The 243793-nt window shown below is 43.6% G+C and overlaps 2 protein-coding genes across 3 annotated transcripts in view; one reads left to right on the forward strand and one right to left on the reverse strand.

The window, feature by feature from the left end:
- TGFBR3 (transforming growth factor beta receptor 3) overlaps nucleotides 1-27247 on the reverse strand; it is a 276475-nt gene extending 249228 nt beyond the window's left edge. The window contains exons 1-2 of one of the 2 annotated variants that reach the window (XM_069737555.1): nucleotides 27128-27247; nucleotides 26628-26787 (exon numbers count right to left, since the gene is read on the reverse strand). In XM_069737555.1, the coding sequence (XP_069593656.1) occupies nucleotides 26628-26688 (61 nt within the window). In that variant the 5' untranslated portion in view covers nucleotides 26689-26787; nucleotides 27128-27247. The remainder of the gene's footprint in view (nucleotides 1-26627; nucleotides 26788-27127) is intronic. The other variant, XM_069737556.1, reaches the window with a different exon arrangement.
- Nucleotides 27248-102691: 75444 nt separating this feature from the next.
- Nucleotides 102692-240112, forward strand: BRDT (bromodomain testis associated). The gene is made up of 20 exons (XM_069737625.1): nucleotides 102692-102880; nucleotides 143079-143216; nucleotides 143380-143524; nucleotides 145012-145017; nucleotides 153179-153354; nucleotides 154210-154566; nucleotides 157230-157358; nucleotides 160661-160840; nucleotides 166058-166248; nucleotides 166451-166728; nucleotides 166808-166915; nucleotides 168068-168196; nucleotides 170503-170645; nucleotides 179073-179194; nucleotides 180765-180906; nucleotides 204900-206094; nucleotides 218566-218657; nucleotides 219727-219926; nucleotides 220528-220717; nucleotides 239660-240112. The coding sequence occupies exons 1-20, from the start codon at nucleotides 102692-102694 to the stop codon at nucleotides 239726-239728; spliced, it is 4179 nt and encodes a 1392-aa protein (XP_069593726.1). The 3' UTR covers nucleotides 239729-240112.
- Nucleotides 240113-243793: the final 3681 nt, after the last annotated feature.

A 243793-nucleotide genomic window follows, 5' to 3' on the forward strand; every position in this document is an offset into this window, starting at 1 on the left:
TCATAGTGATCTGTTTACAGAGCCTCCTTGTCTGATAGTATATTCAAGGGAAGATTAATACCTGTAGGCAAGATACAACGCTCTAGTAATAATAGGTTGTAAAATATTCTGTGCCTCAGGATCTGCTGTGTGCTTATAAAACCAGAGTACTCAGGCTGGATTCACATAGACCATCCTCAGGAGATTTTTTTTCTAAAAGTAGATATTATCCGTAGTTACTTGAACTTTAAAATCAGCCATCCCCAAGAAGAAGAATAAAGGGGAACAATGTCTAGGGCATACCATATTCCTTTTTAGAGGATGTAGAAAAGAAGGGTTTGCCTTATTGGCACACTAGGCAGGGGCGTAACGATGATGGTTGCAGAGGTCGCGATTGGACCAGTGTGGATGGGGGCCCACCAACGCTAGCACAAACTTCAACTGGATGTGCAATACATGCTGCTGGCCAAACAGAGGCCAACAGCTGACATCGGCATGCACGTGACTGGGGGTGCATGGCAATGACGTCATGCACTTCTGTCACTAGCACGCTGAAGTCAGCTGCCGACTTCCGAAGAGGACCCCATGTGGTGGGGGAGCAGAGGGAAGGTGAGAAGAATTGTTTATTTTTTTCTATGCATTAAATAACAGCGGCAGAACTGGGGACATATATGCCAGGATGGGGAACATACATATCAGGATGAGAGATATATACTCAAGGGCGTAGGATAAGAGACATATATACCAGGATGGGGAATATATTTACCAGGATGGGCCTAGGAAGGGGAACATATATCCAAATCTGGCAATGGAACCAATCAAACTCTAGTTTCCCCACTGATACTAGGTAGACATCATTTTGAGATGGACACATGCATCTACGTACATCAATGCCCTCCTCAATATTAGTTCTTGAAGACACTAAAGGATATGTTCCATTCTGGCATTTTTGCAATGTTTGTTTCTTTCTGCAGCAAAAACACGCAATTTTAGAGTACCAGTAAAGTGCACAAGATTTAAAAAGTCTCATGCACACTCCTTGTTCTTGTGTTTTTTTGAGCTGCTGGATACTTTTTTAATATCTGCAGCATTTCAGTCTTTTTGTTTTCAGATAATTTTTATTAACAATCATTTCAGTCTTTTTAAATCAGAAAAAAACTCTGCAAAAATACATGTATTTTCTACTGCAGAAACGTCATGTGTGAATAAACCCTAACTGTAACTGACGAGATATTAGCAAATAGCAAACAATTATGGTGTGATGTGGTTTGTGGAAAACTCACGAATTGGGACCATTCTTGTTTGAAGGAACATGTCACTGGTGATATCGCTGTGTCTGACACGCAGCAGCGATCAGGGATCCTGCTGACAATCGTACGTCGTAGCAGATCGTTTGGAACATTCTTTCGTCGCTGGATCTCCCGCTGCCATCGCTGGATCGGTGTGTGTGACACCGATCTAGCGATGCGTTCGCTTGTAACCAGGGTAAACATCGGGTTACTAAGCGCAGGACCGCGCTTAGTAACCCGATGTTTACCCTGGTTACCAGCGTAAATGTAAAAAAAAAAAAAAAAAACAGTACATACTTACATTCCGGTGCCCGTCAGGTCCCTTGCCGTCTGCTTCCCACACTCACTGACTGCCGGCCGTAAAGTGAAAGCAGAGCACAGCGGTGACGTCACCGCTGTGCTGTGCTTTCACTTTACGGCCGGCAGTCAGTGAGTGCGGGAAGCAGACGGCAAGGGACAGACACCGGAATGTAAGTATGTGCTGTTTTTTTTTTTTTACATTTACGCTGGTAACCAGGGTAAACATCGGGTTACTAAGCGCGGTCCTGCGCTTAGTAACCCAATGTTTACCCTGGTTACCCGGGGACCTCGGCATCGTTGGTCGCTGGAGAGCTGTCTGTGTGACAGCTCTCCAGCGACCACACTACGACTTACCAACGATCACGGCCAGGTCGTATCGCTGGTCGTGATCGTTGGTAAATCGTATAGTGTGACGGTACCCTAAATTTCACCATGCAGAGAGATCAGTTAACATCCCAACTTAAAAGTTTAGGTGAAGGACTTCCTGAATGGTTTCAACAGGTTGGAGCCCCTTCCCATTTCGCCACAATGGTAAGAGATTGGCTGAATGACAATTTCCCTAACTGGATTGGAAGACATGGTCATGTCTCCTCGTTCACCTGACCTTATTAGCCCCCTTGACTTCTTTTTTAGGAGTATGCTAAAGGAGAAGTTGTACTCAATGAATATCACAGATGTAATACACTTGATTGAACGCATACAGAATGAATGCGCTAAAATTGACGGTAATGTGGATTTATTACATCGAGTTTACATGAATTTTGCAAAACGCATCAACCTTTCCATCACAAATTATAGAAATCATGTTCAAGTTATTTAATGCTCCAATTGAATAAAATGTTAATAAATGTAATTTCTTGAAAATATGTATTTTTGCCTATGTGTCCAGACTTTATGTACACCCTGTATATTAAGAGGGGAAGAGAGGTGAAATGGAAAAAAATCTGTATTTTCCAATCTTTTGCAAAAGAATTGGAATCATGGAAGTTGCAATAACTAGTAAGTAATTGAACAGCAGTACCTAGAGCGTGGTCCAAAAATTGTTTTGGAGAGGCTCCCGTTCCCAGGTCTAGTGCTTTGTTCCTTTTCTCTGCATAAGGCATCTGGTTGGCTCGAACATTGGTGGATATGATAGGACATGTACTGCATAATTTTGTACTTTTCACAGCCAAGCTAAAGGACTGGGATACCAAGCAGAGCTCTGGGGCAGGAGATGTTGACCCTCTTCACAAAGCAACATATGAACTGTATTATAATAAACGTAGCCGAATTCTCCGATATCTGTAGGGTCAGGAAACAGTTTAATGTGCATGGGGGCCTCCCGACTCTCCTCCGACAGATGATTTGGAAGGGGGGGGGGTGAAGAACCCAACCTATTGGATTTCCAACAGGCAGTTCTTTTGGATAAGCCACTGCTAGAGGAGACTTGCTGTGCCGAGAGTTCCTTTGTACGGGGGACTGGGGAGACATAGCGGTCATCTAAACAATTGTTCATCCCACAGCGATTTAATATGTATGGGAGCTAAACTGTCTGTATCAACTTATCTCTAATCTTAGTGGAGCACATAATTATACAAATACTCAGAGGCTCTAGTGACTAAAGAAGGGGTGTCTGAATTTGCATTCCAACCATTTGTCTCAGAAGTTCAGCATCAAAACTGTTGGATAGAAATCATTCATTTAAATCTATTAAATCCCTTTAATGAAGTGCCGCATGTGCTTGTGTATATGGTGCCACCTTAAAGGTGGCAATAACACAATATCTCACACTGTCAACCTGAACCCTACTCTGTATTGATGAAGAGCAACGCCCAAATTGTGCCCTCTACATAGGGGTGACTCTGATTTGGTTGAAATACTTTTTCAAGGCTCCATAAAGGGACATTGACTTAGAGAATGGACACTTATAAGTAGCACCAGACATAGTTTCCATCCCTCCTATGTAGGAACCATTGCCCTAAAGATGCCCTACCGGTTATAACTCCACAAGGCGTGTCAGTGCCTACATCGTTTTGAAGAACTAGAATGATTCCCAGGTCATGGGACTGAAGAAATGTGAGTTCCTATGAGCAGAAAGGATCATTAATTATATCAGAGCACTTCCCCCATTAATTTTACAGAGACGACATTACTAGCCGATCATTACATCCATCAGTGGAAAGGTTTACTGCGAAGAAAACTCCAGTCCATAATGAGATCATCCATGATTATTTCTACTTTACAAGCTGATAAATAGCACCGCTCTGAGTGCATGAAGCAATCCTCATTAAACATTTTGTTCCTGTCAAAAACCAATTACGATCTGCCTGCATGATTTTCAGAAGACACATAATTTTAATGGCTGTTAAATCCTTTCTTGGGACAATTCCTCCAGTCGAGATCACGTAAGGCAGTGTCTGCAGACCGGGGAGGGCGTCCACCCACACAGCAGCTGTTCCTTAACCACAATTCTCATAATATATGGACACTTTCCGATTGGCGGAGGATAGTGGGAGGCAGAATTTCTTTCATTTATTATTGCGATGTTGAGGAACAAAAACTGTAAATTCATGTGTTTTTTTACCTGCCAGATGAAAAGGAATTAAAATGTAGCGAAATGTATAGAAAAATACATGCTTAAAGTAAGTAATGCATAGATGTCAGAAAGTGTTAGGGTTCATATGTACGCCCATATTATGGCTCGATAATAGGGTACCGCTAGAGGGAAGGAACCGCCTACTATAACTTTTATGCTTCCAATTTAATACACAGGTGCACAAAGACTTTCTTCCAGATTCCATATGGATATATGGCTTTGCTCCTAGGTAAGAATATCTTCATGCTTACGCACCCAATTGAGTTGTACGGCAGCACGTGATCTCCAAGCACCTTGATAATAATAGGCATGGAGCAGCTATATGAGCCTTTAAGGTTTTGCTCCTTCAAACTGGATTTTGTCAGTAAATCCAGTTTTCGAGACGTGTTTTGCAGCAGAATGCCAACGTTTAATCCGGCAATGGCTAGGTGCACACAACCTTTGTGGCCATTGCCACTCAGGAGGCATGTGTCCAATAGTGGTCCGAGTCAGGATGGACACCGAGGCATTCGACCACCATACAAGCTACACACGAACCATCTGAACTTGGGCTTAGGCAGGAGTCACACTTGTAGTTTTTGTTGCAGTTCTTATGGAGTTTGTCTTTTTTTTGCCAAAGCCAGTAGTTCTACATAAGGAAGAAACAGTATAAAAGAAAGATTAATACTTCTTTTGTATTGATGACTGTGTTTGTCTGGAAAAAAAAAACTGCCACAAAAACTGTATGAGAGGTTCTAAGAGGTATTCTTCAAAAACCAGTCCCACGGCATGACTTCTAAAGTGTACAAAATGGGTACATCACTTCAAAACCATTTTAATAGGCGCCGCTTCCTACACAAGTCAAACAAAGCAATTTGTTCCTAGGGAGACAATTGTCTGCCATAAAATGTCATAAATACCAGACGATGACTATTTGTGTGGGCAAATTATGCTTTTTTATTCTTGCTTCATCTATTAATAGTTTATAGTAAAGGGGAAAAAAAGCCAAAACAGAAAATTTCCAGATGCTATAGAGACCTGTTGGTGAGTCAAGATGTAACCAACCACATACTGAAGATTCCAAACCACAAGACCTACGGATTTTTAATCTATATTTTTGCTGGGGTTTTTTTAATTGTCATTTTATCTATGAATCAATAAACATATTGAAATGGTTTTGTATTTAGTTTTATCATTGCCATCTACATTCTTTTATTTTTTTACTTTGCTAGTTTTTGTAGGCATTTATTTTTTTTATATCAGCCATACACTGATTTATTACGCATATACATATGAGGCTTTCGATATCAGGTCAGCGACCAGTCCTTACTGACTACAAAACTCTGATATCTGAAATTGGCCTTATCCTTAGTGTTAGCATTACTCATAAAATAATGCTTAATGGCTCATTCCCAACTTTACAAGCTATCGTCTTACCATAGGATAGGTGACAGCTTGCTGACCGATGGGTGATCCGACTGCTGGGACTCTCACAGACCCTAAAAAAAATCCAGAGCCCCGTCTGAATGGAGAGGTGGCCAGACATGATCAATATCATTCCATTCATCCTATGGATAGCTGATGACTTTTACAGATGGGTATAGCCCTTTAACACATCTTTTCTAACAACCCTGTATAGCGCTGTTAATCAAAATTAAACTTAGTATAAATAAAGTGACAATTGGGCACGGTTATCCTTAAAAGGATAGGTCCTTAAAGGGGTTACCCAGGACTATATTTTTTTTTACTATGGGCTTAAGAATTAGCAGGCAGGTTGATGTTACCTACCTGCCTGTTGTGCCAGGTGCCAATCTCTGTGCTGGCACAGAGCAGTCATAGACCACTCCTGCTTGTGATTCTGCAACTTCCGCTCACGTCATGTCGACAGAGCAGCAGCTTCTCTTCCACTCTGTTCTGTTGATGGGGCGCGACTGCTGATGTCATACCACGTCGACTGAGCAACCCAAAAGAGGAAGAGCTGCTCTGTTGACGTGGAGCAGTTGAATCGCCGGCAGGAGCTGTCAGTGACCGTTCTGAGACGGTGCCGGGTAGAATAGGCAGGTAGTTAGCAACTACCTGCCTTGTAGCCTTTTGGCCCATAGTAAAAAAAAATATATTCCTGGATAACCTTTTTAAAAATTCTGAATCTGTTCAATCAGTGCTGTAATGTATTTAGATATTTCCAGCAGGATTAACAACAGAGGAATGACATAGGCTTTAAAGAAAAGGTGCTTCAGCTATGTTTTACTGCATTATAGCTGGTACAAGAGCTTTTACTGGGTCAACAAGTGCTTTAATAAACAAAAAGTTAAAAAAATGGTGAATGACTACTTGGGCTTTACAGTGGGGTAAAGAGAACGGCTCTTCTATCTGACTGATGGGGTAAGGACATAGACATTGCCAGAATAACCAGACTGAATCATTTGACAAATTTTGGATACTGTTGCTGATGAGTGACATTATGCTACTGCGTCTCTAATATTTTGACTCATACATTTCCTTCTGCTCAGAAGTTTTCAGAATACTACTGTGCTCAATCAGGGCCTGTAATGTAGGAGAGCGATGTGTTTACCACTGATCACACTTATACTTGGAGTTTACCCTTCGGAGAGGCACACATTTCCGGCTGAAATCCCTGTGTTGTCTCAGGATTTCCTGTATTCTGCATTTTCGTACTGAATCCTTGCAGCTTCCTATGTACGGAATTATTTTGGCAACTGTGGCTATTTTTTCCTCATGTGGACAAATGCCATAAACTTTTTAAAGACTGCTAAAGAGGCTGAGGGCAAGCTGACGGGTAGGGGAGTCAGCGAAAATAAATATCGGACCCATTACCCAACTGACAAGTCTATAAAAAAAAAAGTAAAATCAATAGTAAATGTTCTATAGGTGTATATATATATATATATATATATATATATATCTACTATATAAAGCTGAATGTGTGTGTGTGTGTGTGTGTGTGTGTGTGTGTGTGTGTGTGTGTGTGTGTGTGTGCGTGCGTGTGTGTGTGTGTGTGTGTGTGTGTGTGTGTGTATGTCCGGGATTGGCATCTGCACCGTCGCAGCTACAGCCACAAAATTTTGCACAGTCACATGTCTGGACCCTGAGAGCGTCATAGGCTACGTTGTGAGGTGAAATATTAACCCCGCGCTTTCCAATTCACCAAACAATTTTGCCCCTATCTACATAATGGGGAAAAAAGTGAAAGGAAAAGTGTTGGAGGCGTCGCAGCTACAGAAACAAAATTTTGCACAGTCACACGTCTGGACCCTGAGAGCGTCATAGGCTACGTTGTGAGGTGAAATTTTAACCCCGCGCGTTCCAATTCACCAAACAATTTTGCCCCTATCTACATAATGGGGAAAAAGTGAAAGGAAAAGTGTTGGAGGCGTCGCAGCTACAGCCACAAAATTTTGCACAGTCACATGTCTGGACCCCGAGAGCGTCATAGGCTATATTGTGAGGCGAAATTTTAACCCCGCGCGTTCCAATTGACCAAACAATTTTGCCCCATCTACATAATGGGGAAAAAAGTGAAAGGAAAAGTGTTGGAAGCGTCGCAGCTACAGCAACAAAATTTTGCACAGTCACACGTCTGGACCCCGAGAGCGTCATAGGCTATGTTGTGAGGTGAAATTTTAACCCCGCGCTTTCCAATTCACCAAACAATTTTGCCCCTATCTACATAATGGGAAAAAATGAAAGGAAAAGTGTAGGAGGCAAATTGACAGCTGCCAGATGTGAACAAGGGGGACTTAAAGAATGAGAGCGATGGCGCCAAAGAGTATATACCATACAGTTGCTAAGGTGGGGCCTCGACATGGGATACTCACCACACACGGGGATATGAACACACACAAAATGCGCCACACACTACCACGTGCTTGAACACATATTACCCTCAGCACACATTTCACCACAAATACACCAACCTCGCCACATAAAAGTCAAAACACAAAAGTCGCCACTCAAAACTCGCCACGCGCAGAACTCGCCACATGCAAAAACTAGGCTCTTGCAAAACTCGCCACAAGTGCAAAATTCTCCTCATGAAAAACTCACCACACGCAAAACTTGCACACGTGGAAAAATTGCCACATGCACAAAAGTTGCAACACATGCAAAAGTTGCCTCACACAAAACTTGCACATACTCAAAAGGCACCACACATAATACTCGCAACGTGCAAAACTCGCCATGCGCAAAACTTGCTGCACACAACTTGCTACACTAACCTGTCACATGTAACTCGACACACAAAAAGTTGCTACATGCATGTTGCTACACAAAACTCATCTCACAAAAGTCGCTACATGCATGTCGCCACACGTAACTCAACACACACAACTTGACAAACGAAACTCGCCCTAAAACACACACAAGTCTGGTATTATCCTTCAAAAATAAAAATCTGATTAATAAGCAGACAAACTACAACAATTGCACCATATAGGAAATACGGCAGCTGTCAGTCACATGACCTGTCTATTATGTGTATGTGTGAGCTAATATATACTGCCAGGGGGAGGGCTTCCTGTTGGCTGGGGATTTATCAGGCTGCCAATTTAGCTTACAAATACTGAGGTAAAAATACTGAGCAAATAACGTGTGAACGAGGTCTAATACAGGAGGAGATGACACACAGGTATATACTATATACAGGGGAGATGACACACAGATATATACTATATACAGGAGAGATGACACACAGGTATATACTATATAGAGGAGGAGATGACATATAGGTACATATATATACAGGAGGAGATGACATACAGGTATATACTATATACAGGAGGAGATGACATACAGGTATATGCTATATATAGAAGATGACATGCAGGTATATACTATATGCAGGAGGAGATGACACTCAGATATATACTATATACAGGGGAGATGACACACAGGTATATACTATATACAGGAGGAGATGACATACAGTTATATGCTATATATAGAAGATGACATGCAGGTATATACTATATGCAGGAGGAGATGACACTCAGATATATACTATATACAAGGGAGATGACACACAGGTATATACTATATACAGGAGGAGATGACATACAGGTATATACTATATATAGAAGGAGATGACATTCAGGTATATACTATATATAGGGGAGATGACACACAGCAGGTATATACTATATACAGGGGAGATGACATACAGGTATACACTATATACAGGAGATGACATACAGGTGTATACTATATATAAGGGATGACAAACATGTATATACTGAGGTGATGAGGTGAAAATGAGAGGTGTGAGGTGAAAATGAAAAGGTGTGAGTGCAAAATGAGAGAAGTGAGGAAAAATAGTGGAGTGATCAGAAAATGACAGATGTGAGGTTGAAATGACAAGTGTTAGGGGGGAATGAGAGGAGTGAGGGAGAAAATGAGAGGTGTGAGGGAGAAAATGAGAGATGTGAGGGGGAAAATGAAAGATGTGATTGGGAAAATGAGAGGCGTGATGGGAAAATAAGAGAAGTGAGGTGCTATAACTAACCACAGATATTTACTATGCCCAGGCAACGCCGGGCTCTTCAGCTAGTATATATACAAAGGATATATTACAAAGTATTGAGATGAAATTTTGTTTCTGACCAAATACTTATTTTCCACCATAATATGCAAATAAAATGATAAAAAAACAGACAATGTGATTTTCTGGATTTTTTTTTCTCAGTTTGTCTCCCATGTCTACCTATGATGTAAATTACAGACGCCTCTCATCTTTTTAAGTGGTGGAACTTGCACTATTGCTGACTGACTAAATACTTTTTTGCCCCACTGTACATATATATATATTTATTTATTATCTTTGGACAAAACCATTGGGTATGTGCACACGTTGCAGATTTGACGCTGCTGATCTGCAGCTATTTTCCATGCGGTTTACAGTACCATGTATACCTATGGAAAACCAAATCCGCTGTGCACATGCTGCGGAAAATACCATACAGATTTGCCGCAGTTTATTTTCCGCAGCATGTCAATTCTTTGTGCGGATTCCGGGGCGTTTTACACCTATTCCTTAATAGGAATCCGCAGGTATAAAAAATGTGAAATCCGTACAAAAACCGAGGTAAATCCGCAGGCAATCCGCAGGTAAAACGCAGGGCATTTTACCTGCGGATTTTGTCAGATTCTGCACGGAAAAATCCGCACAGGAATCCACAACGTGTGCACATACCCTTTATCTACATCAAATCAAAACTTGTTAGTCATAATTAGGAATATTCAGAAGATCAGGAAGGATCATATGCACTGCTATTATATTTCTCCAGTTTTCCCAGATTACTGAATGGTAAATCTGCCGTGAAAGAATCTTAAAGTCAAGTGTGACGCCCCAAGGTCCTGGTCATCACAGTGACATTGCTTTCCTCACGGAGAGAGTGATGTTACTTTTGGAAGTGATGAAAGATCTTCTTTATTAGGTAATCCCAATGCACACAACATGATCACACTCCAGGCCACAAGGGGAGCTTTTGATCCTATTCCTAAGTGACTCCCCTATATATATATTGGGGTTTGGAGGGAAAGTTAGAAAGATAGTGCCGGAGAGCAGACTGGAGCAGTCTGAGGCAGGAAGAACGTATGAGGAGCCGTGCAGCCAAGAGAAGGTGATGCAGATCCTGGACAGAGATACAGAAGGAAAGAACATCGTTCAGTGAGCGTGCAGGAGAGCTAAGCACAGGAGAGTGATATCAGGGGAGACCAGTTGCGAAGGAGCTGCCTCCCTCTGAAGCGCAGCTAACCGGTAGCCGGAATACCGAGGTTTTAAGGGACTCTACGACTTACAGCCGGCAGGACAGCTGAACTGCAAGATACCTGTCCACCCCAATACCCAGGAGGCACAGTGACGCATAGACCCTGGGTCATGATAGAGTCCCTGTAAAAAGGCTTGAGTCACCTGTCATACGGGATGTGTCCTATCCTATATGGGGGACAGAGAGAAGAACTGTGAGGACCTTATTAGAAGCCATAGGTAGTGAGCGACTACAACACCACCACGCTAGAGGAAGGCTTTAATCTCCACCTGGTAAAGGGGAACTCTGGATTCGCTTCCAAGACGGCCGGACCCTGCCTGTACCTGTGATCTGGTGTCCTGGACTGTGACTGCCTGAAGTCTTCAGTAAACCAGGTAAAGAGACTGCAAACCTGTGTCCTCATTCCTTACTGCGCCATTCACCATCTTCCATCTACACACCGGGAGCCATAGGGAGACACTTCACCTGTGGGAAGGTATACCATCTAGCTGCCATAACATCACCCCAGAGGACCCCTTAGAGCAGTGTCGGTCCCCACTGACGAAATACCACAGGTGGCGTCACAAACATAAACTTTATTCAATCTCCCTTTTACATGGGCGCCCAGGGCCACGGACCGGGTCGCCACCGTGACATCCCCCTGTGAACACTAGACCCGGTACCGGGTACCCCACGGCCCTGGCGTTAGTCAATTAGGTCAGTGTTTTACAGAGGACCTTGATTAAGGTTTTTTTTGTTTTTTTAAAGAGGACCATTAAAGTGGCCCTTTTTGCTCTTATTTTATTCCCGCTGCTCTCCTTGATATGACATTTTTTTTATTCGCCATACGGTTCCAGAGATATGGACCTTTTTATTTAGTGGTCATTTTTATGGTCTTCACCAATGTGATCATTGCTTCGAGTGACATGCCTGGCTTGATTTGTTCCAAAATTGATTTGTTTGTTCTTCTTGCCATCCATGGTATTGATAACATCCTTCTCTAGCACCACATTTCTAGTGTGCGATGTGACCATGAGCTGGAACTCCACACTACATTACACACTGTTAGGAATCGGTAATCTGCATTACTTGCCGATAATTCCTCCAGAGGTGGACAATCCTTTTAATGTGGTCTAGCCCATTTTAGTCACCAAAGACTACTCCAGGCACAGCATATTTTGGCAGTAAACAAAGCTGTCATAACATAGCTGTGTGATGCTACCGAAGATCCTGTCACAGTCTGCTAAAAATATTAGTTTAGGTTGTGTTTCTGCTGAAACACATGTGGCAACTGGCAGAGGAGACTTCCATCCACCCACCTCCTGCTATGCCACCTGAAGATATCCAGCTGCTTCCCTTTCCTCACATCCATGTTTATTCACTTAGCACTAAGTGCTCATAACTAAATCAGCCTGAGAAGATTAGAAACACAGGCCTTCAGAAGACCATTCCAAAATGATGACACAAGGACAGATTTTAGGGCAATATATGTTTTTCAGACATGTATGATGATCTTTGCTGTGAATTACTGTGTTTACCGGTGTATAAAGGACGGCGCTCCACCATGACCAACCGGGAATGGCAAGTGTTCACAATGCAGAACTAGAGCACTAGAATTAGTAATATTAAGACGTCTCTACGTCATATTTTTAAAGATTAAATATATTTTTAAAAAATCATTCCCGACCTCCCCTCTCTCCATAAAAATCAGTCAATGGGCAAATGATCAGTATTATTTTTATCATGATTTAGGGTATGTGCACACGTCAGGATTTCTTGCAGAAATTTTCCTGACAAAAACCGGACAATTCTGCCAGAAATCCGCATGCGTTTTTTTTTTGCGTTTTTGGTGCGTTTTTTCCCAAATGCATAGAATAGCGGGAAAAACGCAGAAAATCCACAAAATTAATGAACATGCTGTTTTTTTTACCGCGAGGCGCTTTTTTCGCGGAAAAAAATGCATCATGTGCACAAAACATGCAGAATGCATTCTAAATGATAGGATGCATAATGTATGCGTTTTTAATGAGTTTTTATAGTGTTTTTACCGCGAAAAAAAAATGCTAAAAAACCTGAACGTATGGCACATAGCCATACAGTTTCCAAAATCTTGGGTACGATTTAGGATACGGTATATTTGTAAAAAGAGTGATATATATTTTTTTTACTATACCCAGCTTTTCTCTAGCTAACCGCTCATAAGTGTTGCTCCAGAACTGCATCTGTTTGTTTTTTTCTTACTACAAAATGACTGCTGCTCCAATCCTCTGAGGCCGACTTCAAAACATCTGACTTTCAAGGTCTATGTACAGAGCTGTGGTTATCCAACTTCATACACTGTGAACTTATAGGGCTTGAGGGACTTGGTACCAGCTATTCGGTGGGGATGCCAGGTGTCAGACACACACAATCTAATAAGGATGACCTATTCTAAGGAAAGACTATCAATATCTTACTGCTGGACAAGCAACTTACTGAAATTTCCTAAAAAATTAACAATGAGGAAATAACATACATTATTTCGTTATATATCAGCACCAGCAAATAACCTTTATTAAAAGCAAGATTTGTGTTAAATACATTTTTAAAATTTGCGGGGCAATTTCCAATCACTCATGTCACCTGCATCTTAAAAACATCTCCAAAATTCCACCGTTTCTAACGTTTGAAACTGCAAAACCTCTTACGGTCGTTTTATTAATTCTTGTCTGGACAAGTCCACCTCTTTATTAATCAGTTTGCCTCTAACCAAACTTTCTCCTCCCGAATCCATCCTGAATGAGGCAGGGATTGTATTTCTGTCCAGCTGCTTCACCGATGCCTCTGCCAGTCATTGCACTGGTTGCCCATTCGCCACAGAAAACAATACAAACTTATCTTGCTCACCCACAAAGCTCTCCACAGTTCTTCACCACCCTACATCTCCTCCCTCATCTCTGTATCACCCCACCTGTGCTCTCCGCTGTGCAACTGATCTAAAGGTACCGTCACACTAAGCGACGCTGCAGCGATTCCGACAACGATCCGGATCGCTGCAGCGTCGCTGTTTGGTCGCTGGAGAGCTGTCACACAGACCGCTCTCCAGCGACCAACGATGCCAGTAACCAGGGTAAACATCGGGTTACTAAGCGCAGGGCCGCGCTTAGTAACCCGATGTTTACCCTGGTTACCATCGTTAAAGTAAAAAAACAACCACTACATACTTACCTTCCGCTGTCTGTCCTCGGCGCTGTGCTTCTCTGCTCTGGCTGTGAGCACAGCAGCCGGAAAGCAGAGCGGTGACGTCACCGCTGTGCTTTCCGGCTGCCCGGCGCTCACAGCCAGAGCAGAGAAGCACAGCGCCGAGGACAGACAGCGGTAGGTAAGTATGTAGTGGTTGTTTTTTTACTTTAACGATGGTAACCAGGGTAAACATCGGTTTACTAAGGGCGGCCCTGCGCTTAGTAACCCGATGTTTACCCTGGTTACCAGCGAAGACATCGCTGAATCGGCGTCACACACGCCGATTCAGCGATGTCAGCGGGAGATCCAGCGACGAAACAAAGTTTTGGACTTTCTTCCCCGACCAGCGATATCACAGCAGGATCCTGATCGCTGCTGCCTGTCACACTGGACGATATCGCTAGCCAGGACGCTGCAAAGTCACGGATCGCTAGCGATATTGTCCAGTGTGACGGTACCTTAAGACTAACATTGTTCAGAATCCGAACTTCCCACCTCTGTTTCCAAGACTTCTCTTGTGACAACACAGGGACATTATCCTCAATGGTCAGACCCCGACTCTATCTTTTGTTTAAAGTGTCTAATGAGGGTATGTAAAGAACATTGTAAAGGGAGGGAGAACAGGGTGACTTCGCCTTTTGCGATTGGTAAATTATTAGTTGTGTATAGGGGTGTTATCTGTCAGTGTAATCCTGTCTCTGATGATAAGGAGCCTGCTGAAAACTCTTAAAACTCTCTTTAAAAGGAGAGGAAGAATGAGACTAAAGAGGCTACTGTGAAAATTGCAAGATTACTGCTTTGTTGGTAACAAAAAAAACTGACTTAATAAAATAGGTAATTTTCTAATGATAGCTTCCCTTTAATGCTTTGTTGAAATTGTCTTGTAAAACAATCTGCTCATTGTAAAACTTCTAGTACAGTATGGTTATGTCATATATTAATAAATTAAAACTGCACGCTTCACTCATACTTCAGATTTTACTTGCTTTATTTTGTATGTCAGTTAAAAATGTAAAACCTAAATCTAATGCCCTACAGTAATAAATAAGACGACTCTACTGTGCAGGCAACACAAATGCTGACTGTTTCCCCGTGTCACGGTGCTGCCTTCCCCAGGTTCTTCAAACAATCTCTCACCCACCCAGATGTTAGAAAATTCTCTGTAACCTCCAAGCCACAAGACTGCCCATTGATGGACCTGCACATTCATCACTATGTATAACCTTCTCCTCTGACAAGTAAACATTGCTTTCACACTCTAATGGCCAACACTTAGCTTTGATAACTCCCTTTGATGCTAAGTTCTCATGGATTTCGCTGCTGATAGTTTGGGAGGGTGAATTGGTTGACTAAACAAAGTGAAGTTATACCTGTAGTGGTCAAACATTAACTTTTTAGAGACCATGTGCAGCCTTACACAGAAATTAACAGCAATTAATCCAAGTCTTTGTACTGAATGGTCAGCTGTGTTAAATGTCTAAGTAGGCGTAATGTTAGCCATACATATTAGATGGCCATTAGATGGCTGTCGGCCAAAAGATCGCCTGGGTGATAGCCGTCTCTGCCTTCTCTCCCATACACAGGACCGCTTGTTGAGCCCAGCACTCCTGCGTTCTCTAGAAGAAAGATGCTGACTGACAATTTGGCTGGTGGCTTATATAAGGGAGAACAATGCAATCGGTGGTCAGAAATCAGACATGCCTGATCGACATCTCTCCCGACCATTAGTTGGCCAGCACCAACATACAGATTACCAGTAGATATTCAATCGAACCTGTCAATATTGGCAGGTTCAGCCAACATAAGTCTAATGTACAGTATACTGCCAGCTTAAGGGGCGCAATACACAGTACATAGCTGTGGGTCGAATGATGGTTAGGCCAGGAGCAGATTTTCCCAACACCCATATACTTGCTCTACCTAACTCCTGCGATCTCTGCCAGACTCCTCTGAAGGCAAATCAGCAGTTCAAAACAGGATTATGTCAAGAAAGAGACATAAGAATGTCGGCAAAAACCACCGATATTGGCGGGTTTTGTTGTTGTTAGTGTAACGGGCATCTAGGCCTTAAGGGCACATTTACAGTGCCTTACGAAAGTATTCGGCTCCCTGGAACTTTTCAACCTTTTCCCACATATCATGCTTCAAACATAAAGATACCAAATGTAAATTTTTGGTGAAGAATCAACAAGTGGAACACAATTGTGAAGTAGAACGAAATTCATTGGTTATTTTAAATTTTTGTGGAAATTCAAAAACCGAAAAGTGGGGCGTGCAATATTATTCGGCCAACTTTAACTTAATACTTTGTTGCGCCACCTTTTGCTACGATTACAGCTGCAAGTCGCTTGGGGTATGTCTCTATCAGTTTTGTACATCGAGAGACTGAAATTCTTGCCCATTCTTCCTTGGCAAACAGCTCGAGCTCAGTGAGGTTTGATGGAGATCGTTTGTGAACAGCAGTTTTCAGCTCTTTCCACAGATTCTCGATTGGATTGAGGTCTGGACTTTAAGTGACACTTTTTATGGATATCTTTGAGAAATAGCTTTCTTCTTGCCACTCTTCCATAAAGGCCAGATTTGTGCAGTGTACGACTGATTGTTGTCCTATGGACAGACTGTCCCACCTCAGCTGTAGATCTCTGCAGTTCATCCAGAGTGATCATGGGCCTCTTGGCTGCATCTCTGATCAGTCTTCTTGTTTGAGATGAAAGTTTAGAGGGACGGCCGGGTCTTGGTAGATTTGCAGTGGTATGATACTAGTTCCATTTCAATATGATTGCTTGCACAGTGCTCCTTGGGATGTTTAAAGTTTTGGAAATCATTTTGTACCCAAATCCGGCTTTAAACTTCTTCACAACAGTATCACGGACCTGCCTGTTGTGTTCCTTGGTCTTCATGATGGTCTCTGTGCTTCAAACAGAACCCTGAGACTATCACAGAGCAGGTGCATTTATACGGAGACTTGACTACACACAGGTGGATTATATTTATCATCATTAGGCATTTAGGACAACATTGGACCATTCAGAGATCCACAATGAACTTCTGGAGTGAGTTTGCTGTACTGAAAGTAAAGGGGCCGAATAATATTGCACTCCCCACTTTTCAGTTTTTGAATTTCCACAAAAATTTAAAATAGCCAATAAATTTCATTCAACTTCACAATTGTGTTCCACTTGTTGTTGATTCTTCACCAAACATTTGCATTTGGTATCTTTATATTTGAAGCATGATATGTGGGAAAAGGTTGAAAAGTTCCAGGGAGCCGAATACTTTCGCACGGCACTGTACAATGAGCATCATTAAACAACTGCTAAAATGTTTGCTGATCTGTGGTCACTTAATAGCCTGTTTATACAGGACGCTCGTGCTTCAGATGCAAACAGATCTGTAATAGTGATACTAGCAGGTATGGCAAATTACCGCAGACTCACAGAATTGGCTGCAGTAGTCATGTGAATGATGGTCATGACGTCTCTGTGGCGGGAGAGACCCGAGTAGTGATACTGAAGTGGCATAGGATTGAATAGTTATTTTAACACATTTGCTGCCCTTAGCTCATTTTGAATAATCTTGGTTAACGACTTTAGCCTTGGGCAGGTTGACCATCTTTTCTCCTTCACATCAGGGAAATGACTGAAGACCCAGTTACTAGTCAGATTGTTTCCCCAACCTGCCGAAGTCGGTGAGCGTAACCACATTTTTTTTAATGTGCATGAGCCCCTTTATAATTGGAGCCATTTTCAACTTTATCCAAAAATGAAAGTAATTTACGGTATGTTTCAATTCAAAATGATCTTCTCAAAATGTTCAGCACTGGATGACAGTCGTAAAATCAGTACTGGGTCACTCTGATGCTTAAGATAGATTTGGAGTTACTATTTAAAGATATGAGGGGTCAACAAGTAAAACTGTGCACTTAATTTGCAATGGAAAAATATCTAAATGTTGCTGGGAAAGTATGGCAAAATCCACCTTTCTTAAAAGGGTTTTCCCAACATCATAAATAGTTAAAGTTTCAAAAGTGTTTGTAAAAACAAGCAACTTTCCAATTTGCCTTTGTTAAAAATCCTTTCAGTTCTAAAAATGGAGGCATTTTTAATTTCATTGTTTAGGACTTGTTTCCATAGTTAATGGCCTCCGTTACAGTCTATCATCGGTGTACAGTCTCCTTAGTAAGGAGTGCAGCGCTTACAAGCTCTTAGTTATAGAGCTTGCAAGTGCTGCTCTGAAGCTGGCTGGATCGCTGGATTCATTGGTATATTGTGCTCCTATGATGGTTACAGCATCAGTACCTGAACAGTTTTGGCCACTTGCTCATCCAAGCTGCTAGTTCCAAGGGTGCATTCACATTGTGTTTCACATTTCATTTGCCCCGTCGGGACTTGCAGCTGAACCCCACAATACAGGATTTGGACGTATGTGCCGATGGGGCCAGAGACTATAATGGGGTTGACAGAGTGAGCGTGCGCTCTCTACAGGAGACATACACCCAGACGCAGTCTACTAAGTCTGAGCGTCCGCCGACAGTAGGTGTACGCACCCAAAACCGATGCACCACAGAGCCCACTTTCGATCTGTCGGCACTATTATAGTCTATGGCCAGTCAGCACATACGTCCAAAATTTGTTTTGCTGGGGGTTCAGACAGAAGCCCTAATGGGGACACTTAACAAGACTATATGCTTACTGTATACTAGACCCCATACATAAAGTCAAATGTGTGTAATTTTCCTTAAAGACTACCTGACAAATTGGAAATAGGCTATTTATCCGCAGATATCGGTTAATCTGAAGGTAAATAGCATTTCAATGCTGTCCGGCCTCTACGAACCTAAAATGGTGCCAAATTCAGATCCTTAATGACATGAAACATCTTACTAAAAATCTAACACATTAGTCAAAGCAGTGGGGCAAGCGATTTGCATTTTAGAACACAGCCAAGTATTGCGTAAATCACTTAGTATAGAAATGGCAGAAATTTTGGAACGATGACAGTGATGTTTCACAAAAAGCATTGCGTCCAAGTCGGTGTGTTTTCTTTTATAAGCAGTTTTATAAACGGGCGATTGGTTCTTATCTGCCATCAGATCCTTTGTCTGGCAGCCGGGGTTGCTGCACCTTTGGCCCACACTCCGGTGTGACTCACGCCGGTAGATGATGCCCGGAATGTATGTTGTCCATTGCGTAATTTCTGTCTCATTTCAACCTGTCAGATTTGAGGAACACAGGCGCTACATCTATACGTGACAGCTAGAACGACCACGCTCAACTCGAAGTAACCAAAACAATATCTTTTGTTTTGACGCATGGGGAAAGTTTCTGGATTTAAAGAATTGTGCTTTTTTTTTCAAATGATAAAATAAAAATATAATTTTAGTATTGCTTGGAAATGCATTAGACAGGGCAGTGATGCCAGCTGCCTCAAACAGTGCGTATGTATTGGCAGGCACGGTAAAAAAAAGAAGGGAAACTTTTAAAAAGTCAATGTGCCTGGCCGCATACTCGCTGTCTGCCACCTTTCAGAATACAGTCCCGTATTGATAGATTGAGAACTTGGCATGTAAGTCACTCTGTAACATTCACAAAACGTCTCTTCCTGATCCCTATCCCTTAACCGCTCATCCCTATGCCAGGTTTCCGCTGCCAGAGACTAGTGTCTCATAATGATTTTTGGGTAATGCATTTATGGTGAAAAAAAAAAGAAAAATACAGCATGTTACATCAGTTCCGAAAAAGAAAAGGTTACGTGAAGCTTTCCATGCCATACAAAATAGTGAAACTGGAGAGGCTCCCTAGTAAAGATAGTAAATGGTAGCCTTTTTCTACGTTTTAAAGGGGTTCTCCAGTAATAACTTTTTTTTTTTAATTCCAAGACTTGCCAAGGCTAAAAATAAAAATGAGCTTAGCTCCACTCTCAGTCCCCGGTCATTGCTGACAGGTTGCAGAGGTGACATCAGGAGACATTTAGTTCACTGTATGAAGAATGCAAATTGTCTCTTCAGAGAGGAGGAGGACTAGAACTCTAGTGCCACCTATTGGAAGTAGCAATCCTAACAGTCAATGTTGACCCTTTAACGAGCCTTGTCACATGACTTAGGATAATAGCCAAACCAGAATCTCAATTTGCAGGCTTTAAGTCTCCTCACCTCAACATGCTTATCATGTCACTCTCCGCAAGGAGAAACAATACTTCTTGGATCCCGGTCAGACACCTCTCAATCAGCCAAACCAGATCTCCACTTTGCACTGACGAGTGGCGGTACCCCGAAACACAGTGTCTGCAAATTGAGATTCTGGTTTGGCTATTATCCTAAGTCATGTGACAAGGCTCGTTAAAGGGTCAACATTGACTGTTAGGATTGCTACTTCCAATAGGTGGCACTAGAGTTCTAGTCCTCTTCCTCTCTGAAGAGACAATTTGCATATTTCCCAGAGGAGCATTGCGGCTTTAAGTCTCCTCACCTCAACATGCTTATCATGCCACTCTCCGCAAGGAGAAACGATACTTCTTGGATCACTGTATGAAGAAGATAGAAGTTGATCTGCAGTACCAGGAGCGGCCACTAAGCAGTGTATGGAGCTGTGCTGTTCCACTTGTTACAATGTTTACATCCCGCCATCGCCGGAGGGGGATACCATCTGATTGGTGCCAGTGCTGGGTATGGGACCCCCACTGATCTGATATTGAAGACCAATCTAGAAGATAGATCATTTATAATTTGTAAAGCCCTGCATAATTTGTAAAGCGCTGCGGAATATGTTGGCGCTATATAAATAAAATTATTATTATTATTAATATAAAAGTAGTGGACAACCCTTTTCAATTACATATAGGATTCTGTAAGATATTTTCAGCCCGGCACTGCTGTAAATGAGAAGTAGATTCATGTTGCTGATGATGAAATATGTCCGTGCATTCGTGAAGATCTGTTTTTTGAATGACTTTGTCTACAGCAATGTAATCTGATTTAGCACAGATACTATAATCACTGTCACAAGACCAAGCAACCAACAAGATAAGGGCTTGAAGTCCAGTGTGCACACACAGCAGAAAGCAGCATCACACCAGTGCTGTTCCTGCATGCAGCGCTTACTGCCATTCATCTACAATACAATCAATACTGCTCAATGTATAAAAACAACTAAAGAAAACACTAAAAGCATCAAACAATTAACTTCATGGTTAATCTGAAAGCAGCACAATGATAAGAGTAACAAATATATAATGCACTGCATTGTAATCAGCTGCAAGCAAAGGGACCCCCGAGAGATTGATAAAAGGAATCGGTCATCAGGATTATACTTCCCAGTCAGAGGGAAGGATAAAATAGGGGCACACATAGGGGAGGGTCCCCGCACACACGCTTAGGGGAGGGTCTCCACACACACTCAGGGGAGGGTCCCCACACACATGCTCAGGGGAGGGTCCCTGCACACGTGCTTAGGGGAGGGTCTCCACACACACTCAGGGGAGGGTCCCCACACACACGCTCAGGGGAGGGTCCCCGCACACGCTCAGGGGAGGGCCCCCGCACACACTCAGGGGAGGGTCTCCGCACACACTCAGGGGAGGGTCTCCGCACACACTCAGGGGAGGGCTCCAGCACACTCAGGGGAGGGCTCCAGCACACACTCAGGGGAGGGTCTCCGCACACACTCAGGGGAGGGCCCCCGCACACACTCAGGGGAGGGTCTCCGCACACACTCAGGGGAGGGCCCCTGCACACACTCAGGGGAGGGCCCCTGCACACACTCAGGGGAGGGCCCCAGCACACACTCAGGGGAGGGCTCCAGCACACACTCAGGGGAGGGCTCCAGCACACACTCAGGGGACTGCTGACCAGTCAGCCTCTTTAAATTGGACAATTCCTTGAAGTATAAATAAATTATTGGTGAAAAGTGAACAAGCAATGAGAAGCTAAAATAATTCAAGAGGTATAGAGGACGGACCACTTTGTAATCAATTGTAAAGTTAGTACAAAACAATACACTACAATATCTCATCATTTATGGTCATATTACGTCTATTAGAAAAGGTAATTGAATTCTAGTGATGTCACGTGGTGATAACATGACAGATCACCACCTGACATCACTAACAACTGACCGAACACTCACCGGAAGAAAACATAAGCAGAATATAATGTGCATGGAATCGCTATTCGGTTAATGACACCCATTAAACCAGAGGTCAATAACATCATGTGCAGTAGCAGGAAGCCCTCGCCTATGTCGGAGCGTGCCAGTGGGTTCTGCTTCTGGGCAGTGCCGGGTGAGGTTCTGCTGTGCACCGGCTCTACGCTCCCTGCAGTGGATCTGCCCGCTGCGTGCAGAAAGATGTCACATAAATGTTCCAACTGAATTAGGAAAACAAAAGTGACCAGAAATGTTATAAAACTTTAGATGTAAACTGATATTTCTGATAAACCGAACAAAACTGTCACAGCTTGTACCAAATCTGCATGTGATGATCTGCGTGCCTGCACTCATGAGGCTATGTTCACATGCAGCATTTTTGCAGCTTTTTTTGTCAGATTTTTTTTACTGCAAACAAGCTGCAAAGTTTTATAGCACCAGCAAAAGCTATGAGATTTCAGAAATCTCATGCACATGCTTGGTTTTTTTTGGCCGACTGAATTTGATAACGGCAGCATTTTTAAATCTGCAGCATGTCAATTCTTTGAGCATTTTTTCATTCATAGAAAGCAATGAGAAAGTGGAGGAAAAAAAAGCTGAAAAAAGCAACAAAGGTATTTGCAGCGTTTTTGGTGACTAAAACTAACTTTAACAAGAATATACTGTAGACAATGTAATCTGCAACCAATACGCGATGCAAAAAAAAAAAAAAAGTGTCAAAAACGCTGTGAAAACAGCGCAGAAAACCTGTGTTTTGAATGCAGCGTTTTTGACTGCGGGAGAAAAAAAAATGCAGCAAAAACGCTGCTTGTGAACATGGCCAGAGAAATTGAAAGAAAAACAAATAATTTTTGGAATCTGGAGATGTATCCATCAAATCTTTAATGTCTTGCAAGTGCTCAGCACATTAAACCATTGCAGAGATCACCTGCCTTTATACCAAGTCAATAAATAAAAGAGAAGAAAAGGAAGGAGAAAAAGGAAGAAGAAAACAGGACAAAAGTGAAAAAGGAGGAAAAGAAGGAGGAAGAGAAAGGAGAAAATGAAGGAGGAAAGGGAGCAAAGCAAGAAGAAAAAGGAGGAAAAGAAGGAGGAAGAGAAGAAAAAGGAGAAAATGAAGGAGGAAAGGAAGCAAAACAAGTAGAAAAAGGAGGAAAATAAGGAAGAGAAGAAAAGGGAGAAAATGAAGGAGGAAAGGAACAAAAAGGAGGAAAACATAAAAAAGGAAAAGAAGGAGGAAAAAAAGGACGAAAAGAAGGAGGAAAAGAAGGAGGAAGAGAAAGGAGAAATGAAGGAGGAAAGGGAGCAAAGCAAGAAGAAAAAGGAGGAAAAGAAGGAAGAGAAGAAAAGGGAGAAAATGAAGGAGGAAAGGAACAAAAAGAAGGAGGAAAAGAAGGAGGAAAAGAAGGAGGAAAAGAAGGAGGAAAAGAAGGAGGAAAAGAAGGAGGAAAAGAAGGAGGAAAAGAAGGAGGAAAAGAAGGAGGAAAAGAAGGAGGAAAACAAGAAAAAAAAGAGAAAAAGAAACAGAAGATAACGATCTGGTATTTGTAAACCTGGCTTTCCCTTCAGGTTAGTTCGGCACTCAGGTGCAGGCATTCGGTGGGACACTTGCCCCCCACCCATAGCATCAATGCGTAAGATACCACAAGTAAGCTTGGAACAATTTGTCGATCAGCGCTCGGCATCTCTGGGGAACGTGTAACAAGGAGGCAGCCATACCCTGTAATGCGATGAGATACAGGGCAGCAGTGATGGGAGATGGTGCTAGTAGGACCAGCTGTGGCACACGGAGACGGTGCGCGCCGCCGCCTGCTGCACTGAGCAGAACGTCTTATATGAAACAGGTGAAAGATGACGGAGGATTTATTCCATTGTAAATTACAACATTTATATCCAATTTCCTTCTAACTTTATTGGGATAAAGACCCACTTCCCTTCTGGGAACACGTATGAGCCTGCAGGGCGACACCAGCAGCACACGAGCGTTCCCACCAGGATGTTATTGTGCAGTTTATGCGTGTTTTGCGGTGTACAGCAATTAACATAAACTAAGCAATCCACATTACATCACGCCATATGGATATATTAACCCCCTGAATGCTGCTCACTGTGCTGGTCAAGTCTTCCGCATAATACTGAACTCATCTAACACCGGCAACCTTTGTAGAACCACTGGTTCCAGCATTACCTTCCAGAAGGACCCCTGATTGACTAGTTAGTTGTGCAGCATTGTAGCTGTCCATAAATCGGTTAATCAACCTGTGCTGCATCCGGCTCAGCTAACGCACAACTCTCATTCCCAAGTGTACTGATAACGGCCGGCTGTCACTGTGACTAGGGGATAATGATCATAGATAAATCGGCCGATACAAAGCGTTCCCCGTACAATCCAATGTGTTACGTATTAGGTGCGGATTGTAACCGTAGATTTCAAAACTGAAATTTTGCATCTAAAATTTTCCGCACTTTTTCATGCATTTTTTAGCAGTTTTTTTGTTGCACAAATACACCAAAATGCAACAGAGCAACATCAGAGGTGTATCGTGTGGATTTACAAGTCCTCATTGAAATGAATGGGTAAAATATGCACCAAAAATGTGGGTTTCCACAAAAGAAACCGACAAGGATGCAAACGTGAAAGATTTCCCAGTGGATTCTGCGCTACAAAAAAAGCAGCAAATGGATGACATCAAAGGGATTGTCCAGAGAAAACAAGATCGCACCTATATGTACGAGAAGTGATAACTTGCTGACTGGTGGCTGCTCCACCGCCAGGACCTCTGCCATCAGCAGATCGGTCGGATACTTGATCACTGCTCCACCACCAGGACCTCTGCCATCAGCAGATCGGTCGGATACTTGATCACTGTTCCACCGCCAGGACCTCTGCCATCAGCAGATCGGTCGGATACTTGATCACTGCTCCACCACCAGGACCTCTGCCATCAGCAGATCGGTCGGATACTTGATCACTGCTCCACCACCAGGACCTCTGCCATCAGCAGATCGGTCGGATACTTGATCACTGTTCCACCGCCAGGACCTCTGCCATCAGCAGATCGGTCGGATACTTGATCACTGCTCCACCACCAGGACCTCTGCCATCAGCAGATCGGTCGGATACTTGATCACTGTTCCACCGCCAGGACCTCTGCCATCAGCAGATCGGTCGGATACTTGATCACTGTTCCACCGCCAGGACCTCTGCCATCAGCAGATCGGTCGGATACTTGATCACTGCTCCACCACCAGGACCTCAGCCATCAGCAGATCGGTCGGATACTTGATCACTGCTCCACCACCAGGACCTCAGCCATCAGCAGATCGGTCGGATACTTGATCACTGCTCCACCACCAGGACCTCTGCCATCAGCAGATCGGTCGGATACTTGATCACTGCTCCACCACCAGGACCTCTGCCATCAGCAGATCGGTCAGATACTTGATCACTGCTCCACCACCAGGACCTCAGCCATCAGCAGATCGGTCGGATACTTGATCACTGCTCCACCACCAGGACCTCAGCCATCAGCAGATCGGTCAGATACTTGATCACTGCTCCATTCATTCTCTATAAGGCTGTCGGAAAAAGCTAAGGCGACGCTCAGCTCCACAGGGTGTGAATGAGAAGCGATCGATCATGGGCACTGCCAGTCTATTCTCACAGGGATCTGTTCTGCCGATCAGTGCGGATCCCAGAGGTCGGATCTCCACCGATCACCTATACTCTGCATGTTTACATACTTAGGCTATGTTCCCATGATGACTTTTTGATGTTGCAGATTTTCTGCACCCATTAAATGAAAGGTTACTTGCATTTTTTCGAAAATATGCAGCGTAAAAAAAAAAAACTCCACAGAAACTCATTGTGGGAATGTAGCCTAACTGTGCCGCATAATTGATCACCAGAAACCAAATTAGGGAAGCAATAATTAATCTGAAATTATACTACAATCTTATAATCCATTTAATTGGTACAGTTTAGTAGCCACCAGGGAGCGGCTCACAGCGCCCCCCATTGTGTGGCTCATCATCGGAGCCGTGGGTTATGCGCTTTCTTCAATATGACATCTAGAGTCAAACAAATCCTGTCCTACATGTTAAGCCCTTGTCCTACAGACAGGAACATGCCAAGATTTGTGTTTCTCCACCATGATCGTGTTACATCCTCAGAGCTGAATACGGCTGACATTGCTGCAGAGTATACACAGAGGCAGCAGAGCCGAGTTTGTCGCCTGGCACCACGCGGTGTAATAGGGCTCGTCGTGTACCCTACTGTAATCACGGACATCACACTGCACAAAGCACTCGTCTGCAGGGTCCACAACACATTTTGTGGTTTCTGATTTCTTGCACAGAAGCTGACAATTGACATTACCTGCATTCGACGTTCGCCAGCAGAGGAGAAGACACGCAACGAGAAACCGCACAGCCCTCATGTCGTCCTGGTGGGATTTTCCTTACAATCGCTGCAGTCCACTGAGAAGTTTTCCCCCTTATTTGTTATCTTATTTTTCTACGCCGGAGCCTTCTGCAGCCTGGGAAGGAAAGAGAAGAAAACTAGAATCTGAAAACATCCTGCTGACATATCCCACCCCTCGCTCCTAGCAGGACAGAGCGCAGAACATGGGCACACACTGACGGGCACACACACTGACGGGCACACTCACTGACGGGCACACACACTGACGGGCACACACACTGACGGGCACAACCGTGCAGAATGACAACTGCATGGAGGATGCAATAAACAGCGCAAACATCAGAAGACGTGAATCAGATCCACAGCAGCACAGTGTGAGCAGCAGCAGCCAGATGCTGGGAGCAGCCCTCACCAATGTTACACCAGTGTCATTGCTTGCCCAGTGGCACACTTACCCACAGCTCTCAGGCACAGGCTGTCCAGCACCTACTGCCAGTTGTCAGTTCCCACTGGGCTGAAGTTTCATACATCTCCGGCTCTGGGACACTCCAAGCTGCAGAGAGGAAAAGAAGGGGGCTGGCTCTACTTCTCCCCGGGGTGGGGTCTGACATGAGCCTGTACTGTCCCATACTGTTACAGCAGCTGTCAGCAGCCTGGCAGGAGACCCACTATCGCCATCTAGTGGACATATTTACTATGGCAGCTAACATACCATTTATATAAGATCGTAGCTTGGCTGTATGGACAATAATCTTAGGGTTGTGCACCTTTGGGAACAATTTGTGTATACACAAACACACATGCACGCACGCACGCACGCACGCACACACACACACACACACACACTATATTATTGTATTGTAAATACACTGCTCAAAAAATAAAGGGAACACTTAAACAACAGAATATAACTCCAAGTAAATCAAACTTCTGTGAAATCAAACTGTCCACTTAGGAAGCTTCACTGATTAACAATCAATTTCACATGCTGTTGTGCAAATGGAATAGACGACAGATGGAAATTATTGCCAATTATCAAGACACCCTCAATAAAGGAGAGGTTCTACAGGTGGGGACCACAGACCACATCTCAGTACCAATGCTTTCTGGCTGATGTTTTGGTCACTTTTGAATGTTGGTTGTGCTTTCACACTTGTGGTAGACGACTCTACAACCCACACAAGTGGCTCAGGTAGTGCAGCTCATCCAGGATGGCACATCAATGCGAGCTGTGGCAAGAAGGTTTGCTGGGTCTGTCAGCGCAGTGTCCAGAGGCTGGAAGCGCTACCAGGAGACAGGCCAGTACACGTGGAGGGGGCCGTAGGAGGGCAACAACCCAGCAGCAGGACCGCTACCTCAGCCTTTGTGCAAGGAGGAACAGGAGGAGCACTGCCAGAGCCCTGCAAAATGACCTCCAGCAGGGCACAAATATGCATGTGTCTGTGCAAACGGTTAGAAGCCAACTCCATGAGGATGGTCTGAGGGCCCGACGTCCACAAATGGTGGTTGTGCTGACAGCCCAAAACCATGCAGGATGCTTGGCATTTGCCACAAAACACCAGGATTGGCAAATTTGTCACTGGTGCCCTGTGCTCTTCACAGATGAAAGCAGGTTCACACTTATCACATGTGACAGACGTGACAGAGTCTGAAGACGTCGTGGAGAGCGATCTGCTGCCTGCAACACCCTTCAGCATGACCGGTTTGGCAGTGGGGCAGTAATGGTGTGGGGTGGCATTTCTTTGGAGGGCCGCACAGCCCTCCATGTGCTCACCAGAGGTAGTCTGACTGCCATTAGGTACCGAGATGAGATCCTCAGACCCCTTGTGAGACCATATGCTGGTGCAGTTGGCCCTGGGTTCCTCCTAATGTCAGACCTAATGTGGCTGGAGTGTGTCAGCAGTTCCTGCAAGATGATGGCATTGAAGCTATGGACTGGCCCACCCGTTCCCCAGACCTGAATCCAATTGAACACATCTGGGACATCATGTCTCGCACCATCCACCAACGTCACGTTGCACCACAGACTGTCCAGGAGTTGGCGGATGCTTTTGTCCAGGTCTGGGAGGAGATCCCTCAGGAGACCATCCACCGCCTCATCAGGAGCATGCCCCGGCGTTGTAGGGAGGTCATACAGGCATGTGGAGGCCACACACACTACTGAGCATCATTTCCTTGTCTTGAGGCATTTCCACTGAAGTTGGATCAGCCTGTAAATTCTTTTTCCACTTTGATTTTGAGCATCATTCCAACTCCAGACCTCCGTGGGATATTAGTTGTGATTTACGTTGATAATTTTTAGGTTTTATTGTTCTCAATATATTCCACTATGTAATGAATAAAGATTTACAACTGGAATATTTCATTCAGTGATATCTAGGATGTGGGATTTTAGTGTTCCCTTTATTTTTTTGAGCAGTGTATATATATATATATATATATATATATATATATATATATATATATATATACACACACACACACAGTATATATATATATATATATATATATATATATATATATATATATATACACACATGTACATTTACAAAGTACTTTTCACCCCAAGTACATGGATTTAGTACTAATAAAAGTTTTGCACTGTTAAGCTTTTACAGGCTCTGTGTTTTCTTGCACTTTATTTATTATTCTTGGCGTATAGAGGGCTATCATATTCCGCAGCGCTTTACAGACATTATAATCACTTTGGGGCTCATAATCTAAGTTCCCCATCAGTATGTGTTTGGAGTGTGGGAGGAAAGTGGAGGAAACCCACGGGGAGAACATACAAACTCCTTGCAGATGTTGTTCTTGGTGGGATTTGATCCCAGGACCCCAGCGCTACAATGCTAACTACTGAGCTACCGTGCTGCACATGAAATTTGAATGTGATCTGTGGTCATAAATCAACTGAGAGGAGCTCAGAAAAGAGAGATAAGAGCTGTAAACTCTCCCGTAATATGGGAACAAACTCACTGATAGAGTCTCAGTTAAGCCTCCTTCACATATCTGTAGAAAACACATACATAAAATACCAGTACCGGTGTCATCAGTTTGTTCCATCAGGGTGTCCGTTTTTACCAGTGTGTCATCCATGTGTCCGTTTTTACCATCAGTTTGGTTATCAGTGTTTTTCCAGTATGGATAAAGTAAGAAATTACAAAGCTTCTCCTATACTTCACAATGTTAAAGGGAATCCGTCACCTATTTTTTTGTATATAAGCTTCGGCCACCGCCATCAGGGGCTTATCTACAGCATTCTGCAATGCTGTAGATAAGGCCCCGATGTATCCTGAAAGATAAGAAAAACAAGTTCGATTATACTCACCTGGGGGGTGGTCCGGTCCGGGGCCTCCCATCTTCATGTAATGACATCCTCTTCTTTGCTTCCTGCTGCGGCTCCGGCGCAGGTGTACTTTGTCTGTCCTGTTGAGGGCAGCGCAAAGTACTGCAGTGCCGGGAAAGGTCCAAGAAGCCCAGCGCCTGCGCACTGCAGTACTTTGCTCTGCCCTCAACAGGACAGACAAAGCAAGAAGCAAGGAAGAGGACGTCATCGCATGAAGATGGGAGGCGCCGGACCCGGACCTGTGATGGCCATTGGACCGGACCACAGCGGGACCGCCCCTGGGTGAGTATAATCTAACTTGTTTTTCTTATCTTTCAGTATACATCGGGGGCTTATCTACAGCATTACAGAATGCTGAAGATAAGCCCCTGATGGCGGTGGCTGCAGCTTATATACAAAAAAGTAGGTGACAGATTCCCTTTAACCCCTTTCTGACCTCGGATGGGATAGCACGTCCGAGGTCAGAACCCCCGCTTTGATGCAGGCTCGAGCGGTGAGCCTGCATCAAAGCCGGGACATGTCAGCTGTTTTAAACAGCTGACATGTGCCCGCAACAGTGGCGGGTGAAATCGCGATTCACCCACCGCTATTAACTAGTTAAATGCCGCTGTCAAACGCTGACAGCTGCATTTAACCGGCGCTTCCGGCGGAAATGAGCGCATCGCTTACCCCCGTCACATGATCGGGGGTCAGCGATGCTTCTGTATAGTAACCATAGAGGTCCTTGAGACCTCTATGGTTACTGATCCCCGGTAGCTGTGAGCGCCACCCTGTGGTCGGTGCTCATAGCACACCTGCATTTCTGCTGCATAGCAGCGATCTGATGATCGCTGCTATGTAGCAGAGGTGATCGAGTTGTGCCTGCTTCTAGCCTCCTATGGAGGCTATTGAAGCATGGAAAAAGTAAAAAACAAAGTTTAAAAAAAAAGTGAAACAAATAAAAAAAAATATAAAAGTTTAAATCACCCCCCTTTCGCCCCATTCAAAATAAATCAATAAAAAAAAAAAAATCAAACCTACACATATTTGGTATCACCGCGTTCAGAATCGCCTGATCTATCAATAAAAAAAAGCATTAGGGCTCATCTCCACTTGTGTGAGAAAAAAACGGTCCGATTTACGGACCGAAAAAACTGATGTAACGTCTGCGAGTGCCATGCGAGTGCCATGCGAGTGTCAAGCGATTTTTTTATCGCAACATCCGTATGACATCCGTATTGCTGTCCGATTTTTACGCATGGGTCTCCTTTGAAAAGCTGGTAATTCAGCGCAGAGTACAGTAAAATCACAGTGACAGGTTAGATTAGAGTAGATATATACACATAGAATAGGTATATATACATATATATATGTCAGGGAGACACCTATATATATATATATTTATATTTAATGCAGCGCTAGATAGCTTTAAAGCTGGTAATTCAATTACCGGCTTTTGCTTTCTCCTTCACAAACCCGACATGATATGAGACCTGGTTTACATACAGTAAACCATCTCATATCACCATTTTTTTTGCATATTCCACACTACTAATGTTAGTAGTGTGTATATGCAAAATTTGGGCGTTCTAGCTATTATATTTAAGGGTTAAATGGCGGAAAAAATTGGCGTGGGCTCCCGCACAATTTTCTCCGCCAGAGTAGTAAAGCCAGTGACTGAGGGCAGATATTAATAGCCTGGAGAGGGTCCACGGTTATTGGCCCCCCCCCCTGGCTAAAAACACCTGCCCCCAGCCACCCCAGAAAAGGCACATCTGGAAGATGCGCCTATTCTGGCACTTGGCCACTCTCTTCCCATTCCCGTGTAGCGGTGGGATATGGGGTAATGAAGGGTTAATGCCACCTTGCTATTGTAAGGTGACATTAAGCCTAATTAATAATGGAGAGGCGTCAATTATGACACCTATCCATTATTAATCCAATTGAAAGAAAGGGTTAAAAAATACACACACACATTATTAAAAATTATTTTAATGAAATAAAAACAAAGGTTGTTGTAATTTTTTATTTAACGCCCAATCCACTCAGTGAAGACCCTCGTTCTGTGACAAAAAAAATAAAAATAAACCAACAATATACTTACCTTCCACAGATCTGTAAAGTCCAACGATGTAAATCCTTCTGAAGGGGTTAAAACATTTTGCAGCCAGGAGCTTTGCTAATGCAATGCTACTCCTCGCTGCAAAACCCCGGGGAATGAGTCTAAATATAGATCAATGAGCTATATTTAGCTTCATTTGCGGTGAGGCGCCCTCTGCTGGCTGTTCATAGATCGTGGGAACTTAGGACAATCAGAAATAGCATGAGTGGAATCACCACAGTAGAAACACAGACCATTCAGACGTCTGTATTCCTGCCGTTCAACTCTAGTCATAGTCCTATCGCACTGCATAGGCTCAGGTTTAACCTCAGGCAGTACCGCCAAATGGTGCACAGATTTACGCTCGCGCAAGCGTCGACCGATCTGAATGGCCAAAGACAAAGACTCATTCAAACCAGCAGGCATAGGAAATCCCACCATGACATCCTTAAGAGCCTCAGAGAGACCCTTTCTGAACAAAGCTGCCAGCGCAGATTCATTCCACTGAGTGAGTACTGACCATTTCCTAAATTTCTGACAATATACTTCTATATCATCCTGACCCTGGCACAAAGCCAGCAAATTTTTCTCAGCCTGATCCACTGAATTAGGCTCATCGTACAGCAATCCGAGCGCCAGGAAAAACGCATCGACACCACTCAATGCAGGGTCTCCTGGCGCAAGAGAAAATGCCCAGTCTTGAGGGTCGCCGCGCAAAAAAGAAATAATAATCAAAACCTGTTGAATAGGATTACCAGAAGAATGAGGTTTCAAGGCCAGAAATAGCTTACAATTATTTTTGAAACTTAGAAACTTAGTTCTATCTCCAAAAAACAAATCAGGAATAGGAATTCTTGGTTCTAACATAGATTTCTGATCAATAGTATCTTGAATTTTTTGTACATTTATAATGAGATTATCCATTGAAGAGCACAGACCCTGAATATCCATGTCCACACCTGTGTCCAGAATCACCCAAATGTCTAGGGGAAAAAAAAAAAGTGAACACAGAGCAGAAAAAAAAAAAAAAAAAAAAAAATTGATGTCAGAACTTTTTCTTTCCCTCTATTGAGAATCAATAGTTGGATTAAGGAGGCTCCTTGTACTGTTATGTTTGCTAATGACAGGTGTTATGAAGGATATCCAGAAACACAGTGTGCTTAGCGATCAGAGCGCACACAGTGATCTGACAAATACCCAAAAATACAAGAACGAGCTCTGAGACGTGGAAACTCTGTAGACTGCACACCTGATCCTATCCTAAACACAACTAAAAGCGGCTGTGGATTGCGCCTAACAACTACCTAGGCAACTCGGCACAGCCTAAGAAACTAGCTAGCCTGAAGATAGAAAAATAGGCCTGACTTGCCCCAGAGAAATTCCCCAAAGGAAAAGGCAGCCCCCCACATATAATGACTGTGAGTAAGATGAAAAGACAAAACGTAGGGATGAAATAGATTCAGCAAAGTGGGGCCCGATATTCTAGGACAGAGCGAGGACAGTAAAGCGAACTTTGCAGTCTACAAAAAACCCTAAAGCAAAACCACGCAAAGGGGGCAAAAAAAAACCCACCGTGCCGAACTAACGGCACGGCGGTACACCCTTTGCGTCTCAGAGCTTCCAGCAAAACAAAAGACAAGCTGGACAGAAAAAAAGCAACAAAAAAGCAAAAAGCACTTAGCTATACAGAGCAGCAGGTCACAGGAACAATCAGGAGAAGCTCAGATCCAACACTGAAACATTGACAAGGAGCAAGGATAGCAGCATCAGGCGGAGTTAAGTAATGAAGCAGTTAACGAGCTCACCAGAACACCTGAGGGAGGAAGCTCAGAAGCTGCAGTACCACTTGTGACCACAGGAGTAAATTCAGCCACAGAATTCACAACAGGCGCCTCACCGCAAATGAAGCTAAATATAGCTCATTGATCTATATTTAGACTCATTCCCCGGGGTTTTGAAGCAAGGAGTAGCATTGCATTAGCAAAGCTCCTGGCTGCAAAACAAAATGTTTTAACCCCTTCAGAAGGATTTACATCGTTGGACTTTACAGATCTGTGGAAGGTAAGTATATTGTTGGTTTATTATTTTTTTTTTTGTCACAGAACGAGGGTCTTCACTGAGTGGATTGGGCGTTAAATAAAAAATTACAACAACCTTTGTTTTTATTTCATTAAAATAATTTTTAATAATGTGTGTGTGTATTTTTTTAACCCTTTCTTTCAATTGGATTAATAATGGATAGGTGTCATAATTGACGCCTCTCCATTATTAATTAGGCTTAATGTCACCTTACAATAGCAAGGTGGCATTAACCCTTCATTACCCCATATCCCACCGCTACACGGGAATGGGAAGAGAGTGGCCAAGTGCCAGAATAGGCGCATCTTCCAGATGTGCCTTTTCTGGGGTGGCTGGGGGCAGGTGTTTTTAGCCAGGGGGGGGGCCAATAACCGTGGACCCTCTCCAGGCTATTAATATCTGCCCTCAGTCACTGGCTTTACTACTCTGGCGGAGAAAATTGTGCGGGAGCCCACGCCAATTTTTTCCGCCATTTAACCCTTAAATATAATAGCTAGAACGCCCAAATTTTGCATATACACAATATGCAAAAAAATGGTGATATGAGATGGTTTACTGTATGTAAACCAGGTCTCATATCATGTCGGGTTTGTGAAGGAGAAAGCAAAAGCCGGTAATTGAATTACCAGCTTTAAAGCTCTCTCACGCTGCATTACATATATATATATATATATATATATATATATATATAGATATAGGTGTCTCCCTGACATATATATGTATATATACCTATTCTATGTGTATATATCTACTCTCATCTAACCTGTCAGTGTGATTTTACTGTACTCTGCGCTGAATTGCCGGCTTTTCTAAGGACACGGGTGCGTAAAAATCGGACAGCACTCACATGGTGCAAGTGCTGTGCGTTTTTTTTTATCGCACTCTGACTTGCATTGGCGAGTCTCGTCCGAGAATCTCAGCAATACGCAGCATGCTGCGATTTTTTTCTCAGCCGACACAGATTTTTCTCAGTCCGATTTCGGCTGGGAAAAAAAATCGCAAATGGAGTGTCACATATTGATTAACATTGGTCCGAGTGCAATCCGATTTTTTATCGGATTGCACTCGTCCGTTTTCCTCACAAGTGGAGATGAGCCCTTAAACTGATTAATAAACAGCGCAGTGAGAAAAAAAATTCGAAACGCCAGAATTAAGTTTTTTTGGTCGCCACGACATTACATTAAAATGCAATAACGGGCGATCAAAAGAACGTACCTGCACCGAAATGGTATCATTAAAAACACCAGCTCGGCAGCAAAAAAAAGTCCTCAACCGACCCCGGATCATGAAAAATGGAGACGCTGAACTGGATGGACAAATGTCTTTTTTCGGCCTTACTAACTATGTTACTATGTTACGGGTATCGGGAAATGGTGCAATTTTTTTTTTTTTAGCAAAGTTTGGAATTTTTTTTCACCACTTAGATAAAAAATAACCTAGTCATGTTAGGTGTCTATGAACTCGTAGTGACCTGGAGAATCATAATGGCAGGTCGGTTTTAGCATTTAGTGAACCTAGCAAAAAAGCCAATCAAAAAACAAGTGTGGGACTGCACTTTTTTTGCAATTTCACCGCACTTGGAATTTTTTTCCCGTTTTCTAGTACACGACATGCTAAAACCAATAAAGTCGTTCAAAACTTCAACTTGTTTCGCAAAAAATAAGCCCTGACATGGCCATATTGACGGAAAAATAAAAAAGTTATGGCTCTGGGAAGGAGGGGAGTGAAAAACGAATACGGAAAAACGGAAAATCCCAAGGTCATGAAGGGGTTAAACATGGACGGCACACAGGCTATAGACTGATGTAATCCGTGTGCTGTGTTTTTTCACAGACCCATAGGCTTCTATTGGCCCTTGTCCTCCTTGCTGCAAACAGAAACCCTATGTCTACATGTTATTTGTACAGACAAGGTCCGAGTAAAAAAAAACCGCACAAAACAAGACACAGCATCACTGCGGAAACACACTAAAACTCATGTGTTTTTAACCTATGGATTTTCCGCATCTAATACAATTAATGCAAAAGTCAACATACCCACAAAAGAAATTAACATGTTGCGGACTTCAAAAATGCATCAAAAGTCAATTTATGCTTCGTAAAAAAGGGGGGGGAGGGAGGGGAAACTGTGGGCAGGAGATTTCTATAACTCCAATTTACTTTGCTGGAAAAGTAGGATGCTGTGTCTTTTGCCCAGAGAAAACATACATCTAAAACTCAAAGTGAGAACTTAACTGAAGGCTTCTTACAAGTTGAGTGTATGATTAGGTTTCCGTAATATAGATCTGCAATATGGATATATAATTAAAGTGGATGCATCAGCATTCCATCAACATTTGATCCGTTTTTGCATCCATTATTATTTTACTTCTAATAGGCAAAAATGGCTCCATACTTGCCCAATAAAAAGTAAAACAGTACATGAAAATACTGATGCATTTGTATTTTATGCACATTCCATAGACTTTTATGAGCGTATTCTATTTTTAATGTTTCAGTTTTGAAAAAACGGATGTACTAAAAAAAAAAAATCCATGTGAATTTCCCTATCGGTTTACATTAGCACATTTTAATTAGTACAAAATGAATGAAATATGGATGACAAAGACGCTCGAATGAAATGAGCCTTAATGCCGCAGTAACTGTTGTCCTGACAATGGCCAGCCTCAGGACGGTGGGGAAACTTTCATCATATTTTCAGCACTTATGGAGTAAAACATTGCAACTTCCAGCACACTTCAGATTTGCACTATAATTTGCAATGGTTTACTCCTCTCATCGATTTTCAAAACCAGTAATAACAGCGGGCGTGGACAACGGCAGATATTACAAATATTAGGAAGTCAGAAAGATCAAAAAACAAAAATTCACAATTTGGGATTTTTTAATTATACAATTGTGACACCTCAATAATAGTCGCATAAAGAATCCTTAAGATGTCAGTAATCATTCTCACACAATAAAACAAGGACTGATTTCGATCAGTATTTAATCAGTGTGTCAATTTTTGGCGTCAAAGTTTTCTCAGGGTTTTTTGTCTGTACGAGAAGTTTTTTGACCTATCAAGCAAGATAATGACACCATATTGATGACAGATGTACCTAATCTATGGTGGTATGGTGCCACATAGATAAGAAGTGTGGAAGCAAAAAAATATATATATAAAAAGATACTTTATTAAATGACAATTTAAAATTAGAGATACAAGACAGGGCAGGAAGGAGCCTCCAAAAAGAGGTGGGGAGAGTGACCAGCTATAAATATAACAAGATGGTAGCAGTGTGCAGTGTGAAATATGAATAATGCACCCTAAGCAAGCTGAATCGGACAGAAAAAAACTCCTGAAATGAAAAGAGCAAATGTGCATAGGGTTAATAAATCCCTTAATTTAAATATATATTTCTTAACAGAGGCAATAAGAATATCTGCCCAAAACACATAAGAGGACAAGTCAGTATTCACACTTGTAAAAAGGTGTGAAGTGGTGCATGTAGAATATATGTCATTTGTATAGGTAAATTCCCATATGCCATCACTGCCAGTATAGTTTCAAAAAACACCCGTTTCTAAGGAGTATCAAGAAGAAGGAGTCATGATCAAATGTAATCCTTTACTTACAGTAGGGCTGATACCCAGGGTTTGGTAGTAGAAAAGGCTGTGCACAGCCGGATCTGCTGGCGACAATCCCCTTGCCCGACGAGCACCGTTTCGCAGTGTTGCTTCTTCCGTGGTCGATTCAGCTGGACTAGCGTTGGGCATGCCCATCTTAGTGAAGTAACTCGCTGAAATATGACGCATCAAATTCATTAAGGATGTGGAGCGCCTGCTAGGGCCGTGGGGAACTTGGGCCGGGTCTGACGGTCCTTTGGGGGGGTTGTCACGGCAGCTGTGACCCCAGTCCGCGGCCCTGGGAGTCCAATAAAAATGATGAGGGCAATTTTTTTTTAGGGGATTTAATGTGACACCACCTGTGGTGTTCAGCAGTGAGTGGCCGATGCTGCCTAAGGGGACCGCTGGGGCCGATGGTGACGCAGCTGGGATGATTTGGCTCCCCACAAGTGCAGCGGGGCCCCAAGGCTACCGGTATAGTTGGTAAGGGATCGTAGACGTTGGGGTGCAGGACTGAGGGTGTGGGAAATAACTGGAGGAGACAAGGATTGCGGTTTTCTTTACCTTTACTTGTTAGTTGCAGGTGATGTCCGGGGCAAGGGTAACAGGTGATGTAATCAAACTCACAGAGACAGCATGGGTCCCATATGCCAAAATTCTAGATCCTTTTAAATATCCAAATGTACCCATGTATATTGCAGGACAATAGATGTATACTCCCGAAACAATTACAAATAGCCCAAAAATGGAGTTCCATACATTATTGTAAAATCAATAGAAAAATACTTTATTGTGCATGAAAAAAATACAAAATAATTCAAAATTATATAAATAGAATGCAACAAGGAAAAAAGACCCTAGTAAACCACACATAGGTCCGAGGTATAGAAAAATATATTCATCATAAATATCATCATGGTACTAATGCAAAAGCACTGCTCATTTGAGCAATTCATTATGGTGTCAGCCCTATGTATTAGTAACAGGCTTTAAATTTAATCCCATAATGTAAAGCACCACACAAATCTGCACTCTTCATATTAAGTCTCCATAATGGCAAAGTGCCATCCCCGCAAGGAATAAATATATGAAAGAGACAAAGTGCCACTAGTTGCAAAGTGGCTTACCCATGATCAGAGTGACCTGATGCCTGGGACCCCAGGGGGTGGACTGGGGTCCCAGGCATCAAGTCACTCTGACTTGTGGCTGTGCTATATACTACGTGGCTGTGCAATATACTACGTGGCTGTGCAATATACTACGTGGCTGTGCAATATACTACGTGGCTGGGCAATATACTACGTGTCTGTGCTATTTAATACGTGGCCTGTGCTATATACTACGTGGCTGTGCTATATACTACATGGGCTGTGTTATATACTACGTGGCTGTGCTATTTACTACGTGGCTGTGCTATATACTACGTGGCTGTGTTATATACCACGTAGGCTGTGTTATACGCTACTTGGCTGTGCTATATTTCCCTGCTGTATCTGTGCATGATGAATCGTGGTATGTGTTAAAGAGGGGGGCCCTCTGAGACTCTTTCGCCCGGGGTCCTCAAAAACCTGGAGCCGGCCCTGGCTTCACTGATTGGTCACTACCGGCCGGGAACAATCAGCGACAGTCGCAGTCCGCCCGCGAATTGGCGTGGAATTTGAACCACGCTTCGCTAATTGGTCGCGGCCATCCAAATCCTGTGAATAAATTGCATTATTCTGAAAACTTCATAAATAAACTACATACATATTCTAGAATACCCGATGAGAATCGGGCCACCATCTAGTTGTACTATAACCAGATAGCACCAAACAGAAGTTCTCTGTATAAAAGATCTGTAGTGCGATCCTTTCTCCATGTGCCACAAAGGTTGCAGTAAACTGCATTTTCTCAGACCTAGGATCTACCTGTTTTTAACATTGGGACTGAAGAAGCAGAGGCTCGCCTATTTCAGAAATGCACCATCTGCAAATCTACTTGTCAAATTGATGTCCAAGACTCAAATTCCAGTGGACTGAACATTGAGAAAAAGACAAGTAAACATCTGCAAAATCCATGAGGTTCTAGAACCGAACCGGTCAGTAGATCCTCGCTGCCCGAACCACGAGCAGAATGTTTCAGAGACCGGCTGCATGATTGCAGTCGTTTTACACTTACATGCAGCTTCTTATCTTCACAGCACATGCAATATGGTGTATTCACAATGAATAGGCGACCTCAGCCCAAATGCAATGTCCTCCAAAATAATGGGGTATAGCGAATTCCCCAGTCCACAACTTATAGCTACAGATACACAATATGTGCTTCCATATAAAAATTGAACAGAAAGGGTTAATATTTTCCCCAGAACTGGACCACACCTAGAGCAGGTCAGCAAGATCAAAATGTCCCATAGTTTGCAAATTCCTAACGCAAAAACACTAATATTTACTTTATGAATATCGGAATCACATAATAAGTAGTAACTACAGAGTTCTGGATTTTTCAACCTTCGTAGTTAATAGTTTTCATTTAGTCGGCGACATTTAGAAGAAATTCATATTAATCCTATGTGGTCCATTCTCATCGGAGATTAGCTCATAAAACCTGTTTCTTAAGACAAGGCAGGGAGAGGTGTATTATGACAAGTTGTATTTATAAAGGCAAAAGCACCAAAGGTGGATCATTCAGTTCAACCACGTAACATCTGGTGATAATGCATGAAAAAGGTGGGCGAGCGCTTCTCTCATCACAGTGCAATATCCAAGTGAGGGGGGAAAGCTTAGTTCAGAAAATAATGGCTGTTTAGCAATGAGCACATGGAACTGATACATTGAGAAAGCGATACCACGAGAGCTCGGTGAAAGAATTGCTAGGAGTGATATGGAAGCATAGAAACCACGTAATACCATTCCTAAAATATAAGGAGGCAGAATTTCTATAAGGCTGTGTGCACACGTTGCGGATAAGCCTTAGGAATTTCTGGTACGGATTATGCCTCTCCTGGCAGAAAACGCACCTGCGGATTTGTCACTTTTTTGTGCGTTCTTTCTGTTTTTTTGCAGATTTGTTGCGTTTTTTACCCTTGTGGTTTTCTATAATGGAATGGGTACAAAAACGCTGCAGATTCACAAAAAAGTAGTGACATGCTACTTCTTTTAAACCGCAGCGTTTCCGCAGCAGATTTTCCGCAAAGTGTGCACAGCATTTTTTTTTCTCATTGATTTACATTGTACTGTAAATCAATTGCGGATCTGCAGCGTTTCTGCACCGCAAAAAACGCTGCGGATCCACAGAGAATCCACAACGTGTGCACATACCTTTAATAAAATAATAGTCTTTTGCTGCAGCTCATCAATATTTCCTCCACATTGATGAAACAGTAAGGCTACTTTCACACATCAGGTTTTCGCTGTCAGTCTCAATCCGGCTAAATTTCAAAAAAACGGACCCGGCAAATGTTGCCGCCGAATCCGTTTTTTTTCCCCATAGACTTGTATTAGTGCCGGATTGTGCCGGATGACATTGCATTTCGTCCGGTTTTCACCGGATCCGGAAAATCTGTCGTTTCCGATTTCTGAAAAAATGTCCATAGCAACGTTTTTTTGTCTCCGGCGAAAAAGCCGGAAGCACCGGATCCGGCGCTTCTGGCTATTTGCTAGATTGGAAGCCTATGGGAGCCGGAAGGTGCCGGATCCGGAAAATGACAGATTTCGGTGCCGGATTACAGTTTTGTAAACTGAGCATGCTCAAAAATTTTTTTTATCCAATTATTTGGATATGCTAGTCGGATCGATCGAAAAAAACAGATCCGTCGCATCAGTTTTTCACAATCTGCGCCGGATCCGTTTTTTCCAACATTTGCCGGATTGTGCCTGATGCAAAAATCCTGATGTGTGAAAGTAGCCTAAGCTGCAGCTGACGAGCGGCCACTTAATGTTTGCAGCCTGCATGTAACACAAGAAATAACGCCACTCTCCAGGAACAGCAGCTCTGACATTGCTGGAATGGCGCCACTATAGGAGGTGGGTATCAATCATCTTTATTTTAATTTGGGGGCCCAGAAATGATTATGTTGGGGTTATTCAGTAGTGGACAGCCCCTTTAAGCATCTTCAAAAAATCTGTATTGAGCCTTGCACAAATGATCACTTGTCTTAGGGCATAGCAAAAGTATTTTCCCCCAACTGAGGCTATTTACCCATGTTCCGGATTTTTCAAGTTTTTTTAGCGTTTTTGCGTCGGTTTTCTGCTGCAAAAATGCTTAAAAAACGCTTACATTAAGCATCCCATTATTTTAATGCATCCCGCAATATTTGTGCCCATGCACAAAAACGCAGCATGTTCATTAATTTTGCGGAATTTATGCGGATTTCCTGCTATATTATTGCATTGGGAAGCTCCGGGGAAAAAAAAAAAGCGCTGAAAAAGAAAGCGCTGAAAAAAAGCGGGAAAAAAAACGTGAGAAAAACGAGCAAAAAAAACAAGATCGGAATTCCTGCGAAAGCAGTCCGGTTTTAATCAGGAAAATTCTGCGATCAATCCTGAGTATTTCTTAAGGAGGCCACCAAGCTGGGATAGGAAGGACTTCTAGGCATTAGAGGAAAGCTTGTCTCAAGGAAAGTCATTTCCCTATAAAGCCCCAATGAAGCTCTCTTGCACCCTAAACACCCCATCGAAGGCCTCTCATCCAGCAAACCAGTTTACAAGTTTTCCTGTGAGAACAGAAGCGCCTAAATCACTGGTATGGCGCTGCTGAAGAAGTTGAGTATTCGCTGCTTTCATTTTAATTGGGGTCCTAAATTGATTAAGCCGAGTTTGTCCAGTGGTGTACATACAGCCTTTAAGTACCTTGATTATGGAGCGCTCTGTGTATGAATCCATTTGGGTGTTCTTGTTCATGATTAATTAATTCTTATATTAAAATTTGTTATATTGCAAAGTTGCCCTCCCTAGTGCTACTGCACACTGATTTATATGTATGAACAAAGTGTAAAGGGTTGTGCCAGGAACAGCGACAAATACAGACTATTGCAAGAACCTCAGAACAGGGAGAAGGATAATGACGAGAAAAAGCTGGACACAGCTGGTGCATATTCAAGAACTTTACTAGAAGTAAAGCGAAGGAGTATAAGACAGACTTTACAGTTGTGAGGCACAGCACTCCCCTCAATACAAGTTCATCAAAAGGGGTTTTCCACCAGTCCTTAGGATAGGTGATCAATATTAGTCCGATGATGGTCTGTCAGCTGGCAGACGCCCTGCTAATCCGAGGATATCTAGTACGGCAGTATTGGATGTAAGCAATGTACAGAGCAGAACACTGAAGCTTCATACATTGCTTATATCTTATTCGATGATGCAGTGCAGAATTGCATGTACAGTGCTCAAAAAAATAAAGGGAACACTAAAATCCCACATCCTAGATATCACTGAATGAAATATACCAGTTGTAAATCTTTATTAGTGATGAGCGAATATACTTGTTACTCGCGTTTTCTCGAGCACGCTCGGGGTCCTCCGAGTATTTTTTATTGCTCGGAGATTTAGTTTTTCTTGCCGCAGCCGAATGATTTACATCTGTTAGCCAGCATAACAGATGTAAATCATTTGGCTGCGGCAAGAAAAACTAAATCTCCGAGCACTAAAAAATACTCGGAGGACCCCCGAGCATGCTCGAGAAATCTCAAGTAACGGGTATATTCGCTCATCACTAATCTTTATTCATTACATAGTGGCATGTGCTGAGAACAATAAAACCTAAAAATGATCAACGTAAATCACAATTAATATCCCACGGAGGTCTGGAGTTGGAATGATGCTCAAAAGCAAAGTCGGAAAATGAAGTTAGAGGCTGATCCAACTTCAGTGGAAATGCCTCAAGACAAGGAAATGATGTTCAATAGGGTGTGTGGCCTCCACGTGCCTGTATGATCTCCCTACAACGCCTGGGCATGCTCCTGATGAGGTGCCGGATGGTCTCCTGAGGGATCTCCTCCCAGACCTGGACTAAAGCATCCGCCAACTCCTGGACAGTCTGTGGTGCAAAGTGATGTTGGTGGATGGTGCGAGACATGATGTCCCAGATGTGTTCAATCGGTTTCAGGTCTGGGGAACGAGCGGGCCAGTCCATAGTTTCAATGCCTTCACCTTGCAGGAACTGCTGATACACTCCAGCCACATGAGGTCTGGCATTGTCCTGCATTAGGAGGAACCCAGGGCCAACCGCACCAGTATATGGTCTCACAAGGGGTCTGAGAATTTCATAACGGTACCTAATGGCAGTCAGGTTACCTCTGGCGAGCACATGGAGGGCTGTGCGGCTCTCCAAAGAAATGCCACCCCACAACATTACTGACCCACTGCCAAACCAGTCATGCTGAAGGATGTTGCAGGCAAACAGATTGCTCTCCACAGCTTCTCCAGACTCTGTCATGTCTGTTACATGCTCAGTGTGAGCCTGCTTTCATCTGTGAAGAACACAGAGCGCCAGTGGCGAATTTGCCAATCCTGGTGTTCTGTGGCAAATGCCAAGCGTCCTGCACAGTGTTGGGCTGTGAGCACAACCCCTATTTGTGGACGTCGGGCACTCAGACCATCCTCATGGAGTCAGTTTCTAACCATTTGTGCAGACACATGCACATTTGTAGCCTGCTGGAGGTCATTTTGCAGGGCTCTTGCAGTGCTCCTCCTGTTCCTCCTTGCACAAAGGCTGAGGTAGTTGTACTGCTGCTGGGTTGTTTCCCTCCTACGGCCCCCTCCATGTCTCCTGGTGTACTGGCCAGTCTATTGGTAACGCCTCCAACCTCTGGAAACTCCGCTGACAGACAGCAAACCTTCTTGCACAGCTCGCATTGATGTGCCATCCTGGATGAGCTGCACTACCTGAGCCACTTGTGTGGGTTGTAGAGTCCGTCTCATGCTACCATGAGTTTGAAAGCACAACCAACGTTCAAAAGTGACCAAAACATCAGCCAGAAAGCATTGGTACTGAGATGTGGTCCCCACCTGTAGAACCACTTCTTTATTGAGTGTGTCTTGAATAATTGCCAATCATTTCCATCTGTTGTCTATTCTATTTGCACAACAGCATGTGAAATTGATTGTCAATCAGTGTTGCTTCCTAAGTAGACAGTTTGATTTCACAGACATTTGATTTACTTGGAGTTATATTCTGTTTAAGTGTTCCCTTTATTTTTTTGAGCAGTGTATTTCTCAGCTGTATTCGGCACAAGAAAAAAAAAATTACAGCATGCTGCGAATTCACTCAGAAATCTGATGGATGCGAGACAAAATCGGATGCCATAAGGACCATACATTACAATTCTGTAGTATAGGAAACTGCAAATCTCATGTAAAAGATTAAGAACTGCTGAGTAAAAAAAAAAGGACTATTTACGGATAACAAGTTAGAAAAAAATCGTACCACTTTTCTGGATGGGAAGGGGACAGATTTCTTATACACTACTGTGAGAGAACCCAAACAATGTTTTTTTGTTAGGAAGTTATAAGAGTTAAAAGTTGATCAGTGATTTCTCATTTTTACAACAAAATTGACAAAACAATTTTTTTTAGGGACCTCACATTTGAAGTGAGTTTGGGGGGTTCAATAACAGAAAATACCCAAAAGTGACACCATTCTAAAAACTGCACCACTCAAGGTGCGCAAAACCACATTCAAGAAGTTTATTAACCCTTCAGGTGCTTCACGAGAACTAAAACAATGTGGAAGGAAAAAATGAACATTTTACTTTTTTTCACAATTTTTTTTTTACTTTGGAACCAATTTTTTTTATTTTTACAAGGTTATCAGGAGAAAATAGACCACAAAATTTGTTGTGCAATTTCTCCTGAGTACTCTGAAAGCCACTGTTTGGGTGCATGGCAGGGCTCAGAAGGGAGGGAGCACCGTTTGACTTTTTGAATGCAAAATTGGCTGGAATCAATGGCACATTTGAAGACCCACTGATGTACTTAAACATTGGAAACCCCCCCTCCCCAAGTCTAACTCCAACCCTAACACAGCCCTAACTCCAATACACCCCTAACTCTAACCCCAACACCACAACCCTAAACCAAGCCCCAACACAACCCTAGCTCTAACCCTAATTCTATCCCCAACCCTAACACTAGCCCCAACCCTAACTCTAACCCTAACCACAACCTAGCTCTAATGGAAATACATTTTTTATTTTATTATTTTTACCTAACTAAGGGGGGTGATAAAGGGGGGTTTGATTTACTATTTTTATTTATTTTGATTACTGTGATAGACCCTAAAGATCAAAATGAACCAACAGGAAAAATCTCCTATTGTTGCCAGCCGGCAGATCTCGGCAGGCGCACTGCGCATGCGCCAGCCATTTTCTTCCTGGAAGATGCCGAGGGATGAGGGATGCAGGAGGTGCCGGAGGTACTGGGGGCTCGGGGGCCTCAATTTCCCTTTCCTATGATGTCCTAGATCATATCAGAGGGAGAAATAAATAGGAAATCAGATTGTTTTTTTTGCGGTTGCCGTTATTCCGTGAAAAACGGTAATCACAACACTGAGGATGGTAAAAACTGACCCGAATCATGTTTTCTGGGGTCTCGGCTACCCCCGGTAGCTGAGACCCCGGAGAATTTCCAACGCTGGGGGGCGCTATAACCTTATTTCTCAGTGCCGTTAAAAAGCGGCGCTGAGGAATAAGTACCCTTAACTGCCGCCATTAAAAGGCGTATCGGCGGTCGGTGAGTGGTTAAAAAAACCAAAACAACAAAAAACTACTATCAGTCGACTTTGTAGTTTAGACAATATACTGGTCAATTTAGTTTAAATTAAACTAATCAAATTATAACCTTTTATTTTCCAGTTCCCAGAAATATCATCACACAGACCCGAAGTTGCATGCTAACAGACTACGGTTGATGTTTCAATGATAGAAAAAAAAACAATAATGGATTTTCAGTTACATGTCTGGCACTGTAGTTTGCCATTTTTTTTTCATTCCTAAGAATGAGAAATACTTCCTATGGTCAGAATTTTGAATTCTATGACAGTAAGTACTTTTGCCTATGGTATCGACAGCAAATAAACAATTACTCTCAATTTCTCAGTTTCTCTGTATATTCCTCCCACTTTTCCTTCTAGAGAGTTCCCCAATATTATTTTTTGCCACTGCAGGCTACCTGTTCACATACAGCTCAGGCAAAAATTAAGAGACCACTGAAAAATGTTCAGTTTGTCCGATTTTTCTCTTTATAGGTATATTTTTGAGTAAAATGTAAATTTTTCTTTTATTCTATAAACTACTGACAACATGTCTCCGAATTTCCAAGCAATAAATTTTGTATTTTTTTCTGAAAAGTGATCAAGATTAACCCCTTCATGACCTTGGGATTTTTCGTTTTTCCGTGTTCGTTTTTCACTCCCCTCCTTCCCAGAGCCATAACTTTTTTATTTTTCCATCAATTTGGCCATGTGAGGGCTTATTTTTTGCAGGACGAGTTGTACTTTTGAACGACATCATTGGTTTTACCATGTCGTGTACTAGAAAACGGGAAAAAAATTCCAAGTGCGGTGAAATTGCAAAAAAAGTGCAATCCCACACTTGTTTTTTGTTTGGCTTTTTTGCTAGGTTCACTAAATGCTAAAACTGACCTGCTATTATGATTCTCCAGGTCAGTATGAGTTCATAGACACCTAACATGACTAGGTTATTTTTTATCTAAGTGGTGAAAAAAAATTCCAAACTTTGTTAAAAAAAAAAATTGCGCCATTTTCCGATACCCGTAGCATCTCCATTTTTCGTGATCTGGGTTCGGTTGAGGGCTTATTTTTTGCGTGCCGAGATTACGTTTTTAATGATAGCATTTCGGTGCAGATACGTTCTTTTGATCGCCCGTTATTGCATTTTAATGCAATGTCGTGGCGACCAAAAAAAACGTAATTCTGGCGTTTTGAATTTTTTTCCCGCTACGCTGTTTAGCGATCAGGTTAATGCTTTTTTTTAGTTGATAGATCGGGCGATTCTGAGCGCGGCGATACCAAATATGCGTAGATTTTATATTTTTTTATTGATTTATTTTGATTGGGGCGAAAGGGGGGTGATTTAAACTTTTATATTTTTTTTATTTTTTTAACATTTTTTTCAATTTTTTTTTTTTTACTTTTGCCATGCTTCAATAGCCTCCATGGGAGGCTAGAAGCAGGCACAACGCGATCGGCTCTGCTACATAGCAGCGATCTGCTGATCGCTGCTATGTAGCAGAAATGGAGGTGTGCTGTGAGTGCCGACCACAGGGTGCCGCTCACAGCTGCCGAGAATCAGTAACCATAGAGGTCTCTAGGACCTCTATGGTTACCATCCAGACGCATCGCCGACCCCCGATCATGTGACGGGGTCGGCGATGACGTCATTTCCGGCCGGCCGGCTGGAAGCGGTAGTTAAATGCCGCTGTCTGCGTTTGACAGCGGCATTTAACTAGTTAATAGGTGCGGGCAGATCGCGATTCTGCCCGCACCTATTACGGGCACATGTCAGCTGTTCAAAACAGCTGACATGTCCCGGCTTTGATGCGGGCTCACCGCGGAGCCCTGCATCAAAGCAGGGAATCTGACCTCGGACGTACTATCCCGTCCGAGGTCAGATAGGGGTTAAAAAAAACAAAACAACAATGCTTTCAGACCTCAAGTTCATAATCATTTAGAAACAACAATACTAATGTTTTAACTCAGGAAGAGTTCAGAAATCAATATTTTGTGGAATAACCATGATGTTTAATCACAGCTTTCATGCGTCTTAGCATGCTTTCCACCAGTCATTCACACTGCTTCTGGCACAAAAATGTAAGCAGTTCTTCTTTGATGGCTTGTGACTATCCATCATCCTCTTGATTACATTCCAGAGGTTTTCAATGGGGTTCAGATCTGGAGATTGGGCTGCCCATGACAGGGTTTTGATGTGATGGTCTCTTAATTTTTGCCAGAGCTCTATATGAAAGCTGGACTAGCTGAAGACCTAAAGTCCTTCAAACAGTTATCATATACAATCCGGAGAAGTCACACATACTACATGATCTACAGTGATTATTATACTAATTGACATGTAAACTACATCAGTGAGGTTTTTGCACCAAATTTTTCAAAATGGCACTTAGGCTACTTTCACACTGGCGTTTTTTTTAATACGTCGCAATGCATCGTTTAGGGGAAAAAACGCATCCTGCAAAGAGCTACATTACCGACGCATTGCGACGGTTGCGCCGTGTTGTGGCGGACCGCCGGGAGCAAAAAACGTTAAATGTAACGTTTTTTGCAGCTGACGGCCCCCACCTCCCCGCACCTTACAATGGGGCAGCGGATGCGCCAGAGTAATGCATCCGCTGCACCCGTTGTGCGGCACAACAAACGCTAGCGTCCGAATCTCGGCCCGACGCAATACGACGGACCGAATCCGACGCTAGTGTGAAAGTAGCCTTACAGTTCATGTTTTTTGCTTAAAGTTAAAAGTACTCTTTATTTTTGTCTTCAACCTGTTTTGCAACTTTTTAATGCAAAAGTCGAATCGGTCGCAAACTTTGTGCCAAGATATCTGTTGTACACAAAGTTACTCCAAGGTGGGACTGGAGCATATTTGCGCCAAATGTTTTGTCATAATTGATGAACATAAAGAAAAAAACAACACACAGGCGAATACACATAAAATAGACTTTTAAAAAAAATGTGCAAAATTAAAAAAAGATAAGACGCAAATAGAATACAGTGAAGAACACCAAATCCTAGACAAAAAAAAGGTGAAAATGGATTATGGATGTACAATAAAGTTAATGAAGCTGCAGTTAAAGCATCACTCCAGCGGGGATTTGTTCACTACACCGCTGGAGTGGTGTTTTAATTGTAAGTCCCATGCCTCCTGTCTCATACTCACCCGTCGTCCCCTTCATTCTTTTTCTGCATCACTCAGGTCCGTCTCTGGCGAAAAGTGACCTGCCAGCACACTCCAGTGTCTGCTGGAGCCTGTCGGAGGTCATTTTTTAATACAAGTCTATGAGAGCTTTGCTCTGGCTATCATAGACTTGCATTGAGCTCTTGTGACGCAACTTCTGATGTCCAGACAGTCAGAAGTTACAGACACACGATAGCGCCGCTGGGGCGGAGAGGCGTTGGTAAAAGGTAAATATAAGAACGGGTGCAGAGGGCTTACATTTAAAGTGCCACTCCAGTGCTGAAACAAAACAAAATGATGGAGTAATGTTTTAATGATATTGGAAGGACTTGGATAATTTGCCACATTTTCTGACTCTATACTTTATATTTATAACACGTTAAAGTCCTTCATTATTACCCTTATGAAGGTTGGGTTTTGCACTTCAATATATCACAACTAACCACAAAATATATTACCAGAAGTAAAATACTGCAGTAAAAGGAACTACTAAGGCTACTTTCACACTAGCGTTAACTGCAATACGTTAAAATGCGTCGTTTTGCAGAAAAAACGCATCCAGCAAAATATTTTGCTGGATGCGTTTTTTCCCCATAGACTTGTATTGGCGACGCATTGCGACGGATTTGCATACGTCGGTATACGTCTTTCGACGGATGCGTCGAAATTAGGCGACACGTCGTCTGGAAAAACGTAGATTGCAACGTTTTTTGGCTCCGACAAAAAAACGTGTCTCGGCGCATCCATCGGCATGCGTCTTTGGCTACAATGAAAGTCTATGAGCGACGGATGCGTCGAGACACGTCGTACGACGCAATGCAGCGCTGCAATACGTTTTTTTCTACTGAGCATGCTCAGAAACAGGATTTTTTTAGCTAATTGGCCAGACATCCCCAAATAGACGGATCCGTCGAAATGCTGTATGCGTTGCATACATTTTGCACTTTTTTGACGCATCCGTTTTTTCGGCAAAAAGACGTTTTTGTGACGGTTTGCAGTTAACGCTAGTGTGAAAGTAGCCTTAAATGTAAAAAGTAATATTTTAGTGATATACAAATGTAAAAATGTCTAAAAAGTGCATAAAGAAGAAAGGTGCGAGATACATTTAATAGAGGGACTTAACACCATGGAATATCACGTGACAAAGAGTAATTTATATGGCATAACCAAACATGATATGACACTGAATGAGCATTAAATGAACAACACAAGTGGGGGGGAGGGGGGAGGTCCAATCTGGGAAATACCCAAAATGTTAAGGGCTATGTAGACAAATGTCTTAGTGGAAATAGAAATAGCCAAGATATAAACAAAAATGGTGTGACAAAATAAATCTCAAAAACAGTACAAAGTGGATAAGCCTATATTTGTAATGACTGCAAAAAATATGCATATACGACTGAAATGATAAGGTGACCACTAAGGTTGCTAAGAGCTCTATATGTCAACTGCTTGTGTGTTACCCATAGCGCTGATGTGACAGTATATATGTGTCAATTTGCAAACATGTTGGAGCATATAATACCTGTAGCAATGTGCACGTGGATGTCCCAGGCGTCCCTCTGCCCCGACGCGCGTTTTGCTCTGCTTCTTCTTATATCAGACTGGATAAATGCAGAACGACATGCATGTATGTAACACGGCTTATTTTGCAAGTGTATGTAATTGGGTATTTGATATTAGGGCCTGGAAAATCCCATTTAACAATCTATACCTTCCATTCAATTTTTGTCAATGTTCTAATAATGTTTTAAGCTTTTATTTTGCTACAACCAGTGTCCTCTAAATAGTGCTTAGTAAACAATATGTAATTGGCTGTATATATTTAAGATATATAAGTTTACATTAAAACTACCTCCAAAACAATTTCTTCATGAAATAAAAAACTAACTGGAATAAATTGGAAAAAGCTGTACTAATAAAATCTTATTGGCAAAAGTGGATTTTACATGTAAGGTCGTGATATAGACTTGGTAGAAAAACAAGTTTAATAATGCCTGTGATGTTACCTTGAACTTTGGCTAATATACAATGTACTGGCTTGCTGGGTAATTACAAAATCTATTGGCAATCACTGTGAGTATAAGATTAAGGACTGCTGAAATCAAGAAAAAAAATTGTGCATTTTAAAATAAAATGTCCAGAATATATATTTTCTAAAAGGTCAATAGAACACAGTTTAGACTTCAATAATGACTTAAGAGGAAGCACATACTTACAGTGGTGCTTGAAAGTTTGTGAACCCTTCAGAATTTCCCATATTTCCGCATAAATTTAATCTAAAATACATAAGATTTTCACACAGGACATTACAGAAGAAAATCAAAACAAACGAGTCAAAAATGTTTAACTTTGTCATTTTTTTATTGAGAAAAATGATCCAATATCACATGTCTGTGAGTGGCAGAAGTATGCAAACTTTTAGGATTAGAAGATAATTTGAAGGTAACATTACAGTTCGATGTTTTCAATCAATTGAATTACAATCTGATGTGAGTGGGAAACCCATTTTATTTAAAGAACAGGGAATTAAAGAACTCTGATCTTCACAACACGTCTGTGGAAGTGTGTCATGGCATGAACAAAGGAGATTTCTGAGGACCTCAGAAGGATTGTTGATGTTCATCAGGCTGCAATAGTTTTCAAGACAAGCGCTAAAGCGTTTGGACACCACCAATCCACAGTAAAACAGATTGTGTACAAATGAAGGAAATTCAAAAACATTATTTCCCTCTCCAGGGGTAGTCGAACAAAGATCACTCAGAAAGCAAGTCGTACAATAGTCCTCGAGATCACAAAGGAACCCAAGATAACAGCTAAGCGACTAAGCGTCTCACTAAGGCTACGTTCACACTAGCGTCGTTTAGACTAACATTAGCGACGCATTTGCGACGCATTGACACACGTCGCAACCGTCATGCGACGGTTGCGTCGTGTTGTGGCTGACCGTCGGCAGCAAAAAATGTTACATGTAACGTTTTTTGCTGCGCTGTGTCCGCCATTTCCGACCGCGCATGCGCGGCCGGAACTCCACCCCCACCTCCCCGCACCTCACAATGGGGCAGCGGATACGTGGAAAAACAGCATCCGATTCCCCCGTTGTGCGGCGCTTTCACTGCTTGCGTCGGTGCGCCGCAACGTTGCATAGTGACGTGCAGTGCACGAAGCAAGTGTGAAAGTAGCCTAAGAGTACTCATGGACATTACTAAGTGCAGAATCAGGAGGACAATGAACAATAACAATGGTGTGCATGGCAGGATGGCAAGGAGAAAGCCACTGCTCTCCTTGAAGAACATTGCTGCCCATTTGCAGTTTGGTAAAGATCACCTGGACAAGCCAGAAGGCTATTGGTGTTCTGTCTCCACATAAGGCGAATGGAAGTATAGCTGACTGGTAAGGTGGGTGATGTGAGATATTCCTACCTCCGTATCCAAAATGAGCAGCAGACAGGACCAGCGCAGACTCAACATCTGTAGACGCAAATGTAGAACCCCAGCGTGTGTACAATTCAAGACTTGGTTTATTTAAACCCGAATACAGAAGTAATACGGTAATTGTTGGCACAATACTGTAACTTTCTCTGAATCTGCTAACATCGGGTGCTGTTGGTCAGAAATTTAAAATGTCACAAGCCCAGCATACGTGGTCCCTTTCTCACAGCAACTTTGGCTATAAAATGACTGCTAGTGAGCATGTGGCTCATGATCTGCCATGCGAAGCCACGTTTAGTTTGAACCAACTTAATTGGAAGGAACAAGAGCGAGCAGTAAACAAATACTGACCAACAAGATAATACATTTAGCAGGTAACAAAGGCAAAACTTATTTTCTAACATATGCAAACCAAACAGCTGAATAGTAATCATCTCTAGAGGAACAGACAGAATTGGACCAATATTTTGTGGATTGATGAGACCAAATTAAAACTTTTTTGATTTAACTCCTTAGCAACCGAAGCCAATTTTGACCTTAAAGAAAAAGCCATTTTTTACAATTCTGACCACTGTCACTTTATGAGGTTATAACTCTGGAACGGTTCAACAGATCCAAAAGATTCTGAAAATGTTTTTTTTCATGACATTGTGCTTCATGGTAGTGGTAAAAATTTCTTTGATATGTGTTTATTTAACATTTTGCTATGTTCACATTTTTTATTTCTGTGCCCTTAAATCAGTGAGTTATGTCACAAACTAATTCATAAATAACATTTCCCACATGTCAGCTTTACATAAGCACAATTTTGGAAACATTTTTTCTTTTGTAGGATTAATAAGGGTTAAAAGTTGACCAGCGATTTCTCATTTTTCCCAACAAAATTTACAAACTTTGTCGTGCAATTTCTTCTGAGAAATCCCAAATGTGGGGGAAATCCACTGTTTAGGCGCATGGCAGGGCTAAGAAGGGAGGGAGCACCATTTGACTTTTTGAACGCAAAATTGGCTGGACTCAATGGTGGGCATCGTGTCGCATTTAGAGACCCCCTTGATGTGCCTAAACAGAGGAAACCTTCTAACTCTAGCCCTAACAGCCCTAGCCCCAACACACCCCTAACCCCAACACAACCCTTTCCACAGCTCTAACCACAACCCTAACCCAAACGGCAAAGAATGGACATTTTTTTTTTAATTATTGTATTATTTTTATCTAAGGGGGTGACAATGGGGGGGGGGGGGGGGTATTTACTTTTTTTTTTATTTTGATCACTGTTTTAGGGTCTATCACAGTGATAAAAATGAACCAATAGAAAAATCTCATTGTTGCTAGGCACTGGCCGGCAGATCTCGGCGGGCATACTATGCCGCCATTTTCTTCCAGGAAGATGACATGGAAGGCCGGAGTACAGAGCAGGAAGGCTCAGGGATGGCAGAGAAACCGGGGTGAGGGAGGGGGGTCAGGGGACCCCATTTTTCTCTCCTCTGCTATGCTAGATCATATCAGCTGAGAGAAATTAATTAAAAATCAGACTTTTTTGTGATTGCCACTATTTGGTCAATAACAGCAATCACGTGACGGGATAGTAAAAACCGACCCGAATCATGTTCTCCGGGTCTCAGCTACCCACGGTAGCTGAGACACTGGAGATTTTCCAACGTTAGGGGTGCTATACACTCATTTCTCAATGACGTTAAAAAGCAGCGCTGAGGAATAAGTACCCTTAACTGCAGCCATTAAAAGGCGCATCGGCGGTCGTTACAGGGTTTAAATGAGAAGTGTTTTGAAAAATAAAAACATTGCATTACTGCATAAAAGCCTCATATTATCTGTAAAACACAGTGGTAGTATCATGGTTTGGATTTGTTTTGCTGAATCTGAGCCAGGATGACTTGCCATGAATGATTGATGGAACAATGAATTTTGAATTTTATTAGCAAATTCCAAAGGAAAATGTGAGGACCATTGTCCATGAGCTGAATCTCAGGAGAACGTGGCTCATGCAAGATTTGGAATGTCCAAGTCATAATTCTGACCTTAATCCTACAGAAAGATTGTGGATGGATCTGAAGCGTGCAGTTCATGAGAGAAAACTAATCAACATAACCAAGTTGAAGCGCTTTACTGCAGGGACCCCAATGTAGCGCAGCAGGGCGCCTTTCAACCCACAACCACTGTATAATAACAAAATCAGAAAGACACTTATCTCTTGTAACCCGCTCATCGCCAAATGCCCTGTTGCACATGCACAGGCAAGTCGGCCAACAAGTTGTAACATATCAATGTGTCCTTTCTTTTCATTTAACTGCCAGGGAGCATCAGGAGTACACCTATATAGGACTCTGACCCCCATCCATCAAAAGCAGAGCCTGTCTGATTCCATCCTGAAGGAGAGACAGGAAAATATCAAGCCCTGTATCTGTCCGATGCACGCCGTCAGGCCTTGACAGAGTCAAATTATCTCCTTCCAGCTGACAGTAACGCACTACCACACTAAATTTCTCCCTCATGAATTTGGACATGTGGGCATTAATTGTACACATAGTGCGTTGGCAATGCAGTCTCTGGCTCTCTGCCAAATTGCCTGAGGAACAATTTCAGACCATACTAATATGAGCTCAGGTAAGAAACCATTAAAACAATCCATATCAGACCTCATCATTGTAATTAGCACCGCTATTTTGTATGAGTAAAAGGTCATTATCAACTGCGTGCAGCGCCAATATTAGCGGACCATTTGCATCTCTCGCAATCTTAACCACTTCAGGGAGAACTTGCGGCATTTGCAATCCTTTCATGCCTCTCTAGTTGAAATCAATTCCCCGAAAGCTGCTTTTGATCTGTGAATACAGAGATGTATCGCGTTATCGGATACAACCATATATTCATAATAGGAAACCACCGCTTGGGCTATTCTTTGATTGTGGAACCAGTTCATTAATTCGTAATGCTTCTAATAAGGCTATCCTGCAACAGACAGGACTGTGAATGGCATATTACTGCTGTGAGGGAAATAATATGGCCAGAGGCGTAGCTAGGGTTTTGGTTCAGGGGCGGGGGCGAAACTTCTGAGTGGGCCCCTAACCAGGTAACCTTGGTTACAACTGGGTGACACACCTTAATGGTGGAGGAGAACCTCAGCAGATGATCGCGCTGTTACTGAAGATAATCTCTATATAAAGACTAACATGGATATTACCGCCATATGGTCAGTGGTAAATACCAGCCCTACAGAGCATATAAGAGATCACAGCACAGTTACAGATAATGACTTACTGCTGATGTTCTTTCTGATGGAATTGTTCACTTTTGCCGTCTTTTCCATCTGGCCCAGACCGACATGACAACTTTTTCCAGCAAAGACTCACCTGCAGAGAATACAACAAAGACACGTTTCACTTCTCACATTCCAGCCACATCACCATTTATTCCCAACCTGCACAAACTCCTCATCCTGCTGATAGCCCAATACTGAGCCACTGCTGCCGTATGTGACCCTATTACTGCCCCTGATACCCCAATACTGAGCCGCTGCTGCCATATGTGTCCCTATTACTGCACCTGATACCCCAATACTGAGCCGCTGCTGCCATATGTGTCCCTATTACTACACCTGATACCCCAATACTGAGCCGCTGCTGGCGTATGTGTCCCTATTACTGCACCTGATACCCCAATACTGAGCCGCTGCTGCCATATGTGTCCCTATTACTACACCTGATACCCCAATACTGAGCCGCTGCTGGCGTATGTGTCCCTATTACTGCACCTGATACCCCAATACTGAGCCGCTGCTGCCGTATGTGTCCCTATTACTGCACCTGATACCCCAATACTGAGCCGCTGCTACCGTATGTGTCCCTATTACTGCACCTGCTGTGTGATTCTCTGTGCCCTCTAAATTCTAAAGCACCCGTCTATAATATAGTAATTCTGGGTGCAAGTGCCCTAGAAAACAAAGCCCATATTTTTCCCCCTAGAAAGTAATATTGCCCTGTGCGCCCCTTTAATAGTCACAGTAATCTGAGTTCCCCTATAACAATAAGTGCCCACTTCACATTGAATCATGTCCCGAGCCTCCCCACTGTACAGCTCCCCTATACAGTATGATGCTCTAATATACACAGTATAATGTCCCCTCACTGTATAGTACCACCCACACAGTATACTGACCCCTTAGTAGCCTCCAAACTGTTTGCACTGTGTGATGGCCCCTTCACTGTAATCCCCACACTGTACGATGGCCCCCTCACTGTAATCCCCACATTGTACAATGGCCTCCATATAGTATAATGCACCAGATAGTCCTCAATATAATATAATGCACTCCCCATAGGCAGACTCTATAGCACAAGGCAGCACCCATAGGCAGACTCTGTAGTATAAGACAGTACCCCCATAGGCAGATCCTGTAGAATAAGACAGCACCCCATAGGTTGACCCTGTTGTATAAGGCAGCACCCCATAGGCAGACCCTGTATTATAAGGCAGCACCCCATAGGCACACCCTGCAGTAAAAGGCAGCACCCCATAGGCAGACTCTATAGCACAAGGCAGCACCCATAGGCAGACTCTGTAGTATAAGACAGTACCCCCATAGGCAGATCCTGTAGAATAAGACAGCACCCCATAGGTAGACCCTGTAGTATAAGGCAGCACCCCATAGGCAGACCCTGTATTATAAGGCAGCACCCCATAGGCACACCCTGCAGTAAAAGGCAGCACCCCATAGGCAGACCCTGTAGTAAAAGGCAGCACCCCATAGGCAGACCCTGTAAGTATAAGACAGTAACCCTATAGGCAGACCCTGTAGTAAAAGACAGCACCCCATAGGCAGACCCTGTAGCATAAGGCAGCACACCAAAGGCAGACCCTGTAGCATAAGGCAGCACCCCATAGGCAGACCCTGTAGTATAAGGCAGCACCCCCATAGGCAGATCATGTAGTATAAGGCAGCACCCCATAGGCAGACCCTGTAGTATAAGGCAGTACCCCCATAGGCAGACCCTGTAAGTATAAGACAGTAACCCTATAGGCAGACCCTGTAGTATAAGACAGTACCCCCATAGGCAGACCCTGTAGTATAAGACAGTACCCCCGTAGGCAGACCCTGTAGTATAAGGCAGCCCCCATAAAAAAACAATAAATACTCACCTGCCCGCTCCTTCCCTCATCAATGTGGTCAGCTTTATCGGCTAAATGCCGATACAGCTGACCCTGTGGTGACAGGCAGGAGCCCACTGCTGGCATCGGGCCCCCCCCCGCATGCTCAGGGGCCCCATTGCGGCCGGGCGGCAGAACAGGGAGACAGATTCTCCCTCCTCTGCCGTGCCGATACAGTTACAGTAGCGTAGCTCCAGATGGGCCCCCTCTGAGCTCCAGGCCCGGGGCGCTCACACCCTCTGCCCCCCGGTAGCTACGCTACTGAATATGGCTCAACAAGGCTAAAGAAATGGGGAGTCTACATTCCTTGCTATGTTGAGACCTTTTTCACTCTTTCAAGGCCTGTGTAATAATGAATGGTTTCATAACATCTGGCCATCCTAATACTTGGAAATAAAATGCCAAACTAAATAATCGTTTTTGTGCTGATGTCACTGACATGACCTTACTAAGTAGATGTAAAATAAACTCAATAATAATATCCACTCTGTATTGACAACTGTCCACCAGTTTGCCCTTAACTTTGAGGCACCACTCCTCCCACGCCTTACCGTAAGCTTGCCAAGTCGATGGGGGTAACAGTGGATTGGACTAGTGGCATCAACTGCTTACTATTACATAGCATACGGAGGTGGGCGAACGGAAACCTGACGGATGGGCATTGGGGAAGAGCTCTCTGCAAACCTGCCAATTAAAATGTGATAATGAGTTAACAAGGGCGTTATTAACTTCAGAGACATGGCGAGCCTGGAACCACACATTGTGGTTTAAACATAACAATGCTAGCCGGCGGAGAAAGCCCAGTACAAGAAGAGAAAAAGAAGGCATATAGTTTAAGTAATGCATCACATTGACATTTTTTGCTTGAAAACAAACTTTCTTATTTTAGAGGTATGTTCCCCAAAGTTCTACCGCTGCCACTATAAGAAAAAGTTCTAGAAGTGTGTTATTTCGACACTGTCCTTGCTCTTTGCAAGGCACTAAGATGGTGCAGATGAGGATAACCCGGAACATGCTAAAAACAAACAAAAAAAACACAAAAGGAAACTAAGAGAGGGGGGTGGGACAGAGCCCAACCTATCTCACCCAGTCAAGGACCCCTTCTCTTTGAGGATTGTGGTCAACTATTTATGTGAATACAAATATTCAGTAAAGCAGTCGTGTCCAGAGTGCTGAAAGCTCCTCTTTAAAAATTCTGGCATACTTCTTTACCATACAACCAACATCTGCTGAAAAATATGGAATTAGAAAAGTGGAAGTAGTGACACAATTTGTGAGAATAAAAAAAGGCAGACTTTTCTGTTGACCTCAAACAATATATACAAATATATATTAGATTTTAGCATACGGGGCACATTTTTAAGAATTCAATGTGTTTGATTATTGTTTGATTATTACCTCTTTAAGATTATCTCTTATTAGACGATCAACTAACAGTCTTACCTGTGGATTCTACAAAAAAGGACAAGGCTGTTTCCTGGAAATCAATGTTCTGAGTAAATGGCAGGATAACCTTGCCCAGAGATAGCCTCACAAAATATCAGCAACCAAACACCAAAACGAGGATACTTTCAGATAAGGAGAGGGAATAATGATGCACCTTGGCGAAAAACATTTGCTGTTATTACATTTTCAAGGATAAGTTATCCATTTTCATATTGAAAGGTCGATAGACAATTACATTAAAATGAAGTGTGAAGCCAAGAGGATTTATTGATTGTGTGTTGTATTTCAATTAAAAAGGAAGCACCTTGAATCACAGTTCCTTTGTTTTTAAAGTAATGAGACTTGGGGAGGAGGGGACCCTTGGGCTCGGCACTACTGTTGAATGACTACATCCAAGTCGCTTCTTTTTCCTGTGCACCCAGCTCAAGCTCTCTGCCCATTCTTAGGATGGCAGTATTGCTGCCCATTCTTAGGATTCGCACATGCCTGCAACAGATGGTCATGTAACCACAAGTATGCGATTACAGCTAGATCCCAACCAGACATGCCAACCTCGCTCAATACACTTGTAAAGAGCAAGGCAGCGCACATCTAGTAGGCATGTGACCGCATGTATGCACCCAGCACTGGAGAATTCTGATGGTGAACACACTGGCGGTGTGAGGATTCACAAGTCTAGAGTAATATAGAGTGACTGCTCTCATAGGCTTCTGTGGGTCAATACCATACCTCCATAAGCCTCAACTTTCATAGTAAAGGGGTTTTAATTGGTAAATGGTAAGTGGTATAGCTAGTTTATCTGGCATCCTCTCTTTTGCTGGGAAAGCTTTTATTTTCCTTTACAGGTTTTTTTTGTGACAGAATGAAATAGCTAAAAGGCAATGTTCCATAATACCAATTAGAATTAACATATCGAAAGGCAAAATTTTTTTTTTCTGTCAAAGTGACACTTTACAATGGTGATATCTTTAGTTTCAGAATTGGAACACATGTTCTGCCTATATATTCTGTTAAGCTTTTAGAAAATTCGGTTTAATCTCCAATGACTTTTAACATAATGAATTAGATGACTATTACAACGCAATACACAAATAGTATTATTCATACTATATGTGTCAAGCCTGCAGTGTCAATTGTTCACCTTGCGAGGAGCCACAAGCTGGTACCGTAAAAGGTGAATGGTCTGAAAGTGATTGGACTGCTAGATTCAGAATTTGGTGACCCTCGTGAGGGCCAAACTTCCTCTCCAGCTGATAACTGCGAAGAGGGTGGGTGTCCGCTGCATCCACAGGGATGCTAAAGACTATCCAGTGGACAGAGTGGACATTGAAACGACCCAAGGTTCTGAATCCTATGAGGTCGGTGTGGTCCATACACCACACCTCATTATCCTAGGCCGGGACTTCTGTTTGTTTTGGAACTTGTGGGGGAAAGAGGTAGGGTTCGGTTGCTCGGATAAGATATGGGTCGCCCCTAGAGAAGAGTCCCCACAACAAGAGTCTGACGGGTTTCCCTTTAAGTACTTGTGGGGGATGAGGAGGTAGTGCCCCCTGAGGCTGACATTCCTGAGTTAGGGATTACTGGCAATCATTTTAGGTTGGCCCAACATAGGGACCTAACTCTGAAGGAGGCATTCAATAGTGCAATCATCACCAACGTTAGAGCACAAGAGCTGGGGTCTGACACCAGGTTTCCCTATTTTATGTTGAGTGGGGATGTATTGTACCGGGTTACTAAGGTGAGAGAGGAGACTGTGGAACAATTGTTGGTACCTGGAGCCTATAGAGTAAGGGTGTTGGACATTCTTAATGGACAATACTCTGTACTCATCCTTCTAGACTTGTCCTCTGCTTTCGACAGTTGACCACTGCCTCCTACTACAGATCCTCTCCTCCTTTGGCATCAAAGACTTCGCCCTATCCTGGATCTCCTCTTACCTTTCCAACCGCATTCAGCGTCTCCCACTCCCACGCTACCGCCTCATCCCACCCTCTCTCTTTTGGAGTCCCCCAAGGCTCTGTTCTAGGACCCCTACTCTCAATCTATTTATTTGGCCTGGGACAACTCAAAGTCTCAAGGATTCCAGTACCACCTTTATGCTGATGACACTCAGATCTACCTTTTTGGCCCAGACATCACCCCTCTACTGTCCAGAATCCCAGAATGTCTATCAGCCATATCCTCCTTCTTCTTCTCTCGCTTCCTCAAACTCAATGTGGACAAATCTGAACTCATCATCTTTCCTCCATCTCATAGATCTTCCTTACCTGACCTATCTATCACAATTAACGGCATCACGCTTTCCCCCGTACCGGAAGTCCGCTGCCTCGGAGTAACCCTTGACTCTGCACTGTCCTTCAAACCGCACATCCAACCTCTTTCCACCTCCTGTTTCCTGCAGCTCAAAAATATCTCCAGAATCCGTCCTTTCCTCAACTGTCAATCTACTAAAATGCTTGTGCATGCCCTCATCATTTCCCGCCTTGACTACTGCAACATCCTTTTCTGTGGCCTCCCTGCTAACACTCTTGCACCTCTCCAGTCCATCCTTAACTCTGCTGCCTAATTCATCTCTCTCCTCGCTACTCCTCCGCTTCCCACCCTCTGCAAATCTCTTCACTGGCTCCCATTCCCTCAGCATATCCAGATCAAATTACTAATACGGACCTACAAAGCCATCCATACCCTGTCTCCTCCATATATCTCTGAACTAATCTCCCGATATCTTCCCTCACATAATCTCCAGTCCTCCCAAGACCTCCTTCTCTCCACACTTATTCGCTCCTCACCTAACTGCCTCCAAGACTTTTCCCGAATATCCCCCATCCTCTGGAATTCTCTGCCCAAACACGTCTGACTATCAACCACTTTCGGGATCCTTCAGCCGGAACCTGAAAACCCACCTTTTCTGGAAAGCCTATAGCCTGCACTCACCCCGTTGCCTCCTCACCACTACTGAAGCTACCACCTCACTAACACCTGGAGCTCCTGCAACCCTCAACCTATTGTCTTCTTCCCCATTCTGTAGAATGTAAGCCCACAAGGGCAGGGTCCTCGCCCCTCTGTATCAGTCTGTAATTGTTAGTTTGCTAACTGTAAGTGATATCTGTAATTTGTATGTAACCACTCCTGTCCTGCCACATGGAATAAAGGACAATAACTTTTTTTTTAAGAAGCAATGGTGAGTGAAGTTTCCGTTTCTTAATATTATATGTGCAGCGCCCCAGAGACCTGGTCGTTGCAGTATGGCGCTCTGCCGCTAAGGGGAACAGCGGTACGTCTGATGGCACTAAGGAGTTCTCCTGACCAGGTATCACCAGAACACATTACACTTCACACTCCGGTCACTAGGGGGAGAAAAAGGCTTTATTTATTGGGCCACTCCTCACACTGGTAAAACTAGGGGCTGGGGAGGAAGTTAGTGAGAAGCTGACTGGGTTGGAACCAGGCAACATCCCGTGGCAGGGGGTGTTGCAGGGAGAAGGCACAGGGGGGTCCCTGTCAGGCGTGGGAACCTGGCAGGTGCCTAGCGAATAGAACAGAACGGAACGGAACCGCGCCTGCACACCCTGCGGCGGTATCCAGGAGAGAGACACGAAGGGAAGGATATTGTGGAACAGTGTAAACGAGATCAGCACAAAGGAGAGCCAGTAAGAGTCGTGCCGAGAGAGAAAGGCAACATCTTACTGAGGCGCGTAGTCGGTGGCCGGATCACCGTAGGAGTAACTGACTTCAGGCCTTACTTCAAATTCCGCTGGACAGTTAATCATAGGTTGGCTGTCTACCTTCTACACCTACGAAGACATAGGGGGCAACATTGGGAGAGGGGCGTCTCTAGGGTCCCGGAAGACCTCCAAGCCTTCCCGTCAAACGGGTGGCGTCCTAGCCATAACATATCTGGGGGACGTTAGAAACTAGTAACATCTGGAACCAAAGAACGAGAGAGAGAACGAAAGCTGTAGAGAACGAACGAACGAGAGCAGCAGTTGTGAGGACTATTCCGAATGCTCAGCAGGGTAGGACTACAACACACAGGCGCTATTGGTAGGCAACGATTTCCATCTGCGAAGGAAGTTCTGGATGTGCCCATCGGACCGGCCGGTCTCTGATAGCCCGGTTGAACGTGCTCTGGACTGAGGATATTGAAGCCTTCAGTAAAGAGGTAAAGAGACTGCAACCTTGTGTCCTCGTTATTTCCTGCACCTCACACCATCACCATCTACCTTACTGGGAAGCCCTGGGGACATACTTCACCTGTGGGAAGGTATACCATCCAGCTGCCATTCCATCTCCCCAGCGGACCCCACCGCAGCATTGGTCACCCTGACCGAACACCACAGGTGGCGTCACGAACCCGACAGACTGTACTATCACCTTTATTGGACGCCCCTTAGCAGGGTCACGACCGGGTCCAGCCATCGTGACAACCGCATAACTGAGCAGAAAGGACCGGTACCAAGTGACTTGTGGCCCTGTGTCTGGGGGCGATCCAACTGCACTTGGTCTTCAACACATTTTTCATACACCACCTAGCTCATGATCAGGTGGTATGCTTTATACTAAGGACAGATTCAGACTGCAGTCAACATTTTGGTGCATCACTTTTTGCCCATTGTAAAAGGATTTTTCCTCCAGGCACAAGAGTCTCAAACTAGGGTCTAAAAATTGGTCAGCCAGGGTGAGGTAGTTCAGCCCATGGGAACAATTCCTCTTACTTATTAACACAGTGGAGAGTGAGTTCTTGGCCAAATAGCAAGGCCCTTATGAAGTGGTGGAAAAATTTGGTGAAGTGAACCACAAGGTTCATCAACCAGGAATTTGTAAACCCATGTCAACCTGCTTAAACTGTGGCAAGACAAGGTAGCTACGTGCTTGGGAGCCAGTGGCAGGAACACTGTCACTGGCCCAGAAACAACAGTGCAGAGAGATGCTTCAGTGTAATATAGACCTGTTTTCAGAGTTGTCAATATGTACGCAGGTTGCTGAGTGCAAAATCCTGATGGAACTGCATGTACAGGTTAACGTAAAGCCGTATCAAACTCCCGAAGTCGCGCCGTAATTTTGAAGGAGGTGAAGAAAATGTTCAGCCCGCGCATTATTGAAGAGTCAAAAAGTGGCTGGTCCAGCTCCACTGTCCTTGTGCCAAAGCCCAATTGAGAATGGGCTCAATGAACTCATTGAGAGGCTAGGATCAGCCAGATACATCACTACCCTTGACCTAACGAAAGGGTGTTGGCAAATTCTCCTGTTCCAAAAGTGTTCCTGTGACTACCTCTTGAAGCAGCGGAGTGAGCCGATCTACCATAGCATGTTCTGTCTTTTGAGTGTCTTTTAAAAGGGAACCTGCCAGCTGATATATGCTGCCCAAACTAGTCGTAGTCCCCGGCGGCTATTAAAAGTATGTTTTTCTCTGAAACCTCACAGCACTTCAAAGACAAATATGGCTGGCATACTACAGTTAGTGGTCAATACATGATGCCCACAGTTTTAAGTGCTTTAGGTTTTCAAAGACACCAAGCAGTTTAAATAAGCGACCTGACCATTCTTCAGACGTTTTCCACTTTGTAGGCACTCTATACTTTGAAATACAAGTCAATGGGAAGGTTCAAAAGATGCTCTGGTGTCTTTTTGAGCGTTTGGCCAGCATTTCTCTAGCAGTTTCTTCGTTGTTGAATGGAGTTAAAAAATAAAAATAAAAAAAAAAACACCTCAGGGAAACGCCAGTAGAAAAAAAAAAAAGCATGAAAACGTTGGCTGGTCGCAAATTACACAAAAGCGCTCAAGAAATGATCAAAAACCACTAAAAAGGATGCTTTAGAATTACCAAATGAGAGAGAAATGCAGTGTTTCCTGAAGCATCATCTTCTTGAAAAACTTGGTGGGTTCTCCCACCTGAAAAAAATGTGCACCTACCCTTAACCCCTTCATGACCCTAGCCTATTTTGACCTTAATATAAAACATAAGGATGAATGACCTCGGGGAGATCAAAACATCCAACACCGCGGAGACACCATCACGTGTTTCTCAACGCAAGCAATGAATAGCCAGGTCTTTCACCGGGAAGGAACAACCATGGGAAGGGCAGCATCCAAAAAGGAAAACCACCTATGCCAAAACATGGTATCCATCCACAGACAGCTGTTTTGGGGTATTTGCCCCTCATCAGTGTGGAGTAGGAAACTGGCTATTAGGAGCAGTGCCTAGTGAAAAGACTATAAACATAAGGATGAATGACCTCGGGGAGATCAAAACATCCAACACCGCGGAGACACCATCACGTGTTTCTCAACGCAAGCAATGAATAGCCAGGTCTTTCACCGGGAAGGAACAACCACGGGAAGGGCAGCATCCAAAAAGGAAAACCACCTATGCCAAAACATGGTATCCATCCGTGGTTGTTCCTTCCCGGTGAAAGACCTGGCTATTCATTGCTTGCGTTGAGAATCACGTGATGGTGTCTCCGCAGCTTTTCAACATGTATTTTGACCTTAATGACTTAGCCATTTTTTGCAATTCTGACCAGTATCCATTTATGAGGTAATAACTCAGGAACGCTTCAACGGATCCTAGCGGTTCTGAGACTGTTTTTTAGTGACATATTGGGCTTCATGTTAGTGGTAAATTTAGGTCAATAATTTTTGCTTTTTTTTTGTGAAAAAAAAATGAAAATTTGGCTAAAATTTGGAAAATTTTGCAATTTTCAAATTTAGAATTTTTATTCTGTTAAACCAGAGAGTTATGTGACACAAAATAGTTAATAAATAACATTACCCACATGTCTACTTTACATCAGCACAATTTTAGAAATAATTTTTTTTTTTGCTAGGAAGTTATAAGGGTTAAAATTTGACCAGCGGATTTCTAATTTTTATAACAAAATTTACAAAACCATTTTTTTTTAGGGACCACCTTACATTTGAAGATGGGTTGAGGGGTCTATATGGATGAAAATACCCAAAAGTGACACCATTCTAAAAACTGCACCCCTCAAGGTGCTCAAAACCACATTCAGGGTATGTGCACACGTCAGGATTATTTCCTGACAAAATCCTGAGAATTCTGCCAGAAATCCACGTCTTTTTTCGTGCGGATTTCTCGCGGAATTTGCGTGTTTTTTTACGCGGATTTTGTGCGGATTGTTTGCGGATTTTTTTTTCTTTTTCTGAATGACCTTTTTGATAGCAAATCCGCAAAAAATCCGGAAAAAGAATGAGCATGTCCGGATTTTTTGCGGGATGCGTTTTTTTTGCGGAAAAAAACGCTAACATCTGCACAAAAAATGCGGAATGCATTCTAAATGATAGGATGCATAATGTTAGCGTTTTTTTACCGGATTTATAGCGTTTTTATGGCGAAAATCCGCAAAAAAAAACGCTAAAAATCCTGACGTGTGCACATACCCTCAATAAGTTTATTAACCCTTCAGGTGCTTTACAGCAGCAGAAGCAACATGGAAGGAAAAAAATGAACATTTTACTTTTTAGTCACAAAAATGATCTTTTAACAATTTTTTTATTTTCCCACGGGTAATAGGAGAAACTGGACCCCAAAAGCTATTGTACAATTTGTCCTGAGTACGCCGATACCCCATATGTGGGGGGGGACCACTGTTTGGGGGCACGACAGGGCTCGGAAGGGAAGGAGCGCCATTTGACTTTTTCAATGAAAAATTGGCTCCAATCTTTAGCGGACCCCATGTCGCGTTTGGAGAGCCCCTGTGTACCTAAAGACTGGAGTTCCCCCACGAGTGACCCCATTTTGGAAACTAGACCCCCCAGGGAGCTTATCTAGATGCATAGTGAGCACTTTGAACCCCCAGGTGCTTCACAAATTGATCCATAAAAATTTTTAGCCTCTATTTGTTCATTTCCACATGGGCAACAGGATAAGATGGATCCTAAAATGTATTGGGCAATTTCTCCTGAGTACACTGATACCTCACATGTGGGGGTAAACCACTGTTTGGGCACACGGCAGGGCTCGGAAGGAAAGGAGCGCCATTTGACTTTTTGAATGTAAAATTAGATCCAATCGTTAGCGGACACCATGTTGCCTTTGCAGCGGGCCTGATGTGCCTAAACAGTGGAAACCCCCCACAAGTGACCCCAATTTTGAAACTAGACCCCCCAAGGAACTTATCTAGATGTGTGGTGAGCACTTTTTACCCCCAAGTGCTTCACAGAAGTTTATAACACAGAGCCGTAAAAATAAAAAAGCTTTTTCTTTTCCTCAAAATTGATTTTTTTAGTCAGCAATTGTTTATTTTCACAAGGGTAACAGGAGAAATTGGACCCCAAAAGTTGTTGTCCAGTTTGTCTTGAGTACGCTGGTACCCCATATGTGGGGGTGAAGCACTATTTGGGCACACGTTGGGGCTCGGAAGGGAAGTAGTGATGTTTTGAAATACAGACTCTGATGGAATGGTCTGCGGGCATCACGTTGCGTATGCAGAGCCCCTGATGTGCCTAAAGAGTGGAAACCCCCCACAAGTGACCCCATTTGGAAAATAGACCCCCAAGGAACTTATCTAGATGTGTGGTTAGCACTTTGAACTCCTAAGTGCTTCATAGAATTTTATAACGTAGAGCCGTGAAAATAAAAAAACATTTTTTCCCCCACAAAAATAAATTTTTAGCCCCCATTTTTTTATTTTCCCAAGGGTAACAGGAGAAATTAGACCCCCAAAGTTTGTTCTGCAATTTTTCCTGAGTATGCTTATGCCCCATATGTTTGGGTAAACCACTGTTTGGGCACACGTCGGGGCTCGGAAGGGAGGGAGCACAATTTGACTTTTTGAATGCAAGATTGGCTGGAATCAATGGTGGCACCATGTCGCGTTTGGGCCCCCTGAAGTGCCTAAACAGTGGAAACCCCTCAATTCTAACTCCAACACTAACCCCAACACACCCCTAACCCTAGTCACAACCCTAACCCCAACACACCCCTAACCCTAATCCCAACCCTAAGCATAACCCTAACCACAACCCTAACCCCAACACACCCCTAACCCTAATCCCAACCCTAACCCTAACCCCAACACACCCCTAACACTAATCTTAACCCTAATTCCAACCCCAACCCTAACTCTAATTCCAACCTTAACCCTAAGGCTATGTGCCCACGTTGCGGATTTGTGTGCGGATTTTTCCACACCGCTTTTGAAAAATCCGCAGGTAAAACAGTGCATTTTACCTGCGGATTTCCTGTGGTTTTACACCTGCGTATTCCTATTGAGGAGCAGGTGTAAAACGCTGAGGAATCCGCAAAAGAATTGACATGCTGCGGAAAATACAACTCAGCGTTTCCGCGTGGTATTTTCTGCACCATGGGCACAGTGGATTTGGTTTTCCATAGGATTACATGGTACTGTACAACAGATGGAAAACTGCTGCGAATCCGCAGCGGCTAATCCGCTGCGTATCCGCAGCCAAATCCGCACCGTGTGCACATACCCTAATTCCAACCCCAACCCTAGCGGAAAAATAAAAATAAATATATATTCTTTATTTTATTATTTTCCCTACCTGTGGGGGTGATAAAGGGGGGTTATTTACTATTTTTTTGATTTTGATCACTGTGATACAACCTATCACAGTGATCAAAATGTACCTTGGTAATGAATGAATCTGCCGGCCAGCACTGCGCATGCGCCCGCCATTTTGGAAGATGGCGGCACCCATCGCTGAAGACCGCCGGCACCAGGAGGGATGCCAGGACTCGAGAGGCACAGAGAGGGTGAGATTGGACAGCAGGGGGGATGGAGGACAGGCGGGGTGACGGAGGACAGGACGGGGGGGCGGAGGACAGGATGGAGGGGGGAGGAGGGCTGACGGCAATGGTAGATTGCCGCTGCCAGTCGGTGGCTGGGGTGGATCGGGGTCTCCAGCCATGGCAGATGATATTGCAGCATCGGCCATGGCTGGATTGTAATATTTCAGCAAGTTTGACTGGTGAAATATTACAAATTGCTCTGATTGGCTGTTTCACTTTCAACAGCCAATAAGAGCGATCGTAGCCACGTGGGGGCAAAGCAACCCCCCCCCCTGGGCTGAAATACCACTCCCCCTGTTCCTGTACGTCAGGTGAAATTACAATTAACCCTTTCACCCAGCCTGCAGGAACGCGATCATTCTGTGACACAGCATATGCGTCACAAGTCGGATTGGCATACGATCACTAAAACTCTGCACTAAATCTTACATATCTGTGATACTAAATGAACAGCTTCAAGAGCATGTCAATATGACTGGTTAGGACATTATATTAACCACAGTTCCTTCCACAAATTGGTAACGTTTACCTTATATTTTAGGTTAGCCTGAAGTATTCAAAAACCCTATGCAGGTGCAGACTCCAAACTGTGCCAGAATAAAGGCTATGGTTGACCCATTTGACTGAATATGTTTATGGCATCTTACCAACAGCTATATAACACTTCTCTTGGTAAACTACTCCATTTTTATAAAGTAAAAAAAAAGTTAATTACCTAAACAGCTGTGATATTGGTTTTTCTCTTGGTGGAGAATCAGAACATTTGTAATCTGCACCCAGAGCAGAGATGCTAATATCTGCCAAAGTTTAAATAACTTCATTTGGCGCTGCTGAAACGTTGTAGAAACTCTAAATTTGATTCCTGGTGTTATGGAAACAAGATGCTTGCCCAGCAGAAAATGTGCAAAATTAACTCAGGGCGATCTGCAAAATTAATCATTGACAGACTAAAGTAAGATTTGATGTCTAGTGGAAATGCCAAATATTATAAGCACTCAGAAAAATGAGATGTAGATGCTCAAGACACAATACATTTTTCCTGGTCTGACGAGCATACAGATAGTTTTCCAGTTATATAATGTTAAAGGGAACCTCTCAGCAAAAAAAAAAAAAAAAATGGTATTTATCTGCCGCCATAGTAGCAGTCTGCAGGTAAATACCGCTTTAAACACGTTCGTCAGTTTAATTGGACAAGCAGCTGCAGGGAGAAGATAAGGTTATATTCTTCCTGCAGCTGCTCGCTTCTAGTCATCAGAGCTTGTACAGCACACACTAACGTGGCATCTGGCATTTTGGGCATCTATACTATTTTTTGGACATCTTGATGAACCGCGACAGCAGGGAAACGCGTCGGGGTATTCAGGCTCATGATAAGTGACTCCTTTATTTTTTCATAATAGATTGATGAATGATTTAGAAAAAACACATATTGTCCTGTTTTATCTGTTGGGGCAGATTATTGTATATCATATTTAATTGTCGGAGTACATGTCATGACAGTGGATATACAGTTAGGGCCAGTAATATTTGGACAGTGACACAAGTTTTGTTATTTTAGCTGTTTACAAAAACATGTTCAGAAATACAATTATATGTATAATATGGGCTGAAAGTGCACACTCCCAGCTGCAATATGATAGTTTCCACATCCAAATCGGAGAAAGGGTTTAGGAATCATAGCTCTGTAATGCATAGCGTCCTCTTTTTCAAGGGACCAAAAGTAATTGGACAATGGACTCTAAGGGCTGCAATTAACTCTGAAGGCGTCTCCCTCGTTAACCTGTAATCAATGAAGTAGTTAAAAGGTCAGGGGTGGATTCCAGGTGTGTGGTTTTGCATTTGGAAGCTGTTGCTGTGAGCAGACAACATGCGGTCAAAGGAACTCTCAATTGAGGTGAAGCAGAACATCCTGAGGCTGAAAAAAAAGAAAAAATCCATCAGAGAGATAGCAGACATGCTTGGAGTAGCAAAATCAACAGTTGGGTACATTCTGAGAAAAAAGGAATTGACTGGTGAGCTTGGGAACTCAAAAAGGCCTGGGCGTCCACGGATGACAACAGTGGTGGATGATCGCCGCATACTTAATTTGGTGAAGAAGAACCCGTTCACAACATCAACTGAAGTCCAGAACACTCTCAGTGAAGTAGGTGTATCTGTCTCTAAGTCAACAGTAAAGAGAAGACTCCATGACAGTAAATACAAAGGGTTCACATCTAGATGCAAACCATTCATCAATACCAAAAATAGACAGGCCAGAGTTAAATTTGCAGAAAAACACCTCAAGAAGCCAGCTCAGTTCTGGAAAAGTATTCTATGGACAGATGAGACAAAGATCAACCTGTACCAGAATGATGGGAACAAAAAAGTTTGGAGAAGAAAGGGAACGGCACATGATCCAAGGCACACCACATCCTCTGTAAAACATGGTGGAGGCAACGTGATGGCATGGGCATGCATGGCTTTCAATGGCACTGGGTCACTTGTGTTTATTGATGACATAAGAGCAGACAAGAGTAGCCGGATGAATTCTGAAGTGTACCGGGATATACTTTCAGCCCAGATTCAGCCAAATGCTGCAAAGTTGATTGGACGGCGCTTCATAGTACAGATGGACAATGACCCCAAGCATACATCCAAAGCTACCCAGGAGTTCATGAGTGCCAAAAAGTGGAACATTCTGCAATGGCCAAGTCAATCTCCAGATCTAAACCCAATTGAGCATGCATTTCACTTGCTCAAATCCAGACTTAAGACGGAAAGACCCACAAACAAGCAAGACCTGAAGGCTGCGGCTGTAAAGGCCTGGCAAAGCATTAAGAAGGAGGAAACCCAGCGTTTGGTGATGTCCATGGGTTCCAGACTTAAGGCAGTAATTGCCTCCAAAGGATTTGCAACAAAATATTGAAAATAAAAATATTTTGTTTGGGTTATGTTTATTTGTCCAATTACTTTTGACCTCCTAAAATGTGGAGTGTTTGTAAAGAAATGTGTACAATTCCTACATTTTCTATCAGATATTTTTGTTCAACCCTTCAAATTAAACGTTACAATCTGCACTTGAATTCTGTTGTAGAGGTTTCATTTCAAATCCAATGTGGTGGCATGCAGAGCCCAACTCGCGAAAATTGTGTCACTGTCCAAATATTTCTGGCCCTAACTGTATTAATCTTTTTCTTATCTTTTGGGTATTTATCTGTCTACAACTAGCCTTCAAAAAGAGTACCTACTGGTTCTTCATACATTATTATTATTTATGGTAGGTTTTTCTCATCTCTGTTCTATCATAACATTGTTTTCCCACCCATATTGATAGAGATTTAACAGGGGAGTGAGGGACAGTCCTCGGTGAGTGGGGGCGCCAAAGAATCGTCTTATAGGGTGCCAACCTCCACAGTAAGGCAGGTATAAGGTATATTGCAGTGTTATTTTTTAAATTTTGGTCAATATTTATTGATGCTAATTTAATATATGTTTCACTGAGTAGGTGTTTTTAAATTTAACTATTAAACTGTGTTCAAGGGATATGTTCACTTTATTTACTGACCCAGCAATGCTCCTATGACTGGAAGCGAGCAGCTGCAGGGGCAATATAACCTAATTTTTTCCCTGCAGCTGCATTCCAATTGGCCAGCTTAATCAGTTTAAAAAGTTATTTAAATGCAGATTATTGCTATTTACACCTGGCAGATTGGTTGCAGACATTATTGTAACTAGTCTATAAATCTTTTATACATATTAGTCCAATAACCAAATCTCCAAGAACACATTCACAAAAAAGGCACCCCATGCTATTAAACAGGCCACAGAATGTTTAGTTCAAACATATAACTTTATTTATAACAAATGAAAAAAATTCATCCTTCAACATATACAATTTCCTAATGTAAAGAATGCCTCCAATCCAATAACTGGTTTTATGTGACGGTACAGATGTTCAAAAAATAGGGACCTTATAGTGGATAATAAGGTAAGAAACAAAATAACTTATTCCTTAATTATTGTTAGACCAATTTGTAGGTAATATGTCCAATGAATTGCCTGAGAGGAAGATCCCCAATGTTAAAGTGCCAAAGTTCCCATTAAAAGAGGTTTTTATTACTTTGTCTACGTGTGTCGAAGAACCATATTTCTTCCACAGGGCAAAACCCATCTACACGGACGCAGGCAGAGGCTTGTCAGTCATTATCAGTGGGCGTGGAGAAGCATGAGAGGACCCGCCTGTTCAACTAGTCAACAGAGCTGCTTGGCCCCGGAGGCTATTAAAAGTATGTTTTTCGCTGAAACGCTGCAGTATTTCATAGTTAAACATGCAGTGGGGAAAAAAAAGTATTTAATCAGCCACCAATTTTGCAAGTTTTCCTACTTAAAAAGATGAGAGAGGCCCGTAATTGACAACATAGGTTGACGACAACTATGAGAGTCAAAATGAGAAGTCTTGGACTATCAACTCCCTCCAAAGGTTTTCTATGGGGTTCAGATCTGGAGACTGGATAGGCCACTCCGCGACCTTCAAATGCTTCTTACGAAGCCACTCCTTCCTGGCCCTGGCAGTGTGCTTGGGATTAATATCATGCTGAAAGACCCATCCACGTTTCATATTCAATGCCCTTGCTGATGGAAGGAGGTTTGCACTCAAAATCCTGCGATATATGGCCTCATTCATTCTTTCATGTACACAGATCAGTTGTCCTGGCGCCTTTGCAGAAAAACAGCCCAAAAGCATGATGTTACCACCCCCATGCTTCACAGTAAGTATGGTGTTCTTTGGATGCAACTCAGCATTCTGGATCCTTCAAACATGACAAGTTTTGATTCACCAAACAGTTCTACTTTGGTTTCATCAGACCAGATGACATTTTCCCAATACTCATCTGGATAATCTAAATGCTCTCTAGCAAACTTCAGATGGGCACGGACATGTACGGGCTTAAGCAGGGGGACACCTGGCACTGCAGGATCTGAGCCCCTGGCAGCGTAGTGTGTTACAGATGCTTTTGTTACGGTGGTCCCTGCTCTATGCGGTCATTCACTAGGTCATCCCGTATGGTTCTGTGATTTTTGCTCACCGTTCTTGTGATCGTTTTGACCCCAAGGGGTGAGATCTTGTGTGGAGCCCCAGATAGAGGGAGATTATCAGTGGTCTTGTATGTCTTCCATTTTCTTATTATTGCTTCCACAGTTGATTTCATCACACCAAACTGCTTGCCTATTGCAGAGTCAGTCTTCCCAATCTGGTTCGGGGCTACAATTTTGTTTCTGGTGTCCTTCAATAGCTCTTTGGTCTTCACCATTGTGGAGTTTGGAGTGTGACTGTTTGAGGTTGTGGACAGGTGTCTTTTATACTGATAAGTTCAAACAGGTGCCATTACTACAGGTAATGAGTGGAGGACAGAGGAGTCTCCTAAAGAAGAAGTTACAGGTCTGTAAGAGACAGAAGTCTTGCATGTTTTTAGGTGACCAAATACTTATTATCTACAATTTGCAAAATAAATCTTGCCAAATCAGACAAGGTGATTTTCTGGATTTGTTTTCTCATTTTGAATCTGATAGTCAAGTCTCCAGATCTCAACCCAATAGCTTCGGTGACGTCACAGCTAGTCACTGAAGCTCCGCCCCCTTGCATTTCATTCATTCCCCAGTGTTTTACAGCTGGGAGTGGCAGCATAAACACCGCTCCTGGTTGTAAATGAATTTAACCCCTTGAGATGGATTACTGCATGGGACATGACTGTACGGCGGACAGGTATGGGATATTGTTGCTTTTTTGGGGGTGAATTTTTTTCAGGAGAATGAGGGTCTTCAGCTGGATTGAGCGTACAATAAAGATAATAAAACCCTGTGTCTTTCTTTCATTAAAATACTTTATTCTTAATGTGTGTGTGTTCATTAACCCTTTCCTACTATTGGATTAATAATGGAGAGGTGTTACAATAGCAAGGTGACATTAACCCCTTATTACCCCCTATCCCACAGCTACAGGGAAGTGGGAAAAGAGTGGCTAAGTGTCATGTCGGACGCTATTCACACTAGGGCGTCCGACAGACAGCGGTAATTCTGCATTCGTCCACTGTGCGCTCAGTGGCGCCGGCTAGATTTTATCTAGGTTGTCCGGGGTTAATCCAGCTGGCACTCGGATTGGAGGCGGGGTCACACCCACGGCCTTTAAATAGTTCTTCTGAACTTTGGGCGTTGTCGATTATAGCTTGTGTCTTGTACCTGGTGATCTCGGTTTGGAGTGGTGGTCTTGGAGTAGAAATATCATATCTGGTGGTATATGATCCTTTGTCATATTTCTCCTTCCTATATTTGTGTTTTGTTTTGACCTGTGCACATTATAGTGTTTTGCTGAATGTGTTTGCGGCGTGGTGCGTTTTTGGTTTTCCCTGTCTGTGCTTTCTGTAGGGGTTGGTGTGAGGAATTATCAATGGGTGGAGGTTTCAGATTAGTACTGAAACAGGAGTCAGGGTCAGGCCTGGCAGCCCAGACAAGCACACCATCAGTGTAATCTCTGGCAGAGGGACAGACAGGGTTTCCCTAGTCTGAGGGATATCGCAGGGGCCCAGGTTATTAGCTTTAGCCTACCTAGGCTCCCCGTGACACTAAGTGTCAGAAAAGGAGCATCTTACAGATGCGCCTTTTCTGGGGTGGCTGGGGGCAGATTTTTTAGCCGGGGGCAATAACCACGGTCCCTCTCTAGGCTATTAATATCTGCCCTCAGTCACTGGCTTTCCCCCTCTGGCGGAGAAAATAGCGCAGGAGACCACGCCAGTTTTTTCTGTGATTTAACCATTTATTTTAACACATAGTGCTCCCAAATTTTGCACACACTCACTACTAAAATTATTAGTGAGGGATATGTAAAAATATAACGGATATGAAATCGTTTACTGTATGTAAGCCATGTCTCATATCCTGTTGGGTTCAGGAATTATTTAGCAAAAGCCGGCAATTGAATTACCGGCTGTTCTGCTATCTAGCGCTGTATTAAGTATAAATATATGTGTGTCTGTGTGTGGGTGTGTGTGTTATATATATATATATATATATATATATATATATAAGTTTGGACACACCTTCTCATTTAAAGATTATTCTGTATTTACCTGGCTATGAAAATTGGAAATTCACGCTGATGGCATCAAAACTATGAATTACCACACGTGGAATTATATACTTAACAAAAAAGTGTGAAACAACTGAAAATGTCTTATATTCTAGGTTCTTCAAAGTAGCCACCTTTTGCTTTGATGACTGCTTTGCACACTCTTGGCATTCTCTTGATGAGCTTCAAGAGGTAGTCACTGGAAATGGCCTTCCAACAATCTTGAAGGAGTTCCCAGAGATGCTTAGCATTTATTGGCCCTTTTGCCTTCACTCTGCAGTCCAGCTCACCCCAAACCATCTTGATTGGGTTCAGGTCTGGTGACTGTGGAGGCCAGGTCATCTGGCGTAGCACCCCATCACCCTCCTTGGTGATGTAGCCCTTACACAGCCTGGAGGTGTGTTTGGGATCACTGTCCTGTTGAAAAATAAATGATGATCCAACTAAACGCAAACCGGATGGAATAGCATGCCGCTGCAAGATGCTGTGGTAGCCATGCTGGTTCAGTATGCCTTCAATTTTGAATAAATCCCCAACAGTGTAACCAGCAAAGCACCGCCACACCATCACACCTCCTCCTCCATGCTTCACGGTGGGAGCCAGGCATGTCGAGTCCATCCGTTCACCTTTTCTGCATCGCACAAAGACACGGTGGTTGGAACCAAAGATCTCAAATTTGGACTCATCAGACCAAAGCACAGATTTCCACTGGTCTAATGTCCATTCCTTGTGCTCTTTAGCCCAAACAAGTCTCTTCTGCTTGTTGCCTGTCCTTAACAGTGGTTTCCTAGCAGCTATTTTACTATGAAGGCCTGCTGCACAAAGTCTCCTCTTAACAGTTGTTGTAGAGATGTGTCTGCTGCTAGAACTCTGTGTGGCATTGACCTGGTCTCTAATCTGAGCTGCGATTTCTGAGGCTGGTGACTCGGATAAACTAATCCTCAGAAGCAGAGGTGGCTCTTGGTCTTCCTTTCCTGGGGCGGTCCTCACGTGAGCCAGTTTCTTTGTAGTGCTTGATAGTTTTTGCAACTGCACTTGGGGACACTTTCAAAGTTTTCCCAATTTTTCGGACTGACTGACCTTCATTTCTTAAAATATTGATGGCCACTCATTTTTCTTTACTTAGCTGCTTTTTTCTTGCCATAATACAAATTCTAACAGTCTATTCAGTAGGACTATCAGCTGTGTATCCACCAGACTTCTGCACAACACAAATGATGGTCCCAACCCCATTTATAAGGCAAGAAATCCCACTTATTTAACCTGACCGGGCACACCTGTGAAGTGAAAACCATTTCCGGTAACTACCTCTTGAAGCTCATCAAGAGAATGCCAAGAGTGTGCAAAGCAGCCATCAAAGCAAAAGGTGGCTACTTTGAAGAACCTAGAATATAAGACATATTTTTAGTTGTTTCACACTTTTTTGTTAAGTATATAATTCCACATGTGTTAATTCATAGTTTTGATGCCTTCAGTGTGAATGTACAATTTTCATAGTCATGAAAATACAGAAAAATCTTTAAATGAGGTGTGTCCAAACTTTTGGTCTGTACTGTACCTATACTATGTGTAGACATTTATTTTATCTATTCTAACCTGTCAGCGTGATTTTACTTTACACCCCACTGAATTACTGGCTTTTCTACAGAACACCGGTGCGTCTTTATCGTAAGTCACACGTGTGGTCCGTGTGTAATCCGTATTTTTCTCGCCCCCATAGACTTTCATTGACGCATTTTTCTTGGAATACGCTGACATACGTAGCATGTGTCTAGTGTGACCCCGGCCTTATTGTAAGGTTTTTACCTTCTTAATTAGAACCATCTATTTTGCTTTTTCTGAATATGTAAGAATGAATATTCCCCAAAAGAAAGAAAACACATCTGCTTTTGATATAGCTTGTTAAAATGTGGCAGGATGACAATACAGCCACTATAACTGAACTAAACAAGTATGGAAAATCTATTATCAGGGTAAGCCAAATAAGGTGACGGCAAAAAAACGTAGCTCTAAAAAAATATCTGTACGTAAATATAAGTATAAAGAGGAATATAGGCAATATGCTGCACTGCTGAGCAGTCTATTGAAAAAATACTAATGGGATAAATAATACTTTAAGTGTACAGTGAAATGAAGAGGTTTCAATTCATGCTTTGGGTATGACTTTATCCAAGCAAATACTGGCAAACAATTAGGACCTTGGGAACAATCATTCCAGGTCTGGGGATCAAATCAAATTCTTCTTTCTCCAGATGCAGAGGTGGCTGTCAATTCAATATCAAAGCTATAAAGTAAGGGAGACTAAATCAGCATTTATGGTGCAGTCTATCTGGAGACTCAAGGAAATCTGTGCCACCTAATCAGAATCTTACAACAAAACCTACAATTTCATTTTCAATCTCAGTATTAAACAAGCCATAAATCAATCTATAATATAGTTCATAAATATGGTTTTAAACATTTTTTCAATGCATGGAACTCTAGATCGTGGTGGAATTGGCGCTGATTTTTAGGCAGATACTAGCACTGAAAACCATCTGCCGTTTAACCTCTTAGTGACCGGGCCAAATTTTAGAAAATCTTACGTGTGTCACTTTATCTAGCAATTCTGGAACGCATCAACATATCCCAGTAATTTTGAGATAGTTTTTTTGTGGGCACATTTTAATTTATGATAATGGTAAATTTAGGCTGATATGTTTTGTGTTTATTTATAACAAATATCAGAAATTTGACAATTTTTATTTTTTTTAAAAACCAATTTTCAAACTTTGAATGATTATCCCTTTAATCCAGATAACCATACCATAGAAAAACACTAATAAATAACATTTCCCACATGTTTGCTTTACATCAGCACAATTAGTAAAATGTTATTTTATTAGCATTTTAGGAGGATTATAAATGTAGGAGCAATTTTTCAAGTGAAATTTACAAAATCTATCCACGCATGAAGTGACTTTAGGGGTCCTATATATTGGAAAACCCCCCAAAGTGATACCATTTTAAAAACAGCGCCCCCTGACATATTGAAAACTGCGGTCAGGCAGTTTATTGACCCTTCAGGTGATTTTCAGGAATTAATGCAAAGTGATGTGACAGGAATGAAAAAGTGCATTTTTACCACCTAAATGTCGCTAACTTCTGATCATGTTACTATAGCCAGCAGACTCTAAGGCCGCTATTTGGTTATGAACTGCCAAGGCAAACAACAGGACCACAAAATCATGATCTCAGGATCACATTGGGGATAAAGAGGAAGCCCCCACACTCTGCTAACCATTTATATGATGTAGTCATTATTGACAGCAGCATCTAAGGGGTTAAACAGATATGGACGGTGCCAACACTGATCACGTATAATGCAGCAAGTTGTCAGCTATAGTGGACAGCTGACAGCTGCTGGGTTGTCGGGTTTGCTATTCTCTTATATCTCAGGTCAGTAAAGAGACTTATTGGCGGTCATTAACCCCTTTCTGACATCGGACGTACTATCCCGTCCATGTGGGGTGGGCCCCTATGACCATGGACGGGATAGTACGTCCAGCGCGATCGGCGGCGCTCACGGGAGGAGCGCCGCCGATCGCGGCCGGGTGTCAGCTGCCTATCGCAGCTGACATCCGGCACTATGTGCCAGGAGCGGTCACGGACCGCCCCCGGCACATTAACCCCTGGCACACCGCAATCAAAGATGATCGCGATGTGCCGGCGGTGCAGGGAAGCATCGAGCAGGGAGGGGGCTCCCTGCGGGCTTCCCTGAACCCCCCGCAGCAACGCGATGTGATCGCGTTGCTGCGAGGGTCTTGCCTCCCTCCCTGCCTGTTCCAGACCCGGATCCAAGATGGCCGCGGATCCGGGTCCTGCAGGGAGGGAGGTGGCTTCAAAGAGCCTGCTCAGAGCAGGCACTGTGAAGCAGCCTGCACTGCTATCAGATCGGTGATCTGACAGAGTGCTGTGCAAACTGTCAGATCACCGATCTGTGATGTCCCCCCCTGGGACAAAGTAAAAAAGTATAAAAAAAATTTCAAATGTGTAAAAAAAAATTAAAAAAAAAAATTCCAAAATAATGAAAAAAAAAAAATATTATTCCCATAAATACATTTCTTTATCTAAATAAAAAAAACAAACAATAAAAGTACACATATTTAGTATCGCCGCGTCCGTAACGGCCCGACCTATAAAACTGGCCCACTAGTTAACCCCTTCAGTAAACACCGTAAGGGAAAAAAAAAAAACGAGGCAAAAAACAACGCTTTATTATCATACCGCCGAACAAAAAGTGGAATAACACGCGATATAAAAGACAGATATAAATAACCATGGTACCGCTGAAAACGTCATCTTGTCCCGCAAAAAATGAGCTGCCATAAAGCATCATCAGCAAAAAAATAAAAAAGTTATAGTCCTGAGAATAAAGCGATGCAAAAATAATTATTTTTTATATAAAATAGTTTTTATCGTATAAAAGCGCCAAAACATAAAAAAATGATATAAATGAGGTGTCGCTGTAATCGTACTGACCCGAAGAATAAAACTGCTTTATCAATTTTACCAAACGCGGAACGGTATAAACGCCTCCCCCAAAAGAAATTCATGAATAGCTGGTTTTTGGTCATTCTGCCTCACAAAAATCGGAATAAAAAGCGATCAAAAAATGTCACGTGCCCGAAAATGTTACCAATAAAAACGTCAACTCGTCCCGCAAAAAACAAGACCTCACATGACTCTGTGGACCAAAATATGGAAAAATTATAGCTCTCAAAATGTGGTAACGCAAAACATATTTTTTGCAATAAAAAGCGTCTTTCAGTGTGTGACGGCTGCCAATCATAAAAATCCACTAAAAAACCCACTATAAAAGTAAATCAAACCCCCCTTCATCACCCCCTTAGTTAGGGAAAAATTAAAAAAAATGTATTTATTTCCATTTTCCCATTAGGGCTAGGGTTAGAGCTAGGGTTAGGGTTAGGGCTACAGTTTGGGTTGGGGCTAAAGTTAGGGTTCGGGTTGGGGCTAAAGTTACAGTTAGGGTTTAGATTACATTTACAGTTGGGAATAGGGTTGGGATTAGGGTTAGGGGTGTGTCAGGGTTAGAGGTGTGGTTAGGGTTACTGTTGGGATTAGGGTTAGGGGTGTGTTTGGATTAGGGTTTCAGTTATAATTGGGGGGTTTCCACTGTTTAGGCACATCAGGGGCTCTCCAAACGCGACATGGCGTCCGATCTCAATTCCAGCCAATTCTGCGTTGAAAAAGTAAAACAGTGCTTCTTCCCTTCCGAGCTCTCCCGTGTGCCCAAACAGGGGTTTACCCCAACATATGGGGTATCAGCGTACTCAGGACAAATAGGACAACAACTTTTGGGGTCCAATTTCTCCTGTTACCCTTGGGAAAATACAAAACTGGGGGCTAAAAAATATTTTTTGTGGGAAAAAAAAAGATTTTTTATTTTCACGGCTCTGCGTTATAAACTGTAGTGAAACACTTGGGGGTTCAAAGTTCTCACAACACATCTAGATTAGTTTCCTGGGGGGTCTAGTTTCCAATATGGGGTCACTTGTGGGGGGTTTCTACTGTTTAGGTACATTAGGGGTTCTGCAAACGCAATGTGACGCCTGCAGACCATTCCATCTAAGTTTGCATTCCAAATGGCGCTCCTTCCCTTCCGAGCTCTGCCATGCGCTCAAACGGTGGTTCCCCCCAACATACGGGGTATCAGCGTACTCAGGACAAATTGGACAACAACTTTTGGGGTCGAATTTCTCCTCTTACCCTCGGGAAAATACAAAACTGGGGGCTAAAAAATAATTTTTGTGGGAAAAAATTTTTGTTTTATTTTTACGGCTCTGCATTATAAACTTCTGTGAAGCCCTTGGTGGGTCAAAGCGCTCAGCACACATCTAGATAAGTTCCTAAGGGGGTCTACTTTCCAAAATGGTGTCACTTGTGGGGGGTTTCTACTGTTTAGGTACATTAGGGGCTCTGCAAATGCAATGTGACACCTGCAGACCATTCCATCTAAGTCTGCATTCAAATGGCACTCCTTCCCTTCCGAGCCCTCCCATGTGCCCAAATAGTGGTTCCCCCCACATATGGTGTATCATCGCACTCAGGACAAATTGGGCAACACATTTTGGGGTCCAATTTCTCCTGTTATCCTCGGGAAAATACAAAACTGGGGGCTAAAAAAATAATTTTTGTGGGAAAAAAATGTTGTTTTATTTTTACGGCTCTGCATTATAAACTTCTGTGAAGCACTTGGTGGGTCAAAGTGCTCACCACACCTCTAGATAAGTTCCTTAGGGGGTCTACTTTCCAAAATGGTGTCACTTGTGGGGGGTTTCAATGTTTAGGCACATCAGTGGCTCTTCAAACGCAACATGGCGTCCCATCTCAATTCCTGTCAATTTTGCATTGAAAAGTCAAACGGCGCTCCTTCCCTTCCGAGCTCTCCCATCCGCCCAAACAGTGGCTTACCCCCACATATGGGCTATCAGCATACTCAGGACAAATTGTACAACAACTTTTGGGGTCCAATTTCTTCTCTTACCCTTGGGAAAATAAAAAATTGGGGGCGAAAAGATAATTTTTGTGAAAAAATATGATTTGTTATTTTTACGGTTCTACATTATAAACTTCTGTGAAGCACTTGGTGGGTCAAAGTGCTCACCACACCTCTAGGTAAGTTCCTTAGGGGGTCTACTTTCCAAAATGGTGTCACTTGTGGGGGGTTTCAATGTTTAGGCACATCAGGGGCTCTCCAAACGAAACATGGCGTCCCATCTCAATTCCAGTCAATTTTGCATTGAAAAGTCAAATGGCGCTCCTCCGCTTCCGAGCTCTGCCATGCGCCCAAACAGTGGTTTACCCCCACATGTGGGGTATTGGCATACTCAGGACAAATTGTACAACAATGTTTGGGGTCCATTTTCTCCTGTTACCCTTGGTAAAATAAAACAAATTGGAGATAAATTAAATTTTTTGTGAAAAAAAGTTAAATGTTCATTTTTATTTAAACATTCAAAAAATTCCTGTGAAGCACCAGAAGGGTTAATAAACTTCTTGAATATGGTTTTGAGCACCTTGAGGGGTGTAGTTTTTAGAATGGTGTCACACTTGGGTATTTTCTATCATATAGACCCCTCAAAATGACTTCAAATGAGATGTGGTCCCTAAAAAAAAATGGTGTTGTAGAAATGAGAAATTGCTGGTCAACTTTTAACCCTTATAACTCCCTAACAAAAAAAAATTTTGGTTCCAAAATTGTGCTGATGTAAAGTAGACATGTGGGAAATGTTACTTATTAAGTATTTTGTGTGACATATCTCTGTGATTTAATTGCATAAAAATTCAAAGTTGGAAAATTGCGAAATTTTCAAAATTTTCGCCAAATTTCCGTTTTTTTTTCACAAATAAACGCAGGTACTATCAAAGAATTTTTACCATTGTCATGAAGTACAATATGTCACGAGAAAACAATGTCAGAATCACTGGGATCCGTTGAAGCGTTCCAGAGTTATAACCTCATAAAGGGACAGTGGTCAGAATTGTAAAAATTGGCCCGGTCATTAACGTGCAAACCACCCTTGGGGGTAAAGGGGTTAAGAAACAAAAATACATGTCCTCTACATTTAATATATAGCCCTTGGCTTTTACCTATTTTGTTACATTGCAATCTGAGTTTAAATATTTTTGTAATCCAATTTGTGTCTGATGCATCAGCACTAAATAGTCTTAAGCTGCTGAAGTGAGTTAAATAAAATGTATGGGATCAAATACCGTATATACTCGAGTATAAGCCGAGATTTTCAGCCCAAATTTTTGGGCTGAAAGTGCCCCTCTCGGCTTATACTCGAGTCAATGTGGGTGGCAGGGTCGGCGGGTGAGGGGGTGAGGGCGCTGAGGTATACTTACCTAGTCCCAGCGATCCTCGCGCTGTCCCTGCCTTCCTCCCCGTCTTCTGTGCTGCAGCTTCTTCCTCTCTTCAGCGGTCACGTGGAACCGCTCATTAGAGATATGAATAAGCGGCTCCACCTCCCATAGGGGCGGAGCCGCCTATTCATTCCTCTAATCGGCGGTGCCGGTGACCGCTGACAGGAAGAGCTGCGGCACCGAAGACCAGGCAGAGGGACAGCGCGAGGATCGCCAGGACTAGGTGAGTATGTCATATTCACCTGTCCTCGTTCCAGCCGCCGGGCGTCGCTCCATCTTCCCGGCCGGCGCCTCCATCTTCCCGACGTCTGCGCTCTGACTGTTCAGGCAGAGGGCGCGATGACGCATATAGTGTGCGCGGCGCCCTCTGCCTGATCAGTCAGAGCAGAGACGCCGGGAAGATGGAGGCGCCGGAACGAGACGCCGGGAGCTGCAATCAAGGGAGGTGAGTATGTGTTTTTTTTTTTTTATTGCAGCAGCGGCGGCGGCAGAGATTTCTATGGGGCACAATGAACGGTGCAGGGAGCAGAGCTGTGTATATATGTGGGACATGCAGGGAGCAGAGCTGTGTATATATGTGGGACATGCAGGGAGCAGAGCTGTGTATATATGTGGGACATGCAGGGAGCAGAGCTGTGTATATATGTGGGACATGCAGGGAGCAGAGCTGTGTATATATGTGGGACATGCAGGCGGCAGAACTGTGTATATATGTGGGACATGCAGGGAGCAGAGCTGTGTATATATGTGGGACATGCAGGGAGCAGAGCTGTGTATATATGTGGGACATGCAGGGAGCAGAGCTGTGTATATATGAGGGACATGCAGGGAGCAGAGCTGTGTATATATGAGGGACATGCAGGGAGCATATGGCACCGTATATGGCACAGCAATGGGGCACAATGAACGGTGCAGAGCACCGTATATGGCACAGCAATGGGGCACAATGAACGGTGCAGAGCACCGTATATGGCACAGCAATGGGGCACAATGAACGGTGCAGAGCACTATATGGGGCACAGCTATGGGGAAATAATGAACGGTGCAGAGCACTATATGGCACAGCTATGGGGAAATAATGATCTATTTTTATTTTTGAAATTCACCGGTAAATGCTGCATTTCCACCCTAGGCTTATACTCGAGTCAATAAGTTTTCCCAGTTTTTTGTGGCAAAATTAGGGGGGTCGGCTTATACTCGGGTCGGCTTATACTCGAGTATATACGGTAACTAAAAATTGTATTAACATCTTCTGCTATGAAGCACCTAAAAATTTCAGGTGCAAACAATCACCTTCATAAGTCACATGCTTAGGCCGGAGTCACACTAGAGCGTAATACGGACAAGTGCTGTGTAATAAAAAAAATAATAATAATAATAAAAAAAAAAAAAAAAAATCGCATAGCCCTCGGACCAATGTTAATCTATGCAGTGCGCAGGCGCCGGGAAAGGTCAGAGAGGCCCGGCGCCTGCGCACTGCAGTACTTTGCTCTGCCCTCAACAGGACAGACAAAGTACGCCTGCGCCGGAGCGTTAAGACCAGAAGAGGACGTCATCTGATGAAGATGGGAGGCGCCGGACCCGGACCAGCAGCGGGACTGCCCCTGGGTGAGTATAATCTAATGTCTTTTTCTCATCTTTTAGGATACATCTGGGGCTTATCTACAGCAGGGGTGTCAAACTGCATTCCTCGAGGGCTGCAAACAGGTCATGTTTTCAGGATTTCCTTGTACTGCACAGGTGATAATTTAATCACCAACTCATTATTTGTGTAGGTGATTAAATTATCACCTGTGCAGTACAAGGAAATCCTGAAAACATGACCTGTTTGCAGCCCTAGAGGAATGCAGTTTGACACCCCTGATCTACAGCATTCCAGAATGCTGTAGATAAGCCCCTAATGCCGGTGGGCTTACCTCACCCACGATTTTTTCCAAAATAAAAAGGAACAATATCCCATACCTGGCGCAGAAAATTGCATGGGAGCCCACGCCATTTTGTTTCCTATTTTTGTTCAAAATTAAACATATTGTTCATTAACCCCTTTCTGACCTCGGACGGGATAGTTTGTCCGAGGTCAGAAGCCCCTCTTTGATGCGGGCTCCGGCGGTGAGCCCGCATCAAAGCCGGGACATGTCAGCTGTTTTGAACAGCTGACATGTGCCCGTAATAGGCGCGGGCAGAATCGCGATCTGCCCGCGCCTATTAACTAGTTAAATGCCGCTGTCAAACGCAGACAGCGGCATTTAACTACCGCATCCGGCCGGGCGGCCGGAAATGACGTCATCGCCAACCCCCGTCACATGATCGGAGGTTGGCGATGCTTCTCCATTGTAACCATAGAGGTCCTTGAGACCTCTATGGCTACTGATCGCCGGTAGCTGTGAGCGCCACCCTGTGGTCGGCGCTCACAGCACACCTGCAATTCTGCTACATAGCAGCGAACAGCAGATCGCTGCTATGTAGCAGAGGCGATCGTGCTGTGCCTGCTTCTAGCCTCCCATGGAGGCTATTGAAGCATGGCAAAAGTAAAAAAAAAAAAAAAAAGTTAAAAAAATAAAAAAATATAAACGTTTAAATCACCCCCTTTCGCCCCAATCAAAATAAATCAATAAAAAAAAATCAAATCTACACATATTTGGTATCGCCGCGCTCAGAATCGCCCAATCTATCAATTAAAAAAAAAGCATTAACCTGATTGCTAAACAGCGTAGCGAGAAAAAAAATTCGAAACGCCAGAATGTTTTTTTGGTCGCCGCGACATTGCATTAAAATGCAATAACGGGCGATCAAAAGAACGTATCTGCACCAAAATGATATCATTAAAAACGTAATCTCGGCACGCAAAAAATAAGCCCTCAACCGACCCCAGATCATGAAAAATGGAGACGCTACGAGTATCGGAAAATGGCGCAATGTTTTTTTTTTTAGCAAAGTTTGGAATTTTTTTTCATCACTTAGGTAAAAAATAACCTAGTCATGTTAGGTGTCTATGAACTCGTAATGACCTGGAGAATCATAATGTCAGGTCAGTTTTAGCATTTAGGGAACCTAGCAAAAAAGCCAAACAAAAAACAAGTGTGGGATTGCACTTTTTTTGCAATTTCACCGCACTTGGAATTTTTTTCCCGTTTTCTAGTACACGACATACTAAAACCAATGATGTCGTTCAAAAGTACAACTCGTCCCGCAAAAAATAAGCCCTCACATGGCCAAATTGACGGAAAAATAAAAAAGTTATGGCTCTGGGAAGGAGGGGAGTGTGTTATGATAAGGTAATTCAGTACCACAATGAACATAGAGGTCAGCGCACATACAGTGACCTGACAATAACCCAAACACATAGAACGAGCTCTGAGACGTGGGAACTCTGCTTACCGCAATCCCTAATCCTCTCCAACCACACTAGAGGCAGCCATGGATTGCGCCTAACGCTCCCTATGCAACTCGGCACAGCCTGAGAAACTAGCTAGCCTGAAGATAGAAAATAAGCCTACCTTGCCTCAGAGAAATACCCCAAAGGAAAAGGCAGCCCCCACATATAATGACTGTGAGTTAAGATGAAAAGACAAACGTAGAGATGAAATAGATTTAGCAAAGTGAGGCCCGACCTTCTGAACAGAGCCAGGATAGGAAAGGTAACTTTGCGGTCAACACAAAACCCTACAAAAACCATGCAAAGGGGGCAAAAAGACCCTCCGTACCGAACTAACGGCACGGAGGTACACCCTCTGCGTCCCAGAGCTTCCAGCAAGCAGGAAAAAACAAATAGACAAGCTGGACAGAAAAAACAGCAAACAAAATAGCAAAGCAGAACTTAGCTATGCAGAGCAGCAGGCCACAGGAACGATCCAGGAGGAAACAGGTCCAATACTAGAACATTGACTGGAGGCCAGGATCAAAGCACTAGGTGGAGTTAAATAGAGCAGCACCTAACGACTTCACCACATCACCTGAGGAAGGAAACTCAGAAGCCGCAGTACCACTTTCCTCCACCAACGGAAGCTCACAGAGAGAATCAGCCGAAGTACCACTTGTGACCACAGGAGGGAGCTCTGCCACAGAATTCTCAACAGGAGTGAAAAACAAACACGGAAAAACGAAAAATCCCAAGGTCATGAAGGGGTTAATAAACATCGTCCTTGCTATATCTATGGATATATCTATCCATGGATATAAAGAAGAAAAAATAAGAGCAGCACAATGCTCACCGGTGGGTGCCAAGCCTCCTGGATAAGACCATCCACATGTCCAACCACATAATATGCTAAGCAGAAAAAGAAGGCAGCACTCCAACAACAGTGTGAGCCGAAACGTCGCGAGATGTGGGTCTGAAATAAACTTCACGCTTTTTTTCACCTTTACAAATTGTTGGAGTGCTGCCTTCTTTTTCTGCTTGGCATATCCATGGATATATATATTCATAGATATATCTATTCATACATATATCTATTGATAGATCTATAGATATATATATATTAATATATGTCCACGCTGAACTTTACTCCCATCTCTCATCTACCTTGCTCTTTGACAATCTACAATCTGGTTTCCACCCCATCACTCAACTGAAACCAGCCCTGACCAAAATTACTACCGACTAGTGATGAGCGAATATACTCGTTACTGGAGATATCTCAAGCATGCTCAGGAGTCCTCCGAGTATTTTTTAGCGCTGGGTTTTAGTTTTTAGCGCCGCAGCTGAATGATTTACATCTGTTAGCCAGCATAAGTACATGTGGGGGTTGCCTGGTTGCTAGGGAACCCCCACATGTACTTATGCAGGCTAACAGATGTAAATCATTCAGCTGCGGCGCTAAAAACTAAAACTCTGAGCACTAAAAAAATACTTGGAGGATCCCCGAGCATGCTCGAGAAATCTCCAGTAACGAGTATATTCGCTCATCACTACTAACAGCCTTACAGCCAAAACTAACGGACAATACTCTGTACTCCTCCTTCTAGACCTGTCCTCTGCTTTCGACACAGTTGACCACTGCCTCCTACTACAGATCCTCTCCTCCTTTGGCATCAAAGACCTCGCCCTATCCTGGATCTGCTAATACCTTTCCAACCGCACATTCAGCGTCTCCCACAGTACCTCCTCATCCCACTCTGTTGGAGTTCCCCAATGCTCTGTTCTAGGACCCGTACTCTTCTCAATCTATACACTTGGCCTGGGACAACTCAAAGTCCCATGGATTCCAGTACCACCTTTATGCTGATGACACTCAGATCTACCTTCCTGGCCCAGATGTCACCTCTCTGCTGTCCAGAATCCCGAAGTGTCTATCAGCCATATCCTCCTTCTCCTCTCGCTTCCTCAAACTCAATGTGGGCAAATCTGAAATCATCTTTCCTCCATCTCATAGATCTTCCTTACCTATCACAATTAACAACATCACGCTTTCCCCCGTACCAGAAGTCCGCTGCATCGGAGTAACCCTTGACTCTGCCCTGTCCTTCAAACCGCACATCCAAGCTCTTTCCACCTCCTGTCGCCTCCATCTCAAAAATATCTCCAGAATCCGTCCTTTCCTCAACTGTCAATCTACTAAAATGCTTGTGCATGCCCTCATCTCCTGCCTTGACTACTGCAACATCCTTTTCTGTGGCCTCCCTGCTAACACCCTTGCACGTCTCCAGTCCATCCTTAACTCTGCTGCCCGACTAATTCATCTCTCTCATAGCTACTCCTCCGCTTCCCCCCTCTGCAGATCTCTTCACTGGCTCCCGTTCCCTCAGCGTATCCAGTTCAAATTACTAATACTGACCTACAAAGCAATCCATAACCTGTGTCCTCCATATATCTCTGAACTAATCTCCGATCCTCCCAAGACCTCCTTCTCTCCTCCAACTTATTCGCTCCTCACCCAATCACCTCCAAGACTTCTATAATAATAATCTTTACTTTTATATAGCGCTAACATATTCTGCAGCGCTTTACAGACATAATCGCTGTCCCCAATTGGGCTCACAATCTAAACTCCCTATCGGTCTTTGGAATGTGGGAGGAAACCCACGCAAACACGGAGCGAACATACAAACTCTTTGTGGATGTTGTCCTTGGTGGGTTTGAACCCAGGACCCCAGCGCTGCAAGGCTGCAGTGCTATCCACTGAGCCACCGTGCTACCCCCATATCCCCCATCTTCTTGAATTCTTTACCCCAACACGTCCGACTATCAACCACCTTCAAATCCTTCAGACGGAACCTGAAAACCCACCTCTTCAGGAAAGCCTACAGCCTGCACTGACCCCGCTGCCTCCTCACCACTACTGAAGCTACCGCCTCACCAACACCGGAGCTCCTGCAACCCTCAACCTATTGTCTCCTTTCCCACCATCCTGTAGAATATAAGCCTGCAAGGGCAGGGTCCTCGCCCCTCTGTATCAGTCTGAAATTGTTAGTTTGCTTACTGTAAGTGATATCTGCAATTTGTATGTAACCCCTTCTCATGTACAGCACCATGGAATCAATTGTGCTATATAAGTAAATAATAATATATAGATCTATCTATCTATCTATCTCATTCCTTCTATCTATAGATCTATCTGTGTGTAATGGAGTGTTGGTTGGACAAATGTAAAAGAAGAGGTTTGGACAAGAAATCACTTCACAAATTTTTATTTTTTTTGTTCAATAATAGATCTTTATTTAGCTTTCAAAAACGCATCAAATCCGCACAAAAAACGCACCTGCGTTTTCTGCCAAGAGATGCGGATTCAGTGCAGAAAAATCTGCAGGCAAATCCGCAACGTGTGCACATAGCCTCAGGCTTTAGTCAATAAGCTACGTGTGTGGAAAACATTTACTACACCGCATTTATTATTGCGCTTTAGGCTACTTTCACACTAGTGTCGGACTCGGCCCGTCGCAGTGCGTCGGGCTGAGGTTCCAACGCTAGCAGCGAAAGCGCCACACAACAGAGGCAGCGGATGCATTTTTCCTGCACATCCGCTGCCCCAGTGTAAGGTGCAGGGAGGTGGGGGCGGAGTTCCGGCCGCGCATGCGCGGTCGGAAAAAGCGGTCCGTCGGCAGCAAAAAACGTTACATGTAACGTTTTTTGCTCCCGGCGGTCCGCCACAACACGGCGCAACTGTCGCACGACGGTTGCGACATGTGGCAATGCGTCGCTAATGTTAATCTATGGGGCAAAAACACATCCTGCAAACAACTTTGCAGGATGCGTTTTTTCCCATAAACGACGCATTGCAAAAAACGCTAGTGTGAAAGTAGCCTTAAACATTTTTTCAGACACCCTAAACAAGGGGGTACACCGTAGTGAGGTGGGTTCTGTATGCAGGTCTGGGGTCTGTGGAAAGGGCTGTATTTGGGTGTGTAAAATGGGGTTCTGATCACATGCCTGGGAACGTATACAGGGCCGTACAGTAAACAGGCCTGGCTCTGGCGGACACAGACAGAAAAGGGCCCCACGTACAGGAACCGCGTATGGTCTTTTGCAGCTCAATAGCTTCTCATAATGCACAATTCCACCTGCTTTACGAGTGGAAATGGGGGGTCTGCATATAGGCCCGGACTTGGCTCCGTAAATACAGGGGGGGGGGGGTCTGGATACAGGCCCGGACTCTGTTCTGTAAATACAGTGGGGGGGGGGGGGGCTGGGGGAGTCTAGGTCCAGACTCGGCTCCATAAATACGGTGGGGGGGTCTGGATACAGGTCTTGACTCAGCACCGTAAATACAGGTTGGTGTCTGGATACAGGCCCGGACTTGGCTCCGTAAATACGGGTTGGGGGTCTGGATACAGGCCCCGAATCGGCTCTGTAAATACAGGGGGAACTGGATACAGGCCCGGAAACGGCTCCGTAAATACGGGCGGGGGGTCTGGATACAGGCCCAAACTCCGCTCCGTAAATACGGGTTGGGGTCTAGACACAGGCCTGGACTCGGCTCCATAAATAGGGGGGTCTGAATACAGGCCTGGACTCGGCTCCGTAAATAGGGTGGGGGGGGTCTGGATACAGGCCCGGACTCGGCTCCGTAAACAGGGTGGGGGGGTCTGGATACAGGCCTGGGCTCGGCTCAGTAAATGGGGGGGGGGGGGAAGAGCTGGACACAGTCCTGGACTCTGCTCCGTAAATAGGTGTGGGGTCTGTTTTACTCTATATTTAGGGGCCATGTCTGCTGTCAGTAATTACAATGCCATAACTCTACAGGAACATAAGCCTTATGTAGCCACGATTAGGAATAGCAGCGTTGTACATTATGAGCACAGTGGATGGGATTTATGGAAATCCTATAACACGGTGCTTCTATTTAACGCTGTATAAACTCACCTGTGATTCGGGATTACGAGCCGCAGTACGTCGGTTGTCTGCAGCGGTGATGCCAGTCTCTGCTTTGCAGTCTCACCTACAGCCAGTCACTAGATGCGGTAAATCTGCATCCGAACACATGCAAATTTACGGTAACTGCGTGATTACAATGCATTTTGGACGCAGCAAAAATACGCTGTGCCCAAAACGCTGCTATTTCCTGATGGTGGGCACATTCGGGGGACACACTGCTGTGTGTGCAGTTTGGAAGGACGGGTAAGGGTACGTGCTGGCGATCAGGAACTGCTGTGTATTTGACGCTGCGTATTTATGGAGCATCATCCCGCAGCGTCTAGATGTGACAGCATAGTGGATGGGATTTCTAAAAATCCCATGTCCACTAAGTGTGTATGTGCGCCTGTGGATTACCCGTGGTAGCTGACATGCGGCGCATCTCTCCAGACTGCAGCATGTCTATTTCTCTTGCGGAGATGCCAGCCTTCTTAAAAGAAATGTCACCGGTCCAATGTACTGCATGCGGTGAATCCGCTCGGTTCAGTGATCACTTGCAGATTCGCCTGCGTTCAATACACAGCAGCAATTTGGACGCAGCGGACATGCGGCTAGTTGCGGATAGTAGGCACATACCCTACGAGGTCCTGCCAGGATAGCACAGGAATATGGATGAAACCAGCTGAAGTAAAAAGGCTACTTTCACACTAGCGTTTTTTTTAATACGTCGCAATGCGTCGTTTAGGGGAACAAACGCATCCTGCAAAGTTGTTTCCAGGATGCGTTTTTGCCCCATAGAGTAACATTACCGACGCATTGTGACGTATTGACACACGTCGCAACCGTCGTGCAACAGTTGCGCCGTGTTGTGGCGGACCGCCGGGAGCAAAAAACGTTACACGTAACGTTTTTTGCTGCCGACGGACCGCTTTTTCTGACCGCGCATGTGCGGCCGGAACTCCGCCCCCACCTCCCCGCACCTCACAATGGGGCAGCGGATGCGCCAGAAAAATGCATCCGCTGCCTCCGTTTCACTGCTAGCGTTGGAACCTCAGCCCGACGCACTGCGACGGGCCGAGTCCGACGCTAGTGTGAAAGTAGCCTAAGAAGATCAGGCACTGAGGAAACATGAACGGCTTCAACACAAGTAGGGAAATGGCAGAAAAAACAAGCAAAAAGACTTTCCCATAGGAGAGGATATAGGGAGAGGATATAGGGAGAGGATATAGGGAGAGGATATAGGGAGATGCAGCAGCACGGCCTCCATCATGGAGGTCTCAGGCTATAGTGAAATATTGGAAGCACAAATAGGGGTGAAACCTGACCGGAGCCGCTATAACACGGCGGCGGCTCCCGCCCTCACACCGGCGGCTGCTGCTGTGTCCACGACACGTTTCTGCCTCTTCTGTTCCCGCTCAACGTCATAGAAACGCGACGTGTGCGGAACGGTAGTAACCGGCACTGCGCAACGGTGAGCGCCAGGTAACGGCGCCATGACAGGTCTCCCGGCGTGTACTAATCTCAGAAACAGCAGTAATGGCGTCCACCAGAGCCTCACAGGTCGTCATCCATAGGGAGAACTGCAGATGTGCGCAGTCATCCCCTCACACAACATACAGTGCAGTGATGGCGGCTGACAGGCCGGTGTATGTGGCTGGGACCAATGTGCTCTGCACGACCACCATGTCACACACTGTCCAGCTTTTAGTGGCACTCGCAACATGGCCACATTCACTGGTGGCAGGAGCCGCATCTGGCCGCGCTCTCCGGGGATCCCCGGCCTTAGGCCTTGTTCACACCTTTTTTTTTTTGCTGTGGATTTTCTTTGCATGCAGTAAAAAAAGGCACCGTGTGTCCAAAGATGACGTGTTTTTTCTTTGAGGCCATGCGCACACGTTGCAGATTCTCTGCGGAGCCGCAGCGTTTTTTTGCGGTGCAGAAACGCTGCAGATCCGCAATTGATTTACAGTACAATGTAAATCAATGAGAGAAAAAAAAAAGCTGTGCACACTGCAGAAAATCCGCTGTGGAAACGCTGCGGTTTAATAGAAGTAGCAGGTCACTTCTTTTTTTGTGAATCTGCAGCGTTTTTGTACCTGTTCCATTATAGAAAACCGCAGGGGTAAAAAACGCAGCAAATCCGCAAGAAAACCGCACAAAGACCGCTACGGATCCGCACAAAATCCGCAGCTGCGTTTTCTGCCAGGAAGAGGCAGAATCCGCACCAGAAATTCCTAAGGCTAATCCGCAACGTGTGCACATAGCCTGAGAGTCTGCAAATAACGCATGTAAAAAAAACACAGCCGTTCAAGCTTTTCTGTATTAAAAACAGAAACCCTGCTTCATCTGTGCACCAAATAAAGGGGAGACCCCTATAAAACGGGGCTACCGTGCGCTTGTTATTGCTGTTTATGGTCCCGACACCAGCAGTAAACGTGGATAAAAAGCGCAGCCTTTACACTGTGATCACAGCCTTACGGCAAAATGGATGCCATTCCTACAATCTCATTCACACCGTGCAGATTTTTCAGATTTTTAATTTTTTTTACACGTAGGGTGTATGAAAAAAGTCAATTGTTTCTAGGTTTTCGCAGATTTTTCGCCATTTGTGAACAGAATGGCTTGGCATGTAAAAAAAAAAAATGCATAAAGATATGCATGTGAGTAACGCTGTGTTTTCCTGGTCATAGCCTGCAGGAAAAAAAAACCCGCTACATGTGAACTTACCCGTAGTGTGTGAGCAGATTGTGCCGATATCTATACCCCCACAGAGTATAGTCATGGATTACTACAAATATCTAAAATGTGCAGGAGATCTTAACCAATTGTTTGCCCCCAAAACTAGATTCAGCCCCACCACTGAGCTTCCTGTTCCCCCAGGTGGGAGCCGATATCACATGGGTGTTTCGGATCAGGTTCTCACAATTAGGCCAGAACATGCAGACAAAGGCCGGAGTTACTGGTAACGAATGGGAGTGCAGAAGCTTTTTCCTGTGGGTCTGCTCTGGTAAGGGGGTTCTTACATGTCCGCAATCATTCAGGATTTTTTGGGCTTATCAGCGCTGGTTGTATCATCATCATCATCATCCGATATTGGCGGATGTAGTCTGCGATGCGATTGGTGCCATTGGCAAACAATTGGTTGTTGGCATATTTTCATCTAATGTGTACAGGACCCTGAGAGACCTGCAGGTACAGAGCCAGGCAAGTGCATGAGATTTCAAAACCTGCATCCACATGCTGCAGAGCATTTCCTTGTGGAAGTTGACCTGCTCTGCAGATGCTTTCACCTCTGTCGATTTAGGGAATTGACAGTGAATCTAAAGTTACATTTGAAAAATGTGCCACGGATTATTTTTAGTTTATTTTTTTTTTTTACATTTCTGATAACACTCCATGGCCAGATTATATCTAATAAACCATAGGACAGCATGTTGTGGGTTTATAGTATTTGTGTCTTAGGCCGGGTTCACACTTGCGTACCGGGGCTTTGCGGATGGCTGCGTACTTCCTCCGTGAAGCTCCGCCCATTTCCGCACTTCTTCCATTTAGGTCCGCCTACTTCTGCATGCGTCCTGCGTACCTATCTTTAACATTGGGTACGCAGGACCTTCGGATGTATGCGGATGCGTCGTTTTTACGCACCCGCCGACCACACAGGGACGCAACTTCTCAAAACAACGCATCCGCATGTCCTGCGTACCCAATGTTAAAGATAGGTGTGCAGGACGCATGCAGAAGCAGGCGGACCTAAACGGAAGAAGTGTGGAAGTGGGCGGAGCTTCACAGAGGAAGTACGCAGACATCCACCATGCCCCGGTACGCAAGTGTGAACCCGGCCTAAAACGGGTTTCAAGTTTCTGACATCTCGTTACCCAGCTGCAGTTTAAAAACAAAACAAAAACTGCTGTATTCACCCTCCGTGTTCCATCCGAGTCTCCAGCACTGCTCCCGGGGTCTGGTTTGTCTATAGCCAAAGCGTAGCTCATTGGCTAAGCCGCTCGGCTAACTGGCTGCAGCACTTTCCACACGCCATCAGCGCTGCAGACAATAACCGATTCAGGAGCAGTGTAGGAGACTCAGCCAGTAGATGGGGAGGGTGAGAAAAGTACAGTATGTTTTTGTTTGACTTTTTTAAACTCCTTCACGACAAGGAAATTTTTGTTTTTGTGTTTCCGTATTTTTCTCCCCCTTCTTCCCAGAGCCATAACTCTTGTTTTCCTGTGCACATAGAGATATGAGGGCTTCTCTTTTTTCTGGATGAGTAGTACTTTTGAATAACACCATTCCTTTTACCACATAAAGTACTGGAAAATGGGTAAAAAAAAAATCCAAGTGTGGTGATATTGTGAAAAAAAATAAGATAAAATGCAATTCTGACATTGTTTTTTGGGGAATTGTTTTTACTGTGTGCTTTTTACGGCGATACCAAATGTCTTTTTTTTATTTTAGTAGTGAAAAAAAAAATCAGAAGTTTGCAAACAAATAGTTTTGAATTGTGTCCCCATATTCCAAGACCTGTAACATTTAGATTTTTCTGCCGATAGAGCTGTGTGATGTTATTTTATTTTGCACAGTGAGACATTTTTATTGATACCATTTTCGGATAGATGTGACTTTTTTGATCGCTTGTTACAGCCTTTCTTGTTGATTGTGGGGATGAAAAAAATGTAATTTTGGTGTTATTGAATTTGTTTCGTGTACCACGTTGATGCCACGTGGTTTTTTTTATTGTTTTTTTTCATAACTATTTTCAATGGGAGGAAAAGAGGTGATCTGAACTTTGTAGGTTTTTTTTTTTTTTTTCATATTTTTTAAAACTTTTTTTTTTCTTACTTTTCACTGTTATTGTTAGCTCCCTTAGGGGACTTGAAGATTGCTACATAGAGCAATGCCACAGCATCACTCCATGTGGGAAGACTGAATGACCCGCACGCATACCTATGTGTGTTAAAAGGAGCCCGTTGCCAGAAAAAACGCCATTAACCTGCAGTTAATAGTATTATTAACCTGCCTGCATTTAGACAGGGAGAAAATGAACTTTATTTTCGCTAGGAGCATTTGGGATAGAGTCACGGGTGCTGTAACCGCACCCCCAGCACTATGACAGAACAACCTCCCTCCGCTATACAGTCCCCGACCCTCAACAAAGTATAATATCCCCACAGTGACTTCCCACTAGTGATGAGCGAGTTTTCCGAGCATGCTCGGGTGTTCTTTGAGTATTTTGGGTGTGCTCGGAGATTATATTTAAATTGTAGCCGCTGCATGCTTTGCGGCTTCTAGACTGCCTGAATACATATGGGGGTTGCCTGTTTGTTAGGGAATCCCCACATGTATTCAGGCTGTCTAGCAGCTGCAAATTATGCAGCTGCGGCAACACAAACGAAATCTCCGAGCACTCTCAAATACTTGGAGACCACCCGAGCATGCCCAGAGAACCTGAGTAATGAGCACACTCGATCATCACTACTCCCCACACATCATAATGTGTGTATGTGTGTGGGGAGGGTTAGTGGGAGCATTTTACAGTCCCCTATTACTCTCACAGTATGATGTCACCACACGGTGATGTTCTCACAGCACACACACACAGTATAATGCCCAACCACATATGATACCCACACTGTCACCCGCAGAGACAGAGGATACCCCTATAGTTTCCCATACAGTATGAGCCCCTCCACACAGTACGATACTCCCAGTGCGGGACATAGGATGCCCCTATATTTTCCCATACAGTATGAGCTCCTCCACACAGTACGATACTCCCAGTGCGGGACATAGGATGCCCCTATATTTTCTGATACAGTATGAGCCCCTCCACACAGTATGATACTCCCAGTGCGAGACATAGGATGCCCCTATATTTTCCCATACAGTATGAGCCCCTCCACACAGTACGATACTCCCAGTGCGGGACATAGGATATCCCTATATTTTCCCATACAGTATGAGCCCCTCCACACAGTACGATACTCCCAGTGCGGGACATAGGATGCCCCTATATTTTCCCATACAGTATGAGCCCCTCCACACAGTATGATACTCCCAGTGCGGGACATAGGATACCCCTATAGTTTCCCATAAAGTATGAGCCCCTCCACACAGTACGATACTCTCAGTGCGGGACATAGGATGCCCCTATATTTTCCCATACAGTATGAGCCCCTCCACACAGTACGATACTCCCAGTGCGGGACATAGGATGCCCCTATATTTTCCCATACAGTATGAGCCTCTCTACACAGTATGATACTCCCAGTGCGGGACATAGGATGCCCCTATATTTTCCCATACAGTATGAGCCCCTCCACACAGTATGATACTCCCAGTGCGGGACATAGGATACCCCTATAGTTTCCCATAAAGTATGAGCCCCTCCACACAGTACGATACTCTCAGTGCGGGACATAGGATGCCCCTATAGTTTCCCATAAAGTATGAGCCCCTCCACACAGTACGATACTCTCAGTGCGGGACATAGGATGCCCCTATAGTTTCCCATAAAGTATGAGCCCCTCCACACAGTACGATACTCTCAGTGCAGGACATAGGATGCCCCTATAGTTTCCCATAAAGTATGAGCCCCTCCACACAGTACGATACTCTCAGTGCGGGACATAGGATGCCCCTATATTTTCCCATACAGTATGAGCCCCTCCACACAGTACGATACTCCCAGTGCGGGACATAGGATGCCCCTATATTTTCCCATACAGTATGAGCCCCTCCACACAGTACGATACTCCCAGTGCAGGGACATAGGATGCCCCTATATTTTCCCATACAGTATGAGCCCCTCCACACAGTACGATACTCCCAGTGCGGGACATAGGATGCCCCTATATTTTCCCATACAGTATGAGCCCCTCCACACAGTACGATACTCCCAGTGCGGGACATAGGATACCCCTATATTTTCCCATACAGTATGAGCCCCTCCACACAGTACGATACTCCCAGTGCGGGACATAGGATGCCCCTATATTTTCCCATACAGTATGAGCCCCTCCACACAGTACGATACTCCCAGTGCGGGACATAGGATGCCCCTATATTTTCCCATACAGTATGAGCCCCTCCACACAGTACGATACTCCCAGTGCAGGGACATAGGATGCCCCTATATTTTCCCATACAGTATGAGCCCCTCCACACAGTACGATACTCCCAGTGCGGGACATAGGATGCCCCTATATTTTCCCATACAGTATGAGCCCCTCCACACAGTACGATACTCCCAGTGCGGGACATAGGATGCCCCTATATTTTCCCATACAGTATGAGCCCCTCCACACAGTACGATACTCCCAGTGCGGGACATAGGATACCCCTATATTTTCCCATACAGTATGAGCCCCTCCACACAGTACGATACTCCCAGTGCGGGACATAGGATACCCCTATAGTTTCCCATACAGTATGAGCCCCTCCACACAGTACGATACTCCCAGTGCAGGGACATAGGATGCCCCTATATTTTCCCATACAGTATGAGCCCCTCCACACAGTATGATACTCCCAGTGCGGGACATAGGATACCCCTATATTTTCCCATACAGTATGAGCCCCTCCACACAGTACGATACTCCCAGTGCGGGACATAGGATACCCCTATAGTTTCCCATACAGTATGAGCCCCTCCACACAGTACGATACTCCCAGTGCAGGGACATAGGATGCCCCTATATTTTCCCATACAGTATGAGCTCCTCTACACAGTATGATACTCCCAGTGCGGGACATAGGATGCCCCTATATTTTCCCATACAGTATGAGCTCCTCTACACAGTATGATACTCCCAGTGCGGGACATAGGATGCCCCTATATTTTCCCATACAGTATGAGCTCCTCTACACAGTATGATACTCCCAGTGCGGGACATAGGATATCCCTATATTTTCCCATACAGTATGAGCCCCTCCACACAGTACGATACTCCCAGTGCAGGGACATAGGATGCCCCTATATTTTCCCATACAGTATGAGCTCCTCTACACAGTATGATACTCCCAGTGCGGGACATAGGATATCCCTATATTTTCCCATACAGTATGAGCCCCTCCACACAGTACGATACTCCCAGTGCAGGGACATAGGATGCCCCTATATTTTCCCATACAGTATGAGCTCCTCTACACAGTATGATACTCCCAGTGCGGGACATAGGATATCCCTATATTTTCCCATACAGTATGAGCCCCTCCACACAGTACGATACTCTCAGTGCGGGACATAGGATGCCCCTATATTTTCCCATACAGTATGAGCCCCTCCACACAGTACGATACTCTCAGTGCGGGACATAGGATGCCCCTATATTTTCCCATACAGTATGAGCTCCTCCACACAGTACGATACTCTCAGTGCGGGACATAGGATGCCCCTATATTTTCCCACACAGTATGAGCCCCTCCACACAGTACGATACTCCCAGTGCGGGACATAGGATATCCCTATATTTTCCCATACAGTATGAGCTCCTCTACACAGTATGATACTCCCAGTGCGGGACATAGGATATCCCTATATTTTCCCATACAGTATGAGCCCCTCCACACAGTACGATACTCTCAGTGCGGGACATAGGATGCCCCTATATTTTCCCATACAGTATGAGCCCCTCCACACAGTACGATACTCTCAGTGCGGGACATAGGATGCCCCTATATTTTCCCATACAGTATGAGCTCCTCTACACAGTATGATACTCCCAGTGCGGGACATAGGATGCCCCTATATTTTCCCATACAGTATGAGCCCCTCCACACAGTACGATACTCTCAGTGCGGGACATAGGATATCCCTATATTTTCCCATACAGTATGAGCCCCTCCACACAGTACGATACTCTCAGTGCGGGACATAGGATGCCCCTATATTTTCCCATACAGTATGAGCCCCTCCACACAGTACGATACTCTCAGTGCGGGACATAGGATGCCCCTATATTTTCCCATACAGTATGAGCTCCTCTACACAGTATGATACTCCCAGTGCGGGACATAGGATGCCCCTATATTTTCCCACACAGTATGAGCCCCTCCACACAGTATGATACTCCCAGTCACAACTACGGTATGTAAAGAGAGATGTATAACCTGATCGTGGCTGCTGTACCCACACCAAATGGAGAGAGGACATAACAAGCAAAAGCAAGAGACATCAGGAAGAAGTAGGGTCTACTCCGAAATGTGTTATAATAAATTGGACATTTTTTATACATCCTGCCTGTATTATCCTTTGTCAGTGGCAGCGCCCGGGATTCACTGCACTCCTCTCTCCTTTACTTTCGTTTTGCTGGTACTGTAAGGCTATGTGCACACGTTCAGGAATTCATGCAGAAAATTCCTGTGGAAATCCGGACATTTCTGCCAGATTTCCGCAAGAAATCCGCATGCGTTTTTTTCCGGACATTTCCCAATGCATTAGACAGTGGGAAATCCGCGAAAAAACCCGCAAAATTAATGAACATGTTCATTATTTTTCCGCAATGCGTTTTTAGTGCGGAAAAACGCACATCATGTGCACAAAAATTGCGTATTCCATTATAAATGATGGAATGCTTAATGTATGCAGATTATTTGCGGTTTTATAGCGCAAATACGCTAAAAACCCGCAAATAATCTGCAACGTGTGCACATAGCCTAAAACACAGTGTGTTTTTCTTCTAGCAAATACAGAGCAGATAATCTGTACTGTGAAAACTTACGCTAAATGTCAAAATGTTTGGGTTTGCTGCCTAAAAAAAGGCACTATAGGTGTAGAAGCATATTGTCATTAACCCTTACATTAACTCATGGTGTCTGGCTTTTTTTTTTTTAGGGGAATGTGTGCCGAAGTAGTAAACTGCTTTGCTGCACCATGTCAAGCAGACAGCTGCACTTATCAATCGTGAATCCACCTCCACCGGAGTACATTAATCGCAAGAAAACCGGGCGTCTCACTAACCAGCTTCAGTACCTGGAGAAGGTGGTATTAAAGGCGTTATGGAAGCACAACTTTTCCTGGCCATTTCAACAGCCTGTAGATGCTGCAAAGCTGAGCCTCCCTGTAAGGGTGTAATTATGTGACTTCTATTACTTATACGTATGTAGTTTTGTGGCACTCTGTTAAATTCTTGATAAGTGAGAATTATATTCTTGCATTCAGATGGGCAAGAGAAAAAACCCCACAGATATACCTAGGAGTCAATTACCAAAGACCAAACCTAAAAAATACCTTTATTGAATATCTCTAAAAATAGTGAACATATGTTTAAACAAATGGCCTAATTATCAATAAGTAAGAAGTAAATGAGTTATGGCCAGGAAGTCCACGCCAGAAAATAGAGGTATCAAGAATAATAGTCAAACACGTCTATTGAAATATCAAATATACATCAAAAATTACATAGTTGGCCCAACTCCTATTTACTGACTATACATTTGGGATTGTTCCTTGCTACATCATTGATGTCTATAGCCGATTAACTCTATAATGACCATTTAGCACATGTCAGTGCGATTCTGTAGCAGGGTTTTCCGGATTTTCTGTGTGGTCTATTGCCAGTATTATTTTCTCCATCTATCAACATCTATGCATACTGGCCGTTCTTAATTGTTGCCCCCCACTCACTACTGTTTGTCTATAAATTTTGTGAATATGTAATTTTTGATGTGTATTTGATATTTCAATAAACGTGTTTGATTATTATTCTTGATACCTCTATTTTCTGGCGTGGACTTCCTGGCCATAACTCATTTACTTCTTACGAATTATTGATAACTAGGCTGTTTGATATCAATTATTGCTCCACAGCCTAACGCTGTTTTATAGGTTTTTAGGTTTAGGCCTAGAGGTATGCCGTCTGCTTGCCGAGAGGGTACTGTTGTATAGGTGTTGTATATGTTCAAACAACCCTATTAAAAGGAAGATGAACAGTGTTTGGGGATATATGCACAATTATTATTAAGGAAGGCTAGCTGACTAAGCCTTGTATAGCTGATCACCTACCTGGCAGTGGAGGTTGTCACCCTACAATTTCAACATGGTGCCCCCGCTCAACTTCGGCTGCCCCTCAATAAATTGAATGCTGAAAGCTTAGACAAGACCATATTAAAATTGGCCACAAAATTGTTAATGCTGTTTAATAAAGTTGGTGCAAAAGTGATATAGCCTAACAAGTTCACCCTTGATGAGACTACTGTGATCCTCAGCACTACGGAAGCCACTACTGCCCGGTGTGGCACTGTGAGGATCAAGATGGAGTCCTCAGCCGTGTTCCAGCTAAAATTAATAAGCCTTATTCCAACAAGTTTAAAGGGTAGACATCGTCAAGTATAGACAAAATTGTGTATCCTTTTCGTACGCATTTCAGACTGCAGTGCAGTCTTTATTCATGGATAATTAGTGCTGAGCGAACGTGCTTGGATAATATGATGGAGTCCCCGCGCATAAATGTCTCTCTGTTGTTCAACAGTCACAACACATGCAGGTATTGCCTAACAGCCACGAGAAATGCGGGGACCCTTAACATATTTTTCTAGCACGCCGAACATACTCTGTTAGCACCCGAGCATGCTCGGTTAACACCATGTCCGAGCACGTTCACTCATCTCTAATAATTATTACTATTGATCGAATAGCTTCGGATAACTCCTTATCCGAATAGCTACAGCACTTACCGTATAGCTGCCTCGGGAACCCGGATACCTGGAGCGCTCCCGATAATCAGCTGTTCGGCACCGCGGCTGCATGTGTCAGTCACAACACATTCATGGAGAGCCTGTTTGTTGGGCTCTCCATGTATGTGTTATGACTGTCACACAACCGCAGCACATGCAGCTACGTCGTTGAACCGCTGATTATCTGGAGCGATCCAGGTATCTGGGTTCCCGAGGCAGCTATTCGGTAAGTGCTATAGCTATTCGGATAAGGAGTTATCTGAAGCTATTCCATCAACACTAATAATTACCCATTATCCATGAATAAGGACTGACCTGCCATCTGAAACGCTTAGCCCAAATGGTGTATCCTTTTTCTATCTTGAGGATTATTACTTTTTTTTTTTTTTTACTTTTTGCAATAAAGCTTATTTTATCTGGAACATGGCTGGAGGACTCATAAGCTTGATACATTTGCTGCATTTTAGACTGTTTTAATCTATATTTGACTTGACTTACTTTGTGCCCAAAGTTTGGAGTACGATGTTCCATGTTAAAACATTTTCCAGCAAACCCACTCCTTTCGAGTGGGAAGTTTCTACACATTGTAAATTTGGTGCAAGGCATATATTTTTTGGGTGCAGATTAAGTTAGAATTCAGGTGTATTTAGCTTGGTAAATTTCTCCCTGTTACCAGTGAAGTGTCACCATGCTGGCACCACTCTCCTGTGACTTGTTCTCTAATCCCTGGTTCATAAAATCGAAGAAAGATGGGCAACACAATATCTAAAAATTTGTTGGGATCAGGAAATCTGACCCAAACCAGAAACTCCTGATTCAAATGCTCACACAAATCCTATGCCGAAATCGAAACAATTGTTATGAAAGCGAATCGGTCAGAACGATTCAACCTGTTATACTGTTTATATGGTCATGTTGGTCCATTAAAGAAAATGTCATCCACACCTTTAAATCATACAATCCTTGGGCCTTGACTTAAAAATTTTTTGTTTTAATTCATCTGCAAATTAAGCTGAAGTGCTCGGGGTGTGATCAGGGCACTTTTCTGAACCTCTGCCTTCTCAGCTCTATTATCTGCCAGTTGCCACTTTCTTCTGCTTGAGTTAGTTGTGTGATCAAGCTAGTCTGGTAAAGAACATGGAGTTGTCACCTGAGGTGCCAGGAGATGTGACTGGAGAGGTGAATGCACTTGTGTGGCTCTTTCCATTTACTTCTATACTAATTCCAAAAATGGTTGAATAAATACCCTTGCTTGGCTGTTGTTGAAACTTCCATATAAGTGGTTAGAGAAGGAACTGTCCATGATGAGACAACCTCTGGACACTTCCTCATTTCGGTTTGGATCACGCCATCTTTCTCCTGGTCTAATCGCCCTTCTAGGAACTCCTAATAACTGTGGCACTGCTCACACCAGACCTTTGGTCCCAGACTGTATGGAGAAGAGACCTATATGACTTCCCAAAAGAAAAATGTCTCTTTCCATTCAGCTTTTCCTCTCCCATCCAGGGCTAGTCCCAAATATTAACTTTCTCCTTCGCCTCATTGGGGGACACAGACCGTGGTGTATGCTGCTGCCACTAGGAGTCTGACACTAAGTGATACAAAGAAAGTTAGCTTCTCCTCTGCAGCATACACCCTCCTGCTGGCTCTCAGCTAACCAGTTCTTGCTTAGTGTCCATAGGAGGCACACAGGGTCTGGTTCAGACCCCAACGTTTTTATTATATTTTTTACTTTTCTGTAAATTTTTATTTTTTAATTAATGGAGTGAAGGGGGCGACGGATCCTTTCAAGCTTCTGATCTCCCCCGAATCATCAACAGGCGAGCACGGCGAGTATACCTCCCCGTACACTCTCCTGCGACGTGGGAAGCCATGTCTGAGCTATCTTGGGGGCGACAGTTCCCTTCAGGGCGCTGTTCTCCCCGCACCAGCAACAGACGGAAACACAGAGTGTCGTTTCCATGTACCTCCTTCTGAGCCAGGCTACAGCCGGACACAGCCCTGTGTGAAATCCTAGGGGAGCGAACCCTTAGGATACACAGAGGCCCCTATGGCATCCCTGCTGGTCCCGCTGGACCACCACCGATTAAACAGTGGTGCTGCAAGGAGTTGGACGGTCCCTCTCCTGCTCCCTTCTAAAAAGGGATGGTGGATGGAGGGTTCCTGCACCGTCTACAACCCTCACCTGCAAGCAGAGTGCAGTCTCTGCCTTTTCTCCAGCTCCGGCGGTAAGTTTGGGATCTCGGGGGGGCTTCTGCAGCACGATCCTCTGGACTTTCCGGCCAGCATCCCTTCCCCACTGCCGTGCTTTTAATTTAGTCCCCGGCTTCGGCCCGCGCTAGGCCGCAACCCGATAACACCAAAAATGTAGTCCCCGGTCTGCGCTAGGCCGCAAGCCGGTTACTGTTCCTGCAGGGGAACCGCGGTCACACGCTGGGGAATTTAGCTCGCGGCCTGCGCCAGGCCGCAAGCCGGTATCTCTGCCTGTGTTCTGGCGGCAAAAACGTTAGCCCCTGGCTTTTGGTCAGGGCCCCAAGCCAGCAACTGTTCACGCAGGCACCGAAAAATTTAGTCCCCGGCTTGCAGCCGTTTACGCCGCAACCCGGAGGCGCCGCCCACGCTATGGTGCGTTCCGGCAGCCCCTCCCACGATTCTGGCGCTTCTCATGCAAAACGAGAGGCGCCTGTTGTGTTCTCGGGGGCTATATTCCTACCCACTTTTCCTCCGGAAATGGATCCTGTATTTGGGTACTGAGACCAGTGCTATTCTTCAACAGGAACCAATTCAGCTTTGACCACAGGAGCAGGATCTGGGACATATCTGCTCAGGGTAAGAGAGGCAACCCCCCTTCCATCAGCGGTATCCCCTTCTACCATTTTCTGTAAGTATCCCTGTAAAAGGGCTCAAGAAAGCATACTTTAGGACTTAAAGTGTGCAGGCTTATAAACGGAGAGCTTTAAGTTCAAATCTCAGCGAAGCCTTACATCAACTCTAATAAGATCTTTTTATTTCAGTGTCTTCTATTTCACCGCATGTAAATCCTGCCAGCCTGCTTTTATCCCAATGCATGTAGAAAAGCCGCAGAGACACCATCCCGTGTTTCTCAACGCAAGCAATAAATAGGCAGGTCTTTCACCAGGAAGGAACAACCACGGGAAGGGCAGCATCCAAAAAGGAAAACCACCTATGCCAAAACATGGTATCCATCCACAGACAGCTGTTTTGGGGTATTTGCCCCTCATCAGTGTGGAATAGGAAACTGGCTATTAGGAGCACTGCCTAGTAAAAGGACTATAAACATAAGGGCTCATCTCCACTTGTGTGAGAAAAAAACGGTCCGATTTACGGACCGAAAAAACTGATGTAACGTATGCGAGTGTGATGCGATATTTTTTTTTTTTTTTTTTTTATCGCAACATCCGTATTGCTGTCCGATTTTTACGCACGGGTCTCCTTAGAAAAGCCGGCAATTCAGCGCAGAGTACAGTAAAATCACACTGACAGGTTAGATTAGAGTAGATATATACACATAGAATAGGTATATATACATATATATATGTCAGGGAGACGCCTATATATATAAGGGCACCGATCTCCTCACACTGTCAACAGACGAGCACATGGAGTGTCACCTCCATGTTTCCTCTTCTGCAGCCAAGCCTAACGCCGGACAACAAGCCCTGTCCACCCAGAGACTTGAACTCTGTGGATGTACAGAGGCACCCTTTTTTGGCATCTGAGCACCCCCCTCTGCATCACCTCTATTTATAGCAGAAGGCGGACGATCCCTTTCCAATTCCCTGTTAAGAGGATGGTGAATCAAGAGTTCATCATTTCAACTCTGCATGACTTGTCAGTCACCCGCACAGGGGTGTCCAGATAAGTGAACGTCAAAGAAATCGGCACTAGCAAGACACAGCTTTTTTCCTGACCTGCTGGATGCAGCCACGCATTCTGCCACTTGGCAGATTAACCTGGGTAGAATCTCCTGTGGTATACCTACTGGTATCCCTGCTCGATGGGTCATCCATTTAAAAGAATACGGACTGTCAGACAGCAATCTGGTTCGTTTCCGCCTTGCGGCCTCTGGTTCAGCGCTCTACCCTTCCTTAGCCGCCGAGTGTTGCCAGAGCAATGGCCTCCTGATCAAAGGTCTTCAATATTTTCCTTTCCAACAGTAATCTTTTCCCGAAAACGATACAGCTGGTCAATTGGGCAAGCAGACCAGCTGCTTCACGCCTCTCGGATGCATCTACCTGCGCGGCGCCATCAGTAACAAATGCCATTACACTCAGAAGAACATTAAAGCTCAGAGAATGGAAACGTACTCTGCGTTCAAAAGGCCTCTGACATCACTCCCTTACCAGAGTGATCAGTTATTCGGTGAGAAGTTGGGAGTGTTCCTCTTGCAGGAACAAAGGTTTGCATGTTTCCTATAGACCAATCAGCAGTGGATCAGTTGTCCAGGACGGTCAAGATCTAAGGGATCTTGGTTCCAAAAAGGGGACCGATTAGTAAAACCAACCCTGAACCTCAAACTTCTACCAAGCTTGACAAGGTCCTCCTTCGGATGGAGTTCCTCCGCTCAGCCATTACTTCAACAGATAAATGTGGAGTTTCTCACATCCACCGACATTTGGGTTGCTTACCTTCACATTCCTATGTCTTCCCCTCTTCAAAAATTCCTTCGCTTTCCCTTTCGCGAACGGCATTTTCAAATCACGTCCTTGTCCTTCGGCCTTGCTACCTCACCCAGAGTGTTCGCAAGGGTTCTGGTGGCCGTTATGTTCCTCTTCCACCCTGGAGGCGTGGTCGTCCTGCCCTATCTGGTCGACTTTCTAGCCGCTCTTCCAGCCCTGCGCTGAGTCTTCTATAATCCTTGCAATACCCTCTCTCTCCTGGGCTGGCAGCTAAACCTAGACAAGTTTTTCCCTCATTTCCAGCCCAGCAAATATCCTTTTCGAGGATGACCCTGGAATCTTCCAGAAGGTTGGTGATTCTCCCTTGAGACAAGGCCGTTGCCCTTCAACAGGGAGCTTACGCATTTGTCCTCTATCCCCTCATTCCATTCGCCTTGCTAGGTGGGTTTTGAGGGAAATTGTTGACGCCAATGGAAGCGGTGTCCTTCGCTCCTCTAATTTCCTGCAGGTCAATCAGGCTTTCAAGGGGTAGCCTCTGAGCTCCTTCCTCATCCAGGGGAGATGAAGAACGCCAGACTGAACGCGAATGTACTCTACGTTCGTGGTTCGGCCTCCAGATCTAAAAGGCATCGCAGTACATGCTCTGGTTCTTCCATGGTTCCATTTTCCATAACCCCTCTTCCACTACTTCCGTGATCTTCTCGGAAGCAGGAAGGGCCCCAGTGATCCTGGGAGATCCTCACTGACCATGTCAGGTTTTTCTCGATTGCGGAACTACTATCTCCGTCTTACTGCTACAAGCCTCAAATATGGACTTCCTCGCAGGGAGTCTTCACCTGTGGTTCTTCCCTATCACATACCGCTAGACCTTTGGGACCTTAATGTTCCTAGGAGTCTTACAGTAGACTCCATTTTTGATCCTAACAGACTTTACTATCAGGAAGGTCGCCCCCATTTTTTCTCTGATCTACTCATCCTAACGAGTATTCGGAGCTAGCCTCTCTGTTCTTTCAGACTTTTTTTCCCTTATTACCATCAAAGCAAGGTTGCCCTCAGGCCATCCCCGTCCCTTGTTACCAAGGTGGTATGGTATTCCCACAGTTATGAGGGTATCGTTTTTCCCTCATCTCTTTCCACACCAGTCCACAAAACGGAATGGGTTCCCCATATCTGGATGTGGTGCGTGCTCTATGTAGGTACGTCTCGAGGAATGCGTCCTTCTGAAGGTTGGACGCTTTATTTGGGCTACCTCACGGTCAGAGGATGGTTCCCTGACTGTGTCAGGAAGGGTTTTGCCGTTTCATCGGCCATGTTAGCCTGGTGGATTCGTTACACCATCCAGGAGTCCTTCCGTGCTAGATAGACAGGGAGATATCAGCCTATCGAGGTTTCTAGGCAAGCAGTGCACGCCTGCAACCTTGCCGGTTCATCCAGTCCGCTCGCATTCCTGAAGCACTATGATTTCCAATCCTCCACAGATGTGAGTCTGGGCAGACGGACTCTGCAGGCTGCGGTGGCGCACTTGTAAGTGTAAGTAGCAGTTTCACAAGGCCTGATCTGATGTTGTTCCCACCCAGGGACTGCTTTGGGACGTCCCATGGTCTGTGTCACCCAATAAGGCGAAGGAGAAATAGGGATTTTTGTGTACTCACCGTAAAATCCTTTTCTCCGAGCCATTCATTGGGGGACACAGCTCCCACCCTATTATTAGCTTGTGCTTGTTTTTTATAATTTGTCATGCTATACTCTCATATATAATGTGACATGCTATACGCTCATGTATTGTTATTGATCTCCTACTGCTTTTGCACTGAACTGGTTAGCTGAGAGCCAGCAGGAGGGTGTATACTGCAGAGGAGGAGCTAACTTTCTTTGTATCACTTAGTGTCAGCCTCCTAGTGGCAGCAGCATACACCACGGTCTGTTTCCCCCAATGAATGGCTCGGAGAAAAGGATTTTACGGTGAGTACACAAAAATCCCTATTTTGCTTTCCCTATTTCAAGCAGCACACCTAATCAACAATACTAACACAAGTCACAGTTCGCATTATGCATCACAATAACACTCACTTCTTCAAGCAACAATGTGGGCAACATTTCTTATCTCCTTACACTGTAAAAACAATATCCAGATAATACCAGCTTTCACGCTCCATGTCCATTCTGATAGTAATTAGCTTTACAGTAGACACAGATGACCCCCAATTAAACTCTTAATCCCACTTTGTCATTTTTGAGTTCTTCTTTAATACATGTTACATTCTTCGTATGTGCAGTTTAACGATTGGGCTTACTAATCATATTCCAGAAAACTTTCTTTTCCTAGTTATTTGGGCCGTAAATGTGTGAAAGTTCCTTTACTAAAAGCACAATAATTACCCCTAGTACTGGAGCTTGTGGCCATGCCATATTTTTCATTTTAGTGTCTAATTAAGAACCACAACTTGTCTGTAAAGATTATGTAAGGCGCATTAATTGTCTGCTATTTGACAACTTGCCCCAATTAGTCTGTATTTCTCAAATGTGAAGAATAACTGACCAAGGGGTAAAGATAGAAAGGTCACCATATCGGTCTTACAGCAGCTGAAGTATTTCATCACAAGCTGCCTAGTCTCTGAGCATTAATATTTATTTTAATAATTGTCGTTTAGTTGACCATTGCTTTGAATGTCTTTCGCATAGTATTTAAAAGGGATTTTCTTACCATAGGCATTGGTAACGTTTAACTGCTGGCACCTTCACCCCCCCCCCCCACCCCCAACTTTCAGGCTGAGTGCACACGTTGCTGATTTTTCACGTTTTTTTTCGCTATAAAAACGCTATAAAACCGCAAAAAAAAGAGCATACATTATGCATCCCATCATTTAGAATGAATTCCGCAATTTTTGTGCACATGATGCCTTTTTTTTCCGCGAAAAAAACGCATCGCGGTAAAAAAACCGCTGCATGTTCATTAATTTTGCGGATTTCCCACTATATAATGCATTGGGAAATGTCCGCAAAAAACGCGCAAAAAATGCATGCAGATTTCTTGCAGAAATTTTCAGGTTTTTCTCAGGAAATTTCTGCAAGAAATCCTGAACGCGTGCACATAGCCTCAATGTCCACATTGACTGCCTTCGAAACTGTATCACCTCTATTTCCACATGGCTTCAGACACTTAAAAGGAAACGTACGGCTGATTCATGCTGCCTGGACCACTGGCAGTATGTATCTCAGTCCATCTCTGTTATCATAGCCATGTATGAAATGCTGCGGCTCTGGAAACATACTCTTGTTAGCTTCTCCCTGCCTCTTTGTTGCACCCTTTTTGTATGTATGTTAATAGGTAGAGACTAGTGATGAGCAAGTGTACTCATTGCTCGGGTGACCTTCAAGTATTTATGACTGCTCGGAGATTTAGTTTTCATCGCGGTAGCTGAATGACTTACAGCTACTAGCCATATAGAATAATAACCGTAGGCACAGCTAATATCAGTGGTGCTCAAGTAGGCGCCCAAACCATATAGTGTAGAAGATAAACTTGGCACACACTTAGTGGGATGCAGTGAGATTTTAATTAGGAGAGTACATACAGTAGACGTTTCGGTCAAACATAGACCTTCATCAATGTACCTCTCAAGAATCCCAGATTATAGTGAGCGGAAACCCTGCTTGCTGCAGTAGATAAAGGGGCCTGAGATCGGCACCGGTGATAGGCTGTATGGGACGCGGTGTCCACCGCTTCTGGACTAGCGGTGGACACCGCGTCCCATACAGCCTATCACCGGTGCCGATCTCAGGCCCCTTTATCTACTGCAGCAAGCAGGGTTTCCGCTCACTATTACTATTGTGACCCCCTATAATCTGGGATTCTTGAGAGGTACATTGATGAAGGTCTATGTTTGACCGAAACGTCTACTGTATGTACTCTCCTAATTAAAATCTCACTGCATCCCACTAAGTGTGTGCCAAGTTTATCTTCTACACTTTACAGCTACTAGCCAGCCTGAGTACATGTGGGGGTTGCCTGGTTGCTAGGGAATCTCCACATGTAATCAAGTAGGCTAGTAGCTGTTAATCATTCAGCTGCCTCGATTAAAACTAAATCTCCGAGCACTCACAAATACTCGGAGATCACCCGAGCGTGCTCGGAAAACCAGAGCAACACTCGCTCATCACTAGTAGAGACCTGTCATTCTAGGGGAGTGAGACAGGGAGAAGCCAGCAGGGACCTGCCTCTTGAACTAGAAGTCTAGTTCCCAGCCAAGTTAGTACAATCTGCTTTCTTTTAAACTTACAACATTTTAAAGAACATACAAGGCTGCAGTAACAGAGTCCAACTCTGGTTCAGGCAGCATGAATCTGCCTTAGTCCTCCTTCACATGTTCGATTTTTGTGACTTTATGCGGTCCGTCTAAGGGCCGCAAATACGGAGACACACACACATTGTGGTCAATGGTGATGCATACATGTCAGATTTTTCACACAGACTATGTGTCTGTGAGGAAAAACCTGCAGACATGTCCGTTTTTTACGCTCACCACAGACAAAATATGGGTGTCACGCGACAGTGAGAAGACTGCAGTGTCTGATTTCTTAATCCTGTGCTGAATAGAAGCACTTCACCTGCATATTGCTTGCACTGTGTACATTTCTTTCGACAGTGCAGGGGTTAATCTGCTCTGTTCTGAGCTCTTGGAGCTAAGGCTCTCAGCTGTGCACTGTTAGCCATTCACATCTCCTATGTAATTTGGGTCCTGACTAAGGCTACTTTCACACTAGCGTCAGTACGGGCCCGTCGCAGTGCGTCGGGCCGACACATGCTGTGAAGTAAAATCACAACGGGGGCAGCGGATGCAGTTTTACAATGCATCCGCTGCCCCATTGTAAGGTCCGGGGAGGAGGGGGCGGAGTTCCGGCCGTGCATGCGCAGTCGGAAAAAGCGGACCCAACGGACAAAAAAAACGTTGCATCAGTCGCACAACGGATGCAATGTGTGGCAATCCGTCACAATGTGTCACTAATGAAAGTCTATGGAGAAAAAACGCATCCTGCAGGCAACTTTGCAGGATGCGTTTTTTTCTTCAAAACGACGCATTGTGACGTGCGTCGAACGACGCTAGTGTGAAAGTAGCCTAACACACATTGTCAGAGTAGCTTTTGCTGCATGGCAGGATGTTGTTGGTGGTTATTTGAGAAGGCGTTTGGTGGATTTCTTTGTGACTGTTGCTTGATTTTTGAGTGTGTGATAATTCCCTTTCTTCTCCTACTTTGGTTTAACCCTATCCTTCACTCCCTGGTGCATTCCTCTGTTATGTGTGTGTATGTTTGGTATTTTTCATTACCCCTGTTCGTATTACCTTGTTAAGTCTGGTTGGTGTATTACAGTACACTACTACTTCTCTCTTCCCTGGGTGGTTGAAGGGAACAGACCGAGAGCGGATTCAGGAGCTAAGGCAAGGTACGTGGCCCCGGCGTCTTCACCATTAGAAGTAATCAGCGGAGCAAGGGCGCACCCTAGCGGTAGGGACAGGGAAAGAGGCCATGTTCCTGGCACACCCGACAATAGTCGTGACAGCGGGCCGCACACTGAGGACACACGGATGACATTCATGTGTGATCTGTGTGACACGTACCAGTGCCTGGGAAAAAGCGGTATAGTTCGTGTTGTTCCCAGGCGCCGGGTGCTGAAGACAGCTGTCATCATTGTCGCCTGGTCTCACTGAAAATAGCGCAACCAGGCGACCATGATGGGAGTTGTATTCAGCACCCGCTGTGAACTTCATGTGTTAAAAAAATAAATAAAAAAAAATTGGGCTCCCATATAATTTTGATAACCTGCACAGCTGAGGGGGAGATGTTACTAATCTGGGAAAGGGGACAAAAAAATGACATGGGGTTCCCCCTATGAATTCTAACCAGCAAAGGCTAACCAGGGGTCTCAAACTGCATTCCTCGAGGGCCTCAAACCATGCTTGTTTTCAAGATTTCCTTAACATTGCACAAGGTGCCAGAATGATTATCTATGCAGGTGGTTAAATTATCACCTGACCTGTGCAATACAAGGAAATCCTGAAAACATGACCTGTTTGCGGCCCTCGAGGAATGCAGTTTGAGACCTCTGGAACAGACAGCTGTGGGTTGACTTTAATAGCCTGGTAAGGGACCAGGGATATTACCCCTTCTCCCAGGCTACCAAAATCAGTCCTCAGCCACCCCAGAAATGGCGCATCAATAAAATGCGCCAAATCTGGCTCATAGCCATGCTCTTCCCACTTGCCCTGCTGCGGTGGCAAGTGGGGTAATAGGGTTGAGGTTAGTGTCAACTTTGTATTGTCAGCTGACATCAAGCACAGGGGTTAGTAATGGAAGGGTGTCTATATGACGCCCCCGTTACTAACCCCATAGTCATATTGTAAAAAAGGCACAGCAAGAATAAAGTATTATCATTGAAATAAGCACACCCCACCCTCATTTTCCCATTTGTTACTGTAAAAATAATTAAAAAAACAAAACACATCCCTCACCTGTCTGACAATAATACGCTTGTCCCATATCATAATCCATCTCTGCTTCATCTGGATTTCAAGCTGAACAGTGGCATGATGCAACTGTTCAGCGTGAAATCGAGGAGACGCTGAGCATCAGAGTGCGGCTTCAGTGACGAGGGGTAACGTCATAATGGTAACATTCCCTGTAAAGTAACCAGGCTGTCAGCTGTTCTTTTTTTTTTTTTTTTAATCAGATAAATTTTTATTAAGGAAAATCAATGATAACAAATGACATCAAGCTGTTATTCACAGATAATCATATATTTTATTAACATAACCCACCCCCTTTTCCCTCCCTATCCCCCCCCCCCTCGAGACCCCTTTAATGCTTTCCCAAATTCCCATCCGATATTCCTTCCCCAATTCAAATACAATTGTATAGTATGAACATCATCTATAACATTATGCATCCTCCCCACAATTCTAATCCCATTCTATCCATGGCTGCCAAATCTTTTGAAATACATCTAGTTTATTTCTCTTAGTATAGATACTTTTTTCCAATAATATTATATGATCCGCCTGCGTAAGAAAGTCTCGTCTAGTCGGAGGCTCCTCCCTGATCCAGAACCGGGCTATCAATTTCCTTGCTATGAATAACAGTCTAGCAATAGCCAGTTTAACCATAGATACCACAGCTATTTCTTCCACATAGCCTAATATACAGACCAAAGGGTCTCTGGGAATGACACACCTATATACCAATTCAATCCGATTCAATACAACTGTCCAGAAGGCAGACAATCTAGGGCAGTGCCACAGCATGTGTAACATGTCTGCCTGTTCCTGCGAACATCGTGGACACTCGGAATCAGACCTCAAACCCATCTTGAACAGTCTATCGGGAGTTCTGTAAGCGCTATGAATCACGTATAATTGAGACATCCTCCCAGGTTCGCTCATAGAGATCTTAGTCACATATTCTAAAATAGATTCCCATCTGTCATCATTTATCTCTCCCAATTCAGCTTCCCATTTCACTCTAGACTTGATGGGTTGTTTGGCTAGAAAGGTGAATAATAAATCTCTATACACTTCTGAAATTGCCACCCCTTGTCCCGCTGTTCTCCAAAATGGAAGCCAGCGTGATATCAATCTGGATCTCAATAAGTTTTCTCCGACATTGCGACCGATACGCATGCTGAATTCTTTTATAATTATATAAATTTAAATGTGATAACTGGAATTCTGTTTGTAACTCCACAAAGGCTGTCAGCTGTTCTTAATAGCCTGGGAACATTTAGGGCTAATGTATATGTCAGTGTGCTATATAAATCGGTGCTTTGTGTTTTGTTTTTAATGATCTTCTATAACTTATCTTCTACTTTACATTCCCTATATTCCTACTGAACACTCTGCCTATTATACTAACAATGCTTATCCCACAATACATTAACCAGATTACACCTATAATGCTTACCAAACTCTATCTTACACTGTAGTTACTGCTTTTATGTTCTAAATCGAACTACAGTGGATACAGAAAGTATTCAGACCCCTTCACATTTTTCACTCTTTGATTCATTGCAGCCATTTGATAAATCCAAAAAAGTTCATTTTTTTCTCATTAACCCCCAAGGGTGGTTTTCAGTAGCATAGCTGCCAGGAAGGGGGGGGGGGAGGTGGCAGAGGGTGCTGGCGCCCCGGGCCCAGCGCTCTGATGGGGCCCACCCGGAGCTACGCTACTGTAACTGCATCAGCGCCAGTTACATTCTGCGGCAGAGCAAGGAGAATCAATCTCCCTGCCCTGCCGCTATGGGGCCCCTGAGCAGGCGGGGGGGGGGGGGGATCTGACTATGGGGGGGCTGCTGCCTAATACACTACAGGATCTGACTATGGGGGACTGCTGCCTAATACACTACATGATCTGACTATGGGGGGGCTGCTGCCTAATACACTACAGGATCTGACTATGGGGGACTGCTGCCTAATACACTACAGGATCTGACTATGGGGGGGCTGCTGCCTAATACACTACAGGATCTGACTATGGGGGACTGCTGCCTAATACACTACAGGATCTGACTATGGGGGGGCTGCTGCCTAATACACTACAGGATCTGACTATGGGGGGGCTGCTGCCTAATACACTATAGGATCTGACTATGGGGGACTGCTGCCTAATACACTACAGGATCTGACTATGGGGGGGCTGCTGCCTAATACACTACAGGATCTGACTATGGGGGGGCTGCTGCCTAATACACTATAGGATCTGACTATGGGGGGGCTGCTGCCTAATACACTACAGGATCTGACTATGGGGGACTGCTGCCTAATACACTACAGGATCTGACTATGGGGGACTGCTGCCTAATACACTACAGGATCTGACTATGGGGGACTGCTGCCTAATACACTACAGGATCTGACTATGGGGGACTGCTGCCTAATACACTACAGGATCTGACTATGGGGGACTGCTGCCTAATACACTACAGGATCTGACTATGGGGGACTGCTGCCTAATACACTACAGGATCTGACTATGGGGGGGCTGCTGCCTAATACACTACAGGATCTGACTATGGGGGGGCTGCTGCCTAATACACTACAGGATCTGACTATGGGGGACTGCTGCCTAATACACTACAGGATCTGACTATGGGGGGGCTGCTGCCTAATACACTACAGGATCTGACTATGGGGGGCTGCTGCCTAATACACTACAGGATCTGACTATGGGGGGCTGCTGCCTAATACACTACAGGATCTGACTATGGGGGACTGCTGCCTAATACACTACAGGATCTGACTATGGGGGACTGCTGCCTAATACACTACAGGATCTGACTATGGGGGACTGCTGCCTAATACACTACAGGATCTGACTATGGGGGGGCTGCTGCCTAATACACTACAGGATCTGACTATGGGGGGGCTGCTGCCTAATACACTACAGGATCTGACTATGGGGGGCTGCTGCCTAATACACTACAGGATCTGACTATGGGGGGGCTGCTGCCTAATACACTACAGGATCTGACTATGGGGGGGCTGCTGCCTAATACACTACAGGATCTGACTATGGGGGGGGATGCTGCCTAATACACTACAGGATCTGACTATGGGGGGGCTGCTGCCTAATACACTATAGGATCTGACTATGGGGGGGCTGCTGCCTAATACACTACAGGATCTGACTATGGGGGGGCTGCTGCCTAATACACTACAGGATCTGACTATGGGGGGGCTGCTGCCTAATACACTACAGGATCTGACTATGGGGGGGCTGCTGCCTAATACACTACAGGATCTGACTATGGGGGGCTGCTGCCTAATACACTACAGGATCTGACTATGGGGGGGCTGCTGCCTAATACACTACAGGATCTGATTATGGGGGGGCTGCTGCCGAATACACTACAGGATCTGATTATGGGGGGGCTGCTGCCTAATACACTACAGGATCTGACTATGGGGGACTGCTGCCTAATACACTATAGGATCTGACTATGGGTGGACTGCTGCCTAATACACTACAGGATCTGATTATGGGGGGGCTGCTGCCTAATACACTATAGGATCTGCCTATGGGAGGGCTGCTGCCTAATACACTACAGGATCTGACTATGGGGGGGTGCTGCCTAATACCCTACAGGATCTGCCCAAGGGGGTTGCTGCGCCTAATACACTACAGGATCTGCCTATCTGGGGGTGCTGCCTTATACCACAGGGTCTGCCTATAGGGGTCCTGCCTTATACTACAGGGTCTGCCTATAGGGATACTGTCTTGTACTATATTGAGGACTATCTGGCACATTATACTATATGGAGGTTATCTATGGGGCCATCATACAGTGTGTGGATTACAGTGAAGGGGCCATTATACAGTGTTGGAGCCATCAGTTTGGAGTCTACTAAGGGGTCAGTAAACTGTGTGGGTGGTACTATACAGTGAGGGAGCATCATGCTGTGTATAGGGGAGCTGTACAGGGGGAGACTCAGGACATTATTAAATGTAAATTGGGCACTTATTGTTATAGGGGAACTCGGGTTACTGTAACTATCAAAGGGGCACACAGGGCAATATTACTTTCTAGGGGGCAAAATATGGGCAGTGTTTTCTAGGGCACTTGCACCTGGTATTACTATATTATAGAGGGGGTGCTTTAGAATTTACACAGCAGGTGCAGTAATAGGGACACATACTGCAGCAGCGGCTCAGTATTGGGGTATCAGGTGCAGTAATAGGGACACATACGGCAGCAGCGGCTCAGTATTGGGATATCAGCAGGATGAGGAGTTTGTGCAGGTTGGGAATAGATGGTGATGGCGCTGGAATGTGAGAAGTGAAATGTGTCTTTGTTGTATTCTCTGCAGACGAGTCCTGGCTGGAAGAAGTTGTCATGTTGGTCTGGGCCAGATGGAAAAGACGGGAAAAATGAACAATTCCATCAGAAAGGACGTAAGCGGTAAGACATTATCTGTAACTGTGCTGTCATCTCTTATATGTTCTGTAGGGCTGGTACTTAGCACTGACCGTATGGTGGTAATATCTATGTTGGTTCTCCTCCACTATTAGGGCGCGTCACCGAATTGTAATCAAGGTTACCTGGTTAGGGGCCCACTCAGAAGCTTCGCCCCACCCCCCCTGAACCAAAACCCTAGCTACGCCTCTGGTGGTTTTGCACGTTAATGACTGGGCCAATTTTTACAATTCTGACCACTGTCCCTATATGAGGTTATAATTCTGCAACGCTTGCATAGATCCCGGTGATTCTGACATTGTTTTCTTTTGACATATTGTACTTCATGTTAGTGGTAAAATTTCCTTGATATTACTTGCGTTTATTTGTGAAAAAAATGGAAAATTTGGCAAAAATGTTGAAAATTTCGCAATTTTCCAACTTTGATTTTTCATGCCCTTAAATTACAGAGAAATGTCACAAAATACTTAATAAGTAACATTTCCGACATGTCTACTTTACATCAGCACAGTTTTGGAACCAACATTTTTTTGTTTGTTAGGAAGTTATAAGGGTTAAAAGTTGACCAGCAATTTCTAATTTTTTACCATACCATTTTTATTTTTTTTTTAGGGACCACATCACATTTGAAGTCACTTTGAGGGGTCTATATGATAGAAAATACCCAAAAGTGACACCATTCTAAATACTGCACCCCTCAAGGTGCTCAAAACCACATTCAAGAAGTTTTATTAACCCTTCAGGTGTTTCACAGGAAGTTTTGGAATGTTTAAAAAAAAAATGAACATTTAACTTTTTTTCACAAAACAAATTGGATCTGAAGTAAAATGTTTTATTTTACCAAGGGAAACAGGAGAAATTGGACCCCAAAAGTTGTTGTGCAATTTGTCCTGAGTACGCTGATACCCCATATGCGGGGGTAAACCACTGTTTGGGCGCATGGCAGAGCTCGGAAGGGAAGGAGCTCCGTTTGACTTTTCAATGCAAAATTGACTGGAATTGAGATCAGACGCCATGTCATGTTTGGAGAGCCCCTGATGTGCCTAAACAGTGGTAACCCCCCAATTCTAACACCAACCCTAACCCAAACACACCCCTAACCCTAATCCCAACCATAACCCTAACCACACCCCTAACCTTAACCTTAATCCCAACCGTAAATGTAATCCAAACCCTAACCCCACCTCTAGCCCCAACCCTAACTTTAGCCCTAACCCTAATGGGAAAATAGAAATAAATACATTTTTTTTTATTGTTCCCTAACTAAGGGGATGATGAGGGGGTTTGATTTGCTATTTATAGCGGGTTTTTATAGCTGGTTTTTGTTTGACAGCTGTCACACACTAAAAGATACATTTCATTGCAAAAAATAGTTTTTGCATCATCAAATGTTGAAATCTATAATTTTCCATGTTTTGGCCCACAGAGTCATGTAAGGTCTTGTTTTTTGCAGGACGAGTTGACGTTTTTATTGGTACCATTTTCGGGCACATGATATTTTTTGTCGCTTTTTATTACAATTTTTGGGAGGCAGAATGACCAAAAACAAGAAATTCATGAATTTCTTTTGGGTGGGGCGTTTATACTGTTTCGCATGTGGTAAAATTGATAACGCAGTTTTATTCTTCCTCATTTGTATAATTTTTTTATGTTTTGGTGCTTCTATACAATAAAAACGATTTTATATAAAAAATAATTATTTTTGCATCACTTTATTCTGAGAGCTATAACTTTTTTTATTTTTTTGCTGATGATGCTGTATGGCGGCTTATTTTTTGTGAGACAAGATGAATTTTTCAGCGGTACCATGTTTATATCTGTCTTTTTGATCGCGTGTTATTCCACATTTTGTTCGGCGGTATAATGATAAATCGTGATGAGCGAATATACTTGCTACTCGAGATTTCCTGAGCATGCTCGGGTGTCCTCCGAGTATATTTTAGTGCTCGGAGATTTAGTTTTTATTGCCGCAGCTGAATGATTTACATCTGTTAGCCAGCATAAGTACATGTGGGGGTTGCCTGGTTGCTAGGGAATCCCCACATGTACTTATGCTGGCTAACAGATGTAAATCATTCAGCTGTGGCAAGAAAAACTAAATCTCTGAGCACTAAAAAATACTCGGAGGACCCTTGAGCATGCTCGGGAAATTTCGAGTAACGAGTATATTTGCTCATCACTAATGATAAAGCATTGTTTTTTGCCTCATTTTTTTTATTTTTTTTACAGTGTTCACTGAAGGGGTTAACTAGTGGGACAGTTCTATAGGTCGGGTCGTTGCGGACGCGGCTGTACTAAATGTGTTCTTTTATTATTTGTATTATTTACATAAATTTATTTATTGGAAAAATGTTTTTTTTCTTTATTTAGGAATTTAAAAAAATATATATTTTCACACGTTAATTTTTTTTTTTTTTTTTTACATTGTCCCAGGGTGGGACATCACTGTATAAAGTCAGATTGTTGATATGACACTTTGCAGAGCACTGTGTCAGATCAGCGATCTGACAGGCAGTGTAGGCGGCTTGCCGGCGCCTGCTCTCAGCGGGCACTGACAAGCCACCTCCTTGCAGGAACCAGAAGGATCCCGTGACCATCTTCGATCCGGGGGCATGCAGGGAGGAGACCCTCAGAACAACCCGATCACATCGCGTTGTTCTGAGGGTCTTAGGGAAGCACGTGATGCTTCCTTATGCCATCGGAACGCTGCGATCTTGTTTGATCGCAGTGTTCAGGGGGTTAACTTTACGGGAGTGGTCCGTGACCTCTCCTGGCACATAGTGCTGGGTGTCAGCTGTGATTAATAAGCTAATACCCGGCCACGATCTGCCGCTCTCCCCCCCATGAGCACGGCTGATTGCGTATGACGTACTATCCATTCCATGGGAATTAAGTCCCAGGTCACAAGGACTGGATAGTATGTCCGATGGCAGAAAGGGGTTAATGTATACTCTGCACCCCATCTTGACTTAAAAAACAAATGTAGAAATTTTTGCATATTTATTAAAAACGAAAAACAGAATTATCACATGGTCATAAGTATTCAGACCCTTTGCTCAGACACTCATATTTGTCACATGCTGTCCATTTCTTTGTGATCCTCCTTGAGGGCAGTCTCACACGTCCAGATATTTCCGGTACCGGAAAAATCGGTACCGGAATTGTCCGTGTGTAGGTGCGTTTGTGACACATCAGTGTGGCACACGTGTGCCGCCTGTGTGCCCACTGGGTACCACACGCACCGTGCCGGAGACGGCGCTAAAGTTTAGCGCTGTCCCCGGCATCATGCTGAAGCCCCATTCATATCTTCCCTGCAGCAGCGTTTGCTGTAGAGAAGATATGAATATTAGTGTGTAAAATCAATATCCAGGTCCCTGTATGAGCGGTCACGTGGGGCCGCTCATTTACAGTAATGAATATGCGGCTCCACCCCTTTGGGAGGTGGAGCCGCATATTCATGATTGTAATCGGCGGCCCCACGTGACCGCTCATACAGTACAAGGTGCGGCCAGGACAGGACGCTGCGAGGGATCCGGAAGCTAGGTAAGTATTTTAATCACAGCGGGGGATGGGGGGGGCCGCACAGGCGGTGGGAGGCGGGGTTGGGACCTGGATATTGATTTTACACACTAATATTCATATCTTCTCTACAGCAAACGCTGCTGCAGGGAAGATATGAATGGGGCTTCAGCACCAGTGGGGGGAACAGCGCTTAATGTAGCGCTGTCTCCTGCACGGCACACGGACTGCACACGGACAACGTCCGTGTGCGATACGTGTTTTACACGGACCCATTCACTTTAATGGGTCCGTGTAATCCGTGCGCTCCCACGAACACTGACATGTCTCCGTGTTTGGCACACGGAGACACTGTCCGCAAAAATCAATGACATCTGAAAAGATGCATTGATTTTAATGTGTCTACGTGTGTCAGTGGCTCCGGTACGTGAGGAAACCGTCACCTCACGTACCGGAGCCACTGACGTGTGAAACCGGCCTGAGATGGTTCTACTCCTTTATTGGAGTCCAGCTGTGTTTAATTAAACTAATAGGACTTGATGTGGAAAGGCACACACCTGTCTATATAAGACCTCACAGTGCATGTCAGACCAAATGAGAATCATGAGGTCAAAGGAACTGGCCAAGGAGCTCAGAGACAGAATTATGGCAAGGCACAGATCTGGCCAAGGTTACAGCAGAATTTCTGTAGTACTCAAGGTTCATAAGAGCACAGTGGCCTCCATAATCCTTAAATGGAAAAAGTTTGGGACCACCAGATGTCTTCCTAGACCTGGCCGTCCAGCCAAGCTGAGCAATCGTGGGAGAAGAGCCTTGGTGAGAGAGGTAAAGAAGAACCTCAAGATCACTGTGGGTGAGTTTCAGAGATGCAGTAGGGAAATGGTAGAAAGTTCCACAAAGTTAACTATCACTGCAGCCTTTATGGCAGAGTGGCCCAACGGAAGCCTCTCCTCAGTGCAATCATAGGAAATAAAAATGCGGTCTAGTAAGAAGCGCTGAGTAGAATATGGTGGAAGCAACAAGAGCGATTATAAGGTGCAGACCTTTATTGGTAGATAATCCTGGCCATCACAGCAGATTACCTTGCCACCACTCGCAGCTGTCAGTCATCTATCCCTTGGACGCACTACCATCCATCACGTGCACACCGAGGTTATGCAGAGGTGCATAACCTCTTAAGGTTAGTGGCTACACAGCTTCACCCATAGTCTATTGCTCCACTGGTCCTGCTCATGCACGTCCCTATCCTCTTCTCTTGCATTTCCGCAGTGCAAGACCTATGAAAGCCCACATAGTTTGCTAAAAAACACATGAAGGACTCCCAGACTATGAGAAATAAGATTCTCTGGTCTGATGAGACGAAGATAGACCTTTTTTGTGATAATTCTAAGCGGTATGTGTGGAGAAACCCAGGCACTGCTCATCACCTGCCCAATACAACCCCAACAGTGAAACATGGTGGTGGCAGCATCATGCTATGGGGGTGTTTTTCAGCTGCAGAGGCAGGACAACTGGTTGCCATTGGAGGAACCATGAATGCAGCCAAGTAGAGAGATATCCTGGCTGAAAACCTCTTGCAGAGTGCTCTGGACCTCAGACTTGGCCGAAGGTTCACCTTCTAACAAGAAAATGACCCTAAGCACACAGCTAAAATAACAAAGGAGTGGCTTCAGAACTACTCTGTGACCATTCTTGACTGGCCGAGCCAGAGCCCTGACCTAAACCCAATTGAGCATCTCTGGAGAGACCTGAAAATGGCTGTCCACCAACATTCACCATCCAACCTGACGGAACTGGAGAGGATCTAGAAGGAAGAATGGCAGAGGATCTCCAAATCCAGGTGTGAAAAACTTGTTGCATCATTCCCTAGAAGACTCATGGCTGTACTAGCTCAAAAGGTGCTTCTACTCAATACTGAGTAAAGGGTTTGAATACTTATGACCGTGATATTTCAGTTTTTCTTTTTTATAGACTTGCTAAAATGTCTACTTTTTTTTTTTTTTTCATTCAAGATTGGGTGGAGAGTGTACATTAATGAGAAAAAATGAACTTTGTTTCATTGCAGTCATTTGGTAAATTCAAAAAAGAGTGAAAAATTTATAGGGGTCTGGATACTTTCCGTATCATTATATGTCTTACTCAATACTTTACATTAAACATTACTTTATGCATTGCCATACCAACGTATACACCTAAAACCGTAATACACAGTTCACATGACACACATGACACAACAGTTTCACACTAGCGTTCGGCAGGGCTGCGGACGGCAGCCTCCTTCCTCCGTTAAGCCCCGCTCACTGCCACGCCTCTTTCTTCAGCTCCGCCTCTGGATGTATGCAGATGCCCCCACATGCGTCACTTTAACGCTGCGCTGACCTGCGTCAAATGCAACATGTTACATTTTGTTGCGGTCGCAGTGTCAAAGCAACGTATGCGGGGGCATCCACATACAGGTCCTTCTCAAAAAATTAGCATATAGTGTTAAATTTCATTATTTACCATAATGTAATGATTACAATTAAACTTTCATATATTATAGATTCATTATCCACCAACTGAAATTTGTCAGGTCTTTTATTGTTTTAATACTGATGATTTTGGCATACAACTCCTGATAACCCAAAAAACCTGTCTCAATAAATTAGCATATCAAGAAAAGGTTCTCTAAACGACCTATTACCCTAATCTTCTGAATCAACTAATTAACTCTAAACACATGCAAAAGATACCTGAGGCTTTTATAAACTCCCTGCCTGGTTCATTACTCAAAACCCCCATCATGGGTAAGACTAGCGACCTGACAGATGTCAAGAAGGCCATCATTGACACCCTCAAGCATGAGGGTAAGACCCAGAAAGAAATTTCTCAACAAATAGGCTGTTCCCAGAGTGCTGTATCAAGGCACCTCAATGGTAAGTCTGTTGGAAGGAAACAATGTGGCAGAAAACGCTGTACAACGAGAAGAGGAGACCGGACCCTGAGGAAGATTGTGGAGAAGGACCGATTCCAGACCTTGGGGAACCTGAGGAAGCAGTGGACTGAGTCTGGTGTGGAAACATCCAGAGCCACCGTGCACAGGCGTGTGCAGGAAATGGGCTACAGGTGCCGCATTCCCCAGGTAAAGCCACTTTTGAGCTACAGAGAAGCAGCACTGGACTGTTGCTAAGTGGTCCCAAGTACTTTTTTCTGATGAAAGCAAATTTTGCATGTCATTCGGAAATCAAGGTGCCAGAGTCTGGAGGAAGACTGGGGAGAAGGAAATGCCAAAATGCCTGAAGTCCAGTGTCAAGTACCCACAGTCAGTGATGGTGTGGGGTGCCATGTCAGCTGCTGGTGTTGGTCCACTGTGTTTCATCAAGGGCAGGGTCAATGCAGCTAGCTATCAGGAGATTTTGGAGCACTTCATGCTTCCATCGGCTGAAATGCTTTATGGAGATGGAGATGAAGATTTCATTTTTCAGCACGACCTGGCACCTGCTCACAGTGCCAAAACCACTGGTAAATGGTTTACTGACCATGGTATTACTGTGCTCAATTGGCCTGCCAACTCTCCTGACCTGAACCCCATAGAGAATCTGTGGGATATTGTGAAGAGAAAGTTGAGAGACGCAAGACCCAACACTCTGGATGAGCTTAAGGCCGCTATTGAAGCATCCTGGGCCTCCATAACATCTCAGCAGTGTCACAGGCTGATTGCCTCCATGCCACGCCGCATTGAAGCAGTCATTTCTGCCAAAGGATTCCCGACCAAGTATTGAGTGCATAACTGAACATTATTATTTGTTGTTTTTTTTTGTTTGTTATTAAAAAACACTTTTATTTGATTGGATGGGTGAAATATGCTAATTTATTGAGACAGGTTTTTTGGGTTATCAGGAGTTGTATGCCAAAATCATCAGTATTAAAACAATAAAAGACCTGACAAATTTCAGTTGGTGGATAATGAATCTATAATATATGAAAGTTTAATTGTAATCATCATTACATTATGGTAAATAATGAAATTTAACACTATATGCTAATTTTTTGAGAAGGACCTGTACATCCGCATGGTCTGCATACCCAATGTTAAAGATGGGGTGCACAGGACGCATGCTGACGTAGGTGGAGCTGAAGGAAGAGGCGTGGCAGTGGGCAGGGCTTAACATAGGAAGGAGGCTGCCGTCCGCAGCCCTGCCAAATGCTAGTGTGAAACTTGCCTATAACGCATGACCTCTTTTACCTAACGTAATTGTTTACTTCAAGGGCAGTAGTGTGACCGTACGGTCCACCACTCCTATATATTGATAGTCATGTGCAAATTACATGCACTTTTGACGCGTGGCCGCCATAGAAATGCACTTACAACGCATGTGCATCTAATGCGACTCTGTGGGAAAATCTGTACATCCATGACAATTTCTCTTGTGGGTACACAGAGTTTTATGTGCAAATTTTTCTTATAGAATTCTATTAATGTGCAAAATCCACAACTAAAAAATGCATATGTTGTAGTGTGTTTCCGCTGAAAAAAAATGCACAAAAAGTACATGTAATCTGCACATGAGTTGATCTATAAAGTTTTGTCAAAGCCAAATACCAGGAGCTATCAAAAAGAATGCAGCTTTGTTTAAAACATGGCTGTGCCACAGTGCTCCCAATATTAACCCTGTAGTGACCACCAATACATCTTTTTACTGACCTCACATATCAGACAATAGCATCCCCCGACTGGTGAAACTGCAGAAGGTGTCAACGCACAGTACACTATAGCTGACACCTTGCTTTATCAACCTTGATTGGTTTTGGCACCAACCATGGCTTTTAAACCCCTTAGATGCTGCTGTCAATAGTGACTGTGGCATCTAAATGGTTAACAGTGCGATAAAAACACAAGTTAAAAAATAAAAAATGTACCGTACTGAAACGTGCAGAAAAAGAATGCAAGTTTCCTAATTTACCTAATGGGTGCAGAAAATCTGCAGTATCAAAAACTCGCCAAAAGCTCTTCTTGGAAATGTAACCGTAATAGGAAAACAAGCTTGGAACACTGAATAAGTCTGGATGTTATTTAGCATGTACATCAATGCGTGATGGTCTTGTGAAGCGTGACTGGACTCCTTTATTAGAGCTCAGATGTCACCTGACATTTCCTATATGGCATTCTCCATGGCGGTGCCCTTTAAAAAAAAAAAAAAAAAAAATAAGACCTAACTTCCACTATAGATGTCGAAGAAAAGGACTTGTCCAGATATGATTGTCCCTCTTAAAAAAAAAAAAAAAATATATATATATATACAGGTCCTTCTCAAAAAATTAGCATATAGTGTTAAATTTCATTATTTACCATAATGTAATGATTACAATTAATCTTTCATATATTATAGATTCATTATCCACCAACTGAAATTTGTCAGGTCTTTTATTGTTTTAATACTGATGATTTTGGCATACAACTCCTGATAACCCAAAAAACCTGTCTCAATAAATTAGCATATTTCACCCATCCAATCAAATAAAAGTGTTTTTTAATAACAAACAAAATAAACATCAAATAATAATGTTCAGTTATGCACTCAATACTTGGTCGGGAATCCTTTGGCAGAAATGACTGCTTCAATGCGGCGTGGCATGGAGGCAATCAGCCTGTGACACTGCTGAGATGTTATGGAGGCCCAGGATGCTTCAATAGCGGCCTTTAAGCTCATCCAGAGTGTTGGGTCTTGCGTCTCTCAACTTTCTCTTCACAATATCCCACAGATTCTCTATGGGGTTCAGGTCAGGAGAGTTGGCAGGCCAATTGAGCACAGTAATACCATGGTCAGTAAACCATTTACCAGTGGTTTTGGCACTGTGAGCAGGTGCCAGGTCGTGCTGAAAAATGAAATCTTCATCTCCATAAAGCATTTCAGCCGATGGAAGCATGAAGTGCTCCAAAATCTCCTGATAGCTAGCTGCATTGACCCTGCCCTTGATGAAACACAGTGGACCAACACCAGCAGCTGACATGGCACCCCACACCATCACTAACTGTGGGTACTTGACACTGGACTTCAGGCATTTTGGCATTTCCTTCTCCCCAGTCTTCCTCCAGACTCTGGCACCTTGATTTCCGAATGACATGCAAAATTTGCTTTCATCAGAAAAAAGTACTTGGGACCACTTAGCAACAGTCCAGTGCAGCTTCTCTGTAGCCCAGGTCAGGCGCCTCTGCCGCTGTTTATGGTTCAAAAGTGGCTTTACCTGGGGAATGCGGCACCTCTAGCCCATTTCCTGCGCACGCCTGTGCACGGTGGCTCTGGATGTTTCCACACCAGACTCAGTCCACTGCTTCCTCAGGTTCCCCAAGGTCTGGAATCGGTCCTTCTCCACAATCTTCCTCAGGGTCCGGTCTCCTCTTCTCGTTGTACAGCGTTTTCTGCCACATTGTTTCCTTCCAATAGACTTACCATTGAGGTGCCTTGATACAGCACTCTGGGAACAGCCTATTTGTTGAGAAATTTCTTTCTGGGTCTTACCCTCTTGCTTGAGGGTGTCAATGATGGCCTTCTTGACATCTGTCAGGTCGCTAGTCTTACCCATGATGGGGGTTTTGAGTAATGAACCAGGCAGGGAGTTTATAAAAGCCTCAGGTATCTTTTGCATGTGTTTAGAGTTAATTAGTTGATTCAGAAGATTATGGTAATAGGTCGTTTAGAGAACCTTTTCTTGATATGCTAATTTATTGAGACAGGTTTTTTGGGTTATCAGGAGTTGTATGCCAAAATCATCAGTATTAAAACAATAAAAGACCTGACAAATTTCAGTTGGTGGATAATGAATCTATAATATATGAAAGTTTAATTGTAATCATTACATTATGGTAAATAATGAAATTTAACACTATATGCTAATTTTTTGAGAAGGACCTGTATATGTATATATATATATATATATATATATATATATATATATATATATATATATATATATATATATATATATATATATATATATATACACTAGCTGAAGAGCCCGGCGTTGCCTGGGCATAGTAAATATCTGTGGTTAGTTATAGCACCTCACTTCTCTTATTTTCCCATCACGCCTCTCATTTTCCCAATCACATCTTTCATTTTCCCCCTCACATCTCTCATTTTCTCCCTCACACCTCTCATTTTCTCCCTCACTCCTCTCATTCCCCCCTAACACTTGTCATTTCAACCTCACATCTGTCATTTTCTGATCACTCCACTATTTTTCCTCACTCCTCTCATTTTGCACTCACAACTTTTAATTTTCACCTCACACCTCTCATTTTCACCTCATCACCTCAGTATATACATGTTTGTCATCTCCCTTATATATAGTATACATCTGTATGTCATCGCCTGTATATAGTATATACCTGTATGTCATCTCCCCTGTATATAGTATATACCTGCTGTGTGTCATCTCCCCTATATATAGTATATACCGGAATGTCATCTCCTTCTATACAGTGGGGCAAAAAAGTATTTAGTCAGTCAGCAATAGTGCAAGTTCCACCACTTAAAAAGATGAGAGGCGTCTGTAATTTACATCATAGGTAGACCTCAACTATGGGAGACAAACTGAGAAAAAAAAATCCAGAAAATCACAGTGTCTGTTTTTTTAACATTTTATTTGCATATTATGGTGGAAAATAAGTATTTGGTCAGAAACAAAATTTCATCTCAATACTTTGTAATATATCCTTTGTTGGCAATGACAGAGGTCAAACGTTTTCTGTAAGTCTTCACAAGGTTGCCACACACTGTTGTTGGTATGTTGGCCCATTCCTCCATGCAGATCTCCTCTAGAGCAGTGATGTTTTTGGCTTTTCGCTTGGCAACACGGACTTTCAACTCCCTCCAAAGGTTTTCTATAGGGTTGAGATCTGGAGACTGGCTAGGCCACTCCAGGACCTTGAAATGCTTCTTACGAAGCCACTCCTTCGTTGCCCTGGCGGTGTGCTTTGGATCATTGTCATGTTGAAAGACCCAGCCACGTTTCATCGTCAATGCACTTGCTGATGGAAGGAGGATTGCACTCAAAATCTCACGATACATGGCCCCATTCATTCTTTCATGTACCCGGATCAGTCGTCCTGGCCCCTTTGCAGAGAAACAGCCCCAAAGCCTGATGTTTCCACCACCATGCTTTACAGTAGGTATGGTGTTTGATGGATGCAACTCAGTATTTTTTTTCCTCCAAACACGACAAGTTGTGTTTCTACCAAACAGTTCCAGTTTGGTTTCATCAGACCATAGGACATTCTCCCAAAACTCCTCTGGATCATCCAAATGCTCTCTAGCAAACTTCAGACGGGCCCGGACATGTACTGGCTTAAGCAGTGGGACACGTCTGGCACTGCAGGATCTGAGTCCATGGTGGCGTAGTGTGTTACTTATGGTAGGCCTTGTTACATTGGTCCCAGCTCTCTGCAGTTCATTCACTAGGTCCCCCCGCGTGGTTCTGGGATTTTTGCTCACCGTTCTTGTGATCATTCTGACCCCACGGGGTGGGATTTTGCGTGGAGCCCCAGATCGAGGGAGATTATCAGTGGTCTTGTATGTCTTCCATTTTCTAATTATTGCTCCCACTGTTGATTTCTTCACTCCAAGCTGGTTGGCTATTGCAGATTCAGTCTTCCCAGCCTGGTGCAGGGCTACAATTTTGTTTCTGGTGTCCTGTGACAGCTCTTTGGTCTTCACCATAGTGGAGTTTGGAGTCAGACTGTTTGAGGGTGTGCACAGGTGTCTTTTTATACTGATAACAAGTTTAAACAGGTGCCATTACTACAGGTAATGAGTGGAGGAAAGAGGAGACTCTTAAAGAAGAAGTTACAGGTCTGTGAGAGCCAGAAATCTTGATTGTTTGTTTCTGACCAAATACTTATTTTCCACCATAATATGCAAATAAAATGTTAAAAAAACAGACAATGTGATTTTCTGGATTTTTTTTTCTCAGTTTGTCTCCCATAGTTGAGGTCTACCTATGATGTAAATTACAGACGCCTCTCATCTTTTTAAGTGGTGGAACTTGCACTATTGCTGACTGACTAAATACTTTTTTGCCCCACTGTATATAGTATATACCTGTATGTCATCTCCTCCTGTATATAGTATATACCTGTGTGTCATCTCCCCTGTATATAGTATATATCTGAGTGTCATCTCCTCCTGCATATAGTATATACCTGCATGTCATCTTCTATATATAGCATATACCTGTATGTCATCTCCTCCTGTATATAGTATATACCTGTATGTCATCTCCTCCTGTATATATATGTACCTATATGTCATCTCCTCCTCTATATAGTATATACCTGTGTGTCATCTCTCCTGTATATAGTATATATCTGTGTGTCATCTCCCCTGTATATAGTATATACCTGTGTGTCATCTCCTCCTGTATTAGACCTCGTTCACACGTTATTTGCTCAGTATTTTTACCTCAGTATTTGTAAGCTAAATTGGCAGCCTGATAAATCCCCAGCCAACAGGAAGCCCTCCCCCTGGCAGTATATATTAGCTCACACATACACATAATAGACAGGTCATGTGACTGACAGCTGCCGTATTTCCTATATGGTGCAATTGTTGTAGTTTGTCTTCTTATTAATCAGATTTTTATTTTTGAAGGATAATACCAGACTTGTGTGTGTTTTAGGGCGAGTTTCGTTTGTCAAGTTGTGTGTGTTGAGTTGCGTGTGGCGACATGCATGTAGCGACTTTTGTGAGATGAGTTTTGTGTGAGATGAGTTTTGTGTAGCAACTTTTTGTGTGTCGAGTTACATGTGACAGGTTAGTGTAGCAAGTTGTGTGCAGCAAGTTTTGCGCAGTATTATGTGTGGTGCCTTTTGAGTATGTGCAAGTTTTGTGTGAGGCAACTTTTGCATGTGTTGCAACTTTTGTGCATGTGGCAATTTTTCCGCGTGTCCAAGTTTTGCGTGTGGCGAGTTTTTCATGAGGAGAATTTTGCACTTGTGGCGAGTTTTGCAAGAGCCTAGTTTTTGCATGTGGCGAGTTCTGCGCGTGGCGAGTTTTGAGTGGCGACTTTTGTGTTTCGACTTTTATGTGGCGAGGTTGGTGTATTTGTGGTGAAATGTGTGCTGAGGGTAATATGTGTTCAAGCACGTGGTAGTGTGTGGCGCATTTTGTGTGTGTTCATATCCCCGTGTGTGGTGAGTATCCCATGTCGAGGCCCCACCTTAGCAACTGTACGGTATATACTCTTTGGCGCCATCGCTCTCATTCTTTAAGTCCCCCTTGTTCACATCTGGCAGCTGTCAATTTGCCTCCTACACTTTTCCTTTCATTTTTTCCCATTATGTAGATAGGGGCAAAATTGTTTGGTGAATTGGAAAGCGCGGGGTTAAAATTTCACCTCACAACATAGCCTATGACGCTCTTGGGGTCCAGACGTGTGACTGTGCAAAATTTTGTTGCTGTAGCTGCGACGCTTCCAACACTTTTCCTTTCACTTTTTCCCCATTATGTAGATAGGGGCAAAATTGTTTGGTGAATTGGAAAGCGCGGGGTTAATATTTCACCTCACAACATAGCCTATGACGCTCTCGGGGTCCAGACGTGTAACTGTGCAAAATTTTGTGGCTGTAGCTGCGACGCTTCCAACACTTTTCCTTTCACTTTTTTCCCCATTATGTAGATAGGGGCAAAATTGTTTGGTGAATTGGAACGCGCAGGGTTGAAATTTCGCCTCACAATATAGCCTATGACGCTCTCGGGGTCCAGACATGTGACTGTGCAAAATTTTGTGGCTGTAGCTGCGACGCCTCCAACACTTTTCCTTTCACTTTTTCCCCATTTCGTAGATAGGGGCAAAATTGTTTGGTGAATTGGAAAGCGCGGGGTTAATATTTCACCTCACAACGTAGCCTATGACGCTCTCGGGGTCCAGACGTGTGACTGTGCAAAATTTTGTGGCTGTAGCTGCGACGGTGCAGATGCCAATCCCGGACATACACACACACACACACACACACACACACACACACACACACACACACACACACACACACACACACACACACACACACATTCAGCTTTATATAGTGTGTGTGTATATATATACAGTGGGGCAAAAAAGTATTTAGTCAGTCAGCAATAGTGCAAGTTCCACCACTTAAAAAGATGAGAGGCGTCTGTAATTTACATCATAGGTAGACCTCAACTATGGGAGACAAACTGAGAAAAAAAAATCCAGAAAATCACATTGTCTGTTCTTTTAACATTTTATTTGCATATTATGGTGGAAAATAAGTATTTGGTCAGAAACAAACAATCAAGATTTCTGGCTCTCACAGACCTGTAACTTCTTCTTTAAGAGTCTCCTCTTTCCTCCACTCATTACCTGTAGTAATGGCACCTGTTTAAACTTGTTATCAGTATAAAAAGACACCTGTGCACACCCTCAAACAGTCTGACTGCAAACTCCACTATGGTGAAGACCAAAGAGCTGTCAAAGGACACCAGAAACAAAATTGTAGCCCTGCACCAGGCTGGGAAGACTAAATCTGCAATAGCCAACCAGCTTGGAGTGAAGAAATCAACAGTGGGAGCAATAATTAAAAAATGGAAGACATACAAGACCACTGATAATCTCCCTCGATCTGGGGCTCCACGCAAAATCCCACCCCGTGGGGTCAGAATGATCACAAGAACGGTGAGCAAAAATCCCAGAACCACGCGGGGGGACCTAGTGAATGAACTGCAGAGAGCTGGGACCAATGTAACAAGGCCTACCATAAGTAACACACTACGCCACCATGGACTCAGATCCTGCAGTGCCAGACGTGTCCCACTGCTTAAGCCAGTACATGTCCGGGCCCGTCTGAAGTTTGCTAGAGAGCATTTGGATGATCCAGAGGAGTTTTGGGAGAATGTCCTATGGTCTGATGAAACCAAACTGGAACTGTTTGGTAGAAACACAACTTGTCATGTTTGGAGGAAAAAGAATACTGAGTTGCATCCATCAAACACCATACCTACTGTAAAGCATGGTGGTGGAAACATCATGCTTTGGGGCTGTTTCTCTGCAAAGGGGCCAGGACGACTGATCCGGGTACATGAAAGAATGAATGGGGCCATGTATCGTGAGATTTTGAGTGCAAACCTCCTTCCATCAGCAAGGGCATTGAAGATGAAACGTGGCTGGGTCTTTCAACATGACAATGATCCAAAGCACACCGCCAGGGCAACGAAGGAGTGGCTTCGTAAGAAGCATTTCAAGGTCCTGGAGTGGCCTAGCCAGTCTCCAGATCTCAACCCTATAGAAAACCTTTGGAGGGAGTTGAAAGTCCGTGTTGCCAAGCGAAAAGCCAAAAACATCACTGCTCTAGAGGAGATCTGCATGGAGGAATGGGCCAACATACCAACAACAGTGTGTGGCAACCTTGTGAAGACTTACAGAAAACGTTTGACCTCTGTCATTGCCAACAAAGAATATATTACAAAGTATTGAGATGAAATTTTGTTTCTGACCAAATACTTATTTTCCACCATAATATGCAAATAAAATGATAAAAAAACAGACAATGTGATTTTCTGGATTTTTTTTTCTCAGTTTGTCTCCCATAGTTGAGGTCTACCTATGATGTAAATTACAGACGCCTCTCATCTTTTTAAGTGGTGGAACTTGCACTATTGCTGACTGACTAAATACTTTTTTGCCCCACTGTGTATATATATATATATATATATATATATATATATATATATATATATATATATATATATATATATATATATATATATATATATATATATATATATATATATATATATAATAATGGCAGCCCGATTCTAAAGAATCGGGAGTCTAGAATCCATATATACTTTATTTATTCAAATGTAAGAATAATACAATTAATAAATAATAGTAAGAAAGAACAATAATAATAGGCAGTATATGGAGAAAACACCAAACAAAAGTTCAAAATTGGTGTGAAAATGTCACTGAACCACTTCACAACTAAATATATATAGTTTTGGTAAATGGTATTATCATTTTTTTGACGAAATTCGGCAGGAGCTTGAAGAGCAACGTCACTGGGCCCGCCTCCACGCAGTAGAAACTTGCTGTGAGGTAAAAATTCAAAAATCACACCAAAATGGCGGGCGGAGTGTGTCACAGTACTGCACGTTTCTGATTGGTCGCTCGCAGCAGGCGGCAACCAATCAGACACTGGACACTGTTGACGTCACTTATCTCCGGACATTATCTCCGGACATTATCTCCGCACATTATCTCCGCACATTATCTCCGCACATTAGCTCCGGACATTAGCTCCGGACAAAGCTACGGAAGTTGGCACAAATTGCAGGAAGTAGTATTCTAGGCAATTATATATATATATATATATATATATATATATATATATATATATATATATATATATATATATATATATATATATATATATATATATATATATATATATATATATATATATATATATATAGCTCCACATTACAACATGACTACCTTTTTGTGAGACTTTTTTTGTTTTGACTTGTAATAAATACGGAAGCTTTGATCAGTGGGGGTAAATTCATAAACCTTTGTTTGTGCACCCTGGCTTTGCATCTGTGTATAAAAGCTGCGGGCCTGGAATAAATAGTGCAGACAGCATTCCCCAGCTGCTCCAGTTGTGAGCAAACCGCGGTAGAGGATAGGGCATACTTGACATGTCTCAAGACTACATTTCCCTTAGAACATTTGCTTTTCCAAACTCAACTAATCAACATAACGCTATGTACGGAATCATTCATATACCGGAGTCATTCATATACCAGACTCTTTCAATCACAGTTTATTTTATTGCTACCTGACTGCAGAAAATTGAATAACGTAATTCACTTTGCTGGCTTTCATTGAAGAGCTGTAAGGCTCATTCACATCTGTTTTTCATATGTTCTCTGCATGACAGACTTAATCAGTGGAAAATACAGTGCAGAGAAAAAAAGACGTTAGGTACTGTACCTCTGTACTCGGACACTGCTCAGTAAATGCTGTGTGGCGCAACAGATGACTTTAAATGTGATGTAGCTTGACCTGGCTATTGGTTATGGAGTAGGTGTGTTTTCTTTTTGTTTGTTTGTTTTGGGCTTTTTTTTTTTTGTAAATCAGATGTTCTCATGATCATTCATGGAATGTCTAACCAGAGCGTTTTTATAACTTGTTGATAGAACATGCTATATAACAGTGATTGATAAGGGGCCATTTGCTGGGACCACCAACTATCTTGAGGACAGGCCTGTTTTAGTCCTGGTCACCAATGAAGAGCAGACTTACGGTAATTTGTTTATTTTTTTTTGCCCCCTTAAGCACTGAGCCACTTTGTGCACATTAAAGAAGTTATCCACTACCCTAACATACCGTATATCTCATTTTTATTAATTAATCTTGCTATTATGTGCCAGTAAATGCATTCATACACTTATTATAGTAATGTATACCTTTATGGGTTACTCGGTATCGGGTCCGGAAATTAAGGGGATGTCACGGTGGCTGCGACCTGGTCTGTGGCCCTGGGCGCCCAAGTAAAAGGGAAAGTCTTACCAGGTGGAGTCAGAAGCCTTCCTTCTAGCATTGTGGTGTAGTCCCTTGCTGCCTTAGGCCTCACACAAAGTTCTCACGTGTTCTCTCTGTCCCCCTTTTGGTAGGACAACACCTGTATGACAGGTAACTCGTGCCTTTTCACAGGATCTCTATCACGACCCGGGCTCTGTGTTACTGTGTCTTCAAGTGTGTGGTGGACAGGTGATTTGCAATCAGCTGTCCCGCCGATTGCTGCTGTGAGATGTAGAATACTTCACAACCTCGGTCTTCCGGCTACCGGTTTCATGCGCTCTGCAAGGAGGTAATAATCTTTAAGGAGGTAGCTCAGTCGCAGCTATTCTCCCCAGTTCTTCTCTCCCGTGCTTTGCTCTCGTTCACGCTCACTACAAGCTGTTCTTCTTTCTGTGTTATCTCTGTCCAGGAGCTGTACCACCCTCATGGCTGCACGGCCCCTCAGTCCTTTATCTCTCCTCTCTGTCTGCTAGGAGCTGCAGACTCCCACGCCTGCTCAGCTGCATTCCTCTCGTACCAACTCCGCCTAATCTGATGTTCCTCAACAAGCTCCCCTCTGCCAATCTCTCTCTAGCCCCCTCTGACAGGGAGCTCCTTCTTAGCACATCTTTCTATTTCACTGTCCTCTCACAATCTTTCCCTCCAGACCATAAATTATATATATATATACATATATACACACACACACACACACACACACACACACACACAATCTAGATCAGGGCTCCCTCTTGGCCTGAAGTGTGAACATGTTGTATGCTTGTGTTTACCTGATGAAAGAGATCTTCCTTCGCTTCCAAGCGTGACATCACTCTCCCCATGAGGAAAGCAATGCCACTGTAACAACCAGGACCCTGGGGTGTAACATTAGTCAGTGGGGAATTGAGAATTGTTGCTCACATGCTGTTGAAAAAACGTGCGGATTTGCAGCATGTCAATTCTTTTTGCGGATCTGCAGCGTTTCTGCACCCGTTGACTACCTTGTGTCAGGAAAATCCGCAGCAAAACCGCAGGTTTAAAAAAAGATCTGTGGAGTTGCCTGTGAGAAACGCTGCAGATCGGGAGGAGTAAGAGTGTGTGGGTGGAGACTGTGTGTGCGGAGAAGATGTGCATGTCTGTGTTTGCGGGGCTGTGTGTCTGTGTGTAGGGAGGCATCGTCCAATGGGACTACTAGTCCCATCCAGCTATGCCTGCTACAGTGACAGCTAGCCGGATGATGGGACAGTTTTAATCCCATCATGCGGCTACTGTGTTCAAGTGTAAAAAAAAACAAAAAAAACAAACCCACATACACATATATAAACATACAGTACATACAACATACAGTATATACTCACCATACACCTAGTTCCCGAAGCCCTCAATCACCTGTGAAATAAAAAATAAAAAAAAATAATAAACCAACAGTATGCTTCCTTTATCGATGTAGTCCATTTAATAATGAGTGTCCCACAACAATCTACCGTGGAGAGCTGTCACATCGGCAGATGTGACCGCTCTCCAGGGGCTCCGGTGATACACTGATGGCAGGTAATCCTCTGCACTGTTTCCCTCTGCCGCCAGGAGTTCAGTACAGTCCATACTGTCACTTGCAGCACCGCTGCGTGGGAAAACTCTCACGCAGCAGTGCCGTAAAGTGAAAGCCTGAACTCTTTGAACCCTCAGTGATAACACTGCAGGAGCCATTGTCTCCTGTCAGTGTGTCACTGGAGGCCCTGTAAAGCGGTCACATCTCCTGATGTGACTGCTCTATAGGGGAGATCGTCGTGGGACAGTCGTTATTAAATGGACTGCGTCGGATCAAGGAGTATTTGTTTATTTTTTGCAGGAGATCGTGGGCTGTGCCGGAATTGGGGCCATTTCTGGGGTGGCTGTGAGCTGGTGTTTGTAGCCGGGGGCTGCCATTATCCATGGCCCCTTCCTAGGCTATAAATATCAGCCCTCAGCTGTCTGCATAGCCTTTTCTGGTTATTAATTATAGGTGGACTCCGCTGTTTTTTTATTTTTATTTTTTGGGTGGGGGGTCCCATTATTTTAATGGCCAGTAAAGGCTAAATGTACATGGCTGATATTCATAGCCTGGGAAGTTCCATGGGTATTAAGCCCTTCCCAGGCTATAAACTTCAGCCACCAGTCGCAAGATTTCCCTCTCTGGCGCAGAAAATTGTGCGTGAGCCCACAACGTTTTTTTTTAAATTAGATACTGCTTTTTAAGGCCGGGGTCACACTTGCATCTGATCGCTCCGGTCCCAAGTGCCAGCGGTAGTGCCGGGTACTGTGATGCGAGACTCGTGCGAGTTTCTCGCAAGTGTGACCCCGACCTAATACAGATTTTGTGTGTCTTTATTTAACTCTTTATGTACCTTATTAATATGTATAAAACCAAAAAGACATGGGCTACTTGCATAGTGAACAAGTCTGTAGAAACCTGTTCACACCACCAAATAACTAGAAAACACACAAGCGCACAGAGAGGTCATAAAATACTCTGTTGTAAAAAAGTCACAGTAAATAAGCAAGTGCTAGTGAAAAGATGAAAAAATACAAAAATACAGGGTATTTAGTTAATACGTTTTTTTGCAAAAAAAAAGGTATGTTAAGCTGCTCCACCAATCGCCAAGGTATACCCATAAAAGAGCAGTCCTATCTAATGTATATAATCTCTATCTGATGTATTTAAAAACCTGATCATCTGTATAGTACCTGTATGAACAGGGTTCAGAGACAAAATATCCATGTGGAACTTGCAGGATGGAACAGCTACAATGCAAATGACCCACAGAGGAGTGGTGGACTCCCCAGTCTTGTAGAAACAAGAGAATAATTATAAAACCAAAAAGACATGGGCTACTTGCACAGTGAACAAGTCTGTAGAAACCTGTTTACACCACCAAAGAACTTGAAAACACACAAGCGCACAGAGAGGTCATAAAATACTCTGTTGTAAAAAAAAGCCACAGTAAATAAGCAAGTGCTAGTGAAAAGATGAAAAAATACAGGGTATTTAGTTAATACGTTTTTTTGCAAAAAAAAAAAAGTATGTTAAGCTGCTCCACCAATCGCCAAGGTATACCCATAATAGAGCAGTCCTATCTAATGTATATAATCCCTATCTGATGTATTTTTTCACTAGCACTATATTCCTCTAGAAATTAAAAAAAAAATTAAGTGATCTCTCTCTCTCTCAATGGAATACTCGGGGGAGTAAAATAGCAGAAACTGTCCATTTTTGACCTGTTGATATGTCTTCAAAGTGCTGTCTCCTATCCATTTAGTAGTAGAGATACCTACAAGGTGGCCTACAGAGCGAGGACAGGTCTTCTGTAAGAGCAAATTTCCCTGTTCCGTCTCCCCATACTGTAGAACCAGTATCTCTTTTCCTACTACATCGTGCCTGCAGCTTAGTGATACAATTCCTCATCTCCTCTTGTTTGTCATGTGTTCTGCAGGCCGGGGTTGAAAATTTTCCTGCTTATGCAATTTTTTTTTTTTTAATCAATTAGTGTTTATTGAAGATTTCCAAAACAATACAGTGCAGTCAAACAGTAATAACAATGACAGAGGTCAACTAAAAATGACCAGAAATAAGTAAGGAGACAAACCAAACCAATCAGAAAGGAAGAAGTAGGGGGGAGAGGCGGGGGGAGGGATAGGTACAGTAGGGGGAATAGGGGGGGGGGGGGGGGGAAAGGAGTATAGGCATTCACAAGACATTATCTAGCAATTCAGTTAGAGACAAGGGGTCCTGGCAAACTATGGCAGAATAAGAATATTACAAATACAAAAACAGACATGTCAATTATGCTTACTTATTCCCACTCAAGTAAACGATCAAACAAGGTGGTGCGGGTCAATAGAGGAATGACCACTATGTAACCAAGGGTGCCAAATATTTTGTCTTTTGGTTTTGGCAGTCATGGAGTGAGCCAAAGTGAGTTCATATCGGCAGTGGACATTAAGTTTATTAATTAATTCACTAATATTGGGAGGATTCGTGTCTTTCCATCTTGAGGCGACTAATAACCTGGCAGCTATTAGAATATGTGATAGTGTACCTCGAAGTATGTGTGGAATGTCCTCCAGGCCGATGTGAAGAATGGCCTGCCTAGGTGACAGTCAGCTGGATCCCCAAGACCTGTGCAATTAAAAGGTCCATATCTCTCCACCAGGGCTGAAGAATTGGACACGACCACCAGGTGTGTTCCAGAGTTCCCCTGTGACCGCACCCCTCCAGCATTTGTCCGACCCGGCAGGGTCATAGTGAGCCACCTGAACCGGATATTGGTACCATCTAAGGTGTACTTTTTTCAATTGTTCGAGATGATTGACGCAGGCAGATACCCGTAATACTTCACCCAGTCCCTCCTCCCAATCTATCGGGTCCGATAGTAAGTCCAGATCCTGTTCCCACTTGATCATATATGGCAGTTTAACATCTTCTGCTGGGTCGTTTAAGGCTTTATATAATATTGAAATTCCCTTCAGGCCAGAGTCAGGCAACAAGAAATAACCATTAACCCTGTTATTTAAATGGGAGTTGAAGAAAGGCGAGTTTGGGGAATTATGAAGTAGATGACGTATCTGCAAATATTGATAGAAATATCTCCGGACATTCGGGAAGTTGGAGGCCAAGCGGTCAAAGGGGACACTGCTTATGCTATTTAGCATCTAATATTTTTGGTGAAAATCTTTTTTTTTTTTATTTATTTATTTTTTTTATCATTTCCTATTAAATCATGCAATTTTCTAGCTATTTGCACAAATTGTGAAAAAACACTTGCCACAATTTTTGGAAAAGCTATAATCTAATCTCATCCACAATATTTGATTGTCCAGCATGCGCTTCCAGGACTGATCATTACATTGTTTTTTATTTGCAGGATTATTATCAAATTATAAAGAATCCAATGGATTTGAGTACAATACGGAAAAGACTGGAGTATAATTATTACCCGAAGGCTCTGGACTGCATACAGGATTTCAATACCATGTTCACAAATTGCTTTATTTATAATAAGGTAAAGCCATCGTATATGTCCTGGCCATTCGGTTCCTGTGGACGCTGGTTCTTGGTGTGGCACAATGAGGCTGAATCGTATGAAATTTCAGGTTTTTTTTTTTTTTTTTTTTTAAATGCTTTTATATTATGAAGTAATTATTCATACATACAATGTATTACAGCCGGGGGATGATATCGTCCTAATGGCTCAAGAGCTGGAAAAAGTGTTCATGCAGAAAATTGCTGAAATGCCCCATGAAGAAATTGAATTGTCTGTTGTTGGAAACAGAAGTGTTAAAAGGAAGATTCCAACATCATCTGAAGGAGGTATCTACCCAAAGCGATGCCTTCATCTGTGGTCCAGGGCCTCTTAGTTTGTGTAATAACTGCAGTTTTAAGGGGTTTTCTCATTTTGAATGCTCTGTTTGCAAACCTACCTGGCTTTCTTATTGCTGGGGGGCATGCGGTGTTCTCCTGACTAACATGTCGAACCATCATCATGGTTTTACATTGGCTCTCTGACTCTGAAAGCCCCTGCAGCATTGGAGGAATGCAGGAGGACTGAAGCTGGCCAGATCTAGAGATGCAGCCAGCATTGCATATCTTACTTAGGAGACTGGCCAACGCTGATGGACTGCAGCAGTAGACTGTAACCTAGGTATCAATTAGTAAACAATAACATAAAAAATCTCTCTGTACTTATTTTTACAATGATATTTTTCAATGATGCAACAACCCCCTTAATCCTTCTGTTGGAGAACACTTCTTAGTTTCTTAGTAATTTAAACACTACAACTGGTATTGCTCAGCTGTCCTGTTTCTTTAGAATCTACTATCGGGTATACAACACATACTGAAGATCCTTTGCTCCAGTACTTCACACTGGCATAAAGGACTCAAAATTTACTGTATTCATGTAACATATTAAACCTTTTCAAAGGGCAAGGACTAATAAAATAAATTAAAAAAGTTTTCTTTGAAAAACAGTGCCACGCTTGTCCACAGGCTATGTGCAGAATTTCAACTTGACTTTAATTTATTGTGGCAGAGATGCATTACCAGACACAACCTATGGACACGTGTGGCATGTTTTTTTATTTTCTTTTTTTAATCTAGTACAAAACCTTTTAAGGTATTTACATAAAGCGAAAACACATTAGATTTTCCGTCCTGATAGAAAATCTGATAAAAGAATCAATGAGATACTGGTGCGAGACACAATAAAAACTACCCAGCTGCCTGGTTTGGTGAAAAACTACCACCTGTTGCCTGAAAAGTGTATATAAAATTTAGAAGGTTATCTGGTGCTACAGGCAGATGATAGTATGTACATACAATATAGAGGTGGGACCGCTGTTCACATATGTCGCTAGTAGATAATCGCATAAATAATAACTGCTCAGTAGATGAATGTACCAAATGTCATTCGCGCTTAGTATAAATGTTAATGTGTTACGAGACAAACTATAGGAGGAGGTTTTTTACCTGCTGATCTGTTACTGCATAGAAGATGCGTGAAGTTCGCTGCCTGTAGTCCTTGGGAGCGGTGAGAGTGCCGTGATGCACCAGTCCTGCTGCTTTGTCACTATATGGAAGGTGCGTGAGGTTCGCTGTCTCTTATCCTGGGAGCGATGGGAGAAGGTGCTGAGGTGCACAGATCCTGTTGTTGGATACCATGGGACCGCAAGTTATCCAGCTGGTCCAGGAGGTGAGTATTCGCTGTCTGGAGTTAGTGAGAAGGTCCAAAGTGCAGCCCTGGCCGGTGGCATGCATTGAGGGATCACTGCTGGATGACCTGAGCGGTACACCGCTAGCAGATCGTGGAGAGTGACGTCACTCGAATCCTGAATCAGTCGGGCTGGTTAGAGGCGCAATATCCAACGCATTTCAAAACCTGCAGCTTTCTTGATCCCTGATGAACTGCAAGGGCAACGTTGCATATCGCTTTTTGCACCATCATGCACCATCATACTACTGAAGTGTGGAGATTATTGCAAATCAAATCTATTATTATTTTCATTCAGCAGGGAGTGCGGCTATTTTAGTTCTATTGAAACTTTGGATTTTAATCCATGAAGGTGTAGTGTGTTACTAACGGTAATGTTTGATATTGTGATCCCAGCTCTCTTCGGGTCATTAACCAGGTCCTCCGTGTAGTTCTGGGCTGATTCCTGACCTTTCTGAGAATCATCCTTACCCCACGAGGCGAGATCCTGCATAGAGCCCATGACCGAGGAAGATTGACAGTCATCTTGTGTTTCTTACATTTTCTAATAATTGCGCCAACAGTTGTTGTCTTCTCACCAAGCTGCTTATCTAGTGTCTTGTAGCCCATCCCAGCCTTGTTCTGGTCTACAATTTTATGACTGTTGTCCTTAGACAGTTCTTTGGTCTTGGCCATGATGCAGAGGTTAGAGTGTGATTTGAGGTTGTGGACAGGTGTCTTTTATACAGGTAACGAGTGCAGAGTAGGAGGCTTCTTTTTTTTTTGTTTAAATAGTTTTTTATTGAAAGCAAACATGCACAATACAATTTATGCACTATCCAGTATTTTACAAAAATTTTAACATTTTCCAAACCCCCAACAATCCCAACCATACCCAAACCTCCCCCTCCCCTGACAGCTCCTTCCCAGTTATACTTTTGTTACCAGTATTGATGGTTCCTTGAGCCATTTGACTCACTTATGTTCGCTTGTTCCTCTAGCACTCTCTTCCTTTCAGAGGCTCTCACTCTCCCATTTCCCATAACTACTCATCCCAGCTCGAGCCACGGAGACCACATTTTGTCAAACGTTTCTATTTTCCCACGTCTTTTATAGACCCCCTTTTCCAGATTGAGACCATGTTTAACATAATTCAGGAATTCACCCCTTGTAGGCGGTTCCTCCTTGATCCAGTTCCTTGCTATTACCTTCCTTGCCATATATAATAGCCTAGCTATTGCTATCTTCCAGATGTTATCCACTCTAATTTCCTCTACATGTCCTAGTATACACACTATCGGATCTCTCGGCACTCTGCATTTATACGCCCCTTCCACACGGCTCATTACCACCAACCAGAAAGCAACCAGTCTTGGACATGTCCACATCATGTGGTATATTCCTGCATTCCCAGTCCTACATCTCGGGCATTCAGAGTCAGCACGCAACCCCGCTCTGCACAACACTTCCGGTGATTTATAGACTCTGTGCAAGATGTACAGCTGCGATAGTCTATACGGCTCGCTCAGCGACACTCGTGGAACCGACTCCAACACCGACTCCCAGGTTTCATCCTCCATTGGGCCTAAATCTCTTTCCCATTTCGCTCTCGCTTTTAAAGGGAAGTCTAGCAAATATGCATGTAGAAGGTCCTTATAAAGGGTGGTAATGACTCCCCTTGTGGACCCTTCCCCACACACGTATTCCAGAACTATGTCCTCTTGGATCTCAACACCACCGCCCCTGTTTTGAGCTTTAAAAGCATGTTTCATCTGAGCATATTGATACTCCCCAGTCGGTCTCAGTCCAAACTCCCCTTGCAGCTGCGAAAAGGACTTTAATCCTCGTTGTTGAACTATCTGAGCCACCAAGTGGATTCCTTTGGCCCTCCACTCCGCCAGCACTCCAAGGGCCGCAAACTCAACCAAATTATTATTAAACCATATCGGTGTAAATTTAGTCAGCCCCGTAACCCCCCGAATCTGTCGCAGTCTGGTCCATAATTTATATATCAAAAACATAGTTGGGTATAATTTCCCCAATACTCCCAAGGAACCATCCTCCAGGCACTGCGCTACCGGTCGTCGGTCTGTCACCCTCTCCATCAAGTGCTGTACCGCACTGGAGGACACCTCCCGTGCCCAGCCCTTCAAATGTTGGCTCTGGGCTGCAAGAAAATATAACTCAGGATTGGGTAAAGCCAATCCTCCATCTTCCTTGGGTCGCTGAAGCGTCTCCAGGCGAATACGTGGGTACCGCCTCCCCCATATCAGACTTCTAAATAGAGCATTAATCTGCCGGAATTTCCCACGTGGAATCCAAACTGGCGCGTTATGTAGGACGTAGAGTAATTTGGGCATCAGAACCATTTTAATTAGATTAACCCTCCCCACCACCGATAAGTGCAATTTATTCCATGCATCCACTTTTGCTTTAAGGGCGCCCACGAGAGGTGTCAAATTCCTATACAGAAACTCTGTAACTGGCATCGAGATCCATATTCCCAGGTATCTGAAAAGGGACACCACCCTAAGCCGCCCCTCTCCCAATGGCTCACTTCTGCTCTCCTCCACCCCATCCACCTCAAAGAGGACCGATTTATCCCAGTTTATCCTCAATCCCGATAAGTCTCCAAATTTTCCAACGATCTCGATAGCCCCATTCAAGGCTTCATCCGGGTCTGCTAGGAACAGTAGGATGTCGTCTGCATATAACGCAATCTTCTCCTCAACACTCCCATAACTGAACCCAGGGACTTCATCCGACTGTCGGATCTTGGCGGCCAATGGCTCCACAGCTAAGGCAAACAGAAGGGGCGACAGTGGGCAACCCTGCCTCGTACCTCTGGCCAGCTTTATAGGCTGAGAAAGCTCCCCATTCACTCTAATTCTAGCTGTTGGTAGTGAATATAACAGTTGAGTCCACGCCACAAATTGCGGACCAATACCCATACATTTCAACACCCGCCAGAGATATCCCCACTCCACACTGTCAAACGCCTTATGGGCGTCCAAGGATGCAATAACCCTTCGGCCACAATTGTCAGACTTCAGCTGCAGGTTCATATGCAGCCTCCGCAGATTAACCGCTGTAGACCTGTCAGGCATAAAACCAGACTGATCCGGATGCACAAGGTTAGTAATGACACTAGACAGACGGGTAGCTAACACCTTGGCCAAGAGTTTGACATCAATGGTTAACAGAGAGATTGGCCGATATGACTCAGGCTTCCCCAGATCCTTATCCTCCTTCGGAATAACCACTATAATAGCCTCCCTCATAGATGCTGGGAGATACCCTTTACATCCAGCCTCCTCCAGTACTAACTTTAATCTGGGAATCAGCACTTCCTCCAAACTTTTATAGATTTCGGCTGGTAACCCATCAACCCCAGGTGCCTTCCCATTGGCCATAGACTTCAGCGCCCGACTCAGTTCCTCCTCGGTGATAGGGGCATCGAGGCTCACCCTATCCTCCTCACTCAATTTCGGAAGACCCAGACTCTCAAGGAAAGTCTCCGTATCTCCGGCTGACTCATTGACCCTGGAGGAATATAAGTCCGCGTAAAAGTCCGCAAAGACCTTTATAATATCAGGTGTTTCAGATACCCTGCTCCCCCCATCCGAAACCAACGAGTGTACATATGAGGTACTACGCTGAGCCGCGGCTACCACCGATAGCATGTGTCCCACTGTTTCTCCCTCCTGAAAATAAGCCACCCTCTGAAACTCCCGCTTCCTTTCAGCTTTTCCCAGCAGAATCTTTTCCATACAATTTTGCGCTGTTCTCAACCTTTTCTCTGCCTCGGAGGTCCCCAGTACTACCATCTCGTCCTCCGCGGCTTTCAACTCTTCCAATGCCACTCTCTCCGCTTCCCTTGTCCTCCTCTTACACCTACTAATGTCTCTAAATAGTAACCCTCTCAGGTACGCTTTCATTGCATCCCAAACAGTCAGAGCATCTGTACTCCCATCATTTAACGCAAAGAATTCCGTCACCTCCTTCCCTATACCGTCCAAGTCAATACTCTGTAACCAGTTAGGATGGATCTTCCATTCTCTCCCGCTTGTAGTCCGTGTCCCCAACAACCTAACCTCCACCTCAATTGGACTATGATCCGAAAGGGCCCTCGGCAGATAACGCACCTCCCCCACCATTGTGTCCAACAGGCGGTTACCCAGTGCCATATCAATTCTGGATAGCGTAGCATGAGCCGGCGAATAGCACGAGTATCCTCTCTCCCCAACATGTCTGACTCTCCATAGATCAATCATGCCTAATTCACGCACATAGGTTCCAAATGTTGTAGTGTGCCCCTCCGACCTATTCTGGGTGTTCTTATTTTTATCCCAAAAGTCATCGCATATATTGTTCAAATCCCCAATAATTAAGAGTGGCAGTGGTTCCCATCGTTCCACCCTCTCCAATACCTCCCTGATCTTCTTACTTGAATATGGAGGTGGAATATACATTGCCGCAACACACAATCTCACTCCATACAATATACATTGTATCACCACATACTGACCCTCAGCATCCACGCACACTTTCACCTCTTCATACTGCACTCCCACCGGCACCAACACTGACACACCTCTTGAGTACGTCGAGAAGGTAGAGTGATACCCTTTCTGTATCCAACGTCTATTTAGTACGTCCACTTTCTCCTGTATCAAGTGCGTCTCTAGCAAGCATATCATAGAGGCCCGTTGATCCTTCGCATACTGCAAGCTCGCAGCTCTCCTAGACTTATCCGCCAGGCCTCTCACATTCCAGCTCAATATCTTAAAGCGGTCCCCTATTATGTGACTCATCATCCTTAGTTATGTCAATACTCCCGGTTCTGAGCTGTCTAACTTCCCTCCCCACCCTCACCCCTCCCCCCCCCTCCCCCACACCCCCCAATATTATACATTCTGCCTCTTATCAAGAGTGGGGCACCATCACCCGTTGCGAACACTCTTGCTAAACCTTCTCTTTCCGCCTCCCGCTACCGTTTATAACAGAATTCGGCGCAATTCTTAGAAGAACAGTATAATTAAACCTGTATTATATTACAACTGCAAGAAACTAAATAAACTTTTTAGTACGCTGCACACCCTTCCTCCCTCATATTTCACCGCCGCACCAGCTCTCCCAGTGCGTTCCCTGAGTAATACCCAACTCCACCCTTCAACCTTCACATTTCAATTACCAGTGTACTGTCAGTCAATCTCTTTTTTTCCCTTTTTGAAAGAATTAAGATACCTCCCGACCAACCCGCCCCACATTTTCAATCTCCTTTCCCTTTAAGTTTTTTAGCGTTAAGATCTATCCACTGGGTAGCGTCCTCCGGCGTCTGGAAAAAGTGAATCTTATCCATCGCTACCACTCTGTCGTGCCGGAAACATCATGGAGTATTGCACTCCCAGTTCTCTCAGCCGTCTCTTGATACCCGTGAACATCATCCGTTGTTTCTGTACCAGGGCGGAATAGTCAGGGTAAATAGCAATTCTTTGACCTCCAATTGTCAGATCCGTCATGTCTCTAGCCTTCCTCAGGATAATGTCTCTGTCTCTGTAGTTTAGGATTTTGGCAAGCATGGTACGGGGACTTGCTCCAGGGACAGGTGGTTTCGGTGGGACCCTGTGGGCTCTCTCTACCGCAAATACTTTTGTCAGTGCTGCATCACCAAAAGTCTCAAGGAGCCAGCTTTCAATATACTCCGTGGGATTCCTCCCCTCAGTTTTTTCAGGGACACCCACTATGCGAATGTTATTTCTTCTGGACCTATTCTCCAGATCCTCATTTTTTGCAGCTAGCTCCGATATTGTTTGAGCAAACTTCCTCTCCGCTTTCTGCAGCTGCACTATATGGTCTTCTGCTGTGCTCACTCTTTCCTCTACAGCCCCCACACATTTGTCAATCTTCTGCAGGGCTGCATTTATCTGGGCTGTGTCCCCTTTAACCTCCTGTAGCTGCTGGGTCAGGGATTGTTTGCAGGATGATACCAGTGCAAAGACATCTCTAAGGGTGGGCTCTGCTCCTGACTCCTTATCTTCAGGTCCCCCTACTACCACCGCCATGTCACCATCCCTGCTCCCCTGTTGTACCTCCTGCTCCTCTGCTGGGCTTTCCTCCTCTCCTTCTGTGTCTGTGTCCACTCCGTCGTCCTCCTCTGCTTTTCCTGTGTTCCCTGCGGCTTCCACTCTAGCAAACTGCTGGAGCTTTGCCGCCGCCGACATTCTCTTCTGGCATGCCGCGTTGTCCTTCTCCGCCTTCTCCCTGGCGTCGGCGCCATCTTGGCCGGTCCCTGCCTCGCCGGCTCCGGCGTCTTTGTCTCCTCCTGGTCATGTTCACCGACCTCGGGGCCGCCGCTATTCACCGCCGCACTCCCGGGACTCTCCTGCAGCCGGTAAGCGCTGTGAATCGCCGCTCAGCTGCGGCTTATAAGGATAATATTAACTTTGGCAGCGGGAGCGCTCTGTCACGCGTCCGCTCACATGGACGTTCAGGCCACGCCCCCAGAGTAGGAGGCTTCTTAAAGAAAAACGAACAGGTCTGTGAGAGCCAGAATTCTTGGTGGTTGGTAGGTGATCAAATACTTATTCCATGCAATACAATGCAATTTAATTATGTAACAATCATACAATGTGATTTTCTGTTTTTTTATTTTTAGATTCTGTCTCAGTTGAAGTGTACCTAAAATAAAAATTATAAGCCTCTCAATTCTTTGTAGGTGGGAAAACGTGCAAAATCGACAGTGCATCAAATACTTATTTTCCCCACTCTATATACAGGCACTTTAAGGTTGATTTTAAATCCATAACCTTGTTAGAAATCAGTTTTGTAGTTTAAGAAATCCTGCATTGAAATTGCATGCAAATGAGCTGCAAGTGCTTCAGTATGGGACGTTGCACTTCTAGCTCTACTGCCCTCACTCACTATTCCTCACCCGCCGCCTGCCTCTTTTGTCAAACTCTCAGGTCACTGTTATTTCAGTGACCTATTTTCACTTCCCGAGCTCTCGCAAGCTCTTTTAGTGCCTGCAGCAACACTTTTGAGAGATTTTGTTCAGAGGTGGTTGGTTGCTGAAACAAGAGAAAGTGATGTCCGTTTTGGGGGTGGAGGTGGTCTCTGCTTCTTCTGCTCGCCAGGTTATTTCTTTACAATGTGCACTGACAGTGCGCTCCTTTGCCGGCTTGTCACTTCTCATCAGAACCAGACAAGGAGCGCATGATCACTCTGCATAAAGAAAAAAAAATATCGCACAGTGACAAGATTTTACTGAGCTCACGTCCAAATTGACAACAGATGCATGCAAAGTAGAGCAGAAACTAGACCAGCCCCTGAAATGATGACTCTTCGTTTTTGAGTGAGGTTAGAGGCTGCAGCCACCCCCGATGACTTCTAGTTTGGGGATCCTCAAACAATGCGTCATTAATCAGGAAGTTGGTTAAAAAAAATAAGAATAATAAAGTAGAGTAGAAAGAGAACTATAGTGAATTTTTAGTCTAGGCATGCTGTATTAGAAAATAAATCAGATTATTACAATAGACATTTGGGATTAAATCAGTGTTTGTTTTAGAACACCCCTTTTAATTAAAGGGACTCTGTCACCTGAATTTGGAGGGAACAATCTTCAGCCATAGGGGCGGGGTTTTCGGTGTTTGATTCACCCTTTCCTTACCCGCTGGCTGCATGCTGGCTGCAATATTGGATTGAAGTTCATTCTCTGTCCTCCATAGTACACGACTGCGCAAGGCAAGGTGTGTACTATGGAGGACAGAGAATGAACTTTAATCCAATATTGCAGCCAGCATGCAGCCAGCGGGTAAGGAAAGGGTGAATCAAACACCCAAAAACCCCGCCCCTATGGCTGAAGATTGTTCCCTCCAAATTCAGGTGACAGAGTCCCTTTAAATTAGTGTAAGCATGTGCAGAGCTATGCCAGCCCCTTATCCGAGAACCCATAAACTCCATAACAGCCTGCATGACCAACAAGATATTGACATCACAGATACAGAAGGAAGTCACAACGTAGCCATTACCTCCGATTTCAGGGAGACGTCCTGCGAACTGTCCTGCTGGATTCAAGATGATTGGAAGCTATGTTTACAGTATATTGTTGTTTTTTTCCCACCTAGTGTGCTACAGAGTATACATCATGTATTGGTCTAAATGTGTTATTGTTTGTCTATCTATAATATGCACTAAAAAAAATTTATTATTTAAAGTTGATGGTGCTGTTATTTTCGGTATAATGTAAATTCTAAAATATTACCTCCTTATTTCAGAGTCTAAAGAGGACATGGAGCGTACTTCTGTTCCAATAAAAAAAGTGACTTGTCAGAAAATGCACAGAAGTCCATTTCCCCTGCCAATTATTGCAATGATGCCTCAGAGAGCTACCCTTGTTCCTTTATCCATCGTTCGGACTACAAAGACTGCACCCACCAGCCCTGTATCCAAAGTAAGCTTAGGCTTGTGATTTTTAAATTTTTCTAAAATATCACATTATTGATTTAATTAATTTGGCAATGTAACAAATTAACAGACCTCGAGAGGGATTTCATCATACACATTAAAAAACTTCCAAGGTCCCACAGATTTTTGCATCTGTAGCTGTGGAAAGTTTAGGAACTAAGTGTTCTTACTCCACGATTCTGAAAAGTTGACAGAGCTTAGATGGAGGAGTCTAGATTAGCAAAATAGATTTATTATGATTTAAGTCAGAAAGTTGCATAAATTATAACAGAAATGTACTCCATCTCGTGATCGGTGTACATTTCTGTACTCTGGTGCACGGTATACTAGTAGATGCTTAAAATTCTTTGAGGCTTGCTCTTAATGGCGTATCTTACTCCAATTAAATTTTCATCCAGACTGGCCTATAAAATGCAAGTTTTTTATGAATGCTCCCGTTTATCTTTACATGTCTGAGCTTCTTTGTCTTATCTGACAGAGCATACATGTATGTGAGCTGCTGGAGAAGGGCTGTGATTGTCCCCATAAGATTTAGCTCTTCTCCTGAAGCCTGAGGCTGTAGAGAAAAATCCTTTGTGCTCAATCGGTGGAGAAGATTTATTTCTTCTGATATCACAGTCCTTCTCCTCAGCTTACGGAGTTGCATGTGCTTTTCGGGTGTTGTGTCTTTTCAGACTGCAGCTCATCCCTACACCGGAGTATGTCTTGCCGCTGTTTGAATTCTCTGATGTTGCCAATTCTACTACATTTTTGGAGAACCCCTTTAATGACCGATCTTGTGAAAAGAAGGGCAATTCCATGAAACTAAATTGCATTTACTTAAATGTGCTTTTTTTTTTAGGCAAAGAAGGGCATTAAGCGGAAGGCAGATACTACAACTCCTGCTGTGTCTCTTATATCAAATTCCTGTGAATCCTCTCCTTCTGTATCTGCACCACGACAACTCCAGATGCCAACAAGTCCTGAAAAGCCACAAGCTGACACTTCGGTCCGAGATTCCCCTAATTCTCCACATCAAATTATATCAAAACCACTCTCTGAACAGCTAAAACATTGCCACAATATACTGAATGAGATGATGTCTAAAAAACATGCAGGCTGTGCCTGGCCTTTCTACAAGCCTGACCACTCTGCATGCCTTAACTTGCCAGGCTTCAGTGAAATACTAAATTGTCCCATGGATCTGAGGACCCTAAGAGTAAGTATTTGCAGTATCCAGTGTGCTTCTAAACTATTTGGGAGACGTTTGAAGGAAAAGACAATTCACAGTTTTGGGCTGTGCTAACCAAAATGATGATCCTTGATCAAATATATAAAGAAAGGTGTTTTCTTTTTTTCCACATCGCCGCCACACTTGCTTCTGTCTCAAATGTAAAAAAGATAACTGCTCGTTTTCCTTGTTGAGCGATGTGCAGTCTCTCGGAGCTACACCATGGTTTTACAGCTATCTATAGCCAAATACTCAAAAGTTTAGAATGAAAAAAATCAAAAGAACTCAATTGCCTCCTCTATGAAAAGCAAGACTCTTTTGTTGCACATAGTAACCAATCAAAGCTTGAAGGGGTAAAATGTCCTTTCTAAATATCTATTTTTACGCCCTAACTGCTTTTTAAACTGTAAAGCGCTGCAGAATATGTTGGCGCTATATAAATAAAGATTATTCTTATTTTGTAATTATGTTTATTATAAAATGCTGCTCACTTCTCCCTCTCTAGCTAATCACTAAATGTCTGTTACTTCACTTCCTGTGGCGTTTTGTTTTGAGAGGAGTTTCACACCGGACGTTACAGGAGGCTGTTGCTGCTCTTGCTCCTTGCAGCATCTATCGCCCCTCATGGCACAGGATGTCATGCAATAGTGGCCCTGCAGTTGCTTAAAACAGTTTCTGCATTGCTGCCATCTGAAGATGTCCTGAATCCATGGTGATAGACTCTGTGGGAGAGGCGAGTGCAGCACCGGCACTCTGCTTCTATCTCCGCCAATGCATCTTCTAACTATGCAACATGATGTCATCAGGGTGTGGAGATAGGAGCGAGTGACACAAGCGCCACCCCACAGTTTCTATTACCGCTTTCATATAAATCATCATCAGGGGCAGTGCTGGTGTCGCTCACTGCTTCTATCACCGCTACCTGCTGACAAATCGCTTAGGTATGTCCTGCACACATACTTTCTTACCCAATCTGAATTAAGAGTACGGAAAGAAACAACTGTACGCTGGGCTGTAAGGCTGCTGAGTCAATCATACAATGCCTGATGAATATTGTGCACAGGTCCTTTTAATCAAATAGGGACCATGTGTGATAATTACTGGGCGACGTACCACCCAGTGTGCAAATGTATCTTGCCTTGCTGATTGTCAGATTAGGAGGGGAGTGTATGCATGGGAAGAACATTGCATTATTGCAGAACAAAATACAAGAGTTAATCTAATGCAATGTGTATTTTATGCTTCGAACAACACATCCTCTAGGGCGTTGATCCAGGGAATTAGTCTGATTGCCGTATGTGGAGTCGGGAAGGAATTTTTTTTCCCCAATGTGGAGCTTACTCTTTGGGGTTTTTTTTGCCTTCCTCTGGATCAACATGTTAGGGCATTTTAGGTTAGGCTATGGGTTGAACTAGATGGACTTAGTCTTCCTTCAACCTTAATAACTATGTAATATGTTGTTGTTTTTATTCAACACATGGTTTTCTTACTATCGTGTGAACTGTAAAAGATAGATCCATATTTCCTTTTCCTGTGTAAAAACCCACTTTGACTAAAAAATGCACCAAACCATAAAGGGAACCTGTCACGTAAAATAACACTATTAACTTGCAGATATGGGGTTAATCTGCCGGTTAGCGGCTGTTTGTGCCAGGGACACAGTCACAGCTGCCGCTATCTGTGCACAGAGAGGTGACTGACACTGTGCAATTGCCACCCCTATAATTGGAAGCCGAACCCTACCGGGGGGGAATAAGGTTAATTTTCTCCCAGCAGCAGACGCTTACTCCTGGCGCTGCATGATGTCAGAATGCTATTAACCTGCAGACTAACCCCATATCTGCTAGTTAATAGCATTATTTTACCTGACAGATTCCCTTTAAATGTGTATGAACCCCTGGCCTACAGCAAAAAAAAGTTGTTCGATTAATTACCGTAATCAGAATTTGCAACTATAAACACCTGTATGTGGATGCATTTGCTGTCACTTTTGCGAAGGCCTCGTTCACACAACTGTATTTTGGTCCGAGTGCCATCTGGGAAGGACGGACTGACTCAGGCCAATGTTGTTCAATTGGGCAGTACAGATGACCTTTCTCTTTTCCACTGACTGAATCTGCATGAGAAAAAGAAAATTGCAGCATGCACTAGTTTCTTCCATATGTTGCATGGAACTCACCCATTCAAGTCTATGGGTGCGTTAAAAAACCCGAAAACAAAGCCACAATGTAGCATCCAATTAATATGTTACAGAATTCCAATGTATCCATACAAAACTGCAAATATTAGCTGATGCTGTAAAAACAGATTGCATACAGACTACATGCGGATGACCAGTGCGAGGAACATTGTCCCACTTTTCTGGATGGAGCTCTGATTGATTTTTTTTTTTTATATGTCCAAGCGTGATGCTTGACAAAGACCCTTTGCGTCGAAACGTTGCATCATGGCAGAATAAAGGTATTGATTTTTTTTCATCACCCGGACTGGATGCTGTTCCTTTTTTATTTGGGACTGTTTATTTCCAATTGGGTCGTTGGACTGGAACGTGTATCCGAATATTGATGTGCTGTCGGCTGCTCTATATTACGTTGATTTTTTTTATATGCTCGTATGAACCTACCCTAAGTGTGTTACATGTCTATAATCAGGACAAGATGGAGAATGGCCAGTACAAAGACACACGGGAATTTGCCTCTGATGTCCGATTAATGTTCTTGAATTGTTATAAGCACAATTCACCCGACAGCGAAGTGGTGACTATGGCACGAAAGTTACAGGTAGATGGTCGATTTACATTACAAAATGTTACATTATGGCTTGTGGCACATTTTTTTTTCTTCTTGCATGTATAGCATTTCAATTCATGAACATATTAAGGAAAACATATTAAACAGAACTAGAAGATGCCTCCATGACACCAATGGGGAGAGCTCTACAAAGCAGAACGTGCCAAAATTATGTCTTCTCTTACTGCACAAAAATTGGCATACATGCCGTGTACCAAATTTATTAAGTGTTTGACAAGGTTATGCCTTACTCAAAAGACTATTTTGAAAAATGTCCTAAAAAGTAGGTGTAGCCACGTGGGGTTGTGAAATTTGCGCAGTTATTTTTGTGCAAAATTCTTGTGTATAATAAGTATTTATATACCGAAAACAGTCCTTATCGTGATATAACCCCAAATCAATAGGTGACACTTCTACAATATTAGAATACAACACCACAGTTACCTGGTTCACAATTACACCCACGTATAAACGAGAAGTGCTACAAGGTAGATAATCAAAAATTAATTTTATTGAGATCACAATGTAACTGGTCAGAATTTAACCACTTAACCCCTTACTGACAGAGCCAATTTTGTTATAGCTCTGGAACACTTCAACGGATCCCACTGATTCTGAGAATATTTTTTCGTGACATATTGTACTTCATGTTAGTGGTAAAATTTCTACGGTATGACTTGCGTTTATTTATGAAAAAAACGGAAATTTGGCAAAAAGTTTGCAATTTTCACAATTTTTTTTTAATTTTTGCGCCCTTAAATCAGAGAGTCATATCGCACAAAATAGTTAATAACATTTCCCACATGTCTACTTTACATCAACACAATTTTGGAAACTTTTTTTTTGCTAGGAAGTTATAATGGTTAAAAGTTGACCTACGATTTCTCATTTTTCCAACACGATTTACAAAACCATTTTTTAGGGACCACCTCATATTTGAAGTAAGTTTGGGGGGTCAATATGATAGAAAATATCCCAAAGTGACACCATTGTAAAAGCTGCACTCCTCAAGGTGCTCAAAACCACATTCAAGAAGTTTATTACTCCTTTAGGTGCTTCACGAGAACTAAAGCAATGTGGAAGGAAAAAATGAACATTTTTGCTTTTTTCACAAAAAGTGTTCTTTGGAACCAAACTTGTTATTTTCACGAGGGTAACAGGAGAAAATGGACCACAATTTGTTGTGCAATTTCTCCTGAGTATGCCAATACCCTGTATGTAGGGGAAAGCCACTGTTTTGGGCACATGGCAGGGCTCAGAAGGGAGGGAGCACTGTGTGACTTTTTGAACGCAAAATTGGCTGGAATCAAAGGCGGGCGCCATGTCGCGTTTGGAGACTCCTGATGTACCTAAACAGTGGACACCCCCCAATTCTAACTCTATCCCTAACACAGCCCTACTCCTGACCCTAATCCCAACCCTAACCATAGCCCCAACACCCCAACTGTAGCCCCAACACCCCAACCGTAGCCCCAACAGAACCATAGCCCCAACAGAACCATAGCCCCAGTCCCAGCCGTAGCCCCAACAGAACCGTAACCCCAGCCCCAACCCTAGGCATAATGGAAAAATGGGAAAAAAATGAATTTTTTTATTTTATGTTTACCTAACTAAAGGGGGGTTTGATTTTACTTTTTTTTATTTTGATCAAATGAACCAATAGGAAAAGTCTCCTATTGTAGCTGGAATTTCTCTCTCCTCTGGTATGTTAGATCATATCAGAGGAGAGAGAAATAAATTGGACTTTTTTTTGCGATCGCAGCACTGGGGACGTAAAAAAAGACCCAAAACATGTTTTCCGGGGTCTCGACTAACCCCGGTAGCCAAAACCCCGGAGATTTTCCCGATCCTGGGGAGGTGCTGAGGAATAAGTACCCTTAACTGCCGCCGTTAAAAGGCGTATCAGCAATCGTTAAGGGGGTTAATGAGCATTTTTTCCTGATACACTAGTTATTCATATTCGTCTTAGTCCCTCTTTCATATCTTGTACTTTTCTTGATTTTAATTTTATATTGTGATATCAATGAAATTTAAGTTTTATCTACCTTGTAGCGCTTTTCGTTTATACATGGGTGTAATTGTGCACCAGGTAAGTGCTGTTGTAGTGTAAAACAAGCCAGCTTACTCATGGGACATCTTCTAAATCGATATGTGGCCAAATCATTTGAACTTTAAAATATCTTAAAAAAATGTATAATGATTGAACTCATTAGATGGCAGGGTTTCCAAGGACAAAATTGACTTATTATGCAGCTAGCTATGTACAGTGATTACATAGACGCTGTGGAATAGTCCAAAAATGTTAATGCAACCCTATTGCAAAATTTGTTTCTTAGCCAAAAATACATACATTAAAAAATTGGTTTCTATATCCTTTGAAGGTAGGTGCATGTGGTCAGTAAGCGCTGCGGGTTGAAAGCTGCATACTTGCGCAGCGTCCAACCTGTAGCCTCCAGGTGTTACAGCATAGTGGATGGGATTTCAAGAAATCCCATGTCCACTATGCGTCCAGAGATCCCCGCTGCTCACCTGTGGAGACGGACATGCGGTGCGTCTTTCCATACCGCAGCATGTCAATTTATGTTGCGGAGACTCGAGTCTCCACAAGATAAATTTCACCCGTACAATGTATTGGACGTGGTGAATCCGCACGGTTCAATGAACACATGCGGACTGACTTGCGTTCAATAGCCGGCAGCGCTTTGGACGCAGCGGACATATGTGCAATGGGCCCACCAACTCCAGGGCCCCACTTTTAAGCTACATGTAAATGTCACATCCTCAATCAAAAATGTATATAACCATGAACAAGATAGATTGGTACATGAATAAAATGCTGCCTGAGCCTGCCTACATATAGTGATTCAAGCATATTGTGATAAGTACTGCTCCTATAAGAGGGTGGTGGCCCACCAGAGGAATCTCCTGTTCTGCTGTGTGCCAGTCCCATGCATGACTTGCATATTCTTTAAAAGAGTTTGGTTGGTACAGGAATTGGTGCTTTTCATCTGTAGAGATAATTTGCGGTCCAGGACCACCTTTTAAAAGCATTGGTATCCTGTTATAATCTATGCCTTATGTACTCCACACCTTTTTTGTATTCCATGTAAGTTACTTAAAAGATGTTGCCAATAGAATACTCTTTCATTTTTCATCTGTGTCTCTCTTAATTTAATCTTTCACTTTGTTCTATAACAAATTTTTGCTGATCACCTAGGCAATTGGTTGATTTCTGGCTCATGGTTTGCCTGGTATTTTTTTTTCGCTTCTCCTTTGTGTGCTTCATATTTCAGGATATTTTTGAGATACTATTTGCTAAAATCCCAGATGAACCCGTTGCTGCTGCCACATACTCCCAAAACGTGGTAAACAGATACACGTCCAGTGAAAGCAGCAGTTCCAGCTCCTCGGAGAGCTCCTCTTCTGATTCAGAAGACGACAGAGCTCGACAGCTTGCCATGTTACAAGAACAGGTGAGTCCGCACTCCTGGAAAAAATTAAACGTGTACCAACTTAACTTCTTCCCTTTATGACTTTTTAGTATGATGTATGTTTTAATACTCCATTATCTTTTATTAGCTGGATCAGAAAGCCCCAATAAAAATCACCCCTGTTTATTGCTGCAAACACTTTTTTTTTTTTTTCTCTCCATAGTGTACTGTCAGCAAAGTCAATGTTAAAGGGTAATAACTCCACCTAATGGAGCTTGTACAGCAGGGCAGTTATAGCAGCAGCATCACATCATTAATCAGCAGTAGGTACTTGTACCCACGAGTGCCATATTAAAATACTGACATGGCGGTGGTCTGATCTAGGAACATATAGAAGCTAAGGACATATGGAAACCTAGGTAACGCATTCCGATACTTGAGAGACGAAACAATCGGGGATTCCTTTGTATTTGTCTTTATAGTTACATAGTTACATAGTTACATAGTTATTAAGGTTGAAGGAAGACTATATGTCCATCTAGTTCAACCCATAGCCTAACCTAACATGCCCTAACATGTTGATCCAGAGGAAGGCAAAAAAACCCCATGTGCAAAGAGTAAGCTCCACATTGGGGAAAAAAAATTCCTTCCCGACTCCACATACGGCAATCAGACTAGTTCCCTGGATCAACGCCCTATCAAGGAATCTAGTGTATATACCCTGTAACATTATACTTTTCCAGAAAGGTATCCAGTCCCCTCTTAAATTTAAGTAATGAATCACTCATTACAACATCACACGGCAGAGAGTTCCATAGTCTCACTGCTCTTACAGTAAAGAATCCGTGTCTGTTATTATGCTTAAACCTTTTTTCCTCCAACCGCAGAGGATGCCCCCTTGTCCCTGTTTCAGGTCTATGATTAAAAAGATCATCAGAAAGGTCTTGGGAAAGGTAATAAAATGAAGGGTGAATTCACATGTTTGAGTATCACTGCCTGAGAATGGAATTGGATTTTTGGCACTTTTCCGTCCACCAATATTTGAGTTCAACCTTGGCCTAGCTCTTCTGCCTGCAGAAACTGCTATCGCAGCATAATCTCCCTTGTGAATGCTAGTTTGCTCAGGATATTAGATTGACTTGAAAACTCCTATAACAGCAAACCTCTAATTGAAGAAAGGTTTTCATAACTAAAGCAAACCTTTAAAAGTAACCATCATTTTAATTTTGATTTAATAAATCAATAATGCTCATGAAAATAAGCAGCTGTATCGTATATTGCTTATTTTGAAACCTCTTATGCACGTAACACACTCATACACAGGTAACAGGAATAATGAAGCCTACAACACAGAGAAGACCCTACTGGTCCCTGTATATACTAGACAATCCCTAGCCGCACAATTGAAAACACTATGTCGGACCTGGCTCCCTAAAAGGCCATCGACGGGTACGAGAATCACCACCTGAGGAACTAGATGGCTGCTCCGGTGTACAGCTAAACTGGAGAGGAGAAGTGTGCAGAGGGGTACGAGGACTCGGGATAAGGAAACTTTAAACCACATGCACAAAGGGAAATAAGGAGAATAATAAATAAAACAAGAATAATCTCCCACCAACCTACCTGAGGAGAAAGGAAAGGTGCTTGGAAGGCAGACAAACAAACACACAGCAGACATACAAACTGTGCCCAGCAGGACAAATCCCTTCACTGAAGGACTGGAACTCCTTAGCACTAATCCACTTAGAAGTATAGCCAGCAAGAAAGTGTAGTGAAGGGAGAAGATATATAGCCCATCCCAGACTGTGATAGGGCAACCAAAATGGGACAGTGGGATATAAAGGCAATGGGACCCATCAGCAGAAGGACATGGAAGAAAAGTGTAATGGCGCAGCAGACAGAAGAACCGACCACTGAGCAAGAGGTCAACAGATTGAATCGGAAAGAGAAGGAGATCCAGCTCAACGAAATAGTGAAAAATCCATAATTTATTTCACTTAAAATATAGTGAAAGGACAAAACATCAGCATACAGAAAAAATTATAAAAACAAGGTCAACGCGTTTCCGGTGACTAAGCACCCTTAATCATGATTAAGGGTGCTTAGTCACCGGAAACGCGTTGACCTTGTTTTTATAATTTTTTCTGTATGCTGATGTTTTGTCCTTTCACTATATTTTAAGTGAAATAAATTATGGATTTTTCACTATTTCGTTGAGCTGGATCTCCTTCTCTTTCCTGTTCGTCCACTCCCTGACACAGCGGTTCCGTGCTCCGAGCTCCTGGGAATGTCGGTATGGTGAGCTGGATTTTGTTTAACAGATTGAATCCCCAAACTGAGTCATAACTATAGCCTGTCAGAAACCTGATTATTTTTCCTCCTGGACTGATCACTCATTCTCAATTGATGGGTAAAATCTGTACTCATTGAAGAACAGACTTTCTCATTATTGAGATGGGAGGTGACAGTGCTTATACAATTCTATGGAGATTGACGAGCTAGAGGCAGACACATACATTCTGGAGCAAATTCTCCTGAAACACAGTTCTCCATAGAACTTTATGAGCACCAACTGTCATCTATCCCAGCAATAGGAAAATCTGTAGCCACAGAAAACAGATTTTACCCTTGAATTCAGAATTTTGAGAATTAATTGTCAGTCCAGAAGGAGAACGTGGTTTTCTGTGACAAATAGATTACAAAGTTACTCATTTTCACATGTACTAATATATACTGTATATAATATATACAGTACAGACCAAAAGTTTGGACACACCTTCTCATTTAAAGATTTTTCTGCATTTTCATGACTATGAGAATTGTAAGTTCACACTGAAGGCATCAAAACTATGAATTAACACATGTAGAATTATATACTTAACAAAAAAGTGTGAAACAACTGCAATTATGTCTTATATTCTAGGTTCTTCAAAGTAGCCACCTTTTGCTTTGATGACTGCTTTGCACACTCTTGGCATTCTCTTGATGAGCTTCAAGAGGTAGTCACCGGAAATGGTTTTCACTTCACAGGTGTGCCCTGTCAGGTTTAATAAGTGGGATTTCTTGCCTTATAAATGGGGTGGGGACCATCAGTTGTGTTGAGCAGAAGTCTGGTGGATACACATTAGATAGTCCTACTGAATAGACTGTCAGAATTTGTATTATGACAAGAAAAAAGCAGCTAAGTGAATAAAAACGAGTGGCCATCATTGTTCTAAGAAATGAAGGTCAGTCAGTCCGAAAAATTGTAAAACTTTGAAAGTGTCCCCAAGTGCAGTCGCAAAAACCATCAAGCGCTACAAAGAAACTGGCTCACATGAGGACTGCCCCAGGAAAGGAAAATCAAGAGTCACCTCTGCTTCTGAGGTTAAGTTTATCCGAGCCACCAGCCTCAGAATTCGCAGGTTAACAGCAGCTCCGATTAGAGACCAGGTCAATGCCACACAGAGTTCTAGCAGCAGACACATCTCTACAACAACTGTTAAGAGGAGACTTTGTGCAGCAGGCCTTCATGGTAAAATAGCTGCTAGTAAACCACTGCTAAGGACAGGCAACAAGCAGAAAAGACTTGTTTGGACTAAAGAACACAAGGAATGGACATTAGAGCAGTGGAAATCTGTGCTTTGGTCTGATGAGTCCAAATTTGAGATCTTTGATTCCAACCACCGTGTCTTTGTGCGACGCAGAAAGGGTGAACGGATGGACTCTACATGCCTGGTGCCCACCGTGAAGCATGGAGGAGGAGGTGTGATGTGTGGGGGTGCTTTGCTGGTGACACTGTTGGGGATTTATTCAAAATTGAAGGCATACTGAACCAGCATGGCTACCATAGCAACTTGCAGTGGCATGCTATTCCATCCGGTTTGTGTTTAGTTGGACCATCATTTATTTTTCAACAGGACAATGACCCCAAACACACCTCCAGGCTGTGTAAGGGCTATTTGACCAAGAAGGAGAGTGATGGGGTGCTACGCCAGATGACCTGGCCTCCACAGTCACCAGACCTGAACCCAATCGAGATGGTTTGGGGTGAGCTGGACCGCAGAGTGAAGGCAAAAGGGCCAACAAGTGCTAAGCATCTCTGGGAAATCCTTCAAGATTGTTGGAAGACCATTCTCGGTGACTACCTCTTGAAGCTCATCAAGAGAATGCCAAGAGTGTGCAAAGCACTCCTCAAAGCAAAAGGTGGCTACTTTGAAGAACCTAGAATACAAGACATAATTTCAGTTGTTTCACACTTTTTTGTTAAGTATATAATTCCACATGTGTTAATTCATAGTTTTGATGCCTTGAGTGTGAATGTACAATTTTCATAGTCATGAAAATACAGAAAAATCTTTAAATGAGAAGGTGTGTCCAAACCTTTGGTCTATACTGTATATATATTGACAGTTACTCTTTAAGAGACTTCTTCAGTCATATGATATTGATGATCTACTCTTAGGAGCCCTCATAGGTGTCCTGTCAGTGTAGGGTTCCCCACTCTGCACTGATATCTAGAAATTGAACAGAGCAGGGCTGTGCAGCTCCATCATTGTGTGCATCTGGCTGCCATCAGACCTAATAACAGCTGACCTGTGGGAGTTCTGACCACTATCACATAACATTGATGACCAAATTATAGACCATCAATGTCCTCTAATTGGAGAACCCAATCTTTTAGATAGCGCTACGAGCCACCAGCAAACAGCAGCTTTCACTCTGGTGAACTTGGTACAGCCAGGTATTACATGTTTGCCCATTTACTTGAATGATTACCATGCAATGGTACATTTCTTATGCAGTTCCGAAATCCTTACCCCATCAACTTCTTATTGGTGGGTATCCGATCTGAAGCCATTTCTGAGCTGAGAACAGATGTTGCCAGATTCCATATCTTGTCAGGAAGGCAGGTGCTTGTTGGGCTCAATCTCGAATATAGTGAGCAGGACATATTCCAATGGTCGCAAAAAGTGTTTTTCTTTCTCCATGATGATGGAGAGTGATGGTTTAAGGTCCCCTTTCCACTGGGCACTGTGGACACCTTTGTGATGACGATGGGTTACTTTGTTAGGAACACCATTCATTGAGCATGCATGCTTTCAATATACCATAAATGTTTGATGTTCACAAGCACGTTCTTGCTTATCTGCATTATATTAGTGATTTTTCAGAAACTTTGTCTTTTTTATATTGCGCATTTTTTTTTTTCCATCAAAAATTGTGTTCAATGTCTTGGTTGTAATGTTGGTTTGTCACTGTTTCCTTCCATATTGAAAGCTGAGGGTTGTACATGAACAACTTAAAGTCTTAACAGATGGTCCGAGCACCAAACCCAAGAAAAAAAAATCCAAGAAAGTAAAGAAAAAGCTGAAGGAGAAGAAAAAAAAGCTGAAAAAGAAAGCCAGTCTAAATCAGAAAAAGAAGAAAATGAAGAAAAAAGGACTGAAGAAGAAGAAATCTATAGTCAAGTAAGACTAAATCTTTTAGTCCACTCCAACAAATGACTGTATGGAAATATTAATTACTGCCACTGCACAGAAATGGGGGGGAATATTGTCCTTTCCAGCTGGATGCCAGACATGTACAACCCACTAAGCATTCGTTCATGGAACTGATTTTGGAAGCTCTTTTGCATTCACTAGTTTTAAACACATTTATGTTACTTTTCAGTGATAAAAAGAAAAAGAAGCTGTCCGTGTCTGACGATGAAGATCAGGCCAGGCCTATGACTTATGATGAAAAAAGGCAGTTGAGTTTGGACATTAACAAGCTGCCAGGTGAAAAGCTGGCCCGAATTGTTCATATCATTCAGACCAGAGAGCCATCATTGAAAGACTCCAATCCTCATGAAATAGAAATAGATTTTGAGACGCTGAAACCGTCAACCTTGAGGCACCTAGAACGATATGTCATGATTAGTCTAAGGAAGAGACCTAAAAAGACAAGTGGTATGTGCGTTTTATGGGTGACTTTACTGCAAGGCAAACTGAGAGGTCAGGAACCTATAACTATTTTTTTTATTTATAGGAGAAAAATCCAAATCCAAAGATCAGCTAAATAAAGAGAAGAAACTGGAGCTGGAGAAACGACTCCATGATGTTAGCGGGCAACTAAATTCTGCTAAAAAAACAAAAGGTATATTCAGCTTTACATGAAACTTTTACACAAGTACCAACCATCTTGTATTTTACTGAAATCAGAGCATTTTGTTATATCCTGAAAACCTTTCTAGTGGGGTTCATGCCTAAATTGAGCCCATTGCACCTTCAGGGTATGTGCACACAATGTGTTTTTCAGACAGGTCCCGCTCAGGAACCCACCTGAAAAAGCATTTATAGAATGAATATATGCATTACAATGCTAAAATAACTTGCTGTGGATATGTTCAGTCAGTCTTTTTGAGCTTCTTTAACTGCTTCAGGCATTGAAAGCCGTGAAGCAGCTAAAAAGTGACCTGACCATTCTACAGGCGGCTTCATCTTGGAAGGTGCTCTATAATTTATATCAAAATGTCTCCCCCAAAAAAAACCTGTCGCCGAAAACAACAACGGAAAACAATCAAAAAGATGCTAGCGTGTCCTGAAGCATCTTCCTCTGTAAAACATACCTAATTTTCCTTTTGCAGAAAAAAAAAATTCCAGCTGCAGTTTGTTGTTTTTTATTTTCTGCTTTTTTTTTTAAATAAAAACAAACTGCGCTATACTATCCCTCCACGGGTCCAGTGCAGAGGCTTCTCTACTTATCCTTTTGATAATGTCTGCAGCAATTGCGTACCGTTGACAGCGCTGCGACTAATAACTTAGCTGAGTGGCAGCGATGTCAGCGTCACCACTGCAGAAAATAACAGACATCGGCAGCACCATAGTCTTGGCAGTAGACCCCAGGAGGACAAGTAAAGAACAGTTTTTGTTTTAAAACTGCCGACACAGGGAAAGGGATTTTCTGAAACCGTAAAGCTCCATTAAAAAAGTTTAACAAACCTCTATCTTTTCTTTTATTATTTGGAATTTTCTGGCCTATAGAAACTCTAGAATGGAAATGTAATCCTAATGCTCTTAAAAAAAAAAAAAACACAACAACTACCCATTAAAACATTAAAAGGAAGTGTCATCAGAAAATGATCTATTGTTTACATCAAGTTTTTTTTTTAAACACATATTAAAACATTTTGGGAGAAACTCTGAGAAGTGACTTTATTCTCTATATTTGCCTCACGTATATTAATTAAACCCTGATAATATCTTGAGTCCATCTATGATATTCATTTGTGGCTTTTCTTGACTGCAGATGAGGCGACACCAGTCTCGCAGCCGACCTGTGGTCCAAAACGGCTGAGTGAAAGCAGCAGCAGTTCGTCCTCCACCTCCGAGAGCAGCAGTGACTCCAGCTCTTCTGACAGCAGTGACTCTGACTCAGGTTAGACAGCCTGGCGTTATTTTTCGGCAGTACCCTTTTCGGTTCTCTAATATGCTTACAAAATACTTACAGTGGGTTTGCTTTGAAATCCTCACCTTTTTATGTTAAAAGAACCGTGTCTAGTCAGGGCAACAGTGGTCCGTGCTCAGATCGTGAATATCAGATGTGTAAACCGTCCTAAGATTGTGATCCTATTCTCACTCATTCCAACAAGATATCCAATTTTGGTACCAAGTAAAGGTTCTCACAACAATCACTCTCTACAGGTGAATTACAGAAACTACAAACATAAAGCCTCAACAGAAGCACAGAAAATTAATACCCATAAGATACTGGTGTTACGGTTCTCATCCTCGTCAAAGTCGTTCAGCACACATATATAAAGGCTTTTGCAATGTTTATCACTGTAGTGGCAATCAATATTAAAAAAATGTGGTCTTCATACAATTTGCTTACTGTCGTCAACACATTTCCTGTTTACATGAGCGACGCAAGCGAATGAGCCAGCTGATTGCAGCCATGTTTACACAGGGCAATGATCACAAACAAGTATTTGGTTAATTATGAGCCCTTGTAAAAGGTTCTTTCATTTCATTTCATTACACCAGGCATTTCAAAGTTATGACTTTTTGTAATATTTTACATTTTATTTTTCTTCTCTCCCACACACTATGCTTCTGGGCTGATTCAATGCATAGTTAATATTCCTTTAAAAGCTGCTTTGAACTGCTACTCAGGGAAGATCCATATGCTATATTCCAACAGTCTGTGTACAGAACTTCTCCTGTCTGAACCTTCCTACAGCTCCATCCCCTTGTACCGACACAGGGGAACTCCTGTACTGATTATATCAATACAGTGTATGGATATTTTTTGGGCTGCAGTTAAAAGAACCTTCTAAAGAAGCATGAACTGTGCATTGAAACAACACTACATCATAATGAGTGGGAGAGAAGGAAGCAAAATAAGCTAATGATGTATATTGCAAAAAATCACAATCTTGCAAAACCTGAAGGATCCTTTCAGGTGGTCATGGTGCATAAACCGCGGACAGAACCAAGATGCTCGATTGCAGCCTGTTATATCGTTATATGAAATGCTCCAGCGTTTCAGAGAAAATTATTATTTTAAAGATTCCCCCCCATTGACCATAGCTCCACCACCATCCAGCTTGTCACAAAACTGCTAGAAGTGATTGACCGATATCTCAGCGTGTACATATGGACAAACCTGTCACTCTCCTCCAGTGGTACTTGAAAGATATGGACTAGTCCGGTCTGTGAGGATTGGTACACAACACTCTTGAGGACAAGGATTGGGTGTTCAATAAGGTTTAATTTGTTTCTTGTTTATTTCCACATGTATGCAGTCATATTTTGATTTTGTTTATTTTTTTCTGCACTATATAGTATTTGATGAAGGCCCATGTCACTGACTCACTGTTTGGATTGCCTAAATAAAGATTTGTTACATCATTTGGAGTGCCTAGTCTGGTCTCTGGCTATGATCCTCAGCAGGGTCTTCAAAGTATATTTTCTCTAAAATGCCAAAGCATTTCAGAAAATAGTGTACCTGGCTGCAATCGTACAACCAGACTGCGATTTCCTGCTGCCACAGATTTGGGCATCATGAAGTGACGGACAGGTTCTCTTAAATAATTTAAAAAAAAACAGTTTTTCTTTAATTTATATCTTTTTTGGAAATGGAGGGTGACAACCCTGCTTTTCCAGATGCTTTTCCAGGTGCAGCTGTGGGATTTGTACTGGCAGCCATTCACTTTATTATTTTTCAGTAGAAACATAGAAACCGCTATCTATTCAGCCATGTTTTGAACAACTTGATAGCCAAGAATGACAATTCCCACTTGTAGCTAGGTAGACGTCAGAATCCCTTTCTGTTGCCACCATAGATTATAGTAAGTATTATATGTTGCTTATCTGTGAATGTGCCTGCATTCTCCACGGCCTGCAGTTCTGCACACAAATTGTCATATTGGCTGTTTGCCTTCTGAGATCAGGATGGATCTGCTAGATCACATGTATACATCATGGGTTAGGTATTGCATTTCCCAATGTCCTTTCAAATATATTGTTTTCTCATTGAGTTTCTCCATCGTCTCATTGGGGGACACAGGACTGTGGGTGTATGCTACTGCCGCCAGGAGGCTGACACTAAGTAGACACAAAAAAAGTTAGCTCCTCCTCCATAGTATACACCTTGACACAGGCCCTGACAACTCCAGTTTATGCTTAGTGTCCGTAGGAGGCACATCTCTGGGTTTCCCCAGATTCTTTTTTTCTCTGAAGATAAGACAGGGGCGACGGACCTTTTTGAAGGGGTCCGATCTCCCCAAACCAACAACGGGCGAGCAAATGGAGTGTCGCCTCCACGTACCCTCTCCCGCGACGTGGGACTTCGTTTGCCGGACTTAAAACCTGACCACCCTGAGGTAACGGAACCCTAGGTTGTACAGGCATTCATACTTTGTCCGTGCAGCCTCCACTTCATCACCAAGGCATTGACTACGGTGTTTAAAGGAGGCAGACGGTCCCTCTCCTCACCTTCTGAAGGGTGTAAGGAGTTAGGGTGCCTGCACCGTGTGTGTATATATGTGTATATATATATATATATATATATATATATACATATACACACAGTGGGGCAAAAAAGTATTTAGTCAGTCAGCAATAGTGCAAGTTCCACCACTTAAAAAGATGAGGCGTCTGTAATTTACATCATAGGTAGACCTCAACTATGGGAGACAAACTGAGGAAAAAAAAATCCAGAAAATCACATTGTCTGTTTTTTTATCATTTTTTTTGCATATTATGGTCGAACTTGCACTATTGCTGACTGACTAAATACTTTTTTGCCCCACTGTATATATAATGCCAGTATAAGCCGACCCGAGTATAAGCCGACCCCCCTAATTTTGCCACAAAAAACTGGGAAAACTTATTGACTCGAGTATAAGCCTAGGGTGGAAATGCAGCATTTACCAGTGAATTTCAAAAATAAAAATAGATCATTATTTCCCCATAGCTGTGCCATATAGTGCTCTGCACCGTTCATTATTTCCCCATAGCTGTGCCATATAGTGCTCTGCGTGTTCATTATTTCCCCATAGCTGTGCCCCATATAGTGCTCTGCACTGTTCATTATTGCCCCATAGCTGTGCCATATAGTGCCCTGCACCGTTCATTATTGTCCCATAGCTGTGCCATATAGTGCTCTGCACCGTTCATTATTGCCCCATAGCTGTGCCATATAGTGCTCTGCACCGTTCATATTTCCCCATAGATGCTCCACATAAATCTGTGCCGCTGCTGCAGTAAAAAAAAAAAAATGCCATACTCGCCTCTCTTGCTTGCAGCTCCCAGCGTCCGGTCCCGGCGTCTCTCCGCGCTGACTGATCAGGCAGAGGGCGCCGCGCACATTATATGCGTCATCGCGCCCTCTGACATGCACAGTCAGAGCGGATAGACGCCGGGAAGATTGTTGTGAATTCTGTGGCTGAATTCACTCCTGTGGTCACAAGTGGTACTGCAGCTTCTGAGCTTCCTCCCTCAGGTGTTCTGGTGAGCTCGTTAACTGCTTCATTACTTAACTCCGCCTGATGCTGCTATCCTTGCTCCTTGTCAATGTTTCAGTGTTGGATCTGAGCTTCTCCTGATTGTTCCTGTGACCTGGTGCTCTGTATAGCTAAGTGCTTTTTGCTTTTTGTTGCTTTTTTTCTGTCCAGCTTGTCTTTTGTTTTGCTGGAAGCTCTGAGACGCAAAGGGTGTACCGCCGTGCCGTTAGTTCGGCACGGTGGGTTTTTTTTTTGCCCCCTTTGCGTGGTTTTGCTTTAGGGTTTTTTGTAGACTGCAAAGTTCGCTTTACTGTCCTCGCTCTGTCCTAGAATATCGGGCCCCACTTTGCTGAATCTATTTCATCCCTACGTTTTGTCTTTTCATCTTACTCACAGTCATTATATGTGGGGGGCTGCCTTTTCCTTTGGGGAATTTCTCTGGGGCAAGTCAGGCCTATTTTTCTATCTTCAGGCTAGCTAGTTTCTTAGGCTGTGCCGAGTTGCCTAGGTAGTTGTTAGGCGCAATCCACAGCCGCTTTTAGTTGTGTTTAGGATAGGATCAGGTGTGCAGTCTACAGAGTTTCCACGTCTCAGAGCTCGTTCTTGTATTTTTGGGTATTTGTCAGATCACTGTGTGCGCTCTGATCGCTAAGCACACTGTGTTTCTGGATTGCCTTCATAACACCTGTCATTAGCAAACATAACAGAAGATGGAGCGGCGCCCGGCAGCTGGAACGGGGACATGTAAATATGCGATATTTACCTGGTCCCGGCGTCCGGCTCCTTCTCCCGCACAGCTGTCTTCGGTGCCGCAGCTTCTTCCTCTATCAGCGGTCACCGTTACTGCTGATTAGAGAAATGACTATGTGGCTCCACCCCTATGGGAGGTGGAGCCGCATATTCATTTCTCTAATCAGCGGTCCCAAGTGACCGCTGAACAGTGGAAGAACTGCAGCACCGAAGACCGTGGGACAGGCGGGGAGCGTCGGGATCGCTGGCAGCAGGTAAGTATGCCTCAGCGCCCTCACCCCCTCACCCGCAGACCCTGCCACCCACCTTGACTCGAGTATAAGCCGAGAGGGGCACTTTCAGCCCAAAAATTTGGGCTGAAAATCTCGGCTTATGCGTCCGGGGAATGGTCTCTTCACCCCGACGTTTTTCGGCAGATATGCCAACGCTGGGGTACCCCGGACGTGGATCTAATGGCCTCTGGCTGGAATGCCAAGGTTCCCAGGTTCGTCGATCGTTATCGAGATCCAAGAGCACTCGCCGTAGACGCACTGGTCCTATCTTTGAACCAGTTTCGTCTTCCATATCTGTTTCCTCCTCTGGCGCTGCTCCCAAAGGTAGTCAGGAAGATCAAGACAGAGGGGGTTCCAGCAATTCTAGTTGCCCCAGATTGGCCTGGGAGGTCATGGTACGCAGACCTAGTTCAGCTGATTGCCGGGGTTCCTTGGCAGCTACCAATGCAGCCAGATCTTCTGTCGCAGGGGCCGATATTCCACCAGAACTTAGAGGCCCTGCGTTTGACGGCCTGGCCATTGAATCTTGGATTCTGACCCAGGCCGGTTTTTCTCAAAAGGTAGCAAATATCAGCCTTATCGGTTCTTTTCCAGCGCCGGATCGCTACCAATTTGCAAGTAAGAACCTTTTTGCAGGGAGTCTCTCACATGGTCCCTCCTTACAAGGCTCCGCTAGAGGCTTGGGACCTTAACTTGGTCTTGAGTGCTCTTCAGGAAGCTCCATTTGAGCCCCTCCAAGACGTCTCTTTAACGTATCTTTCTTGCAAGGTTTTGTTCCTGGTAGCTATAACTTCCATTAGGCGGGTATCGGAATTGGCGGCCTTGTCCTGCCAGGCGCCATTTCTACAGTTTCATCAGGATAAGGTGGTGCTAAGACCAGCACCTTCTTTTCTGCCAAAGGTAGTTTCCTCATTCCACATCAATGAGGACATTGTCTTGCCTTCTTTTTGTCCTGCGCCAACTCACCGTGTGGAAAAGCTCTCCATACTCTGGATTTGGTGAGAGCTCTGAGAAGATACGTTTCTCGGACCGCTTCTTTTCGACAGACGGATGTCCTGTTCGTTCTTCCTGTGGGTCATAAAAAGGGACTCGCAGCCTCTAGGTCGACCTTAGCCAGATGGATACGAGCCACCATTCAGGAGGCCTACCGCATCAAGGGTACAGCCATCCCGGCTGGGATCAGGGCACATTCTACTCGAGCGGTAGGGGCTTCCTGGGCACTTCGGCACCATGCTTCAGCAGAACAGGTTTGCAAAGCGGCAACTTGGTCCAGCCTGGACACCTTCTCTAAACATTATAATATCCACACTCAGGCCTCTGCTGATGCAAGTTTGGGAAGGAAAATTCTTCAGGCTGCGGTATCACACCTATAGGCATTAAGTGCCTAGGGTTTTTTTTTCCAGTGAGTCTTCTTCCCACCCTGGGACTGCTTTGGGACATCCCACAGTCCTGTGTCCCCCAATGAGACGATGGAGAAACAGGGATTTTTGTGTTACTCACTGTAAAATCCTTTTCTCCGAGTCGTTCATTGGGGGACACAGCTCCCTCCCTATTCTTGTTGTTTTGTCTATGGAGTTGTTCAGACTGTAGTATTATTCTAGACATGTTGACTTTGTTCTAATGCTGTTTTGTTTTCTCTATCTCCTACTGCTTGTGCACCAAACTGGAGCTGTCAGGGCCAGTGTCAAGGTGTATACTATGGAGGAGGAGCTAACATTTTTTGTGTCTACTTAGTGTCAGCCTCCTGGCGGCAGTAGCATACACCCACATTCCTGTGTCCCCCAATGAACGACTCGGAGAAAAGGATTTTACGGTGAGTAACACAAAAATCCCTGTTTCAGTTCTTGTATCAGATTGTGATTCCAGCTTCTCAATAGCGGGAAAGTGCAGAGCACCAACCACTAAGTGTTAAATTGAAAATAAAAATGGTGAACCTATTCGTGTCCTTATTTTCATTTATACCACCGTTTAAGCTGTAGGTTTGCATGTTATATATTATATTTTTATCTTAAATATAAGGGCCAGCAAATCTTCTATTTGTTGGAATATTTGTATATGTCATAAAGTAAATATATTGTTACCTTATTCAGCTAGGACTAAGATTGCGGACATGTGTTGTAAAGCTATTCTCAAGATGTCATTTTTCTCCATGTTTCTTCATTTTTTAGCATCCCTGAACACTCAGCTGCTACAGAACCTCTTTCTATTAGAGTAAATTGGGTATCATGCGGTCTGTTTCTGAATGATTGATATAAAGCCAAATCTAGTGCACTATCAATTATCTATAGGACATGTGATCAGTAGTTTATCACTGGGGATTCTTCTGTTAGGACCCCCACCAATTAAAAAAACTGGGCTCTGATGTACTGCATTAACTATGTGTAAAATAGCCTTGTGATTAATTTCCCTCACTGAACTTGGTGACATCTAGTACAGGAGGTAAATAATTATATGTATAACAGGGGAAGGCACTGCGTAGCAGAACTATTTGCAGCGAGTGATGTAGTCATCTTGAGCCTCTAGATGGTGCCATTAACTCATTTTATTTCCTTCACAACTTCCATTTGATAGTCTAGACTTTCTTTTCACATGTGAGTAATAATAATATGGTAATCTTTCATTTGTAAGACACCAAGGAATATGTTGGTGCTATATAAATAGAGGTTAAATAGAGGTTTATATAAAACGGTCACAAGTAGCATAGTTAAATTTAATACAATAATTGAAGTGAAACTAACGACGACCCTGCTCGTAAGAGCTGACAATCTACACTGAGTTGGGGGAGATACAAAGTACAGGTGCGTATCTACTCTGATCGTCCAGCCATCTTGCGCGAATGAGTACAGGGTGGTTGAAACCTTCATGCATTTAAGAATATTTTTTCCAGGCAGGCTACACTGTATGCAGAATTATTAGGCAAGTTGTATTTTGATCACATGATACTTTTTACACATGTTGTCCTACTCCAAGCCGTTCAGGCTAGATCAAACTACCAATTAAGTAAATCAGGTGATGTGCATCTCTGTAATGAGGAGGTGTGTTGTCTAATTACCTCAAAACCTTATATAAGGTGTGCGTAATTATTAGGCAACTTCCTTTCCTTTGTCAAAATGGGTCAGAAGAGAGATTTGACGGGCTCTGAAAAGTCCAAAATTGGGAGATGTCTTGCAGAGGGATGCAGCAGTCTTGAAATTGCCAAACTTTTGAAGCGTGATCACCGAACAATCAAGCGTTTCATGGCAAATAGCCAACAGGGTCGCAAGAAGTGTGTTGGGCAAAAAAGGCGCAAAATAACTGCCCATGAATTGAGGAAAATCAAGTGTGAAGCTGCCAAGATGCCATTTGCCAAAAGTTTTGCCATATTTCAGAGCTGCAACGTTACTGGAGTAACAAAAAGCACAAGGTGTGCGATACTCAGGGACATGGCCAAGGAAAGGAAGGCTGAAAAACGACCACCTTTGAACAAGAAACATGAAATAAAACGTCAAGACTGGGCCAAGAAATATCTTAAGACTGACTTTTCAAAGGTTTTATGGACTGATGAAATGAGAGTGACTCTTGATGGGCCAGAGGCTGGATCAGTAAAGGGCAGAGAGCTCCACTTCGACTCAGACGCCAGCAAGGTGGAAGTGGGGTACTGGTATGGGCTGGTATTATCAAAGATGAACTTGTGGAACCTTTTCGGGTTGAGGATGGAGTGAAGCTCAACTCCCAGACCTACTGCCAGTTTCTGGAAGACAACTTTTTCAAGCAGTGGTAGAGGAAGAAGTCGGTACCATTCAAGAAAAACATGATTTTCATGCAGGACAATGCTCCATCACATGCCTCCAACTACTCCACTGGCTGGCCAGTAAAGGTCTCAAAGAAGAAATAATGACATGGCCCCCTTGTTCACCTGATCTGAACCTCATAGAGAACCTGTGGTCCCTCATAAAATGTGAGATCTACAGGGAGGATAAAACAGTACACCTCTTGGAACAGTGTCTGGGAGGCTGTGGTGGCTGCTGCACGCAATGTTGATCGTAAACAGATCAAGCAACTGACAGAATCTATGGATGGAAGGCTGTTGAGTGTCATAATTTTAAAGAAAGGTGGCTATATTGGTCACTCATTTTTTGGGGTTTTGTTTTTGCATGTCAGAAATGTTTATTTCTAAATTTTGTACAGTTATATTGGTTTACCTGGGGAAAATAAACAAGTGAGATGGGAATATATTTGGTTTTTATTAAGTTGCCTAATAATTATGCACAGTAATAGTTACCTGCACAAACAGATATCCTCCAAAGATAGCCAAATCTAAAAAGAAAACCACTCCAACTTCCAAAAATATTAAGCTTTGATATTTGAGTCTTTTGGGTTGATTGAGAACATAGTTGTTGATCAATAATAAAAATAATCCTCTAAAATACAACTTGCCTAATAATTCTGCACTCAGTGTAGTTGCACTACATTCTTGTGTTTACACCCGTACATGAAAAAATACTACCGATATCATCAGTGTTTTGGATCCGTGTTTGATCTGTGTATCTGCTTTTACTATCCGATTGTGTAATCCGATTTTTTTTTTTTTTTTTTTTTCACGGATGGCTAATCTTTCCCCAAACACAATGGCCGATTTAATCCGCCATCATGTGCCTTTAACAGCCGCTAGTAAATGGCATAACCAAAAAAATCAAATTATCAAAATTACATTTTTTTGGGGTGAGGCGGGAGAGGGGGGCGATGCAATATTACAATAAGAGCTGATCAAAACACTGTATCTACTCCAAAATGGCATGAGAAAAAACATTAGCTCAGAGCATAAAAAACTAAGCCCTAACAGCCCTAGATTTTCAAAAACGTAAACGTTACAGATCTCGGAAAATGGCTACAAAAGCAAGCGAGCAGCAAAGTTTCTTGATACACATTGAAATACAGGTAAAGAATCCAGATACTGAAGCATCAAAAACAAGATACTACAGTGAATGGTTCTTTAAATTCAGAGTTTTTTATTCATTAAACTCACTTTTTTAATGTTTAATTTGATTGGTAGACACAATATATTAATCAGATATAGGAATGCAACAGAGAGCGCTAAAGAAAAATTGCTGACTGATAAAATGAAAGATGTAACAACTAAGAACCATCTCTCTTCCGAAGTAGATTAAACATGTAACTAACTTCCAAATCTACATACCTATAACCTAACACCGTACACTTTCATGTTGCTATATAACCCCGCACCATGTTTTGTGTTTCGTACTCTCTTCCTGAGGCACGGTGTGGTGTTGAGCTGAAAAAGGAAAGAATAAATAGTAATGAAAGCAATGTAACATGAGGTGGAGGCGTCCCTATGTGGTGGTGATGTAGTTATGCGCAGGTATTGGTAGCTGCACATGCGCAATTTAACCAACCTATTCTGTCCTCGCTAAATAAGGCAGGCTCATGTAGCTATTCAGGCAGCTAAACCGCTATACTGGAGTCCAATAAGGAGACTGTGGTTGAGTCTATGTTTTTATTGAACGTGATCGTATATTGGTGCGGTGAAACTGTAAACAATCATGTACATACAATCAGTGCATGGTATAGTAGAAATACATACTACACATGTTGTACATTATGCTTTGATATTTACAAGGCTAGTAACTGAACTAGGAGTACAACTGACTAAGCTAGGCTAATATTAGAGCATAAATTACCTACAGAAAGCATATAGACATACCGGCAATGCAATCGCAAGGGGGATGAAGTGAAAGCATCTTTCTTTGAAAGCAGACTGAAGGAAATGGAGGAAAATGGAGGGAGATTGAGGCTGAGCTACCATAATGCATTGCCATGCATTGCTGCGGATCTGCAGCAGTTTTCCATGTGGTATACAGTACTATGTTAAGCTATGGAAAACAAAAACCGCTGTGCACATGCTGCGGAAAAAAATGCGTGGAAACGCAGCGGTTTATTTTCCGCAGCATGTCAATTCTTTGTGCGGAATCCAAAGCGGTTTTCCATCTGCTCCAATAAAAACTGCAGATGGAAAACCGCAGCAGAATCAGCATTAAAAACCGCGGTAAATCCGCAGTAAAAATCGCAGCGGTTTTTCACTGTGGATTTTGCAAATCCGCTGCGGAAAATTCCGCAATGGAATCCGCAATGTGTGCACATAGCCTAACACTCATCCAACCTCTTCCAGATCTTTGAGGCCAGTCTCAGGGCGGTTTATATTAATGTCTCTGATCCTTACTGCGTGTTTGACTGACTCTTCTCCCAGGTATTTGACTAATAGTTCTAGCTCTTCCCTGTGTTGTAGCCCCAAGTCTCTGTAACATTCAGCTTGGTCAGGGAATTTCATGAGTCCCTTGGCAACCAGTTCACGTCGTGTGAAGAACTTAGCAAATTCTGTTGTGAACCGATTGTCAGCAGAGTATACTGGTGATGGGTCGCCCTGATAGTGATGTGAGGTACGTTCATATCTGTTAGTGTCCTCAGGGTGGTGCCAGCCAGTGTCGTATTGCTTCGGTTCAACCTACGGTGTGTCAGCAGGGTTATCTACGTTGGTTACCTGGTGAGAGGCAAGGTAGTCATTAGCAGAGTTGTTTTGCCCCATGTTTTCGAGTTCGTTTCTGTCCTGGAGCTGAGCCTCATGACGATTCTCACTCGCTTCGCTGGAGACATCGTATTCTAGTTTTTGTAGTAGTTCAGTGTTCTAGTTTGGATCAGGAAATTCATTATCATACTGAGATGTGCGTTGTGGTGAGTCTTGCAGTGGAAACTCCAGACTCAACATACTGCTTCAGCTATGCAGCTTGGGGTTTTGTGCTGCTTCTAGCGATTCTGCTTCGTTGAGGGCTGTGGCAGCTTCCCTTTTTGCCGCTAGGCTTTTTAAGGCGGCATCCACGCGTGCCTTCTCTAACTTAAGTTGCATCTCTTGGTCAGCAAAGCTCGCTCGCATTTTGGCAGCTTCAGCATTTGCGCTGGCAATGGCGTCTGCGCTGCTGATGGATGTTGTTTTTAAGGAGACGGAAGTAACAGATCTTGTCCTGTGTGATTTGTGAGACATATCAGAAAAAATACCGCACTCAGACTTGGTGTGATGCAAAAAGGTTTTTCAACACATTTATTGTAGCCAAAAAAAAGGAAAAGGTAATCATAGAAATACATGAACAGACGTGTTCAAATCAGACCAAACCCAACGTTTCGACCCACCTGGGTCTTACTCATGGGGTTGCTTGGTTTCCAGAGATATGCACATATATGGCAACTAAAAGGAAGCAGAAGGGCAAATTCTCTAATACGAGTCCTGTCTCTGTACTGTCTAAGTAGGGTTCTCCAGTGTCCAGGTATTCGACTGTATACAGTAAGACGATTATACATCTAAGGGAACTTAGTCTTATATAGCGTGATCCTAAGGTATTCTGTAGCAATGGTGCCCGAAACAGTCCAGAAGGGTATACGGGAGTAAGAAGATCTACAGGCCCTATTAAATATAGCCGGGTTGAGCGTGCTGGATGGTCCTGTACAGACGGCGCACTAAAGCCAAGAAGGTAAAGCTTCAAAGGAATGATGGTGGGTGGTGGATAGTAGATGCCTAGAGTTCCTGTAGAGCCTGGAGTACTGGACCTGAGAAGTCCTGGGTCTGCAGTGTGAAGAGGTGGAGCGGCACTCCCGTGCCTAGCTCAGGGGAGTGCCGCTCCACCTCCTCTTCACACTGCAGACCCAGGACTTCTCAGGTCCAGTACTCCAGGCTCTACAGGAACTCTAGGCATCTACTATCCACCACCCACCATCATTCCTTTGAAGCTTTACCTTCTTGGCTTTAGTGCGCCGTCTGTACAGGACCATCCAGCACGCTCAACCCGGCTATATTTAATAGGGCCTGTAGATCTTCTTACTCCCGTATACCCTTCTGGACTGTTTCGGGCACCATTGCTACAGAATACCTTAGGATCACGCTATATAAGACTAAGTTCCCTTAGATGTATAATCGTCTTACTGTATACAGTCGAATACCTGGACACTGGAGAACCCTACTTAGACAGTACAGAGACAGGACTCGTATTAGAGAATTTGCCCTTCTGCTTCCTTTTAGTTGCCATATATGTGCATATCTCTGGAAACCAAGCAACCCCATGAGTAAGACCCAGGTGGGTCGAAACGTTGGGTTTGGTCTGATTTGAACACGTCTGTTCATGTATTTCTATGATTACCTTTTCCTTTTTTTTGGCTACAATAAATGTGTTGAAAAACCTTTTTGCATCACACCAAGTCTGAGTGCGGTATTTTTTCTGATATGACTGTTCGGGCCTTCGGGTCTGTCTTACCAGCACCGTGAACATTTTCGATCTGAGTGCATACCATTATTTCTCCTATTTGTGAGACATGGTGTCTTGGGAAAGTGCTTGGCTGTGCAGAGTTTGCTGTAGCTGTATTTAGTCTGTGTAGCCGGTGACTTGAATCCCACTAGTTGGATGGCTGCCATTTCACTGTTCTGTCCTCACTAAATAAGGCAGGCTCATGTAGCTATACAGGCAGCTAAACCGCTATACTGGAGTCCAATAAGGAGACTGTGGTTGAGTCTGTACTTTTGTTGAACGTGATAGTATACTGGTGCGGTGAAACTGTAAACGATCCTATACATACAATCAGTGCATAGTATAGCAGAATACATACTACACATGTTGTACATTATGCATGAACATTTACAAGGCTAGTAACTGAACTAGGAGTACAACTGACTAAGCTAGGCTAATATTAGATTGAAATTACCTACAGAAAGCATAAAGACATACTGGCAATGCAATCGCAAGGGGGATGAAGTGAAAGTGTCTTTCTTTGAAAGCAGACTGCAGGAAATGGAGGAAAATGAAGGGAGATTGAGGCTGAGCTACCATAATGCATTGCAAAAGGGGGAGGAGAATCAGACATGGAAAATAGAAAAAAACAGAAAATAGGACTGTAAACATGACTCTGACCGCTAAAGGGAGCCAAAACACTACAGACAAATAAAGATATGAATATCTGAGTTCTTGTATAGTCATACTAGTGAAAAAAACTGCAAATTATGCAAGATAATCAGAGATAACAAATTGGATGGCGGAGACAGAACACACCCTTCAAAAAAATAAGAACTTCTGCCTTCAGCCCTTCACCAAGCATGCGCATGGCCGTTATATGGGACACGTCTACCCAGGAAAACTGCTGATGCACCTACCAGTAACTTCAGCTGTGCAATAAAGAGCCGTAGAAGGTGGAATCGTTGCATGTGCACACTGGTCCGATGGCAAGACTGAAGAATATTTAGGTAGGCAAACCATAAAGGGAAAATTTAAAATCAGTTCACGTTTGCGAAATAAGTGTTTAACCCCTTAGTGACCACCAATATGACTTAAAACTGACCTACGATATAAGAGAATAGCATCCCTCTATGGGTGACAATCCAGCAGCTATCAGCTGTACACTATAGCTGACAACTTGCTGCATCAGGCACGATCAGTGTTGGCACCAACCATGGACGTTTAATCCCTTAAATACTGCTGTCAATAGTGACTATAGCATTTAGATGGTTGTCAATGTGGGGGCTTCTTCTATAATCCCATCGGCACCCTGAGATATTGATTGTGTGGTCCTACTGTTTGCTATGACAATTCATGGCGAAATAACAGCCTTAGAGTCTGCCGGCTATAGGGACCTGCTCGGATGTTAGAAACATTTAGGTGGTAAAAATATATATATTTTCTGTCAAGTCACTATTAATTCCTGAAAAGCACATGAAGGGTTAAACTACCTGAAAGCGATTTTGAACAAGTTGAGGCGTGCCGTTTTTAAAATGGTATCACTTTTGGTGGATTCCGATATTTGTTTCATGTTAACAAAATAAAACAACATTTCTCAAATGGTGCTGATGTGTATGGCAGACATAAGGGAAATGTTATTTACTGTTTTTGCGTAATATGACTCTGGATTAAAGGGGTAAGCATTCAAAGTTTGACAATCGCAATTTTTAATTATTTTTTTGCCAATTTCTGATATTTTTTATAAATAAGCACTAAGCGCATCAACCTAAACTTACCATTATCATAAAGTATAATGTGTCACAAAAAAATAAACCTCAATCAATGGGATGTGTTGAAGCATGCCAGAGTTATTACTACATAGTGACACATGTCAGATTTCAAAAATGTGTCCCGGTCATTAAGGGTTTAAAATATAAATACATATACAGGAAGTCCCTTGCATAATCGACGCAAACTGAATGAATAATTTATTACTTAGTTCTTCTGCGTTCCATAATGAAGTGTTCCTCAACACTAGTCTGCAAGGCCCCAACAACAGATCAGGTTTTCAGGATTTTCCTAGTATTTCACAGGTGATAATTCCATCAAATTATCACCAGCGACATACTATGGAAATCTGTTTTAGATCAGAATAAAGTTCTGCTAGCTGGGCTTTTTTTCATCTTTTCTGAAATCGGACACATAATGGAACACATTCAGACCCCATAATTAATGACGTCCCTCTGCTTCAGTTTGCATTAATTATGGAACTCTTTTTCTGTCAAAACTGATGAGAATAATGGAGTGCCCCCAGACGCAGGGCTGCGGGTTACTCGGTACCGGTACTCTCTGTCTCCGTTCTAGGGTTGTCACGGTGGCTGGACCCGGTCCGTGACCCTGCTAAGGGGCGTCCAATGAAAGGGGTGATGAAAGTCAGCTAAGGTTTTGTGACGCCACCTGTGGTATTCGGTCAGGGTGACCGACGCTGCTTGGGGTCCACTGGGGTGGTGTTATGGCAGCTAGATGGTATACCTTCCCATAGGTGAAGTATAGCCCCAGGGCTTCCCAGTAGTGTAGGTGGTGATAATGTGAGGCGCGGTTAATAACGAGGACACAGGGTTGCAGTCTCTTTACCTTTTACTGAAGACTTTGGGATCCTCAATCCAGAGCACTGCTAACTGGGCTGCCTGAGACCGGCCGGTCCGAAGGCACATCCAGAGTTCCCTTTGCAGGTGGAAATCAGTGCCTACCACTAGCACCTGTGTGTTGTAGTTCTTCCCTGCTGAGCATTCGGGATAGTCCTCACAACTTTCGTGTTCGTTCTTTCTCTCTCTCTCCATCCCCCAAGTTTATCTGGATAGGACGCACCCGTTTGACGGGAAGGCTCGGAGCTATTCTGGGACCCTAGAGACACCCCTCTCCACGCTTGCCCCCTATGTCTTCTTAGGTGATGTATGGTAGACAGCCAACCTATAATCAACTGTCCTGCGGTATTTGAAGTAGTGCTTGGAGTCAGTTACTTCCTCGGTGTTCCGGTCACCGGCTACGCGCCTCAGTAGGATGTTGCCGTTCTCGGGGCACGACTCCTACTGGCTCTCCTTTGTGCTTTGATCTCGTTTCTCACTTTCCACAATACCCTTCTCTTCGTCTCCTTTCTTAGGATGCCACCGCAAGGTAGTGCAGGCGCGGCTCTGTCACATTCCACTCTTTCTGCTAGGTACCTGCCAGGAACCCACCCCTGACAGGTCCTCCCTGGAGCTTTCTCGCGTTCTGTTCTAACTTCCTATCCGACACCCAGTTTTACCAGTGTGAGGAGTGGCCTAATACATAGTGCCTTTTGCTCCCCCTGGTGGCCGGAGTGTGAAGTGTAATGTGTGACTGTGATACCTGATCAGGTGAACTCCTTTAGTGCAATCAGACATAACATCACTCCCCTTAGTGGCAGAGCGACATTACTGCAACGACCAGGACCCTGGGGCGCTGCAAGAAGACATGCTCGGAGTCTAATGGACCAGAGACACTAATTCAATTTTAGAACTGATATGTGTTTGGCTCAATGAAACTCTATGGGTCAGTGTGCTGACGGAGGAAGAAAAAACGACAGCACTAGCATGTCGCATGAATGTGTGAATGTAGCCTAATGTGTATGGGGGCACCTGTCTCTTTGCCCGGCAGATGACATTGGAGGAGATAAGGATAAAGCACGTCTGGTTTTGAACTGCTGATTAGTGATGAGCGAGTTTTCCCGAGCACGCTCAGGTGGTCTCCAAGTATTTGTTAGTGTTCAGAGATTGTTTTCATCTCTGCAGCTGAATGATTTACAGCTACTAGCCAGGCTGAGTACATGTGGGGGTTGCCTGGGAATCCCCACATGTAATCAAGCTGTCTAGTAGCCGCAAATCATTCAGCTGAGGCGATGAAAACTTAATCTCCGAGCAGTTACAAATACTCGGAGAATACCCAAGCGTGCTCAGGAAAACCCGAGCAACGAGTATACTCTCTCATCGCTACTGCTGATCCCTATGTGCTCTAAGAGATCAACTGCCACAGCTGCTATCTCATGGAGAACTTGGGAAGAGCGAGACACAGCCACCGGCTAAATCGCTGTTAGCCAACAGCTATCTGTTTGTGGTTATGACTGTCCTCGGCAGGTACTAATTATAAATATATTTTTCATTATAATATCGAAGATTAAAAATAATCTTTTTTTATATATATATACTGGCCATTCAGATTGTGATGATTTCTTCTGAAGCACTTATTTAAGTTGTACTGCTATGAGAACTCTATCTTAATTTAAAACTAATTAAGCCCCACTTCTACTTGTAAGACTAATAATTGTGAAGGTAAATGTACTGTAGAGAACATGTAGTGTCATGAAATTGATTGATGCATCTTTAAACTTGGAAACGCACCACCATAGGTGCAAGGTTAAAATGTCTTTCTAATTGTTTGCATGAACCAACCAGCGGCACTAAACAGCCTCTAATCCGCTACCGGTCAGCGGTTGTTTAATAACCTGTTCACACTGGCAGACCACGCTTAAGGTACCGTCTCACAGTGGCACTTTGGTCGCTACGACGGCACGATCTGTGACATTCCAGCGATATACTTACGATCTCGCTGTGTCTGACACGCTACTGCGATCAGGAACCCCGCTGAGAATCGTACGTCGTAGCAGATCGTTTGAAACTTTCTTTCGTCGTCAAGTGTCCCGCTGTGGCGGCATGATCGCATCGTGTAACAAAGGTGTGCACGATATTGTATACGATGCGCGCATAGTAACCAACAGCTTCTACATCGCAAACACGTCATGAAATTATCGCTCCAGCATCGTGCATTGCGAAGTGTGACCACAGTCTACGACGCTGGAGTGATAATGGAGCGATGCTGGAGCGTCACGGATCGTGCCGTCGTAGCGACCAAAGTGCCACTGTGAGACGGTACCCTTAGGTTGCACACTGATTAATCTGTAGCAGATCACTCGGAGTGCACAGGCTGCTATTGTTCTTGGCAGGGGGCTGCATCAACTGCAAAACTTTTAACAGCATCTGTGTCCTCAGGCTGTCAGTACTATTAACAGCTGTGGTAGAGCACAGAGCCACCTGCTCCGTGATCCATCACTTACTTCAGCGGGCCAAAGGACGTTGGCATGATGACGTCACTGCATCGTGTCTTCCACGTCGACTGCAAGACAGGAAAGGAGACTGCGGCCGGATTAGATGAGTATAACTTGTATTTTTTTTATTTTCTGTGGGCTGTGGGGGGACCATCATATATGTATTCAGGGTGTGGGAGACCATCATTCTGTATAGGGGGACCATGCTACTATATGAATGGCTGTGGGTGGATTATCATACTTTATTGGGGCTATGAGGGTCAGTCATACTGTGTGGGGAGCTGTGGAGACTATCATACTGGTGTGAGGGCAGTTGTGACAATCCTACTGTGTTGGGGCTGTAGGAGGCCATCATACTATATGGAAGGCTGTGGGGAGGTACAATCATACTGTATTTAGGATGTGGAGGGACCATCATACTGTATTGGGGGCTGTGGGCAACTACCCTACTGTGTGGTGGACATCATGCTGTATGGGGGGCACTGGTGACCATCATGGTGTATGAGGGGGGATGTGTAGATAATTATACTGTGTGGGTTTTGTAGGGTCATCATGGTGTTTCCACATTCCTCCACCAACACATTCTGCATGGAGGGCATTTTGGGTGCATCATACTGTTTGGGGATCATGGAAGGAGAACACTACGGAGCTTCAGTAGTGGCAAAATAATGGTGTAAGTTCCACAATACATATTCCTGTGTCCTAAATAGTTTGAAGGTATGTTCTGCTGTGACTGCTCCTAAGTGCCGTGATGGTAATCACAGGACCCTTTTACGAAAGACCTATAAGTTCCTACTTAGGGTTATTATATGGGGGCATACTGCGAAATCATTATAGGGAGGCATCATTATTGTAAGAAAGGACGCGAGATGTTTTGTATTATTATAAGGAGGTATGAAGACATTATTGTAATTACAAAGGGTAAAAGGAAATTATTAACAGGAGGCACAGGGGACATTATTTCTATAGGGTGCTGAATAACTAACTGAAAGGAGGCACAGGGGAGCATAATTGCTATGAGGAAGTAAAAAGGGAATAGTATTATTATGTAGGGCTCTGAGGTGGCAGAGTTATTGTATGGGACACAGCAGGAGGGTACTGTTACTATAAAAGGCCCATTAGGGGGCATTGTTACTGTCTAGTGCACTGGTTATAGAGCTTTGTGGTTTGCATAGAAATGGGCAAATGTGAGGAAAGTCCTGGAAAAACAGCAAGTCTTAACATGTCTGTGCATTACATTTTGCAGGGACAAGTTATGGATTAAAGAAGTAGTCATGGTAACCTTGGATGAATAGAAAAGAAAAGGGAAAATTTAATGACTGATCATATGGGACCTCACTAGTGAGAAACTTTACAGAATACATATACATTATAGTGCTTGCACACGTGCTGTGACTCATTCTAACAGCCCTTGTGCTGATCTTTATGGGCTGTGAAGAGTCCCACTGATCTGATAACACTGGCCTATTCTAAAGGCCCCGTCACACATAGCGACGCTTGAGCGATTCCGACAACGATACGACCTGTCAGGGATCGCTCAAGCGTCGCTATGTGGTCGCTGGTGAGATGTCACACAGTGCGATCTCCCCAACGACGCAGCAGCGATGCGGTGACCTGTAGCAACCTGTAGAACGATGCTATTTCATGATTCAATGGGACGTCCTGTCAGCGAGGTCGTTGGTAAGGTGTCAAACACAGCGATGTGTGCTACCCAGCGGGACCTCCAACGATCAAAAAATGGCCCAGGCCATTCCGACACGACCAGCGATCTCACAGCAGGGGCCTGATCGCTGCTACATGTCACACATAGCGAGATCGCTACTGAGATCGCTGTTGCATCACAAAACTTGTGACTCAGCAGCGATCTCGCTAGCGATCTCGCTGTGTGTGACGGGGGCTTAAGTATCAATAATCTAAACCTCAAGGCTCTGAATCAGAAATTACTGCTGGCAGATTACTGCTATTTATTCTGTAAAATTGTGAATGCAGCTGTTGGCTATTAACAGCCTGTAATCGATGATGAGTATAAGATAAAGAAATATTAGGTCGTTTTCACTCATCCTATATTCTCATAGTGTTCTGTCCATTATAAACAAGTACTCATTATAGTCTAAGGCATGCTCACATGTCCAGCTTTTTTATAGCTAAATTGACGCTATCCGTGTGATATCATAATGCTGTCCACTTTTATCTTTTCACTGTCAAATAGGTAGAAGTTGGAAAATGTTGATCTTTTTCAATACTTTCAAACAAAAACCACACTTATGGACCAAAAAATGACAAAAATAATTTAAAAATCATTGACCAAACTGTATCCATATAAGGGGATAGATATGATTTTTCATTGCAGTTCTTAACCCCTTTCTGACATCGGACGTACTATCCCGTCCATGTGGGGTGGGCCCCTATGACCATGGACGGGATAGTACGTCCAGCGCGATCGGCGGCGCTCACGGGGGGAGCGCCGCCGATCGCGGCCGGGTGTCAGTTGCCTATCGCAGCTGACATCCGGCACTATGTGCCAGGAGCGGTCACGGACCGCCCCCGGCACATTAACCCCTGGCACACCGCGATCAAAGATGATCGCGATGTGCCGGCGGTGCAGGGAAGCACCGCGCAGGGAGGGGGCTCCCTGCGGGCTTCCCTGAGCCCCCCGCAGCAACGCGATGTGATCGCGTTGCTGCGAGGGTCTTACCTCCCTCCCTCCCTGCTCGAGCCCTGGATCCAAGATGGCCGCGGATCCGGGTCCTGCAGGGAGGGAGGTGGCTTCACAGAGCCTGCTCAGAGCAGGCACTGTGAAGGCTGCAGCACTCTGAGACAGATCAGTGATCTGACAGAGTGCTGTGCAAACTGTCAGATCACTGATTTGTGATGTCCCCCCCTGGGACAAAGTAAAAAAGTAAAAAAAAAAAATGTCAAATGTGTAAAAAAAATTAAAAAAAATATTCCAAAATAATGAAAAAAAAAAAAAAAATATTATTCCCATAAATACATTTCTTTATCTAAATAAAAAAAACAAAACAATAAAAGTACACATATTTAGTATCGCCGCGTCCGTAACGGCCCGATCTATAAAACTGGCCCACTAGTTAACCCCTTCAGTAAACATCGTAAGAAAAAAAGAAAAAAAACGAGGCAAAAAACAACGCTTTATTATCATACCGCCGAACAAAAAGTGGAATAACACGCGATCAAAAAGACAGATATAAATAAACATGGTACCGCTGAAAACGTCATCTTGTCCCGCAAAAAACAAGCTGCCATACAGCATCATCAGCAAAAAAATAAAAAAGTTATAGTCCTGAGAATAAAGCGATGCCAAAATAATTATTTTTTCTATAAAATAGTTTTTATCGTATAAAAGCGCCAAAACATAAAAAAATGATATAAATGAGGTGTCGCTGTAATCGTACTGACCCGAAGAATAAAACTGCTTTATCAATTTTACCAAACGCGGAACGGTATAAACGCCTCCCCCAAAAGAAATTCATGAATAGCTGGTTTTTGGTCATTCTGCCTCACAAAAATCAGAATAAAAAGCGATCAAAAAATGTCACGTGCCCGAAAATGTTACCAATAAAAACGTCAACTCGTCCCGCAAAAAACAAGACCTCACATGACTCTGTGAACCAAAATATAGAAAAATTATAGCTCTCAAAATGTGGTAACGCAAAAAATATTTTTTGCAATAAAAAGCGTCTTTCAGTGTGTGACGGCTGCCAATCATAAAAATCCGCTAAAAAAAACCGCTATAAAAGTAAATCAAACCCCCCTTCATCACCCCCTTAGTTAGGGAAAAATTAAAAAAATGTATTTATTTCCATTTTCCCATTAGGGTTAGGGCTAGGGTTAGGGCTAGGGTTAGGGCTAGGGTTAGGGTTAGGGTTAGGGCTAGGGCTAGGGTTAGGGCTAGGGTTAGGGCTAGGGTTAGGGCTAGGGTTAGGGTTAGGGCTAGGGTTAGGGCTAGGGTTAGGGCTAGGGTTAGGGCTAGGGTTAGGATTAGGGTTAGGGCTAGGGTTAGGGCTAGGGCTACAGTTTGGGTTGGGGCTAAAGTTACAGTTAGGGTTTAGATTACATTTACGGTTGGGAATAGGGTTGGGATTAGGGTTAGGGGTGTGTCTGGGTTAGAGGTGTGGTTAGGGTTACTGTTGGGATTAGGGTTAGGGATGTGTTTGGATTAGGGTTTCAGTTATAATTGTAGGGTTTCCACTGTTTAGGCACATCAGGGGCTCTCCAAACGCGACATGGCGTCCGATCTCAATTCCAGCCAATTCTGCGTTGAAAAAGTAAAACAGTGCTTCTTCCCTTCCGAGCTCTCCCGTGTGCCCAAACAGGGGTTTACCCCCACATATGGGGTATCAGCGTACTCAGGACAAATAGGACAACAACTTTTGGGGTCCAATTTCTCCTGTTACCCTTGGGAAAATACAAAACTCGGGGCTAAAACATATTTTTTGTGGGAAAAAAAAGATTTTTTATTTTCACGGCTCTGCGTTATAAACTGTAGTGAAACACTTGGGGGTTCAAAGTTCTCACAACACATCTAGATTAGTTCCCTGGGGGGTCTAGTTTCCAATACGGGGTCACTTGTGGGGGGTTTCTACTGTTTAGGTACATTAGGGGTTCTGCAAACGCAATGTGACGTCTACAGACCATTCCATCTAAGTCTGCATTCCAAATGGCGCTCCTTCCCTTCCGAGCTCTGCCATGCGCTCAAACGGTGGTTTCCCCCAACATACGGGGTATCAGCGTACTCAGGACAAATTGGACAACAACTTTTGGGGTCGAATTTCTCCTCTTACCCTCGGGAAAATACAAAACTGGGGGCTAAAAAATAATTTTGGGGGGAAAGATTTTTTTTTTTTAATTTTCACGGCTCTGCGTTACAAACTGTAGTGAAACACTTGGGGGTTCAAAGCTATCACAACACATCTAGATGAGTTCCTTAGGGGGTCTAGTTTCCAAAATGGTGTCACTTGTGGGAGGTTTCTACTGTTTAGGTACATTAGGGGCTCTGCAAATGCAATGTGACACCTGCAGACCATTCCATCTAAGTCCTCATTCCAAATGGAGCTCCTTCCCTTCCGAGCCCTCCCATGCGCCCAAACAGTGGTTCCCCCCCACATATGGTGTATCATCGCACTCAGGACAAATTGGGCAACAAATTTTGGGGTCCAATTTCTCCTGTTACCCTCAGGAAAATACAAAACTGGGGGCTAAAAAAATAATTTTTGTGGGGAAAAAATTTTGTTTTATTTTTACGGCTCTGCATTATAAACTTCTGTGAAGCACTTGGTGGGTCAAAGTGCTCACCACACCTCTAGATAAGTTCCTTAGGGGGTCTACTTTCCAAAATAGTGTCATTTGCGGGGGGTTTCAAGGTTTAGGCACATCAGTTGCTTTTCAAACGCAACATGGCGTTCTATCTCAATTCCTGTCAATTTTGTTTTGAAAAGTCAAACGGCGCTCCTTCCCTTCCGAGCTCTCCCATCCGCCCAAACAGTGGTTTACCCCCACATATGGGGTATCAGCGTACTCAGGACAAATTGTACAACAACTTTTGGGGTCCAATTTCTTCTCTTACCCTTGGGAAAATAAAAACTTGGGGGCGAAAATATAATTTTTGTGAAAAAATATGATTTTTTATTTTTACGGTTCTACATTATAAACTTCTGTGAAGCACTTGGTGGGTCAAAGTGCTCACCACACCTCTAGATAAGTTCCTTAGGGGGTCTACTTTCCAAAATGGTGTCACTTGTGGGGGGTTTCAATGTTTAGCCACATCAGGGGCTCTCCAAACGAAACATGGCGTCCCATCTCAATTCCAGTCAATTTTGCATTGAAAAGTCAAATGGCACTCCTTCACTTCCGAGCTCTGCCATGCGCCCAAACAGTGGTTTACCCCCACATGTGGGGTATTGGCATACTCAGGACAAATTGTACAACAATGTTTGGGGTCCATTTTCTCCTGTTACCCTTGGTAAAATAAAACAAATTGGAGCTGAATTAAATTTTTTGTGAAAAAAAGTTAAATGTTCATTTTTATTTAAACATTCAAAAAATTCCTGTGAAGCACCAGAAGGGTTAATAAACTTCTTGAATATGGTTTTGAGCACCTTGAGGGGTGTAGTTTTTAGAATGGTGTCACACTTGGGTATTTTCTATCATATAGACCCCTCAAAGTGACTTCAAATGAGATGTGGTCCCTAAAATAAAATGGTGTTGTAGAAATGAGAAATTGCTGGTCAACTTTTAACCCTTATAACTCCCTAACAAAAAAAAAATTTTGGTTCCAAAATTGTGCTGATGTAAAGTAGACATGTGGGAAATGTTACTTATTAAGTATTTTGTGTGACATATCTCTGTGATTTAATTGCATAAAAATTCAAAGTTGGAAAATTGCGAAATTTTCATAATTTTCGCCAAATTTCCGTTTTTTTCACAAATAAACGCAGGTACTATCAAAGAATTTTTACCATTGTCATGAAGTACAATATGTCACGAGAAAACAATGTCAGAATCACCAGGATCCATTGAAGTGTTCCAGAGTTATAACCTCATAAAGGGACAGTGGTCAGAATTGTAAAAATTGGCCCGGTCATTAACGTGCAAACCACCCTTGGGGGTAAAGGGGTTAATTATGAGCCCAGTTTTCTACATAAACCAGACACCTAAATAAACTCTAGAAGAAAAGCTATAATATCTGACGGCATCACAAAATGTGTCAACTGAAGGAAACTAAATTTTAAAATGCACTCCTCTTAATATATTGCTATCATCATATTATACAGCACCGTGTACTTACAATTGCTCATTTTTCCCTTCTTCCCAGTTAATTTTTTTTCTATTAGGTCTATGACATCACATGAGTAAAAACAGACTAGCCTCTTTTACCTGCATGAGTCATCATTAGAATTACAATTCTACATCATGTGATATAGAGCTAATGGAAAAGAGAAGAATTAGCTGGGTGGAAAAGCAAAATGAGCAATTGTAAGCACACAGTAATATACTATATGATGATTGCAATATACTTTATTAAGAGGAATAAAAACTTTAAAAAAATTTCCTGACTAAATGAGATTACATGCTGTCAACACAGCATTTTTCGGTGCCATCAGGGCACTGTATAGGTCTGTTACTGTTTTACAAATTGCATTTCTTGCATCAATGAAGTCACTCCGGATGGGTGCTTTATGTACCTGATTTAAATGCATGGAGTAATTAAATTCCCGTGTTACACCCTTCCCAATTTGCTGTCCAGGAAGCAGTCACTGATGCCTCTTGCCCATAACCTGCAGTTGCACAGACACAACAGTCAGCAATCACGTCCAGTACAGTGTTCAGTTCTCACTTATCAACATATATGTCTGTTCACAGATTGTTACTTAGATAGGGGATATACACTGCTCAAAAAATGAAGGGAACACCTAAACAGAATATAACTCCAAGTAAATTAAACTTCTGTGAAATCAAACTGTCCACTTAGGAAGCATCACTGTTTGACAATCAATTTCACTTGCTGTTGTGCAAATGGAATAGACAACAGATGAAAATTATTGGCAATTTTCAAGACACACTCAATAAAGGAGTGATTCTGCAGGTGGGGACCACAGACCACATCTCAGTACCAATGCTTTCTGGCTGATGTTTTGGTCACTTTTGAATGTTGGTTGTGCTTTCACACTCGTGGTAGCATGAGATGGACTCTACAACCCACACAAGTGGCTCAGGTTGTGCAGCTCATCCAGGATGGCACATGAATGCGAGCTGTGGCAAGAAGGTTTGCTGTGTGGAAACAGACCAGTACACCAGGAGATGTGGAGGGGGCCGTAGGAGGGCAACAATCCCTCAGCAAGACCGCTACCTCAGCCTTGGTGCAAGGAGGAACAGGAGGAGCACTGCTAGAGCCCCTGCAAAATGACCTCCAGCAGGCAAAAAGTGCATGTGTCTGCACAAACGGTTAGAAACCGACTCCATGAGGATGGTCTGAGTGCCCGATGTCCACGAATGGGGGTTGTGTGCACAGCCCAACACCGTGCAGGATGCTTGGCATTTGCCACAGAACACCAGGATTGGCAAATTCACCACTGGCGCCCTGTACTCTTCACAAATGAAAGCAGGTTCACACTGAGCACGTGACAGACGTGACTCAGTCTGGAGATGCCGGGGAGAGCAATCTGCTGTCTGCAACATCCTTAAGCATGACTGGTTTGGCAGTGAGTCAGTAATGGTGTGGGGTGGCATTTCCTTGTAGGGCCGAAGAGCCCTCCATATGCTCGCCAGAGGTAGCCTGACTGCCATTAGGTACCGAGATGAGATCCTCAGACCCTTTGTGAGACCATATGCTGGTGCGGTTGGCCCTGGGTTCCTCCTAATGCAGGACAATGTCAGACCTCATGTGGCTGGAGTGTGTCAGCAGTTCCTGCAAGATGAAGGCATTGAAGCTATGGACTGGCCCGCCCATTCCCCAGACCTGAATCTGATTGAACACATCTGGAACATCATGTCTCGCACCATCCACCGTCACGTTGCACCACAGACTGTCCAGGAGTTGGCGGATGCTTCAGTCCAGGTCTGGGAGGAGATCCCCCCAGGAGACCATCTGCCGCCTCATCAGGAACATGCCCAGGCATTGTAGGGAGGTCAAACAGGCACGTGGAGGCCACATACACTACTGAACATCATTTCCTTGTCTTGAGGCATTTCCGCTTAAGTTGGATCAGCCTGTAACTTCATTTTCCGCTTTGATTTTGAGCATCATTCCAACTCCAGACCTCCGTGGGATATTAGTTGTGATTTACGTTGATCATTTTTAGGTTTTATTGTTCTCAACACATTCCGCTGTGTAATGAATAAAGATTTACAACTGGAACATTTCATTCAGTGATCTCTAGGATGTGGGATTTTAGTGTTCCCTTTATTTTTTTGAGCAGTGTATATTCATTAGCACTTTACATTAGGGGTGTCAAACTGCATTCCTCGAGGGCTGCAAACAGGTCATGTTTTCAGGATTTCCTTGCATTGCACAGGTGATAATTTAATCACCTGCAGAGAATGATTCCAGCACCTTGTGCAATGCTAAGGAAATCTTGAAAACACGCATGGTTTGAGGCCCTCGAGGAATGCAGTTTGACACCCCTGCTTTACATTGTCCGATGCTGGACAAAGACCATTGTTGGCTTTTAGAGGATCCAAAAGGAGACTTATGTCTCTTTATTAAAACACTCACTTCCCTTAAATTTTCTAAATTCTGGTTAAAAAAAAAATGTTGATGGGGTATTGGCCAGTTTCTATACATTTTAAGCAGCTCTAGGGGTATGTGCACACGTTCAGGTTTTTTCGTGATAAAAACGCGATAAAACCGCATTAGAAACCGCAGACACATGCATCCTATCATTTAGAATGCATTCTGCAATTTTTGTGCACGTGATGCGTTTTTTACCGCAAAAAAAAAACCGCATCGCGGTAAAAAAAGCAGCATGTTCATTAATTTTGCGGATTTTCTGCGTTTTTCCCGCTATTCTATGCATTTGGAAAAAAACGCACAAAAAAACGCTGTAAAAACGCATGCAGATTTCTGGCAGAAATGTCCGTTTTTTGTCAGGAAAATTTCTGCAATAAATCCTGATGTGTGCACATACCCTAAGAGTCTGGGTTATCCACTAGAGGGGGGCATTATAGCACACTGAGATAAGAGATAGGACCTCAGTAACAGTTAACTTAGTAGGAGGGGCCAACTGTGGGTAAGACAGGAGGATTTCCTGGTTTTGGGTCAGTCAGGCTAGGGAGCCCAGGCAGGTCAGCTGGGCCTGGGGGGCCCCAGCTAAGCAGTGGGCCACATAACGTTAAGTGTGAAGCCCAGTCATCCAGGAGAGCAGAAGTGAGAGCAACAGGACAGCAGAAGTGAAAACAGCAGAAACAGCAGAAGTGAGAGCAGAGGTGATGGCAGAAGTCACCGCAGAACAGAAATGCAGGTCGCTCCAAAATGTGGCAGCTTTCTACTTGGGTGGATGTCCTTATGTCTGGGGCAAAAAGGAGAATGGAAGTCCTGAATGTTGCAAAGCTGAACAGGGAGGATTCAGCAGTACACGTCGAGACGAGACAAACCGGGTACAACCTAAAGGACATAGGGAAGAGCACAGGGAAAGCGAAGGATGTGAACTGTGCAGAACTCTGTGTTGATGCTGTAACTCAGTGTTCCCCTACTGCGGTCCTCAAGAGCAACCAACAGGTCATGTTTTCAGGATTTCCTTAGTATTGCATAGGTGATAATTGCATCTCCTGCCCAGGCAATAATTCCATCACCTGTGCAATACTAAGGAAATCCTGAAAACATGACCTGTTGGTGGCTCTTGAGGACCGGAGTTGGGGAACACTGCTGTAACTGATGTGGACGTACTGCGATTGGAAACAAGCAAAGTTCTACATTTTAAGTTGGAATTTGACTCTGTCTCTTTATGTGAAGAAGTGTCCCAGTGTCTAATGGAGGCCTCTGAGAACCAGGCAAGTGAGACAGTGGGACTGTATATATGTGATGTGGGTGGTCAGGACACGTTAAAGCAGACACCTATGTGGGCCATGACTACGGCCCTGGCTGCAGCTCACAGTACAGCGCTTATTCATATCCGTGGATTGTCAGTTACTGCAGGGTATAACAGCTGTCCGGAGGCAAGAGCAAGACATGTTCTCTATAACCACACTGACCACGAGGATCATGGACAAAGGACACCCCTATATTCCTTAGTATTCTTCTAGACACCATATCAAAATGTTTTGTTTTGGGGGGTTTTGTGCCCTTTTTTCTTAGCTGGACAGTCTCATAATTTAGACCAAATATTCTCTCCCATTGGCAGCAGACTTGTCTCTCATCTCCCATCTCACAATCGGTGAAATTGCCCTCTAAGGCTATGTTTCTATGATGAGTATTTGGTGAGATTTTGACGCTGTAGATTTCCTGCAGAATTTCATTCTTCAACTTGCCAGATTAGGTTATTTGTGTTTCTTCGTTGCCTTTTGAGTATTTTTTACATCTTTTATTGCATTTTTTTCAGTTTCGTTATTCCTTCTTTTTTAATATAATTTTTTAATTATTTTGTTTTGTAAACTTCTGTTTGCTGTGAGCTTTGATAATGCTTTATTGATAATGTTATGCGTGCATGTGGATTACATACATATTTTTGCTGCTGAAATGTAATAAAAACCAATATAAATTTTTATATGCTAATATTCGGCATCTCATTAAAGTGTATAGGGAAATCCCACAAATAAAACACACATATAATGCTCAAGATTTCAAAAATTCAACACACCTCAATTTTTGTAGTATTAAAAAAAAATTAAACAAGTCCAAGAACGGTAAAGGATCCAACTTCCAGAATATAATTTTTTAATTTAATCCATTAAAAAAGTGAAAAAATATACAAACTTTGCAAAAGGTTGAAGTGAACACTTTCTATTAGAACAAACGCGTTTCAAACGTTACAATGTTCTTAGTCCTGGTTCAAAAATCGTCGTTTTTTATGAAGGGTATTCAGAAAGTGAAATCTGTTCCCCTGTACTTTACACACTCTCCCCTGCTCTAGGGCTGAATCTCTGGTGCCACCCATGGTATCTATTATTGTCTGCAGCGCTGACTTGACATGATGTCAACTCAAGCAGAGTCACTGAGCTGAGTTACTGACTGCAGCACTGTCATCGATGTAATGATGAAGTCAGTAATGATTTACAGCACTTTTACATGGCGATATTTTACATCAGTATTTGTTAACAGACTCCAGGAGTGAATCCAAAAAAGAGGTGAAAGTCATTCAGTTATTATTTTTCTCAGTGTTTGCTCCTGTCTGTTTTTTAGCTGACAAATACTGGTGTAAAATACTGGCCAAAATACTCACTGTATGAATGAGGCGAGGAAGCTGCTTGTAATCCTGCTGTAATAGAAGTCCTTATTCCAATGATGAGTGCATACTTGCTTGTCTTCTCTGCTCCATGATATTCAGCAGAGCAGGAGCAACACCTGGGGCAAAACTGTGGCCGGCAGATGTCCGGCCCTATGACACATTGATATGTGATGGACCCCGACTCCCAAACAAAATGAATCACACAGACGCACACAAAATAAATACACGAAGCATTGTAATTAGGTGTCAAACGTTCTCAATTTTATTTACATTTACATGACACCAAAAATGGCACAACTCCCGACTCACAAAGAGTCACCCTCCAGCACTCAAGAGAGGAAAAACCCCATGGTGGAAACCTCTAGGAAACTATGGCTGGAGGATCGCCCTTCCCTTGGGCTTAGAGAGTTAGTGCTGATATATAACACATGTAATAAGTTTTAACTTTTATACATTTTACTAGATTTACAGAGAACGACATAAGAAATATAGACTATAAATGTGATAAACCGGATGTGGGAGAGATATGGCTGCGATATCGGTCACCACATTGGTTGTTACACCCAATTTAGTTGATTTGATTACCCAGATGGATGAACCATTTCTTCCTTACAGATCCAGGTCCACCTCTCATAAATTTAAACTTTCGGTTACAGGGATTGTTCATAATGGATAACCCCTAATAGGAGAAATACCCCCTCCCCCCTTCTCCCATCCCAATTTATCACCCATTAAAGTCATAGGTGCTTCCATGAACTCCCAAAGTAGAGCAGCTCTTTGTAGTGGGTAACAGAAGGGGATCCATTGCTGGGGACCCCCCTCGGTTACCTTCCCATGCCCTGGGGGTGTCTAAAGCAGACAACCCCTTTCCCTGCTAGAACCTCCAAATTTCACCAAGGTCGGCACATTACGTGGGGTGGTCAAGCTCAACGTCCTCAGGCGCATCAGTAATGGCACTGATCGTGGCAGCGCGGCCTTCTATTATAGAATCTTCTTTATCACACTTGTTTATGACCTCATAACAGTTGTTATGGTTACTGCAGAGGCTATTACTGATGCAGGACCCAAGTATTAACCCTTTCATCATTGGTAATTCACTTCATTATAGAGGCAAACTGCACCAAACTGTTACCAAGCAGGCGCCTACCATTATGACTTCCTTTAGGCAACATAAGAAATACAGATTAAATGTGCAAGTGTTTCAGGAGTGTTTTGCATTTTTAAATCCAGAAAAAAATAAGGGGAAATTACTTGTAAAACAGTATTATAGGGAATTACATTTCAAGCATTTTCCTAATGTACAGTTCACATAATTACATAGGTTTAACTTGATGGTCCTAGGTCTTTTTTCAACCTATCTTCAAAGTTATATATTTTATATTGCTAGATTATTTATAACTCACAATGTCATGTTTTGTTAAAAAAGCATCCGGACCTTTTTTAAATGTTGTTATAGTAACTGCCATTACTATCTCTTGTGGTCGGCATTCCAGTCTGATTGCTCTTACTGTAAAGAACCATTTCGTATGTAGCTGCCATAATTTTCTTTCCTCCACGTGTAACAAACAGGCTCGGACTGGCCCACAGGGTAACAGGGGAACCCCCGGTGGGCCCCTGTGTAGATCTGGGCCCCCAACCCCACTGTATGGGCAGCACTTGGCATAATTCACTTGATTCACTCTGTACAGAAAAAAGCAGCATCTCATCATCCATTAACCAAATTACCCAGTCTATTATTGAATAGAGATATAGGTAAATTTGTGAACGAAGGTTATCTAATATTTGCATGCAGGTGAAAAGTGCCCCCGCAAGTCAATGTTAGTGGTGGGCCCTTGTCACCCCAGTCCAACACTGCATGATTTGCAGAGCACTGGTGTGACATTGATATCACCATTATATGGTCACTGTTTGTATCAGTTTTATTTAATGATCAGTATGGTGGTATTATCACTATGGTATATGCTGGTAAGACTATGTTATGGTCCGGTGGTATTTGTCTGTTACTACTGCAATAATAATATTGCAATATATTATAGCCGTGTCATTAGAAATATGGGTCTTTGTAGTAAGTCTTGATTCCCTGCAGGCAGGGTGATACAGGGTGGAGCGCGGTAATTTGCTTTTTTGCACTGCATGCTGTGGCGGCACTGTCGGTCGAAGAGAGGGGAGAGTGGGTGTGGCTTACAGTGGCTGATGGGAGATTTGTATTCCTCTGCCTTTCAGTTGCCATCATGCAGTGGACACGTGAGGAGAGGTCATTTTGTGTTGAAGCGTATTTTTCAAATGCCCACTCGATCATTGCAGTGCAGCGTGCTTTTCGTTTACAATTCGCTGTTCCTCCACGCGGACGTGTTCCTGGACGGCAATCAATTGTAAATTGGGTGAATGCATTCAGAACAGCAGGGAATGTGTCATGTGTACGAAGGGGACCTGAGAGAAGGATTACAACACCACAAAACATCGAGAGAGTTAGAGCAGCAGTACTGCAATCTCCGAAACGCTCTGCTCGGAAGCAATCATTTGCTCTTGGCATTTCAAGACGTTCTCTCCACCGGATTCTTCACGATGAACTGAATTTTCACCCGTATAAAATGTGCGTGGTCCAACATTTGTCAGCATGGGACTATTTGACACGGCGGACCTCTTGTGAAGACATGTTAGCAACGATACCCCGTGACGCAATTGTGTTTTTTTCTGATGAGGCACATTTTCACCTCATTTTCACTGTGTGGTGCGCCATATCACGAATAGGCATCATTGGTCCTTAGTTTTTTCAGGATAATGGTCGTGCCATAACTGTGAACTCCGAACGGTACTTGTCTATGATACAGGATTATTTTCAGCCGGCTCTTGAGGCAATGGAACTAGAGGATACATGGTTCCAACAGGATGGTGCCACTGCACACACAGCGAGGGTTACCATGAATTGTTTGAGGCAAATGTTTCCTGGATGGCTTATCTCTTTGAGGGGAGATGTGAACTGGCCAGCACGCTCACCAGATTTAGCCCCATGCGATTTTTTCCTTTGGGGTTACCTGAAGTCTAAGGTGTATATCAACCGTCCCAACACCTTGGAAGACCTAAGGAACAATATTGAAGCTGAAATTGGCAGAATACCAGTGGACATGCTTGTTAGAGTTCATGAAAACTTCAGAAAACGTATGCAGCAGTGTGTGGATAGCGAAGGTCGACATTTGCCAGATACACTATTTAAAACCATGTAATTTAAAAATTCCATTACTGTTCAGTATAATTAAAATGTAAAATAAATTTTTCTAATGATCATAATTTTTTTATTTCATTCCCAAATCAGCAAATTACCGCGCTCCACCCTGTATAAGTAATAGACTCAAATCTGGGAAATGGGATGGAGACCTGTGTGCTTTCAAATGCCATTGCTGAATTTTAGTCCCAGTCCATCCCTGTAGGCAGCCTATTGATTTGTATGGGTAATTTGTAATACTTAACTTCTACTGTGGTGGCGCTGCAGAGAAATTGAACATTTTTCCATCAGTATTTGTAAGTCTAAACCAGGAGTGGGTGATAAATACAGAATTGGTGACGTGTTTCTATTATACTTTTTCCTCTGATTGTTCCACTCCGAGTTTTGGCTTATAAATACTGATAGAAAATACTTAAAAAAATACTTATGATCATATAGTATATTATTTAAATGATTCTTCTCCTATATAAACAAATTCTTTGTTTTGTTTTTTTCAAAATGATGCTATCAAACATCGATTTGGGAAGAAATCACAGCACAAGTAACTCCACTAGAGTTGTGTTTTCCGTTTCCTGCATTGGTGAATTGACACCCACCACGAAGGAGAGATTTTCTTGCATTTTCAGGATTCTTGGTGGTCCAAGAATTCCAAGTCCGACTACTATGGCATATCACTGGACTACTCGGACATAGGAATTCTTTAAGTTCCAGTCTTACTGCTTCTTATGCATCTACAGTTTTACTGTGGGCTTGGCAAAGGAGGAATGGCTGTGCAGTACTGTATAAAGATCGCGCACTCTGTGTTATGTAAAAACAAATATATATATACCGTATTTTCCGCTTTGTAAGACGCACTTTTATTTCCCCCAAATTGGGGGAGAAATGGGGGTGCGTCTTACAATCGGAATAGTGAATAAAATAGGGGAAAAGTAGTAAATATTTCTTACTGAGGGGCTGGCGGTGACTGTGGAGCAGACTGGTTGTAAGCTGCGGTGGGGCAATGGAGCAGGCTTGGAGCTGGGGGTGGCGGCGCGGTCATCTCCGGTGTTTGTCGCTGCCACCCCCCGTGTTCGGCTGTGCGCGGGCGGCATAATGCTGGCCGGCGCCATTGCACTTCCGGAATTGGAATCCGGAGTTTCCGGTTTCTTGAATCCTGTGCCTGTGTCTACTACACAGGACTTCAAGAAAATGGCAGCCGAATCAGCGCATGCGCAGATAAAGCTCGCTGTTACTGAGCTCCGATCTGCGCCTGCGCTGAAGTAAACCAGCTAATACAGGTAGCTGGCAGCAGGGAAAATTCTGGGCTCCGCTGCACACGGAGCCCTAAAGCAGAGGAGGGAGAGAAGCATGATTCTCCTCCTCCTTTGCAGGGAGAGATATTGATTGGTGGAGGCAACTGTTGCTGAGCTGTCTCCACCAATCAGATATCTTATCCCTGCACAATGTATAGTGTAACACTTGTTATTTACACTAGTCCGAGATCCGTGGGAGAGGTGAGCAGTGCACACATTGAAGTTTATAAAGCACAACCCCCATCATCCTTCAGAATATACTGTACCAATGGGTGTATTTTGATGGATGATGGGGGTTGCAGCCATATGTAGCGTAACAGATCCCCACAACAGTGCATCATCAGCAGATCCCCCCCAATAATTGTGTACCCCCATAACAGTGTGTCATCCACAGATTCCCATAACAGTGTCACCACAGATCCCCCATAACAGTGCGTCATCTGCAGATCCCCATAACAGTGTGTCACCACAGATCCCCATAACAGTGTGTCATCCGCAGATCCCCATAACAGTGCGTAACCAAAGATCCCCATAACAGTGCGTCATCCGCAGATCCCCATAACAGTGCGTCATCCGCAGATCCCCATAACAGTGTGTCATCCGCAGATCCCCATAACAGTGTCACCACAGATCCCCCATAACAGTGTGTCATCTGCAGATCCCCATAACAGTATCACCACAGATCCCCCATAACAGTGTCATCCGCAGATCCCCATAACAGTGTCACCACAGATCCCCCATAAGTGTGTCATCCGCAGATCCCCATAACAGTGTCACCACAGATCCCCCATAACAGTGCGTCACCACAGATCCCCCATAAAAGTACGTCACCACAGATCCCCATAACAGTGCGTCATCCGCAGATTCCTCCAATAATTGTGTACCCTGCATATCCCCCATACCAGTGCGTCACCACAGATCCCCATAACAGTGAGTCATCCGCAGATCTCTCAATAAGTGTGTACCCTGCGGATTCCCCATACCAGTGCGTCACCACAGATCCCCCATAATAGTGTGTCGTCCGCAGATCCCCCATAACAGTGCATCACCACAGATCCCCCATAACAATGTTTTTCATTCATCATAGGTGTAGAAAAAGACATGGGCTACACATCTAAAATCATAAGTTGATCTAGGCAAAATGAAACTGAACATGAAGTTCTTAGTTTAACAATCTGATTAGACTACCGGTATATGAAGCCGCTAGCACATGACGGCAAACCTTAGTGAGCAAAAATTTGCGGAACCCCTCTTACAGTCTCCAGCCTTGCAGCATGAGTACTGTGAGGCACCAGGTACCCACCCTGCTGGTTCATTGTCACTGTGGTGGTGGTTGGCACATTACTCCGCACATTTAAAGGGAACCTGTCACCCCGAAAATCGCGGGTGAGGTAAGCCCACCGGCATCGGGGGCTTATCTACAGCATTCTGGAATGCTGTAGAAGAGCCCCCGATGTATCCTAAAAGATGAGAAAAAGACGTTAGATTATACTCACCCAGGGGCGTTCCCGCTGTTTGTCCGGGTCCGGCGCCTCCCATCTTCATCAGATGACGTCCTCTTCTGGTCTTCATGTTGCGGCTCCAGCGCAGGCGTACTTTGCTCCACCCTGTTGAGGGCAGAGCAAAGTACTGCAGTGCACAGGCGCCGGGCCTCTCTGACCTTTCCCGGTGCCTGCGCACTGCAGTACTTTGCTCTGCCCTGAACAGGGTGGAGCAAAGTACGCCTGCGCTGGAGCCGCAGCATGAAGACCAGAAGAGGACGTCATCTGATGAAGATGGGAGGACCCGGACCAACAGCGGGAACGCCCCTGGGTGAGTATAATCTAACGTCTTTTTCTCATCTTTTAGGATACATCGGGGGCTTATCTACAGCATTCCAGAATGCTGTAGATAAGCCCCCGATGCCGGTGGGCTTACCTCACCAGCGATTTTCGGGGTGACAGGTTCCCTTTAAGACTACAGTACGGTATTTAACGTTATTGGCACACTGAGATTTGCCGTGGCTTGGCACAAGGCTTTACAAGTCTGATCATAATGTTAAAGTAAAAACTTCTTGTTCAGTTGAATACAGTACATTTTTGCCTAACACCACTAGATCAACTTGTGATTTTTGGATGTGCAGCCCATGTATTTTCTACAGCAATAGTACCGTATTCATTCATGCTCTCAATTGCAATGCCCCCATTACTATGAAGGACAGAGCTGACAGTTGTTTCACTACTGTATTTTGTTGCAGAACAATACCGTACAGTTAGCTGCTGCATATTGCGCATTTTTCAAGAATGTCAAAGCAGAAAAGGCATGCATATAAAATTCCCTTTAAACTGGAGGTGATAAAATACGCTGAAGAGCATGGGAACAGAGCAGCAGAGAGACATTTCGGACCGCCTCCAACTGAAAAAATGATAAGAGAGTGGAGGAAACAGGAGGATGAGCTGCAGAAAGCGGGAAAAAGCAGATCTGGTCTTCGTAGGCGTGGTGCAAAGTGGCCAGAGTTAGATGTGGACGTAAAAGAGTGGATCATAGGCCACAGAAATAATGGCCTTTCGGTCTCAACGAAAATGATCATATTCGAAGCCAAGCGGATTGCTGCTGAGAAAGGCATCAATGACTTCACTGGATCACCATCATGGTGCTTCAGATTTATGAAGAGATGTGGCCTTGCTATGCGCACAAAAACAAGAATTGCGCAAAAAATGCCACAAGAATATGAAGCTAAGATACTGTCTTTCCACAAGTTTGTAATTGACAGCAGAAAGAAAAATGGATATGAATTAGGCCAGATTGGGAATATGGATGAAGTCCCTCTAACCTTTGACGTGCCATCCAACAGAACTGTTGAGGCAAAGGGTTCAAAAACCGTAACGGTAAAAACTGCAGGACATGAAAAAAACCACTACACAGTTGTGTTGTCCTGCTGTGCCGATGGCACGAAACTGCCACCAATGTTAATTTTTAAAAGAAAGAACATGCCAAAAGAAGCTATCCCACGAGGAGTTGTTGTGCACGTTCACGAGAAAGGATGGATGGACGAGAATGGAATGAGATTGTGGGTTGATAAAGTGTGGTCCAAACGTCCTGGAGGACTTCTGAAAAAAACAGCCCTGTTAGTGCTAGACCAGTTCAGAGCACATATTAGTGAAAACACAAAAAAAGTGTTCAAAGAAGTCAAGACCCATCTTGCGGTAATTCCAGGGGGGCTTACCAGCCAGCTGCAACCTCTCGATGTTTCTATAAACAAGCCATTTAAAGTCTACATGCGAGAAGAGTGGAATAAATGGATGGCTGCTGGCAATCATGACCTGACACCAACTGGACGCATGAAGAGGCCCACTATCACTCAAGTTTGTGAGTGGGTGAAGACATCATGGCAGTCAGTAAAGGACGAAACAATTATACGTTCATTCAAAAAATGTGGGATAAGTAATGCCTTGGATGGCACTGAAGATGGTATGCTATATGAGGACAGTGAAGAAAGTGACACTAATGACTGTGTGGACCTGAGCTTCCTAAACTCTGACAGCAGTGATGAGGAATTTCTGGGATTCACTGACTAGAACATTGTGGTGCTTGAGGATTAAAGTTTCTCCTCACTTGTTAGCCAGAACATGGCTTTTGTCGTTACTTACGGTACATGGGACTGTTCTTACATGTTACCCACAATGCTGCTGTTGACTGCTGTTGAGTCTACTATGTTAAAATATTTTGTTATTTAATTAAAGGTTTTTGCACACTATTTGGCTCAAAATATTTTTTTCCTTATTTTCCTCCTCTAAAACCTAGGTGCGTCTTATAATCAGGTGCGTCTTATAAAGCGAAAAATACGGTATATATTTTTTTTTTTATTTTTTTTTTGCAAGGAAAGTTCTAAGATAATTTTTAAGTTCTCTCCTTGCTGTCAAAATTAAAATCTTAACTGACTTGCCCAATTGACACGACCATTTTCTCAATATGTTTGTGTTACGTCCGTTTCTATTTTGATAGAAAAAAAAATTAAATTAATAATCATATGCTATGATGTCCCCAAACATAATCTATAATAATAGGCAATGACGATCTCTTCATACACTTTTACCGGCTTAATTTGTTGTTTTATTCTATTATTTTTAATGATTAATGACTATGGCTTACATAAATAAGTACTTATATCCAGGGTTATATGTGGAAATCTGGGGTCCCTATGACGAAATCCCAAATAGGGACCAACGGGCTGCCATTAAACAACTTAATAGGTGTGACAGAGGGCCCCCTTTCCTAGCCACTTAGATGCCATGCTCGCTGTTCACCGTGATCATTTCTCCAATCACAGCAGTTCTATGAAATATAAAATGGACATGGAGAGCGCACGAGCCCACTGCATACAAATTCTCCCAACAATTATGGTGGTTGTCAGGATAAGTGGCAGACGCCATTTAACGCGCTGTCGTCCCCCCTGCTTAGGGGCCCCATACCTGTCATGTGGTCTGCAGTACACCACTGGGTATACCTCATAAAGGTACAGACCTTTTTTAGTCTGATTAATTGGTGCGTTTACTTAAGACCAACTCTTCAGTCTTGGAATGAAACAAGCACTGCGGTAAAATGTGACAAATCTACTGAAAGCCACAGGTCTCTTAATCAACCTGTCGCATCTTTGACTGTCTGCACCACCAGAGAAAATCTATTCTTTACAGGCAGCCGTAGATCGACACTATATTTAAACCCAGTTTATACATTTTCAGGCTGAAGCCTCTCTGCTAAACTCCAACCACTTTTATTAAAAATTGACAAAGAACAGACTGAAATCATTAACAATTATAGTATAGCTAAAGTTGCTAGATGATGTCTTTAGATCAGACACCCTTTCTCTGACTAGTTCTCTTTTACGGGGATTGTTACACCCCCACCTCTGTTTTTCAGAAAAAAAAAAAAATTTTTAACTGTATGTCAAATGAATATGGGTCTGTATTCTAGGAGTATGCGTTCTCAGTGTATATGGCGGCATTATCATTCACCACACTGTCATTTATTAAACCGCCCATGTGTTTTCTCAACACTCTATGTTGAAACAGACAATAAAAAATGATTGCAAGTTAATTTTCCCCATCTTAATTTATTTCAAACCCGACCCTATTAATTTGCGCTGTGTCTGCTTTCGTTTTTCTTCTTTTATCACGATGGCTGTCAGCACCTTCGCTTGCTAGAGGAAAATGCATAGCAGTCTTATTTAAAATGTCACAAAACTGTATAAATGTTTTGGGTAAAATTGAATAATTTATTTGTTTTCTGCTGGGTGAATGTCTGCCTCGGAGTGCAATTAATTTTGAATACACTGATGTATGGTTCAGTCATTATAGGAGCCCAGAGAATATTTTTGCCTAATGACAGATTTTACATTTATTTGTTCATGTAAAGTGCAACTTTAACATATTGGTTCCTCCACCTGCTGGTGAGACACCATGCGCACAGATCTAAGGCCATACAGGAACCAGAGATGTATGTGTATGCACAAATGTATATCTGTATATATGAATGGATTTAAAAATCACTTATGACTTAATGGCCATACCCTTCTAACTGTAAAGGACCTACAATGTGACTGCCGAATGCACCAAAAGTCCACGGCCACCAGTGGTGACCGAGTGCACCAATTTGTAGATGTGTTGATGACCTCTGGTGATATATGTGGCTGATGCACAATGGGACCCTTCCCAAAGGTTATTTTTACATATGTGTTGGAGGTCATTGCAAATCCTGCCAAATTGAATAGGAGAAATAGTGATTCAATTGTTGTAACAATTGCCGTTGAAATGATTCAATTATAATGGAGCCCGTCAGGATCAACCAAGATGTCGGCGAGGTCCATGAAGTGCTGCTGGTGTTGAATGTGCAACAGAATCGGCAGAATGTGGTGGCACTATGCAGATATTAGAAGAGCCTTATTCCTGCCACACACATTGTCGGCCGAACAATGCCTAGTCCAATCGTTTGGCCAACAGCCATCTTCTGTGTGCTCTATAATAAAACCACTAGGTGACACGTCGGCCGGTAGCTTATCTCCGAGAGAGCAATGCAATCAGCAGTCCGAAATTGGACATGCATGATAGCCATATCTCCCAGCCATCAGTCAGCCGGCGCTCACATACACGTTAGACCATCATCTTAACCCCTTGATATCGGCCTAAACTCGGGTACATTTTTATACTCTGGGGCAATGTGTCATAAGTTGTATTTGCAGATCATCAAGTGACAGTGTCTTGGCAAGTTCGTCGGCTTCTCCTTGTGCGTTAAGATACACTGTCACGTGTCTCCCTATGTTTTTCAGTCTAGGTGAGTGGGAATGGAGAAGTTAGTCAAGATAGGCCTATTAAATGAGTTACCTTGTCTCTGGCTGCGATTTCAACTTCGTTTTCCTCTGAAATGTCGCAGTGCTTCAGAGCGAAGCAGCAGTTTGTCCTGCAGGAGCCGCTCTGATTCATGCTGCCAGTGGTTCGGAGAGCACAAATCTGATGACACATTCCTTTTTAAAATTACAGTATTAAAAGAAAAAAATTAATAGTTACATAAGATTTTATTTTTTCAAACAATGTTGCTGATATTTGTTGAATTCCTTTTAAATTGTTGTTTGATGTTTATAACGGGGTTTTTACTACCAAACTTTTTTTTTTATTTTTATTTTTAAGATATCCAGTGTCCAAATAAGAATGTTACCCCTGTAAAGCAAGATGAGGTAAATACAATAGTTAAATACAGTGATAACAATCTACTTGTTAAGTATTTCTTGGTTAACAGCTAATTTTTTTCTAGTGTTCATTCTTTAAAGCAAAATTAAATAATAACCCTATTTAATCTTTAAATGCAAAGCAAAAAAAAGAATTTTTCAAAACTCTTGAGTTTTTTTTTCCTATTTCTAAAACATGTAATCACTTTGTCAGGGTCTGCCCCCCACCAATTCTGAGAATGAAAGCAGTGTAACATTATTATAGTGCTGAATTCATGTATAATTTGTTAGTGGACAGTGGATCTTCTCGCCATCATCGGAATGGTGCCACACTGCAGTTCCCCATTTCCCCGTATAGTTGATGGCTGCTGTGCAGTAGAAAACACCAAAAAGGGCACCATACTACTGCTACATCACTACAGTGTCTCCTTCATTTTCAGGATTAGTGGGAGTTTTAGTAAATGTTAAGGATTTTATGAAATATGAAAACTCCTTCAAACATCTTGTTTTTTTCAGTATTCATATAATGGTCTGGAAATTCCCATGGTGCAGTTCTTAAGTTTGATTTTTCTCCATAAAAGCTGTAGTGAAAAAAACAAAAAAGTGGCCACCGAAAATTTGAGCTACATTGTATTCCAAGAATACAGCATAGAAAGTTACAAAGATACAATTAAAAAGTGGCAAGATTACATTAACCACTATTTAAGTACTTTGCGCCCAACAAATATTCCTTTTTTTTCTTTAACAGTGGTGCTGAGCGGCAGATATGCTGAGTGCCTGTGCTATGGCAAGCTACTGTGCGGTGTCATAAGACAGATTTCTCAGCTTTTTGCCTGCGGCTACCATAACCCCCTGCATGCACACTGTATGTTTTCACTCCCCCGCTTCACATCACCTTTAATCAGTCTCCTATGCCGACTTTTAAATGTTAAGTTGATCCCCATCAAGTTCCGGGTGGTCTCCTTCATCCTATGGCATGTGTAACTATAGGACCCAGTTAATCAAAGCGTTTACGCCAGAATTGTGACATGCATTAATGTTGTATCTTGCCCGACTGTAGAGAGGGTTGGAGTTAAGTTTGGGACTAGCCCAGAGTGGGAGGAGCTATGCTGAACAGACCTAGACTGTTTCCTGTTGGGACCGTTTCCTGTCAACGTATGTCTGGAGTAGACTTAAGGTCTAGGCCAGAGGTCTCAAACTGCATTCCTCAAGGGCTGCAAACAGGTCATGTTTTCAGGGTTTCCTTGTACTGCACAGGTGATAATTTAATCACCTACACACATAATGATTACAGCACCTTGTGCAAAGCTAAGGAAATCTTGAAAACACATATGGTTTGCGGCCCTCGAGGAATGCAGTTTGAGACCCCTGGTCTAGACAGTAGCAGTGCAGCATGATTTGGGTTTCCCTGATGTGAGAGGAGACCGTGACAGTGGATAGCGACATCCTAATGGAAAGAAGGAGAGAAGTGACTGAAGGGCTGAGTGACCAATCGGAGACTGGTCCAGGGGAAGGACGCCTAGCACTATGGCCCATAACTGGCCAAGACGGGACAGAGTACGTGAGATGGAGAGTGCCCTGGTCAGAAGTTCCAGAGTGTCAGGGACAGCGAAAATATGCAGTGGCCATAATGGCAATATAGTTCCCTAGATGGGAAAAAAGACACAGAACAACGAGTTCAGAATAGGATTCTTGCTAACAAGACTGTAGTACCGAGCTGGGTTGTGGTAAAGTAGAGACTAGAGAGGAATGATGAAGATGGAGAATGAGCGAGTAAAGAATTGGGACTGTGTATGGAAAATGCTCAGTGTTGTGAAGGAAATGTTCATAAAGTTGTGTTTCCGCTATCTTCTGTATATAATCCCCACCAAGTTATCGTTTATTTAAAAATGTATTTTTGACTGGTGGTCTCCCTCATTGAACTGACAAACATCTGGTCCTGGTCAACCAAAGTAATCGATAACATGCGGCCTGCAAGGATGTAGCACCCCCATAGCATAAGTCCACACACCCAACCAGGACACCCACCTTCATGTAGCGTTCTGGTACGTAAGATAGGAGTACCACACCCAATGCTACCGCCCCACGCCACGCTACACTTTCATCAAGATCAGCATAAAAAATGCTGGTCTTGATAAATCCGTGCTATAGTCTTCAATGAGTTCCCAGTTAGTCTCCTCCCCCTTCTGGCAGCTGTGACTGACAACTTACCAACTTACATGTACTGGTATTTGTTTTATATATTCTCTGTTATGGTAAATTAGAATTATACACAGCACATCATTCAAGTTCAATAATGCACATTTCTGTGTTTTTAGATAACTTTTATTGCTATGTCCAGAGATTTGGGCACATCTCAACCTTCTCTTTCTAAAGACTGTCCACAGTCTACACAAGTTCCCTATGTCAGCGATCCATGGAAATCCGTACCGAATATCACAGACACACATGAGGACTGTATTCTTTCATCACTACTAGGTAAAGGGTTGATTTTGCAGATGTTGCAATTGCAGATCCTAGTTTGACATCACATGCTATTACTTAAGTGTATATTGCATATCCATTTATATCTTGAAAAGTTTTAATGTAATACATGGTTTAAAAGGCCTATTCAATTTAATAGGTATAGAGCCTAACTCTATCTTTGCACCTCTACACTATATTCCCAATGGCTTCAGCCATTTCAAATTGTATTGGATGAATATACTTGGGTTAACATGGCACAATTAAATCATGGGTATTAGGACAGGCTCGCACAAAAAAAAACCTTATTTGTAAAATATAACCTTTTATTAGGTATGTACTAAAATATTGAAATCACGATCAATAAATAATCAAGTATAGATAAAATGCATAAATGGTGAAAAAGTGAAACAAACTAGAGTGTCAGAGGAGTGTTCCCCAGCTCCAGTCCTCAAGGCCCACCAACAGGTCATGTTGTCAGGATTTCCTTTGTATTGCACAAGTGATGCAATTATCAGCTGGGCAATACTAAGGAAATCCTGAAAACATGACCTGTTGGTGGTCCTTGAGGACGGGAGTTGGGGAACACTGCTCTAGCCCTATAACCTTATACTCAATGAGCACCTCCCTACCCGCGGAGGTTGGCACCCTAAATTAGATATCAAGACATGGTGCCCCCCTGATCGTGCGTCATCTGTCCCTGGGCTCCCCTATGTCCCCTTCAATGAAAGATTGAAGATGAGTATTCAGGGCACTAGTACAGCATTGTGTAGGATTGGATTCCCCAAATTTGTAAGGGGAGATAAAGTCCTATCCCCATGTTTTGGGCAGATATGGTATTAGGTCCACTGATTGTGTACAGTCACAATTACACAAAACAAGAGTGGGCAGCTTTAGATGCTAGCGCTCGCCATGGGTCTCTATCTTAATCTCCACGTGTCTCCTCTCTTGATTAAGGTTCATCAGGAGATGTACAGTGGATAGAAAATGACTGATATCCTACTGATAATTTAGCAATTTTGGGGAGCACTAGCCTCTAATATGGCTGTTTTTTTGGTATATACTGGCTCAAGATTATCCGCTTTAATGCAAAGGATCAGATCACTACCTGTTATAGAACTTTCTATATGTACATATTTTGCCTTGTCTTTCTTCTATTGCTCCCATATGGGATTATCCTTCCATCATCCTACATGTGAGCTTTATTGTTTTGTATAATTGTGACTGCACTCTACCAGTGGACCTAGTACCATATCTGTGCAAAAGATATGGATAGGACTTTATCTCCCTTTACAAAAATGGTGTATCCTATCCTGCACATGACTATACTGTCCTGAAGACTCATGTTCATACTGTAATATAGCCTTAACAAGGTATATAGCCCATTAGGGATTGTGTTTTCTGTCCGTCTTTCATTCATTCAGGGCGGCATGGGGGAGCCCAGGGACAGACAATGCACAAGCAAGGGTGCCATCTCTCACAATCGTTTTTAGAGTACCAACCTCCACAAGTAGGAAGGTGTATTATAGGTGCAGATATTGGGGAAAGAGCACCTTTTCCGACACCTGGTTTCAATTAGACTCTGCACTATTGTTTGCACTTTATTTCTGATTACATGTATGTTAAGTACCGTACTTTTATTATAATAAGGTGTATATGAACATCAGAGTTCCTTGTAGTACTTACCGGTAGTTCTGCCCTTAATTATTTTGGGGTTGAATAGTGAGGTTTCCCTTGAGCAGATCAGTTCAGGTATCTTATACAGCTTTGTGAGCTTAAGGCACATTAGCTGAGAACACTAACCTACTACCTATTGCTGGTTTAGGTGTTTGTCTACTTTCCTTACCCTACAGAATACCTATATAATACTATAGGGTTCACCGGTTTCTATCCCTCCTCTATAAGGGGATATACAGTCTAGCCCAGGGACAACCGACACATGTGCGGGGTCACCATCTGACGATATCTCAATTAGGATGCTAACCTCCGCAGTTAGTAAGGTGCTCATTGAGTATAAGTATATAGGGCAAGAGCACCCTTCTGATACTCTAGTTTGTATCACTTTTTCACCATTTATGCATTTAATTTATACTTGATTATTTAGGGATCGGGATTTAAATATTTTAGTACATACCTAATAAAGGTTATATTTTTAAAATAATTTTTTTTGGGGGGGGAGCATGACTATATATGACTATATTTAGCACTTAGTGCTTACCATTTAACACTCTTCCATTAAGAATTAAGATTTATTTATTTTGTTTGTAGATATAGGTACTTTGTTGTCCCCGATATTGTCTCCTATATGTGAGTTCGTTACGCCTACAAAGGAAGAGAGACCACAATCTTGTTTAATGAAGACTGAGAATGCTGAACCACAGGTAAATGTTGTCTGGCATAACATCTGGTTAATGGCAAAAATGCATAAATTGCCTAACCGTTGTTTTTAATCCCAGTTACTTTATAATCCCTTTTTAAACCCTTGTCAAGACGACCTACATATGGGTTCAAGTATGTTAGGGGAAATAATAGAAAATTATACAAGAGAAAAAATGTAAAACTTTAAAAAATAACTCCCCTCCCCTTTACAATTATGTAATTATCAAATGTGCATATTAATTTTGCTTTTATCTCCAAGTCTGTAATCACAATATTTACCCTATACAATGCATCAAAGCATTAAAATCAAAATGGCAAAATTACTGTTTTATAGTCATTTTGCCTCTCAAATTCTACTCTGTTGATGCATATGGTAGAAGATAATCTTATGCCATAAGCATCAACAGAACAGCATTTGCTGTTTCACATCCATAATCTGTCAACAGCATGCAACAAGCACAGGTCAATTCTGCATTGCATACAATGCCTACAAGTAGTATTCAACCCCCTGCAGATTTAGCAGGTTTAATAAGATGCAAATAAGTTAGAGCCTTCAAACTTCAAACAAGAGCAGGATTTATTAACAGATGCATAAATCTTACAAACCAAAAAGTTTTGTTGCTCAGTTAAATTTTTATAAATTTTAAACATAAAAGTGTGGGTCAATTATTATTCAACCCCTAGGTTTAATACTTTGTGGAATAACCTTTGTTTGCAATTACAGCTAATAATCGTCTTTTATAAGACCTGATCAGGCCGGCACAGATCTCTGGAGTTATCTTGGCCCACTCCTCCATGCAGATCTTCTCCAAGTTATCTAGGTTCTTTGGGTGTCTCATGTGGACTTTAATCTTGAGCTCCTTCCACAAGTTTTCAATTGGGTTAAGGTCAGGAGACTGACTAGGCCACTGCAACACCTTGATTTTTTGCCTCTTGAACCAGGCCTTGGTTTTCTTGGCTGTGTGCTTTGGGTCGTTGTCTTGTTGGAAGATGAAATGACGACCCATCTTAAGATCCTTGATGGAGGAGCGGAGGTTCTTGGCCAAAATCTCCAGGTAGGCCGTGCTATCCATCTTCCCATGGATGCGGACCAGATGGCCAGGCCCCTTGGCTGAGAAACAGCCCCACAGCATGATGCTGCCACCACCATGCTTGATGGTATTCTTGGGGTCGTATGCAGTGCCATCCAGTCTCCAAACGTCACGTGTGTGGTTGGCACCAAAGATCTCGATCTTGGTCTCATCAGACTAGAGAACCTTGAACCAGTCAGTCTCAGAGTCCTCCAAGTGATCATGAGCAAACTGTAGACGAGCCTTGACATGACGCTTTGAAAGTAAAGATACCTTACGGGCTCGTCTGGAACGGAGACCATTGCGGTGGAGTACGTTACTTATGGTATTGACTGAAACCAATGTCCCCACTGCCATGAGATCTTCCCGGAGCTCCTTCCTTGTTGTCCTTGGGTTAGCCTTGACTCTTCGGACAAGCCTGGCCTCGGCACGGGAGGAAACTTTCAAAGGCTGTCCAGGCCGAGGAAGGCTAACAGTAGTTCCATAAGCCTTCCACTTCCGGATGATGCTCCCAACAGTGGAGACAGGTAGGCCCAACTCCTTGGAAAGGGTTTTGTACCCCTTGCCAGCCTTGTGACCCTCCACGATCTTGTCTCCGATGGCCTTGGAATGCTCCTTTGTCTTTCCCATGTTGACCATGTATGAGTGCTGTTCACAAGTTTAGGGAGGGTCTTAAATAGTCAGAAAAGGCCGGAAAAAGAGATAATTAATCCAAACATGTGAAGCTCATTGTTCTTTGTGCCTGAACTACTTCTTAATACTTTAGGGGAACCAAACAGAATTCTGGTGGGTTGAGGGGTTGAATAATAAATGACCCTCTGAAAAGACTTTTCACAATTTAAAAAATAAAAATAAACAAAGAAATAACATTCTTTTTTGCTGCAGTGCATTTCACACTTCCAGGCTGATCTACAGTCCAAATGTCACAATGCCAAGTTAATTCCAAATGTGTAAACCTGCTAAATCTGCAGGGGGTTGAATACTACTTGTAGGCACTGTAGTAATTGCAAGCACCACTGTTGATAAGTGCATGAGAGTTGAGCTGTGCTAGAAACCAGATAACATCAATGTAAGCACACACAGGCAGCTATATTGATACAGATGGCAGAAGAGAGTCAGTCAGGCAGCGTACTGAACAGGAACATAATCGATTTTAACAATAGAAATATACTCCGTGAGTGCTGGAGGCCAAGCAAAGAGACACTACACTGTGTATGATCAACCAGAAGCAATGGAACTACAGCAGAACGGTTGCAGTTGGAACTGAAAGGCAAGTAGAGCCTGGAGTGGTGATAAGGAATTTTTAAAAAATGAGTTATATTGGCACAAATATGTGTAAATTTTTATAAGAACACATTGTGATTTTGCGAATATCACTTTTAAGTTGTATGGCAGTAGAGAATAAACTGAATCACATTTTTCCAATTTACCAGACCTTGCAAATTTCTAAGAAAGAAGAATTTCTTGAGATTAAAGACACATCTGTTAACCCTGAAGGATCTGCTGAATGTAAAATTGACCCTGGGGATGTTGTTTTGAAAGCTGAATGTGAGTAAGCGTCTTGTAGTCAGTTATGTTGCCACAACCACATTTAACTAATGGTAAACCCTTAGTGAATATTTTTGCATTATGTATAAAGCAATGGATAAGAAAAGATGACAAGTCTGTATAATGGGCTGGCTGCCTACTCCTGTTTAAGGTGGGGATGTTACAATAAGTATTCTGTAGGGGAACATAACTTAAAGCTCTTAAAACGTAGAACTGTGTTTTACACTACATCACTTATTTGCTTTATCTCAGTTATAAATAATTAGTTCAAAGTGCAATGAGAGAGGGGAGTGGGGTCTGGCAACCGAGGGAGGATGCAAGTTACAGAAGCTCTTGCTGGAATTTAAGCATCTTCCCAGACTTTTCCACTAAATTACAGAAGCAAAGAGCCACATTCATCAACATCCAACATCGGCTGTGAGATCTCCAGATGCCATATTCTTTAGCATACCTGGCTCAGTTACGACTGGTTGACGGAGACTGGGCCCATTTCTTCTCCACTCCTACCGAGGTTGAAGACTAGATGAACAAGAGACGGAAGGTGAAGTGCTAGAGTCTGGCAAAGATAACTACATCTTCTGTTTTGGTTTTTTTATCCTTGATTTTTTTTTTTTTAAGTAATTCTGATGGACTACTTGAATTCAAGTAATCCCAAACTCTGACGAGGAAGGATGGACTTTACGCACAATCTTTTCTGGCAGGATATACAGTTTGTGTGGGGATGGCTTAAATGCAACCATATGGACTCCTAAAATATTTGTTCCACAAGTACGGGACCTTTGTTACCTGATGGCTCCGATTCACTAGTTTAGGTTCAACTACTCTGTTCTAGCCTAACCTGTTTGATGTTGTATATGTCTCTTGCATTGATTATTGCTCTGTATACACTATGTTTGGAATTATTTTTTCTTACTATAGTGAAATTGTTTAACAAAATGTACATGGCCCGTGTGGGTCCCTGGTCTGAAATGCCCACCTCCTTCAAAAAGAGATACATCGAGCTTTACTCACTTCAGTTGTTTTAAAATGGCTAAGATATGCTTCTTATCGTGACACGTAAGGGGCTTGGGAACACCCAGGAAAAGGCTTCAAGCCGTTTTTCTTTCCTCCGTAAATATAACCCACGGGTGGTGTGCCTTCAAGAGACCCACCTCACCCGAAGCACAAGTAGTCTCTTACTGAAGCCCTGTATACAGCGGTCCCTACATCTCTATCACACATCATACTCTAGTGGAGCTTGTGCATAAATCCCTAAGGTGGGAGGTAATATCTTCACGGACTGTCACCGAAGGTCACTATATATTCATTTATGCATACCTTGAAGGTTCACCCATTGTAATCCTAGCTATATACAATTCCTCTTCAGCTAATCTGGAAGTCTTAAAAGAGGCTGTAATATTTGCAGCCACATATCCCTCTGCTCCAAATTCTGTTTAGTAAGTTAACTTGTTAATAGACCCTCAAAAAGATAAACTGTTAACATTATGCGAAATGGTGCTCAGGGGCCTTCATGTTTACAAGATTTTGTGGGTGAGATAGGGTGGTTGGACCACTGAAGGGTGAATAACTGTGATTCGAGAGTGTTCTCTTGTCATAGTCTTTCTAGAAACACGTTGTCTAGAATTGATTGTATTCGGAAGTGTGGAGACACTTCCGTTGGTGTCACACCTGGAATATCTACATAGAGGCTCATTGTGTTATGGGAAACCCACACTGGGGAGGAAGATATGACCTGGGAGGTCTTCAAGTGCATAGTGCACTAATTAATGATCCACTTAATGTTTTTTTTTATTTATTTATTCTTGAAAACACAATTTGATATTTGTTTTTCCTTAGATCCATTATCAAATGAATTGCAGAAAATCACAGCAGAAGGTAATATTGGTTCTAATCAAGAAGACAGTATTGGGAAGACCTCACCAGAAAAGGTATTTGACACAAGTATTATTGCAATTCCATTGGTCAGTTTATTAACACGTTAGGTTATATGTATGTTAAACTCAATGGACTTATGTCTTCTTTCAACCTGAGCACTATGAATCAACTTGGCGCCTCCTGAAGCCAAGTGTGTACATGTCCTAAAGGAGTTATCCTGGACTTTTTTCCCAACCTTTTATGGGACTAAACGCTTATTGGCAGGTACCTGTTAAATACCTGTCTGTTCTGCCCTATAACGATCTCTTCTAGCTCAGAATGGTCACGAATTGCACCTGCTGGTGATTTTCGTACATTCTGTGATGTCACATCGACAGAGCAGTTCCTTCTCTTCCGCTCTGCTCTTGACAGCGCATCACTATGACACATTATCTGCTGCGTTAGGCTGAGCTTGCTGTCGGTCAACATGACTTCGGCAGTGATGCCCCATTGGCAGAGCGGAAGAGAAGGACCTGGGTTGGAGGAGCACGTCTCCCCTACTAGATGCCAGGGAATGTGGATGCAACAAGTCTAATTTTTGTCTTGTAATGGAGAATTTAACTAGATCTTCACTAGAGATGAGCAAATTTGCTCTGGTTCCCTCTTATTTGGCAAGCTGCAGAGGAAACCCGGCTTCCTGGATCGCACCGGCCAATCAACTGATCAGTGCCGCAGCTGCATGTATCTCGGCTGTGTCTCAGTCACGACAAATGCTTGTTTTTTAGGCTCTCCATGCATGTGTCATGACTGTGACACAGCCGCGACACATGCAGCTGCGGTGCTGATCAGCCGCTAACAAACAAGCATTTGTCGTGACTGAGACACAGCCGAGACACATGCAGTTGCGGCACTGATCAGTTGATTGGCCGGTGCGATCCATGAAGCTGGGTTCCCTCTGCAACTTGCCGAATAAGAGGGTCCCAGAGCAAATTCGCTCATCTCTAATCTTCACCTCAGTACAAGTCGAGCCAAATTGACCCAATCACTGAAACAACCAAATTGTATATCTTTGACTAGCTTGAAATTAATTATTGAACCATTTTGGGAGTAGTGTCTGGTCTGGATTTTTTTTTCCTGTTGTAGACTGCAAAAGTCCAAAACTCTTGCTGGGCGACGTTTTCCAAGGCTCTCAATACCACTCTTGTGACCATAAAGTCATCAAGCGACAGCTTCCAGCAGTTCAAAAAAGCTGCAATAGCCAAAGAAGAGCGAGAGAGAACTCTGAAAGCTCAAGAATTAAAGAGACGGCAAGAACTGCAGACTGATAAAGGAGACAAAATAAGGTTGGCCTTGTAACTTTGGTCTTCTGCCTAACGATTGGATTCCAGGCTCTTGAGACAGCTTAATTCTGGTGAAGATTAGTACGTGTTTAATTTTTTTTCAGTAAAAAGAATGATGGCCTTCAACTGTTTGATTTGTAGAGGGTCGGGCAAATGGAGAAAGAAAACAAAACAACTTGTCACTCACCTGTGCTGCCATCGTGGTCAACCATCTGGTCCTCTACATAGCTCCCTCCGGCCACTTCTTTACTTCTCCAGATCACACAATATCGCCCTTCTGGCACTGAGGAGGCCTCTGACTTTACAAAAAAAAGGTGCAATGATGGCAGAGGCCTACTCCATATCAGGAGCCTCTGTGCTGCTGTACGGAGAACTAAATGGTGATCTGCAGCAGTGGGACAGGACTTGGGAAGCGACAAGGAGATTTTAATTTTTTTACTCTACATTTATTATGTTCTGGGGTCTTGTGAGACCTCAGAGCATAATGTATATAGACGCCCCATCAAATTCTTTCAATGCAAATTCAATTTGCTGAACAGGAATATTATGCCTTGTTATAAGTACAATATTCTTATTTGCTTTAACACCCATATTTTTTCTACAGAGAAGCAAAAGAAATGGAAGCAAGTAACGGTATATCTCCTGAGGCAGAGAGTCCTGAAGCGCTGCCTCTATATATGCAAGAGCCCCCCAAAGACCTCCACTCGCCTGAGGTCATCACCCCAGTGAGCCATAATGAAGATGAATTTAGTCTGGCGAGGAAGAAGGAGGAAGAGAGGCGCCGCAGGGAGAGTGTAAGTGTTGTAGACAAAGCAGTCATGGCATCTATCATAAATATTACTAATAGAATTGGTGTGTGTTACAGGCATTGTGTATTATAAACGGTATTGTATAGAATGGTTAAAACGTGAAGTCAATAGATAAATCAGTCCGTACACAGTTCCTAGGGATTTGGTAGAACCAATTTCTTTTATGAAATGTGTGAATTGACCAAACCTAAAACATGGCAGTGTGATCTATACAAAAATTAAGTGATCACCTTTTAGGAGTGGTGCACATTTAGGAACAGCTCTAATTTAGGCACAATCACACAGAAGGTCCTTGGGCTGCTGCATCCCGCCGGGCACTCTCTAGCCGTACAAGACTGTTGGGTAAACCTGAATGTAAAGATGGCAAAACAATTGACACTGGTGTCACGATGGAAGGGCACAGAAGATCCAAGTAAAGTAAATTGCGTTATTTATTGGATGACACATCCAAGAACAGATTGTCCTCTTTCTGGTCTATTGGAATCATAAGGATTTGAAGAGAACGTCCCGTTATTGAAATACTTTGTCCAATAAAATGTGTGATTTATTCAACTTGGATCTTCTGTGACTTCTTGTCTTGGCAGCTCAACACCAAGCCCCTGATAAACCTACTATCTCTGTATTAAAATCATGCAGTGACCTTTGTCAGATAAAAGTTCACTAATATTTTTAAAGGAAATTTATAAGAAAATTACCACTTCATTTTCTGATAACACATCCAGGTACATCAGGTTTTCAGGTTAAGTTTGTGTTTATATATAATGGGAGTATATATTTATGTTTTGGGTTTTTTTTTTCATAAAAAAATTGCAATTTTCACAGTGGCCTTTAGGCCTAATATTAGACTTCTGCTTCCTGTTCTTCTCATAAACATTGGCAGCAATAGACTGATGCAGTTCATATTTTATTATACAGAAGTAGAAACTGGGCATGCTCTAATCTAGGCAAAGGTCATTGTCAAATCAAGTGAGTTGTGACCTCACTTATTGTGAGTAGCAGATCCTGTATTCCCAATACGTCTGCGATACTGAGATAGCCGAAAAAACTTTTGTACAGAACAGAAAGGTAGGAGTCTTGTATAAGTCTTGTATATAACACCCAGAAACTTATGATGAACTTGCAGCCCTCATTGGCCCCTATTTCCTCCATCTTATGTCCTGATTCTGCATTGAAGCATTACAATGAAACCCTGCAAAGTGCTCTGGATGAAGCTGCTCCTCCTATATATAAAACAACTCGGCACAGACGGCAACAACCGTGGCACACGCTGCAAACACGTTTCCTGCAGCGGTGCTCCAGGTGCGCAGAACGTCTGTGGAGAAAATCTAATCTACCCGAAGATTTCATCCATTATAAGTTCATGCTAAAGACATACAATTCTGCCCTTCACCTCTCCAAACAAACCTACTTCAACACCCTCATCACCTCCCTGTCCAATAACCCTAAACGTCTCTTTGACACGTTCCAGTCCCTACTCAACCCAAGAGAGCAGGCCCCAACCACGGATCTCCGTGCTGACGATCTGGCCAATTACTTCAAAGAAAAAATTGACCACATTCGACAGGAAATCATCTCCCAATCTCTTCATACCATGCACTGTCCTCCCTCCCCCACTGCATCTAGTTCACTCTCTGACTTTGAAGCAGTTACAGAAGAAGAAGTAAGCAGGCTCCTTGCATCTTCGCGCCCGACCACTTGCACCAGTGACCCCATTCCGTCACATCTCCTCCAGTCCCTTTCCCCGGCTATCACCTCTCACCTAACAAAAATATTCAACCTTTCCCTCACTTCCGGTATTTTTCCCTCCTCATTTAAGCATGCCATCATACATCCATTACTTAAAAAACCATCCCTCGATCAAAACTGTGCCGCTAATTATAGACCTGTCTCTAATCTTCCCTTCATCTCTAAACTCCTCGAACGCCTGGTCCACTCCCGTCTTACCCGCTATCTCTCAGATAACTCTCTTCTCGACCCTCTTCAATCTGGCTTCCGCTCTTTACACTCTACTGAAACTGCCCTCATTAAAGTCTCTAATGACCTACTAACAGCTAAATCTAATGGTCACTACTCCATGCTAATTCTCTTGGATCTCTCTGCAGCATTTGACACTGTGGATCATCAGCTCCTCCTCACTATGCTCCGCTCCATCGGCCTCAAGGACACCGTTCTCTCCTGGTTCTCCTCCTATCTCTCTGACCGATCCTTCACTGTATGTTTTGCTGGTTCCTCCTCCTCTCACCTTCCCCTTACTGTTGGGGTTCCTCAAGGATCAGTCCTAGGCCCCCTACTCTTCTCGTTGTATACTGCCCCTATTGGACAAACAATCAGTAGATATGGTTTCCAGTACCATCTCTATGCTGACGACACCCAATTATACACTTCTGCTCCCGATATCACACCGACCTTTTTAGAAAACACCAGTGATTGTCTTACCGCTGTCTCTAACATCATGTCCTCCCTCTATCTGAAACTAAACCTGTCAAAAACTGAACTCCTCGTGTTCTCTCCCTCTACTAACCTACCTTTGCCTGACATTGCCATCTCCGTGTGCGGTTCCACCATTACTCCAAAGCAACATGCCCGCTGCCTTGGGGTCATCCTTGATTCTGACCTTTCATTCACCCCCTACATCCGATCACTGGCTCGCTCTTCTTACCTGCATCTCAAAAACATTTCTAGAATTCGCCCTTTTCTTAATTTCGACTCTGCAAAAACTCTGACTGTTTCACTTATTCATTCTCGTCTGGACTATTGTAACTCTCTACTAATCGGTCTCCCTCTTGCAAAACTCTCCCCGCTCCAATCTGTCCTGAATGCTGCAGCCAGGATCATATTCCTCACCAACCGTTACACCGATGCCTCTACCCTGTGCCAGTCATTACACTGGCTACCCATCCACTCCAGAATCCAGTACAAAACTACTACCCTCATCCACAAAGCACTCCATGGCTCAGCACCACCCTACATCTCCTCCCTGGTATCAGTCTACCACCCTACCCGTGCCCTCCGCTCCGCTAATGACCTCAGGTTAGCATCCTCAATAATCAGAACCTCCCACTCCCGTCTCCAAGACTTTACACGTGCTGCGCCGATTCTTTGGAATGCACTACCTAGGTTAATACGATTAATCCCCAATCCCCACAGTTTCAAGCGTGCCCTAAAAACTCATTTGTTCAGACTGGCCTACCGCCTCAATGCATTAACCTAACGATCCCTGTGTGGCCTATTTATAATAAAAAAAAAAAAAAAAAGGTTCCTCGCATCATGTTCTCATACACTTTATGCAGTATTAGCCCTCTGTGTCTGTACTGCTACATACTGGTTCATGCAGCTTTACATGAACACCTGAGCCTTACACTATAGCTGGTCCGAATAACTAAAGCAATTGTTACCATCCACCTCTCGTGTCTCCCCTTTTCCCCATAGTTTGTAAGCTTGCGAGCAGGGCCCTCACTCCTCCTGGTATCTGTTTTGAACTGTATTTCTGTTATGCTGTAATGTTTATTGTCTGTACAAGTCCCCTCTATAATTTGCAAAGCGCTGCGGAATATGTTGGCGCTATATAAATAAAATTATTATTATTATTATTATTATTATAAGGCCTAAAGGATAGGGTGAAAATTGTAAGATTTTATATAGATGATATGAAAAATAAATTTTCTCTGTTGTTTCATTGGGGGACACAGGAAATCATGGGGTGCATGCTGCTGCCACTAGGAGGCTGCACAAAAAAGTTAGCTCCTCCTCCGCAGTGTACACCCCGCCGACTGGCACTAGGTTAATGAGTTTAGCTTAGTGTCAGTAGGAGGTCTTTTACTAGACCCATATCTGCCTCAGTTTTCGTTGTTTTCCGGTAACGTCTTTTCTTTTTCAGATGGTTGTTCTCTGGAGGGATACAGTGTGACGTCACACTGTACTCCTACGTACAGACTATGTGTATGGCGTGTACTGCCACCCCATATCCTCATATGTCTAGCCAGCAGGACCCCAACCCCTAACACACGGAGTGTTTAGGGGATCCGAATTTTGGTCCTGGCCCCGTCTCCTACCCACTCGCCCACCAGAGCCTGTCTGTTTCAGGAGGCACGGACGTCCTACAATACATAGGCTCGGAAGTCTAATAATGCGCTCATTTTCAGAATGGAGAGGTACATCTTTGTTCTCTCACCATCGGGTTCCAGTCCAGAGGCGACAGAGGAGAAGATTCAGATAAACAAGATAAACCAGAAGATAAGGATGATGTGGATGAAAAAAACAAATTCGTTTTTTCCTGCCCCCCTCTAATCCTTCTTTTTATTCTAGGATATTTTTTATAAAATTCAATTAAAAAAAAAAGTGATTTTAAGATTAACACAAAGAGAAAAACGGCAACAACCAGACAAACACTGGAGAAACGCCGCTCTCCAACCCCCAACCTTAAGAAACATTATTCATGCGTTATTTCTACATCTTGGCTCTGCAAAGACCAGTATAATTGGATGAACAAATATTTGAACATAGTAACAGTAGTCAAACCAATTGCATATAGCTTGTGAAAACACTAATAACAATTTTCTCGTATTTATTTTCAAAGAAGTTTAATTTGAGGCATCATATAAACATAGCTCAAAGCAAACCAAGGCGAAATCTCCTCAATACCTGGTGTATCACGTATATATGGGACAGTCTACAGCTGTGGAACTCTTTCCAGTATATCTAACCAGTGATTTTCCTCTATGGGTCCTATTGCACACTCCCATATCTGTTTTGATCGCATCAGCTGGTTTGCCAATATAATGTCTAAAGGTACCGTCACATTAAGCGACGCTGCAGCGATATAGACAACGATGCCGATCGCTGCAGCGTCGCTGTTTAGTCGTTGTGTGGTCGCTGGAGAGCTGTCACACAGACAGCTCTCCAGCGACCAACGATGCCGAAGTCCCCAGGTAACCAGGGTAAACATCAGGTTACTAAGCGCAGGGCAACGCTTAGTAACCCGATGTTTACCCTGGTTACCACTGTAAATGTAAAAAAAACAAAACGGTACATACTCACAGTCCGGTGTCTGTCGCGTCCCCCGGCGTCAGCTTCCCTGCACTGTGTCAGCGCCGGCCGTAAAGCAGAGCGGTGACGTCACCGCTGTGCTCTGCTTTACGGCCGGCCGGCGCTGACACAGTGCAGGGAAGCTGACGGCGGGGGACGTGACAGACATCGGAATGTAAGTATGTAGTGTTTGGGTTTTTTTACATTTACAATGGTAACCAGGATAAATATCGGGTTACTAAGCGCGGCCCTGCGCTTAGTAACCCGATGTTTACCTTGGTTACAAGTGAACACATCGCCGATTCAGCGATGTCAGCGGGTGATCCAGCGACAAAATAAAGTTCTGTACTTCTAGCTCCGACCAGCGATGTCACAGCAGGATCCTGATCGCTGCTGCATGTCAAACACAACGATATCGCTATCCAGGACGCTGCAGCGTCACGGATCGCTATCGTTATCGTTCTAAAGTTGCTCAGTGTGACGGTACCTTAAGAGAATGTTATAAAGCAATGACATCAGTCCAGTAGAACTGTGTAGATTAGTTATTCTCTGTATTACTGAGTTTTGAGGTACCTCTCCTTCCAAAACAATTCTGTTTGCCCAATATGCGTGTCTAAATTGTAAGTATTTATAGAATTCAGAGGAAGGTAACCCATATTCGCTTTGCAGCTGTGAGAATTCCTTAATCACATCACCTATCAGCATTGATTTGTCTGTTTAAACCCTTGGTGTTCCAGAAGCCAAATCCCACCAGTTGGTATAGATTTGGAAGCCATGGAGTTCAAAACAGCTGACGTGCCGGGTAAGATGTGGGCTCAGCGCCGGAGCCCACATCAAAGGGGGAGACACGACATGTGCAGTACATGTACGTGCATGTTGTGAAGGGGTTAAATTAACACAAAGTTGTCCAAAATATAACAATATTGGCACTTCAAATCAATGATCATTGCACAATCCTGATACCCAGTAACATCAGAAAAACAGAGATCCAATCCAAAGAACAGTAAAATTCAATAATTTTATTAATGCTGATTAAAATCAATAGATACACTAAAGGATAAAAATAGCAGAGTGCCTCACAATGGGGACGCCACAAATTCTGATTAAGTAAAAGGGTGATTGACCATCTATTACCTTATATTGTGGCGTATTATCACTTAGATGGTCAATCACCCTTTTACTTAATCAGAATTTGTGGCGTCCCCATTGTGAGGCACTCTGCTATTTTTATCCTTTATTGTAACTATTGATTTTAATCAGCATTACTAAAATTATTGAATTTTACTGTTCTTTGAATCTCTTCGTTTTTCTCATGTTATTGGGCATCATAGAGTCCTTTGCAAGGTCAGCCTTTGAAGCGGCCGCTTCTGCATTGTGCTCTGCGTTTGCCTCCACCTGGGTGGCAAAGTCTGTAGCTATATGGGCTAAGCAGCTCTGTCAGGGCATTCTTTCTGGAGCCCAACCGGGGGAATTGGCCGACCTCGCTGACCAAATTTCTCATGCAGGGAAGTACATGGTATACCCCTCTCTTGACGCTGCTGCATGTGCTGTTTGGGCGTCCAGCAATATAGTGACCATCTGAAGGACCATTTGGTTTAAGGCATGGCAGGCGAACTTCTCCTCAAAGAAGTCCCTTATCAACTTGCCTTTCCAGGGTTCCTGTCTATTTGGCTCCAAGCTGGACCAAATCATTAAGGAGGCCACCGAAGGGGCGAGCTCTCTCCTTCCTCAAGCCAAACCTCGCGGTCCTACTTTGAAGCGTGAGTTTCAGTACTTTCACCCTCTCCACCATTTCTCTTCGACGGAAAATTTCTCACGCCAAGAGAGGCCACGGGCTTGCCAGGATAGGAAAAGGGTTTCATTTAAATCCTTCTCCGAGCATTCTCGTAACGCGCAGGATAAATCCCCCAGGACCAGTCCTGGCAGATTTTCCTCCGCAAGACCCATCCTGGATCTAAGATTACTGAACAAAAGGTGTCCGTCTGTGCCATTTCAGGATGGAGTCTCTTAGTTCAGTAATTGCTTCGTTGGAACCGCAGGAGTTAGTTATTCATGGACGCCTTTCTCTATGTCATTATTTTCTTAGGACATCAGAGACTACAGCGTTTTGTGGTGGGCGGGAGCATTTTCAGTTTATCACCTTGCTTTTCAGGCTCACAACCACTCCCAGTATCTTCACAAAGATTGTTGCAGCGGTATTGCCCACTCTGCGGATCAGAGGTCCAATGCTCTTCCAGCACCTCGACGGCCTTCTTATCATGGCTCTGTCCTTTTACTAGGCCCAGGAAGGCCTGTCCATCATTCTTGAATCCCTGTTTCAAGGGGTGCCGGTCTCTCTATAAGCACTGGATTGGCCCAGGAGGTCTTGTTTCACAGAGGCGTCAATCTTCTCATGGACACCTCCTAGAGGCTCCCAGACAGACCATCTTCTTTCCCAAGGGCTGATCTGCCACCAGAATTCTCTGGTCAGAATTTTTTCCAGGGAGTGGTGCATGCAGTGACCTTGTATCGGACTCCCGTGGACCTCTGGGACCTCAATTTAGTCCTGGAGGCCCTTAGGAGTTTTCACTCTGAACCACTTCGAGAAGGCTCTCTGACTTTGACGGTGATGTTGTGGCCATCACCTCAGGGCTGCCACTAGAAATTTCGGGGCCCCATACTGGCAAAATTTTCGGGGCCCCCTTGAGACTCTGCCCAGGCTCCACCCCAGCCCCGCCTCCAGGCTCCACCCCTCGAACTGTCCACAGTCCCACCGCTCTCTCTTGGAAAAACTCCACTTCTCACCAATCACACATTAACAGTTCCCATCACCAGATCACACATATAGCAGGCAGCTTTTGTTTTGGCCAAAAGATTTTTTAAGCCGCCACCATAACACGGTAGACACTTTTGGCCGGGCCCTACTCTGCTGTAACCTATTAAATATTTGTTAAAATATGCAATACAATTTAGGTATATTTTTATTTATTTTTCAATTTTTAAAATGCCCAATAATATCACATAGAAGGAACAAATACCACAACACCATGACCAGATGACATATTACCACCACAGTGATCGAATAATATCACATACAAGGAACAAATACCACAACACCATGACCAGACCACATATTACCACCACAGTGATCGAATAATATCACATACAAGGAACAAATACCACAACACCATGTCCAGACCACATATTACCACCACATAGTGACTGAATACTACAATTCTGATCAGTAATTTTTAAAAAAGCACCATACTATCACCATAAGTGCCATTATACACAGGAGATCTGTACTTAGTATGCAGTGTCTGTGTACAGATAATATAGTGATCACTAGTGAAATTATACACAGGAGCTCTGTATACAGTGTATAGTGTCAGTGTATAGGTAACACACTGACTCACCAGTGACGTCTCTAGGTGAAGTCCTTCATCTTTCATCCAGCACAGACCGCCATCATTTCATCCAGCCAGGACTTCTCTCTGCAGGAAATAACACAGTTATCTCGAGCTCCGCTTGCAGAACACATTACTTAATTTTTCACAACTTCTACATTACACCACATGAAGAAGGCGACATAGTATCACTCTATACAGTAACAGGACCGCCCCCCATTTAACCCCTTCATGACCCAGCCTATTTTGACCTTAATGACCTGGCCGTTTTTTGCAATTCTGACCAGTGTCCCTTTATGAGGTAATAACTCAGGAACGCTTCAACGGATCCTAGCGGTTCTGAGATTGTTTTTTCGTGACATATTGGGCTTCATGTTAGTGGTAAATTTAGGTCAATAAATTCTGCGTTTATTTGTGATAAAAACGGAAATTTGGCGAAAATTTTGAAAATTTCGCAATTTTCACATTTTGAATTTTTATTCTGTTAAACCAGAGAGTTATGTGACACAAAATAGTTAATAAATAACATTTCCCACATGTCTACTTTACACCAGCACAATTTTGGAAACAAAATTTTTTTTTTGCTAGGAAGTTATAAGAGTTAAAATTTGACCAGCGATTTCTCATTTTTACAACGAAATTTACAAAACCATTTTTTTTAGGGACCACCTCACATTTGAAGTCAGTTTGAGGGGTCTATATGGCTGAAAATACCCAAAAGTGACACCATTCTAAAAAATGCACCCCTCAAGGTGCTCAAAACCACATTCAAGAAGTTTTTTAACCCTTCAGGTGCTTCACAGCAGCAGAAGCAACATGGAAGGAAAAAATGAACATTTAACTTTTTAGTCACAAAAATTATCTTTTAGCAACATTTTTTTTATTTTCCCAATGGTACAAGGAGAAACTGAACCACGAAAGTTGTTGTCCAATTTGTCCTGAGTACGCTGATACCTCACATGTGGTGGTAAACCACTGTTTGGGCGCACGGCAGGGCTTGGAAGGGAAGGAGCGCCATTTGACTTTTTGAATGAAAAATTGGCTCCACTCTTTAGCGGACACCATGTCACGTTTGGAGAGCCCCCGTGTGCCTAAAAATTGGAGCTCCCCCACACGTGACCCCATTTTGGAAACTAGACGCCCCAAGGAACTTATCTAGATGCATAGTGAGAACTTTGAACCCCCGGGGGCTTCACAAATTGATCCGTAAAAATGAAAAAGTACTTTTTTTTCACAAAAAAATTCTTTTAGCCTCAATTTTTTTCATTTTCACATGGGTAACAGGATAAAATGGATCCTAAAATTTGTTGGGCAATTTCTCATGAGTACGCCGATACCTCACATGTGGGGGTAAACCACTGTTTGGGCACATGGTAAGGTTCGGAAGGGAAGGAGCGCCATTTGACTTTTTGAATGAAAAATTATCTCCATCGTTAGCGGACACCATGTCGTGTTTGGAGAGCCCCCGTGTGCCTAAACATTGGAGCTCCCCCACAAATGACCCCATTTTGGAAACTAGACCCCCCAAGGAACTTATCTAGATGCATATTGAGCACTTTAAACCCTCAGGTGCTTCACAAATTGATCTGTAAAAATGAAAAAGTACTTTTTTTTCACAAAAAAATTCTTTTCGCCTCAGTTTTTCATTTTCACATGGGCAATAGGATAAAATGAATCCTAAAATTTGTTGGGCAATTTCTCCCGAGTACGCCGATACCTCATATGTGGGGGTAAACCACTGTTTGGGCACACGGCAGGGCTCGGAAGGGAAGGCGCGCCATTTGACTTTTTGAATGGAAAATTAGCTCCAATTGTTAGCGGACACCATGTCGCGTTTAGAGAGCCCCTGTGTGCCTATGCATTGGAGCTCCCCCACAAGTGACCCCATTTTGGAAACTAGACCCCCCAAGGAACTTATCTAGATGCATATTGAGCACTTTAAACCCCCAGGTGCTTCACAGAAGTTTATAATGCAGAGCCATGAAAATAAAAAATAATTTTTCTTTCCTCAAAAATGATTTTTAGCCTGGAATTTCCTATTTTGCCAAGGGTAATAGGAGAAATTGGACCGCAAATGTTGTTGTCCAGTTTGTCCTGAGTACGCTGATACCCCATATGTGGGGGTAAACCACTGTTTGGGCGCACGGCAGGGCTCGGAAGGGAAGGCACGCCAATTGGCTTTTTAAATGGAAAATTAGCTCCAATCATTAGCGGACACCATGTCACGTTTGGAGAGCCCCTGTGTGCCTAAACATTGGAGATCCCCCACATATGACCCCATTTTGGAAACTAGACCCCTAAAGGAACTAATCTAGATGTGTGGTGAGGACTTTGAACTTCCAAGTGCTTCACAGAAGTTTATAACGCAGAGCCATGAAAATAAAATAAAAATTTTATTTTCTCTAAAATGATTTTTTAGCCTGCAATTTATTATTTTCCCAAGGGTAAAAGGAGAAATTTGACCCCAAAAGTTGTTGTACAGTTTCTCCTGAGTACGCTGATACCCCATATGTGGGGGTAAACCACAGTTTGGGCACATGTCGGGGCTCGGAAGTCAAGTAGTGACATTTTGAAATGCAGACTTTGATGGAATGCTCTGCGGGCGTTACGTTGCGTTTGCAGAGCCCCTGATGTGGCTAAACAGTAGAAACCCCCCACAAGTGACCCCATTTTAGAAACTAGACCCCGAAAGGAACTTATCTAGATGTGAGGTGAGCACTTTGAACCCCCAAGTGCTTCACAGAAGTTTATAACACAGAGCAGTGAAAATAATAAATACGTTTTCTTTCCTCAAAAATAATTTTTTAGCCCAGAATTTTTTATTTTCCCAAGGGTTACAGGAGAAATTGGACCCCAAAAGTTGTTGTCCAGTTTCTCCTGAGTACGCTGATACCCCATATGTGGGGGTAAACCACTGTTTGGGCACACGTCGGGGCTCAGAAGGGAAGTAGTGACTTTTGAAATGCAGACTTTGATGGAATGGTCTGCGGGCGTCACGTTGCGTTTGCAGAGCCCCTGGTGTGCCTAAACAGTAGAAACCCCCCACAAGTGACCCCATTTTGGAAACTAGACCCCCCAAGGAACTTATCTAGATATGTGGTGAGCACTTTGAACCCCCAAGTGCTTCACAGACGTTTACAACGCAGAGCCGTGAAAATAAAAAATCATTTTTCTTTCCTCAAAAATGATGTTTTAGCAAGCAATTTTTTATTTTCTCAAGGGTAACAGGAGAAATTGGACCCCAGTAATTGTTGCCCAGTTTGTCCTGAGTACGCTGATACCCCATATGTGGGGGTAAACCACTGTTTGGGCACATGTCGGGGCTCGGAAGTCAAGTAGTGACGTTTTGAAATGCAGACTTTGATGGAATGGTCTGCGGGCGTCACGTTGCGTTTGCAGAGCCCCTGGTGTGCCTAAACAGTAGAAACCCCCCACAAGTGACCCCATTTTGGAAACTAGACCCCCCAAGGAACTTATCTAGATATGTGGTGAGCACTTTGAACCCCCAAGTGCTTCACAGACGTTTACAACGCAGAGCCGTGAAAATAAAAAATCATTTTTCTTTCCTCAAAAATGATGTTTTAGCAAGCAATTTTTTATTTTCTCAAGGGTAACAGGAGAAATTGGACCCCAGTAATTGTTGCCCAGTTTGTCCTGAGTACACTGATACCCCATATGTGGGGGTAAACCACTGTTTGGGCACACGTCGGGGCTCGGAAGGGAAGGAGCACCATTTGACTTTTTGAATAAAACATTGGCTGGAATCAATGGTGGCGCCATGTTGCGTTTGGAGACCCCCTGATGTGCCTAAACAGTGGAAACCCCTCAATTCTAACGCCAACACACCCCTAACCCTTATCCCAACTGTAGCCGTAACCCTAACCACAACCCTAACCGCAACACACCCCTAACCACAACCCTAACCCCAACACACCCCTAACCCTAACCACAACTCTAATTCCAACCCAACCCTAACCCTAAGGCTATGTACCCACGTTGCGGATTCGTGTGAGATTTTTCCGCACCATTTTTGAAAAATCCGCGGGTAAAAGGCACTGCGTTTTACCTGCGGATTTACTGCGGATTTCACCTGCGGATTCCTATTGAGGAATAGGTGTAAAACGCTGCGGAATCCGCACAAAGAATTGACATGCTGCGGAAAATACAACGCAGCGTTTCCGTGCGGTATTTTCCGCACCATGGGCACAGCGGATTTGGTTTTCCATAGGTTTACATGGTACTGTAAACCTGATGGAACACTGCTGCGAATCCGCAGCCAAATCCGCACCGTGTGCACATAGCCTAATTCTAAAGGTATGTGCACACGCTTCGGAAAACGCTGCGGATCCGCAGCAGTTTCCCATGAGTTTACATTTCAATGTAAACCTATGGGAAACAAAAATCGCTGTACACATGCTGCGGAAAAACTGCACGGAAACGCAGCGGTTTACATTCCGCAGCATGTCACTTCTTTCTGCGGATTCCACAGCGGTTTTACAACTGCTCCAATAGAAAATCGCAGTTGTAAAACCGCAGTGAAATGCGCAGAAAAACCGCGGTAAATCTGCCATAAATCCGCAGCGGTTTAGCACTGCGGATTTATCAAATCCGCTGCGGAAAAATCCGCAGAGGACCAGAATACGTGTGCACATACCGAAACCCTAACCCTACCCCTAACCCTACCCCTAACCCTACCCCTAACCCTAACCCTACCCCTAACCCTACCCCTAACCCTACCCCTACCCCTAACCCTACCCCTAACCCTACCCCTAACCCTAACCCTAGTTCTAACTCCAACCTTAGTGAAAAAAAAAAAAAATTCTTTATTTTATTATTGTCCCTATCTATGGGGGACAAATGGGGGGGGTCATTTACTGTTTTTTTATTTTGACCACTGTGATAGATTATATCACAGTGATCAAAATTCACATTGGAACGAATCTGCCGGCCGGCAGATTCGGCGGGCGCACTGCGCATGCGCCCGCCATTTTGGAACATGGCGGCGCTCGGGGAAGAAGACGGACGGGACCCCGCCAGGATCGGTAAGTATAAGGGGGGGAGATCAGGGCACAGGGGGGGGAGATCAGGGCACGGGGGGGCGTCGGAGCACGGGGGGGGAGGGATCGGAGCATGGGGGAGAGTGATCGGTGTGCGGGCGGGTGGATCGGTGTGCAGGGGGGGTGGATCGGTGTGCAGGGGGGGTGGTTCGGAGCACGGGGGGGATCGGAGTGCGGGGGGGTTTGATTGGAGCACGGGGGGGTGTGATTGGAGCACGGGGGGAGCGGGCAGGAGGACGGGGGAGCGGAGCACAGGACGGAGGGGAGCGGGCCACAGATCGGGGGGCTGGGGGGGCGATCGGTGGGGTGGGGTGGGGGCACATTAGTATTTCCAGCCATGGCCGATGATATTGCAGCATCGGCCATGGCTGGATTGTAATATTTCACCATTTTTTTAGGTGAAATATTACAAATCGCTCTGATTGGCAGTTTCACTTTCAACAGCCAATCAGAGCGATCGTAGCCACGAGGGGGTGAAGCCACCCCCCCTGGGCTAAACTACCACTCCCCCTTTCCCTGCAGATCGGGTGAAATGGGAGTTAACCCTTTCACCCGGCCTGCAGGGACGCGATCTTTCTGTGACACAGCATATGCGTCACAGGTCGGATTGGCACCGACTTTCATGACGCATACGCTGTGTCACAGGTCGGGAAGGGGTTAAAACAGTATACTCAAAAAATAAAATAAATACATCACTGCAGTAATAATATCCCTAAATTAGCCCCTATGGTATTAATAATATCACCCAGCCTGGCCCCGTGTGTCTCATTCCTGGCGTCAGCCAGATATTCTCCCATCCTGCCCTCATGAGTATCCATTCTGCCCCATATGATCTCCTTATCCTGCCCCATATGATCGCCCCATGTGATCTCTCCATCCTGCCCCATCTGTCTCCATCATATCCATCCTGCCCCATGATCCTGCACGATCTGTCTCCAATTCTGCCCCCAGTGTCTCCAATCATGCCCCATGTCTCCATTCTGCCCCCTATGTCTCCAACCATGCCCCCATGTCTGCAATCCTGACACTTGTCTCCAATCATGCCCCCTGTGTCTCCATTCTGCCCCATCTGTCTCCAATCCTGCCCCATCTGTCTCCAGTCATGCCCCCATGTCTTTCATCCTGCCCGTGTCTCCAATCATGCCCCGTATCTCCATTCTGCCCCGTGTCTCGCATTCTGCCCCTGGGTCTCACAGTCTGCCCCTGTGTCCAGCATTCTGCCCCTGTCACTGTGTCCAGCATTCTGCCCCTGTCACTGTGTCCAGCATTTCTGCCCCACTGTGTCCAGCATTCTGCCCCAATGTCCAGCATTCTGCCCCTGTCACTGTGTCCAGCATTTCTGCCCCACTGTGTCCAGCATTCTGCCCCAATGTCCAGCATTCTGCCCCTGTCACTGTGTCCAGCATTTCTGCCCCTGTCTCCAGCATTCTGCCCCACTGTGTGTCCAGCATTCTGCCCCTGTCACTGTGTCCAGCATTTCTGCCCCACTGTGTCCAGCATTCTGCCCCACTGTGTGTCCAGCATTCTGCCCCTGTCACTGTGTCCAGCATTTCTGCCCCACTGTGTCCAGCATTCTGCCCCAATGTCCAGCATTCTGCCCCTGTCACTGTGTCCAGCATTTCTGCCCCTGTCTCCAGCATTCTGCCCCACTGTGTGTCCAGCATTCTGCCCCACTGTGTCCAGCATTCTGCCCCACTGTGTGTCCAGCATTCTGCCCCACTGTGTCCAGCATTCTGCCCCTGTGTGTGTCCACCATTCTGTCCCACTGTGTCCAGCATTTCTGCCCCTGTCAGTGTCCAGCATTCTGCCCCTGTCAGTGTCCAGCATTTCTGCCCCTGTCTCCAGCATTCTGCCCCACTGTGTGTCCAGCATTCTGCCCCTGTCACTGTGTCCAGCATTTCTGCCCCACTGTGTCCAGCATTCTGCCCCAATGTCCAGCATTCTGCCCCTGTCACTGTGTCCAGCATTTCTGCCCCTGTCTCCAGCATTCTGCCCCACTGTGTCCAGCATTCTGCCCCTGTCACTGTGTCCAGCATTTCTGCCCCACTGTGTCCAGCATTCTGCCCCAATGTCCAGCATTCTGCCCCTGTCACTGTGTCCAGCATTTCTGCCCCTGTCTCCAGCATTCTGCCCCACTGTGTGTCCAGCATTCTGCCCCTGTCACTGTGTCCAGCATTTCTGCCCCACTGTGTCCAGCATTCTGCCCCAATGTCCAGCATTCTGCCCCTGTCACTGTGTCCAGCATTTCTGCCCGTCTCCAGCATTCTGCCCCACTGTGTGTCCAGCATTCTGCCCCTGTCACTGTGTCCAGCATTTCTGCCCCACTGTGTCCAGCATTCTGCCCCAATGTCCAGCATTCTGCCCCTGTCACTGTGTCCAGCATTCTGCCCCACTGTGTGTCCAGCATTCTGCCCCACTGTGTCCAGCATTCTGCCCCACTGTGTCCAGCATTCTGCCCCACTGTGTCCAGCATTCTGCCCCTGTGTGTGTCCACCATTCTGTCCCACTGTGTCCAGCATTTCTGCCCCTGTCAGTGTCCAGCATTCTGCCCCTGTCACTGTGTCCAGCATTTCTGCCCCTGTGTGTCCAGCATTTCTGTCCCACTGTGTCCAGCATTCTGCCCCAATGTCCAGCATTCTGCCCCTGTCAGTGTCCAGCATTTCTGCCCCTGTCTCCAGCATTCTGCCCCACTGTGTCCAGCATTCTGCCCCTGTCACTGTGTCCAGCATTTCTGCCCCACTGTGTCCAGCATTCTGCCCCAATGTCCAGCATTCTGCCCCTGTCACTGTGTCCAGCATTTCTGCCCCTGTCTCCAGCATTCTGCCCCACTGTGTGTCCAGCATTCTGCCCCTGTCACTGTGTCCAGCATTTCTGCCCCACTGTGTCCAGCATTCTGCCCCTGTCACTGTCCAGCATTTCTGCCCCTGTCTCCAGCATTCTGCCCCACTGTGTGTCCAGCATTCTGCCCCACTGTGTGTCCAGCATTCTGCCCCACTGTGTGTCCAGCATTCTGCCCCACTGTGTGTCCAGCATTCTGCCCCTGTGTGTGTCCACCATTCTGTCCCACTGTGTCCAGTATTTCTGCCCCTGTGTCCAGCATTTTTGCCCCACTGTGTCCAGCATTTCTGCCCCACTGTGTCCAGCATTTCTGCCCCACTGTGTCCAGCATTTCTGCCTCACTGTGTCCAGCATTCTGCCCCACTGTGTCCAGCATTCTGCCCCACTGTGTGTCCAGCATTTCTGCCCCTGTCTCCAGCATTCTGCCCCACTGTGTCCAGCATTCTGCCCCACTGTGTCCAGCATTCTGCCCCACTGTGTCCAGCATTTCTGCCCCTGTGTCCAGCATTTCTGCCCCTGTGTGTCCAGCATTTCTGCCCCTGTGTGTCCAGCATTCTGCCCCACTGTGTCCAGCATTCTGCCCCACTGTGTCCAGCATTTCTGCCCCTGTGTGTCCACCATTCTGCCCCACTGTGTCCACCATTCTGCCCCACTGTGTCCAGCATTTCTGCCCCTGTGTGTCCACCATTCTGCCCCTGTGTGTCCAGCATTTCTGCCCCTTTGTGTCCATCACCCTGCCCCCCGGGCCCTCCTGGATCGCAGCAGCTCTCAAAGAAAAAAAAAAACACAACTTCTTACCTGGCCAAGCTCCAGCGCCGGGTGAAGCTCCCTCTCCAGGCTCCACACAGACGCACTCGCCGCCGGCTGACAATGACGTCAGACGCCGGCGGCGGCGAGTGCGCACTGCGGCCCTATTCAGCCGCCAGCCTCAGACTGGCTGGCGGCTGTTAACTATTGACGTGCGGGCGCGGGCCCGCACATCAATAGTGTGCCGCTGCCGCAGCGCCTGCAGGGGGGGCCCGGTGACCAGATGAGACGGGGCCCGATGCGGGCCCCCTCTGCTCACCGGGCCCCATACGCCAGTCACGGCTGTCATGCCCTGATGGCGGCCCTGCATCACCTCCATTACGCACGTCTCAGAGCTAGCAGCTCCTTCCTGTCACCTCCCTTTTTCTGGTTCTCCACCAGGATAAGGTGGTTTTGCAACCTTTTATCTTTTTTTCTTACCAGGTTGGTGTTCACCTTTCACCTAAATGAGGATATTATCCTCCCTTCCTTTTTGTCCGGCTCCAACTCATCCTCTGTAGCTTTCTCTGAACAGGTTACTTGGTCAGGGCGATGCACATCTATCTGGCTACAACCTGCCCCTTTCGGAAGACAGACTTTTTCTTTGTCATTCCTGAGGGTGTCATTCCTGGGGGTGTGCGTAGAGGCCTTCTGGCCTCCAGGGCAACGATTGCTCGCTGGATCCCGAGAGTAATTTTGGAGGCATACAGTGTCAGAACAGAGTGCCTTCTTCTGGGCTTAAGGCACATTCTACCTGGGCAGTGGGTGCCTCCTGGGCGGTACACCATAGGGCCTCCACCCTGCAACTCTGCATAGCGGCAGCCTGGTCATCCATCTACCTGTTCCCTGATTTTTACAGTGTCCATACCTATGTTTTGGCAGACGCCAGCCTAGGTAGAAGAATCTTGCAGGCAGCAGTGGTTAGTTCTCCGACCTGAACAGAGTTTTCTGCTGTTCCCTCTCCTCGGACTGCTTTGGGAAATCCCATTTCCAGTGTCCCCCAATGAAGTGATAGAGAAAACAGGATTTTTGGTTACTCACCGTAAGATCTGCTTCTCGGAGCCTTCATTGGGGGACACAGCACCCTCCCAAGTTTAGCCGCTCTGGTTACTGTAGTATATTGTTACAGCTTGAATTTGTGTGTTTTGTTTCTCTTTTAGATGTTGTTTCTCTTACTGCTTTTTCACTAACTGATTAACCTAGTGCCAGTCGGTGGGGTGTACAGTGCGGAGGAGGAGCTAACTTTTTTTGGTGCATAGTGTCAGCCTTCTAGTGGCAGCAGCATAGACCCATGGTTCCTGTGTCCCCCAATGAAGGTTCAGAGAAATAGATTTTACAGTGAGTAACCAAAATTCCTATTTTGTTTTTTTGTAAAATATGAAAATATTTATAATAGGTCTGTCTGTAAAATCAGAATGGGAAAAAAAAGAAATTGTATTTCTTTTTATATTTTGCCAGATAAATACTAGGCATCCTGTACAATGCCTGTAACCTATATATTTTATGTATGACTTTGTACATTGTATAAATGATTGCAGAAGAAGTTGAGTCTTCTGTATGGATATACATAAAAGGTACAATATTTCTATATACTGTGCAGGCACGCTGCCTCCAGCCATCTCACTATATGTTCCACAACACAAGCATTTCCTGTAAAGTCATAAACCTGAGAAGCAACTGCGGTTATTAGATGTTTCTTTTGATATCTTCCATCTCCAGAAACCACTAGATGTCCTTTAACGATAACCTCTACAGGAAAATGTGACAATAACTCTCCACATCACACCGAGAAAGTGTGAATACAATAACATACTGTGTCTTCTTTTCCTTTCCAGATGGCTGGAACTATTGACATGTATCTGCAGAGCGATATTATGGCGGATTTTGAAGAATATCTATGCTGAACCATGCAAACATTGCTATCTACTGAGAATGTATTCATGTTTGTGGTAACTTTTGTAAGTGCACGATTACATTTCCAAGGCACTAATAAATACCGTATATAAATTCTAACTCGTTCAGTATGACCTGAAGGCCCCATTGCTTTTCAGAATCGGACAATGTCTATTGTAGTACACTGTAATGTGCAGGAGTGACAAAGAGCAAATTATAGATTAGATATCACTTATTATTCTAATGCAAACTGCAAGCTTTAAAATCTTATTTTGTTTCAATATTGACTCTGTTTAGCTGTGTGCTTTGTAAAGTAAATGAGATTTTTTTTTTTTTTTACGACTGTACACTCCTTTTGTTGGTCTTGTACAGCTATAAAAGCTGTTAAATCCTTAATGTCCATGTCTTTAAGAAAACAGCGAATGGCTAAAGACGACCGCATTGCCAGTCAGGTGATTTAGTGTGTTTAGCAAATATATGCCTATTTCTATGGTTAAGTTCAAACGAGGGTCGATCAAAAAAATCGGCCAATTTTCAACCATTAAAAATTTGTTTGACTTCTGTATGGCATTCGTTTTTATACCTCAGCAGTGAATAAAATTTACAAACCAAAACCAGTTTCCTATGTTAATAATAGCAATGTATCTGTAAAAAGCAGATGCTATATATGTGATCCATATGGGATCTGTTTTGTTTTTTTTTGCTGTTTTTTTGCACACACACAAACTTGAATAAGCAAGTCTCATCCAAGATATGGAGGAGACTAATGCAGGCTGCAATTTGTTTCATGCTGACATTCGGTCCATGCGGGAAAAAAAAAAAAAAAAAAAAAGACCGTCATCTGAATAACTTTGGTCCAAGTGCTGTCCTTTTCTTTTCAGGGACAGCATTCGGACCGAAAATACGGTGATGTGTACAGAGCCTATGAGAGAGCTGCTGCCAGACTCTACTGGCAGCAGCTTATCTCCTGCAAGAACAAAAAGACTAACCACTGAAATTCAACAGGCCGGATCCTTCTCTCCCCCAACATCATGACATCATCTATCAGTTGAAGAGCTGGGATTCCCCAATATTAATATGTATGATGGTCAGCAAGTTCGGCTGAGTATGTAAATTTGCTCTTCTCCAAGAGGAAGAAAAGTAGCTTTCCAGTGACACCCATCGGAGGTAGTTTATGACCAACCCTTGTCCCATGTCTAAGAATATTTAGCCAAATCAGAGTGTATTGTATACATAAAAATCCCCATCCACCAGCTGCTGTTCCAGGACAAGTATGGTACCTGTTGGTTGGGTGAGACGCTCCTGACAAAGGTCACGTGGGGGGGGGGGATCCTTTTTGTGGAGATGACCATATAGTATAGGGAGACTTGTAGGTCTGGCAATGCTCCATGGGGAAAAAATGCAAACTAGCACTCCTCTGAGGCGGTAGCTACCTTATAAGTTACACCATTGTGCAGACTTCTTATTTAGGGTTCTTGCCCCTCATCAGTGCAGAGTAGGAACTAAGCATTGATTTAAATGATAGGGTATCTAATACCAATGGGTGCACCAGCGAGGCAGCTTTCTTTCTTCTTGGAAGGGAGCCAATTTGCTCTACATAATATTGACTGGTTTACATCTGGATGCTATTTATGCATGCGGCAGTATTTTAAGTTATGTATGTGCTGAAAAGGGTCTGTGACATCTTTGTCATTAAAATAAGATTCGCATAGAAATATTTTCAACATTTCCTATTTGCCTTGTGGTTCTCATAATAGCCAAATCAATATTTAATCCCTGGCACAATTAAAGACACACACACACTGTGGACAAAGTGTATAGCCACCTCTTTCAATAGGTTTACATACAAATCAAGTTTACACCTTTGTCTGCAAGTGAACATCGCCAGCCATCTGCTGACTGAAGTTGAGAAAAGAGATAGTGGAGAGAATTAAATGATTAGGAACTGAAGAAGGAAGTACACAGCACCTGAGAGAAAAGATTAGAGGAGACACCAGGTCAGATGACAGCTGTGGCACTGTGTATAATTTTAAAAAGGCATATAAGTTGAGGAGTTGGCACATGGACATGGAGCAGGACGGTTGGCTTATTGCCATCATTGAAGACCTGACAGATAAGACCCAGAGACGAGATACCCGAGTTTGGCGATCCACATCGTATCAGCAGGGCCAGAACCAGAAGAGACAACCAGGCTGCAGAAGTGGGACATTTGTGTGAGCTGCAACCCCCAGTGCAAACGTAAGGTGCAGAGTGGGGATCAGGGCCGTGCTTCAGGAAACTGAGGCAGCCAGTGTGTTGGGTGTGCCAAGTGATTCAATACGGAACTTGCGGCCTAACAGTAACGTAGACTCCTGTTGGGACCTGTATGGCACTTTATGTTGTTTGGATAATGATGACAATGACGGGCCCGCTGGTGACTGATGCACCATAGGTCTAGGTATTGTGACAGAGACGTTTTAGACGACAATAGTTGCTTAATGGTGATTATAGAATGACAGCATGTACAAGGGGCGTTCATTAAATATTTCCCCTGACCCACTTCTATTTATCACAGGATGCTGACACTGCACATGTGTAATGATATAAGTCTCTATAGGTTACGTGCCAATTTGCAACTCAGAACTGAGAATGGTCTTGATTTTACAGGTGCTTAAGTGGTGTGAGGTTTCATAATGGACCCAGTTGAATTCAGAGCAGTCATCAAGTTCCTTTACTTGGAAGGCCGCACACCAAAGGAGACATTTGATGAGATGAGAGGTTTATGGTGATGATTCCCCATCATATGATGTAGTCAAGAACTAGTATTGTCAGTTCAAATGTGGTTGGGCTTCGGTGCAAACAGCTCCAATTCCACGGTGATCCCACTCTATTGATGAACACACCATCCAGCAAGTGGAGGTCGCCATTTTGGAAAGTCGCTGCGTAACCATTCCCCACCTAGCCCAAAATGTCAAGAATATTGTAGGATCCATGGAAAAAATCATCCAAGACCATGTTAACATGTATAAGGTAACTGCTCGCTGGGATCCTCTGCTGCTCACACCTTTCCAGAAACCGGAACGAGTCGAATGCTCTCAGGCTCTATTGATGATGTGCCATGGAAACAAGGAGGACTTTTTTAACAGACTGATCACACTGGATAAAAGCTGGGTCTATCACCATGATGCTGAGACTAAAGTCCAGTCGATGCAATGGAAGCATCATGACTCACCGACTCCAAAGAAGGCACGTTCCCAACCCTCGGCAGGCAAGGTCATGCTCACAGTATCTTGGGACCAACACAGAATAGCATTGATGGATTTTCTAGCTAAGTATACCATAATCACTGGGGCTTTCTGTTCACTGCTGCGGAAATTGCGGGAGGCCATCAAAACCAAAAGACATGGCATGCTTACCAGAGGTGTTCGCCTTCTGCAAGATAATCCACCAGTTCACAACTCACTTGTTGCCCCAATAGAAGCATGCTCCTGTGGCTTTGAAATTCTACCGCATCCATGAATTCACCCGACCTCGCACCATCGGACTTCCACCTCTTTCCAACAATGAAGTTATTTTTGAAGGGCAAGCATTTTCCAGATGATGAGACTCTGATTTCTAAAGTCACAACGTGGCTTTTTTAGCAACCTGTTGACTTCTACAATCGAGGTGTGGACATGGACAGTTGCTTAAAGAGATGGGAGACTATGTAGATAAGGACTAATAACTGTGCCAAGTTTCATTGCTCTCAGTCCACAGGAAGTGGGTCAGGGGAAATCTTTAATGAACGCGTCTCATAAATAACATTGTGCAAATACCGTTTTAGCCGTATTACTGTGTTCTTATTGTACCATAATTCATTGTATTGTCGCTGTTCACGTTTACCTTTGATATTGTGCCGTAGGCACTAAATATATATTTGTTTGGTCAAATAAATGGTTAAGTACCACTGTCTCCTCATTCTCTGCAGTGTTGCATCTGCGTATCTGTTAACCTAGGCACAGATATTTCATACTGAATCCATGGTACTCTTTATATTGGAATCATGTAGAACTGTTCATCTGGCCCATTATAGAAGCAAAGCCATTAAAGGGTGGATT

This window comes from Ranitomeya imitator, chromosome 8 (genome assembly GCF_032444005.1).
Source record: "Ranitomeya imitator isolate aRanImi1 chromosome 8, aRanImi1.pri, whole genome shotgun sequence".
NCBI classification, from domain to species: Eukaryota; Metazoa; Chordata; class Amphibia; order Anura; family Dendrobatidae; genus Ranitomeya; species Ranitomeya imitator.

Excerpts from the sequence above, each read along its gene's own strand:
- BRDT (XM_069737625.1), top strand. The coding sequence starts at position 102,692 with ATGTCAAGCAGACAGCTGCACTTATCAATCGTGAATCCACCTCCACCG. Across the intron at positions 166,249-166,450 it reads AAGAAGAAATCTATAGTCAA|TGATAAAAAGAAAAAGAAGC; the intron begins GTAAGACTAAAT and ends GTTACTTTTCAG. Across the intron at positions 218,658-219,726 it reads GGAAGACCTCACCAGAAAAG|ACTGCAAAAGTCCAAAACTC; the intron begins GTATTTGACACA and ends TTCCTGTTGTAG.